Below are 288,358 nucleotides of genomic sequence, written 5' to 3' on the forward strand. Positions count from 1 at the left end.
GCTTATACACACACACGCATCCATTTTTAGCTAGTCCCTGTAAGTGGGAGGCAGAAACTCCCTAAGCAAGTGCACTAATATTTACTGACCCTTGAGAGACGGCAAATTGCTGAAAAGGAGAGCAAAGAAATGTGCTGGTGGTGGATTCGATAGGTAGTGCCAGCAGGAAGTCCACTGCTTCAAAGTGTACTTTTCCTCTCTCTCCCATCACAGCCTCTCTCCTGCTTTTATCCTCCCCAGGGTCTGCAGGGTTTTCTCCACTTGCATGCTGTACCCGTGCAGCCAATGCATTATAGAGAGCCCAGGAGGAACACCTGCTTGCAAAACGAGTCTTTGCAAAAGCAGCATGAACTACCAAGGTTAGCTCTCTCTATAAAACAAGGTATTTGCAGCTACAGCCACAAATAGTGGTTCCCTTAAAACTGTCAGAATACTTTGTTCTATCCTGGGATCATTCTTGTCAGGTTCGTTTAGGTCCCTGACACAATGCTGTGATCAAATTTTGAGAAAATAAGGTGAAAAAGTGTCTTAGAGCTCCTCAAAGGCATGTCTCTGTAACAGAAGGCATGAAGCCTTGAATCGTGCAGTTAAAGAAATTGTGCAAACTCTGCTTGTCAGTATTCCAGGGGGAGCTCAGACTGGTACAAACGCAGAGGGTTTTCCTGTCATGGGAGCAAGTGAAATTACTGAAATCTAAAAACACACATTTTTGTGTGAGCAACTTAATGCTCTCTAAGTATTCAATGGCAATAAGTACAGTCCAATAAAGAATGAAGATTATCCTCTTGCTGTAATACTCTCAACTGGAGACGTATCTTACCATTGTAAAACTACTGTGATAGTTGGTTTTTTTTTGTTGTTGTTGTTGTTGTTGTTGTTTTCTGTAACAGCAAAATGTCTTGAGTTGTTTTGGTTTGGGGTAATGTAAAGAGTGTGCTATGCAGAATAAAAAATCATTAACTAGGATTTTTATAATTGTTGAGTAGACATATTAGCAGGAATGCTAGCTGCTCATAATTTGAGGATTAGGGTGTTTGGCTGCATGAGTTTCCATATTAACCCATGTGAAAGAAATTGCATCAACATTTAACAATGCTGTTGTTCTAGCAAGTCATAAGATCTAATTCTGTTGTTCCTGTGCTTCTCTATCCCTGGCTGGTGGAAATGATGGAGCAAAAAAAAGTCCCACATGGCTTCAGACTCAGAAAGGCTTTTCCTGTGTTTACACTGAAAGTCTAAAGCTTCACTTTTTTTTTTTTTTTTTTTTTTTTTTTTTTTTTTTTTAAGGAAAATTAGATTTGGTAGAAATTAACTTGATTGTCAGGAATTTAGGCTACCACATTCTATTGAATGTGATATTCTCCCACTTTAATTCTTTATTCCTCTTGCAGATGAAAATGTAAATTACTGTTTACCTATTTATTGTTGTTTTCTTCTATCCAAAAATGTCTGTGCAGTTGTTTTTTTTAATGTCTCCAGGCATAAACTGCACTGGATGATGTTTCTTAAAATAAAAGACATTCATCTGAAATCAAATTTTCTTCAACTGGATTGATTTTCGACCCACCACCAGAGGGCAATAATTCCATTTGCTAAATGAGATATTTTAAAATTAATATACCCTAGAACAATTATTTCATTAAAATTTTTGAGGAACTGTATTTGAATTTCAAAATGCCATTTTCTTAGCAAATACTTCAGCTGTATAATTTAATGCCTATTATGTTAATAGAATAAATCTAACATATTTCTCTGTACTACTTAGGCATGTATGTTGTACTTCCATGCTGAGCAGCTGAAATAAGACTTAAAGAAATCTTACTGGCGATCCTCACGCAGCACTGTAATGCTGCAAGGTTTAGATCCCATGCAGAAAAGGATTTTATCATTCTAACATTTTGAGGTTTATTTTGAATGCCATTTATTCCACTTTTCTTATTTTGTTACACTATTGTGAAATTATTGTTTATTAGCCTGTATTTGTAATTCTAAATTTAGGAACTATATCACCTGACAGGTACCTTTATATCCTTATATGATATGTATTTCTTTTTTTTTTATGTGTATTTTATCTCCAACAGTTAAAATAAAGACCTTGTTCTCTAAAAAATCATACACTTCTGGTCTCAAATGTAGTCTTCTTTTTAATGAAATCTTGCAGATGGGTTTTCCAGGAGATGCATGTGTACTATTGCAAAGATGAGGGAAAGCTAATATCGTCCTGAAAAAGTGAAAAGGTACGAAATCATTAAAGACAAATGATAGATGTAAGTATCATATAGATGCATTTCTCTGTATATATTGTTATGTATTTATATGTCTGCTTGTTTAAACTTCCTTATCTCATTCAAATCCTGTTAAGGTTCTCGCTACTACATAATGATAAAATGTAATAATTAAAATGTGTTTCTGGTAATAGTACTGTCTTTCTTGTGCTCAGCTTAATGTGACTAAAAAACAAAAGATAATGAAGGGCCTCATCTCCCAAATGAGGAAAGGCTGAGTAACATTGGTCTGTTTGGCCCGGGGAAAAGAAGACTTGAGAGGGGATCTAATCAAAGTTTATTAAAAAAATGCAGGAGGCAAATGGATGAGCTCAGACTCTTTTCAGTGATGTGTAGTAAAAGGACAATGTAGTAAAAGGGGCAGTGTCCAAAAATGGAACATATGAAGTTCCACACAAATATGCAGAAGAACTTCTTTACAGTGAGGTGACAGGACACTGCAGCTGGCTGCCCAGAGAGGTTGTGGAGTCTCCTTCTTTGGAGATATTCAAGACCCATCTTGATGCCCACCTGTGTGACCTACTGTAGGGTACCTGCTTTAGCAGGGGATTGGATTCAATGATCTCCTGAGGTCCCTTCCAACCACTGCAAGTCTGATTCTGTGAGGAAGAAGCGCCTTAAAACTGTGGGATAGGATAGGACATGAAATGGGGATTAATTAATGTGAAACTTAGATAAGCAACTTGTTAGTATCAAAAAGTGCTGAAAATTCTCAGTTTCTTCCCTCACTAGGAGAAAGCAGCTTCATTTCCCCACGAATAGAACAAAGTAATTTCTACCTATGGAATGGCAAAATTCAGCTTTGCCTACAATACTCAGGATCCTGAGTTGCTTTTGGTTGAAAGGCAAATTCTAATAAATAACGAATCATGATTGTGAATATTATATTTATCCAAACTCCAGCAAAGAAAAAAAAAAAAAAAAAAAAAAAAGGAATAAGAATTGGAGAGGTTACCATAATTGTATTCCTTTCATTTCTCAATATTTCAATGATATTTTTCCAGGAATAATCAGACTGGCATACTAAATAAATAACTGAAATGCAAATCTGTGCTTTAAGTTTTGCTCACCTTCAGTCACACATGTGGAGATGCCTGTATTTTGGCCATATAGTAAGCATGCCATACATTATGATACACTAATTTTCCTACTGTATCCAGCCACTATTTGAATGCAACTGCTTTTTGGTTATGAGTTCTTTTGCATATGAGTAAAAGAAAAAACTGTGTCCTAGCAGAGGAGGAAAAGGCTATAGGCCAAATCAATTGTTCTGTGGGGTGGATTCATTCTGTAGACTATATATTGAGTACTTGGGATTCATGTGATTAAAAGCAGTGCTTATGAAGAAACGAGAATTTCATGCAAAATGTAGATGCAAAAAACCCAAAGGATTTATTTATTTATATTTAATTTATATTTGTATTTATATTTATATTTATTTTATGACTGGAATGTTTTAAATAGATAGCTCTGAAGTGTCTTTTCTGTAGAGGTGTCAAAGATTCATAATATTTCAGTGTCAGCTGGGTTTTATGATAATTAAGAAAGTAATGATTCAGTACTGATTATTACTGATTATTAGTGATTATTAAGAATCTGATGTTTAATGTTATTTATAGTTTCTGAATATGTCCTCTGCTATTGTCAGAGTAAACTGCAATTTTTGTTAATTCCCACAAACATTTAGATTATGTGTGATGTGATTATTTCCTCATTCTTGCAGCTACCTAAATATCTATTGACAGAAACATGTCCCCACTTACCCTTTCTTTGTCTGTGAAGGGTATTATGGGTAATTAGTAATTTTTAATAAGTATTCTTCCTTTTAGGCAGTAGAGTTTATTTAATTGTTATGTTAGGTCATGCTTACAACATGAATGATAGAGAATTTTCCTGCTATGTTATTAAAAGGCTCAGGAAGATTGAAGGTCCAGTCAGATACAAATTGAAAAAAAAATAGTTAATAGGCATCTAAAATGGTTGCTTAAGATCAATAATGCAAAATAAATATTGACCTCTATCAGAAGGTGGATTCTTGAAGGCAGATTTGCCTTTTATTTGAACATCTCAGTCGCAACGCATCTGTAACCTTTTAGAAGACACTTCTGTACATTTTCCATAAAGCAGGAGAACATTGTGGCCTAGTGATTATACCTGAATCAAAATTCTATGCTCATATACCTTACCTGGAATGATACAGCTGGTTCCTGGTGCTGAGCATGTAAATTAGGCACTTGCAGTTAATACAGAGAATCAGTCTTCTGGAGTAGCTCAGAATTTCATGGCTGCCATGACAACCCCTGGGCTGTTCAGATCTATGGGCTCTGCTCAGAAACCTGGGCTTCTGCCACAGGTATGACTCTGCTTTGTAAGCTGGGAAGGCAGCCATGGTCTTGTGCTTCTGGAATTCATACTGCAGCTTTTCTGATAAAGTTAATGAGCTGCTTTGGTGTCCTGTCATAGAAGTTGGGAGGAACTCAGATTTGAGGAAAAACATCAATTAATTGCTAATTTGACTCCACTGAGAAATTGAATACTTCATGCTAGCGCCTTTTATTACCTCTTTGCACTGTTGTGTGATTTAAAAATAGTCTATGAAGAAGCAATGAGGGTTGTTAAGTGTGTCATTAGTACAAGGTTTGTGCTAAATATTGCTGACAAAAATCTACAAATAAAGTTTTTCTCTTGTGACTACTTCAGTATATAATAAAAAATGACTACATGGTTGTGTCTTTAACTGTGATGCAGTGTATTGTCTTAAAACATTTAGCATCTTTGTGAAAGACCTATGCTTTTGCTCAATTATACCATTGATGTACGCAGGTGAAAATTTCTCTTCTAACCCATAATAAAAATGATAGAATTGCGTTTTACTAAAAGGACACAGAAAAGCCTGCAAAAAACTTTGCTTTCTAAGAATATGAGGTACTGAAGTATGTTGTTTATATTCTGTCCATGGTAATGATCAGTAGGAACAGCCAGTTGCTGGAAGAGTTCAAGAGCAGAGATGTAAAGTAGTGCTTTCTCTGGAGTATCCACTTGTAACAAATGTTCTGGAAAATTAATGTACTGCCTCAGCACTGCCCATTTAAGGGCCTGGGCAGCCTGATACAGTGGGTGGCAACAAGCCCATTGCAGGGGCCAGATGAGCTGTAAGGTCCCTTCCAACTCAACCCTTTTTGTAATTTATCAGCATAGTTACCTGCTTTTCAGTCAGAAGTCTCCTACCCTATGTGTTCTTTTTTTGTGTGGAAGTTATTTCAAGTCTGTAGTCGTTCTTCTATGCTGCTTTTCTGTTCTGCCATAGCCTTTTCAAATACTGTAACAAAGGAAGAGAACTGTAATTTATAAGGGAAAAAATAGAAAGGTTTTTTTTAATTTTTTTTTTCCCTAACAGGAGGATAGTAAAGCAGTGGAACAGGATGTCCATAGGACTTGTGTAGTCTCCATCACTGGAGGCTTCCAAGACAACTGGATAAAGCCCAGAGCAACTTCATCTCATAGCTGACCCTTTTTTGACTGGTCTGGAGGCTTGCTATTGTTTCTTCCAATATGAATTTTCTTCTCCTTCTGGAGGACTTTAACTACCCTGACATCTACTGGAAAAATAGCATGGCAAGCTGTAAGCAGTCCAAGATCCTCCTTGAATGCATCAAGGATAATTTCCTGAGCCAAGTAATAGACAGCCCCACCAGGATGGATGCAATGCTGGACCTGTTGCTCACCAGCACAAGTGAACTGATTGGTGGTATTAGGACTAGAGGCTGCCTGGGCTGCAGTGATCTTGCAGTGGTGGCTTCACACTCCTGTGGAATATGGAATAGATGAAGAGTGCAATCAGGATGCTAAATTTTAGGAAAGCCAACTTCCAGCTCTTCAGGGAGTTAGTCAACAAAACTCCCTGAGAAGCTGCCTTCAGGGACAAGGGGGTGGAGTAGAACTGGCAAAGGAAATCATTTCAAACTAAAAGAGGGGAGATTTAGACTGCATGTAAAGAAAATGTTTATTACAGAGGGTGGTAAGGAACAGATTATCCAGGGAGGTGGTGGATGTTCCATCCCTGGAAACATTCAGGGTCAGCCGGACAGAGCTCTGAGCAACCTGCTCTAGCTGTAGGTGTCTCTGTTCATTGCAGGGAAGTTGGACCGGATGACATTTAAAGGTTCTTTCCAACTCATATGATTCTATGATTCTATAAATTATCTTATGTTCCACTGATCAGATGAAAATGCAGTATAGGAGAAGTCTGCAAGTGAGGATTAAATGCAGTGTCGAACTGATACTTTCTTTTCTGTTCTCCATTCTTCTCCTAGTCCTGTATGTGTCTTTTTGACAACTGCTGAGCATTTAGCTGTTTTCAGAAGATGTCTGCGGTGCTCAAAGACCATTTCACTAAGTGGGTAACGGTCCATCATTATGCACATACAGTTATCAGCTGTAGCAAGAGCAGAGCAGAAGGAGCATCAAAAAGTGGTATTGAGAAGTGTGGTTTTGGCAACATCCCCACATTCTCTCTATTCTGTTGCTTCCCTGAACTTGGAGAAAAGCAGGTAGCAAGGAGGAAGCAGCTTTTGGGTTGCTTTGTTCCATGGCTGCTGCTGTTGTTTGGCTGAAAATGAAAGCTGTCCACTGTGAGGGCAAAGGGTTGCACTTTGTGTCGGTAGGGCGTCCCGATAGGCTCCTACAGTCTGAAACTGTCACTGATACTTATTCAGAGATTGTTTCTGTAAAGCTTGTAAGGAATGTTCCTGGTCTGAAAACCAGAAGGTCTGAGCAGCTTTCTGCTATAACTTAAGAGTGGTACTCTTGTCTATTTGGGGTGGTAAAGACTGCTTGAAAACAGTATTTATCCTGTTGGTTGAAGGTGTGGTATGAAATATTTCCCCATGCATTTAAAGATAGCACTAGTTTTTTTAAAAATATACAGTGTAGCTTGCAGCTCAGATAGAAAAGTCTTGATGCTGGCAGTATGTTTAATTATCAGAAGTTCTCCAGAAATTCATGTTGTTTCTTCACCTTAATGTTTGTCTGCACCGTTTTTCTTAAATTAGATTGATTTTGTTTCTTGAATTTAGAGAAGACACGTGGATTTGCCAGTCTCTTTTGAGCACAAATATAAGCAGCACACTCTTTTGCTGCAGCACCCACATGTAGTCCATTTTTGAGCATTAAATATTAGTATCTGATGCATTTTGTTCAGTTTAAACCAAATGCCAAGAGCTTTAACAAAGAGAGGGGATATAACTATGCTATGATGATGCTATGGGTCTTATTGAGAGGAGAAGGTGCAAGAAACTGCTTTAAGTGTATCACATAATAAGCCTATGAGATTTAGCAAGTCTGGATTAATTTTTTCTTAAATATTCTTTCCTGGACAAAAACTAGACTAATTCTGTAATTACTTACATTTCAGTCTTTCAGGTTATAATTTTTAAGCTTGATCAAATCTGTATTGGTTACACTAGTTACTTTGCTTGTCCTAGCACAGAATGAAGGTGAAAAATACGTTCTGATTCTTTTCACATTTATCAGAAGTTCTAATAAGTTTGATGAGGAGTTTGTTTCGATGCAGTAGATGTTGCTGGTATGCACAGTCTCCTCAGAAGGTATTTCTCCTACCTGTGAGATGATCCATGGATTACAAGCAGTGGCTTTTCTGCCTCATAGACCACCTTCTTCTAACCACAGATGGATTGTGCCTGCTATTTACCATATGAGACCACCCACATTGAAAAAACATGGACCAAGATAACCAGAGCTTCAAAACAACTTGCAATTACTACATCTTCATTGTATCATCTTGGCCTTGCAGTAGATAATTTGGGATTTTTGCTTATATTTTTAAGGTATCTGCAGTGGAATTGCCAGGTCACAGCCTGAACCAATGGTTGAGCATGAGGTGAGAAGATGTGGCTAACCCAGGGAGCTCAGGTGCAAGCAGTGCACCAGAGTAACCAGAAGGGGTTGAGCCTTGGGCCACCTCTCCTCACCCTCAGTAAGGGTTAGCAGCTGAGGGATTAACATCTTTGTGGATAGACTGCACTTCTCTTGGGCTATTGCCAATTGTTTGGAAGGGGTGAGCTAATTTTCCTTCTTAATTACCTGTTAGTGCTCAGTAGTGCCTGTATCCTATTTGAAGATACTGCTATCATCTTCTTTTGCCATACTGTACCCAACTAAAACCAACTTTGTGATGTGCCTAAAGCGTCCTCATACATCACTAAAGAGAGTTAGGTACTGCTTGAGACCTCCAGAGGGAGACCCTGCCCACTTAATTTTTAAAGTTTAACATTATCAGACAAGATCTTTTTGAAGCCTTCAGCATCACCTTACCTCTCTTCATAGTCTCTGTAACAAAAATGATTTAGAAGACTGGCCTATTAGGTATCTATAAATAGGTCTTGAAGAAGAAAATGCTGGCTAGTGGTCATTTTATGTACTGCTTGAGAGCCTTGTGTTGGTCACCTGAATGTGCTGCCAGCCAGCATAGTTGCTGAAAGTGAAAAAAGGCTTCTCAGCTTGGGTGATATGCATTGAAGTAATTAGAGGAGTTATTACTGTGCTTTCAGTGATTTCAAAGGCAGCTATTACATAGCTCCTCATCTTGAAAAAATGCCGCTCATTCTGTTTTCACTAATAGCTATTGCATCATCAGATTATACTGAAATCTGGTTTTAGCAGGGAACAAAATTGGAAGCTCCTTTAAAATACTATTTATAATAAAGGTAGTGAAACAAAGAGTACAGGCAGTAGGTAAACTAGATTTGGGAGATAATTAGCAGTTTAGGGCACCCTTCTTTAGTTTGTACAGATTTTTAAAACTAATCTCCAACTGGCAGGCTTTGGTTGCTGTGGCTACACACAAACCCCTAAGTTTCCAGTTCATCCCAAAGACCTCCTTTTTCCCTTTACATGATATAAAGATGTTTATCAAACATCTTCTGTTTTATAATTATTATTTTTTTCTCTCTCCTGGGGCCGCTGAAATTGTCTGTGCTTTAGACCCTGGAGCCAAATAAGGGGAAATAGTTGGGAAGATACCATATTCCGTGGGAAGCAGGGGTGAGGATGCATGAGGCTGGAGAGGAAAAGGCAGGGGGGGAGGGTGAAGGGTTCGTATTCTTGACCTTAGGTGGCTGGTACTGAGAGGTAGTGTATTGTGTTGAAGCACAGACAGAACTAGAGTTTGTGGCTGGGAAGGAGGGCGGAGGGAGGAGGAAGCTGGGACAGCGAGGGGGGAGGAGGAGAGAGCAGCATCTCTATCTATCTTTCTTTGCAGACCACGCTGCTAAACAGCCAGGGGAGGCTCATGCTTCCCTAATATCCATCACTCCCTGCTTCCAGCGTGGTCACAGACAGAACAACAAAGAGGGTCTCAGAGGTAAGATCCTTACAACTTGCAAAACTGTAGCATCTGCCAAAAGGAGAAAAAGGTTCAGCAACAATGCCAAAAAAAAAAAAAAAAAAAAAAAGGTTATCAGCACCTGGAAATGCTGAGAAGGGCTGGGAGGGTAGCTGGAAACTCAGGTCCTCAGCAGGCTAAGGAAGTGTGAGCAGTAGCAGCAGCAAGAACAGAGTAAGGGGGGGCAGATCGGATTTGAGGGGATCAGAATAGCAGCTAGTTGTACTCAGCAGTGGGCAGTTTGTGTCCTAACTGTCTGTGTGGGAAGAGGAGAAAGATGGTAGAAATGTTATGTGAGTGAATGCTCCAATACCTGAAATATAGGGCTGAATAAAGCTTAACAAAATACATGAATGGATGATTTATTTACTGAACGTGTACTTCTGGAGTGAACAAAACACCTCATTAATTTATGCATGAAAAAAAAAAAAAAAAAAAAGTAAGTGAAATGCAAAGCTTAAGTCTAATATTGATTGAATTTTGTGAAAGTTGAAGTTTAGGGCTGTATTTCATTTCAGAAATGAATTCAGTAGCAAAAGGTAAAACAAAAAAAAACAGGCAAAGAAACAAAATGAAGCATTTTTAATTGAGTCAAATGGAATATGCTGTTTGGCAATTATTGTAACAAAATACTTATGATATATGCAGTTTGAGCTGAGAAATTATTTTCCATTTCATCTAGGAAAAAAAAAAAAAACACACACACATAAAAACATTCTTTTTACTGGCCTAAAATAAAATTTATAATTGTTTGATTTGTCCACTCAGCCTAGAAATCAGTTTGAATAGGCTTTGAATGGGAACGGTCTTTTAGTTTCTGGTTTTGCAAGTTTAGATGAAAGAGATAGAAATTACAGGGTCTCTACGTTGGAGAAAATGTTGCTTGCTTTTTCTCTTGTGTTTTGTTTCATTTACTTTATTTTTTGAGGTATGAGTTGTGTTGGTTTTGATCTAATACTTTATAGACCTTTCTGAAAAAGATTAACTAGTAATGGCAATAATGTCAATTTTATTAAATATATTGAGACAACTACAAAGAAAATTAACAGTCCTGTATATCTTATGACAAAGATCCTTAAGGATTTAAAGTTTTTTTTTCTCCCACTCTTGAACACTGAAATCAGTCTCCAGAGGTGAACATTCTGGAATATTTGTGCCTAATTGCAAGTTTCTGTGCGTTCATCTTCATGCTGAGTAGCTAAAACAGCTGTAGTGAGTAGATCTGTTGTGTGAGTGAGGAAGTTAGAGCCACCATTGTCTGCTGTCTTGGGGAACTTGGTGATTATGGACCTGATTGGGATTTGCTTATTCATCAGTGTAAATTTTCCGCTATATGTTTACATGGGTTCAGCATTGAGTTCTGTACTTCATTATTGTCCCTTTTTTTTTCTAATAAAAAAGAGCTATATAGTTTACATCAATAGGACTTTTCTTTCACCACTTTTACAGTGTTGTTAATTGCTGTTTCAAGACTAACATTTATATTACTACCTTTAAACAATAAATAGCTGTCTGAGCTTGGCCTTTATGTGGTGACATAACCCCTTGAAACTTTCTTTTGTCTTTGCTGATTTGCGTACATTCAAGAATACCTTTAATTTTTTTTTTTTAGTTTAGGGTTTGGGGTTTGTTTGGTGTTGGACTACTGTTGATTTTCTGTGGCTTCTACTAACGAAATGGAATGTTCTCACTTTGGAAAGGTTTATTTGTGGTATGCACACAGAAAACAGTAGCAAAACATCTAACAGTAAGAACCCAACAAATCTACCACAGCAGGTAAGTTTTGTTTGAAGCGAATGTTCTTTTCCTCTTAGATAGTGGATATTGTTCTCTTAAAACAACCTTCTATGAATTGTATTGTTCTTGAAGTTTATAGGGGCTGGAAGCAAAGCTCCCTGAAGTCAGGAGGAGACATTCCAGTGACTTCAAATAGCTTTGGATCAGGCCTGTCACGTGAGATTAGCTCCTGACAGAGGATGCTATGAGCACAGGAGCAGAACAGAGTGATTTAGGGATGGAATTTCACTTATGCCCTGATCATCTTTGCTCTGTGAATATCTGTTAGACACAATCTTTTGAAGCAATATTACAGTTATTTTGTATTAAAAATGTCTGTATTGCTTTGTGTTGTGCATGTATGGTTTAACAGAAATAATCTTATAACTTTTTTAAGGTTTTACAACTACCGTCTATTTATGTCTCTATTTCTTGGCTTCTGTTAAAGGATTCTCTTTGGATATGAGAGTTCAGAAGCTCTTAGGCGAGTTTTTATAATCTCAATAATGCTGTGAATGATATACACAAACTTAAGAAGGTATTCTCTGAACAGCAAGTTAAAAACAACCGTTTGAATTCTGCTTTTCTTGTTAAGGAATGTCTTCTGTACAAGAAACTATTGGCTTCCAAAGTTTCTCTTAAAAAAAGTTAAAAAAAAAAATTGCCTATTCACTCCCCCCCAAAAAAACAGAAGAGATTGCTCCATAATTTGTGAAAAATTGCAGTCAGTTTGACATGCGCAGTTGATTTGCATTTGAAATTCATGTATCTTACACATATTGAAAGTAACCATGAGAAAATCCATGCAGTTTTGTAGAACTAAATAAGATGGAAGCATTTTACAGCACTTTGGTAAGGCCAAATTTGACTAGGAAGTTGTAAACTTTCAAAGGTGATTTGTGTTCATAAATGAAAGCCTATCAGACTTGTAAACACTCTAGTGATGCTGGGCATCATTATCTTCAAGGAAAAATTGCTTTTGGTTCTTATTGATTGTGGCTTTTCTAATGAATACGAAGTCTGTGTGGTGAATGATAAGTGATGTGTCTGTCACTCCTTCCTCACCCTCATACAAAATAAGGCATTTACTCTCAGCTGGGATCAGGCACAACCTTGGGTTTGTTTTGTATGGATAAAAGGCACCACGAAGGGGGAAAAAGGTGGCTGTGTAACTATCAGCCACCACCACGTGCATGCAAACATCCCTTCTTATACAGACATGATTGCATCCATATATTACACACATACGCAGGGTAAGCATCACATCTTTTACTTGAACTGAAAAAACTTTGCCTTTTTCCATTTAGACTGTGGTTAATGATTCAATCATCTGCAAGTCAAACTCATCCAAACTTCTCTTAGACTCTGGAAGAGGATATTCTTTTTTGCGAAGTAAATTTAAATGTCATTTATGCTTATGTTGTATAGATTTGTAGCATAGTTACACGTAAGGATTGCAAAGGCTTGATTTTCAGTTAGCTTTAATTTGCCATTATCTATGTGTTGCCTTTCATGCTTAATTATTTACATGAGGTATAAAGGAAGTCTTAGAGGTGATATAGCCAGTGGCATATTTCTGAGGAAACAGAAAGGGAAATTTCCATTTAGACATGGTATAGCTTAGAAAAAAATGCTGTAAAACAAATACTGAATGTCATATGAAGAAAACATTTTTTTTTTTTTCTAGCTAAACAACATAACAGCGCTTTATGTAGTAAAAGGAATCTGTAATGTTGAAGGCATATCTTGAGTAAATTTGCTGTAAATAGAAATGAAAAATCATTTGTAAAGAGTGTATTTATGTTGCAGTCATAAAAATAAACAGTACTGACAAGGAATTGTCATCAAAGACATTTTTATAGGTTTAAGAGTTCACCCTGATGCTTTGCTTATTGTCTTTTTTTGGTATTAATCCTTTTTGTATTGTTGTATGTGACTGCCTGCCAAATGTGTCCTTGTATACATAGCTGTCTTCGTTTAGAGTTTTATGGTAGGAAAATGTGGTTCTAGGTCTTCTGTTTTTAATGGATAGGAGAAAATGTGTAGGATTTTATTTCCACTACTATCTTATCTTATCTTATCTTTTTTTTTTTTTATGAGGTTAAACATTTATTTAAAATCAAGGTAATGAACGTTCCCATCATGTGACGTTTTAGTGTCATTATATAGTGCTTTGATTTCAATAGTTTCCAAGAATTATATTGAAACTGTTATTGTGATTTTACTGTGCAGGTAATTATCTGTGAGATAAATGTAGCAGCTCCAAAAGGCTTCAGATGGTTTTATAGACAGGTTTAAATCAAAGTTCTTTCTTCTGTCAACTAAAACTGTTTTCTGATTTGGAGCCTCATTTTCATGTTTTCAAAATCTGTGCTTTGCCAATTTCTCTATGAATGAAAGATTAAATTAGCAAACAGTACCTCCCAAAGCGATCGAACAGGGCACAGAGAACATTGGATAAGAGCTTTGATATCACTGTTGTAATAACTCAAAGTGTTACTTGTAATAATAGTGAAAATATTTTTGGACACAAGAATGTTTGTGAAGTTAATGAAAAGTTCTAAAGATTATTTCATCCTCATCTGACAGCTGTTTTCATTATTTTCACCCCAGAGGTAATGAAATGGCTAATTTATTATGTGTGTTTGTTTTCAAAGAAAACACTTGTGACTTGCTTGACTGCAATGTGACTCTGGTTAAGTGAGCGAGCCAGAATCTTAGTGGTATTCTCACATAGATGGAACTGTAAGTGATTTGTGCCCTAATTATTCAAAGCACGTGCATGAGTATGTTGTGGACATAAGAACAGACATAAGTGTATAAATCAGGCTCAGTCTTTCAGCCATCCATGAAAAAGTCACTTGTCACTCCCTTTTGAGGAGGAAATGCATCTCGTCACCTGTCAGTTCAGGCTACTTTAATAAGTAGTTTCCAGTTTTATCACTGTATTTGGTTACAAATCTATCAACAGATATTTGCTATACCCTTCATTGATTCTCCCTTTGTTCTCCAATTCTTCCATATTTTTTGTCATTTCAGCTTTTGTGCATAGAAGAGCAAGATGTTCAAATTGATGATAATTTTGTCTGTGCTGCTTAGAAGGTCCATAGATTCCTAGAATCATTAAGATTGGGAAAGGTCACTAAGATCATCTAAACCAACCATGAAGCAAAATAACATTAAACAGAAAAGAGAGAGATCAAGTGTTTAGCATGAGACATTTGACACGACATCCAGCTCCTCTGCTGTGAGGGTTGCTGAGCAAAAATTGACATACTGTGCACATTTTGTATTGAGAAGAGCTCACAGAGACCTGCAAGATATCCCTTGAATTCTGTGAAGCAAATCTGTGTGCTGAATCAGAGAGATGGTGTTTGGTAACCACTGGTCTTCCACCAGTACTGCAATCCATTCTCTAGGGGCAAGTAGGCCCCTGCAATGTGGACTGAGCTTGTGGCTCCACGAGGAGTACTGGCTATAGTCATAATGCTGTCACTGTAATATTGTGCTTTTACTGTCTCACACAATCTGAGTTGATTAGAATGTATTGTGTCTAATGTTGTGTCTTTAAAACATTGTTTCAAAAGTTGTTTTTATGAATGAGTTGAAAATTAATTTTTAGTAAAGTATGCCTGTCTAGATTGAAAAAATAAATTGGAAGTATACAGATTGCAAGGTAGTAAAATCAATCTCCTTATGTTAGGCATGAGTCATAAGATCACCATGCTTGATTGGCTGATCTGCCACAGTTACCCATAACTACAGCCTTTAGTCCATGAGGCTTCAATACAGAAAACAATGTTACTTTGCACCACAGTCAATGAAGTGCCAATTGGATGACACAATTACATATTACTTTCTTAATCCCACATGGTTTTCTAATAATGTTTCAGAAAGCCTAGTATCCTCTGGGTAATACAATGCATCATCCTGGTTCCATGTATCACATACTTCCAGTTCTATGCCAAAAAAATCTCTCTCAGCTGAAAACTGCACTGTAGCTTTTGTAATAATTAAATTGAGTGGGTAAAGAGCTTTTGCAGCTCTTTTGAGGCCAAGGATACATAATTAAGACACTTTAGCTGTGCATCAAGTGATGTGGACGTGGTCCTTTTGGTCTAGGATGGGCTAGAACTGAGTGTAGACACAAGAGGTTCTGCATCTCTTCTGTCCCAGGTGCTTGTATCAGTACGGATGTAAAGTTACATCAAGAGGCTGATTTGGATGTGAAGTAATGCTGTGTAGGATGGCAGCAAGAAAGCACGACATTGTGGGTCACACTATTCCCATTTCAAATTAGCTGTCTTGCTTCACATAGTCTTTTCACAGCTAGATTACATTGATTAGCATCTCAGCTGTTTTCTTTAGCAATGTTTTCACTTTCTAAGGAAAAATGGCCTGGAATTCAAGTAAAATGGATCACTCCAACACTTAGTAAGTCTTAAAATTTCTTAGTGAGGTCTTAATCTACAGGTAAAAGTAGCCTGAGGGTTTATTTTTTGTTTTTATTTCTTATTTTTCACTGTGTGCTTCTGTTTATCAAAATGAAGTAAGTTTTTCTGTTCAGGCATGCTTTTGAATATGTCTGGTTAGAAACTGGCTGTGTGTACTGGGTTACGTGATAAAGGTCTGGCGACTCCTAACAGAGTTGACACAGGAGAAAGAATAGTCTCTGTCAAATACTGGAGTTGGATTATAGAATATTTTCTACCTGCAACAGAATTAAGGATAACTGGAGCCATAGAATTTACCTACGATCAAAGCCACATGTAAATACATGCACATGAATATCTAATGTGTTTTATCAAGGAATTGTTCACACATCCTTTTCTGACTGTAACTGTGCTGACTAAAAAAGTTACTGCTCCCAGTCCCTCATTAGGACACTTTTGTCAGGGGTTATCACAGCTGGCTGCCAGCTGAGCTGCTCATATGCGTGGTTCCTAATCTATTTCTCTTAAAATGAATGGAGATGATAAAAATCTATTATTTAACATTTAATTTTTTTTATTTTTTATTTTCTATTTTTATTTTATTTTATTTTATTTTGATCCTCTTTAGCAAAAAAAATAAGTGTTGCTCACAGGAGCAACTATGTGGCTGGAACAGGCAGGGCTATATATTCCATCAGACCAATATAGACCTCTATAGAGATTATTGTAATTCTTTCAATGGATGCTGGCAGAACTGGAACATTTATTCACAGCCTATCTGCATTGAATTTGCATCACTGATTGTTTAATCTTTTCATATAGTGATATAGAGATGGCCTTAGGCTGGTGTATAGATTGTTTCTTGGGTGTAGTTTATTATTCATAGACAGGATTCAGTTAAAAGAAAACATAATATTTACAGACTTGTTCAGTAGAGCTTTTTTTTACCCTGATTTAAATATCAGGTTTACGTTCATGATGGTTCTGCTTTGAGCACTCTATACTGGTTCAGAATCCCCTGTTCCATCTGAAGACATGAAATTTATTTTTATAATAGCAATTATTTATTTAAAAATAACTGCAAAACCCCTCTGATTTGGTTCAAAATCTATTAAACCCAGTAGGATAAATTCTAATCCTCTTTGTAAGGCTACCATCAGCATTTTGTCTGAGCACTGTGTGAATTCTAAAACTTGTGCCTTTTTCCCCCACTCTTCTATTTGCTGGTATTTGCCTTAATTTTTATGGTAACGATTTAATTTAGAGAAGAGAGTTTCTCAAAGCTGCAAAATTCATAGTCATTCTAATTGTACACCATTCCTTTTGTGAGTTGAGTTTTGTTTATTACAGACACCTAAATTTAAGTAAGTAAACATTGATTAAGTAGATGATAGCAGGTGATTTAGAATTGGTGCTAAATCAAGCATTGTAGATCCAAGTGTTTGCATGATAAGTTATGGATTGTTTTATTATTAAATTGTTAAAAATGCAGAGGAATATAGGGGAAAAGAAGCATATCAATGCCAGTTTGAAAAAAAAAAAAATAAACAACTCAGTGCTTAATGCTTTACCATTTGGTCATAGATTTCATTAAAGTTAGTTTAGAATAATGTAAACTGTGAAATCTTTCAAATTTTTGACCTGACTTTGTCCTCATTCACATGAATTTTACTTCATGGGAGGGGAACATTTTAGGAATGTGTTACAAAGGTGATTGTCAAAGTACAGGAGCCGGAATATAGACAGTAATTTGTTTGAACTCAAATTTTGTGCATACTTCCAGTTATAGATGACAGAACTCCCAGGAACGGCACAAAGCTGCATCAGGGAAGGTTCAGACTAGACATTAGGAATTGCTTTACTGTGAGGGTTATCAAACACTGGAATAGTGCTCCTTATAGATGTGGCTGATGCTCTGTACCTGTCAGTATTCAAGTGGCACTTGGATGATGTCCTCAATAATATGCTTCAGCTTTTACTTAGCACTGAAGAGGTCACGCAGTTGGAGAGGATGATATTTGTAGGTCTCTTGCAAGTGAACTATTATTCCATTTCAATCATCAATAAGTTTGTCTTTTTCAAGTTCTTAAATGTGTGATTACATATATATATCTAGAGTGTGATTTCAGCAGGACTTCCTGTAGATACGTATATTAATTCACGTATGTAAGTAAGAACTTCAGAAAGGGGCAGAAGGGTGCTTCTCTAGGAGTTTTCCTGGCTGATTGTGCAGAAAATATTGTTTGAGTGATGCAGGGAATGTATTGTGTTGCTAACTGTGTTAGGGGACTGCTCCTGTTCTGGCAGGCATACAGTGCTTCTATGGGAGCATTTTGTTCAATTTTAATGGGGAAAATAATTAAAAGTATCCATGATGATCTCAGATTATTTCTGTGGAAACCATTTTCTGTAGAAAATTCTGGAAGACAATGGGAAAATGATCTAATTATCAATCACAGTGTATAAGGAGGAAAAAATTAAAAACCATTAAAATTATATTTCTATAATTTAAACAAAAATATAGAAACCGATATCAATCCTTAAAGTGTGCAAGCCATTTAAAATGTGTCCATTGGTTGAGTGAAGTCCCATCAGCAAGCTCATGTATCTGTGTCTCAAAGTGGACTTCTGTGTAATAGTGACTAGGTAGAAATACTGTATCTGTGCACAGTGAGGTGTCATCAAGAAGCTTTAGACAGTGGTTTGTAAAAGAATGTAGATTTTTGAGAACGGTTTCAAAATCAGAAAATTGAAGCAATTTTTTTCTCATTGGCACTTTTTCTTCCCTTCTTTTTTGTAAAATCTTCTTAGTGTCCCCACTGGTACATTAGGACACAAAGTAATTATGAAAAGCAAAAGAAATCCTGGGTCTATTGGCTAAATTTGGATAGAAATTTTGACGTGGCTGACCATCTTTCAGATAAGATCTTTGTGCCAGAGTGCAGAGGTCAGAGTATAGAAGCCTTGGGATATCAAAAGGTGGTGAGAAGAATGGCTGGGATTTCCAGCAGCCTAAGAGTGCTCTTTTGTCTCTGGTGGTCAGTTGTCGAGGATGATGCCTGTGTACATCAAAGAAACGTCTAAACAGTGTTATCTAGGCCTGTCCTTTGCCCCCTGCCATGTAATGGGCCTCTTTTCAGGAAAACATTGGGAAAGCTGAGAAAGCGAGTTGTCCTATGCTAGTGCTATTAATTCAGCAAGAAAGCAGATCAATAACGTTTGCACTAACCAGTAAAACAATCTGCTAGTTTCTAAAAATGCAGATTAGCCAAATCTTTTTCTTTTTCTTTTCATAATCGACATTAGCTGAGACCATATTCCTTAAAGAATTCAATTTCTGCCTGCTTTGGCAATTATGGATAATTATTCTGAGGGAAAACAAACGAACAAAAAGTAAAAAGCTGATATTTTGTGCAATTCATACTTAAAACATTGACGTCTGAAAGAGTGATGCCATCATTTTCAAGAAGGATGTGCTTTCCTCATCAACAAATGAGTTACAATAACAAAACAAATCTTGTACCTGACATATACAAGCCCTGTATTGCCTTCTGTTGAAGGAACAACAGCTGATTGTGTTTCCTTTGTGCTGAATGCAATACAGAAATCTATTCTATAAACGTTACATGGAAAGAAATTATGAGTATTTTGAATATTTTCTATTTATGCCCATGTGCAAAAGGAAAGCAAGTGATTTGGTTCTTTTTTTTGTTTTTTTTTTTTTTTTTTTTTTTTTTTTTTTTTTTTTTTTTTTAAGGTATAAACTCTAAAACCCCACTTTTGCAGACAGACACTGGCTACTGTGAATTTTAGTGGTGAGCAGCCAGGGCAATAATCTGGGGCCCCAGCCAAGTGGGAGCTCATTAGACTAAGGTGGGTGGTTATAAAGAGGATGTCAGACTAGAAATGGACCGGTACTTCTGGTTCCTGGCTTTTTTGTCAATTCACAGCAAATGGTAGTACCTATATCACTATGTAATGCCACTGTCATTCTTGAATTTAATAGAGCAGTGTAAAAAGTTGAGTCTTTGCAGGTCTGAGGGCTAGTGCAGTAGAATTTTACAAATTTTGTTTGTAGATCACTTTCTAGGGATATTTAATAAAACCAAGATTTAATTTTTTTAAAAAAAAGATTTCATTGCTGCCCGCATCTTGCTAACTGTATCGTAATATGCTCCAAGTCTTAACTAATTGCAGATATCTCCATCCATAACTTTATTGAAGAGAATAGATCAAACGAAGGGACAAGGACAAAATTCACACAAACTGAGAGTTTTCTGAAGTGAAATCTGATTCTTTAGTTCAGTTGTGAATCTGTGACTAAACAGATGAATTTAAATTCCTTTTAAAAGTGATGTCTGCAAGTATCTTCTTTCAATAGCTAATAGACTTGGCTAATGAGTAGGTCACTGTTGGCTAGCATAAAGCAATATTCAGTTATGTTGTGAAAGTATAATTTGTAAATAATAATATAGAAATCAAGGAAGCAGGAGAAAAGTGTAATTTCCCTCATAAAGATTCCCAGGCTATCTTTGATGTTTACATAGTTGCCTCCTTATTTACCTGAACTGGACGCTCACTGAGAACTTGCTGTGATGTGAATTCATTACTAGTCCTCCCATACTGCCATTTAAAAATCTACTTAAAAAATAATTGAATATATAAGAAATAGATTTTTTTTTTTTCTGTCATAACCATTTGCTTTCTGCTTTTAAGTTTTTGCTTAGACTGAAAGCTTTTAAAATTAAGTTTGCTTTTACATTGTTTTGCCAGTTGTTGGTAGGAGAGTTGAACCTTTCTCTGTAATGAAGTGACATCTATTTCCTAATGTCAGATTTAAGACAGAATGGCCTTATGAAGAGGACTTTGTGAGACACTTCAAGGTTCAGGGAGCAGGACAGTTTTCCTCTGAAGCCTGTGGTTTTACCTTGATTTGATTGTGAAAGTGTTTCAAATAAATGGCAGATAGCATTGCACACTTTGTTCTCAATGATACAGCATAATGATGAGACAAAATAATAAGTGAATAAAAGCAGTTCAAAAATTCAAATTAGTAAGATTATATGAATATTGATATATGGCAAGAACAAGGAGAATAGTTTTAAACTAAAGAAGGGGACATTTAGATTAGATGTCAGGGGGAAATTTTTCACTGAGAATGTGGTAAGGTGCTGGAACAGGTTGCCCAGAAAAGCTCCATCCCACTTGGAGTGGGGTGGGAGGTGATCAAGGCCAGGTTGAATGGGACCTGGACAGCTTGATCTGGTACCTGATTTAGTGGTTGGCAGCCCTGCCCACAGCAGTGGGATTAGAACTGGATGATCTTTGAGGTCCCTTCCAATCAAACCGTTTGATGATTCTGTGCTTCTATGATTCTGTGAACATGTGACCCTGTTTGTGAGGAGAATGGAAATAGCTTTAAGAAATTTGCTGTTTAAGTAGCATGCCATGCTCCATGGTGCTGTGCATGTGCAAGCTCTACATGGTGCTGTGTGTACAAACGACACTTAAATCATGGTTTGGACAATATATGGAGAAACTCAGGAGTGAGTGTAGAAAACTTAGCAATGTAAAGAGGGCAGGTACTCAAGTAGCTCGTGTGTTTATTTAGTCTATGTAGTTTAATGGTGAACAAAATATGTTTCTTCTCATGGTTTTATGGGTGTATGCATGGCCACTACGTGACAAGGATAGTGCCTCTGGGTCTGCAACAGTTTCAAAATGTGACTAGCATTAATTAAAAACCTTAACTCAAACCACACACGGTGATTACATCCTCAGAGCCATAGAACACTATATGCATGCAAGAAACGCAGTGTGGTCTTGCCGTAGAATAACCCATGGCCTTGTTTTGTTTTGCAGTACAGATACGGCAAGGAGCCACATCCTCTGTTTGACTTTGGCTAGAAAGTGGGTGGGCTGTGAAACTGGTTGACTGTGCTTGAGTGGGAATGCCTGCCTTATCGAGTAGCAGTAATGATGGACTTCATCTGTATGGGTCTTCCAATAAACTCATTTCTATAGTCTCCTGCTAAGGACTGTTGCATGTGACAGATAGTGAGAAGGTGACTAACAGCTATAGCTATGTTACTGCATGTCTTTGCATTTTGTGCAAAGTTCTTACGAGATCATGAAACCAAAGCAGCTAATGTCAACTGGTAAAGAAAACTGCTTTAAAAACAAGTGCTATAAACATCATGTGGTGCACTGATAACTGACCCTCAGCCCTAGGACACATCAGTCTATATTTGCTGATATATGTGTGGATACAGGTAGGACCTAGCCACCTGGTTCACTTTTATTCATTACTGGCATATGGCTGTTGCTTTGAAAGAGCTTCTTACTGGTGTATGGAGGCACAGTTGCCTGAAAGACTTGAAGTGGTGATACGCAAGGAAAGATTCAAAGTTGCTTACAAACTAAAAAAGAACAATTCAAGAAGAAAAGGTTTTATAAAACTCTAATTTGGTAAAGAATATGTATCCTAATGAGAGAGTGCTATTCATGTAGCATATAGAGTGTTGATTGAATGGATAATAGGATTAAGAAAAGATAATATACTATTTCTGTGTCTGCAGTGTATGGATCTGGAAACACTGATAGAAGTTAGCAGTCAGAGTCAGAAAGGAAGGACTTTGATAATGTGAAAATACTGTGAAACTTGCTGATAACTTATGTCAAAAAAAGAAGACAAATGCTTGAAGAGTTTCTGAAAGGAATTGGACAAATTCATAGAAGAAACATCTGTGAATACCAGTTAACCATCAGGATGCGGCTATAAACTGTACTTCAGGTAACAGCCAAAAAAGCCTTTCTTCTTTGTGCTCCTTCCTGAAAGCTACCTGAAGCCACAGCAGGAAGCAGGGTGGTGAGCCTGGAGGACCTTATATATGAGACAGCTCCAGTATTTCCATGTGCTAAATTTTAAGTGAACAGCAGAATTCTAATAGGGGTAGGTTTGTAATTGTGTATACTAATTATTCCCCCCTTCTTCACAGCTTTTGACACAAAAGACAAGGAAGAAAGATACTATTTCTGTCTGAAACTGACATGGGCCCCTTGTGGGCTTGACTTATGCTCTTCTTTAGCCAGAGATCATGTTCCTGAGTCTTAGACACCTTATAGAAAAGTGGCAAGTTTAATCATTGTTCCTTGGTACTTAGGGAGATGTTCCCATACAGAGGGTAAACTCTTTAGAGTGCTTCATATTTGGAACATCCCAAATTCTATTATATAGAATATTATATATTCTATTATATTCTATAGAGCTATTGTTCTGGTGAACTTAATGAAATTATTTTTCTTATTCTTCAAAAGTTAAGGTTTGCTGTGGAGCTGTTTCCTGAAAGTGGTGTAGCAGTGTTTATGTAACATTTTATACATAAGGACGAGTTATAACAAATTAGGATACTCTTAAGCCTCCCATGTCAGATGTACACTGAGAAAGACATGGGAGGTAGGTGCCCTGTGGAGGGTAGATAAATTACATAACAGTAAGCTATATTTTCCTGAAAGAGCTTTTATCAAATGTCTAGGATGAAGTCTTTATAAGAAGCATTTTTTTTTTTTTTACTGCTATTGGACAAGTAATGTGTGTGTGTAAAATATCTTTGATGCATAATTAAAGGAAAATGGAACCTGGCAAATATGAGGCAGTCAGCCCTTAAAGTAAAGAATTTTGCTCTTACACGAATTACAGGATAAATGGATGCTTGGAGATATGAAGAGTAAGCCCTTAAAGGCAAGAATTTTGCTGTTACATAACAGCTTGTTCCTAACATACTGATTGGTACAATATGTCCAGTTGTGCTGTTTTAGAAATACTATTTTGTACTGTTCATGCTGTCTGTTAAGAGTGCTACTCCATTCTTTTCTCAATCACATGAACTCTGTTCTTTTTGGACTTTCTTGATCATGAGAGTCTGTTTTCTTCTGCAGGAGTGAAGTACAGTGAGTTAGATTAAAATGTGGGAGCAATGCCTAGGTTTTTTAAAAAATGCCAAGAACTATCAACTAACTGAAATAATGGTACTAAAAATATATAAAAAGCATCTTAAATTTTGCACTGGGAGATAGAGTAAGCAATCGCTCCTTGTGTGCTGTTGATGTGCAAGTCAAGATTTTGTTCTAGTAGATGTCTTTCAGTCACCTTTTTTATATTTTGAAGGATCCCAGTCCACTGAAGCCTGCTAATTCTTTTGGAGTCCCTTCTTGTATTTTACTGAGTCTTTTCAAGTTCTACTATGAACTTTTCGACAAAATGGGCCTAAAGTGCACACAGTGTATAAGATTATGGATTTATCCAGTAGCACAGTAACATTTTCTGTCTTGCTTTTGGCTCCTTTCCTCTTAACTCTTAAAATCTGATTTGCTTTTGTTGTTGTTGTTTGATTGTTTATTTGCTAATGAAAAGAAAAAGAAAAAGAAAATTTAGTTAGAATTTACTAATAAGGTCACTTATTATTGAGTTATTACTCAATAATGAGCACTACTGAGGATGCTTTTCTCAGTGATGAAATTGACATTCTAGGTAGGTTTTTTTTACTACAGAAGTATATTGAGAATATAATTTCTGATACAAATATATCATTATTAATAGCAGTTTTCTTGGAAGATTATGGTTACAAATTTAAATACCATAGTCATTAGGATTATATGATGTGCATTCGTACTTGACAGAAGGTATGTGGTAGTCACTATGAGGTATGTAACTGCCATTAGGATGTTTTAAGATTTTTGTGGTAAAAAATAATTGCTATTTGTAATTTGTATTGCATTTGCTATAGATCTCTCTTTCTCCTCTCCTCCTATATTTTTGATGTTTGTGTTGTGTAATGTGCTATAATGATTCCCTTTCCAATCTGAACAACACAAAATGTCAAATAGGGCATAAATGTCATAATAACAATGCTCTCTTCAGCTATAGCTTCTTTCTGTATTATGAGGTAAAAATTAGTAAGGATTTTAACTTCACTTTCAACAAAATATCAGAAATCACACATCTGTCAAATTCATTATCATCCTGGTGGGTTTGACTCCAGAACTGTTTTTTGACAAATTCTGAGGATGTAGTAATGTAGAAAATTTAAAGATCATCTCCTCTCTGCCTCCCAAAGTCCACATATCTACCAGGAATTTAAAGCAAATAGGTAAATGTTTAATAAGTGCAAGAACAAATGATGATCCAGCACAAAAAGCTATTGTAGGAAAAGTGCGCTCAGACTGAAGATCTGTCACAGTTCCTATGTGACTTTGAAATATTTGAACTGAGTCTTTTAGAAGTATGTAGATGAATTTACCTGTTGTGGGTTTTTCAGTTGTAACTAGGGACTCAGGTGATCATGGGAACTATGCCAAGATCACTTCAGACTGTAAATTCCCATCAGTAAAATGGAGAAAAGGCATACCCTTTGTGGTTCCACTCGGGAGTTAGTAAACATGGAGGTGTTCACGAACTGTGATACAGAAGTAGTGATTTGAAAGAAGAAGAAAGAAAAAATGGAGATTATAGTACTTCTCAATACTATAGATGGCACAATTTTTATGTAAGTAAGTCTGAGAATTTTACTATTTGGAATATCATCAATTGATGCATCTAAAATGCAACACTAAGCTCTTTTGTGTCATTTTTGAGTAGAAGTTACCAGATGAGAGAGTTAAGGAAAGTATATCTAAAACCGTGGTAAGCTAAAGAGATCAAAATTCAAATGATTCCTGGTAATTAAAATAAGTGGATCAGATAGAAAGTTGTGTACTGTGTATTTGTTTTAATTGGAGGCAGTGACATGTATTACTTTCTAATTTATTGACTATGAAATGAAACCATCCATTGGTACACATAGACCTGATATCTGCCCGACTGTATATGAGGATGGGGAGAATACGGTAGATTGGAAGTAGGTACAAAACATGGAGCTGGTGAGGTGTCTGGAGCACAAATCTTACGAGGAGAAGCAGCTGAGGGGACTGAGATTGTTCAGCTGTGAGAAAAGGAGGCTCAGGGGAGACCTTATGTCTTTCTACAACTGCCCAGAAGGTTGTGGCCAGGTAGGGGTTGGCCTCTTCTACCACGTAAATAGCAATAGGATGAGAGGAAATGGCCTTAAGTTGGACCATGGGAGGTTCGGGTTGGGTATTAGGAAAAATTTTTTCTCCCAAAGAGTGGTCAGGCACTGGAATGGGCTGCCCAGGGAGGTGGTGGAGTCACCATCCCTGGAGGCATTCAAGAAACATTTAGATGTGGTACTAAGGGACGTGGTTTAGTGGGGAAATATTGGTGGTAAGTAGGTAATTGAACTACATGATCTTGGAGGTTTTTTCCAACATTAGATATTATATGTTTCTATGAAAATGGTAATGGAAATTGTGTAATAACTGTGTAATAATTTGCAGTGAAATAGCAGCACCACTATCTCCGAAGTTACATAATAAGCACAAGTGTATCAGATCACATAGAGAACTGAAGATTTCATTTAGTTTTACTTTGTACTGGCAACAGAATGTAATGTGCCTGTTCCCCAGCTGTGAGATGGTGCCACATCTTGTCTCCTGACCCAACGTACTCTCCAGAGTCCTGCATCACATGGTCTGATATATGAAGTCTTTCACAAGGAAAGTTGAGAGTTCTTCAGAGGTGTTTTTCTGAGCACTCAAGTGGATGTTACTCAGCCAGGAGTTTCTAAGGTTTCTTTTTCCCCAGGGTGAGAATTTCAAGGGATGAAGGAACGCTGTGAAGGAAGTGTTTTGAACAGTTAGAGCTGTTAATAGCTACAAAAGCACCAGTCAGGCTGTATCTTTAAGTTTTTAAGAAATAGTCTTTGAACATTTGTTTAAGATTTTTACACAGGTACAGAATGACTGAACAAATAGCACTTCTGTGAGGTGCACGAATAACAATGAAACGTGAGTGAGATACAAAAGCAGCAACGGTTTCTTTTACTTGTAAGAGTGGTGAGGAAACAGCTGTGACATTCTGAAATGTTCCCCTTGTGCACTGAGAAAAGTAAGGCTTTTTCTGGCAGAGATTTTTACCTGTCATAAAACAGTGTGTCAGATTAATAATGCATTCTATTGAAAATGAATGGGAGGTTTGCTTAGGCATGATTCATCGTTGTCTGGTGCAGTAATTAAGTCTTTTGCTTGCCTTAGGGTCAGCGTGACCCTGTTTATTTTAATTTTTCAGTTCTGAAGTTCTGTGCAGTGGATGTTTAAGGAGGAATTAGCAAGAGATAGCGATTTATTGGTTTCTGTAGTTTTTTTGGCAAGTGTTTATTGCCCTTCATTATTTTCTTTTTTTTTTTCTTCTCATTCATTATTGAAGTATTGATAACACCTAATTGGCCTTTTGTTTTACTATTTAATTACATTTTTTTCCCTAGAGATTTTAGAAAACATACTATCATGATTAAGATCCTTGTCAATTCAGTGATGGGAAGAATATTTATATAGGAAATACTTGTATGACTTTACATACAAAGCAGTATTTAAGAAGGTTCTTAGGCTCCTTAAAACATTTTCATGTGAAAGATAATTCTGTTCTGCCTACCCTCTTACTTCATAAGAAAGAAGCAGTTCACTATACTTGCTTTCCCAGTTTCTTTCACATTTGTTAAGTATTTCACAGTAGATGCCTGCATGTTATGCTGCTGTTCTCTTCAGTATCTTTTTTATAAATCTTGTTTTTTTTTAATATCTACAAAAAATGAAGTGTAGTTTCCTGACATGATTTTTCTGGCAACAATCTTGGCATAGCTCACAATCATGAATGTAACTGTTCTCCATGCATTAGAGAAGTGATGTCATCCCCAGCATATATCCAAACAGTGGAAGGACATTAGGGTCACAGAACAATGACAAGGATAAAAATGTGGGTGAAAACATTTAGAAAAATTTATACAGAATTTTTCAAACTGAAATGTGCCGAACCCCAATCAGCTCTTGCAACTCTGGGAGAACCCAATGACACCTTTGTTGACATGCAGCTGCCCAGGTCAACATAGCCCATGGGTCACAATGTGCAGTGGGTCTTTCCCACTTTGCTCAAAGTAGCATTTTTTTCAGAATGAACTGACTAGTTATGTGTCTGCTGTGCCCTTCAATGACTTTTGTGCCTCTGAGACAGTTTTTGTGCATATATGTGGCAAGAAGTGCGCTTCAGTTCAGACAGCAAACTACTATAAAGTATCCTTTACGTCTAGCAGAAATGGTCAGCTTGACATGCTTGAATGAAAGGGTGCCACTTAGAGGGACCTTGACAAGCTTGAGAGATGGGCCCACGGAAGCCTCATGAAGGTCAGGAAGGTCAAGCGCAAGGTGCTGCACCTGGATCAGGGCAATCCCCAACAGGGGAGTAGGCTTTACAATGAGTGAATTAAGAGCAGCTCTGCTGAGAAAGACTTGGGGGTACTAGTGGGTGAAAAAAATGAGTATGAACTGACAATGTGCATTTGCAGCCCAGAAAGCTAACCCTATCTTGGGCTGTAACAAAAGAACTGCAGCCAATAGGCCGTGGAAGTTGATTCTCCCCACCTACTCAGCTCTTGTGAGACTCTTCAATGAACTACTGCATTCAACTTTGGGGTCTTGAGCAGAAAAATGATGTGAACCTGTTGGAGCTAGTCCAGAGTAGGGCCATGAGTATGATGAAAGGGCTGAAGCACCTCTCCTTAGAAGACAGGCTGAAAGAGTTGGAGTTGTTCAGCCTGAAGAAGACAAAGTTCCAGGGAGACTTCATAGAGTCCTCCTTGTTCCTAAAGGGAGGTCTACAGGAAAGGTGGGGAGGGAATCTATCAGGGAGTGTAAGTGATAGGACAAAGGGGAGTGGTTTTAAACTAAAAGAGGGTAGGTTTATACTAGATTTTCGAATAAATTCTTCACTATGAGAGTGGTGAGGTACTGAAAAAGTTCTCAGTTGCCCAGAGAAGTTAGAATGCTCCGTCCCTGGATGTGTTCATGGTCAGTTTGGATGGAGCCCTGGGCAACCTAATCTAGTTGGCAACATTGCCCGTGGCAGGTGATTGGAACAGAATGATCTTTAAGGTCTCTTCCAACTCAAGCCATTCCATGCTTCTATGGTCTTACAGCATGGCATGTATTGCATGTATTGCGTGCCGTGAAACATGGAGTGAGAACAGGTGAGTAAAGGTACCAAGTTTGTTTGTTTGTTTGTTTGTTTGAAACTGTTGAAGAGGACTGTGTAGGATGATGGGAGAAAAATTTACATAATCTTGTCCATGAGAAAGGAGTGCTTTTATTTAATTATTTGCAGAACTGAGACATAATGCAAAATGCCTGGATGTCAACTAATATACATGCAGTATAAGAAGTCAGGTGATCAGAAACCAGGAGCAAACTGGAATCTGAGTCATTTGCCAATGTAAATGCATTCACATCCTTGCCATTTGTTTTGCCTTTGAGCATGGGAATAAATTTGAGTTAAAGTATCTGATACAGTTTCTTGTTTACATGCTTCTTTAGACATCTGAGTTGCCAGCAGGTCTTTTGGTTGGTTTGGTTTCCTGAAGATCTTACACAATGTTAGTGGGATCCACAAAGCTGTGTTAAATCTCCTGTCAAAGCATATCTGAGGTCACAAAACATCTACATGTGGGCAACTGAATTGAACCTCAAGACTCCCAAATATAGAGGTCTTCAAGTAGACATCTACAGCTGCAGCTCTTATTAGGAATGGACATACAGTCAATGTGATCAGTGGAGCCAGATGAGTGATATAGCTAATGCTGAAGTAAACAAACAGTAGTGATTGGTCAGCTGAATAACTGCTCCATTGATCTTACTGAATAGTGACAAATTCTGCCTAGTGAACCGATGCATATCTGTGGACTGATTCCACTGCCTAAGTAGTTATCCAGTTTCATTTGAGGTTCTGTGGTTTACCTGAGATATTCACTGTTGGATATGAAAGATGACTTGCTTCAGACCTCTGCTAGAATCCAGTCAGTGCAGTTCAAACTTAGTTTCAAAGCTAGAATATACCTATGGTTAGGAAACTGAATCACACTGTATTTCTTGATGATTTAAAATGTCTCCTTTTGTACACATCCAAAAATACAAAACTGAGAAGCATTCTATATTTCTCATGAAGGACACCATCCTGGACTACATGAAAAGTTCAACCCAACAGGTATTTCCAGTCTACACACAAAGAAACTTTTATGTAAGATTTTGAACACATTTTAATAGTTCTGGCAAAGCAGAAAAAGCTTTGTTATACCTGCAACAATTTTTAAAACATTTTGAGAAGAAAAGTAGTTGTCTTTCAATTAAATCAGTTGTTCTGCTTGGCAGGACCATGTTTTAGCTCTTTTGTATATATTCTGCACACAGAATGCATCAAATAGTAAGTTATTGGGTATTTTGGAGGGACAGTCTCCATTTTTCCTGCTAAAGCAGCAGGGCAAATCAGACAAGTAATCTTTGCTTGCTTTTCTGCTATAGAAGCATACCTTTCTGGTTGATAACTATATATGATCAGCTCTTCCCTAACTGTTCTGTCAATTCATCACTTAAATTACTGACTCATTTCAGACAGATTTGGCAACTCATTTAGGCAGACAATCACAATCTTTTGATGTACATTACGTCAGCAGCTGCATACAGGCCAATTCTCACTGACTCTGTATCTCTCATACATAATTTCCATGCTCATCAGGCACCTGGCGTTCCTGTTTGGTACTAATCAAATACAACAGACCCTTCTGTTCTTGCTTACTCTTTCTATTTCTCCCCTGGAACTTCTACTCTGTGCCTATATCGAGCAGGCAGGCTGCTTTTATATTCTGCATTCCACCAGAACTCTAGAATAACATATTTTGCTTCTACTTCTGCCCTCTATTAATATTCTTTGAGTGGTGTGGTGCTTCCAGCCCAAAGGAAAACTGGAGAGAAATAGGCACTTTAGACTTCATTTTAGGCAGCACCCTATGCAGCATCCTAGAGAAAGCTGGTTCATGACTGCACTACAGTTATGGAGCAAGAATGTTTGGCTGACATTAATCAAGATACAAATACGTATTTTATAGCTTGTGTTATTGTTGACCTGGTAAATTACTAAAAGAAACTCTTCCAAAAATCATGTGTGTTCAGACTCATGCACGTGTATTTCTTGCAGTGTTTGTTCTCTCTTTGTATTTCTTGTAACTTTGGCAATGCAGTCTTTTAAGTGTCATCTGGTGAGGTTAATGTGTGTAAGGTTCACATCTGTGCATTGCTAATAGGAAGCCAGACATCACTGGACATCTTTAGGAGATGCAGTGTTTGTGCATGGTGCAATAGCTGTTCCTTTGTGTATCCAGTAGTATACTGAACACAGTCTCTAAATCTTGTTTTGATTTCCTATGCTTTTATTCAGAAGATTAGAGGCGTAGTACCAACACAAAGGTAATGTTGCTACATTTCTGTTAATTTTTAGTTCTGTTAGCAGAATGAAGTATCCACAGTATACACATTATGCTTTCTTTAGTGCTTTTGTTATCAACATAATGCAAAAGGCTCTCCTAATTTTTTTAAAAAAACAACCTTCAGCCCTTCCAAAACCTGTAACAAAACTGTTGACGTTAATAATGCTTCAGACTGACAGACTGATATGTGCCTGGACAGGAGCAGCATGACCCAGCACAGCACTTCTGTATTAATAAGACATAAAGTCAAACCGTTTATCATTTAGTATAGCCAGCACACAAATTAGAGAACAGCTTGCCAGGTTATGCTGTGGTCTAATTGCTTTGTTTTTGCTGTAGCTGCAGAATAGATAGCTTTGAAACCTTCCTGTGTTCTACTGTCACAGGAGAGTGTTTGTGTCATGGTGACCCAACTGAGTTGTTCGGTGGTTGCGTACAGTGCTGACTCAGGAGTTAAGTGTCGTAACCAATTCTTCAAGCAGCAGACTATTCTAAATCAAAAGAAGGAAAACGCCATAAAGATATAATCACTGACAGTTACCTTGGGTGTAAGATGTTCAGCAGTGCAACCAGTGTATGAAACTTTGGGAGTAGCTGACTGGATGACCCCAAGGAGCTCATGCTTTCATTACGGTACAGTGTGCTTTTCATTACCAGGCTAGGATTTCTGTGCTGAAAAATACTGCTTAATTAAAACATTCCTATAACATAAGATGACAGATAGACTCACAATTCCTTATATTTGTGGCTATTTAAATGTTGTAGTTGAGAGATATTTTATAACATCTAATTTTCATGTTGTAAGTATGTGCATTTTTGACAGATTGTGTCCTGACTGCACAGTCGCTCATTTGCTGTTTTCTGGGCTGAGAGAGCTCTCCTCAGAATAACTCTGATGTATTTTAAAAAATACAGAAAACAATAATTTTTAATTCCTTAAAATAATCAGTTTAGATCTCAAGCTACTAAGTTCACTTTCCTAAAAGTATGAAACTTGAGCTCTGTAGTAGTTTTTTAACTGAAGATGCTTGTTTAAGGTTTTTGGGTTGCATATTTATGTTTATTAATTTTTCTTACTTAATATATTTTCAACATGCCGTACACATTGATCTCCTGACTGAGTAAACCTTGATGCTGAGTTTGATTTTCCAATGTAATTAATTTACATGAAGAAGTATATTTGCTGTCTGTCTTTTATCATAACCCCAGAGATGGCCATATGCATTTTAGCCTATTTCCATTGTATATCTATTCATCTTTGTCGTGTAGAAATGATGACAGTTTTATCGTAGTGTGTTCAGTCAGAAGAAATCAGTGAGGATTTCTACGTCAACCAGTGAGGCCTTTCTCTGTCAAAGAAGTAAAGGCTCTAAACCTGTGCAGTCCATATGTATAGAGAGATCAGAGACTGCCTATGCCTCTGCTGTTCTGAAGCAGACAGCTCTGAAGAGTTTTTACTGCACATCCTGCCCTCCTCGTGTGCTGCCCCACATTGCTGCACTGCTTCCCCTAATGAGCCTAGCAGGTTAGGATCAGGTTAAGGAAAAATAAAAGTGATGGATCGAAAGCCTTTACAGTGAGTATAGGATGACTCTATAATTTCATGTCAGATTCTGAAAATGTTCTCAAAAATAGTCTCTAGCATCAGTAGCTAAAAATAGTAAAATATGTCCCATCTGGTGATTTCTTAAAAATTTGCTTTGGAAAGCATTGATTTAAAGATAATCTCCTTCTGACTTGCTAGTCTGTTTCCTACTGCTTTACTCTAAGATGTGAAGTGCTGCTGGTACAGAGCTCGCGTAGAAGACAATACTTGAAAAGAGTTATGTCTCTGTCCTGGGTAACACAGAGAAACCCTCTGTGCTTACAGAGCTGGGAAAGGGAATGACCGAGACCTGTACAACATTTTTAACTAATTTTCCACTCGCCGCTTTGATCATTATTTCCTAGCACTGATTTGTGGCACCTCCTCCCCTCCCTTTCTCCTCCCTCTACTTGGCTTCTTCCTGCTGCTTAACAGGCTCAATTGGTTTTATGTATGTAATTCTTTTTTTTTTTTTTAAGAGAGTTTGAAGGTGGTCTCTAACAGAATTGCTTTCATCCAAAGCCAGGAGCTGATCAAAGCAACACACAAAAGCCGAATTGGAGCCAAGGCAGAGTTGCCTGACCAGCTATAGGGTCAGGGTTCTGTGCTGTAGAAATAGTAAAGCATATCATCTGAGCTATGCTGGGAGCTGCTGATAAGGGATTTTCTCTCCAGTAACACCTGCAAAGTTTAAGAGATCCCAAAGGAAAATCAGACAAATCTGCATCAGAATACATTGTTTCCTGCAGAAGAATGTGAAGGTATTTACTGAATGAAGTGCATTACTTAAATGTATTTATTGCCATATCATAGATCAGGCTTATTCTGCATGATTACAGCACTGGACTCACCCGATGACTCTCAGTGAGTTAGACCGGCTGTCAGTTTATTAAGGAATGACATGCATGATTGTCTATGAGAAGGTTCACCTGAAATCAAAAAAGCAAGAACATGAAAATCAATGTTAACATTGTCTGAAAATAGATTTCCTGTGAAAATCACTAAGAATTGAGCTATTAATGGGTATTCAGTCATCTATACAAAGTCTGATTAAGATTTCTTCTGAATTCTTTTTGCAGACATGGGTGTTTTTGGGCATAAGTCCCAATTAATGATTATAATTCTCTTAAAATTAGATTAGTATTTGAGTGTTTGACTTTTCGCTAAGGACTTCCTGCAATGACTAGTTTGAACTTTGTCTGACATTTTTTCTCTTTATTAAGATAAGCTAAGATACATAGCCATTTTTAAACAAATTTTTTTTTAAACAATTTATTCTAAATTTCCTAGAAAAGTTCAACACATTTGAGAATAGTCATACAAGCTTTTAAGGTGGAGGATATTTAAGTTTCCAGCATTCAAAAAGGAAGATTACATCTTAAAATCAAAACAACCTTTTGTCTTTAAATAACTAAAGGAATTTGGTTGTTTTTGGAGTTTCTCTTTCCTCAGAAAGCCACAATGCAGGCTGTTATAGTTTAGATTCCTTCCCCTCTAAATTGCTAACATGCCTGAGTCCGGATCTTCAAGCCTAACGCATTGCTGTGTATTTTAATGGCTTTATGGCAAGTCAGAGTGCTCTGTGTTTAGTGGAGTGTTATTTTTTCTTTCAAAGTAAATTTGAATCTGTATGAGATGTTTAAAAGCACGTAGACATAGTTTGTAAATTCTTTTTTCCTTTGTCTATAAAAAACATTCATGAGTCACTTCTGCTTATATTCCCTGCACAAATTAAAGGATTTTCATTGAGAAATGAACTCTTCCTCTTCAAAAGTAATGAATGTTGGTTTGCAGTTGAATAATTTCACCACAATAAGAAAATAAGCTGAAATTCTTGTCTTTCCAATAGATGAAAAGAATGTGAAATAAGTTTTTATTAAGGAAGATCAATTAAATAGTTTGATTTGCTGTCTGAAGGGAAAAAAGTCGTTAATAGTGTCTTTACTGAGAATGCTTACCTCTCATTTGTCCCAATCTGTTTTCATCCCCTTTGATATCAGTCATTACATTTATGAGTGCACAAAGGGCAGATAACAAATTGGGCTTGTTTTTTTCAGTAGATGGGGAAAATGGCATATATTTGATTTCATTGCAGAGGTCTCTGTTTTAACCTCTGCAGTGGTTTCCTGACAATAATGATATCTCTCACTTTTTTTTAGCTTCTGAATTGAGTGAGAGAACTGATTCTGGTGATTAACAGAAGCAGTTTGGCATGGAATCTTATCTTGCAAAAAAGCTTGGTGTCTTCTTCCCTTCTTTGTAGGGCACCTGAAAGCTTGGCACCTCTCAAACAGCACTCTTGTTGTTCCAAGCTCTTGTTGCTTGGAAACATGAGTCATTGGAAGAAATCATCTCGCTGCTAATGCAGGAAAAATCCTGTGCTTGGGATTAGGCTAATTTTCAAAATCAAAATAAGATACCAGGTAACAGAAGAAAAAGAAAGTGGTATATTGCTCTGAGTCACAGTATTTTTTTTTTTTTGGTGTATTCTCTTCATGGAAACTGTGGAATTGTTCTTTGCTATATTAAGATGGTAGAATTATGTTCTCTCTGACCTGCCATCAACCTTAATCACAGCCTCTGTGTTTAATCACGAACTGCCTATCAAAAGTAAAAGGAAACCATTAAGTTTAATCTGATCTGGTCTTCCCATAGCCTTTCTAATACAATTCCACAGGAGATATATGAGTTCTAAGATCTGGTATCAGAAAAAGAGCTGGAATTTCTGGGAAAGATTTCGGTGGTTTAAGTTCAAGCTTTAATGCTACCTTTAAAATACAATGGCTGAATGTGGTCTGCTGAACAGCCATAACTTTATTCATCTGTGAAAGAGTGATCAGCTAGAGACTTTTCAGTGATGTACTAGTTTAACTGCAATGGAACAAATTACTTCACAGACATGAATATAAATCAGAAGAGTGACTGCTGATACTACCCACTTAGCACTTAGCCAACAGAGCTGGGACAAGCAGATGATAATCATTTCATTTCTCAACAATTTTTTGAAGTTTCAAATTTTCTCCTTATCTGTAAGACTAACCACAAAGTCAAAACCTTTATGAAGATTTAGATGAGCGTCATGTAAATAGTAAAATATTGGTCTGGAAATGTTCTCAAATGAAGACATGTGTTTAAATGTTTCCTGTAGTCTGTATTTGTATCATAACCCTCAGTTTTCTGAGCCCTTTTTTTCTCTCTCTTACTGCCAACTCATTGAAGTTGACAGTAAGAATATTAGAATATTTCTTGAAAACAAGTTTGTCTGCCAGAAACCTGTATATTTTGCAGAATTTTGAATTAGCCCATCTATTTTCTACACTTGTAGAAGTTTTTTATTCGTCATACAAGTGATAATTTCACAGTACATGAACAGATTGTTTTCTTAAATAAGAAGTCCTGCATTGTCCTTGCTCATATCAGCGGCTCTCTGGTGCTAGTGTTCTCTCCAGCAATTCCCTGGCACATTTTGGAAGTCAGGATGACCATACCCAAAAAATTTGGATCAAGTAACCTTGTTTTAAGCCACTAGTAAAGACATCACCTACGCTACTATGTATGTATGTGTTCTGTGAGCCTCAGAGAATAGTTCCTGTCCCATTCCATTTTTTTCTAAAGATGTAACCTCTATGTGACTTGATCATAAAACAGGCCGTGACAGACAGGAAACACTGTGCTGTGTCTTGCTGAATTCTGTAGGTGTGAAAGTTGTAAAAGGCTCCTTCAGTTTCCCTGAATTAAAAATTTAATACAATACATGGGAATAGATTTAGCCCACATTATCACTTTTATGCAGGACAAATGGTAATGCAGAAAGTTAAAAATAATTAATTCTTCCAAATACAAAGATTAAGAAATCACTGTCAGTAATTGCAGATAGCATCACAGAAAGAGAAGAATAAAACATGATTACACAGCCTTGTTCTTGAACTGAAGCCAAAGGGAATATCTTCTGTTGGTTGTCATTACTACTGAGGAAAATCACTTTTTCAGTGTTTCCAAATTTGCTTTTCTTTCCTTAGTTACTAGAATCTAGAATTCTGCACTAGGAGTTCTTCCTTCTTAATCAGATTGTTGTTTTTAATATAGATATTATAGGGACTGTATTAGAGCTAATAGGGACTTTACTTAACCTTAGAAATATTGATGGAGTTTGAGTGTTACTGGACTGTCCCAACTTGTGTTCAGAGAGCTATCCACTTTTCCAACACTGAGCTGTGAACAAGTTATTAATTTCAATAGAGAATGCTTCCTCCTTCCAGACAAATATTAATAGATAATGAATTGGATACTTAAAACCATGATTCATAAAGCAAAACCTCATCTTAAAGAATTTATGAACTTCCTCTTGCTATAGCAATGAAATTATTTTGCAATAATACTGGGCTTGTACACATACTACCATTCTCCTGTTAAAAAAAAAAAAAAAGAAAATAAAGGAAAAAATAGAAGTTATTCTATTAGATCATTACAAAAGTGTGCAGACTGTTCAAAATGGGAAAATGTACCCATTGCTATGCTGTTTTACTCTGACGTGAACAGCTTTTGTATCATAAATATCTAAACTGGCTAAAGATATCTCAGGAGTTTGTTCATGTTGCCTGCAAAAGGAAATGAATATTGTTCTGAATTTAAACCTATAATTGTTCAGCTGTTGATACTCTGTATTATGATTTTTTAAAATCTTTTATCTATCTTTTATCATTTCTTTTAAAAATAACATTCTGACCTTAAAAATGCAAAAAAAATGTGCAACTCAATGTGAAAATTTTTCTCTTTTAATAATTTGCAAATCCTATATAATTCTGATTTGTTATTTAGACATCAGCCTCTGTGATGTAGTGACTGGTTGGGTAGATGAGGGGAGAGCAGTGGCTGCTGTGTGCCTTGACTTCAGCAAGGCTATTTGTCTACTACAGCATCCTTCTAATGAAGCTTAGGAAGTGTGGGATAGATGAATTGACAGTGAGGTGGACTGAGAACTGGCTGACTAGCAGAGCTTACAGGGTTCTGATCAGTACTGCAGAGTCTAATTGGAGGCCTGTAGCTAGTGGTGTTCCCCAGGGGTTGGTACTGGGTCCAATCTCATTCAACTTCTTCATCAAGAAGCTGAGTGAAGGGATAGAGTCCAGTCTCAGCAAGTTCACAGACAATACAAAGCTGGGAGGATTGGCTAACACATCAGAAGGCTGTGATGGCATTCAGTGAGACCTTGATAGGCTGAGAGTAGGGCAGAGAGGAACCTGATGAGTTTCAACAAGACCAAATGCTGAGTCCATACGTGGGGAGGAATAACTACAAGCATGGGTACAAATTAGGGCCTTACCTGCTGGAAAGGAGCTCTGAAGAGAAGGAGTATTGAGTTTTGTTCTGTGTTCCTCAATTAAAAAATACAGTGTCCTGCTGGAGAGAGTCCACTGGAGGGGCCACAAAGATAACAAGAGGCCTGGAGCGTTTCCCTTATGAGGAATGGCTGAGAGACCTGAGACTGTTCAGCCTGGAAAAGAAAAGGCTGAGAGGGGATCTCATCACTGTTTATAAATATCTAAAGGCTGGGAGTCAATGGATGGGGCCAGACTCACTTCAGTAGTGACCACTGACAGGACAAGGGAAAATGGGCACAAATTGAAACACAGAAATTTTCAGAAAAACATGAGGAAGAACATTTTTACTGTGTGAGTACCAGAGCCCTGAAACAAGCCACCTAGAGAGGCTGTGGATTTACTTTTTCTGGAGATATTAAAAACCCATCCAGATGCTTTCCTATGCCACCTACTGTAGGGAACCAGCATCAGCAGGGGGACTGGACTGATGATCTCCAGAGGTTCCTTCCAAGCCCTGTGGTTCTGTGAATCTTGAAAACTTGGGATACAAATGCTTTTGATTTCCTTCAGACCTCTCAACTAAACTGATTAACAGTGGCTTCCTAATTTCACACTTGACTACATTTTAAAACATTCTTAGCACAGCTTGCATGGATTCACTTTTTCTGTTTTTGATAAAGCCAAAGGTTCTTTTAACAGTTTTATTATTATTATTATTTAGCAGTGGTATAAAGCCTTGGATTAATTTCTGTTCTCTGATATCTATAGTTTTCCTTAGGATATCTCCAGAGATCTTTTCCAATGAAACTGTTCTTTGATTCTATGACACTCATCCTGTCCAAGGTGTAGGATAAATTCTGTCTGGTGTTGCTATGCTAGATCTTCAGTCTTCACAAAACATTAATACTCTTTTACTGTAGACAACTGCATCTGATAAGTCACCAGTACATTACAGTCTTCCTTTCACTAGTCAAAAGATCTCTCCCCAAGTACCTCCATTCTAGGTTGGAGATGGCATGTCCTTCTGCTGCTGGCCATTGCTCTGTGTATGACCAGTCACTGTCATGGCTCTCATGTTGGTAGGTGTTGTCCTCATGGCTGAGAAGGCATTTTATAAAATTGCATCAGCTGGAGTACAGGGCCATAGCAGAACAGTGCAGGTGATGGCCTTTGTCTTCAAAACCTGATGATTTGAACTGCAGTTGAACCTGAAAATGAGTCTGTAACCAACAGGCAAAACTATTAACTCTGAATCGTATTTTATATTTCCTAGTCAAATAATTGCTGTTTACCACAGGAGTCCTGACAGTTCCTTGTTTGGAACTAGAGAGCTTTTCTCTTCCAACTAACATATATCTACTTTTAACTTTCCCCATATACTTTGTTTATTAGGCTGAATGCTCAGTAAATCTTTCTGGCCAGTTAGCTGTGCCGTGTAGATCTTCATACCGTGGACTATGCTATCAGAGAATTAAGAGCCAAAGCTAAAGCCAAATAACTCGGAAACCCTGCCTTCCTCTCCATGACAAACAGATGTTTGCCCAGGACTCCTAACAAACATGCTTCACAGGCATTTTCAGATGCCTGGCATTTCTCTTTGGCAGCATTTATCTGTGGGTTTCTAATACATTGTCCTGACCCACTTCAGCTGTGTCTGCAATTGTTTTTTAGGCACCTATGTTCCTCAGAGTGCTTTCATTATTCTTTTTGTCATGGTTGAAGCAGTGCTCCCAGGTCCAGGTCTTCCTTCCTGTTTTTTTCCCCTTTTGTATTGACTAGTATTTTTCTCTGCATGCTCTCCATGGAAACTGGCTGTGACAGTCATTTGCTCTTTGATTTATCAGCAGTTGGGGTCGAGGCCTACCCTTCTGTTGCCCTGTGATTTTTTTTTTTTTTTTTCTTTTTTTAATAGATCTGGTTGCCACCTATGTTCATGGCTTGGAATTTCACATGTATTTGAAACTTCAGCCTGCGCCACCCACTTGTATCCAAGAGAGGCATAAACCTGGGCTGGGAACGCTGAGCTCATTGAAGCAGGAAAATAGGACTCAAAGCCTTTGCTTCCTGGTGCCACAGAGTCAGCAGTTTACAATTCAGGTGCCGCAGTCTCGGCGGCTTTAAAGAAAAGAAGCTGACAACCATCACAGGGCTTCTCCCTGCTTGCTTCATGGAAGTCATCTCTCCCACAACTGAGAGAATTACTGGGGCTCTGTATGACACGGGCTGATGTTGGCAAATGCCTCCAGGCATGGGGCATCCACTACCTCTAAGTCTTATGCAGTAGACAATTTCTGGTTCCAGAAGTGCGTGCTTGATGATGTAAAATGTCTCTAAAAGATTGGCTGTGTCTTCTGAAGTATGTTCCTGAATTTATGACTGTGTCTGACAGTGTGACAGCCTACAGGTACATGAGAGCTTACCAGATATGCAAATGCAAACCCAAAAAGTTTCTGTTTTGCTGTACAAACCCATCCAAGCGATTAATTTGGATCTATAGTGGAAGAAAAACCGTGACTGTGTTGCAAAGGATACCAGGATCTGTACCTTGTATAGATAGTGTAACTGCACTGGTAGGTCACAGCAATCTTATTATCTGGTGATGCTGATTTCTGGCATCCTCAGCATTAGAGATAGGGTTTCTGATGTGTCCACTAGTGGGCTCTACATAATAAGTATGTAAGGTGCCAGTAAAAGTGGCATCTGTTGCTATTCCTAATAAACAGTACAGAATAATAGCTGTTTGTATCAATAGGAGAGAGTCTGTATACTGAAACTGCAGTATTTTATCATTCATCACTAGTAGATGCAAATAGTGTCAATAAGCAAGTCAGCCTTCATGACTCTTTGCTTAAAGCAGTTCTGCAGGTGTATTTATGTGTAAATAATGCTTTTGGGCCATCTCAAAATATTGTGTCTCTCTCTAGATGAATTTTAAATCTTCCTCTTTTTTATGTGCTCTATGGAAGATTTTCAAGAAGTAAATGAATAAGTTTGGAAGTCCAGTTTTCTTTGGTCATGCTGAGAATGGGTAAAATCCAGCCTCTTGTAAGGCAAGTCTCTGCAACTGCAGTCAAACTGTTGAGTATTATCTGGGGGCTGTATCAGGAATTATGAAATACAGAAAATCTTTTGGATGTTATCCAGTCTTTTTCTTGTTGTGTCTCTGCCTTGAAATATAGCAATCTATGTAAAAGAAGTGTGAAGTGCCTGATAGCTGAGAGGTGCTTCCAATCCAGAATGTATGACATTGAATACTACCGTGTTGAGCACTTGTTCATTCATTTTTATTTCTCTTTGGTCCAGAATTTCAAAACTGTGCAAAATCATAGAGTTACTGGCCCTGAAAATGTGGAGATGGGTCCCTGACCACCAGATGCCTCCAAACTAACAAGAGAAAATATTATTCATAGTATGGGGAGAGATTTTAAAAAGAATGACATATCTGTTAGGTATCTTGATAATTATTTGTCTTTATTGCACTGATGTTGGCATATAGAGCTTGAAAGATGGGTTAAAATTAAGACCAGAACTAGTGAGTTTGCTTAGAAACAGAGTTTGAGCTCTCAAATTAATTATACCAACCATGGGTTTTGTGCATACATCTCTGATACATCCTTAGGGACAATACTGAAGACAGAATTTCCTCATTATCATCAGCTGGGTTTGGTATAGATGAAGCAGTAATTAAAATTTGAATTGAGAAGAGCCAGAGGGAACTGTCTGCTGCTTCTGTTGGAAGAAAGGATGCGTCCTCCCTTCCACATTAGCTCTGAGCATAGCTAATGTCCTTTATTTTGTTATTTTTTTTAATCCTTCAGCGAATGGATTCAACAGTGCTACACGCTGCAGTTTTTCCATTTGCTTTTGTGTACATTCACCTATTTTGTTAGTAATGTCTACTTCCTTTCTTGATCGTGTCTGTAAATGCTGCTTGCATAGTTATGTAATTCTCACTGAGCTTCTGTTAATGCTGCATATAGCATGTAGTTACATATATGATACTAAAATAGTACCAAAAAGCATACAGAGCTATGGTTTTATATGTCTGTAAGGTTTGTAAGTCATGTGAATATATCCATATGGTCAAATTTGCATAGTGTTTCTTTTAAATTTCTATTTTTTTTTTTCTCCTGAGAAGAGCCATATGTGATTTCCAAATAGCTTTCCTTTTGCTTGCCCTACTCCTGCAGGATGCTTCCCAACAGGCTCATTTCCCAGGCAGCACCCTGCACCGAGGAGGGGCTGTTCACTGTTTTGGAATTACTGCCACAAACAGGAAACGTTTCATGCTTTCCATTCACAGTGATGTGAGGAGGGAAAGGACGTGGGGCCCAGGGCAAGAGCTACTTTGTAATAGAAAAAGAAAGCTGACGTGGCTTTTGGCTATACCAGGTCATTGTATTTGTGGGAAAGCAGGCTGTGGTAAAGGACGTGGGAAGGAAATGCTGAGATATTCAGCTGGAATAGGCTGGCTCCTCACTGACCATCTGAGTGAATTATGCTGTTTCACTAAGTTGCTAATAATGAAATACAAAATCAAATAGATAATGGATATGCCAGTCTTTACAAAAATACACTTGTTCTTATGGAAAAATATTGTTTAATGTGAGAAGAAAAAGCCATCATCTTCCACAGCATGTTACAGCAGTAACACCTCTAAAATATATGTTGACCCGCCTTAGCTGTGAGTTTGTAGCCATGATTGGGCCATGAAAAGGTAACTACATTGAACTATGCTATTGCCAAATCCTTTGCAATTTATTCTGCTCAAATCATACAAAACAGGCTGTTTGACAGGTGAGATTGTTGACTACTGAAAATGCATCTCCTCAATTGCTATACAAACCATAGAATTACTAGACTGAGATTCCAGCCTTGTCTTCAAAAAGGTGTCAAAGCTTTTCAACTGAATTTCAAAAAGCTGTTACTTGTAGATAACTTCCTGTAATTCACCAGCAGGATCAGCTCAGCCACTGCTGCAGTCAATGTTCCTTTCCTACTCTGCAGACAATGGAGATTTTCTCTTTCATGAGAAATGTTGCAGTCTGACATCAACGTGCAATCATGGAGTTCTAAGTACTAAAATTGAAATCTGTTTTCTTTTTTCTCCTTGTCTTTTTGCTTGAGAAGATGGGAAATTCTTACGCCGGACAGCTCAAGACGACAAGGTTTGAAGAAGTGTTGCATAATTCTATCGAGGCCTCTCTCCGCTCAAACAACTTAGTTCCAAGGCCGATCTTCTCTCAGTTGTATTTGGAAGCTGAACAGCAGCTGTCATCGCTGGAAGGTAGGAATTAGTGAAATATATTTTTCTGCTCCATTGCAATTCTGCTTTTTGCTCTCCTAGGGGTCAGCGAAAACATTTAGGATAGGAATGCAGAAAAGCTGTAGTATTCAAAGTTTTTCTTTAGATATATTAAGGTCTAAATAAATGTGTAAATATTTGTTTTAGAATTTGATTAGAATGCAAAATGTATTGTCTTTTGTTTTGACAAAACTAAGTTATCTGCTTGCTCAGATTTATGTGCACGTATAAATTGAAGATTTGGAGAAATCTTTGGTGATTTAGAACACAGGTCTGTTATCCTATAATTTATCATACACTGCTGTAATTTATATAGTAAATGACGGTTAAAAAAATGGCAGATATTTGAATGAGACACACTTGAAGTAATTTTTATTCTGAATAATAAGGTACCAAAAATTGTAGCTGACTATTAAGGATATCTACTTTTGGCATGATGCTTTTAGATATTCTGTTGTAAAGGTAAAAACATAGGATACAAACACTGGTAAATTTTGTTCAAGTCGTTATATAGCACACAGGACATTGTTTAGAGAAGATCATTTTTTAAGTTTCATTTGCTCAGTTGTTTTTTCTTATAAATAGTATAATTTAGATGAACTGTAGCTCTGACAAGCAAACTCATGGTACAACTTGTTGCTTTGATGTGCTCTAATACGCGTAGTTCAGTGCTGGTGCAAGGTTATGTTTAATATTTAACCATTTCTGCCACCAGGGTGGTGTTTCATTTCTTCTGACTAGTCTGCTTATGCTCTTTTACCTTGCTAAAGACAGCTTAGAGATGTGCAGTGCAGAATGCAGAACGGTTAATGATCCACAGTAACATAAATAGAAAGAAAAGAAAAACAGCAACCCAAGAAATAGTAATGGAAAAAAAGTATTTTGCCTGGATTAAACTTTTTACTGCTACTTTACTTTAACTGCTGAGGAAATATCCCCTGCAGAAATACGTTTGCTCACCATTCACACATCATTAATCATTTTATTTTTTTTATTGCTAGCATCGGGCATATGAATGAATGTACATTCATTGTTTATATTTATGCTGCTTTGTCTCTACACAAAGTGATTCTTTTATAAATACTTCTATGAGGATTCAATAATCTTTTCCATGCCAATCAAAAGTGATTATGATATCACCTGGGAATGGTGCTACAGGTGCAGATACGTTGTTGAGGAACAAAAGTGCAATTTCACACTACCGTAGCTTCTTTCATTCAGGGCTTTCAACAAGGAACTTTTCAGACCAAGAGAGGCTGATTCTGTTTTTTTTTTGCAGTTAATGGCAACAGAATTGAACTGTAATTAATCTCACAACAGTCTGGTGAAGAACATTAATTTCATGGAAGTTTCAGACAAAGGGAACTCTGAAAGGATCTGACATAGAGTTTTTCCAAGGTTGTTCCTTAGGTGGGAGAGGTCTACAGTCTGGCATCCTATACTCCAGCCTCACAATAAGTAGAAATGTCCACTCCTAGCTAGGTGAATCCCTGTACTCTGAGGGCCAGGAGGCATTTGAAGCAGAGAGCCATCCTCAGGATCCTGCATAAGCTCTTGTCCATCCATCTTGTTATGCTTCCTTGCCCCTGACATTGTCTTGTTCATATACTTGGACTGTTCTTGGTCTAACTGCTTACTCGTCGTCAGTACAGCCAGTTTTCCTATGGTGGAGCAGACATGGTATAAATAATTTAGACAAGGTAATGTAGTCAAGGTCAGTGCCGGAGACAAGCTAAAGAAGTTGGACACTTCTCACCTACACAGCAAATCTTTTGCAAAGAGTTCACAACCAATTATTTTCCAGTGACTACAGTTTTCCAGTCTCTACATTTAAACTTGAAAAAAAAAATCTAAACATACTTGTTGTAAGTGTATGCCTTTATGGTCACTTACACAAGCACAATTGCCTATAAAATTATTTGAAACTATATAAATTGAAAGTGCCACATTCACAGAAGTTGGTTTAGGTACATCAAATCTCCTTGGCTCCAGTAGTAGGACGTTTTCTCATTCTGTTTCTTTCCTGTCTTTTTATAATTGATGCATATAGATGTTAGTCAAGGTTAAGTCATAACACATAACTTATCCCTGTCTTAAGTACCAAAGACAAAGAGCTTCACTTTTCTCTTTGTTCACTTTGAGCACTTTTGTCTTTGGACTATATCCTTAAACAGAAATGTTTAACATTCTGCCTTTATCTGTGTGCACCAGGCTTGATGTTTAAATACTTAAAAGAAAACATCTATTTCAAATTCTTTCCCTGTAATACACATGGAGAATAAGCAGGTTAATTCTGTTAGCAAGCAATCTATCAGTTAAAAATACTGACTCAAGGGACCAGAACACTGGAAAAGCGGTATGCAGCAGAGAGTCTGAAAGTAAAACACATGAAAGCATCTAAAATAAAAGCCTAAATGATATATTCTTTTGCTTAGCGTTCAGAATTGCCTCTTAGAATGGCACAGCCCATGTGCAGACCTCTGTGTGTTGTCTTCCAGACATCTGCCATTCCTTGACATTGTGCAGAGCAGCAGTGTTTTACTCAGAGCTCTGGGTTCTGGTAGGAAATGGACTGCGTGAGAATCAGGTTTTCTTGCTGTGATATCAGCTGTGGTTGAACCTAATTTCAAGCGGGAACTGTTTCTTCAGTCTACAGCACCAAGGATGCAATCAGCACCTCATTGATAAAACCTGTACTTGGACTGCAGCCTTGGTGTTCTAAAGTAATGAATTTATGTTTATTTTGGCTGTTAATATTATAAATAAAGGATACAGTTACAGAGTTGTGATCAAGAAGAGTTCAAACACCAGGAACTAGACCTCCAAACTCATGAGGTTATTTTAAAAATAGAGATTGTTTTTTTGTATAATAAATAGAGGCTTCTTTTTATTTGCCCCTTGGCTTTTTACTTCCTCAGGTACACTTGTGTTGTGCTTTAGATTTTTCTTTCTTTTTGAGGCAAAAAACTATTTCTTTTTTTAAATCGAAGATATTCTGTTGTAAGCATAAGACTGCAAGTTGGAGCTTCGCAGAAAGAACAGATAGCTTTAGAGCTGACGATGTTAAAGTCATTGTCAAGAGGAGAGAATCCAGTTTTCTGTAATATTTTCTGTAACTGGGTCACCTTGTTCATTCAATGATTTGTTGCCAGCATTTTCTGTTTTCTAAGACATTTTTGCTATCACAATTTGTAGCAGGCAGCAGAGCAGATAATGAGGAAGAGGAAGAAGAGGAGGAAGAAGAAGGCTCAGAGTCAAGTAGTCCTGTTTCTTACCAGATGAAGCCTCCCCCAGAAGGGTGTTGCACTACTGATGGTAAGAAATGCACTAAACATGCAATCAGAAGGCATTTTGCCCTGCTGAAAGAGGTATAACTGGAGTGTTTCCCTGTAACTCATCAGAACAAGATCATTTGTAAATGATAACATTATGTTGTAAAAATAATAAGCATTCCACTGTTCATTATCTGTTAGACAAAGCTGGATGGTTCTTGGCTGTTTTTGCATTTTGCAAGGTCTTTACCAAATGTGGCAGGTAAGTGTTTGTGCTAGAACATCTGGCATAAGGACAGAACAAGGCAAGGTTGAGTTCACAGGCATAACGTTCACTATAATGAGTAGGGTAATTCTCAGGTTTTATCATCAGTTTTTACTACTTGAAGTGTACCTAATTCAATGTTGCTGAAAGAATTATTGAAAAAACAAGCAAAAACAACAAAAACCAGTGAAATTCACTAGATACTTAGAACTATTATCTGCATTTCTGAATATCTGACTAGTTATAATGACGTTAGTAAGTAGCCCGTAAGTATCTGTGATGTTGTGAAACATCATCATGAGAAAGTTCTCTCTGGATTTTCAAATTTGAGTTTGTTTATGGTGACCAAAAGGAGGGGAAAAAAACTATCTCTTAGTTTGCTCTTGATCTCAGAGAATGCCACTTTGCTTTTCACTAAAACTATTGGAAGAACTTGAATGAAGACAATTACCTGTATTAAAGATAAAGCTCTTCTCAACTTAAAGTACATTGGGTTGATTTTTTTTTTCTAGGTTTCTGCCAGGCTGGTAAAGATTTGAGACTGGTTTCGATTTCCAATGAACATATTGAAGTACCATCAGGGTTTTTACTTGTTGGTGCCAAGTCACCAAATTTACCTGATCACCTCTTAGTGTGTGCTGTGGATAAAAGATTCCTTCCAGATGATAATGGGCGCAATGCCCTGTTGGGTAAGTGTTTAATGCATCTGTGGTCTACAATTAATAGCTAGTCTTTTTTTGCAGAGTGAGTTCAGCAGATGTTATTTCTTTCGAGTTTGTACAGTAACTCTTGTTGGTGATGCACAACAAGATAACAACTCAGAGCTGATTATGTTTACTTTGGAAAGATGCAGAGTAAGCCAATTCATTAAAAATTCTTCATCAACTTCTATCCATTAGCCCAAGAATTAAGTCATTGTCTGGTCTGTTTATGACCTAGTTGCTGGAACTACACATCTGGTAACCGGAGTTGAACTGCTCCCTGTTTTAGCTTTCCAAATACTAACATAGTTGGACGGAGTATAGATCTGTCAAAGTGAACCTTTCTGGCTACAAGATACATGTAAACAGTTTGACCATAGTTTGTACTGTAAAAAATTAACAGAGAATAATAGGCTTGGATTGGAAGGGACCTCGAAGATCATCTGGTTTCAAACCCCTGCTTGTGGGCAAGGTTGCCAACCACTAAATCAAGCACTGGATCAGGTTGTCCAGAGCCTTATCGGTTATGACCATTCTCATTCATTCTTTTGGGGCAGGGATCATGTTGTCCTCTAAGTTTAAACAGTAGCATTAATTCTGGATCCTAATCTATGAATTTTTGTTATTATCACAGTAAAAATAAATATGAAGTATTATAAGTTGATTTTTTTCCTTAATGTGTAATCGGGTAATACTGTGTTTGAATTCAGTCTTACAATGCGCATTATTTTAAGAAAACAAATTGTGCAGAATACTTAAAATTTTCTTGCTTTTCACCAATTTAAGTGTCCAATTTCTGACATAAACTGAGTCCTTCTATTTTCATTTTAGCCCTTATGATTGCCATTATCCTCATCCAAATCAGTACAATTAGGGGCAATCCACAGTTGCGAATGAATGAACTAGTTATTGAAATTAGTAAATTGGAATAATTTATATACTGGGACAAAAAGTATATAATCTGGAGGGAAAGCTCTTATTGTAGTCAGACGTTCTTGGGTAATTATGTATTATTTTCTTCAAAAATGCCTCATCATTTATCTGTGTACCAGTCTGAGCTTTAGATAGCAGAAAGGAACTATTTGTCATTGTGCCCTTTAACCATTTTCTTTCACAAACACTGAGGGATATGACGTGAATTCAGTTGTTATTTCAGTTTGAGCCACTCTTCAAGGCATTTGGGATGACAGCATAGTGTGAAGGTGGATAATGTCATTCTGTGTACAGTAATTCCTTTCCTCGTGATCTTACAGAGTTGGATTGGTCACAGTAGATTTGACTAGTGATTGTGAAAGAGTTAGAAGTACTATAAATCACTGTCATTTTAAAGATAAAGACAAGAATGTTGTACCACTCCAATCATTCAGCTTAAATTCCTCAGGCCGTTAGCAGAGAAAAAGTAGTGTACTTGTTAATTGCATGCTAAACAAGAACAGAAAAAGACAATGGGAGCATAACTGAGAGGTTTTTATATTACTTGCATCCTCAGCTTGATTATTTAATACTGTTTTCTTCTTCTAAACAACTTAGATGCTTATTTTTGGCTGTTCTACAATTAAATTCTAGTGAATCGTGTTCTTTTGGAAAAAAAAAAAAAGTGATAATTTAGGATAAGTTTTGTGTATTCTATAACAACATTAAATGTGAAAGGATTTGTATTTGGATCTTTAAGATACAAAATCTTTATCTATAAATTGAAAAAAAAGTTGCCTGATGGAAAAAATATGATAGATCTCATTGACGTGGGGATAGAATACTATTGGTCGAATAGAAGTTAGATATCTTTGTGAGTCAGAGTATGTCCCACACTTTTGCTAAAGTTCATTAGTGATTTTTGCACATCACTTCTAACCCTTGAACCATAATAATAAAAAAAAAAAAAAAATCTTGTTTTCTTCCCTCTTAAGATATTGTGTTTTTGTATAGCAGTTATTGCTGACTATTGTAGGATTTTTTTTTCCCCAAAATAATTTCTTTGTAGGGAACGTACAAAAATTCCAGGAAAAAAACAAAATGTCTCAGGAGTTTCTTGACCAGCTTTTGACATGGGCCTTGTTCCTGTGAGGGGCTGCTGATGTTGTGCCAATTTATTGATTATGCTACTGAGTTGCTCCACCATCTAGAAATATGTGTTTGTAATATGAAAGTTGTCCCTATTGAAGAGCGAGGTTGTTTCATTTCTTTGTTTTCACAGTGGATAGTTTATTACATGGAAAACTTCTGTTTTCTGGAAAAGGCAGGCTGTGAAGCAAAAAGTTCTCTGTATTTGAGGAGCCTGAGAACGTATTGTATATATATCCACTAATCGAGTTAGATCCCAAGTTTTGCTACTCTGCAAAACAAACTCAAATTTTGGCTCTAAGAAACCGTTCCTTTTTGTTTTGTAGCCTGAAGGAATGCTTGACTGGAGGAAGAGCTGTGATAGTGTGATATTTATTGTTTCCTAGTAAGTGCAGCTAACATGTATCACCCCCAAAGGTTTTTCTCTTTTTCATTTTTCCCTTCAGTTCTTACTCATAAGGAGGGTCTCTCATGATAAACAAAGCAGCTATTCACTCATCATTTTCCTTCCCAAAAGACCTAGCAGCTGCCTACTTTCCTAGAAGGGAATAAGAAATCCCTTCTTTTTTTTTCTTTTCTTTTCTTTTCTTTTTTTTCAGTGGGTCCCTGAGGTCAGCACAACAGAGGAAAAGATTAGTTTGCTTGCATTGTACGCTGTAAGATGAAAAGGCTGCAGTGTAAAATCTGTGGCACTTCTGTTAGAAAGTACACTGTTCTATTTGGTTTTTGTAATAGTAGTGAGTTTCTGTACAATGGAGTCTCAATGTGAACGTATTAATTTCATTTAAGGCCTTCAGTCTTCAAATGGAATGGCTCTGAATGGGAGGGAAAAAAAGTGAAGCAGTCAGTGCTTGTGTGCTTTTTGCTTGTGAGTAGAACTGAACAGAAGAAATATTTTTGTTGAAGAGTTAAAACCATGCTAATTCTTAGTGTTAAGGAAGTTGGAAACTTTCAAAAACATATTAATGTTACATAAATATGAACATTAATTAAAACTCCATTAGTCATTTAAAGAAAAAAAAAAAAGAAAGAAAATTTTCAGCTGGGCCAACTGGTGATAGATATCCTTCCACCTTCAAGTATTCTAAGTATTCTACTTACCCTTAGCGCAAGTTCACTGTTAATCCAAAGGAACCACTGCCCAGTCATAAGTTAGATAGGGCTTCACATCCTTTTAGTCCAAGGTCCTGTTACTGTCCATGGAGCCCTTAGCATGGAAGTGTTTTTTAAATCACTGAGTTGTAGAATATCTTGAGTTGGAAGGGACCCACAAGGATCATTTGGATAATAGATCACTGTGATGTGTGCAAATTCAAGCACATGCCCATGGTAAGATATCAGATGCAATCAAATATCTTCTGATTAAACAATCTTCAGAGGGTAGCAGCCTTAAGTCACTACTGAACAGAGTTGGGTTTGAACCACTGACCTAAAGGTGAAAGGCTTCTGGCCCCCAAACTCCGGGCATCGATTTCTAATTCTCTTGTGAAATCAGTTGCGTGACATAGATATATTGAGTCACCTTATGGTTGCCCTGACTCCCCTGACCTTTGTCCTTTCTATAATATATGGAAGAATATTTAATGTGTTTTGTTTATAAAGCAAGCTCTCCTCTCTATCAGCTGTTAGCTCCAGCCATTGTATGTGAACAGGGCATGCACAGAATGAGGGTCGGTAGTGGGTCCAACCTTGTTCAAATTCACCAATGACTAGATGGAGAGAATCCACCTTCAGCAAATTTGCTGATGATACAAAGATGGGATGATAGTTGACACATCAGAAGGCTGTGCTGCCATTCAGTGATACCTAGACAAACTGAAGAGTGGGCAGAGAGGAGCCTGATGAAGTTTAACGAGAGCAAGTGTAGAGTCTACGTCTGGGGAGGGATAACTACATGCACCAGTACAATCTAGGGGCCAACCTGATGGAGCGAAGCTCTGTGGAGAAGGACCTGCGAGTCCTGGTGAACAATAAATTGACCATGAGCCAGCAATGTGCCCTTTTGGCCAAGGAGTCCAATTGTATCTTGGGGTGCATTAAGAAGAACATGGCCAGCAGGTTGAAGGAGGTGATCCTCCCCCTATACTCTGCCATTGTGAGGCCATGCCTGGAGTATTGAGTCCAATTCTGGGTTCCTCAGTTAAAAAATACAGTGTCCTGCTAGAGAGAGTCCAGTGGAGGGCCACAAAGATGATGAGAGGCCTGGAGCATCTCCATTAGATGAGAGACCTGAGGCTGTTCAGCCTGGAGAAGAAAAAATTGAGGGGAATTGGTCTGATCATCTCCAGAGGTCCCTTCTAACCCATGTAGTTATATGATTCTGTGATTCTTGTGCTGGGGGCCCCAGACCTGGGCACAATACTCCAGATGGGGCCTCACAACGGCAGAGTAGAGGGGGACAATCACCTCCCTCTCCCTGCTGGCCACTCCTCTGTTTATGTAGTCCTGGATACCACTGGCCTTCCTGGCTGTAAGAGCACACTGCTGGCTCATGCCCAGCTTTTCATTCAGTGGGACCCCCAAGTCATTATGACGAACACTGATCTCAGTCTTAATCCATCTGCTGCAAGGCTGGCAGTGGATGCTTCAAAAGAGTAATGACTGAACACCATACAGCACTGAAATTATAAATTCATGCTATATTGTATCTGTAGTGTCATCAGAGAAAATGTCAGTCTGAATGAATGGGATAAAATTCAGTGCTGGCAGGTGCTTTCCAGAAAGAGCTCAGCTCAGGGGAGGTGGGAAGAATCAAGGCAAAAGATGATAGTTTGATTTGAATGGAAAATTGAAAAATAAACTTCTAAATTATTCTTCAAAGAGTTTTCAAAACAAGTTGACTCTTCAGGTTTGTTAATTCTTATTAAATCTCACCTGTATACTGTAGCTGGTGAAAACTAATTCTTCAGTAGACCTTGAATAGTAGACTCTGCCAAAGTTAAAAATAGATGACTTAGGGCAAAAGGCTATTTCAGGTAGAAGATACTTTTTGTTAAATCTTTCTTGGTTTGCTGATGGTTTACAAGAGTTATCAGCAGTGACTGGTGTAGAGTCCACATGAAAAGATTTTGCATCCACCGCCCCACTGTTCTGTTTCTGTAGTAGAAATATTTCCCCATGTGGCTTTTGAAAGCAGCTGGGCACTTTCAGCTAAACAATAAAACCTAGAAAGGGTAAAGGTACTTCTTATTTACTTTTGAAAATGGTCCCCTCACGTTTCTATTTGGAAAAAATAAGGCCTTAATAAGTGGCAACCAGTTAAAAATTGCAGTGCTGCTGCTCGTGCTCAGTATACTGCCAAGATGTACAGGAAGTTTTCATTTGCTAGCAAAATCATTTTCTGTAGTTTCTTAATCTGCCTAAAATGCATATAAATTCTACAGCCTTTACCACATCCATTGTAGTTTTGTTTCCCTTTGTTGCTTTTATTGCAGCAACTGAAGGTTCTGTGATGTTAGACAGATGCTTTTGTGTTGACTGATTCAAAACAGAGGATTTAGCAGTCTTGACTTGTCCCAATTTTATGAGTCATAATGACCTTTATCATTCTACCTATCAGCCTCAGTGATATAATAGACAGCTTTCAGTAGTTATTGTTCACTTATTACCAGAGATACAGACAAAACATTGGTGTATAAAAAAATGACTCATAAACTTAGATTTGTAATGAATTCTTCTGAACAATTTGAATGAAAATACTCAAGTTGTAGACAAAGAAACAGGTGTTTACAGGGCACAGTATTTCAGCGTCTGCATGCTAATTCACTTGTCTTAAGAAGTATTGAACATTAATTTGAAAATGTAATAGGTCTGAAATGTGATGGAAATTCTCATAATTGGCTCTGCATTTTATTTAATGTGGTGCAGTTGTAATATTTCCAATGACATTTTCCATATTTATGGGATCATGAGATGCTTTTCCTTTGCTTTATTTCTACTGTCTTTCAATTGACTGTGCACACAATTTTGATTTGAAATTACTGTGATAACACATCAAGATGTCCATTAGATGGGTTTAAAATAAAAAGAACCTCCATGCTTCAGGGCATATATAGGGAATAGGGAGAAAATTTCCATGGGAAATATTGTTTTCTATTTACACACTGTATGATTTCCTTGTAAGAATTAAGTGTTTTGAGGTAATTGTTCAGATGCAGTACGAATTTTTCCTATGGAAATACTTCGGAAAATGCAGAAATGAAGCTATTTAAGAATAAAAAGCAGATAAGTCTTAATTAGCTGTTCAAGGATTGTTCTTTACTCGCGGTGATAATGGCATCACCATCATGAGCTCCTCTTTGAAGCTCAGATTTTATACCTCGGAATGAGAGGAAATGGCAGTATCCCTGGAAATGCCCCATTAAGCCTGAGCACAATGAGCTTCTTTACGTGCAAGGATTGCATCTCTGTCATGTTCTCTAAAGTTGCAGACATGTCCTTTTTGTAATCATAAATAGCTTGAAGTGTTGTGAAGTGCTAACACAGTCCAGCCATATAATCTGAGAAATCTACTTAAATCAATATCCTAAGAGGGCATAATTTTTTTTTTTTTTCTCTAAACAAACTTATGTAGTAGGAGCTTGGTGCTTAAATGAACTCAGATCTTACTAAAGATAGTAGATTAAATATATTTAATTTCCTGAGGTTTCCTTGAATGTTTAGTTTCAGTGCAAGTTTAAAAAGAAGTAAAACTTTCTGTGATAGTAAGCATGTGATTCAGTACAGTTGAGCCAGATCTATTTGTTTTAATGCTTTTAGGTACTTAACGAGTGGGTACTGTGATTTTTTTCTGGCGGGAGAAAATGAAAAATGGGGCTTGTTTTACATTTTCTGTTCATGTGTGACTGTTTTTGCAATCTAGTGGCCAAAGTGCAACAGAAGGGACTTGATGTAGTATTTTTGGATTATAATGTTTATACAAAGTTAAAGCTGTAAAACAAAAAACTGTTTTTTTCTCCAGGGAAGAGAGATGTTCTGAAGTTATTAATAGTCACCAACCTATCTCACTGGATTATATGTCTTGTTTGTTTTATCAGGCTTCTCTGGCAATTGTGTTGGCTGTGGCAAGAAAGGTTTCTGCTACTTTACAGAATTCTCAAATCACATTAACCTTAAACTGACCACTCAGCCCAAGAAACAGAAACACTTAAAGTATTATCTGGTCAGGAATGCACAGGGCGCTCTGACGAAAGGATCTGTAATCTGCTGGAAAGGGGCAGGTGAGATAATGAAGCTGTCTTACTTGAGTTCTGGTTTTTGTCATCCAAGCATGGATATTACTGGGACTGGCGTCTATGTAAAACCTAAGACGGATCAGTTAAAAGAAAGACTCCTTAAAGTGCAGCTGTAAAAAGCAATTGACCGCCCTAATAAGAGGATGGCATGTTTGATGCCATCAGTTCCTCCCTTCCAAGTGCTGTAGCCTTTAAGCAATTCACATGTGAAATTACCAAGTCAAACATGCAGAAAAAAAAAGCGGCTATCACTGTTGTGTTGGTGGATAAGAAGTCTCTTTTTTTGTCTTAAGAACTCAGAGGCCGGCAGTCCTTATCCAGCACCTGTTCAGGCACGGTCTGCCAACTGCCAGAGAGCGCAGGCCTCTCCGGGAGCACGGCGACTGAGCCTCCCCCAAACCCTGCACCCGGGACTCCACAAACAGGTACCATGCAGAAGGAGAACAGTCTGGGTTAACGTGTGCTCTTACTGCTCTGTGCGTCTGTGTGTATTTCTGAGTGGAAAGACAGAAATGAGTACGTTACCACATGCAGTAAAACAAATCAAATAGATTTAGAAGATCTTATGAATAAAGGAAGGAACCCTGCTTTCAAGTCTTTTCACTGTCCTTTCGTCCTTGCAGATTTATGTACAGAATTTTAGGAAATAATGCAATGGATAGGTGATGTGAAGGCAAACCTTCTCTTTTAAGAGAACATTACATTTTGCGTTATAACCAGAATGCTCATTACTGCTGGAACTGTATGGGCATCAGTGGAGTAAAGCAGCTTTAATATTAGAAGACAAACTGATGAGTGATATCTTTGTATTAACACCGATCTCTCAAACATTTACTTTTCCATTAGCCTTACATAAATAAAAGGTGATCGATGATAGTGGCTGAAGTGATCTCTCTGAGCTTCAGAATGAATATTCTCTTGTGACTCTTATGGATCCTGATGGCTCTATTAAAGTAAATGATAATTTTATTGTGTCAATTAGGAATCTTGATCTAGAAACATTTATTGTAAATACTTTATATTTTTTTCTTGCCAGCTACAGTTGTAGATCATATCCCATCAACAGCAGCATTCGGCTCAGCAGCTTATAATGGCAAGGAATCTCCTAAACAACAGTTGGTGAAAAATAACCTATCTGCTTTGACAAGACCATCGGTGTTAGGTATTTGTATGGATTTGTTCTTTAAAAACCTTAAGATCTATATTCCATGGATTTGACAGAAACATTGAACAAACGATACCATGATCATAATTAGCTGTATGAATAGAAATTACTCTTCCCAAGTCTTTTGTAACCCCTCCTTTTCTTTTGAATGTTAATTTTCAGGATAAAATTTATATGATTTTAGCCATAGCTGTTTTGCAATTCTGATCATAGATGGAAGTTTTTCATTACATTTACAATTGATACAATTTGCAACCAGAACAGACAGGATTCTGAGTCTAGTTTCTTCAATATTGTATTTGCATTGATCTCGCTGAAAAGGTTTTGTGGAAGGGATTAAGAAAGATATGTAAGTAGAACAAATGGCTACATACTGCCCTCACATGGTACAAGTTTAAAAGTGATCTCTGAAAGCGTGGACGTAAGATTGTTCTGCAAATGTATGATCTCCAGATTTCAGGATTTCTGGTTTACTTTTAGCTGTAATATCTTTTGTGAAAATAAAATTAAAAAAAAAAAAACAACAAACACAAAAACAACTCAACTAACAACATTTTTAATACAAGTTCTTACTCTTGTTTTGATTTTTTTGAGTCTAACCATTTTACCAGTACATACAGACTTGCCAGTGTGAAGTAGTTACAGCTTTTGCATATTATATTAATGTGTATAAGCAGAAACAGCTCAGTTCTTCAAGATGCTGAGTAATTCCTGGGCAACTATAGACTCTCAATAATTAGAAATACTTGATGTTAGTGGGAACTCGTCATTTAGGATTTTGCAGGTGTGTAGAAGATGACTGAAAAAAAGTAACAAGAGACTGAAGAATTTAATTGCAATGGGCTCCCAGGAAAACTGTGAGAAATATGGCTATGGTTTTACAGACAAAGATATTGGAGCCAATGATGAATAGATGGAATGTGCAGAAGTCATTTGCTTTGAAATAATATGGATTATCATTAAACCAAAGATTATGCCAGTGGGAAGTACAAAAACCTTGACAGTAGAAAAAATTGTTGAAAAGAGCACAGATCTTTACTAATATTGCACAGAAACCTATGAAAATATTTTTTAAAATTATGTTACATGAAACACAGTATTATGGGTTTGGAAATAGAAGGCACAAAGTGCCCACATTGGCTTCAAAGTATTAACATAAGCATTCTTGGTATGTCTCATTTTAGTATATTGCTTTTAATTCAGAGTAAACATTGGTGTAAAATATGTAAAACTTAACAGGTCTCTGCACCAGAAAGTTCCTAGGTCTGTATGCAGAAGATAGCAAAGTAAAACGAAAACCATAAGCAATGATTATACTCATGGAGTCAACCTTGTCTACCACAGTACTTAGTGCTTAATTCAGTCCATCAGCACGTGTTGAATTATCATGCACAAAAATGAATAAAATGCATTCTTATACTTTTCTGAAATATTATTGTTATTCAGGCACTTTGACAAATTCAGGACCTCCAAAAAAACGCCATAAAGGTTGGTCACCAGAGTCTCCATCATCCACTGAAACTTGGAACTTGCCGCTCAACCCACAAGCTCCAAATAGAATCAAAAATGGTAAGCTGAACCCAGGGTAATGAGGATGTTCATCTCATTAAACTGAAAATAATGGGGAAAAAGAGGCAATATTTTAAAGGCATACTCAAATTCTCAAAAGAGTTTTGAAAGTTGTTTGATACCTACATTTTCAGAATTATTTATGTTCTTCAATTTTATTGATTCCTCTTTGAGTCTCTGGACTTAACTCTCATTAGAATCCATTCATCATGTCATTATTAATAAACTGCAACAAGTGCTTGTGTCCATCTTTTGACACCTAAACACCTCTGGGACATTATAGTGTCAGAACTCAAATACCAAGCTGTCATCTCTAGTTCACTTATTTGTCACAGTGTTCTCGGCTCTTTCTTGAATTTTATAGTCTAGAGTGATGTGCAATGAAACAAACCAACTTTCAGCAGAATGTTTTCTTTTAGTATGCTACTGTTTAAATAAAAATTAAAACAAATAAATTAGTTTTGAACAAATGCTGAATCTTAATTTTTTTAAATACCAAAAAATCTTGCTTAGAATGAATAAAACTAATTATATCATACGAAGCCCTCAAATCATAGCTTTGCATTAATATCATGTTTATCTCTATATTCATACATTCAGAATGTGAAATGTTTACTTATAAATATTTCAAAATCTTTGGATGTTCATTTTTCAAAATGTTTGGATGTGTTCAATGCTCAATATGATTAACTCTCAAGAAAATAGGTACAGTGTGGGTTGTGGTAACAGGTCCTGAAATGTGTGGTGTGATTGGAAGTATGTAGCACTTATACCAAATGTGTATATAAGATGACGTTGATTAACTTTTCGTTGAGGAAACAATTACTAGAACTCACTCCAGAGATATTATGTATGAACTTTTAGATGGAGGAAGCCTATCATCTCTACCACATTCTGCTGTGGTGGGGCCAGCATCATCTCCAATCGTGGGCTCAGGAGAACCTGTCTCAGTTCCTGACAACCTGCTGAAAATCTGTAAAGCAAAGCCAGTTATTTTCAAAGGTAAAATCCTACCCCTCAGCAAGATCGGTGTCTTTTTTTTTTTTTTTGGTAAGAGATATAAAGGTAAATCCAGTTGCTAAGCAATGCTGAAGCTCTCATTTTTGAAATCTCTACTATTAAAACATGTAATTAACGTGATATGTACAAACGTTATTTATTTTTAAGGTCATGGAAACTTCCCATATCTTTGCGGGAACATTAATGACGTGATAGTGAGTCCTCTGCTGTATACCTGTTACAGAAATTCACAGTCTTTATCTAGAGCATATGAACAATATGGTGCCCCAACAATACAGCCTATTTCAGAAGAGATGCAGCTCTTGTTGACTGTCTACTACCTTGTTCAGCTAGGTAAGATGATTTTCTAAAACTATTTAATTAGTTGTTCCTGAAGACCAAACTTAGATTAAAATACAATGAAACAAAGTTCTTAATTTCCTATAAGAGAGGATCTCAGCAACTGAAAAAAAACAAAAAAAAGGAAAAAAAAATTGTAATTCATTGCTCTTGCACATAGACCATAGTTAATAAATATTATTATATTGGCATAAGCACTTCTCACACTCTTAAATATTTCTAATAAGCAGCTCTATTTGAGTCTCACAAAGACACTTCAAAATGAAAGATATAGTTCACATCTTCTAATGGCTGTAGCCATGCATGCATAAATTTGAAACACAACCATCTCTAAGAAAAAGCACATTAAAAAAAAAAAAAAAAAAAGACTTTTTAACAACTTTTTTAAATTTTTTCATAATATGAACATTTTCCTCTTAATTTTTTTTAGCTTCAGACCAAGTTCCTCTGATTGAGGATTTAGAACAAATATTCATGCGTTCTTGGCGAGAATCGCACCTATCTGAAATTCGTCAGTACCAACAGATGATTCCACAGACCTTTCCTCAAGTGCCCAGCCAGATCGCCCCAGTGACCTCAGCCCAGCTCCCCTGGCTGGCAGGGCTGGCAGCCAGCTCCTGTAATGACAGCGTTCACATCATTGAATGCAGCTACTCTCTGGCTGAAGGGCTTTCAGAAATGTTTAAGCTGCTCATCGAAGGAAAATTAATAAAGACAAACTACGTGGTGATCATCTGTGCTAGCAGAAATCGAGCCATTGATTCCTGCATTGTGATAACAGGTAAGATCTTAACTGTTTCTCCAGGCAAAACAGAGTCATCCCATGCTATGAGGATTTTTGATAAGCTGCCTCAGAAGAAAGAGCCGTGACCAAGAAGCAATGGGCTTTGATGAACCCAAGGTGCTGTCACAGATTTGGATCTCCCCCTAGTAATCCCATTCTGCCCACATTAGCTGTGTCCTTACTAAGGCACTACTACAAACCAATAATAGAAAACTAACAACAGGCAGTGCATAATGCTTTCTTGCTCTGTGTGACTGAGGTATTACTGTGAGCAGAGAATTGAGCATTTTCTCAGCTTTTCCACTATTCTCTTTCAACCTCACTACCTTCAACAAACATGGTACATACTTGTATAAGAGAGAAAAAAATCTCATCTTGGCCTTAGTTTTGGCAGGAGAGGATTCATTTAGCTGGGAGGTGTTTTTCATTATGACTTATAATGTTTTTAGTGTAGTTTGAAGTGCTTTCAAGATGACTTTTTTGTCTTTTAGGAAAGTATCAAGCTAGAGTTCTGTCTGAGGGCATGCTCACTCCTTCAGATTACCAAAAAGAAGTAAACTATCAGCTGGTCACAGGCAAAGTGGAATCTCTGGGGTCCTTCTTCAGCACCCTCTGCCCAGGTACATAATATGCTGTAGATATGCATATTTCCAAGTCTCTCAGTGTTTTTAGTGAGTGAAAGTAGCTGTGTTCATGCTTCCCTGAAGCAAGACATTATTACAAATGTATAAAAAATACAGGACAAAGTTGTGAAAGTACATTTGAATTGCAATTTCTCCTAGAAGCGTGAGTTTCTAAAATACCTCAGATTCATAAAAATACGCCAGCAAGAAGTTGAACATGTTATTCTTAGCTACACAAATCCACCTATATAATATACAAGCCCATATGCATATGAATGGATAAATTCTTTTGCCCCAAGCACGTGATTCATTTGGACTGTGGTAGACCAGAATTATTTTACTGAAGGAAGGAAGTCATACTGTGAACTTGAACTTGATGCATGGGAAAGAGAAGATAACTGCAGAGCTGGCTCTACAGGATCATTTTTAACTGAGTATATTGAGGATTCCTACAGGCAGGGTTTTCTGTGGATAGATCCAGCCATGTGGAAAATGTAACTGTATCACACCACTAGAGCAAATGCAGCATGCTTGTCAGTGTTAATGCATTTCACAGTCCCCTTCACCACTCACATCGCTTCATGAAATCTGTACTTAGGAGGCAAGAATGCTTTCAGAATCTGTTACGATATTTTCACCAGTCACTGAAGAGACACCTGTCTTCCTAGAGCCATCATGCAGTTACACTGGTGTCTCTGTTCCTAGTATCTTTGAGTTATGATTCTCAAAATAACTCCTACTATTGTTTGAGAAGAAGAAGTAAATGAACATCCTGAAAGGAGCTGCCATCTACATCCACTGGGTTGCACTTCACAAAGATGACCCTGCCACTCTAATATCATTTGCAGACGTGTTCGAACATCTTTTCAACTGCTGAGAAAATATTAAGTATTCAGGACAGACATGCTGTATTTTCTGAATAGCTATTACCTGTAAGCAGGGTCCCTGCTAAACAGAGCAGATGTACTTAGCTCAGTAAAACATACCTTGCTTTAATAGTGTGTAAAAAACTCATTTCTCTGTCTACTCTAGCAAAAACTATTTTTCTTTCTTTTTCTCAAAAAATGTTAAAGGTTTAATAGTATCTATGCTTTGCATCAGATTTTCAAAAGCTTCTTCTAATCCTTAGTAGTGAACAGTAAAATTGTTACAGTGGTCAGGACATACACTAGGTTACGTTCAGGTGTTTGTCATTGCTGATTTAGGTCACAGTCTTCAAGCTAGTTTTCTCCTACATTCTCTAAGTGTCCTAAGCAGAGGTCTGCAGAGCTGATCTGTCATTCCTTGGCCTGATGTGCATTTTATTAGTGATAAGCTGAAAATAAATAATGCAATGGAAACTAATGATAGGATTAGTGTACAAAATACCCAATAAGCCAAGGACAGGACAGCTACCTAGCATACACAAAGCTCTTTGAGATCTACTAAAGAAAGTCAGCATGAAATACAGCTGTTATCAACCTGGATGTTTTTACCACTCTCCTTTCCATTTGATAGAGGGTGATATCGATCTTTTGCTGGAGAAATTTTATCAGGAAAACCAAGGGCACATCTCTTCATCACTGCCTGCTTCAGCGAATAAATCAACAGCACTGAATGGAACAGGAGCAGCAGTGTGTACAAGTAAGGAGGATTTTCTGAAAAGGTAATAGAGTTGGATGCTTGAGAGTAGGTCTTTAGGTGTGCAGTTAGGTGTACCTGGGCAGAGTTCTGGGCTCTTGAAGAATTCTGTTCTGAGGTGATTGTGAACTCATGTCTTGGGATATCCAGATTTACATGGGTGGATGCTCGGTTCGTTCCATGAGAACCGTACTCCTTGAAGCTTTAAATCTTACTTCCTTGGTAGCAGAATGCTACTGCACAAGTCCAACTTCAGCTCATAAATATTTAGGAGACTTGCAGGAATAAAATGCCCAAGTGCAGAAAGTTTTCTTTGAATGTTCTATGTAGATTTTCCTAAAATAGAACTCTGACTCCTTAAAGAATAGACCTGTCATTCTTTTCCAGGCTGTACGATTTTACACTAGATTAGACTTTTGCTGTATATATAAAAAGCATTTTGTCTTTTCCCAGGTTATGAGATTGAACGACATCAGATTCAACCATTCCAGCTGGCAGTAGCTCAGAAACTGCTGTCTCATATTTGCTCAATTGCTGACTCCAGCACTCAAAATCTTGATTTGGGTTCCTTTGAGAAAATTGATTTCTTGATTTGTGTTCCACCCTCTGAAGTGACTTATCAGCAGACTTTGTTTCATCTCTGGCATTCAGGTGCTCATTAGTTAGCTTTACTAGCTGGATTTACAGGAAACCAACGAAAGCCTTTGTATCTGGAAATTCTGACATTTGTTCCTTTTTTTTTTCTAGGTATTTTATTAGAACTTGGGTTGGAGAAGCAGCATCTTACAAAGCAGAAGGTGGAACAGTATGTTCTGAAACTAGATGCAGAAGCCCAGATTAAGTTCAAAGTCTTTCTGCAAAACTCTATGCAGAATCCACACACACTGTTTGTCCTAATCCACGATCATGCACACTGGGATCTAATGAGGTGAGGATACTTGAACTTGCTTTTTGAGAAATTATTTTTGTTCTCATTAACTCTTAAGATCAGATTTATGATTTGTCTTCCTTCATCTGTTCACATCTTTGCTGACTCTGTCGTCCCATGCATTGAATAGATGTGTTTTCTTTTAAGTGCCTTCATACTTATTCTGCATATTATGTTATGCTATACTGGAAATGGGAGAATATACTACATTCCAGAAACACCACCATATTCTTTCCATCTTTGGTAACATGGCAATGTTTCTGAAACCAAAAACACTTGAGTTTTGCTTGCAAATGAAATGAGAAGGTTTTGGCTTTCACACTGATTAAGAACCTGTATTTTTCACCAACCCTTTATTTTTGCATATATGAGGGTTTCCAGTTCAACTTCTCTATATCTTAGACATGTACATGAATTATTACAGCCTTTACAGCATTTATTCATGTTACATCCCTGAGTGGCAGGAATGTACCTTTATAGCTACTTAGCTCTGATATATATATATATTTTTTAATAAAGATGTGTAAGGGACAAATATTGAAGAGATTATTCTGTACAGGAAGATTCATGCCCCTTCATTGACAACAGTTAAATTAAGTGTCTATAACAGGAATTTAATTGCCTATGTGGGGATTGCCCACATAGTCACAGCAGAGATACAAGCATTTCTGAAGGCTGAGAGGTCACGAGTAGGCACAAACATTTTCTGGAGTTACCTGCCTCTCTTAGTCGATGACAGCAACTTGCAGTGCTGAAGCTTGTAACTTAGTCCCTTCAGGTAAATGAGTGAATTTGGAATGATGTGTTAAACTGGAGGAAGAAGTCGATTGCAGATGTCCTATGAGACTGGCATTTGCTCCAACAATAGCTGATCTTTACTGTACTAATTCTGTCACATGTACTTTCCCCCTTTCTTTCCACTATAGTGGCTTATGGTCTGTCATTTTCTATCTTGTTTTTTGTAGGTAAGAATTATATTTTCTCAACAGCAGCAGAACAATCTGGCTAAATTAACAGAGAAGTGTGCGACCATTAATAACTGCCATAATGTCAGCTTCCTTTTGTCCTTTCATATGCCGGTGGCTGTGAGAGACCAGTAATTTGCTAGCTATAGAGTTGACCAGACTTAAAGAAATATTCAGCTGCAGGGAAATAACGCATTTATTTTCCTCTCCTTCCATACAACTAAATCAGGGTTATGAATAGAGTCCTAAGTCCCTTGTTTGCATTTAACTTTGATTTCACATCTCCCTTGAGCCAATCGCTTTGGAGAGTTTTGGGTTTCTGTTTTGCAGTGCTATGCATAGCCTCTATCCTCAGACAGAACTGGCTACGGGACTTGTTGATAGACTGCTGAACTGCAGGGAGGTGAAAGAGGCGCCCAACATTGTGACACTCCATGTGACTTCCTTTCCTTATGCGCTGCAGACACAGCACACTCACATCAGCCCTTACAATGAGATCCACTGGCCTTCTTCATACAGCAATGTAAGATGGATGCTCTGAGGTGATTTTGTGAGCTTTTCATGAGTTATTTTACGTTTATGTACTTGGTGAAACTCTGGAGGCCTGATAATTTTTGTGCACGCTGAGTGAAGTTTGCATGGTATCCCTATGACAGTCTGTGTCAAGTTTTTTTTCCCCTTGCTTCTTCTGTCATTTCTTGCTTATTACCTTTATACGTTTCATATCTCCTATAAACTCTAGTAACTGCTATAAACCTTTGAGTTACATAGATAGAAATCATCTAGAAAATCTGTTTCTAGTGCATTACTGCATGAATATAAATAGATATATGAAATTTCTTCACATATTTTTACCTACATAGATTTTCTGTCTGTATGTTTACATGGGAAGAGAGGAGAGAAACAGGGAAAAATGGAGTATAACTTCTTTTCTCTCCAAAAACCAACTTTTTCCTTCTTCCTGTATATTATGTGCCTGAATATATATGTATGCCTATTATAGAATGTGACTGCAGATACCAATGATTAATCAATTATAAATTAATAATTGGTAGATTTTTACCTTTAAATTTGTATTGCTTCATTTCTCCTAGGGTGTAGATTTATATCATGAAAACAAGAAATACTTTGGTCTGTCAGAATTCATTGAATCCACTTTGTCTGGGCATAGTATCCCACTGCTTCGGTATGACAGCTCTTTTGAAGCAATGGTCATGGCTCTGGGAAAGAGGTATGATACAATCCTTAGTTTAATGAAGGAAACTTAGGGAGCATATTCTAGTGTCTTGAGATACTAACTAGAAGCCTGATTTTTTTTTTTTTTGTTTTGTCTCACTGTCTTACAAATTATTTCATTTGTTCTTATTTTATCCTCTCTCTCTTCTTTTTTTTTTTTTTTTTTTTTTTTTTTAGTATATATTTGGCCTGTGATCTAATCAGTTCAGATGAATTCATTAGATAAACTTGCACACTGTTCAACCCATATTAGTATGTGTACTTGGTTACAGTAGATACTTCCATATTATAGTAATCAAAAACTGCACTACCATATGATTTCAAATGTAACTTAGTCCAATATTATCACTTGCTGGCCTTAGCTGATTTTTTTTTAATGTATCATTTTTGTATACTGCATAAAAAGACCACAAAGGAAAGGAGGTATATCACTATATTTTGCGTACTTAAATCAGTGGTAAAAATTTTAAAGGAACATCCCAGCTTGAAAATATATCAACAGCAATTATGGAGCCATGCAAAAGAGTAATGACAAATTATGTGAAGGCATGCAACTGGATGATATCATTGGAGTCTGTAAGAAGTTTAAGACAGGATGAGTAGAGTCTTGCAAATGTGTATTGCTAACTGAGAGAATGAGCATGTCCATACTTTGCTACTAGCATTTGCTGCAGGGTGACACAGAGCTCTGATCACGCGCGTCAGGTACTTCTCTGAGCAGGCCTGGGTTTCATTTTTGTGGAAAATCAGAGCAAAGGAAGCTATTACATTTCCGCATCTCTCCCTCTCATAGAGTGGGCATTAAGGCAGGGTGTACGTGGGCTTGGAAACTTGGAGTGCTCATTGAGTGCTGCCTACATATTCAGTCCTCTGGGAAAAAAAGAGTGAGTTGATTCACAGCTTGAGTAAGACCGCAATAGAAAAAACCCTAATGATAATGTCATTAAGATTACTGTTTTCATTGACGAGTGCATGCATTTTGACTGATGGTATTGCTGAGTGCATTAGCAAATATTCTGTGACAAATTTTCTAACAGCAGCAAAGTATTGATAACTTGAAGTGATGTAACACTGATGAACTGCTTGCTTATTAAATCCTTACTGAGCAATAGAGAGACAACTTTGGTTCTGATTGTGAAATGATGTGTTATTGCAAGGAGTATCGAACTGTAATTTTGGACAGTAAATGTGAAGGGTTCTTTACAGGAGAAAGTCCTGAGTTTGCTATATTTTGGAGAACATTAGCTTTTTTACTTTAATACTTCACTATTTAACCTTTATTTCAGGTTTCCCAGATTACACAGTGCAGTGATAAGGACTTTTGTCCTCATACAACACTACTCTGCAGCTATGATGGCAGTGTGTGGTCTTTCTCAGATGAAGAATTACACCTCAGTTGAAACTCTGGAAATCACCCAAAACCTAATAAACTCTTCAAGACAATGTCCTAGTGGTCATGGCCTCATGGTAGTGTTGAGAATTCCATGTACCCCACTGGCTGCAGTGGCATATGAACGTCTGTATAATGTAAGGGAAAGACTAGCCCTTGAAGATAACTTTGAAATAATCTTGGGAAATCCTAATTCTGGAATCACTATAGGGAAGCACTTTGTGGAACAACTAAAGGTAACTTGCAGAATGACATTTACTGGGAAGCTTCGTTAGATGGGTAGATGGGGAGACTGTTGGTGAGAGATATGGTCATGAGCTGAAGTGTGGTTTGTACTAGAAAAACTCAAAACTACTGCAAAGAGCACGACTTTTGACTTTAGACAAATCATCTGTGATACCCTTACTGTCTTACCAATGGTTACTTTCTGGTTACACAGCTGAATATTAATGGATAGAGCTAGAGCTTGGCTTCCTGCAGCAACCCTTCCAAGCAGCTGAACTGCTTTTATGTATAGCAACAGGGAAAACAAACATAAAACTGCCACAATTTTCTCACAAAGTCATTGCACAGATTTTCTTCAGTTAAGATTTATATTATTCTTCTCACCAGCAGATGGCATAAAGGCACCGAATTGGTGATGCTGGCTATGGGTTTGGAATTCACAGCCTGGTACTTAATTCTTTCTGGATCATGTGTTATTTCAAAGATTCATTTATACCTTTTAGGTCCAGAATTTTAAGTCATCTGTGTAACAAAAGGCTCTACTATTTTCTTGCTCTTCATAGCACTGCCATCTGTTCGGTAAAGCAAAAATGTATATTGTATTGTTCTGTGCTTAATTTGATGTGTTAGACAATCATTTGACATCCGGAGCCTAAAGCTCATCTTACTGTGTCATGAATAAGTTTTTCTGAAAAATCAATATTCTAAATCACATCCCATTTGTCTTCCCAGACATGCACAGTAGTGGTAATAACTGTACAAATGGCAGAATTGGAACTACCACACTGTTGTTCCTGCTGTGTATTCCTTATCTGTCAGTCTCACAGCAGAAAGTATTGGCTGGTGTGAGCTAAGCATTCAAATGACAGAACTAGTTATCAAATTTCTCACTACATTATTAAGAAAATTGACAACTTTGGTGGAGAGTAGGAGACTTCAGGGGGTATTAAATGAGGACAGTGTAATGTGCATGTTCAAAACTTCAGTACTTCCAGCTTCATGCTATTCCTCCAAGGTGAAATAGCCTCATTTCTTGCTCATTTCCCTTCTTGGACTCAAACATCTGTAATTTATCTATCACAAGAAACAACCTTTTCTCTCCCCAGAAGATCCTACTCGTCTTTATTGCCTGATCCACTCTTTCCATGTATGCCCTAGTCCTAGTGCTATGCAGCTGGGAGACAAGGAGACTTTTCAGACCAGAAAAGGACATCCTGTCCTGTTCTCCTCAGGTTTACATCAGGCAGATTGCAACCTGTAGCTCTTTAGGAATTGTGCAATCTACCTGTGTTGAAATTGGCTCTGCCATGTGGCTTATTCTGGTGGAACATCCATCCACTGTACAAATCAATTCAAACAATGGATGATAAAATGTGTGTTCATTTGTGCCATATCAGGGTGTTCAATAGTTTCTCTTATGCAGGTCTGGCAGAAAATTGAAGATGTAGATTGGAGGCCACAGACCTATCTGGAACTGGAAGGTTTGCCCTGTATATTAATATTTAGTGGTATGGATCCACAAGGGGAGTCTTTGCCACGGTAAGTAGATCTGGTATTTTCTCAGTGGGAGTACTTTATCCATTGCTTATTGAATGGCTAAAAATTAACTGTTTAAATACTTGTGGGGAAGAAAACATTTCAGTGTCAAAGATTCTTGTTTTCCACCTTTTTGTTTCTATATTATAAATAAAAAAGATTATTAGTAATAATCTCCTGCTTATACAAAATAGAAGTAACTTAAAAATATAAGTTGTTGTGGTTTAAGGGTATGTAAAAAAGAAGTATCTATAGCTGCTTTAGATACCTCAAAGTAGCTGAGATATCTGCAGGATATTGGTGTATATCCAGGATGACATGTGGAGAGGTCAGTGCCTTCTGGAGTTGAAGCTGGAAGGCAAACAAGATGCCTTAGGACCACCAAAATAGCACTAAATATCTTTGTTTGTTCAATTGAATCCAAAATGATGCCTTTTTTTCTTAGTGTTGATGCTAATGTTCAGTGCACCAGATTAAACTGCTTAACTGGATAAAGAATAATAAAACCGTATGCACCACAATGGAAAACTTATTAAACACCAAAAATCTACCTTGTTCTATCTCATACATAGCTTAAGCAGATTGTAAAAAATATTTGACTTTGACTGTGTCTGGAAAAGAAATAGAGTACAGTGAGTTCTCATACTATCTCATCTGTTTCTCTCCAGATCACTGAGATACTGTGACCTACGTTTAATAAATTCATCTTCTTTAGTAAGGACAACCTTGGAGCAAGAGCTTGGTTTGGCAGCATACTTTGTGAGCTCTGAAATTCACACCGAGAAAGCTGTTGTGAATGATGTGTTAGAAAGCGACCCAGAGAAACTAAGCAGCACTGATAATGAAGATGAAGAAATAGCAACAGAAGGTACTGCTGCCAGTGATAATAAGAGGTGTAAAGTGATTGAGCTGTGTTAGAAAAATACATGTGATATATTAGAAAAATGTGATATATTAGAAAATGAGAAATGGGTTTCAAGTTCTTCTGTTTATTGCTTGTCTTTGAACTCATATTGAAATGGTAGAGATGGTGAGGTTATTATTTCTTAAGAAAGGCCTGCCTTAGGTGTGATGGATATTTCTGCCCATTTAGTTGAAGTAAGTTGATGTAATTTGAGTCAAAGGTGCACTGAGGTTAGGCATCTGAGTTATAAGGCTGCTCTCCTGGTCTGTGAAGTATGGTATACTCCCGTGGAGCTCATCAGCTCAGATGATAGACTTAGTGCAGTGGTTTTTGCCTCTTGCTTATTATTGCTAAACTGCATGGAAAAAAAAGCATTTTGGCATAGAAGGCTAAGTTAGGAACCTCAAGCAAACACCCTTGATGGACTGTCATCATCAAAAGCTGAGATATAATTTATCCATAAAGCTGTTATGCAATGGGTAGGAGGTAGTTCATAACAAATTGACAAAATAGAGCAGTTTGTCAGTTGGTTTCACTGGCACTAGATGGGTATGAAAGGTCAAACACAGTTGTGGTGTGTCAGCTCCTGGCAGCAGAATTGATTTTGTAAGTCTACTGACATAATTAGAATATTCTGTAGGCTGATCCAGTGCTGCATGGTAGGAACACATTGAATACAGTGTCAGAAGGAGGACAGAATCCATACAAATCAAAGAATCATGGTTAGGTTGGAAGGAACCTTAAAGACCATCCAGTTCCACCCCCCTGCCATGGCCAGGATTGCAGTACATCAGATCTGGCTGCTCAGGGTTCTATCCAAACTTGTGTCCTCTTCCTTATTTCAACAGTATAGCCATCACGTCTTACAGGCTTACTTTAATTATGCTTTGTATTTGTTTTCTTCTGCTACTATTCATGAAACAGGTTCCACTTCAGAAAAGAGAAGTCCCATGAAAAGAGAAAGATCTCATTCTCATGACTCTGCATCTTCATCTCTCTCTTCAAAAGCTTCTCGTAAGTCCTTAAGTTTATTTCTATTAAGCTGTATTTAGGATAGTTAGAAGACCTTTTGTTCAGCTTGTTAGAGAAAGAAAAAAAAAAAAAAGGCATAAATCACTCAGCTTTTGGCAAGGCCTATTTTAATAAGGTTATTATAAGTAACTTCTAAAAAAGTGATTTAGAATCAGGCTTCTTAGATACAAGTAGATGATTTCTTGCTTGGAAATTAATAATAGGACAGGCTACCTAAAACAGGCACTCCTTTAAGGTGTGACACTTAGATTTGAATCCTCAGTTAGTACTGAGTGTGTTCACTGAAGCTATGACAGTTCATAACTTTTAAATAATCTTTTGAAAGTCCATAGGAAGAAAAGAATTCACAGTCTTGTTCGTGTCTTTGTCTTTTTTGTTTTGCTCTGGAATGTTCACTCATTAAATCTGCACTGTTTGGAAGCTCCTATGAAGGTGGATCTTTTTTCTTAAATCTTTGTTTCCTTTTTAATCTGCAAATTGTTGCATAAAGCACGTGACAATGTTGAGAATTATCCTTGTCTGATAAATTTATTTGAATGCTTTTCAATGCAGATAATAGGGGGAGAGTTACTGAAAGTTCAGAAGACAAACTGTTACGTAGGTGTTACAATGTCCTGCAGCTTTTCAAAACATTGCTGCTTTTCAGTCACAATACCTTCTTTTTGATCTGCTTGGAGTTTTCACCGTGCTGATGTGCATATTTAGCCATGGTTTCTTTTCTACAAACACAGTAGTGGTTATAAAAGGAAAGGAAAAGACAAGATTTGAAGACACTTTTGATAAGATTTTTAACCGCTTTAATATGAAAAATGCTTTTTCTTCTTTAGAGTTAATCTGTTCTTCAGTTTCGCAGCACCCATATGGCCTACATGTGGTTGTGTAGCCTGAATTTGCCTGTGGTTAAACAAATCTTTTCTTTTTTTTCTCTTTTCTCTTTCTTTTCCTTTTTTCCTTGTGCTCTGAGATACTGATATTCTTCAGGATGTTACAGTGGTTTTTTGAAACCATTCATTATGCTGATGATTTCTTTTCACCTTCATTGCAAACATCATTTGGTGGCTGCTTTAGATTAATATCTGCAGCTAGGATCTCTTAACATTTCTTGAGACCAAGAGAAACTACAGACTCTTTTCTTAGTTCAAAATCTGTGTTTGTTGCTTTTTTGTTGTTGTTGTTTGAGAACACAGACTTTTGTTTTCACTAGGAATGGAAAGCTGCTTTTATCTATGTCAGACAGACATTCTTATTAACAGTAGGAGACTGATTGCTGAGCTAGTGTTCAGTCTGCTCTGAGGACTGCACAGTCTTTACATCTACTTTTTGGAGGTTACTGAGATTAAAGATGCTCAGAGCCACTCAAAATGAAGCCTTAAACTCTCAAGAAATCATTATAGTTAGAATATATAAATAAAAGTACACCATTTTCAGAGAATTAGCAAAGAGCTGTGTGCTATATCTATGTGATGGTCAAGGCCAATCTTGGTGAGTTCATTTTCTGCTCTGAGCTGACCAAAGGCTGGATGGGTTCACAGCACCGAAGTCTTGAGAGCTGAGTTGTATTATGTCAGGCTGTGTTTCAGTGTCACAAACATGAGTGTGGAATCAAAGCTGACTTAGAGCTGAGAACTGTTTTTGTGTGGAGATTTCTGTAGTTTGATGGGGTAAGAGCCCATGAGTACTAATTTTCTTTCACCCTTTTAAACAAAAGTTTACAGAATTTTATAGTCTTGAGTGATGAGGATATCTGATGAGCTTCTGACTCAAAAAGGGAATGGCTGAGGACAGGTAAATCACACATAAGTTCTTGGAAAGGCACTTGCTGCATTGAGACAAATATTAATATCATTAAGACCTTCTGTATGAGTAAGCTGAAAGATAGCAGGACCAGGGGTGGGGTTGCATTATTTGACAGGTACTGTAAGCAATTTTTCAGTGTTTCACTGTGTCATTGACTAGCTGGGATTATTGCACTTACATTGAAATATTATGTTGTATTGAAATACAATTTTCCTTTAGTTACAGCATTCTGCAGCGAGCCATCTCCTCCTTTAGTAACAGCAGGAGACAGAGCAAAATCCCCCCACCAAGTTCTAAGTAACAGCACCGAAGAAACTACAAATAACCATGAAAAGCAGAAGCAGAAGGTAGACAAGGGGGCACAAACAACAATCAGCAAACACTTACCACCGGGAAATGAACAACCTGATACAAAACAAAACATAAAAAGTGCCCAAATTTCCATCACTTCCTCATCCTCCTCACCTTTCTCTTCCTCTTCTTCCTCCTCTGCACCTACTCACAACTCCTTCGTCTTACAGACCTCTCAATGCTTCATGACTAAATCATCAAAACAGCCTCCCATAGTTTTCCTGCCCAAACTGGTTTATGACATTATTACCTCTACGGACAGCAGTGGACTTCCCAAATCATCTTCCCTCTTGCCTTACCACTCGGTGATGTGGGCGAGTTCTTTTCGTCCTCTTATGAGTAAGATGATGACTTGCACGGAGCAGTCTCTATACTATCGCCAGTGGACAGTGCCCAAGCCAATCCATATGGACTACAGTAATAGAAATGAGGGCAGAATGGACACCTTTCATCCAAGGAGGCTGCTGCTGAGTGGGCCACCACAGGTGTGTAATAAGAGCAAGGTATTATTATCCATTTATGTTATTTAGTGTTGTCATAATTTACAAAAATAGATTAGTTATTATTATTTGTACTTGAAACATTTTTTATGTGGAGAGTAAGTTGCTTATATTTTATTTCCTTATTTCCCAACTCCCTTCTAATAAAATGATCTTTCATTCTTTACTGTTAGTTTGAGTTCAAAGACAATGAATCTGGAGCAATATTCATTTTCTGTCAGTCTCTTTCCATTAAAATGTTTTAAAACATAGCTTGCTCAGAAGATAGATTTCATGCATCATTTCTGTCAAAGATGAATAAGCATTTACATTTTAAATAAAGATCAAAAATCAGCACAAAAAAACTTCCCAGGATCAATCTAAAGATAGCTGCAATTTTGCAGTTGAGGTATTTCCTGTTTCGGGCAGAAATTTAGAAGCTATTGTTGAGCAGGCCTTCTTGCATGTGCTACCTACATTAGCAGAGCAAGGTGAATACTAACCAAGAGTTTGTAAGTTTATTTCAAAATATGCATAAAAATGGGTATTGTCTTAAGAAGTTCCTTGCTTGTCTTTTAAATTCTCTGAGAATGTTTTTTAGTTACGTCTGAGTAAGACATTTCCTAGTTCAGTGCACATGTTGCATATTAAGTCTGATATTGTGCTTCTCATGTTCTCCTGAATTATCAAGCAATGAGACCACATGCCTATGAGCATATTTACATCACATGAACATCAGAAGTCAGAAAGGATAAATCAGACCAAAGACTTGTGTTTCCTGTTGCTCTAGCATCAACAAAAAATTCATCTAAAGATAGCTACCTGCCTTATCTTGCTGTATGATCCACCCATATGGATTTATGCCTATTATAAATGCTATTTATGCCTATCGACTGAAAAAGGAAACTATATATTTTGCTATTAATTAAATATTTTTTTCCATAGTACCAAGTGTATATTGCAGTGAAGTAAGAAGAGCATAAATGGGCTTTTCGTATTGAAACTTCCTATAAATTATAGTGTAATATGTAAAGGATTCCAGAAAGTACTCCGATTAGAAGTTATACAATATTCTCAATTCTTTTAATATAAATGCCCATGTTTGCCAAAGATTGAAGTGTTACATGATCAAGAAAATGAATGTCATATTAAGGTGCAGACCAAAAAAAAAAAACATTCTGGAGCAGGTTGTTGACATCCATCTCTAAGAAAAACATAAGCTGTGACAGTTTTTTTTTGTAGAATTTTATATGTATGCATATCACAACTCACAAAGAGACTATTCCCAAAGATTCCATAAAAATTCAGATTTACTGATGTGTAAATACTGCTTTAGTATTCATCTGATCGTAAAGCATATGGTTTAGGGTCTCAGATGTAAACCTGCATTTCTCAGAATAGTCATTCAGAAACCTCTGAGAGCATACTACATATCCATCAGAAGGACTTGTTGTTTAACACACGACATGTGACATTTAGCTAGTTATATTGAGACAAGCAGCTTGCTCATTCATTAGCTCCCTACCATGGTATATGATATTCACCACCTTTAACCATCAAATGAGACTCTTTTTCAAATATGGAATAGGGCTCCTGTGGGCCCTCTGTACAGCAGTGAATGTCACCTTTAATATCACATTTTTTACGTGAAATTCCATCCTTTCTCCAGTTATCTGGAGAAGCTGGCAGCCCATATCTTTGTCAGGTACACTCTTTGTTGAATGAAGAACTGGATAGAAGGCTGAGCCTAGAGAGTGGTGGTGAATGGAGATAAATCCAGCTGGCGACTGGTCCCCAAGGGTCAGTATTTGGGCCCATCTTGTTTAATTACTCATGATCTGGATGATGGCACTAAGTGCACCCCAAGTAAGTTAGCAGATGACAGTACTCTGTGGGGAAGTGTAGGAAGGGCATTCTGAGAGACCTGGATAGGTTGGATTGATGATCTGAGGCCAATGGGCAGAAGTTCAACAAGACCAAGCATTGGGCCCTGCATTTTGGTCACAACCCCAGGCAACGTTACAGGCTTGGAGCAGAGTGGCTGGAAAGCTGCACAGAGGAAAAGGATATGGAATTGCTGGTCAGCACTAGGCTAAACATGAGCTAGAGTCCTAAGAAGGCCAATGGCATCCTTGCTTATACCAGAAATAGTGCAGTCAGCAAAAGCAGGGAAGTGATCCCTCTGTACTGAGCTCTGATGAGGCCCCGTCTCAAGTACTGCATTCAGTTTTGGGCCTCTCACCATGAGAAGGACATAAATGACCTGGAATGTGTCCAGAGAAGGGCAATGAATCTGTTGAGGGGTCTGCACAATTTAATGAGAAATCGCTGAGGGAACTGTGATTGTTTAGTCTAGAGAAGAGGAGGCTCAGAGGAGACCTTAGTGCTCTCTACAATGTCCTGAAGGGAGTTTGTGATGAGTCAACCTCTTTTCTTGCATAACTACAGACAGGACTAGAGGGAATGGTCTCAAGTTATGCCAGGGAGGTTCAGGTTGGATATTAGGAAGAATTTCTTCTCAGAAAAAGTGGTCAGGCACTGAAACGGGCTGCTCAAGGAGGTGATTGAGTCACGGTCCCTGGAGGTGTTTAAGGAAATGGTAGACGTGGTTTAGTGGGCAATATTGGTGGTAAGTGGGTGGTTGGACTAGGTGATCTTCAACGCCTCTTCCATATGATTTTATGGTTTTATATCCATAGTGTGGGTTTTTTTCCTAGTGTTGCATTGGATCATTCAGCTAAGACATTGCTTAGTCAGTATGAACAAGTATCATAGCTGTGGGTGGAAATGTACGACGCTGAACAGAATGCCTATCAGGAAGTTTAAATTCACTGAAATAATTCACTGAAATTTTTTTCTTAGAAACATTTATCTTAGAATTCTCCAAACTGCAAATGAAAATTTTGTACCGTTGTTTTTATACCTGAATATTACAAGCCTAGAACTAGCATTTTCCATAGGCAGGTAAGCTGCTCTTAGTCTGTAATTAACTGCCCATTCCTGTAGAAGAGGATGAAAATCATCTAAAAGACATTTCCTGAAGAAGAAAACTGCTGCCCATACTGTTTGCGTCTCTTCTCCTTTTCCTAAAATTTTACTACAATGGGCTTAAATGCCATTCTTCTAATGTAATAAAGGTATTAGGGAAGTATTTAATTTATCTTTTGTTAGCTGTCTTTTAGCAGAATATAGCAAGTGGAAACAAGAAGACCCAGCACCATTTGACCAGCTGTCTGTGGACCATCAGAATATTTTCTATGAATCAACACTGGTTCGCAGACCACAGTCTGAAAAACACTGCTGTGATATGTGAAGAACTATCTCACCTGGAAATTAAAGTAGCAAAACCTTATGGAATTATTTCCACTTTTGCCATATTACTCCAAATGTGAAGATTGTTATCAGATGGTACTTTCTAGAAACGTGAGAATAATAAAGTACTTCCAGTGCTCCCAATGTCTAATGAGTGGAACAAGATAAGAAATAAAATAAAATAAAAAGAAGAAACTCATTACTCTTAGACCTGCTACAACAGCACCTTTGGATGACCATTTTATGAATAAGCACGTCTAATTTTTCTGACTGGATTCTCTCAGTCTCCAGTTTTTAGTTTGTTTTCAGTTTATTATAGATATCTATGGAAAATACAGTTCAGTAATCAAAATCTTTTAACAGCTTCCACTCCTGTAGGCATTGTGGGTCTTTGACAGAAAAGATGAACCTTCGTTCTTCTGGAATTTTCTGTGGGAAGGATTTGAATTCATGTTCTCTCCTCTTGCTCTTGTACGTCTACAATCTTCATGAATGAAGAATTGCAGACTAAACATGTTCTTAGTATCTTACAAAATCATGCCCTGCATTTAGGATGAAAATAGAAGCCAAAATTCTAAATATTTGCAGGATCCACATTCCTTATTTATTGGAAGTTTTCACAAAAATATTTTTTTGCAACTTAGTCTTCTGTGATTTTCAAATTCTAATTCATAAGACTTCTATCTTTCATATTCAGATACCCAGAAACACGTTAGAGTAATACTTCAATTATTTGACAAGGTATGACCCCCAGCTGACTTATCCTGCTTGCAGCATCTCTTTGCAGATGCCCCAAAAAACTGATCCAAAAGAAGGGTAGTGACATATGAGACAAGAATTCTTTGGAGAGATCTGTCAGCTGTGTGTAATGACTGATCCTCAGTACTTTCAAGCAACCAGACGCTCTGCATTTCCATCTGGTCAAGTGATGGTACATAAAAAACAATATTAGAATCATAGAATCATATTATTGAATTCAAAGGCACATTTACCTATCTGAGCATGCTATAAATTTGGATTTTCAAGGCTCTTCCCTCTGAAGCAAACATTGATTGTCAAGTAGAATTAATTTTTCTTTTGAATCTTTTGCTCTCTAAATGAACTGAGAAAAGTGTTCTGTATTTCATCAAGTTATTTCTTCAGCAGAAAATGCAGGCAAATACAAGAGTGAGGGGGGTCAAAGTAAGAAGGTTGTCATGTGTTCAGCCTGGGTTCTCTGCCTCCAGAGAAGCAGTCTGAAAATGAGAGATTCCTGCCCACTCCCACCAACATTTTCCATACAGTGCTGCTAATACCAGTTCATAAAGCTCAGAGATATATTGGACAGTTTTCAGCTGACAGATGATGAGATTAGGTAAGATGTGATGCACGGCATATCAAAAGTACACGTTTTAGTTTCCTGGTTGGGGACAAATATTTTTAATCCCGTGGTTTTCAGCATTTTCAATTTGTGACCCAATTTGTGATTCAAATACACAAAGCAGTTGTGTATTTGAATCAATAGACAGTTGCTACCTTTCATCTAAGTACCACTTAAGGTTAGCCTGCTGACCCCAGATGTATTGTTGAAAACTATTTGTGAAAACCTGTTTCCTGAGCTAACAGAAAATAGATGTTTTTGATAGAGCATGGATATTGAAAGGGAAAAGTAAGGCTTTCAGCCTGTTGACAATTCTAAGAATACACTTAAAACAGATTAGGACAGCTCTGTACTTTTGACAATTTATCTCCCATTTGTTCAAAATTATGGAGCTCTTAATCTTTCAGGCCACCTAATGTTTAATCAGAGGATGATGTGTAAAAAAGTACATTCATAATGGCAAAGAAATCTCTGTTCGAGAAAAAATGTAGAAAATACATTCTAGTAAAGAATGATCAATGAAAGTATGATCAAGTTTGCCACAGATGTGGAAAATGAAGAAGTTTTGCCTTGCTTATCAATAAATAGCTATTTCATTGAAGATGCTGTTCCAAAGTTAGTAAAAAGATTCTCATGAGTCTCAAAGGATTTTATATGAAAACTCAGACTGGGAACTAGAAACATGTCACCCATGGGTCTGTGATTTAACAGAAAGTAACTTCTTCCTGTATTACTCCTGGACAACAAGGAGTTGTGTGCTAGCAGAACAAATGGTCTACAGGCTTATTTTACCCTCAGCAGGGAAAAGGAATCCCTTTTCAAGCCTTGCCAAACACTCATTCAAGTGCAATCTGATTTACTGGGATTAACAGGGATGAACTGTGACAAAAGCAAATGTTTACTTGCTCTTGTTCCATCTTCAAAGACACAAGTGTTGAGAGAAAATGAAAAAGCTACTTGAAATATGGAAATATGGAAATATTAAGTCCAGCACTGTTTTTAATTGTTCAGTACATGATGTTGCTGACATACCCTAGCACTGGCAATGGAAACTGGGGTTTAAATGCAGTACTAATGTAGATGTATTTCAAAATCTGATTCAACTACCTGAAAACAGATAGTTGCAGAAGGAGAACGTGCCATAACTGATCTACGTGTTAACTTCACTCAGTTTTCTCCTGTCAGAATGAAATGAGTTTGCAGGTCTCTTTTTTTCTCCCTTTCTGTACTGCGTCCTTTTAAAGTGTAACAGCGTTATTTCCTCATGTTTCATCAATAAACTTTATGTGGAAGATGCTGAGCAATTAATTGAGTTAAACACTGGCTGTGGCTGAAAAACCTACAAAAGGATAACAAAACAATTGGGTGTAAGGAAGAGAAAATACATATTTTGTGTTGGTGGGGTAAAAACAGGAGTTCAAAGTAACAATCAAAGCAATTTTAAAACAGGCTTTTAACACATAATTTGAAAACATTGGAAGGAAAATAACACCTTTTCAGGAAAAGATGTGGAATGAGCATTATCATGTATGCCATGTCCCCTGGGACTGGATGTGGCCTGGACAAGTTCTCCAGCAGAGGTCTGACACTTCTTCCTTCAGGATACTTCAACAGCACTCAGTATGCTGATGAATTTTGCAAGGACAAAAGAGTTGAAGTAATTCTTTCATTATTTTACATCATGTAAAGAACACTTTATGAGTTTATGTGGATTTTTAAGTGTTCATTGCCAATTTAGCAACTGTGAGAGAGGGAAAATTCAAGTTTGCTGTCTTATAATTAGGCCTGTGATACAAACTAACTTCCTACATGAAGAGCACAAAAACATCGAGCACCTAAGCATGTCATTTATGGTTAGGAATAGGAAAGTCTAGGGATATGCAAACACTAAATATTAATATTTGGTTTCACTTCAGCTGTAATTTCCAAATGAAAATGAAAGTTCTGTATTTTCTGATTTGTATATTTACAGATAGGGAAAACAGGTGCCTACCTGCAGTTCCTCAGTATTTTGTCCAGAATGCTGATCAGGCTGACAGAAGTGGATGTTTACGATGAGGAAGAAATCAACATTAGTAAGTTCTTGTTATAAATAATATATAAATATAATTTGCTTCTGGAGAATTTAGAGGCTTGTTATATTAATTCAAGCAGTATTTCTGCATATTCTGTGCCGTTCACCTGTGTAATTAGAAATATTGTTGAAATATTTTTAGATTTTTTTGTGATCTTCAACTGGTACTTAAGAACGTTTTAATATTTCACTCATCATTTAGAGTTTAGCCTTCCTCTCAGTAAGAAAACCACAGACCTCTGTTTTTCTTGGTAAATAACTATCTGCTTTTATGTATGTTAGATGATATCCAGCCATCATTTTTAAGTTTAAAATTGGAATGAACTTTTGAGGCAAATTACGTAAAAGCAATCAGTGAAACACTGACACATTTGTATTGCCAGGAGCAATGTTATATTTTCTAAATACATAAGACCACATGAAGAAAAAAAAAACATTTCCTGCTTTCTAATAGCTAGTTTTAGTCTGAAATTCTAAAATTATCATTTACTCACTCTCTCCTAATTCCAGATACTCAGCCACAGTAATTATGGATCAGTTGCATAGAGAAATCATATAGTAGTAGAATAACCTATCTGGGGAGCCCAGGGTTTGATGGGAGGACAACTGCATGGCCACTGAGATCAGCATGGGGCTGAGCAGGAATCTAGGGAGATCTGGTAACCTGACTGGAACGCCAAGTTCTGATGTTGTTGTTAGCAACCAACATGGCAAGTTAAATCAACATGAAATCACAAGTGAAAGTTGGGTGCCTTAAGGAAATGGGAGCATGGAGTAGTGTCTATGCTTTAAAATCACTACCTGACTCACGCTGCATTGACTTCATTCAGCAGGTGACATCTTTCCGTGATGTTACTACACTTTTGTCATAAAATACAGCTCTGAGCAAAGTAGTTGTGCAAAATAATATGCCAAATTTAAAAGCTGATTTAGAAGGTTACATAGATGAAGGGTTTATGTGGGCACAAGGAATACTGAATGTAATGACCTTCTATTGGAAATTCACCATCTGATTAATTCCATCATATTTACTTTGGATTTTACCTATTGTAAATAATCATTTAGTGCCCACAGACATTGAGTTGTAGCTCTTTACAATAGCTGGCAACTGAACCCCAAATTGAGCTCTTTGCTACTTTCATCCTCTTGACAAAAGTAAAAAAGTATTTCATTAGGACTAGTGTGCATATGTTTGTTGGTTTGCTTGTTTGTTATATGTCAATTTCCCTGTTTCAAAAAAAGCCTGATTTCAGTTCCTCTGATATCATCTCAAGGGTCTTTAGTGCCCCTTAGAAGGGGCATTTGACTTTAACTCTGCACGGTACTTAGCACCAAATTTCTGAAGTGGAGTTTCTTTTTCCCAATAAGTATTTTTTCTCCACTCAGCTCACAAATATGCAGTGCAAAGACTGCAAATGTCTGGATACAGGTAGATCAGCCTTACTAGCATCTTAAAAATTATTTTCAGTATGAATTAAATGCCAAAATTGCAGTGAGAAATGAGGTATGTTTGTTCAAAACTGCACCTCTTTATGCATAATAATATTGCTTAATCAGAATGATTAAAGAAAAAATGATGCAAGAATTGTAATAGCAAAACATTATATAATAATAAAAGGCATATTTGCAATTGTAATTCCATTAATTTTTATTTTTCAATAATTTCATAGACATAAAAGAAGAATCAGATCAATGCTACCATCAGCCTGGAGATACATGGCCAGATTTGGAGACGTTTAAGAAAATCCCTTTTGACTACACTATCCATGACCCAAAATATGAAGATGCAAGTCTGATTTGTTCCAAGCTTCAGGCTATAAACAGTGAAGGTTAGAATTTGAAAAATCTAGAATGTTACACATACATACATTTATTTGGTTTTAACATGTGAATCATGTTGACTTTTAAACAGTGTAAAACTGTCAGAATTGCACTTGACTAAATAATAATTGAAAAAAGATTTGTAGTTTGTTAGATGAAACACTGGATTATTAGCCTTATTAATATTTTATGGCATATTAAAGAGGTAGTCTCATTAGAAACAGTCTGATCCCATAAAAAGTGAGTATTTTAATGTTTTCTATTGTAATGTCCTTCACTTTGTAGCAATGAAGTGACTTACCTGTTATTAATGTACTTTATGTTCTTAGAGATCTTTATAGGTTTATTTGGTTTAGGTTTGGAAAAAATGATATGTATCTGTTCAGATTTTAATTCCTGTAGCATTAAGGTGTGAATTAGTCCTCTGGACTCCTTTAAGAATTCTTTGTAAGAAATAAGCACTTCTAAAGTAAACTTTATCTAAAGTATGCATTTAAATTAGGGCATGTGGATTGCAGATGTGTTTGTGTCTTTCTGTGGGCTGTAGCACTCATCTAGCTTACAGGCAAATAATAAATGAAAATGTCTATGGCCAGGTGAAATAACTATCTTATTTTACTGTGGTCCCATACATAAGCCAGCTGGGGAAACATGGGACTGGGTAGGATGCATCCAAGCACACCAAGAGTGCTCGCCAACATCATACCACCTTTAAAAGGTAAAGACAATGGATGGAGATTCCTGGTGATTGAAAAAAGGCAAATATCATTGCCTTTCTTTTTCAGGACAAGAAGGAAGGTCAAAGCAATTACTGCCCATTCAGCCTACTCTCAGTCCACAAAACAGTTATGGATCCAACCCTCCTGCAAATCATGCCCAGGACCATAAAGAACAGGACAGTGATTGGGAACAGCTAGCATGGAACAATCATAGGCAAATAATGACTGGCAAACCTAATTGCCTTTTATCATGAGATGACTGGCAGGATGGATGAAGGAAGATCAATGACTTCAGCGAGGTTTTTGTCAGTGTCTTCTGTAATATCTTTATAGCCAAAGTTGGAGAGAGAGAGAATTTGGACAGGTCAATTTTGAAGTGCATAGGAATTGACTCAAGTATGATGTGGCACAAAGTCTGACTGACATCTACTTATGCATGGCAATGCTTAGGGACTGATAGTGGGGAAAATGCTGTTTAAGATTGCCTTTAATAATCCAATCAAAGGGAAATATTGCAACCTCAGCAAGTTCATGGATTTACCACTACTACTATGCTCAGAATGAAATTATACTTTTGTGTTTTGCATGTATTTAATCCTACCATTGTTCTGTAATTTAATTAAAGTGACAGAAACAATTTGTCACAAGGGAATACATTCTGGCCTTGAGTATACATTACTTACATTTTGTTTCTGTTTTTAATAGACAGACCCATTAGCAGAAGACAGGAGGATATGTACACCCACCGTCAAACAACTAGAATGAGATTATCCAAGTATGCAGCGTATAACACCTACCACCACTGTGAACAGTGTCATCAGTACATGGGTTTCAATCCCAGATACCAGGTAAAAATTTCCAGACATTAATATTTAGATATTGAAGCAGACAAACCCAAACACAGTTCTGTGTTTATTCACTGTAGCTAAACTGACTTATAAGTTGTTTGTGTGGATTAAAGAAAGAGCTGACTGTTGGATTTTATTATGTCCTGAGGTTTGCCTGCTTTGACTAGATATCAGACCCGGGGACTATAGAGTTTCTGTCCCTCATATAATCTGGGGCCTTCAGAGGGACATCATGTGTTTGGTAGTGTTATGAATGCATATTCACCACCGTGAGACTTTGTAGGAAATAATTTTGACACTAACCACTGGAATTATCCTATTTTTTCCCATCCTCAGCTTTATGAGTCCACTCTGCATGCATTTGCCTTTTCCTATTCCATGCTGGGAGAAGAGATCCAGCTTCATTTTATCATTCCAAAGTCAAAGGAGCATCATTTTGTCTTTAGCCAACCAGGAAGACAACTGGAAAGCATGAGGCTGCCACTAGTCACAGATAAGGTAGATGAATTATTATATTTTTGGCTATATATAGGAGAAAGACACAATCAACTTTAAGATTCACTGTAGGATTCTTTACATTTCTGATCGTTCTGTTGAGAGATGATAAGGACCTGACACTAAGCTTGTATTTTCTCCCAGAAAGAGAGACACGAAACAAAATTGTCAAGCCACTAATAAGCTTTTTCTTTTTCTCATTACCAAGGCTGTTTTTTTTTCACATTTACATTCTTATCTGAGGTTACAGATTTTTGGTTATGGGTTTAAGGTGTTAAAGTGAGAACAGTTTCAGCAACTGGCCTCAGAGGTGTGGTTTTGTTTATCATACAGTTTACTGACTGTAAAGAAGCAATTTTTTTACTGTTAAGAAAGGCAGTGGATTTTCAATCCTATTATGCATAAGTACTCAGATGGTTTCTTAAGGCTTTCAAAGAATCTTTGCCACGGCTTTAAGACTGTCCAAAGAATTGCAGGATACACTTGTAGAAAACCCTGTATAAAACATTTGGCAGCCTCTGATGTTGTCCTTTACAATGACTCTTAATATCCATATCTATGATGAAGCTGTGAGTGGTTCAGGCTAGGCTGTGGGCATTATTGGAGCAATTTGCGAAACAGTAGCAAACACTAGCTTACTATTTTAATTGAGAAAATAAGCTGCTTCCAATAAATGATAATCTATCAATATCACCCTCCAGTTTGGGCGTTTATGTCCTCGAAAATTGAAATCGGAGACCCTACACAGCAACATAGCAGCAACTGTACAATGTGAGGTTTAAACTTCAGTAACCTTGTACTTGGCTACATAACTTGAACTGTGATGTGGGTAGTTGTGAGTTCTTCTGCTTCAGTCACAGACTTGCTCTGAGGCTTTGCCAAAATTGTTTGTTTTCCCTTTGCTTCTTTATCTGTTCGTCCATTCCAAAATGGTGCCTGCAGCCTTGATGCAAGCTAGAAAAGTTCTGTGAGATATAAACCTAGATTATAAAACTACTGTAAAATATTTTTCTCAATGCACTTTAATTAAATTTGTAGAACTCCACAGGAATTAAACCCATCATATTGTGCTTTGACATTTTTAATGTGTAGTGCTTAATTGTGAGGGCTGTGAAGAGGTATACTTTCATTTTGGGTCTCTAGCAGCCTTGGTAGGCATCAGGCTGAAATCAGTTCCTCAGACTGAAATAGTCCTGGATGTTTGTAGAAACAGGGCACTATGGAGATATACTGTCAAACCTGGAAGTACCTAATGAATTTAAATGCATTCAAGATTGGATGATAGCCATTCAGAAGACTTATATTACAGTTTTGGAATAAGATGTTTCTTACCATGTTCTGTCATATGAGTCTGAACCCTTTTCCAGATTTAGCCTCAAAGTCCATGAGTAGTTGGCAGTAAAAATTAGCAGTCCTATCCAATTCACCACTCTCACACCAGATAGATAAGTTAGTAGATGGAGTTTTCTTTTTTCCAACTCTTATAGAGATTTAAAATGCAGATTTAAAATGCAGCGATGTAGTGGAACTTAAACCAATTTACTCTGTTGATGGACCTGTTTCTTATTTGAAAGTTATCCAGCTTAATACAGAAACTTACCCTTCCATTTATTTACAGAGTGAAGATTTCATAAAAAGCCCCACTTTTACTCCCACCACTGGGCGTCATGAACATGGGCTTTTCAATTTATATCATGCAATGGATGGAGCCAGTCATTTGCATGTTTTAGTTGTCAAGGAATATGAAATGGCCATATATAAAAAGTACTGGCCCAACCACATTATGCTTGTTCTTCCAAGCATTTTCAACAGTGCAGGAGTAGGTAAGTGTGACATAAAAAAATGTGGACATGTGACTTGGGCCCTTGAGGTGGTGCTATTCAAATTGAAATGTAGATATATACATTATAGCTACCATATCTGATGATCTGGATTCTTTTTGAAGACAGTCTTGTGTAAAATTCTGTGTAACAGTCTTAGGTGCAGTTCAATTAATCCAGATCACCTAGAACAAGCTAGATGAATCACATCATGAATATACTTTTCCTTCTCTCTTGATTTTAAATAGAACTGAGGGTAGTTAATTCAGATGGAATTACCTACTCTGACTTCTTCTGGAACTAAGTTGCGTGCTATTTCCAGAAAGCTGTGTCACTGCTAATTCTGCATAGAAATCTCAGGTAGCCAGAGAGCTTCAAATATTGCTAGTTGCTTCTGTTTGCTCAACTGAATTGTGCTCACACTTTCTGGTAGAGGAGGTAACTGCTGCATCTCATGGAAGTGAAACAACTGAGTTCATGAAACTGGAAGCCCTCTAATACAGCTTCAGATGTGTGTGTGGCAGAAATGAGATGGGTAAAGATTAATGAGCATACGGATCAGATACATCTCTTAGGTAGATTCTGTTAATATAATATCTCTGAAATATTCAGCACCTTGCATTAGTGATGCAATTTGTAGACAGCAGTAGTGACAATCATTGAGAATAGAGAGTCAAGAGAAATTGCTCCCATGTTATTCAGTTAATGTTAACCCACATTTCTAGGGGTTTAGACTATGAGATGATAGTTGAGGCACTGTCTGTCAGGTTAAAATGATCAGTCAGTGAACCCTTCAGATATTAAGAAATCTTTACCACAGAAATCAGGCTTCATTTTGCATGCTTTCCAGTGGGGTTCTGTCAGTCATAAGCTTGGCCATATTGGCTGTGGGGAGTGTTAGGACATTGAAGTCTTCAGAGTGAGTCATACCCTGGGGTCCAGAAATTTTCCCTTCAAAAGGATTCCAAGTTAAAAGCAAACAATTTCTGTCCCTACTTTTCATCTTATGGATTACGTCCTTGGTTTCAGGTGCGGCACACTTCCTGATAAAAGAGCTGTCTTATCATAACTTGGAGCTAGAACGAAATCGGCAGGAGGAGCTGGGCATAAAGCCCCAGGATATTTGGCCTTTCATTGTCATTTCAGATGACTCCTGTGTTATGTGGAATGCAGTAGAAGTTGATTGTTCAGGAGACAGGAAAAGGTAAATAGAAGACCACATGCTTTTTCAGCTGATCTTTTTTAAGCTTTCACAGCATATCAGTTTTAAAATGACATTTCGTATACTACTTTTACCCTGTGCAAGCAGAGCATAATATTTGCCATTTGAAAAATTGTTTTCCACAATGTTCAGTGCCTGTTTTGCTTTTCTATCCCCTGAGGATTTAAGTGCTTTGCTCTGGTTTAAACTAGAACGGCAGATTTCAAGTTCTGAAAACAGCCCTTCATACACTGAGCAAACACAGCCATTCACGTGTACATTTCCAGTAGGATTTTTCTAAGGAAGCTAAAAGACATTTCTGTGCAAATTGGGCAACTGCTTTCTGCTGGATCATTTGTCAATCTCAGTCTGTGTGGCTCTTTCAATACCCCAAGTCTTCAAACAGTATTTTTATTTCCATAACCTTAGAACATTATTTGTTCTAGCTGTCTTTGTCTATTCCCAGAATGATGGCAGTGCAGAAGTTATAGCTTACCTTCAAAAAGAAATATACTCATTGAAAGCTTTGAGATTTGTGGATTTGAGAGGTAGACTAGGACGATCTTGCACACTTAAGTTATGGCACAGTCAGCAACCCTGCAGTGATCATTATCCAGATACATTGCAACATTATCCAGGTAACTTTAAAAATCTGGAAATCTGAGTGAATACTTTGAAAGATGTAAGATAAATTTCTGACCTGACATATCAGTCCCCCACCACATAAGCCCTAGATAGTTTTAAATTTTGAGTCTACCCTGAAATGGGAAGTGAAAAGTTGCAATAAAGTAGTACAACATTGAAGCTATCTACCTGGTAACAACTATGGACTGCTGAGAACTATTGTTCAGCTGAATAAGATTCTGATTATTCTCTCTCTATTTCAACACGTTTTCCTAATTGCTGTAGTGACTATACATGGACTGAAAGGAATGTTTCCTTGAAGCACATTCTGCAACGTATTGAAGCAACTCCTAATGTCACTCACTATGCCTTAATTGGGATGAGAAAATGGTCCAGTAAAACAAACACTTCTGAAATCAAGGAACCATTCTCCTGTTGCCACGTACATGATTTCATTATGCTAAATGTTGATCTGACACAGAATGTCCAATACAATCAGAACAGGTAAGTGAATCTGTAACATCTTTCAAAAGACATAATGAACCACATAAATTTTACAAACACTATTGCTGGATTTTTAGGAGCTTATTAATGGAGCACAAACAGATTTTGTTTTCTTTTTGAACGTTCAAATCCTTCCCAAATTACCAATAGTTAGAAAAAGACATTAATCCCCATAGTTTCAAAAAAGTGTTCATTTGAGTTATGGAGTAGATGCACTAAGTGACGTGTACTGTAATGCAGGCCTCCCAGTTTTATCCAAGTGGCCTTCTGGTAACACCATATTTCTCTTCCTGCCCACTTGGACTTTTCCAAAGGAAATCATGCCTTTGTGGGTGAGCGGTGCATAACTAAGTCTTGTTCTGACATGGAACTGAGATACAGCTGTTTGTCTTTGTTTGGTTTTTTTTTTGTTTGTTTTTATGCTGAGGAGCATAACATAGATCAGAATAGCTATTAAGACAAATTTTTTTACCATGAGGGTGGTCAAAAATTGGAACAGGTTTCCTAGCAAGGTAGTCATGCCTGTCAGTGTTCAAGAGACACTTAGATAATTTAGTATATTTTAACTTTTGGTTAATCCTGAAGTGGTCAGACAGCTGGACTGGATGATCTTTGCATGCCCTTTCCAACTTAAATATTCCATTCCTATTCCTATTCCTATTCCTATTCCTATTCCTATTCCTATTCCTATTCCTATTCCTATTCCTATTCCTATTCCTATTCCTGTTCTATTCCATGTATGTTTATCAGCAAAATCAGAAGAAAGGAGTAAATGAACATCATTAACATTAGTGATTGTTTCTCACATTCTGCTGTGACAGAACTCCCATTTTTCTTTTTATCGATATCACATAGAGTATTTCAAATTAAAGTACTACCATAAACAGTATCATCACAGATACCAGAACTGCATTCAGTAGGTGCATCACCTCACAGACATTCACTGATTTATTTGAAAAAATCCTGGGGTTTTGGTTCTGAGGAACAAGCATTTATAACAAGAGAATGAAGTAGCTATTGCCAAAGGTGGGATTCCTCTGTCTGAAGTGAGTCCTTAGGCACCTCAGCATACACAATATATCCACATGGGGCTGACACGTATTACAGGAAATCTAAAACATTTATTTTTAAGCTATTTGGGATAGCCCAGGTCATCTAAAATGTACAGCAAAACACTATTTTATTTCTCAGGAAGACGTCTTCTGAAATCCAAATTTATTTCTAACTGAGTGGAAGCTCTTCTACTTTCATTAGTCTGGATAAACAGATGACCTAAATTCCTATCACTATCAATCTGACACTAAAAGAGCCTTTTAAATTTGCTCACATTCATCTTCTGGTACAGAACAGTGCTCCCAGCCAGTCCAGTGGTATTATTTTATGGAGCATTATGAACTGCTAATGAAGAAAATGACAGTGCAATAAAATAAAATGATATGAGCATGGGCAGCAATGCTAAATGGTCAGGAATGCCAGACCACATCATCCATTTCCTGCCTGTGTCTTTAATCCATATTGCTTTATGTGGGTGCTGTTGAGGTTGAAGCATTACATGAGAGTCCAAGCCTGAGCTGGCAAAGAAAAAGGTATATTTTAAAACACAGAGACACTAGGAGTCAGGGATAACAAGTGTCCACATAAGTACTGCTAAAATCAAAGAGGGTTTTCAAAACATAATAAAATATCGTTTTTCTTACTGATGTCTGTTGTCGCAGTAAGTACTTTGCTGTTTTAAATCCAAGCCTTGGATGTTAATCCCACAGTTTTGCACATCATCCTGTTTGCTGTGCAAATCTGCATTCCAAATGGAGAACTGAGGCTGAATTTTCCAAAGGCCAGAGGATTTAAATGTTGTCAGCTTTAGAAGTTCCATCTTATAATTGAAATAGGTCAAATTTAGCTCAAGGATGTTTGGCCTCATTCTGCTTACTTTATTCCTCTGTTTCAGCAGTTCTGTTGGATTAAGAAAAGAGTCTTTGTCTTCAAATAATTTTTTCTCTACTGTAAAATTGCATTATTTCTGTAGGGGAATATAAAACAAAATGACTGGATATCAGAGAATTGCAGGGATTGAAGGAGACATCTAGAGATCATTGAGTCCAACCCCCTGCTATAGCAAGTTCCCTACAGTAGGGAAAAGCATCCAGAAGGTTCTTCAGTATCCCCAGAGAAGGGGAGTCTCTGGGCAGCCTGTTCCAGTGCTCTGTCACCCTCACAGCAAAGAAGTTTTTCCTCAAGTTTGCATGGAACTTCCTGTTCTAGTTTGTGCCCATTGCCCTTTGTTCTATTGTCAACAACTGATATTTGCATTCTAAAGGAAAAATGATTAGGCAGACTTCTTTGCATTTGACAGACCAAATGTAGGGCCTTTTCCATGTCCTTGGAAGTCAAAGGAATTAATTTCATTGACCTTATTTAGGTCAAGGAAATATTTGTGTATATTTTCTCCATGACTGCATTATTGTACTGAGACAAAGAAATGTTTTTAACTCCTGGGTCACTTTCATGGCAGTTTGGTACCTTTCTTTTTCCGCTTTCCCCTGTGTTTCTGGTTCCCTCTCTCATTCTGATCTTCTTAAACTCATTCTGGTCATTGCTACTGGCCTCACTTATTTCAAAGCTGAAGTCTCTTTCCCTGACAGATTACTATTAAATGAAGTGTTGGTATGTTTGACAGCTCTCCTTCATATGGTACTGATCAAAGACCCTGAGTGCTTGTAATTGTTAGCCTGTGATGAGAAGCTTTCCTCTGAAGTGCCGTGATTTTATTCTTCCTAGATTTACCTGTGATGATGTTGACTTCAACTTGCGTGTCCACAGTGCTGGCCTTCTCATTTGTCGGTTCAATCACTTCAGTGTCATGAAAAAGCAAATTGCAGTAGGAGGACAAAGATCCTTCCACATTAAGTCCAAGGTGGGAACTGAGACCTCTTCTTCCTTGTTAAAGTTTCATTTTCCCTTTTGTACCCTGTAACCAGGAGAGCTGAGATATTAATGGTTCATCACTCAGTTGCCAGTAATGGGGTATGTTGGTTTCTTTTTTTTTCTAAAATCCAATTTTTGAAATTATCCAAAATATCACGTAGTAAAGATAACCTTTCACTGTAAGTTTATAGTATTGATTACTCATATTCAAATGATTTCATATTCAGGAGTACATTGGTATCAAAGAAGAAAACTCTAAGTCTCTATAAATACAAATATAGTTATTTGAATCTCTCAACATTTTTAGTAGCAGATATGTTTGTCTGAATTACTTTTCTTCGTATATAAGTCTTAAATTTTTTGGGTTGAGATGTGTTTTGTACAAACCAGAATTCAGATAAATGCAATATGATTGATCAGGATTGATCTGTGCCAGAAATATTTTTTCCTCATAGGTATCTGACATTCCAGTTTCAATCTCACCTGCTCAATACATTTGTGCTCCTGACAGCAAGCATACCTTCTTGGCAGCACCTGCCCAGTTACTCCTAGAAAAATACCTCCAGTATCACAGCCATCGTTTCTTCCCTCTCTCACTGAAGAATTATAGACATCCAGTGCTCTCTGTGGACTGTTACCTCAACTTAGGACCGCAGGTATGAAACAAAGCAATCTTTAATTAGCTTTAGAAATGTATTGCCTATGTTTTGGATGAGTTTGTTGATGGATACCTTCAGAACACAGCCTTCAAATAAACAGATATTAGAACCCTATGGTGTTAAATTCTTGGTCTTACAGAGATACTGGGAGAAACTACAAATAAAGTACGTGGAAAGCAATATCAGAGTTGTCTAATAGAGTTGGTGAGTGGTATTAGATTTTTAACTAACAGAACACTTTTATTTTAAGAAGTGTTTTCCCAGTCTATTGTAATTTGGTCCTTCCTACATCAAATATCTTCCACAAGAGTTTTACAAATACTAACTAGTCCTTAGAAAGCACTTCAAAATACGAAAGTTTTTGTCCGCTTTTAACTGATGAGCTGAGTCAGAGAAGCAAATACCAAGATACACAGAGTGGGAGAGGCTGTCATTAGCATTTAAGATCTGTTGGCTCTCCCCAGTGGCTTTGGACTTAAAGCCAAGGTTATATTTAAATACAAATGTAGGTCATGTAGAAGTGCGATATTAAGGGACTGATTTTCACTGATCTATTTTTATCTTTTCACTTGACTTAAATACTAAATGAAAATCAGTCTTGCTGCATTTACTAACTTAACTTCTTTACCAAAACAGCTGTGTAATGACCTTCCAATCTGTGCTGCTCCCAGAACACTTTGATCTGCGTTTTTCTTGCTCAGGGACATGGTTTAGCTGAGGGTTGTTAGAGTTAGGGTAGTATAGTTAGGTCGGGGTTGGACTAATGATCTTTAAAGTGTTTTCCAACCTGAGTGATTCTATGATTCTATGATTGATTCCAGCCCTTTCTGGCTGAGGCAGGTTCCCACCATGCCTGGAAAAACAAAGTCCATGGAAGGGCACTGTGCTGTGAGCATCTTTATCCACTGCATCCTTTCAGTTCTAAACCATTCAGCACCTGAAATAAGTTAAATTCAGCTCGGGAATTGTTATCTGAGCTAATATATGATACAGTAGGATTGAAGGAATTATTGCATCTACATTATGCATAAATAGAAATAACTTGCACCAGTTTCTCTTGGGTCAACCTTCCTCCACAGAATCATGCTGATTTCTGCTGGATGTGGGTCTGCACCAAGTAAGTAGAAAGGCACTTCAGAAGCCCAATCAGATGTAGAAGATTCCTTAACCTGAAATTTACAAAACTTGAAAGGATGCTATAAATATTCCTAGTTCCCATTGGAGTAGGAGATTAGTAATGGGAAAAGTAATTAGACAGTAGGAAACCTCATGCAATTATGTAGATGCACAACTATACTGATTTTTTAATCCATTTGTGATGTAAATGGCATTAGACCTTTCTATAGGGTTCTTCTTGTGTCAGACTGTGCAGTTACTACATTTATGCTTGTGCAGATAAACTGTGCTGCACAGGTCACAGAGTTATGGCTGTGGGGAGCCATCATTACTGCAGCTTTCAAACCCTTCATACCTAAACCTCATGATTATAGTAGTATTGAGTAATTATGAGTAATGAATAGTTATAGATACTGCTTTTAGATTGCTTTTTAATAAGTAGAGGAATTGTTACAAAGGAACAATAATGATCATAATGTTTGGAGTTGGAAAGCAAGTCTGAAGGTGGATCAGATGCAAATACTGTGAGGTTGATATGAAGAACCCTGAGGAAAGCTAATTTCTGTGTTTCTTATCCCCTCCCAATCAGATTGCAGTTTGCTATGTGAGTTCACGGCCTCACTCTCTCAATATCAGTTCCTCTGGTTTGACATTCAGTGGTCTCCTGCTATACCTCTGTGACTCCTTTGTTGTAGCTAGCTTTTTGAAGAAGTTCCATTTTCTTAAAGGTGAGCCTCAGTCATTTTATTACAGGGAATTTTATGATATGGTCACTGGAAATCTGGGAAGAAAATGGGAAAAGTAGCATTAATTTTGAATGTTACATGAAAAATTGTGCATGCACATGTGTTTATTTATATTTGTGTTTATATGCCCTACCATCTCTGATATTTGATGATTCATCTACAACAGTGTTAAGAGTTCTGCAGATAAGTAAACAATGTTTGGTCTATACTGCTATGCATAGTATATACACATAACTTCTTACCTTATATTTGAAAATGATTATGTATGAAACGTTCACCCATTGTGTTCTTGCAAGTGATGTTTTTTCAGTTGTCAAGAAAAAATGGATGATGATAAGACTCCATCAGAATCTGTTAGCTGTACCTGGAAATATGAATGCTATCATTAAAATTTTTTCTTTGTAACCAGTTTCTCCACATAGTGCTTATGATCATGGACAGCACTGGAGACAAATCACTTCTGTCTGTATTGCAACTTCTTTGGGATTGTTCTGCAGCTGTTTTAGAGATTCAGTGCTCAGGGGATTTGTTGCACTCAGCTAGAGCTGTCATTGCCACTGCCTTCTTAAAACAGGAGAAGTTATGAACTGCCATGTTCTTTTTTGTAGTCAATACAGTTTTGTATAGGTATGTGTAGCACAAATGAGGGTATACAGTGCTTTAACCTGCACATGCTACTGAAGCCACGTGAGTCCCTATGTCTATTCCCATTCTGGAGTGATGTCCACATTTTAAGTATAAAAGGACTGCTTTCATTCAAAGTTACTCTGCATTTTTTTGAGTGACAAGAAGCTATCAACCTGGACAAACCAGATGATTTTTGCAGTGTGTAGCACGAAGTGTATTTGATTCAGGAGTTCTCTGTTTCCCTTGGCAGTTTAGTTGACCTTCTAATCAGTCACTTCAGCATTAAACACCACTTGACTCTTTTTATTTCTTTGTATTCTCAGCTGTTTCTGTCTTGGGCATCTCTTTCTATCTCACCATTTCTTTTTCAGAGTATTAAGAGCAGGTGAGGTAATTTCCTCTTGACTGAGCACTTTTTTCAAGAGCCAGGAAATCATGCGTGCATGTTGAAATGGTATCAGGATGCCAGTCAAAACAGTTCATATTAGATCATTTCTAGTCAGCAAAACACACAGAGCTTAATTAGCCATTGTGGGGATTGGCTTGTGGTGTGTTCTGTTGAGTGAGGGTTTCACTTAACGAAGTAATGTTCTAGCAGGGCTAGAACAGTAATGGATGTAAGGCATTACTTTGTTCTCTGTCACCACCCTCTTTGACTTGACAGATTTGACCTTTCTTACTCCAAAGAGAAGGAATGTATTGCTAGTCCTGTGTATTAGATGAATACTAGATATCTCAGGTTACAGAAAAAGACCCTGATAAACAGGGAGCTGAAGATAGAGCTCTAAAAGCCCGAAATCTTAGTTTTCACTCAAGAATATCTGTAGCTCCTGTTTTGGAAGTGGTGGAAATTCCACTTGCTAAGAGGTGGTGGGAGATGGGTGATTTGAGAACAAGGGCGATACTCACATGGGTTTCTTACTGACTGTTTACTTAGGTGCCACCCTGTGTGTTATTTGTCAAGATCGGAATTCTCTTCGCCAGACTGTTGTCCGGCTGGAGCTGGAAGATGAATGGCAGTTTCGACTGAGGGATGAATTCCAGACTGCCAACGCAAAAGAGGACAGGCCACTTTTCTTCCTGACTGGACGACATATTTAATAGAAACTAGACACTTTTCCTGAATAATTAGGAAAAAAAAAAAAGAAGAAGAATGATACAGGAGACTAATTGCCACCATCTTATGAAATGGCTTTTGAGAGGCTCTGCTTTCTGAGGAGAAACAGGACTTGCCACTGTCTATTAGAATCAATTTATCCTCTTATTTCCAAACACTGTAAGTGAATTTTCTAATTTAATTGTCTGATGGAAGTAATTCTTGATTCCCGGGAAAGACGCAGAAACTCATTATTCCTCATGGCAGCAAAAAAATTCGATCAGAAAGGAAATCAATGAATGCATTTCTTCTGACACAAAAAAGACCACACACCAGTTGATAAGCAGGAGTTTGAGAAAACTTGCTGTTCATTCCAGAAATAGGAAATGTAAATGTAGGAACAGATTTTGATTTTGTTTTACAAGTCTTATTTATCTAACAGTTGGCATAAGGCAACAGGAATTGTTACAGTCTTGTAGAATATTGCTCTTGATTGATCCAGGTAGGCTTTTTAATGAAGATATGTAAAGTATAATTCTTAAAGAATGGGAGCCCAGTTGGAGTCTTATTTTTTTTTAACAAGTGCCAACTGGATAGTTTTAGTATAAGGGAATCTTGGGATAGCAGCATAATCATATGTCTGATTTTCATAGCATAAAGAAGAGCCGGGAAAGTAAATTTAACAATGAAATCTGAACATTTAAACATGAAAATGAAATTGCCTGGTGCAACTGAGAACAGCAAATGGTGAGATTTACCTGGAAGTGATTTTTACATCTAGAACATCGATGTTTTTGGTTTCTGGCTAAATTGTTGCGCTGACTACAAACTTTAAGCTTGGCCCAGTGCATTCAAGACAGCGGACCAGATGGTTCTGAAACCTTCCTAATACACTTACTGGGGATATTTTCTTGCCAAGGTGCATTAAAAAAGTGAGAAAATAGAGACTATGTCTCTGAGGAATTTAGGTGGCCATATAAAAGCATGTTCTAGAAGGGCACCAGGCATCACAGTATTTTTGTGCTCTCTACATGTGAAGTCAGCGATCACAATCCTTGTTTAGGTTTTTGGAAGTATTCTCTAAGTTTCAGATTTCATGTTTATTTTTATAGAATCTGTGTAAACTTCATTCAGTCTGGATGCAAGAAGGGTAAGTACAGACATTTCCAGAAGGTGTCTAATATTTGAGCAGTCTTTCTTGCTGGATACATCAATGAGAGTATCATTGATTTTATATTGATGAAATGCCATTAGGTGCCTGAAGCCTTTACAGTATCAGTCTTGAAATGATGACATGAATATGACTGTGCCAAAGAGCAAATTTCATAACGTTTACAAGGAAAAGGTAATTTCAGTAAGTATGAAAGACTTGACTGCTGTTTACAAGAGACAGACTGCTATTCGCAAGATAACTGGTAGAAATCAGTATGCTTATGTATTTCATTGTTTTTCTTTCAGAGTGAGATTGGCTTTGTTTAAGTTTTGGAAAGGAAGATGGACATTGTCTTATGTAAATAGCATCACCTGTGCAGTTTTCACCTGTTGGTTAGTTAATTTAAACTTTTTAAAGGAATGTGACATTCTTGTCCAAACCATCCTTTATAAATAAAGTCAATACTGCATGGATATTTGTCTTGGTGGTGTATAGCACTGGATGTTTTTTGTGGGGGGAGGGTTGGGGGAGGAAAAAGGTTGGTTGAAAGGGGCTAACGTGATTAAATATTTTCCTGAACTGACCAAGAGAAAATACAGTGTCTTTTAATGGTCTAAAGCATAACATAGCCTCTAACGTACATGAGTCTTTAAAAGACCTCTGGAGTAAAGACAGAGGTTTGAAATCTCCTTTCTTGTAACCAAATGCTCCAACTATTTATGCCAAATGTCTGTAAACTTTTCTTATGCTTTAGATATGAGATGATTTGTTTTGCAAGTCCTTAGACAAGCATTTTCTCCATGAATCAATCTGTCCAGTGAAAAAAACTGCCTAAGGTATTTATTGAAACAAGAAACTTTTCAGTTCTGCTTTCAGAGATGGGGACTTTGCACAGCAAAATTTCTGATTGTTCACTGTAGTCTTATGAATTTATTTCAGAGCAAATATATGTTTTTTTGTTTGTTTGTTTGTTTGTTTGTTTGTTTTTCTAAAGGAAGTGGTAGAGAAATATGGTACTGTCCAGCATATTCATAAATAAATTCTTGCTTTTCTAACAACATTTTAATATATTCAGTTTCACTACTGAAAAAGTTAGGAAAAAAATAAACAGAAATTAGAGGAGCTGGCTTGATTCTCAGTATGTTTCAAAAACACCACAGTGGTGAGAATATCAGTGTGCCTTTCTTACCAGTCCAGCCTCATGCATATCCCCATAAAGTTATTGACTAGTGTGTACAATGCTTCTGTAGATATAACCCTGATGAAATACAGATCCATTCATGTGGCTGTCAAGGTTCCTCAAACCTTTACAGCTCTGCAAAAGTTGCTTGATTGTGCTTAAGCTCTGTCTTCATGGAATTATCCAGCATTTACCCTCTGCCATGTCCCATGCTATTCTACTTGTGTTCAGTTCTACTAGCAATGGGTAAACCTTCTGAAATGATCTCAAGCTCAAAGATTTTCTCTAAATATCTGCAAGATATAAAACGCATTTAAACTTCTAGTTTGGACAGGTAGGTTTTTAGGTTTTGGTTTTGGTTTTGGTTGTTTTTTATGAAACAATTCACTGCTGTTGTTAAAGTGATTGCTTGCATTTTGGCATTCTAGGTTCTGTACCCTGATTTGAACAGACCATTTAATGTCTGAAACACAGAGGTAAATTCACGGAGATGTCTGACAGTTTATTAAGGTTACTTGTTAAGATTTAAGGTGCTGACATGCAGAAGCAGAAACATTACGAAAATGCAAAACACTGTAACTGTGTGTTTATTTAAAGGTTTTCTGTGTGGAAAAGATAGCTCTTTTTCATCTAGAACATTATTACATTTTTGAAATTTCAGCAATAAACAGCCTACTTAAAATATTCAGTAACCCAAATTCTTTCATGTACAGACCAAGTGAATGGGGAAAAGCTTAAAAGTAATTCCAGAAAGGCATGTTTACCTTATTGCTGCCGTGGCATTCTTCATTTAAAAACTGTTCTTATCTGTGAAATTAAAATATCACTAAATCAGATGGGAATAAAAAAACCACATCCTTTCTTAACATTCTCCTTTGGGTCAAAGTTACTTGCTCAATGTACCCTCTCTACAGAATAGGGTTCTCAGGAACCCTATTCTGCCTCACCAGATGTGTTTCTGTTGTGTGACCAAGTACAGTCATTCTCAACCAATGAGTACATATATTAACATATATAAACTACATATGTAGTGAAACTGGCTTGAACTGCCCATTTGCTGATGAGGTACATCCTGCTGTAAGAGCAGATATGCTCTCCTTGTGTGACCAAAATGGAGTTGCTTCCCATCATAGGGAAGTTAGGCACACAATATGGCAAAAAAAACCCAGCATTTTATTAATGTGATGCTGAGTAGTGGTGGTGGATGAGTCAGGGAGTACAGCTCTCCAGAGCTCCATCCAAAAGTTTCTTCATTCTTGGTATAATTTACATGTTCAGCTCCCTCCGACTGTCAGCTATCAAGCACAGAGACAATGTAGGATTTTGTGTCCAACCTGGACTCTCAGGTGACACAGTAATGCAGATAAACAATCGAGACAAATAAAATCCCATCTGATTGAGTGGAACTGGCATCTCTTGCCATACACATGGCAAGAATGAATGTGCTTTTTACCACAGGGCTGAGGACCCCGGTCCCAGCTTCACTCTCGTCTTTCTTTTGTAAGAGAGGGAATTATTTGCTTTCCATCACAATTACCTTGTGAGAAAAATTGGCCCATACTCATTAAGCAAACAGATCATTTATTCTTTCTGACTTTGTACATGGCAAGAAGATGGAGCAAGAAGATGGACTGATGTGATAATGTAATAGGAAACAAAAGGCAAAAGGGAACTGACAGCACGCCTTTACTGACTTTTATCCAGCCTCTAACATCTTCTCAAGTGCCTCCCATGCTTGCTGTCTTAGTCAGCCACTATTATCACAGATAGTATTGTAATCATGTTCTGTACTGTGTGTCAGAGGGCGAAGCATTTTGTGATTCAGCTTTGCAACAGACCGTATCCAAATATAGAGAAGGTTACTGGGAAGGTGACATTATATTCTTTCTGACCATCCTCTCTCCGCTATCAAAGCATACTTCACAAGCACTTGAGCACTGATGTCTGGTATTTGAATAGCACGGGCATTATAGATGACATGAACACTACAGGATGTAAGGGATTTCAGCATTCTTCCCTTAATAAGCACCTCCTGTTGTGATGGGGAATGTACAGTTCTCAGCTCCCACGCTGCATCTCACAGCAGCTGCTAAATATATCAAAGGCAGCTCTGTGATACTCTGGTGATGTGTGTCGGTCACACATAGCGAAAGAAATACAAGAGAAACAGACTCAGTGTGTAAGGCTCAGAGTTACAGAGGTTCACAAGATGGAGAGGAGAAGTGGGGCTACAAGCAGAGACAGCAGAACCTTGGTGTATGCCCCTCTGCCTTGGTAGTTCATCAGCTTTCACCGGAATAATATGAGAAATAAACTGTTCTTTCCTTTTTCCTATCTCTTTAAGGATCCAGTTCTTCAGTGAAAAGGAAAATTAATTCCACACATTCTCCGCCTGTTGACTGCCTTCCACCCTTTATCCCTGCTCCAATTTTCACCTGAAAAAACAACGGCAGTTCTGGTCAGTGCTTTTATAACATTTCCAATCCTGCCTTGGCAACTCCAGAGGCAGTCACGGATTGTTGTAGAGGACACAGCTCAGGGAGTTTTGAGGCATAGCCCATTGCTCAGTGTGTACATATTATTCAATAAAAGAGAGAGAGGACGTCAAAGATAACAGTAAGAAAAAGAGATTCTGCTCAGTAAGAAAAAGAGATTTGAAATCGACTGCCATGGTTTTAAGAAAGGCTTAGTAAAGTTGCTTGGGAAGGTGGTGGAGTCACCAGCCCTGGAGCTGTTCAGGAACTGTGGAGATGTGGCACTGAAGGACGTGGTCAGTGGGCATGGTGGGGATGGGTTGGTGGTTGGATTTGATGACCTTAGTGATCCTTTCCAGTCTTAATGATTCCATGATTCTATAATTTGTACATAAATGCGATTTTGTTTAAAATCCTCAAAAAAAAAAAAAAAAGACATATTTGCTTTGCATTTCCTTAGTTATACAAGCTATATAACTTCTGCTTAGTTATATAAGCAAAAGGAACTGCCTTTCTACTTGTTGCATCACTGATGTGTTGACTGAGCACTTAAACTCTGAACATATTAAGGAGGATTATTTTGGCAAATTGCATTCTGATGTGTTATAGAAAAGTTTCAGCAGCATTGTTAACAGAAGCTTAACAATTTTCTTTTTTCTTAAAAACAACAGGGTTGATATGAAAGTGAGTTTGGACTTGTTACTTTCAGTAGGGAGCTAGTAGGGACTGCTTTGAGAACAGGGTATTGCAGTAGCCACAGGATTCTGTGCCACACAATACTTATGCTGCAGGTCATTTTGCAATTGCACAGAATCTGGTTTTGGTGATGGTGTCATCTCTTTCCATTTGAATTTATTTTCATGAATGTCCATAGTGTATCAGATGTAAATCTCAGATCTGTCCTACACAAAATGGCACCTGTGCTGGGACAAATTAGCAGCCTTGTGTGCCACTCTCAAATGGGGAACACCGGGCTGTGTTTGGGCCAAACACACAGCATCTTGCATCTTACCTATGTCATGTGTCTTTCATTGCTCATTCTCCTTGGCACCTATATAATTAAAAAATTCCAAGCTCCATTGCTCAATCTCCTTTTCTTTTCCTTGCAAGAGCTCCTCCTACCGATTTTCCAGATGAGGTTTTCATTCTGTGGAGCCTGGGGGCCTTACACAAACCTCCTGACATCCCTATTTGGAGAGATCACATCAGGTGTTGTGAGAAGAGATGTGCTGGATCTGTTGGGTCATGATTCTGTAGAGGAGTGCACAGGGTTGCAGTGGGGCCTCTTGGTGTGGTGCAGCATGGTCCTGGGGCTCCTTTCCTGTGTGTGCCCAGAGACACAAAGCAGAGGGCTTTCTTCATCCAGTCCCTATTTCAAGGGCTTATTAATTGCCGTTGGTGTTTAGGAGATAAAACAGAGAAAGTAGTGAAAAGCAGTTCCATATGCTTTGTTCTCAGCAACTCGAGCATTGTGGAAAGGCTGCAGAAAGTTAGACTGTAATAGGAGAGTGATTCTGCCTCAGAACAGCAGAGCTGTGACTGTATTTAAAAATATCTTAAATTAATCTTAAAGTTGAAAAACTATCCTGTTAAAAATATAAAGGCATTATCTTATCAGTTCAAAAAATAAAGTTAACACCAAGGCTTCCATGAGATAATATTACCATTTTAAATATTCTGGGATGATTACAAATTTTTTTTTTTTTTTTCCCTGCTCATGACACAGCACTTACAGATGCTATTTATAAAAAGAAATTGGCTCCTGTTTACCCTGTGTCCTCATGTAATGAAATCATCGGGCAAATTTTAAAATTGTCACAAGATTTTTGTATGCATTGTATGATTATCCATTGAAACTTTTTGCTACAGGATCTCACAGAGGCAATGAGCTGAGTAGGAATCCAAAAGTGGCTGTGAACTTTATGTGAACCTGAGTCTGAGAATATCTTCTGTGATTTTTGGGGCAGCACCAGTGGGTCTCTGATGAGAAAAGCTAACGTGGGAAAGAGCAGCAAAGTTGTAAAGTCATGGAGAAAGGGGAAGGCACTGAGAGGAAAAGGGCTGGCACCTGAGGCTGTAGGAAGGAGACTTTCAGGACGTGAAGAGGAATTGGCCTGGCTGGGAGCACAGAAGTAGAGGAAGTGGAAAGGGGAACAGGAAGCAGTAATGGCAACCTTAGGGAAAGGATGGGAATCACTGTGCTAATGTATGAAAGCTAGGGGGAAAATCCTTTTTCCATGTAGTTGTTGTTCCATTCCTGAACTTCTTGATCAGAAACATCTGGTACTGGTCTCCCTTGGATGCAGGATGCCAGACAATCAGGAGCATTCCTTTAGGAGCAGCAGTCACCAGGTTCATGCATGTGCTGCACAGTAGAAATGCTTGAAGCTGTCAGGGCTTCCTGAGGAAGGAAAGTTCCCAGAGCTGTACAGTGCTCAAGATGACAAAGGCTTCAGATATGCAGTGTGCTGGGAAAGATGTCCAGCCACTTCTTGAAGGATTTTATAAATAATATTACTACAATTATATATATTATATAGTATTACAACAGTGTTTGAAACAGTTTCTGATAGACCGTTATCACGGCTTGAAAGTAAATTTAACAGAAGAATTGGGTGTTTCAGTGGAAAATTACTGTGGCAAACAGTGATTCCCATCTTTCAAATGCAGTGAATAAACATTTCAGCAGGGGCAGGAATGCCACTGAAATGCTCTAGGTGTGGCATTTCCCTGCTTAGCAGCATTCAAGAGAATTGTATTGAATTTCCTTCCCCAAATCTGTTCCAGAAAGAAAATGTGATGTGCCAGATACCTAATAAATGGGTTACTGTGCTGACAGTCTTACCATTTGCTGTTCAACAGAAGCAAGTAACTTGAGCATCCTGGTAACTTAAGTGCTGTTCTCTTATCTCTGGGAAATGTTGGCCTGTTGTATTAATGTGACCTGGCTATTTGGCCACCTTAGATTCAGAGTTTCTGATGTGTGTGTCTAAGCAGACATTAATTTTTCTGAAAATTAGCTCTTCTCCTATCTTCCAGGTGATTGTCCCATGATTGTTAGTGCCATTTATGGACAGAGACCATATGCTGGCTACAGGCTGCTCCTGTGCTCAGTACCATATTTCCAAAGTTTTCTTTTTTTCATTGCTTATTACTTTACCTACTTAGTGAATCTACATATAGCTCTAGGTGAAATATCAAACATAGCTGGGTGCACTTGTTGATTTGATGATCGTTATCAACTCAAAGCTGATGCTGGGTTTCTCCTGCAGTAGCTTACTATAAAAAGCACAATTCATTCTTGAGCACAGTGGAAAGATTGAGAAGCCTTTGCCTGAAGTCAGGGATTTTTAATAAGAATTTTATTTCACCAGCAAATGCAAGTGGATGCATTACTAAAAGAGGAATTAATAAAATCGAAGCCAAAGGTTATGAATTTGAAAGCGTAACAGAGCCGTGAATTACTGGTCAGCTCAACAGCAAAGCCTCTCTGGGTCTCATCTGGGATTCCATTCAGATCAGCTGCCAGAGGTGATTTTAGGACGCTGAGTTCTGTAGTTTTCTTATAGACACGGGCGTCCCACAGGTATCTGGGCTCATTTGTCTGAAGTTACATAGGACAACATTTATAATAGTATATAGCACATATCTGAAAGGAAATGTAAGGCCAAAAGAAATAAATAGAAAAGAAAGTGTCCTCTTTCAAGATCTTTATTGCACAGAAGGAAGAATCTGTGCTGCCTACGCAGTTACGATCTGTAACAACTGTACAACTGTGCAGAAAGGCAGAATGAGATTTTGACATTAAGAACCTGCCTTGAAAACAAAATGAAACCATTCAAATCCATTCTAAATATGATTAGTGATGGTAATAAAATGTTGGCAGGGTGAGAATTCCTTATATTCTGTTCACAGAATGTAACACTCAGCAGGTTGTCTGAGCATAAAATCTCACACAGAGGTACAACAGATACTGACTGTTTGGAAGTTAATTTGTTTGCCTAGCTCTAATTTTTCACTGAACCTTATGACTTAATTAGAATACTTGAGGAGTCAGTTGCAAGGAAAATGTGCTCTGGTTTACGGAGCTCATGTTTCTTTCTCTGACTGTGCTTCCAAGAACTTCAGCAGGTAAAATTAGCAAGCAAACGCGATCACTGGGAAATTATATTCTCTGGAGCTTTGTTGTCAACAGCTAAAGCCTGAAGGTGGCATTTTTGTATATGGCCAAAACCAAGGCTAGTTTTAGTATCCTGTGCAAAGAATGGGGGAAAACGATCACCTCAAGATGTCGTCTGAGGACGAAGAACAGCCTGAGAGCCCTCCCGGCTCCCCTTGGTCTTGGGTAAGATCTTATGCCTTAAGGTTGCATAAATAACAGTTTGAAGCTGTAGGAAAAAGTAAGAGACTGTGCTTTATGAACCTGGATAGAAGTGGATAAAACCAGCTTTCTTAATCTCCTAGCAAAGTTTGCTTTGTTGATGATTTGTTTTTCTGTTTTAGCTTTACCTGTTTTGAAAACATTTGAATGGTGAAAACCTATTGCTTCTGTTATGTATGTCAGGTGCTGCAAGAAAACTTGACTGATTCTGTAGCATTTGCTTTGCTGTCTTACTGGCTGTGTAAAGCAGCACTGTGGAAATGTACCATTTGGTGTAATGGAGGGAAGGCGATTTAAACAATAGCACAAACCTTTGCTTTAAACATGTGTTAAGAAGAGGTTCAGTGAGACTTCCATTACAAACACAGAAATGCATTGCTATCGTTTTTTTCAATAAGACAGAAACTACCTTAATACAAGACATGGTGCACCAGTAGTTTACTAAGTGTGGTCCTGTGGATTAAGGTTCTGGCTTGGTGCCTACTGATGCCAGAGAGGCTGTGGGTCAGCAAGGCTTTCTGATGAGAAGGTAAGGCATGTGTTCATCCCGATAGAACTTCAGATCAAAACAGTAACAGTTCTACTGAGAGGTTCAGGAACTCTGTGAGTTTCAGAAAAAGAGGGGATTGTGCAAGCAAGGCTTTCAATTACTTTTTAGAAAGCATTATTATTAGGGTTGTGATTAAAAAATAAATAAATCTGGACAGTGGTATTTATGTTTTCATTTCATGACCTTAAATTTCATTATATTTTAATAAACTGATGCATGTATGATATTTACATCTGCATGTATGATTTTTGTGGAAACATCAGTGTTTGAAATGCTTTCTGATTATTGGTGGTGAGGCACAAGAGCATGTGTCTGTAAGCACTGAACTGACATTTCATGCACGTACTTGAGGAGTTATCAAAGAAAATTATTTTTGAAGGTAAAAGAAGAGTAAAATGTCTTAGCTGATGATAGGACTGTGGATTTAAAATTGTTTCATCTTTGGAGGAACATGCAGGGAGGATAAAAAGGAATATCAGTTGTTCTCACTATCAATCCACAAGTGCTGACGAATAACAGGATTAGTGTGTAGGTGAATATCTATTTTTAATGTGTAGGAAAACAATTTATAGATGTTGATTTCTTAATTAAATTAAGGCTCTATTTTCAGCTAAGATCCCATGCAAACTGATCAGAACGGATTCTGTGTGTGGATAGAGATGTGCTGAACAACTAGCAGGTGATTAGAGCTCTAAAGCGCTTCTACACTGGTGGTGTGGTAGCAAAGGTTGAACCTTCCTGCCAATCTCCCATTACATGGTGCTGTCACAGATGACAGCAGAGGGGCACTCTGACAAAATGGAGTCTGACATGGAAGTGCGTATGTAGCAAAGGTGAGTCACTGAATTCCTCTGTGAGGAAAAAATGGCACCCACTGACATTCATCAACACTTGCTGAATGTATATGGGGACCAAACAGTGGATGTGAGCACAGTGAGGAGGTGGCTGGGGCATTTCAGCAGCGGTGGCAGTGATAGAGGGTCACCTCCACTGGTGCAGAGCATTATGAGTGCAGCACGCAGGCTTTTGTTCATTGCTTGTGAAATGAATGGTGGTGACTGTTGAAAAACAGTGTTTTGTAGCTGAGAATGTGTTCTATCAGTGCTGTTATGCTCATTATATCTGTAGTTTCCATGGAAATGAATAGGATGCATTACTTTCAGAGAGACTTACATATATTCAATATAATCTAACTCTGAGGCTAAAAAGCTTCTGCAGATTTCTGGCTATGAGTTTTTATTAAAAATTAAGATGTTCTGAAAAACCAAAGCAAAGCAAAGCAAAAAGAAAACAAAAAAGAGAAAACAAAAAGGCCAAGACTGTGGTGTATACATATGTACTTTAGTTCAAATTTCCCTTTTGGGAATTTCCTTCACATATAAGTCTCCCCAGTTGTCAAGAAAAATCATGGATTCCACTGAGGCATAGAACATTCTATTCTGTAACAAATGTGGAAGTTTCATTACAAATTAAATAAGCAGTGTTACTTAGCATATAAAACATATCGGATTTTAATAGAAATAGATATTCTAAATATCACTTGAAAATGTTGTTGTTGGCCTCTAGGTTTCTGTTAAGAACTTCAGAGAAGACCATTTCTCTCTATAGATTTATTGAAGTGCTTCTGTGTGTCTGCAAATCGTACAGTAAATAAAAAATTGTGGTCCCTTAGGATGATGAGGGAAGACATACATATTTGAGATTATTAAAAACTCATAATGAAGAGTTTTTCAAATAAAAGATTCCATAGGTATGCAAGGATAAGCATTTGAGTACTTAGGTTAAACTTTGAAATTTAATGTGCAGTTAAAAAGATTGCATGCTTTCAGAAGCAAAAGTACTCTTTTATAAGCATCTAGGCCTCAAAACTCTTCTTCTTATTTACCACAGCATTGCAAGAGGACCACATAAGTATGATTACACATGGACATTTTATTTCCATAAGGGTATTGAATGAGATTGTATACTTCTCTCCCTTTCATCAGATGAATAAAGGAAAAGGAATAAAGGAAAAAATGAGAGGGGAGATTTAGGTTGGATGTCAGGGGGAAATTCTTTATGGAGAGAGTGGTGAGGTGCTGGAACAGGCTGCCCAGAGAGGTTGTGGATGCCCCATCCCTGGAGGTGTTCAAGGCCAGGTTGGATGGGGCCCAGGGCATCCTGGTCTAGTATTGAATGTGGAGGTTGGTGGCCCTGCATGTGGCAGGGGGGTTGGAGCTTCATGATCATTGAGGTCCCTTCCAACCCTGGCCATTCTGTGATTCTGTGAAAAAATGCATAATATGAACTTCAGACAAAGAAATAACACATCACTGAGAGAAGCCAATACATCATGGTGAGGACGGTGTAGCTATAATTCAGACTTGAAATAGATCCTTAGGAAGGCAGTTTTGTGGCAATATAATAGATTAGGCAGAAGGAAAAGGTTTACCTTAAAAACCTGCACAACCAGTTCAATTTGTTTTCCTTCTTTTTTTAACCACTCAGTGGCAGTGTGTCAGCAGATGAAGTTTTGGTAGAAAATTGTGACTAACCTGTGTGGCTGGAAATGTTAGGAATGGAGGATGCTGCCGGAGCAGTGTGACCTGCAGCCCAGGTTGCAGCTGGCTTACACTGGTTGTGTTACACTTGTGCATCTGCTTTTCTAGACCTCTTGTGAAGGTAAGATAATTATAAATTCTCTGCAGTGTCATAGTCGATTGCCACAATTTTGTATTTACAATGCAAAGGTGGATTCCTTTTGTTCATTCTTGCACCAGTTCGGCCCAGATCTAAACTGAGGAGAGGGATGAGCTAGGGGGCTGCCGTGGCTCCTCCTTAGAGAGGCTGCCATCATGGACATACAGATGCTGAGAGCGGATTCCCCCAGAATGGGAATGCTCTGGCAGTCAAAGGTGTCCCTCAAAGGCCCTTGCTCAGGAAGCCTTCTGAGGTGACAGTGCGAGGCTGGGTGGTGACACTGAACCTAATTCTTGTGGCTTTTGCCTACAACACCAAAATGTCAGCAGGCCGTATATCATCACAGGGTGCTGGGGTGGTGATGGGTGTGTGCCAGGCACACAAACCTCACTGCCCGTTTTGTGACCAGGAAGTGCTCGTGAGGGGTGTGTGGCAGGAGCTAGGAGAAGGCCTTTTATTCCCTTTGATTGATTTGTTTGGGTTCAACTTTTTCATGCTCTCATCAGTTCATCTGGGGATTGTTTACTTTGTTTTGAAGGGTGTCCTTGAAATCCCCGTGCTTTGGGTTGGACAGCTGTCTTGTCAAGTGGAGGAGGGCACGTGGCTGCTCTAGGGATCCATGTTGGGTGGAAGATCACCTGCTTTCCAGGGAGAGCCCACAGGGATGGTTTGTACCTGTTAACAAATGAGATAGTGTGGTTTATGCAGATTTAATTACAGAAATATCTAGAAGCACTACCTTATCTAGTACTCACCCACCTTCATTATCTGAAATTTTAGAGTAGGGCTGAGCCTGCTAAACTACAGAGGACATAAAGATCTATGCAAATTCCTGTACCAAAATTCCCATGTAGCCTTGGGCAAACATCAGGTTTTATTTTCCATCATTTCCACTTGTTACAGGGAGCTCTGCTCTGAGATCCCAGCTGAACACCTTCATGCTTTGAAGAACTTTTGTTAACGGAGTACTGCCTTTTCTTCAGAGCAGATTGCTGGAGGTCAGCAATCACTCTGTATCTGGGGATCATGTCTCACAGAGCCTGCCCTGTCCTAATATAGACTTGAAAGTCCACAAGCACCAAAGGATGTGAGGGCAATAGCTGGTAGGCAAACATTATAGAATCTACCAGCTGCCTTGCCTTCCAGTTCCTTCCTGTCGCCTACACTGCCACGAGGCTTCTTTTTTGCAGGATGAGTAAGCTTTAATAACAACAATTGTTTCCATAAATGCAGAGAGTGTTAATCTCCCTGTTGCCAGTGCTCCTTGTAGTGGTCGTTGGCAGGTGACTCACTTGCAACTGGATGTTGCACCATTTCAAGGTACAAATTTCAGGAGCTGTGTTCAAATGACTGAACAAAACCTACAGCAAGCTGTGGGCTGCAAGTGCAAAACACTTCTAAAAGTGTTTTGGCTCTAAAAGAGGATGCCTCAGCATTCAGTGAGCACAAACCAGGAAGATAATCTCAGAATGTTCATGGCAAAATGGTTCAGGAAATGCAAAACTGGCTTTTACCTTGCTTAAAATGATATCTGTGTGTGTGTGAGTATGGAAATGGGAGCAAATGGTCTTGTGGATGCCATCACCTTTACAGAGCTGAAATAATTAAGAAACTGCAAATGGAGCCAAGATTGCCTGGTGTCCTTGTGTGCGTGCATCCTCTTAATATGAGGAATTTCAAAAGCAGGTGGGGGCTTCCTGTGAGACAGTTTGAACCCCCATAGTCAGGCAAATATCCACTGCCTGGTTGTTGTTGGGGATGACTGAAGGGTGTAGACACTCGTAATGTTTGATGATTTGCTATATAAAATGGAGATACTAGAAGCTCTCTGTGCACCACGTCCTGAGGGGGCTCTGAAACTCCCTCCCAATCAGGACGTTTGTTAACATGCCAGTGACTTTTGTTTAGGTTTTAGCACCTGAAGTTGAACATGAGCAAGTCAAAAATTTTGAAATCTTGTGTTTTTCATGAGGCCTTCGGGGAAGTGAGTTCTCAGTAACATGAGGGATCCAGTGGCACTGTCAGAGCACTCAGGAACTGAAGTCAAGATCCTGTTTTTCTCTCAGAAACACTGCTTCGAAGCTACAGCTTTCAAAGTCTTCAACATGTGGCAAGTTGTGATTTTTATCTTTACAGTTTCCTAGGAAGTCTGTCATACAAACTGCAGACCACACCACAGTAGATCGATCACTTGCTGAACAAAACAGATCTATAATACAGGCACTGTTACCAGGAAATAGAGGAATGCCCTTTCACAGTAAATCCTTCCTTCTGAAAGGCCAAGGAGAAAATTGATGGATGGATTTATTTAGTTCCTATATTTTCTTGCCTTCTCTTCCTTTATTCTCCCTTCTGTCTTCTGAATTTCATGAGAGCCTCAGATCTTGGAGCAATGCTGATTTTATGGCATCATTACTTAAATGTATTACCCAAATGTACTACTCTAATGTATGAGAAATTTTTCTTTTGCCCAACAAACAAGGGGAATACAAGGGGCAAGAGAAGCATACTGCCGCTTTTATGTACTTTATTTCTTCAGTGGCAGACATTGTAAACTTGGAGCCTTTGAGCTAAGTGGAGGATGTGCATGTTATGTGATTCATGAATCAGGTGACTAGTTTAAAATTTTTCTTCATAAATATTGATCCACTTTCATGAAAAGTACAGTAACCTATCTTCACAGCCACAAAGAAAACGTTCTTTTTTTTCATTCTAACTCAATCCTTCAGTTGTTTTAACTTCATTTATTTAAACATGTTTGTCTTCCAGGTCTAAATAGTCACACTGCAAAACTATAATATGGATTTTTTTTTTAAATTTTTTTTTGAATGGCTGTTAAACGATGGCTGACTACAGTGATTTGTAGTATCCTCTGAAGCCCTTCTGAGCCACTGAATATCATAAAACGAAATAGATATTTTCAATGAATTGTTATGAACAAGTTTGCAAACTCCAGCTGTAGGAGTAGGATAGACTGTGTTGCTGCCTAAAACCTTGAAAGCTGAGGATTTCTGAAGCAAAAGTGACCTCCAGTGGTCACAGACATTAGTCATGGCTAATGCCTACTATTTCTTTTCCCCTTGTTAGAAAAGAGGCAATGTGATAATTCTCATTCTGTGCCTTTTCTAGCACTGTTTCCTATGCCATCATGGTTGATTAAACTATTCCTTATTTCCAGGTGTTCTGTGTACCAATGGGCTTGCTAACCAGAATGAAAGTTTTTTATTATTTTACATTTTCATCAGTGTTGTATAGTTCAGGAATGTTTTTTTTGTTTTTGTGTTATGCTTGGCTTTATCTGCCCCATAATCTTTGCTCAGCTTCTGTGTGTAGTACAGCTTTGGTGCTAATACCCCCCATATAGAATGGAGCAGAATTTTGAGTAAACAAATAATGAGAGAATATACTGTTAGACATCTCAGGGTTCATTTTTAGGTATTATGCTAGCAATTAGGAGTTCTGCAAAGCTTTGCTAATAAAATCACTAACTTTACTTTAAAATCTGGAAATCTGATACATTTCTCTGTGGACTCATCTTTTCGTTGGTGTTTGAAGGCAAAGATACATAAGACAGAGGTGTAAGTTGGGGCTTTGTTGAATGTCACAGAATCACAGACTCATAAGGGTTGGAAGGGACCTTTGGCAATCATCTAGTCCATGGGTGTCCAACCTTTTGGTTTATATGGGCTGCACTGAATGAAGAGGAATTGTCTTGGGCGACATTATACATAGGTCACTAAGAAAGTAATGCTTGGGTTGGACATGCCTCATCTAGTCCAACCTCCCTGATAAATCAGCTTCCCTATGGTAGATTACACTGAAAAGCATCTCAGCAAACACCTCTGAGAAATCTGTAGAGTTCAAGGATCGTCTTTCAGCCTACGTATATGAGCACCTCCAACCCCCCAGCTTTTCCTTAGAAGTTTTTACATGACATCTGCTGGGGAGCTTTCATGCAGAGGAATGTTTAAGAAATTCAGTAGAAATACAGTCTTTAATCAATAAATTGCTAAAATTATTCCTGTGAAGAACTTGAAGAAGAGTTTTCTCACTGGTATTTAATTATTCTGCATCTTTACATCCTCAGACTGGTTTCACTGGCCATGTCCCAACATTTTTTGCAGGTCAGTGAAAATGCAAGTCATTGCAATTTGAACTGATTTAAAGAAATACAGATGTGACCTTTGATAAAAATGTTTGGATGTTCATAAATCCCTTCCCTTGGAAATTTTATTTTGTATGTGCAACAGAGGCAATGACTTCAGTGTAAGCCAATTAAGACTTCTGCCTAAGATTGAGAAACAAAGGGCAGCTCTTGGCCTAAGCCCTGTGGGGCTGGCCCAACACAGGGTGACAAAGCAACTTTCCCCAGTGCTGCTGGATGAAGTTCAGCAAACCACTGCAACTTTCTCAGTTACTCCATCTGCTAAAAGGGGATTATGCTAATAACATCTTTTGTAACAAGCTTTGAGATTCATGGAGGCAGTTCTTTATGTAACAGAGGGATTGAATAAACAGACTGTAAATATACTAACGCTTTTATTTTCTTCCTATGTAAAAAGTTACATAACAAATGAGAGTTAAAAGGATGGAAGAAGGAGGTTTGCTTATTTTTATTTTATTCCTACCTTCTGCTTCCGTCTAGCAGCTTCATTATGTTTGTAAAGTAGGAGTCATCTCTGCAGTGACAAATTTGGATATAAACTGTGTCATAAAGCTTAAGTTTTGCTCAAAATTAATATTCCTTCTCTCTCATCCCCCTTGCCCTTCCAGGATGATTCTTGTGCACAGGCAGGCCTTAGTGGTAGAGATGAGAATGTGTACTTTCCTGTGACACTTCTTTATGTGACAAGCCCACTCATCTCTATCTATCTTCTTCCTCCTCTTTATGAGCACTGCACAAATCTCAGTAGATTAGAGAATGATACAGAAATCTGTGTTATTCCTGAGGATCTCTGCAGCACTGACAATGAATAGCAGCAAGGGAATGGGATCTTATCTTGGCCTAACACCGCAACAACAAACAAAAAGGTGGTTTATTAATAGGTGTCTGGCAGACTAACTAATCCCAACACTTAATGACTGAAAAAACAAGATGGAGGCAAGTGTCTAATTTCTTGCTGGTAGTTTGTGCCTAATGGGTGACAGGTTAGTGCTGTGGGAGAAGCAGCCAGTTGCTTCTGACTCAGTTTTCTCAGCAGTACTGGGTATCAGGGTAAGAGGGGGAGGTTTCTGTGCCAGATGTGAAAAAGTTATGAAATAAGTGTTAACCCAGCACTAGGATATTTAGCTTTTATACAGCTAGGCACTTTCCTTCTGAAGAAGGTGTATGTAACAGCTGGGCTACATCCAGCCCCAGCAAAGCTTTCCCTCAGCCTTTGGCAGAAGCCTCCAGGGAAGAGGGCTGCCAAAGGCCAGAGCCACAAGCCTCCAGCCCTTCCTCACGTGGTGGCTGGGGCTCTGCTTCCCCGTGACCTTGCTTCTCACTTTCCCATGGACTCATTTCAACCGCACCCGTGTCAGAGGGAGGCAGAGGCTGCTGCATAGGTTTTGATTACATTTGGGCTCAGTGGAAATAGAGCAGTGCTCCCCCTGAAGGGTTCATGTTCAAGATAAATCCTTTGGAATAAATCAGCCCTTGAAAACATCTCTACTTCTCCACTGCCTATGGAGAACACAGTCAGCTCTCTGACTGTGTTCTCCACAGCTTGGCTTTGGCCAAGGTTAGGGAAGATGCTGATAGCTGGGAATCTGCATGACACTGCCATGCTGGAGCGGCTCCTCACTTTCATTCGTTCCTCAGTGTCAGCAGCCATTGAAAGACTGACCAGACTTTTGAATCATGGTATCACAGAATCATAGAATCATTAAGATTGGAAAAGATCATCTAGTCAAACTATCGACCCATCACCATGACCACAAAACCATGTTCCTAAGTTGAATACTACTTCAGGAAATCCGGAGGACTGCACAAAAGAGAGATTCTGGCACAAGCTTTTTGTTTTGTCCTTTTACAATGTGTAACAAAGTGAACCACAATAAAGCTGCTGAGCTCTGGTGAAAACAAGCAAGCAATAGTAAAAAAAAAGGGAGTCTTAGTGCATATTCTCCTCCTTTGTAAGCCCTGGGATAATTTAATGCTGATAAAAATCAGGCAGTTTTGACTGCTGTACTGATTTTCAGCATGCACTTATGTCTGTTATCATTTTTCCGTTATCCATGAGAGTTTGCTGAAGAAAAGCTGATTTCATTTCATGGAGCTGCAGCCCCTGCTGGAAGCAGTGTGCTTTAAACACAGTACAAAGGAAAATGTGTCATATGGGAAAAAACTGTGAAAAATGGTAAAGGAGAAAGAACAGCAAGCTGCTATGGGAAGTCCCTTCCTATGACAGGCCAGAGGACTATTTACATGACATTTTAGAGAAGGCCAGGTGGATCATGCTCTAACAAAGCTACTTTTTCCTGTTGATTAGAAAGGGAATCCTGACAAAACCATCTTCATTATGAATGTCCGAGGTAAGTGGGCAGCCCTAGGTTCTGATCTCCCTGAAGAAAGGTGGCCCTGAAGTTAGGGGAACCATTCTCTGTCCTGGAAGCCAGAAATGCACACCCAGGCTGAGTATAACAGGGTCCTTACATTAAACATCCTTGCGCTGTCTACTGTGGGCACTCTAAATCAAGTGCTGTCTTATTTAAACACCGAGAAATCATGAATGAAAACTCTGACCTGGGTGAAACAGGTTCTGAAAAGGTGTAGTCCTGTGTTGTAACCTGAAGCAGAATACAAGGATCAGTGTGCTCTCTTTTTGCCGAAGTCCCTTCACACAGGAATAATTACATGAACGACATTACCTAATGAATAAAAATCAAGAAAATATCCTAGACCCTGCTCCAGTGAACAGATTATCTCTTGTTTTCATTCTGTCACCTTCTACTCACTTCCTGATCTGTGAAGTTAATTACAAAAATGGATCCTGCTAGACTGGAGTATCTATGACATCCTTGATCATGTCACTGGATATTGGAAGAGGTTTACAGCACAGATCTCATAGAATCATAGAATCATAGAATGGCCTGGGTTGAAAAGGACCATAATGATCATCTAGTTTCAACCCCCAGCCAACCACTAGATCAGGCTGCCCAGAGCCACATCTCACCATATAATTCTAAAACTGCAAATCCAGAAAACAGAGAGCCTCAGATCATTCCTGAGGGCAGGTTCTTATTACTGGTTTAGTCCTGCATGTCTTCACTACCAGCACAGCAGCAACAGCAGCTCCATCAGTGTAGAAGAGATGATTGTAAAGAACACTGGGAGATATTGCTTTTTCCCAGGGTCAGCCAGCCCCACATGGAGCATATGCTGGCAGTGTAAACTGTATGCTCTATAGCAGGGGCATCTGTGAAGCTTCACTCATAGCCTGAAGAAAAGTGATATCACTTTTAATAACAAGTGCTAGATGCCAGGCTGCTTTAAGTAAAATTCTGAGGAAAATAGGAGGAGAGGCAAAAGGAATCTGTAATGATATAATTTGGTTGCATGTTGGAATAATTTCAAGGCCAACCCAATTATTTAAATGTTAAGTAAAGCTCATTAAGTAGAAAGGACTGTTAATCTGATTTAAAATATTTCTAAAGATTCTTAAAGCTTTACATATAAACAAGCATTAAACTTGCAGCACGGAAGTAAAACAGTTCTGCCCTGCGATGTTCCTGCCCAAGAATGTGAGTCAAAAGCTTCCTCTTGTTCTGCACGTGCTGTTTTTCTACTACTCAGCAATGTTGTGGTCTGTTCTGATTGGTTTTTATGATCGCCTCCTTCTTCCTAGAAATAGTCTGGAACAGCATGTAGTGTTAATGAGAAAAACAAATCTCACACAACAAAAAGCACACTTAGGCTCTCCTCCTCCCTATTTTCTGACTCCTGGACAAAATCCAGTAGGGAACAGCTTCCAAAGTCTATTTCTGAACTTGTATTTACTTTTATGTGTACGTAGTCTTTACTACATATGAACCCTATGTTGTGACGCAAGGAACTGGGAACCTTTGTTAACCACGGGAAATACAGTTTCATGACAGAAGGCTGAGGTTAGCTGGATTGCTCACACAGCACAGAAGGCCTGTGACAGTGCTAGCCACAATGGAGGTATCCAAACTTTGTGGCTCACCAAGAGATCATAGAATCATAGAAACATAGAATGGCCTGGGTTGAAAAGGACCACAATGATCATCTAGTTTCAACCCCCCTGCTATGTGCAGGGTCACCAACCACCAGACCAGGCTGCCCAGAGCCACATCCAGCCTGGCCTTGAATGCCTGCAGGGATGGGGCATCCACAGCCTCCTTGGACAACCTGTTCCAGTGTGTCACTACCCTCTGTGTGAAAAGATATAGAATTGTTTTTCTTCTGCAGTTGTTTCCACTCCAGAAACCTGATCTTGGGAATAAAGTCCCATTCTCTCTGTAGTACAAAGATACTGCATTCTACAAAATGACCTAAGCTTACTCCCTAAAATGCTGTGGCTATCAAATCCCTTTTAAAAACTGAAGGTTACATATAAGACAATTACATATTTTTACAGAACTTAGCAATGTGCATGTGAGGCTGCGAGATTTGACTTCATGAAAGGTTGAAAGAATCATGACAAAACTATCTATATTTTTTGTTTTGCTAGATGGACAATCAGATGAACTTTAGTTCGCTTGCAATTTAATACAGGCTTATTATCACTTTTTCATGAAGCCTTATCTTGAAACTTGATGGACACATTTATTTCCTTGGTACACTTGCTGACTATGGGCTGTAACTTAGTCTTTAGATATCATCTCTGGACTCTACGCCACAAACCGAAGTTTGTGGCAAAATTTAATCATGTCTGAGTACTCAGCATTCCGATAGGAGGCTTGCTTCAAAATAATGGGCAAAGGGTTGGGGAAGCACCACCTGCAGTCTAGAATAACTGTGGTACCATGTGGAAACCTTTGCCTATGAGCAGGCAAAGTGAGGCAGAGAGTGCAGCAAGCCCAGCTGATTTGCAAGGGTCTGACCCAGGTGTGACCATTACCTTTGACTTGCTGCCACATTTATACTACACTACTACAGAAGAAGGTGCATTACTTAAAGGGTTCAGTTCATCACATGTAAGGCCCATACGGCTTTTCAGTATGCAGCACTCAGTTTTGTCTGTCATCTTCCTGATCTCAGCCACAGTCTTAAACCTCATGCCCAGATTTACATGAAGAATAAATGGGATCAGAACTCATCTTCTTACAGCCTTTCTGAAATTCCCCCTCCCCCAACACCCCCCCCCCCCCCCCAAACTTTGTTAAGTTGTATGCAAACTATGGCAAAATTTACTAGCAAAACACTGAAAACACTGACAGACTGTGCCTGTTACCTGAGAACATAGCAGTACTGCACTTCCAGCTCTTTTTATATGGCTTACTTTTGGGTGCTGTGGAACCTGGGGATTCAGCATGTGTCACAAACCCAGTTTCTCAAGCCTGTAAACAAGACTTCTCTGGTTTGAGCTCTGCTGCTGTACCTGTTTGACCAGAATATGTCTGATCTAAGCCAATAGCTTCCTAATAGCTCCTCCCTTTTGTCTTTTTGAGGGTCCCGTGTACATGACTGAACATGTATCTGGTGTCACAGCATGAAAGCCAATAGGGAAGACATGCATTCAGTCTGTTCTCTATTTATTGTGAATAATCAAATGTTTCCAGGCTCTTCACGGGTGTAAATCTCACTTTCTGCTGATTTTCAGATCCAGCTCTGAACCCCTTGGCCTCATATTTAACAGGGAGTGGCTGGACAACCCAAAGTCTGCTACCAGGCTGAGATCAATATGCAAGAACACATATGTAGCAAATAGCAACACTGGGCAACTTCTCAATTCACTGGATTTTTGCCCCCCACTGAGGATAAGGCAGTCATGCTCCACTCCTCACTGTAACCTTCCTCTGGTGAAAGCTGTCTGTGGGATTTCTGGGTGGTTTAGTGGTAAGCTGCCATTTCCAGGCATGACCACAAGGCTGCCCTGGGCACGAGAAGGCAAGGAGGCCATAGGCTCTGGAAAGACAGAGAAGGTGTGATGATCAGGTGATGTGGAAACATCACCTCATGAAACACCTTTTGGTAGCCTGGGGTAGTGCCTAAAAGGAACACAGCCGGGTGCAGCATTAACTGCAGTGATTAGAATGTCTGTTAAAAGCAAGCAGAAGGTGTGACAGTGGGGCCACTCTGCCAGCCAATGGAGGTAGCATTCAAACATGCTCCTTCAGCAAAATGGCGTGGTGAAGATGAGGAAATGGACTCAGTCAGCTGTCAGTAGATGTATCATAAGCTTTCAGATAAACAACTTATCATTTTATCTGCAGGTGACTAACGTGAGACTAAAAAATGGGAGGAAGCTCAGGAGAAAGAATTCAGTTAAAGCTAAGGCTGGGTATTCATATAGAACAAGTGCATTACTAACACTGGTCCTGTGATCTCATGTTTTAACCCTGTGCTGGGAAGAATTCAGTGAAGTGTCTGGCAAAATAATTTACTTGCTGTGTAGCATTCCTCCTCCAGTCTTTACTTCTACCTTTACCTCAAAGTCACTCTCAAATATGGTTAGAAAACTGCCATGCCTGGCCTGGGCTCTGCTGCAGGCCAGAGCAATCTAATTGCTTCTCTATTCCCACAGCAAGAAGACTGGAGCTCTAGGACAAAAATGCAAAAACATTTTTTAGCTTAGAGACTGGACTGCTACAAAGCATAGTCTAAATTTTAAAGTGTTTCAGGAACATGAGATAGATAGAGCAAAATGCAGGTATCTGTATTTTCAGAAGTAACAGGGGCAGGGGGGGACACGCACAACAGGAGCTGCCCTGGCCACCATGCTGTTCTGAAGCAATGCAGGCTTTCAGGGCTGGACAAGTAAGGGTGATCCAAATCATTTGGGATCTTCCTGCCCTGTAACCATGCCTATAATTCAGTGTGACCTTGCAGCTACTGAAATGTTTGTGGATAATGGCTCTTTTTGCTGGGGACAGATGTTGAAGGTCAAGTGAGGCAAGAGAGCAGAAAGAGTTTCTTGTTGGGCCTCCTCAACTTCACACAATGCAGCCTGACTATGATTTTCATATTACAAAGGACATAAATGGTGCTTTAGTCCCACATGTGACCTCCTACAGACCAGCAGCTGCATTTTGTAGGCTTTTTGTAGAAACGTAGATAGTAATACTTTGACTCTAGTGAACTAACTTCAGACCTTTTAACTAGGAACTCATGCAGGTTCTGACAGAATTCTCTTTAGTTATGTTTCTGATGTAGTTTCTGAGAATATTAACCCATTCTTTGAAGTACTTATTGATGACCTAATCTACACCTGATTCTAGCCACACCTCTCCAGGAAAGCTTAATCTTGTCTGTCAAATTTGACTATTCCAGACACTATAAAATGGTTTTATTTCCATACCAGGAAATCATCATTTAGAAAGGAATTTGGCCATGCACTGAATCTAGGATTGTCATCTTATCTTATAAGAGGTCATTCCTTCTTTGCTGTTGAAAAGAGACTCTGTAGTGGAGATAACATCACCTTATCTAAAAAACTAGTGCTATTTATCTATGAAAGAATAGATCCACTGCTCAGAGTTATGCACTCACACTAGAGAAAATGTAAGTCACCTCTGGGCATTAGAGGTGGGTCTTATAATCATTTTTTTAAATCAGATGCCCTTCAGGGGAAGAAATAGGTTGTTTCTCTCTGGTACAGGCAGGAAGGAAAAGAAGACATACACTGTGTACTTAACTACATTAGGAGGCATTATTACTGCAAGAACCAGATTTAAATGAGATGAGTAATTCACAAATGAGTAACTTTGTTTACAATGTCTGCTGCAATCAGCGTGATGAGTTAATCAGTGGTCAGGTGATGTCGTGCAACTGAGTTGGAAGTTTGAGACAGAAAAACCTTGTAGATCACCAGTCCTGTTCCTGGGTTATTCTGCCTTTGTTCCCTGCAGTTTGTGTCTGCTCTATTTTCTCAGTCAGATTCAAAGCATCTCATGTGAGAGGGTTTCGTTACCAGTATCTGAATTTTTCCACTGTGAGATTCCATTATTAGAAAAGAGCTCCTGAAAATGCAGCCTCATCCTGCTGTGTCATTTTATCACAAAACAACAGAATACAAGGCTGAAAGATACTTAGTGATCATCTGGTTCATTTCTATGCCTAAAGGCAAATTCAACAAGAATTACAACATTTCTGACAAATCTGTGTTTACCCTGCTCTGAAAGATCTTGGCCTCTTCCTGCAATCCATTCCAGAGCTTGCCTACCCCAATATTATAATTTTCCTAATGGCTAAATGCTTCCTGTTGCATTTCATCCCCTTCACATCTCCCTATCTCTCCCAAGGAGACAAGGATTACAGTTGTGACATTTTCATTTTCCTTGTAATTTTTTACACATGCTGGTGATGGGATGAAGTATAGAGTAATCCTTCTCCTGTAAATGTCATGTCATAACATGTTATCTCTGAATCTTCTCATCTTCTATGAGCTGTAAGAATTTTTCATCCTCTGATGGATGAAAACATATCATATTTAACTTAGAAAAGTACACCTTGTCTTTACGCTTCCAGATGGGCAAGACTCCCAGTTATAAAGTCTCCACTAAGAAAAGAAAAGAAAAAAGCAGACTTGGCTTTGCACCACAAGTCCACAAGTTACAGTTTTCTCATGAATATTAAGTACCTTTTCCTAACAGCTGAGGACAACATTATTCCTGTTCAACAGCAGGAGAACTGACCAACAGTGCTTGTGGTACATGCATAAACCTGGAAGAAAGCTCAGGTAGCTCTGAGACCTGAGCTTTGGCTATATGGCTGTGAGTCAGCTAAGCAGTGGTAGGGTTTTGATGCTTCGTGGCATGATGTAGTCACTGCCATATTATTTCAGACCCCAAAACTGTCTGGCGCCTTTCCAATGGGTTGTTGGAAATGCCCTGTGCTCACGGTTGAGGCTGGGCTGGGGCTACAGCATGCCAAGCACTGGTCTGGTCTACCAGCGTCAGGGCAGAGATGAAGCTGTTCCAGCAACTCCGCCTGCGTCCTGCCTCTGTTTAGTTTTCTGCTACAGGAATAGCCTTGTGTCCTATTTCACTGGCTTAAGCACAAGGTCATCTTCTCCCTGCGTTAGCTTTGTTCCCTGAGGTCAGCAGATGCTAGCATAGCTGAAGGAGGGATTTAATGCACTGTGTATCTGCATTAAAACAATTTTAAATCATGTCAGTTTGCATTTCCAAGCCTATTAAATAGGAAATGAAGATAGTTGATTTGTAACAGTCAACTTGAAAAAGATGATACACTAAACAATGAACAAAAATCATTCAATAAAAATTACTTTTTCCCATTGATTACAGGACTAAATGAAAGCTGCTTAGGGTTGTTTTTCAAATGCAAGCAAGAACAGATACTTGACAACTCTAAAGATCAAATACTTAACTGCAACATTAACTGTTCTTCTAAACAGCTGGCAGGGATCCTGGAGAGTCCCGTGGTTGTTACACCAGCGCACAAAGAATGTTTCGCAGGACTGTCTCTGATCAATGTTTTTCAGAGGGACCGAATGAGAAGGCAGCAACACTATTGTACAATTACCGACTTGTTGCAACACATTGTTGACTTCTCTGCTAATGAAACGTACTGTTTTCTTGTAGCAGTTCATAGTATTGTGTTCCTGAGATTTATTTCTTTAATCTTGGATGTGGTTTATGGGGAATTTTGTTATTAATAAAGACAGAAAGACAGCAAGAAAGGAAAACTAGGAGAGAAGGAGGCAACAAAACAAAGAAGAGAAAGAAAAGGAAAAAAACCAAAAATCAGTCTAATTCTTTCCTGAAAACAGCTCTACTCATCTGAGCTATTTTATATCTGTGTGGTCTGCATATTAGGGAGCAAAAGTTGGGGGAAGTGGAAGAAGGAATGAATTAGTACAGAAAACCCTTCACAGCTGAGCCTTCCTTCCCATCTCCAAAGCAGATTTTCTGCATCCAGCAGTGTGCAGAAGTAGCTGACTGCTACCCCAAGTGGTTCTGCATTTCCCAGGTGATTTCCTGTGGGAAATCCTGAGGCTGCAGCCAAATTGTAGGGCAGGCATTTTCTGGGGAGCGGCACTGGTTGTAGTTCCCCAGACACCGCATCTATCTACAGCTCTTTGAAAGGGTAGATTACAGCAGGACAAGGGGAAATGGTTTTAAATTGAAGGAGGGAAGATTTAGGTTGGATGTCAGGGGGAAGTTCTTTACAAAGAGAGTGGTGAGGTGCTGGAACAGGCTGCCCAGAGAGGTTGTGGATGCCCCATCCCTGGAGGTGTTCAAGGCCAGATTGGATGGGACCCTGGGCAGCCTGGTCTGGTATTGAATGTGGAGGTTGGTGGCCCTGCATGTGGCAGGGGGGGTTAGAGATTCATGATCCTTGAGGTCCCTTCCAACCCTTACCATTCTGTGGTTCTATGATATGATTCAATGATCTGGCAAATCTGGGTTTGCTTCTAACATAGTCAGGACAGAGATGGGGCTGATACCTCTCTCCTATAATTCAAGAAGTTACAAAGACAAAAGACATACAGGTACTAAAGACATATAGGTCAGTCTGAGTAAAATAGAATGGAACTTGCCCTAGGAAAATACAGGGCATATATAACACATGAATTTTATATGCACCAGATATACAAGCATCAAACACATAAACGCTTAGTGTGAATTTGATCTGCTATTTCATGTTCTATATACTTTGTGTTAACGCTGAGCAGTTAAATGCTGTGTTATCTTCAAGCCACCACCTTGGTTACCAAAGCAACAAGATGCATCTTGAACCAAAGAGGCACGTGCAATTGGAAAATATTACACTATTAAATCCTACCTTTGAATACAACAGGCACCTGCATTTCCATTAATAATTTAGCTTGTGAAAATGTTGCTGTTCATTTCCTAATTGGTGCAACAATATCATCATTTTTGTTCTACTTCTGAAAATAGTCTTGTTGAAATAATGGCAGATGGAAAGAGATCTGTTTCTAATTCTGTTGCTAGACTTCCTTTGTAACCCAAAATAAGTCATTTATTCAGGGTGTAGCTCAGTTTCTTCATTTGGAAAATGGAATTAATAATATTTCCTGGCACATAAGGTTGCTTAAGAACTTGATACATTGTGTTTGAATAGCATAGTGCAATCCTTAATGGAAGGTTCTGAGTGCAAGATATTATCATTCAAGTAGACACCAGTGACAAGTGGTGATCCTCAGGGACTGGTGTTGAGACCGGTATTACTTAACATCTTTGTAAGAGACAGTGGGATCGAGAGCACCCTCAGCATCTTTGCAGATGACACCAAGCTGAGTGGTACACATCAGAGGGAAGGGATGCTATCCAGAGGGACCTGGACAGGCCTGAGAGGTGGGCTCATGCCAACCTTATGAAGTTCAACAAGGCCAGGTGCAAGGTCCTGCACCTGGGTTGGGGCAATCTCAAGCACAGATACAGGCTGGCTGGAGAACAGCTTGAGAGCAGCCTTGAGGAGAAGGATTTGGCAATGTAGATTGATTAAAGACCCAACATGAGCCAGCAATGTGCTCTTGAAGCCCATAAGGCCAACATTAGATCTTGGGTTGCATGAAGTGTGACCTGCAAGTCGAGGGAGGTGATTCTGCCCCTCTACTCTGCTTTTGTGAGACCCCACCTGGAGTACTGTGTCCAGTTCTGGAGCCCCCAACACAAGAAGGACATGGAGTTGTTGGAGTGGGTCAGTAGAGGGCCATGAAGATGGTCAGAGGGCTGGAACACCACTCCTACAAGGACAGGCTGAGAGAACTGGGACTTTTCAGCCTGGAGAAGAGAAGGCTTTGACTCCTTATAGAGGAGGAAGTTTTTCACTCAGAGGAACAAGTTGCCCAAGGAGATTGTGGATGCCCCATCCCTGGATGCATTCAAGGATGTAGGTCTGAGCAGCCAGGTCTAGTGGTTGGCGACCCTGCCTGTGTCAGGGGGGTTGAAACTAGATGATCTTTGAGGTCCTTCTCAACCCAGGCCATTCTATGATTCTGTGATTCTATGATTCCATGATAAGATTAAATCCTACTGAAAAACAAAACAAAACAAAACAAACCCAACAAACAAATTAAAAAAAAAAAAACAACAACAACCAAAAAGCAACAACAGTAACAGAAAAAAAACACAAAAACAAAAGCTGAGATTGTGGAAAAAAACATTGAGAACATCTCCCTGTACACTAAAAAGTGAGGATTACACAAGGGCAATGTGTTTTACAGAGGAATTGCAGGAGAGATATGTATTACAGCAGCATGTTTGAAGTACAGTAATTGAGGCCTGGATACATTAATTTCTGTGCATAGTTAATTAACTGTAGTGTTCATCATTATTCTTTCTTTCAGATTCTATTGATGAAAGATCCTGGTTGGATTCGAAACGTCTGGACTCGCAATCTAAATGTAAGGAACACTGTTGTCTCTGATTTTCATCTCTTGTGACTTACAGCTGGCCTAGCTTGAAGCCGGGTATGTCCTCAGAAAAATGGGACAGGGAAAAATTAATGCTTGGCCACTTCCCAGTACCCAGCAGAGCATGTCCCAGTGTCATCCTTCAGATACTGCACAAGTCTTATGAGGAGTGGCTGAGGGAGCTGGGATTGTTTAGTCTGGAGAAGAGGAGGCTCAGGGGAGACCTCATTGCACTTCACAACTTCCTGAAGGGAGGTTGTGATGAAAAAGGGTCTGGCCTCTTCTTCCAGGCAAATAGTAGGACCCGAGGAAATGGCCAGAAGTTGTACTAGAGGAGGTTTAGGTTGGACATTAGGAGAAACTTTTTCTCTCAGAGGGTGGTCAGGCTCTGGAATGGCTGCCCAGGGAGGTGGTGGAGTCGCCACCCCTGGCAGTGTTCAAGAGGCGCCTGGATGAGGAGCTACGAGATATGGTTTAGTGCTTGTGGTACTAATAGGAATGGGAAGGCGGTTGGACTAGATGATCTTGCAGGTCATTTCCAACCTTGTGATTCTATGATTGTTCTATGATTGTTCTATGATTGATTGTTCTATTGCTGTAAAAAGTTGGTAGGTCGTGAATCTGTGGCTCTCACATGGGTTGGTACTGGCAGGATTAATAAAGATGGAAACATCAAAAGAAAAGAAAGAATAAGAAAAGAAAAAAAAAAACAGATGGCCCTGCTGCTGCTCTCCTGGAAGGCACATCTGTGAGGCAGTGGTCTTGGGATACAGCCACACATTGGACAAAAGGATCTCTGAGGAGCTTGTTGCTCCTGAGAGGAAAAAAGCCACTTCCCACCTCAGATAGAGAGCTGCCATCACTGAGTGATTTGTGAAGAGAGAAAAGGAAGCAAAGCCAGGAAAGAACCTGCTGACCTCCTACGTGGCTCTGGAGCGTACTTCTCAGCAGTGACCTACTTGTACAGTGATCGTGGGGCAGAATAGTTAGAGACTGATGTGTTTGAAAACATGTGGGACCACAGCATTTTTACCTAGCACCAAACTGCCACTCAAACACATCCGTTTCACTGAATGATTGGAGATTTCAGTGTGGTTTCACAGATGTATTAGCCTGGGTGGAGCGTCATGCTAGCATAGCTATATTGCTATCTCATGCAGATCCTGCTCAGGTGCTTTCACACTGCCTATGTTAGTGCAGTGTAGGTGATATATACTATGATTTATGGAGGAACCTTCCTGATGTAGGAGTCTTTGGGTGACTCACATGTAGCTTGTATACTGGGTAGAGCCTGGCAACTTTTCAGTTTGTGTCTGACAGATGAAGGTTAAGATTTCCGTGGAGCTATGCCAACACAAATTAAGGATCTAATCCATACAATGAGTTTGATATTAGCAATGTCACATAAACTAGATGGGAAGCCTGAAATGAGGGTGAGGTTGGCTACTGTTTGCATGGGTTAGGTTTGGGTGTCAGATTCAGCTGCTGAGCTATGCAGACAGAAAGATTCATGGGAATTCACAATGCAAATAAAACAAAGAGGGAAGGAGCCCCAGTTAGCAAAGGGAAGCACAAAATCCGAAAATAAAGGCAATGTGTCTTGTGAACTTGTATAAAAGTTTGAAAGAAGTGAAGATAATGCCTTCTTGTAGTAAGATTATACTTCAAGAAGTATCATTTTTTTGCTCAGCCGAGAGCAGAGGAGGCTGAGGGGAGGCCTCATAGTAGCCTCTATGGCCTCACAGGGAACACTGAGCTCTGCTCTCTGTGACAACGACAGAGCTTGAGGGAACGGAATGGAGCTGTGTCAGGCTCCCCTGACACAGGTAGGTGGGGGTCAGGGACAGGCTGTGCACCAGAGGGTGGTGGGCATGGAGCTGCCCAGGGAGGTGGGCACGGCCCTGAGTGCTGGAGTTCAAGGAGCATTTGGACACTGCTCTTAGACACAGCGTTTGGATTTTGGGTGGTCCTGTGTGGAGCTGGAGGTTGGACTCTACGATCCTGTGAATCTCTTCCAACTCAGGATACTCTGTGGTTTTATGTTGTATTTGGGCAAAATTTTGAATTCATTTTTATAGCTCATTAGTATGCACTTTTCCCTAGACTACTCATAATGTAGCATGGAAACACCAAAAGAAGATGGGGAAAAACAGTTCCCTTACGTAGATATGCAATGTTTAATACATGCTGCAGGGAGGGAAAGTCAAGGGAAATCAGTGAGCCACTAGAATTTAGAATATAGAAAGGATATTGCAGGCAAAAGATATGTTTGCACTAAACTGTACTTAACTCTGTGAGCAATTCTGCAGCCTAAGATATGAAACAGAAAGTGAAAAAACGACATCAAACAGAATCTGCCACAGGAAACAGAATTACACAGGCTAAATTATATCTGATCAGGACAAGATAGGTGTGATCAACAAGCATGATCCCATCCGCATGCAAGCAACATGCAAAACATACACCATGACTGAGCTGGGCTGTCACCAAGGGCTTCAGGGGAGGGGCATCTGATAGCAGCAGGATGACTACACAGGCAGGCTTTTTTGTTTGTGCCCAAATTGCAGGGTGTGGGTGGTCATGGGGAAAAACAGGGTGTCTGAGGAGGCCAGATCAGAAGCAGGCATGTACCTTGATGTGACTCTGAGCTACCTGTGGGTATGACTTTTTTTTTTTTTTTTTTAAACTCTGTTAAATATAATTATTTTCTGTATTTTCTGACCAGGCTTTTTCTGACCAGGCTTCTTGTACTGCTGCAGAGCTTCATGCAAAACACCATCTGCTTGCCTAGATTAGCTTTTTTTATATAAAAAAAACCAAACAATTCACCTGTTTCAAACAATGAGCAGGACCCTTCGCTTGTTTAAATCTACAGAGGTCACTGGCTTGAACAGGATTATATTGCTTTGTGTGAACTGAGTGCTGGGCCTGAGTTCTCTTTGTGCATGATCTGCTGAGCACAATGCTGCTAACTTGCAAATAATAGTAAAATGAGCTTATGTTGCTTTTGTAGGCAGAAGCTGCTAGGTTTGAGACCGTTCATGGTCTGTAGATTTGTCTGCAGGCAATAAACTGTAGGGTAAGCTGTAACAAGGGTAGCAGGTCTGGGGCAAAGTCTCTGACAAATTCTCAGGTTTGCATAACAGAATATGTAAAGCATACAGGCTACCGGGACAAAGGCTTTCTATTCCAGAATGTGCTAGACCTAATGAAATGGATTTAACTAATTTCACTGAAGTAAATGATTTCCATGGACATATGCAAAATGCTTGTATGTAGGAAACACCAATGACAAGTTTATGGAGTTGGGAGAAATAATTTTCACAGTGTGCTAATTCCTGAATACAGCTATTTTATATATAAAAAAAAACAACACTGGAATATGATTTTTTTTTTTTTTTTTTTTTTTTTAAGTTCATGTTTGTAAGTGCCAGTGCTTATAAGCTTTTTTCCATATTGTGAACAGAAATACATGGAGATGGAGATGACCTTCACTACCTTTTATATAAGGGTAGACTCTAGAGAGTGGTAGTAGGGCAGAGAGTTGATTAGGGTTTCTTTTGCAGTATTTTAATACTTGACCAGCTAAAATTGTTTCAGATTTCTCAGCACAATGTTGAATTAGATTTCCTTACAAGGGATTTTTGCCTCCTGAGAGTCATTCAAATACATCACACTTTTTGGCCAGACTATATGCTCATAATGACCTCAAGTGTTTCACTTGCAAAAATCTTGTGTGTTTTATACTTAGATTCATTTATGTGTCAAAGTCTTTATTTAAATGTTAATATTTAGATAGTGAAATTTCCCAATAGGGCAAAATTTCAGTTTTTGCTTAGTTTTCAATAAAGCAGAAAAATCCAGAAAACACTTTAAATATGCAGGTTGCAGTTCACAGGAACTTCAACACTTCCCTTTCAAAACTCAAATTGTCTGATGTATTCTTTGTTGCACCAAGCCTAAGTTTAGTTTTCCAAATATTTTTTTTTATACTGATAGAAATTAAGTTCTACTTAATTACAGTTCTAATATAACATTCATTAGCATGTTTGGTGATCGCTTTGCCATGACACCTTTGGAGAGATTACATTTATTTTGACATCAAGAATATTTGAAGGGAAGCATTTACTACTGAGTTATCATGGACACTTCTCCCATTCATAGAAATTTGAACATGAAATGGAATAAAATACTTTCAGGATTTTGCAAAGCTAATCATATATACTGTTTAAGTATTCCAGATGCAGAAATCATAAGTGAATTCTATTCCTTACACAATGACCCATAAATATATGCATGTTCTCACATGTAAAGAAAGACAGCAGGTACCAATCTGAAATAAATCACAGTATTCCTGCTTTAAAATGCTTGACTCAGAGACACCAATGAGAGTTTTACATATGCCCTGAGCCTAAACCAGTGAATGTGCTTAAATAGGAGAAAGACTGCAGTAAACAACTTTATATACCGATTAACTACTTGGACTCGATGCAAGCAATTAAAGAGCATTTATTGCCCTGTGACTGCATTTAACTTTATGTCTCAACTTGTTTCTAGGATTTCAGTACAATCTTAGTTATTATCTTTATCAGTAACAATATAATTTTGAGAATAAATGATCCTGGAAGCAGTATGGTTAAGTTAGCTCTGACAGCACAACCAAAACATTGTTTAAACACAATATATTCTTTAAACATTGTTATGCTACAGGCATTCAAAGGATGACTACACTTCAAATCCAGAGCAAATACACGCTTGTCATAAACTGTAATCATTAAAATCCCAAGAGGAGAAGTGCAAAGAAAATGTCACTAAGATGGGTTATCCCCAGAAGAATATTCCACCTCTCCCTCCAAACCACGTAATACTCAGATCAGAGAGATTGGAAACCTGTGCTGCCAGGTGCTGCTGCCAGGCTAAGGTCTCACTGCGGAACCAATGAAAAGACAGTGTGGAAAGACCTGAGGGCCACAGCTGTTGATCAGGCTTGCACTCTCCTTCCTGTCTTGCTGTTACAGAAAGCACAGCAGAGGGAAAGCTGACACGTTTCAGCTGGAGGTGCAGGATCCAAACCTATTGCACGGACTGAATTGGGAAAAGAGCCTTATTAAGAAATACAGAAATGTTTTTTTAAAAAATGCTGTAACCTGGCTACATTCTACCATTTCAAATATTCAAGAATCAGAAAATCACAAAATTTTAGGGGCTGGAAGGGAACTCTGGAGCTGATCGATCCAACCCCCTGCTAAAGAAGGTTCCCTACAGTAGGTTACACAGAAAGGCATCCAAGAGGGTGCTGAATATCACCAGAGAAAGAGACTCCACAACCTCTTTGGGCATCACAATGTGATGCTTTACAGACTCCAAGCAGTATTTTTCCAGACCTGTTTGCTAAGATAATTCAATATTCCTTGGCAATCTGATGTAGACATAAGTATGAAGAAAGCAATGATCTTCCCAACAGAAGAAATTGGTTTCTGAATATCCTTTTAGGAATGAGACCACTATTTTAAGATAACTGTTGTAGTTTGCAAAAGATACAGAAACAGCAAAGAAAAGATTATACTCTGAGAAATACAGCAGCTTTGTTTGGAGTTCTCAAAGCATATTTTGTAATATTTTGTTCCAAACAAACAATTCTGAGCATCTTGCTTTTCATTTGCTGTGCTTTGAGAACAGTGTTCTGGGCAATAGCTCTTAGTCATGCACAAAAGTTCTGGATTGAAGGAAAAGTAGCTTTTGGGCTGGAAAGCATTTCAAAAGGGGGTGGAGGGGCTTCCTGTGAAGGTGCATATGATCATTCCTTTCTTGTACGTATGTACATTTAAACAAAAGTATGTATTTTGTCTGAGCAGAGCGCAGTCCTTTGTTTGAACATGTCTACTTGGAAACTCTGGGCTTTGGCTAAGGAAATGGCATGTTGATGACTTCACTGTTATCTCTGTAATCTCATACATTCTGATTGCTTTGATTTACCAGCACTCATGATTTTTTAAGATTTCTAAGACTATATTTAGAGAGCTTAAGCTACAGATATGGAGATAAGTCACTTTGTAACAAGACTGGACTGGTGCAAGTAGACCTCCATAAGAGTAGATAGATATATTTAGCCTCGCTTGTATGTCTCTTTAATATTCCTCCCCTCTTTTGTTTTGGCCATGTTTGCATCATAGGAGTCAATGCGTGCCACTGTTTCTCGGTAGCCTAGTATTTTGACTGTGGAAAGAGCTCCTGGGATATAGAGGAAGCACTGAGGTTTTCATGGTTTTACAAGGCTTGATGTGGATCTGAAGAGAAAAGAAAGGCTCTGAGAAGGAAAAAAAACACTTCTTGAGTAGTTCATTGGCTACAGATCCCCTTTTTGAGAGTATTTTTCAGTGAGGGGCAGGTAGAAAACCGTGTGTCACAAAACCAAAAGTAGTTGGTACAAAACCAAATTTGGTTACGCAATACAAGCCCTGATGGCATGACAGCTGATAAGTGTGTTAGCATTAGAGATGAACATTTTGGTAAATAATCAGTACCTCCTGCCCTGCCTCTAATTTCAGTTGTAGCTGTTCCTGGAAAACTGCAATCCTACATTTGACAAAATAATCCCCACAGTTTCCCTTTTTACCTGTCACTCCACCTTGTCACTGACTTAGACTTTATAGTCCTTTTGAAGACCTTGTAATCTTCATGAGGATGATGTCATTGTTCACCTCTTAACAGTGAGGACAAAGAAGGAAGATAAGAAATGATGTCAAAACAGTGTTGTGTAACACCTGTGTGACTGACTGTGTCAGCAGGCAATTACAGTACTGGGAATTGTGACCATATGGAAAGCAGAATCCAAAACCTGAAGTTGGCAAAGAGCTCAGGTAGGGCAGACTTTGCAGCTGGTGTGGGCGAGAAGCATCAGCCTGAATGTGATACATTGAACACATTGACAAAAGCAAGATGGTTTCATAAGGAATAAAGAATAAAACCTGTCCTGTACGGCTTTATGTTGGATACGGATGGCATTCTTAATCTTTTTGAGGTTGTATTCTACTGAGATCTTCAAGAACCTCACACTGACAGAGTGGGAACAGTCCATCCCAGAAACAGACAAAGAAAAACCAGCGGGACAGAAAAATGTTTTATAAATCTCTGCAACTAAGTAACTTCTACATACATCTATATGATACAATAACCACCACTACTGTGCCTTCAAATGAAAGGAAACAATGAATTGCAAGGTAATTGAAGTAAAAAAAAAAAAAAAGATGGAGATGGAAGATGAGGTAGATCATCAAAGGTACTGTAGGCAGTGTATAAAAATACCAATTTACTTAAATTAGTAGAGTTACTATTTTATTAAGATGATGAGACATTTAAGTAGATAATTGGAGAGCCAGAGTTTTTAATGCTTATACTGGATTAGAACTAGATCAACTCTTATAGTGCTTATACAGTTTATACAGCTTGAGCTGTATACAGCTTGAGCTACTGACAAGACAGCAGCACCAAATTCCAGAGCTATATTTGCTTATGAATACATTATAAGTTAGCTCAAAGCTCAAGTTCTCTATTTATTGAATCATTTTCACATGGACATTGTGTATGCATTAACAATTGCAATCATTCATAACCCAGGTACTATATGCCTGAAGATGTATTCCAGTTTTAGTGTGGGATTAGAGGCATTAGAGATAATGCATTAAATAACTTTCTGGTCTGAGTGGTCATTTTGCTAGATGACCAACACACTTGCCAGGAAGATCTAATGCCCCAAGAACTGAAGGCTTTTTTTCTTCTTTTTTCTTCTGCATAAACATATGTACTAAATTTTAGTAACCTATGCTTGAGTTTTATTAAACCTTTCTTCTTTTTTAAAGCCAGTTTTATTAATTATCAGAAGATTACACAGGTCAAATTTCTTGCAACTTGTCTTTTCATAGTAGCTATGAACCTACGTCCTAGGCTAGAAGCACTGTGCTAAAACCATATGCACACAAACTGAACTGATAACCTGTAAGTTCTCTGGGACAGGAATCAAGTGTTAAATGAGTCATAATCGGTGGATACAAATCAGAGAAGGAATGGAAAGAAAAAAACTTCTGTGAGCAGGTCCTTTGAAAGTCTGTGGACAGTTGTAGAATCAAAACTTAGGAAATAAACTTGTGTTGCCCAAACATGCCTCCAGAAAACAAAGGAGAAAATGACCTGATTCAAATCTTCTTCACTCCATGGATTATTCTCTTGCAAGGGCATAGCATGCTTCTTGATCATACAGTGCAACTCCCTCATACACGCAGTGTGCCTCTTAGTCTGGTATGGTCTGCGGCCATACTATCCTCCAATGCCCAGACATGGGTCTGAGCTAAACCCACATCCACGACCCTGCTAAAGCTTGTATTGGTGTGGTAGTTTATATACTAGTGCTTGGTTCTCTAAGCAGATGTCACTGATGAGAACAGTTGAGCTGAAGCGAATTGAGCACCATAAGAGTAAAGATTTCAGAATCAGTCAGCAAAAGTTGTTCTGAGAAGTAATCTGAGGAACACTGTCCTCAGTGATGATGGTCACATCATCAGCAAGAACAGCAACACTAAGATGGTGTCATGCTGCTAGCAGAATCTTATAGTTGCTGAACAAGCATTTGGCACTTTCCTCAGTATCTTACTTGTATCATGGATATATTTGCACTGAAACACAGAAAGAGAAAATGTAACCTAGCACATCAAACCCTTAAAAATGTAGAACCTTATTAGTGGGCTGGATCAAACAGCAGGTGGCTGGACAAGGTAAATAAGTGGACACAACTTTCCAACAGTGAGGCTCTCATTTCTGGATTTCTGAGAGTAGCAGAGTGGGTGGCGTTGAGGCTGTGGAAAGATAGTGACTTTGATTCAATGTGTTACAATTATGTTTTTATATAAATACAGTAGTGAAAGCCTGCAGTGGAATTTTAGTGGCATTAAAGCAGTCCAGTACTGTGAGGGCTGGAGGATACCACCCACTCAGAGAGAACACAATACAGAACTGCGTTCCACATTAATGCAGCAGAGCACTGGTCAGGATCCACTGCTGGCACAGGCACAGCTTCTTGTATTCACATCAGGGATGGGACTATTCACCACCACATCTCAGTGCCTGTAAGGACAAGGAATTATATGGGAATCAAAGTGCAGGTACTCTGGGCTGAGGTGAGTGGGATGAGGTTCAATAAGGCCAAGTGCCAGGTCCTTCACTTTGGTCACAATAACCCCATGCTGCGCTATGGGCTTGAGGATGACTGTGAAGAGGAAGGGGACCTGGGGGTGTTGGTTGATGCTCAGCTGAACATGAGCTGACAGTGTGCCCAGGCAGCCAAGAGAGCCAATGGCATCCTGGCCTGCATTAGAAATAGTGTGGCCAGCAGGAGCAGGGAGGTGATCATCCCCCTGTACTCAGCACTGGTGAGGTCACACCTCGAGTATTGTGTTCAGTTTTGGGCCCCTCACTACAAAAAAGACATTAAGGCCCTGGAATGTGTCTAGAGAAGGGCAACAAAACTGGTGAGGGGTCTGGAGCACAAGTCTTGTGAGGAGTGGCTGAGGGAGCTGGGATTGTTTAGCCTGGAGAAGAGGAGGCTCAGGGGAGACCTCATTGCACTCCACAACTTCCTGAAGGGAGGTTGTGATGCGGAGAGGTTTGGCCTCTTCTCCCAGGCAGCAAACAGGACCCAAGGAAATGGCCACAAGTTGTATCAGAGGAGGTTTAGGTTAGACAGAAGGAAGAACTTCTTCTCTCAGAGTGGTCAGGCACTGGAATGGCTGCCCAGGGAGGTGGTGGAGTCGCTGTCCCTGGCAGTGTTCAAGAGGCATCTGGATGAGGAGCTACAAGATACGGTTTAATGGCTTGTGGTAGCAATGGTAATGGGAGGATGGCTGGACTAGATGATCTTGTATGTCCTTTCCAACCTTGTGATTCTGCGATTCTATGATTCTTGGGCCCAGTTGCATATTGTTTTCTTTTTGGGAATAAGCGAACACCCATATTGGTGTGCTGGCAGAAACTGCCTTCACTGAATTTTTGCTCTAAAGCAGAGATGAAATTGTTCATGTAGCTCTGTAACTGGAAATGGAGAACAGCAAACAGGAATTTGAGCTTGTGAGAGTGCATCAGGCTCATCATTCAGCAGTTCTTGTGGGCTGCACAAGGATTAGCCAAAAGAGTTCGAACTGCAGAAAGAACTGCTGAAGAAAAACCTTGCAAAGAATTACAAGTAGGTGAGGGATGAGGGGAGACTGCAAGGAGATTTTTTCATGATATGACTGGAAAGTTAACAGAAAATGGAAGACTTAATTGCTGATTGCTCAACAAGGAACTCTCCCCAGGCTTCTGCTGTGCTACATGGTGTGGACCAGAACATGTAGGCACATGAAAAACACCTTGAATAAACTAGTTTTCAAGCCTAAATCTGGCAGGCTCTCCTCCAGCTCATTTATGAACTTCGATCCTTCTTTGGGCATGTTCTCTACCCTCTTTTTTTTTTCTTCTGTGTTTTACTGTTTCCTGATCATTTTTTTGGCACTTAGCTCCATCCCCTTCTACTTGCTGTGAGAGATGTCACTATCTGGTAATTTTAGCAATGCACATCCACTTCTCTATTGAGCTGCACCCCAAGCTATCTCTGTTCTTGTCACTGCAAGCTTGAAACAATGACTTTAAGGAAACAACAAGGAGACAGCCCAGGTCTGGATCCCCTAGTACAAGAAAGAGAACAGTTGGAGAGGGTCCAGAGGAGAGGCACAGAGATGATCAGGGGACTGGAGCATCTCCCCTGTGAAGACAGGCTGAGGGAGCTGGGCTTGTTCAGAGGAGGTAAAAAGGCTGGGGGTGACCTCATTGCAGCCTTTCAGTACCTAAAGGGAGCCTATAAACAAGAGGGGAATCAACTCTTTGAAAGGGTAGATAACTGCAGGACATGGGGAAATTGTTTCAAGTTGAGGGAGGGAAGGTTTAGGTTGGATGTCAGGGGGAAGTTCTTTACAGAGAGTGGTGAGGTGCTGGAACAGGCTGCCCAGAGAGGTTGTGGATGCCCTGTCCATCTTTGTAGGTGATCAAGATTGGATGGGGCCCTGGGCAACCTGGTCTAATATTAAATGTGGAGGTTGGTGGCCCTGCATGTGGCAGGGGGGTTGGAGCTTCATGATCCTTGAGGTCCCTTCCAGCCCTGGCCGTTCTGTGATTCTGTGATTTTGTGACAACCCATCACAGGCAAGGGCAGCCGTGTGACCGACCTGCCCTCATCTCCTAGTTCCGCCTTTGGTACAGAGCGTACTGAGCCCGAGGGCACAACTGGAACGGAGAAACACAGCTGTAAGCGACGATGCAGAGGAAGCTCCCCGCCTGCTCGCCCACTGCGCAGCCTCCGGGGGCCGAACTGGCACCGCCACCCTCGGGCCGTTTGCGGCCGGCTTCCACGCCTCCTCCATCGCTTCGATCGGCGGAACAACGGCGGTCCGCCCCCGCGTCACACCACCACCATCAGGCCGGGAGGCGGGTCCGCCCCACCGCCCGATCGGGGCAGGGCCGTGCCGGCAGCCCTTCACACCGCCCCGCCGCGGTTCCTCCTCCGGGGCGGTACCGCCGGGCTGTGTCGCCGTGGCGGCGGCGGGCGGCGCGCACAAAGGCGGCGGCGGCTGCGGGGAACGGAGCGGAGCGGCCAGAGGCAGCCCGGGTCCGGCGGTTGCTGCCGGGTTGGCGGCGGAGGTGGGAGCCGGGGCTCGGAGCCGTGTGGGTGGGAAGGGAGGGCGCGTGATCCGCAGGTACCTCCGGCCTGGGTGGGATGCCTGGGTGGGATGCCCGGGACGTCCCGCGGTTCCAGCGGGCAGCTCCTTCTCCTTGCTGAGCGCTCTGATTCGCCGCCGTTTGGCTGGCGCTGCTCGGAGGTGGCACGATGAGCGCGTCACGGGCAGGGCCTGGCCGGCACGGTGCCGGCTGTGTGCATACAGCTCAACTTGGCTGTCGGGAGTCTCTCTGCTGTGATTATCCTCTGGTTTGGTTTGCGGTCTGGGGTGTCTTGTTTATTTTGTTTTCTCGGTGGTTTTATCTGCGTCTGTGTTGTCTCAGGCAGCAACTACTGGCAAATGTTTAGTGTCTGTGGGTGAGGATTTGCTATCATCATCGTGTCGGTTAGAAGCCAGATGCTCCTGTTACAGTGAACAGAGTCTGTTGCCATGAATGGAACTGGAGGGGAAGTGAGGAGATGATAGGGTGAAGGTTCAGTGTTGTGATGGTTTTAGGCATACAGACATAAAAATAGCTACTGATGGTTTTAGATACTTTCTGGTGGCTCACGTCACCTGTCAGCGTCTGCTTACCTGGCTCAGTGTGGTCTGGTTGTGAGGGAGCTGGGCAAGTTAAAGTCATAGCCCTTTTCCATACCTACAGATGTGCAGGTGTACGTGTTTGTTTATCTGTTGAGCACATGTATGCTCAGCAATCATTAAAAACATCTAGAATGCAGCAAGTGCTTACTTCTAGGCTCTGACAATAGGGCAGGATAGTCAGAAAGAAAACTGCTTTTCCAGTCCCACTGAAGAGTGGATGCTAGCCATGTGAGGAGTCAGCAAGGAACAGAGCAAAGCTGTGCCTCCTCTCTCATTTGTGTTCCTGCTCTGACGTTGGAACAATAACCCAGGGCAGCACAGGACATGATCTACAATATATCTACCACTTGATTCAAAAGCTCTTGGTTTCAAACATTGGTTTGTAGTTTCAATTTGTTGTGAAGTTTGATCGTATTTGTGCAGTACCAATTCAGGTGGGTGTCAGACCAACTTGTATGGCTTTAGTGGTCCCCACCAGGCAAGTTGGGAATGTGCATTTGGGAGGCTGGTGTGAGACTACAGTTGTTGACTTAAACTGATCATGAGATAGTTCACTTGGGCTCAGGCACACTGGCTATGGGACAAGAGGCCAGCCTTGTCCTCCTTCTGTTTGAATGCCAGGATTCAGTACAAGCATCTTTGTAGTCTTCAGTTTGAATCTGTGATTTCAGGTGCTGTCAATGAAGTATGCTATTATTTACGGGAACTTGCTCAAGTATATGAGAAATGTAGTATTTTAAATGGGAGAGATTGTGGTAAAATCTCAGCAATAACAAGTAGGATAGTCATCAGATAGCTAAAGGCTGTATCTGTGAGTAAGCAGGTTCTAGGAATGACTTGCAGCTTGGAGAATAACTTCGACACTTGATCTGTTTGACTCTGTGGACATTATAAGAAGTGACAGCTCTTGGCTAACTCCATATAGGAGTCAAATTGTTCCTAATAGAATTAAGCCCAGAATAATCCTAACCTTGAAGTATTTCTGCTGGCAGGAAGCAGAATGCTCTTACTCCTGTGTCAAGCCAGCCACATGCAGCATGTTCTGTTCTGGTTCAGGATGAGCAAGTGTCTTGCACCTGTTCCCAGCTGACCAGAAGCATTGTCAAATCACCTGCAGGAATGTGGTCTGTCTCATACTGCTGTGACTGTGGTGAGATCTGGAAAAACTGTGCATAATCAGGTTTAGTCTAGAGTCTGTCATCCTATTAGTAAAACAACCAGAATTGCACTGTTTGTCAGACTGTTCACTCTACAACTTGTCCATATCAGAAATGTGGCTGCTTATGGCTTCCTTCTAGCTTATGTGTCCAGGTTCCCTTTCCTAGATGGGGGAAAAGTATGTCTTGTTTAGTAAGGTTTGTCTGTATCCTGCTACCTTATGATGTAGCCACATAGAACAGACTTCACTTGAAATCAGTGGGAGTTAAACACACTCTAAATCTCAACCTTAGTAACTTGGACAAGATGATATATGAATCTTGTTGTAAAATATGGAGCTAAACTGAGGTTTGCTACAAACCTACGTGGTGCCTACACAGTGGGGCTCATAGCCATGACCCTGGGTTGGATTGATGTAGAAGCCAGCAAGTAGTAAAGCAAAGGGTTTTCAGCTATTAATGATTTTCAGAGTCTAACCAGAAATGTGGTAAAACTTAGGAGTTTGGATGGGATGGTGACTCAGCATTAATGACTTTGCAAGATGTTGATCATTTACTAATAGATAGAAATACTGCTTTTAAATGAGTAGAATATTAGTTTTCTTGAGCTTTAGCAGTTAGGAAGTCACTGCTAGTGCAGTTACCATATAGATGTGAAGGGTTTATCTTAATTTTGGAAAAAAAAAAATCCAGCTTTTTTTCCAGAGAATCTTACTGGAATAACTTTGTTATCAATGTTTTTAGAATGTAAGCTCAGATACAATGGAAGAATTCTATTAATTGATGTAGAGGGTGTTGCTGTTCAATACTGCAAAAAAACCTGAGTTGTTTCAGAGTCAAGAAAAGAATTGTTTGGCACAAAATGAAATGATGCAGACAGTACTTACCTAGGAGTCTCTAAGTGTTGCCAATTACTCTGCTGTGTATGAGGAATGATTCCCTTGGAGGAGCCAAAGTTTGATCCCCAGATGTGATTCAGTCTCTCTTAAGCTTTGCATCTCCATAACAGAAGTCAAGAGTAGATCAGGGAACCATGTAGACTGGGCTTGGGAAGTTGTCATAGTGTGGGCATGAGCTGCAGTGCTGCAGTAATTTATCTTAACTGAATGCTGGCTCAATTGTTTCTGGCTCCCTTTCACCACTTCAAAGCTATAAGGAAAATTTATTGGGAAAGCTAGGGTCTCATCATGACATAAGGTTTTAAATCCATAACGAAAAGTGTGTCTGTAATGTTGTGTGTTCCTTTGTGCTGCATGTTTCGTTTGTGTTACATTTACCATTGCTGCACATCTTCTTTGTGCAACTGCAAAGAACTCTGCAGTTTGTGGAACTAAATATTGTACTCATGCTAAAGTACAAAAGGATGCCAAAGGCCATTCTTGGCAGACAGACAAGCTAGTTCAGTCTGCTTGCATCTGTGCATTGAAGCTCTCTTAACGTTTAAGGAAGGTGACTATATCTAAACTGCTCTTTTGGACACATCTCTTGTCCATCTGATGAAGGGCCAGCTACCAAGGAATTGCTTGGGTGCCGAAAATGTACCAGATTTTTGTAGTTTGAATAGATTCAGTCTAGGTGATCAAATTGTAACGATAGGATCCGTGATGTGCTTTTACTTGCTAATTAGGACACAAGCACAGTGATAGTGTCTTTAATTGCGATTACTTTCAGTGTTTTATTGTACAACATCCAGCAAAGAAAGGTGGAATGGTATGGGGGAAGAGCTGGGCTGCAAGGAAGGAGGCAGGAAGGGTGCAATTACCACCTCTCCCAATGTGTGTGTACAGCTTGGTGTACCTGTACAAAAGAAGCAGATGATTCAGGTGATGGTGCTTTTGAACTAGATTGGGCATCCAGTAGAGTTGGAGCAGTAGGTTGGATGTCAGGGGGAAGTTCTTTACAGAGAGAGTGGTGAGGTGCTGGAACAGGCTGCCCAGAAACGTTGTGGATGCTCTGTCCCTGGAGATGTTCAAGGCCAGGTTGGATGGGGCCCTGGGCAGCCTGGTCTGGTATTGAACGTGGAGGTTGGTGGCCCTGCATGTGGCAGGGGGGTTGGAGCTTCATGATCCTTGAGTTTCCTTCCAACCCTGGCCATTCTGTGATTCTGTGAACTTCAGGAAGGGCTGAAGATGATACTATTAAGGCTACTCTTTGCTAAGTTAATTACTTAAGTAATAAGGTAGCACCCAGTGCTTTATTTTTTCACATATTTTCCACAAAACAATAAATTCTGAAAAATGATGGCTGTCTTAATAATAAAAAAAAAAGGTTGGAGTTGTTCTCTGAGTAGGGGATGTAGTTAATTTGACATGAAAAATAATGCTAGAAAATATTTTTAATTTCATAATGGATGAATCATTTGGGCCTGTGGAGTGTTTCAGACCACTTGAGAATAATGGCAGAAGCATTACAGGCTACTCTCACTTGCTGAAAGCTTGGATCAAAAGGATTTTGAACTTTCCCAGCAGCAAAAAATAGTTTATGCTTTGTCTACTAGCTTGCTTCCACAGTATGAGAAACAAGTTTTGCTAAATCCAGTGTAGTTAACAAGCAGACAGTGATGTTAACAAGCAGTTAACAAACAGACCCATGATGTAAAGTTGTGCTTACTGCTGAAATCACCACTGCCTGGTTAGTGTGTGAAAGATGTATTGGAGATGCTGGAGTGAATGTTGCACCAAAACCACAGGCAGCCTCTCTGGAGTTTCAGGAATGCGTGTTTCCTGGAGTGCTGACACAGTATGGCCTGACTGTAGGTTGTCCAATCAATCTCAGCTTTGGTGGGTATGTGCAAAAGCTAGGACAAAGGGCCCACATGTTGAGTCTTTTGAGTCTGAACTATCTTTCTGAACTATCCCCCTGTTAGAACTCCCTTTTGCTCCCTATGTTAGAAATATGAAACCATTTTTGTGTGCTTCCCATGGGATTAATCTGTCATCCTCTTTTAATTCTGCAATGATTTTACAGCATGGATCAGGTTCAGCCCAGTCTGGACTGAGTGTCTGCCACTAGCTAACCATTTGAATGTGGCTTTTTTTTTTTTTTTAATAGGGATAAGAGGCTTGCACTGTATGAAAGCAAGCTGTGCTGTTCGCTTGGCCACAGAGCTTGAGGATAGTGTCTCACTTTTAATTCACCAGCATAAAAATAATCTGTGTACTAAGACAGGGCAGGCAGTGTGAGGGCAGTTCCATAATTCTCCTTTGAGGAGTTGAGGGGACCTGCTGATGTAACTTGTTAAGAGAATGTGTGAGTTCTCTTTATTTGGATTGGTTACCCGTAACCCTCCCAACAAGCAGGTGTATGTCAAGTCCCAGCAAGTACTCCTTCACCAAGGAAAAGGAAGTTATAGCTGTGTTGCACCTAGAAATTTTGTTGCTTCTGCAGGTCAGCCGTCAATTGGTGTCAAATAAACCATGTAATTTGGAATCTAAATGTAGCCAGCTTTAAGTTTAATGCTAGTGCAACAAGAAATGCATTTCTTATTTAGCTAAGACAAATCCTTCATAGAAATTGGAAGTATTTTTCCAAAGCAAAGAAATAACTAAAAAAAACCCTACTAACAGCAACTGTGTGTAGTGCTGGCTTCTAGAAGAGCTCACATGGGAGCTATGAAGATAATTAGGGGGCTAAAGCTTATGACATGCAGGGAGAGGCTTGGAAAGCTAGTTCTGCTCAATCTTTAGGGCAGTCAGCAACCTGCTGAGAGTACAAGAAGCATCCAGGATTTGCTCAGAGGTGCAGAGTGATAAAAACAGGGGGCAAAGGACACAAGTTTTGGGAAATTCTGGTTAGATACTGGGTAGAAAATCCTTACTATGAGGATGTGGCAACAGGTGCTTGGTAAGGCTGTGAAATCTCCATCCTTGAAGGCGGTGAGAGCTCAATTGGCATTCTGGGCCAAGCTGACCCTCCTTTGAGCAGAGTTGTGGTATATGGGGCTCTAGAAGCCTTTCTAAGCTGTTGTTCCAACAATTATGACACAGTACAAGGTGCATCATGAGTTTAAAGTTCTCATTGCAACAGCTCTCTGGTGGATATATGTTTAGGAAAAGTATGTTACTAATGTACTTATTGTAGGATCCCAGGATGCTGCTGCGAGTTGGATACTGGAGAATTGAATATAATGACCCTTTGCTATTAAGTTTTCACATGTTGACTTGTCAGTGGCATTTTCTAGGTGCCCGAGTGCAGATTTATGGATTTCAGCAGTTAACATTTTGTGTAGTGCCAAACACTTTGAAATAGACAGGTCAGTTTTCATGGCATTCTTTTAATAGTTGTGTTTTTTTTGTTTGTTTTGTTTGTTTGCTTCTAAATATAAATCACTGTTAAAAATCAGAGCTATTTTTGAATCATTTCATACTTGCATCATTTTGTTGTTACCAAGAGAACCTAGCTGAAAGAAGCCTGTGTTGGAGCTGCTGCTTAATGCATGCTGTGCAGCTCAATGCAGTGACTGTCTCGGACTGAGCTTGATTCTGTTCTCATTAGCAGTGTGAGTTTTACCATTGCCTGCCCTCTCTGTTGGTGTCCAGGTGATGTGCAGCCCTGTAGAGGACTTGTATGCCAGGCATTCTAAGCGCACATACTGAGCCTTCAAGGATAATCTTGAAATCACTATCTCAGGATCTGCAAGAGGTACTGGAAAAAACAAAGGAAATAATACAGTGCTTGAAGTTTCTAGTGTTCTGGAGAGTATGTGCTTAAATTCATTCATATATTGTGAGCCCTTAAAGGACTTGTTGGATTTATAAGTGTCTTGTATAGGGACTGTGTGTGATGAGAATATGTATTAAGAAGGGAGAATCTGTACTAATTGGGAGAGGAAGAGAAATAAAGCCAACCAGCCAATCACTTTAACCATCAACACGTGCTTCGTTTTTAATAAACCTGCTTGTACTAAAAAGATATTCTAAAAGATTGGTAGAGTTGTATTTAGAAAGCACTCCAAAGTTCAGAAGCTCTAGAGTGCCAAACCATATTGTGTACGTTTTGCACATGTGCCTTGCAATATACTTCTAACAGCAGAAATCTCAGCTAAGTGGGAGAATAGCCTTTGTCTTTAATGCAGTGAAAAAGGAGATCTACTTAGAACCATCCCTTGCCCTGCTCTTAAAAGCCTGTAGAAATACACGAGAAAAATATATTCCATTTTTAGAGCACAATAAATGATAGAAGGAGATGTTTTGTGCTGCAATAATGCTTTTGTCTTCAGCGATGAAGTAGAAACTCTTATGAGCTGCAGTCTGAAAGTCTGACTGTGGTTTTAAATGCAACTAATGTTACGAACTTTTGGAAGTTGTTATAATACTGAGAGGTTTCTTTTGTTTTTGTTTTTTGATAGCTCTTGACACCTACGTCAGCTCTAAATAAAGTGGTTGAGAAATCCTGATTTCATGTGAAGTTATTAATTAATGAAATGAGAGAATAACCCTTGCTGGAATGTAAAATGTCTCGATCTCAAATGTCTTTAAAATTTAAAGCAGAGCTCCAAACCTAATCTGTCTTCTCTCTTGCTTTTCAGGTCCAAACCATGAACTACGTTGGACAGTTAGCAGGGCAAGTGTTTGTAACTGTGAAGGAGCTCTACAAGGGACTAAACCCAGCCACGCTGTCGGGATGTATCGATGTCATTGTTGTACGTCAGCCAGATGGAAATCTTCAGTGTTCTCCTTTCCACGTCCGCTTTGGGAAAATGGGAGTTCTGCGTTCCAGGGAGAAAGTGGTAAGAACTGACACTTTGGATATATTCTGTCTGTGATTTGAGTTGATACCACACAATGGTATGAAATGTACTGGATACTCTGTATGCTAGTCAAAGTTTTCTTTGGACATTCTTTACAAGGTGCTCAAATTGAAGCAATTGTCACTTAAAACAATTATTACAGACTGCCACACTTCTAAGCATAATTTATAAGACGTTGTCTGTAATAATAGAAAGGAACCATCACATTTGTAGTGTTTACTTTCAACAGCGCAAAACTGTGAATGTGCTAATTTGGACATATTCTCAATTTCATTAGTGACTACGTTGTAAGATGACTTTTTATAATATGTGCATTGGTATTTATTAAAAAAAAAAAAAGGGGGGATTTACAATGAAGTAATATTTTTCAGGTAAAGAATATTAAGATAAATCAAAGCTAGAAAAAGCAGTGAGAACTTCAGATAAATGTAATCAAGCTGAAAGACCTGGCCATAAAGTATGGGTTCCGAAATTGCCAGTGACTAATGCATGATTATTTCAGGAAATAATTCATAAGCACATATGGTCTAAGTTGAGAGTGTATCTGTAATTATTCAGCAGAAAAATTCAAATGTCATCAGTCTTTAAGTCTCACCAGAATCAAAAAAGGAATGCAAACATTTAGAATGGATAACAGTTGAAATTGTTACTATGCCAAACATGTACAATTTCTGGAAAAGTAAATGTAGGTTGTCCAAATCTGCCTCTGTAAATATAGTAAAAAAGAAGATAGTGGCAAAAATGGCTATAAGCAAAGAGAGAAATGTTCCTGAGAAGAAATGGAAATGGTTGGTGCTATACAGCACTGAGATAAATGCATGGAAGGAATCAATATGTGGATCGTGTTGAGAATAAAAATCCATTTTTGTTTTTGCTTCTCATAGTACCTGTTTAATTAATTTGAAAGGCAGGATATTAGAAATTTATATGTGGAAGCACTTTCTGCACTCTGAAAAATTAGGCTGTGAATTAAAAGAGAGAAAAGATTTATGTGGCGAATGAAGCATCTAGAATTTCAATTAAAAAAGATTCAGGGCTTTATGTAATGGCTATAAACCTTCCTGGGGAGCTAGACAACGATGAGCTGAACAAGTTAGGGCAGCATCTTGAAAACTGATGGCCTTGTGAAGGGCGAGAAAATTCTCTTGCCCCTTCAAGTATAGTGGAGTATTTTTTGTGTATGAAAAGGCTTCCTACACTTCACTGAGAAGTATTTGTCCATTGACAAATGGTAGGATAGCTGAACAGGAACTGCGTATCTATAACAATATTATTTTAATTTTTAAAAATGTTACTGACTTCCAGGTTGACATAGAAATTAATGGAGAGGCTGTAGATTTGCACATGAAACTAGGAGACAATGGAGAAGCCTTTTTTGTCCAGGAGATGGATAATGATCAGGTAATTATCAGGTTTGTTAAAACACAGTGCTCTTCGAAGTCAGTTCTGAATGTAGAGATTTTGTTGAAAAATGTATTTTTTATTCATTCTGTAAGTTGAAAGTTTCTGGGCATTTTTCTGCTATTGGAACTCAGTACTAACCTTTTTCTTGATTGCTGAGGTTGGAAAAAATCTAAAGAAAATCATCACATAACTAAAAATTACAGGCTTATATGCATTTCAGTGTGTGAACAGAAATAACATGTACACAGTTCATGTGATCCAAGGATGCGTACAGCAGAGAATGTTATTATCACAACTTCTTTTTGTCTCTCAGAAATAATGAATTTGAACACATACACTCAGCGGACTGTCAGCATAAAGTGCACATGCCTTGTAAACGTTTGTGCACAGAGTAATTGTGGTACTCACAAAACACATGATGTTGCAACTACAATTGATGTGGAATTGTATTTAAATGAGAATTTCTGCTCTTGAACTGTGGAATTAAGTACTAGCCTGTGTAAGTTACAGTCACACTTGTTTTGAGTAGTCCACGTGTGAAGTAATCTATCAGAAAAGCCCTTAATTTTTGTTACTGTCTAAAGTGGAATGAATTCTCAAATGCTTCTACAGAGTGTAGTGATACTAGCTTCAGGTGAGATTTGTGTACTTGCACAGTTTACATCTCTGTATCTTTGTATTTGTCTATATTAACTATCTGTTAATAGTTATTTCTAGGCATTTTCAGTCAAACACTTCTTTTAGTCTTTAGACACATACACAATCACAGAATGACCAGGGTTGGAAGGGACCTCAAGGATCATGAATCTCCAACTGCCATGCCACATGCAGGGCCACCAACCTCCCCGTTTAATGCTAGACCAGGCTGCCCAGGGCCCCATCCAGTCTGGCCTTGAACACCTCCAGGGACGGGGCATCCACAACCTGTCTGGGCAGCCTGTTCCAGCACCTCACCACTCTCTGTAAAGAACTTCCCCCTGACATCCAACCTAAACCTTCCCTCTCTCAAAACCATTTCCCCTTGTCCTGCAGTTATCAACCCTTTCAAAGAGTTGATTCCCCTCTTGTTTATAGGCTCCCTTTAGGTACTGAAAGGCTGTAATGAGGTCACCCCACAGCCTTCTTTTCTTCAGGCTGACCAAGCCCAGTTCCCTCAGGCTGTCTTCACAGGGGAGGTGCTCCAGTCCCCTGATCATCTCTGTGCCTCTCCTCTGGACCCTCTCCAACTGTTCTCTGTCTTTCTTGTACTGGGGGCTCCAGACTTGGACACAGTACTTGAGATGGGGCCTCACAAGAGCAGAGTAGAGGGGAACAATTACCTCCCTGTCCCTGCTGGCTACCCTCTTCTGATGGAATACACATTATGTAATGTGTATTATTATGTATTATGTAATTGTCCCCCTCTATATTTTTATATATTATATATATATATATGTTATTGTGTAAGCATATGCTTGTGTGACCTAGTAATAAACTGCTGACCTATCTGACTGGTGTCTTCATCTGATTTTGGAAGGAGAATTGGATTTTATGGAATGTTCAGGTAAAAAAAACAAACAAACTAGTTTCATTTCTACTCAAGAGAAGAGATCCGTGCTGTAAATTGGCTAATATCAGGATGTTGAGAGGATCTGTTTTGTTTAGAGTATTGTTCTTGGCTTGTCTAAGGAGATGCAGCTGTAGACCAGTTTCTGTTGTACTATAAGATCTTGCTGAGCTTCCAGACATCAAATCACTGTTACTTTTCTAAGGGACGAATGCCTTAAATTTTTATGATTGTGTGTGGATTTTAGATCTGTATTTATGACTGACAAAAGAACTAACTTTTTTGCATGGTTTTGATTTCTTCTTTCTCAGGAAGTAATTCCTTATCATCTCTCTACGTCCCCCATTCTGTCTGAGGGAACTGCTTTAATGGAAGCTCAGCTGAAGAGGAACTCAATTGACAGGATGAGAAACCTGGACAACAGTGTATCTTCACAAGTACCACCCCAAGCTCATGGATCCCAGCCTGGTAATGAAACATCTCCAGTCTGTAGCTCTGTGAAAAAGAGGAGGAAAAAGAGGAGGAAGTCTACCCACAAAATAGACAGCTTAAAAAGAGAAGACATTGGAGACACATCAGAAGATGAAGACATGTTTCCTATAGAGATTAGCTCAGAGGAAGAAAAGGAACCATTGGACAATTCAAGGTATCACAGTGGAATGGAGATTTATAATGGAAACCTAAAGCAGGGTTAATGTTCCATTCTGTACCTTCTGACAGTAATTTCAAAGTTGGTACACATGGTTGATAAACATGTTTCTCTAAGAAACAGCTTTTGGCTAGAAAGCTATCAGGAATACTACTAAAAGAAATGATGAAAATGGCACTTAAAAAAAAAAAAAAACAACAACACAGTCTTTAGTCATGCTGTGGACTAGGAAGGTGTGAATCAGATGGCATGTCTCTGTCTTTTTACTTCAGGTTAAGCCAATTCTTCTTTGCAGTAGGTGTTTATCCCCCCCTTTAATCCCCCACAGCTGTCTGTAGTATGTAAAAGTTGAGTAATTAAATGTTTTTTTTAATGTCATGTCTTTTCCTAGGATTCTTGTTCCAGACGTGTTTGTTGATGACGTATCTGATATAAAGGCTCCTGCTGTTTCTACTTATTCTCAGTCTTCATCATACCCTCGTTCAGATGGGGAGTGGTCACCTATTCAAAGGTAATTTTTTGATGGTACAGTCCTCTTTTCATTAATTTCTTACACGCTAGTGCTATATGAAGTCTTATGAAAATTTTGGTATCAAACGTGATCACTGTCAATTGCTAGATGAAATCAGATACTGTAGAACAATTTCAGGTTAACTCTGCCCTTGATTCAACAAACACATGCATACAAATTCAGGCCCACAAATTCTAAAGAATACTTATGTGCAGACAGTGGTATTAACAGATGTGTGTACTTCAGAGAGGATGTATGTGTTGTCAAAACTGAATCTTTACCTGATGCACATACTTTCTAAGGACTTCAGTCAATGCAGAGATGTAAAACCTTAAGCACTTCGTGTATATTCTATTTTTTTAAATGAATGTTCACGTCCATTCCTGGTATTTGGGAAATACCATCAGAAATTGATAACTTTTTACTTGTTGTCAGTTGCATTCATTAAAATAAGAATGAAGTGTGTGTGTGTGTGTGTGTGTGTGTGTGTGTGTGTGTGTGTGTGTGTGTTTATGTGGCTGTACACATCTTCAAGTGGGGTAGTATCAATAAAACTTTATGGTATGTCTTATCTTAATGAACTGCCTCTGTGTGAGGAATGGAAGAAAGGAAAGCAAGGAAATGATTTTAAAGGCTTAATTTAGATGTTTTATATTGCATTCTATAATAAATTTTCTACACTGATTGTAGGGCTTAATGAGATTAGCTGGTGATATTATGTGTCAGTACCCTGCCTCCTCATTGGCTTTTTGTACTGTACGTTCTGTTTATTTCTGGATTGCAATATTCTGTATTTCGAAAACTCTAGATGTAAATTCATCATTCATGTAGCTAATACACAAAGAGCTTATGTTAATCAGCACTAGTTGTTGTGAATAATGACACTGTATTATTTCTTTTTTCTTACCAACATGTTGTGTTGTCCAGTAAGCCTATAGATTGCACAGGGCAATCCTCTCTTCTCACTGTTCCAGCAGATGGTGGCCTATCTAACTCTTGTCCTCATCAGTCTTCTCATTTTTCTCCTCCAGACAGGTAGAACAGTTGTTCTCCCGCTTTTCTGTGCTACTCTTTAATCCTTTTAATGCATTAATATGCTCTTGGCACATTAATTGCACATGAACTTTGCTGTATTTATAACTGTACTCATTGCTAACCCAGACACTTCTAATGAAAGTGACTTTGAAAACTACTTCCTGTCTTCTTTGTGAGCACTGACTGCAGGTAGGTTGCCTTGAATCACACGTTGAATGAGGGTAGCTAACGTATTCATAAAATCAGGCCACTGAAGGCCTAGTTTAAAGCTAAGTTGATTAAGATGATACCCCCCAAAAAGGAGAAAGAACTTAGTGAATGAAGTCTTTAATTCCTCTAAAGACTGGCATTTCGGTGTGTCTTTTTACTGTTAATGTATGTTTAAATGATATTTTTATCCATTGTTTTTACTGAGGAGTTTACTTTTGCTGGTGATGAAAAAGTAAAAGCAAAACACAGCTTTCAAAACTGAGAAATAAAGGAAGCAGAATTTGTACTGGGAGGAGCCAAATATCAAAACAGAACCTTTTTCCTCTTGTTTCTTGTTTTGAAATACTCTCAGCACGTTGGATTAGAATGGGGTGGAATCTTAGGAGGAAAGATGGCACACCAGGTAGAGCCTAAAGCATGGGAGACCCACAGTTATGCCTTTGCTGTAGTGTAGGCCTCCTCTGACCTTGGACTTTCTTATCTGAAAGATAAGAAAGTGGATACAGATACTTGTTGATGTCTTGTGTTCAAGGTGTCTCAATGTTCTGCAGCCAGGCCCTTTCTTTCCAGTCAGTGTAGAGATCTTACAGCAACTAAGTAAAACCTTCTAAAGTATGTGTCTGAATATGGTCTCGATTCTCCTTTAGTGCTGGGGAGTAGCTTTGAGTAGTGAATGAGGCTAAATTGCTCATTGCTTATCTCAACATAGATACCATGCTAGATACCTGAGGCGGTATTAAAAACTGATAATCTTGAGGGTTTCCCAGCTTGGAGATCTACTCTTTATAGCCTAAACAGCTGTAACAATAGCTACTCTGTGTGAAATCCTGGGGTAGTCTGGGATGTTCTCCCCAGTATTTGTCATGGGATGGTAGAGCGTGTGCACAAGTGGGCCTTGAACAAATAATGTGCCCTGTATGGCTCCATCAAATTTGATCTGGAGTTTAGCTCTCCTGAAGTCGAGACTTGCAGCTAAAGTGCTGTAGTGACTGGTCTAGATAAGGCCCTCTCTGTGTCTACAACTCCTTTCTTCTGTATGAGATCAGAAATGCTACTGTGACCACTCAAAAGGAAGTTCAGAGACTCTCAACAGTTGTTCTGGAATGTAAATGAGGTGCCTCCCTTTTCTTCTGCCTATCTTTTTGCAGTTTATTTGACTTCAGTCAAGTCAGGACTTTTTTGCAGATCACACTGCTGTTTTCTTGGGCTTTCCTTGCTTTCAGTAGGAAGCATTTCTTAGGTAAGTGTGGTTTCCTGCTATAGAGCTGCTAGCCACAGCCCAAGTTCCTAATTCTTTGACATCAGACTACATTCAGAGCATGCACAGATTGTATGAAGAAATCTATAGGTCTGGGACACCAGCATTCAGTGTTTATGGATTGGATGTGTGGATTGGGTATGTTTATCTAAATGATTGAGTTGAGTTTGCCCTTCTTATGCACTGCTGACAGGACTGGTAGCTCTAGTTTGATCTGCAGTATCCTCAGCAATCTGTAGAAGGGGGTAGAAATTCAGCTGGGCTGGGTCAGTGCCTGACTTGAGGACAGAAGAATTGTATGAAAGGCAAGGAATAGCTTGGCCTGAGTTACAAATGTCTTGACGGTGTAAGAAATAAAAATCCTTTGGAGTCCTTTATTTAGGGATTTGCTTCTAGATTACTATCACTGAATTACAAATCCTGTGTGATCTTGCAGTTCAGCTTTATTGACCTTCTTAGTGCAAGTATAACACTAATCCAACGTTGGATTTCAGATAGTATTTTCAGTCTCTTCTTCCATTGTAAGTAGCAATAGGACTAGAGGGAAGGGTCTCAAGTTGCACAGGGGGAGATTCAGGTCGGACTTTAGGAAATACTTCTGAAAGAATGGTCAGGTGCTGCATGGGCTGCTCAGGGAGGGGTTGAATCACTCACCCTGGAGGTGTTCAAGGAATGTTTCTATGACTGAAGGACATGGTTTGGTGGGAAATGGTGGTGGTAGGTGGATGGTTGGACTGAATGATTCTCTTCCAACCTTGGTGATTCTATGATAGTGGAGCAAAAAAAAAAAAAAAAGTGGTTGTGAGCTTTATTAGTCTCCAGTATTATGTTACTTTGGTAGCGATATTTTGAGGGAAATAGCTGCTAAAATAGTCCTTGCACAGATAAAGGACACAAATCTGGTGTCACATACATGGAGGCAGAACTATGCAAACAGACAGTAAACAAGCAAGGCTATAGTTTGCATAATTGCCATCTGCACACACAAACTACTGTTGCTGTTCCAGAAGGGTATTATGTGGGGAGAGAGTGGCTGCTGAGTGTTAAACAAGATAGCATATAAAGTAAGAAGAAGGATATTTCTCTCTAATAGAAAAACAGCTCTCACTGGAAGGTCTCTAACTCCATGCTGATGTTTCTTGATGGCTTGGAAAATCCCAGCTTCTATTCTAGATTATATAAAAGATAAGAATGTTTTAGTATTCTTTTTTTATAAACAAGACCGTAATTTATTCTCTTTGCCTTGTAGATATGTTTGCATTCTGATTTGACATCAAACCTTTTACATTAAGATGCCATTGCGACGATAATTATGGTCTGCTCTGAAATTGTGTTAGTATTTGTTCCATATAAAATGGGAATCGTACTTGTGTTGAGAATTCAGGAGATGGTGTGTGCTCTGTTTTAGGAGAGTGTGTAGTATCCTTTTGCATCAGGAGCTTTCTCAGAGCAGAACTCTGTATTAATGTATGCTGTTTCCAGCACCTACGTGTGTATGTCTGGGAATAAATGTCATGGTTCTTCTTCACTTAGTTGTGTGTATAGGAAAACTGTGTTTTCAGAGAAAATTCTGGGAAATGCAAGGCCCCTATGCTCTGCTCCTTGGTCTGTATTCTCACTGTAAAATGCAGTTGCTAGCCCAAACTGAATTAATGCCTGCATTCTCTTCAGCTGTCTGGTTGAGTAAGGAGGGAGCTTGAGCTGAATACATCCCAAAGCCTGGACAGAAGGCTATTTTGAAGCAGAGTAGGTGTTTTGAAAATTAAAATGTTTATAATACCCTGACTAGGGTGGTGATAATGCTTCCTTGAAGTTAGATTTTTGGAGCTTAAGGTTGCAATAGAAGCATCGTTGTTGGCTAAGACTTTCTGAAGTGTCCAGGTTCCTAACATGTAAACTTCCAGTGGGCCCTAGATGCGTATTGCCAGTTCTACAAATTTGCTAGTGGGATAGTGAAAGATGTTGAAAATGCTGCCAGGCATTTCTTAAATCCTCGGAGCTTGAAGTTGCCTTTTACAACGTATTTCTTTAATTCCTTCATCTGTCAGATGGTACTTTATGGACTAATGAGTATTTGAAATTCTTGGACATCACTGTGGGAAACCATTTTTGGTCCTTTTATAAACTCAGTAGTTTAATTATTTGTAGCTGAAGAGAATTCATGTTTCTGTATTCAAGATATGTCCTAGTGCAGCAGAGCTAGAAACAAGCAATAATGCAGATAAAGTTGATAATAGTCAGGACTGAAGTTCACAGGTCTTTCAAAGCTGTTTTGTGTAAGTGTATAGTAATTATTCGCCTGTAACCAGTGCCTGTAACCCACCGTGCTCTACAAAACTGCCCTGTGTTGGAAGAGCAAAGCTATTTTGGATATTCGTTTGGATTCCATTTATTTAGAAGAAGGTTAAAAAAAAAAAATAATAATAATAATAAATCAAACATGAAGGATTTGGACCAATGTGGAAAGCTTTTTAACAGTGAAGATAACTCAGCTTTGAACCTTTCATTTATGAATGTTGTGGATTTTTTTTTTTCTTGTGGTTTGTGAATCAAGATTGAATGAATATACCAATGATTGCTCAAACAGCCATAAATTCTGTGGCTCAAAAAATAATGTGCTTTCTTCAGAGATTTTGGGGTGAAATTCTAGGAGTTGCATCATGCAGGAAGGCAGAGTAGATAATTATGATTTTTCCTTTTACCCTTGAAATCAGTGAATCATTTATTAAAGACTAACTTGACTTCACTTTGTTGACTTCACATTAAAAATGTGCTACAAAACTGATAACTCCTGATAAATAAATGATTTTATATTCCAGTACAGCAAAACAAAGAGTTAAATATTTTTCTGCTAGGATCACTCAACTTCTTTGTGTGTTGCTCTTGCTGTTTTCCCTATAAACATGTATATGGGGATAGAACTGAACAAGTCAGTAAAAAGAAGTAATAAACTGAATACCTTTAGGTTAATTTATTATTTAGTCAAGGTAAGGTGTCTTGTTGATTCGAGTGAATCAATTGTATGCTTCATGTCCATTTTAACAATACTAACATCTCTTCATCTACTGCTTCTGGTGCCATCCCCATTCCAAATTCTTTTTTTTTTTTTCACACAGGAAAAGAAATCTTCTGAAATGTTCAGGTCCTGTGCTTGTCTCATCTTTTTCATCTTCTCAAAGCTGCTTCTGTGATGGCAGTCACTAAAAAATGGCAGATGATGAGACCACTGTGTGCTAGTATTAAGAAGATCCTGAACTGTTTGAAATGTTTTTCCATGCTTTCATACTCTCTCATTTGGCTGATAATAATCATAAAACTTTCAACACTTTGGACCAGTGCATGTCAATTTGTAATGTATTTACTGTGTCATGTTTTTCTTTGGTTTTGTAGTATTTCTGTAATAAGTACTACTTCTTTTTTGCTTATTTTTCTTCAGCCCATCAGGCTCACGTCCTCCTACTCCTCAAAGTGATTCAGAATTAGTCAGTAAACCTACAGACAGGAGTGGACTAAAGAATCCACACATGCACTGGGCCTGGGGAGAGCTACCACAGGCTACAAAGGTATGTGACGTCATCAGTTTAATTCCTTGCTGGCATCTGTTGTGTTTTGGGCAAATGTGTTTCCTTTATTGCAGGCTCCTGAAGGGGGAAGAGCTCCCATTTTCCCATGGAATTGTAAGGTGTTAAGTAGGAAAATTGCATCTTGTTCCTAAAGAGCCTTAGATGGTTCTTGGCGTTAGCAATTTGATTCACAAAAAATGAAAGTGGCTGTTTGAGTGTATGTATATATCCTGAAACACCTGCAATTGTCTACAAATCTTCACGTGCCCAGATGTGCTGCTTTCTTGGACACCCCAACTCGACTGGCTTGGTGCCTATGTCCAGCCTGAGGCCATCTGGCTTTTCTGAGGGCCCTGCTAGTTAGCAGGATCTGTGGTGTGCCAGCAGCATTGTCTGCCAAGCTGCATAGAAGCCATGTGCAGCTGAGTATGCTGCTGGTCAGGTGTGTCTGTCTCCTTATGGGAGCTTCTGAGTCAGAGCATTCATTCAGAACAAGAGATTGAGGATTTGTACCTGCCTGCATGTGAGAGAAACAAACATGATAGAATTGTTAAGGTTGGAACAGAGCTCTAAGATCATCTAGTTCTGTTGTAGTACTTAAGCACAGGTTTGGTGGACATCTACCCTTTCCTTAAATGCTTCCAGAGATGGTAACTCCACCAACTCCCTTGGCAGCCTGTTCTAATACCTCACGACTCTTTCTGAGGAGAAATTATTCCTAATATCAATCTGAACCTCCTTTGGTGCAACTTGAGGCCTTTTTCCTCTTGTCCTATTGCTAGTTACAAGGACATGTTACAGCTATGGGGGCACAGAAAGTGCAGCTTCGGGTTCCTTCTGTTGAAGGCTGGCTTTTCTGCAGGAAGGACTGTGGGGAGCGATGGGACAGGAGCAGAATAAAGGGACAGAACTCAGGCTATGCAGGCCAGTAAAGTAGGCCTTGCAGATCTTATTCTCTGAAACTCTTCCCTTTGCAATCCCTGTCTATGTCACTAACCAAGCTATTGTGAATTTATCTGGCCATGTCTGAAGCAGGAGTTACACTTAGGATACTGTTCATTGCCTTGTAAATGTTTACTTGCTCTGACATGAAGGTTATAGCAGCCATACAGCTGCTGTTGTAGTACAGCTCTCTTCTGTAAGAACGCCTCATGTCTTGCACTCTGGGGAGATCTAGAATTGTGCCTGTGGAGTGCTGAAAAATCTTAACCTGGAGTATTGATGAGTGACAGCAACACACATCCTTTTCCTTGGGAGCATCCTGATTGTATGAGAACTCTAGTCAACAATGTTTGTCAGGGTTACTTTCTAGGCAAAGCTGGGGTTTGTGCTGAAAGAGAAGAGGTCAGGTGGGAGCTGTGATGTGCTCTCACATAGGTGTGTGGGAGATGAGGACTGCAGAACAAAATTTTCCTGGACCCAAGATGCAGCTGCGTTATACTATCTTTATACGTGTGTGTATATATAACATATATATATTAAAACATACTTACAAGCAAATAGCACAGTAAAAGGCTTTTGTATTTTGAAGCAACAAACTCTGATTTGTGGCTTGCTCACCTTGAGAATCTGATCTTGTGTTGGACAGGAAACTACTGCATTTTTTGAAGAGCTTTTCTGTATAGCAGTCTGTTTTGGTTTTTTTTTTTCCTTACAGGCGAGTTCTTTGATCAAAGCTAAGGAACCCAACACGATAGATGTAAATCCTTCTGAAAGCACTCACTTTCGGGTCATCCAGAGTGCTCCTATAGAGGAGTTTAATGGTGTGTCTCCTCTACCTGCCCTTGGACAGAGAGATGCAGCAACTGCTGATGAAACTGAGCCCTCGCCAGCTGAGACAAATAAGCCAGAGACAGAATCTGCAGGAGCAGCTGTACCATCATTGCCTGCCAATGAGGATATAAAACAAGCTATGGTTTGCTCAGCTCAGGCAGTTGGCAAGATGGACTCCCCTTCCAGAAGGAAAGGTAAAACTGTTGATTCTTCATATTTACATGTATGATTTTATTTTTTTAAAGTTCATGGTGATAAAGCACTCCATTGCCATATAAATTAATCTGTGCCCTTAGGACACATTCAGACCTGGAAAGGAATAAATTTTACAAAGAACCCTCAAAACTTGAGTTGCTCACAGTATAGAAGGACAGAAGTTTTCATTTGGCAAGGCTGCAAAATTTGCTCCAAATTCATCAAATGTGGATGAATTCAGAGATCTTGTTTTTGGCACGTTCCCAGTGTAGATCTGTTGATTCATTTGCTCTGACCACTTTCAGAGTGATTGTGCATGGCTGATACTTGTTGAGTCTCTCTGTTCTTGTACAATGATGTAGCATGTATTTTACACAAACAATAGATTTACTCTAAATTAAGGTCTAAACTAAATTGAGCAATTTTAGTTATATATTCTTAGTATGCAGCTTGTCTTAAATTTGTGAGATGTCTGCATTTGTTTCCTAATTTTTTGGATCTATACCTACAGTATTTTATTGGAAGTGTTAGTCTTCATATAAAATATACTTGCTTACAAAATGTTACATTTTAAAACTCTGATTATCCTATAATTATGAAAATTCTATGTAAGCCTGGTTTGTGCAGGTGCGTTTTATCGGTAAACATACAAACTTATAGCAATTTTCCCAATCTTTTCAGTGTCTTTGAAGTGAAAAAAGCCCAAGTTAGTGACCAATGGTTTGTAATTCCTAGTGGTTTCCTCTGAAAGAGGAAAGCTGCAGCATATCTCAGAATTGTCCTCTGTTTTCCCATTTGTGTGTTCCAAGTGTGAGCAATGTATACAAGCAACTTGTTTTGAAACTTTAGCAGTACTATTTTATGCAACTGTAGTTCACAGACTGTTACGACTTGTTTTCTTTCTCTGTCCTAAAATGAATAGCTAAATAGCAACTACAGTTCAGACTTCTTACTCAGAAGAGACTTGTTAATAGACTTATTTCTACCATCCCTTACAGACAAACGAAGCCGGCATCTTGGTGCTGATGGTGTCTATTTAGATGACCTTACTGACATGGATCCAGAAGTTGCTGCGCTTTACTTCCCCAAAAAGTATAAGTTGTTTGCTTATATTTCTGCTGTTTGTGCAGCTTTCTTCCTTTTCCTCTGAGATGAAATTGTTTGTGCTAATGAAATGAGGCCTCTTCTTCAAAAGGAAGTTTTTTTTCTTTCAGTCTTCACCAGGCTTTTAGGCGGCTTGGTATTTGGGCCTAACAGCTGTGCTCAAAATTGATGTTATGTTTTGGTGAACCAAGCATCATATATTGATTGTGGATTGTGATGTAATGTACTCTGATGTTTGTGGGTGTTACTCACGTGCCCTGGGAGAACAGTTGGCTGTGGGATATCTATCTATCTATCTATCTATCTATCTATCTATACCCATGTCCTTGCTCATTACTGAGAAGAATGTAGCTTACTGTTAACAGCATAAAACTATTGCTCTTATACTGTTCTACTGTGGGTGATAACCTATAAATAATATGTTAGAAAATCATTTTTTAATGACGTGTGGTAAACTTTCTTATAAAAGTATTTCATCCCAAACAAATAGGAACTTTTTTCAGTCTTTATCAGAATGTTTCTGATGTTTGCTCTTAATGTTTCTCGTCTTCTTTGTCCATCACATTCTAGACATTTGACTAAAGTAGTTGAGCAACAATTAAAGTGGCTTCCATTTCTCTTTTTTCTTGTTTGCTTAAAATCAGCTGTTGTTACATTAGTGTTTCAACAGAACATAGAGAGATCAGTAATACGAAGGAGAAGGTTGGATTGCAAATTCCATTCTCAAATGCATTCATATAAATCTGGAATGGAAAAGCCACTTGATGAGCATGTGTTTCTTCGTAACGATCTCATCTATATAAATTTCATTCTAAGAAATAATACATAACAGTATCCCCTTAAAATTTTCAAATTTTAATAGCTTTTATATACTTATATATGCATATTCAATATGCAAAATATTTATACACATATCTGACAAATGCACAAACTTTGTTTGGGAACAGTTCTCCTAGTATAAATTTTGATTATAGCCGTCTTAGTTTGTCCACTAAGCTTTTACTGTATGTTATTTTCCCTTTCTCTTGTAAATAAACTGTAATTATACATGAGTAGTTTAGGAAATTTAGTAAAGGCAGTCTAACTCTTAAGGACAAGTGAGATCTGTGCTACTTTGTTTAAATTTTATGGCAAAGGCCAGCAAATTTATTTCTCTTTATTCTTAAGCATGCATCTGATCTAAACAGTGTACGTTGAAGGGAGAGAATTTGGGAATGGATACGTGAAGAATGACTGTCTGATCTTTCTTTTTCAGTGGAGATAACATACAAAACAGAAACACAAATGACACAGGGCCACGATCTGCCACTCATTCTCCGCAGTCTTTTGGGAGCTCAGGTGCTGATAGTGGTGTTGAAAGCACATCAGATGGAACCAGAGATTTGCCCTCCATTGCCATTTCTCTCTGTGGAGGCCTCACGGACAACAAAGAGATAACCAAAGGTATAGATTGACCTGTGATACAGGCGTGTGCTCTCAACTGAATCTGACATGTTTTATCAAGGGAGCAGTGCCCTCCCGTGGCTGTATGTAGGAATATGTTTAGAAAATGCTTCCTGAAATGACAAATTTCCTATTTTTTCATAATTAGAAGGTCTTTATCATTTTACTATTTTAACACCTTTCAATAATCTTCTGTATGCTATGTTTTTGAAAAGTGTGTATGTATTTCCTGATAATCCTGATTTTATATTATAGCAGTGTACATACTACTTTTGTCACTTGGTATAATGTATAGCCAGGAAATACTCTGCTGTCCATGTCAGGAATTAAAAAGATCGTCTGGTCTGTAAATGGCAACAGCTGCTGTACCTTCCATTTCTTGTGTGACTCTTGAGATAAATCATTTGAGACTGGCTCTTTAAACTTTTAGCTGCATACAGTGAAGATAAATGGTTTAAAACATGCAAATTCTGCAATAACATGGAGTCATAAACCCCTGAGCCTGATGTTATGCTGATTGCTGTTCAGAAGCTAGTTATTATGCATTTTGATTATATTGTAATTTGAGTTATGCTTGTTATTCAGATCACCTGCAAACTATGGGGATTCTGTTGAAGGAGCTGCAGGAATGGAAAAGGTGTTTGTTCATAGGTGGTTACTGTTTTACTGTAAGCTGTACAAGTGGTCAAGTTTTTGTTTATGGGTTTATGCATATGTAAGCCCACCTGGTCCTATTCCTAATTTGGACAAAGGGTCAGTAAAAGGCATGAGGAAATACTTCCCTACTTTTCTTAGAAGCCTGATTTTTCTCCTCACAGTTCTATCCCTAAACTTTCTCTTAGCTTGTATTTTGAAGGGAAAAATACCCAGCAGTACTCAAAGTAACCCTCAGTATCTTCTAAGATGGAAATTTCTGAACGTCTTGCTTCAGTATTTCTACTGATCTCAGTACCCCAGTAGTCAAGGGCAAGCACTGAGTGTGAAAGCAATATGTTTTCTTTTAGACTGGCCCATCTATAAAAGCATGACTTCTTTGCTTTTCTCTTTTCCCCAACAGAAGAATTCTTAGAACATGCAGTAACATATCAGCAGTTTGTGGACAATCCTGCTATCATTGATGACCCTAACCTTGTGGTTAAGATTGGAAATAAGTAAGTACAGTTTCATGGAGTAAGTAAGGAGAAATGATTCTTACTGTTGCAATGAAAGCTCTGCTGTGGTACTTCATTGTGTTAGACCAATATCACTATAGCCGAAGAATAGGTTTTGAACTTTTGTAGCATAGATTCATTTAGACTCAGCTTTCAAGTGAGTTCAAGCTTTTTCTTAGTTCTCTTCTTCTTGAGGCTAATGTAAAGAGGAGCTTCAGATCACCTGCCACAGCTAACTGACATAATCTGAATTTCAAGAAACTAGTATTAAAAACTAATAGTGTTCATTCTCAATTGGTAGAGTAAAAATGAAGTAGGATATGAACTTGCTAAGGCTTGCCTTGATCCAATTTGAGTAATTAATATATCCAGCATTGTGACGTTCTGCTCGCAAACCCTCCATATGCAATAGGTTGTGTTTATAAAGCTGAATATTTTTACTAATATGCCTCTGTAGAAGCATCATTCTTCCCACATTTGTCAGAATTCACTCACTGAGTGTGAGACTTCTGTTTCTGGAAGGCTAAAGATATTATTTCATGCGTTTGTGTTGCTGAGCAGTGCAGCGCTATGGTCTATGGCAGATGCAGCTGTTTGGAGGGTATTTTAACTTTACAGCCACTTTCAGCTGCCATTTTCTGTTCAGAGTAGAAGAGAGATGATGGCTTTGTGCTGCAGTTAGAAGTTAAGCTACCCTTAGTTATAGAAATTACTCATATAAATCTGATACTTACTGCATCCTTATGCAATAGTTTTTAATCACCTATGGGATTGAGTATGCGATGACCTTGTCTCCTCCATCAGAGAGGAGACGAGGAGAGTCATTTATTTCTCCTCTGCCACATATCTGATTTTTTTTTGTGGGTAATATTTACCTGCCTACTGGTGCTTTGGAAAAAGAGGACAATGCTGCTCTATTCATACTGCAGTCTGTAACAGTAGTTGAGCTGTGTTCAGTACATCATAGTAAAAGTTTAACATCCTGCAGACTCAGGTTCCTAACATTTGTGTAATGACTTGATGCAAAACCAGTGAAAACTGCCTGTTTAAAAACAAAAAAAGCCAACCAGAAACAAAGCTCATTTGCTAATGAGGCATTAAATACCTGTGCTAAAGAATCTTCACAGGTTCAACCTATTATATGATAAATACTAGATTTTGTACTGGAACTTTGGGATTACAAAATACGGTAATTGTCTTTCTTTAATATTAGGTACTACAACTGGACAACAGCTGGTCCCCTTCTGCTGGCAATGCAGGCATTCCAGAAACCTTTGCCAAAGGTGAGATTGAATATGAAGGTTGGTCAGAACGGAAGCTTTGATGTTTTGCTGTTTGTTAAGGCATATCATTAACTAAGGCAGATAAAAGGGATTGTGTTATAAAGGCATGTGTATTCCACACTAAACCATTCCCTTAGTCTTACTTATTTAGCACTGAGTATAAGCTAGATTTGGTCTGTGAATAGTTTTTACTTTCTAAGCTAAGATCGTTACAAGTATTTTGAACTTGATCTCTTTATCTTTTCCTGTTTCCTGCATTAACACAGATTGTAAACATATGCTAGATTGACTCATCTTAATGTTTATTGTATCTGAACGCTGATGACTTGCTTCATTTTATCTATGCACAGCATATTTAGCAAATAAAAATTGAAGTCAAGGATTTTGACTTCACTTGAATACAACTTAAGTACTGGACAGGGAAGGTCTATAGCTTGTTAGTTCTCCATTTCTCAGTTGGTTGGTCATAACCAACCCAGGTAGGCAGTGACAGATAGCTATGACTATGTGACAGCTGTATGGTTGTTTATATTAAACACGCTGATGTACTTAGTCCAATTACATGTGACCTAGTGCCAGAGAGGTGATCAGGACAGAAATACATGTTGCTGTGACTATTTATAAAGTAGTAAGTATACTGGCACTAATCTGTAACCTAGTTGGCCATGGATTTAGTATCCTTCGTAAACTAAACTTTACTTCTGTTCCTTGCAGCCCTTTGTGTATTTTTGTATTTAATCTATGTGAATTCTTTTGCCAAAACTTAAAGAAATACTCTACTACTATGTTCTTTCTATCTTAGTGCCATATTACCTATAGATACAGACAATATAAAATCATAGAATATTGCTAATAGGGAGGGATGCATAAGCATCATTGAGTCCAGCTCATGACTCAATACATTAAACTGATCCTAAAAATTCTAAATATCTGGTAAATCAGGCTTGAATTTTAAAGTATCTCAGAACTAGATATTTCTGTGTGTTACTGCAAATATTCCACGTGTCATCAAAGCCATGATTCATCCCATCAGCATGTATTGGTCTCCAGTGGCAATACAGGTAGATACCCTGCATCCTCCAGTGCAGGGTAACTACCTTTGTAATTCAATATTTAGATGCCTCAACCAAATGTTTTGTCTTTGGCCAAGGAAGAATGAGTAGGCAGTAGGTATGAAATACTTTTTCTATTTAGGGAAAATAGAAATTCCGTCAACGATTTTATGGTTACACCATTATTCATATAGGTTATGTGAAATTCACTGTTGTCTTTTTTTAATTCACTTGCAATCTGTATACTGGTATCTTTCTAGATGATGATCTCCATGTTTTCATAGGGTGAAGAAGCTAATATGTATAGTTGTCACAATCTGTGTGATTGGAAAGGCTTAATAGTCTAGACTGTACTGCTGAAATCACAATTACTCATTTATGCTACCAATCATTCTACTGGTTTTCTTAATCATTTAGCAAATCAAAATTCTAATTTATGTAATAATGCAACTAAGGTGTTGAAATACTTCATCAAAACAGGCTTTATGAAGTGATTGAAAACTTGAGCTATTATTAAAAAAAACCACTAACATTCTGCAAAATACTCTTAAATACGTGCTTAACTGTAAGCAAGTACATTATCTAATTAAAAATCAATAGTACATCTGCTTGAAGTTGTCCATATGCTTGATAACCTCTTTAAACTGTAGCCATTGTTCTCAACAACTGTTGTTTTCTCAGTAGCTCCATCTGCACTTTTCATGTCTAAAAAAACCTTCAACTTCTTTGCTCAGCTTCGTTCCTCTGTCACTTCTCTCTTTTCTCTTATACTTTAGATGGTCTAGTGAAGGAAAACCTGTGGAAAAAACTGAGTAAAGGTGTATTTCTGCATAACCTGAACTCAGCCCTCTTTCTTAACTGCTAGCTTTTCTTGGAATCAGTTCTGTGTTTTTTTTTTCTTTTCACTGATCAACAATGCAATTTTATTTTGATAGCCTCTACTGTAAATGAAGTTATCGTAAAACCTGTGGCTAAGCTATTCTAGGACATACTGAACACTGTAACCACCTTTATTGTAGTATTTCCCCTTCTGGTTTTTCTCACTCTCGTGGTTGGATGAATTCAAGTCTTGTTATGGTACATAAATCTCTCTAGTCATAGTTATTGGAAGAAACTTTTTTTCTACTAGGAATCCAGTATATACAGTATATATAAATTAGCAAAGGTTTAAAAGAAAAAGCACAAAAAGACTTAACGCTGTCAGTCAAGTTCAGAGTATCATGCTAACCTCATTTAAAACTACTAACTTCCTTTATTTTATCCTAACTTATTATGAGTTATGAACTTCAGTTATTCATAAATGAAAATGACCATCTTGCATGCTATTTTGTTTTTTGTTTTTTACTGTTTTTCATGACAACTCTTTCAGGAAATGATCTTTTCTACTCATTTGTTTGTTGTGCTTTTTTTCTAAATATAATTTGCATTAAGTAATGTAAAAGAAAACCAAAACCAGTAGCTTCTCCATTCTAGGCATTATACTAATACCTATTTATGCTTTTTTTTCTTCCTTTGATTTTTGTCCTTTTCATTTTTCTTTTAAAAATTCCATAAGTATTCATGTTTAAGTTACTTCAGAGCAGTGCTGGATACCATTAGATTTTGCTTTACTAGAATTTATGGTCCACAGACAGTATGTTTACTTTTATTCTGTTTATTATCAGTTAAAATTGTGCATTTGCACTCTTTCATTTACATATATCAGGTTGTCCTTTGTTTTGGTTTCTTTTTATGTTACCATCCATTTATCACAGGCCACTGTGGAATCTATAATGAGAGACAAGATGCCCAAAAAAGGTGGAAGATGGTGGTTTTCCTGGAGAGGGAGAAACAGTACTATTAAAGAGGTAAGTTTAAGAAGCAAGTGTTGGGAAGTCTAGCTACCTCCAAATTCATCCCTCAGAACTGTGCTTCATACTCACTTTGGCTGAGGATTTGCACGTTAAAAGTCATTTAAACAGCATCTGAAGTCTGACTTCAGAAGGCCTTCAATCAGATCCTACCTAAAATGTTTGCTTGCAGTATTTTGGTTCTGCCTTTTTTTTTTTTTTTCCATTTTACAAATGGGAGACAGTGTTATCTAACAAATTAAAATCTGTGTCCAGGAACCTAGATTTGAAGAGGTGTGCCACATGTTTTGCCTACCTTTCTATAGTTTTTGTTCACAGTTGAAGAACAGAGGTATTTTTGATGAGAGTGCACTGTAAAGTTCAGTAAAACTTAAGATGGAAAACTTATATTACTTTTAAAGTCGTCTTAAATTTCTTTTCTGAATATTGAAAGTTTGTGGTAACAACCTTAAACCCATGAATTAAAGCACAGTGAAAAAGGCAAAATTTTATATGAAATATTGATCTCCTGTCTAGACACGTTTAATCTTTAAAGTTGGCTAATAAAACCACTTCATATTCATTTATACTGTTGAAGCATTAATACTGGGGGGAGATATGTTTTTATGGTTGTACCTCAGCAGATGAACTCTTAGCTTTGTTTGAAATAACCACTGTACTGGTCTGCGGATATGAGCTTTAGAGCCTGAGATTTTAGTTTCTGCAGCTTGAAATATTTAGAATTTCTTTCTCAGTGGAAGCATTTGCTTATCTATAAAGCCGTAAATGGACAAGGGGAAGTTTTATTGTTCTTTGTAGTCATTCACTACTCAAAAATCTTTCTTCTTCTGGGAAGGAATTGATAGATCTTAGCATTGACTCGGTGTAAAAATAATGTGTGAATGTTTTATTGGATTAAAGATTTTAATAATTCCATGAAAGGTAACTCTATTATTTTTCCAGATTGTTTTGGTTTTCAAGTGAAATCTAGCTATTTGTGATTAACTGAGTAGTTTGATTCTGGAACTTAAACAGTGCCAGCTATTCTGAGTGCCAACTCAGAAATCTGAGTTCTGTATTTGTGCAAAGCTAAATCTTAATTCTTCTGAGTTTTGTATTTGCATTGTTTAATTACTTTGCACAGCCTTTATTCTTTAAGAAATCCATGCAATTTTCCCTCTTTAATCATAGATAAAGTAAAAGGGAATGTATGGGAAAAAAAACCTGTTCTTGATCTTTGCGTGTATCTTTTTTCTTTAATCAGATCTCCATGAATTTGTATACTTTCTTGTATTTTTATAGGAAACAAAGGCAGAACAAGGTATGAGTGGGAGTAGACTTACAGGAGAAGACTCTTCACAGATGAGTATGGCGAACAGGTACCCAAGAAGTTTGCTCTACCTGAATTGAGCAAGAAATATAATTTAAAAATGAAATCAAGCTGTTCCTATATTTGAACCAAGAAGTACTGCACAAAGTAAATATTTGATGCAATGAAAAATTATATGTACTGTGTGAAGTAAATATTTGATGCAGTGAATAATGAATTGTATGTAAGTGCAGATATCAAGGCTGTAGCCATGGGAAGGTTGCAGACCTTGCAAATGTGCTTTGGCAATTTTAGCTTATGGTTTGGCTGGTAGTTCTGTGACATATATTCCAGCCCTTTGACCAAAAAAAAAAACAAAAAAAACCCAAAAAAAAACAAAACCAAAAAAAACAATAATTGAAGCAGTACTGCAGAACTATATACATCTCTTTGGAGTTTTAAAGGCAGCATCATAGGTTATCCCAGGTTGTTTTCATTTCGCATGTGCTAAAATTCTGATTTATGGCTTGACGCTTTAATTTCTTCCTGCATATTTTAGGAAGTTCAGGAGCCTAACAGTTCCCAGGCTTCTTTTCACATGCATTAGGTAGGAAAGCTTCATAGTTGTTTTTTTAAATTAATTCAAATTAATCATACTGTATAGCTAGAATCTCTGCCTCATAAAGGCTCTGTATGATGAGTCTTAGATTTCCTCAGAAACTGTTGAGGGGATAAGATAGCCAGAGGCATCTCTCCTATCTTGTATCATTGCTGTGCATTCAGGTTGGACTGTAAAGACAGCTCATATATGTTGTGCTTAGAGCTGAAGAGGGCCATATCATACAGATTTAAATATCTTTTATACTCACTATGTGAAACTCAAGGGTCACCATGGTAGAAAAAAAAAAATGCAGTAGCTGTAGTTCTTTAAGCGGTTGCATTCCAGGAGAATGGGATGTAGTTCTTGATTTGCTTGTCTCTGTTCTCTGCGTTTGAAATCTAAAGAAGGAATCAGAAAGACCGAGTTCCCTTTTTTGATAAGTGATGTTTAGGTCTGATATCTTTTACGTGGTTGTTGAAAGATAGGCTTTAAAGTGGGATTAGGATTTCAAGCAGACAGAATTCTGTAGTCGGTGCTCTTTAAGTTTTAACTGATCTTAAAAATCAGTCATTAAGAATTTATTGCTTACAAACAGAGCACAAGTGGGATGTTGAATAAAGCTTCTGAGATGTGATGTTGCAAAGGATAATAAGATGGATTTTAAAATATTATTAGTCATGACATGTACCATCTTGATAATAGGTCAAGACTTCCTGACATCAAAGAACATCCAGCTGTGATGGAAATGGGCCCAGTAGCTTTAGTAGTTGTAGAGATTATATTTGCAGGATCTGAAGGGATATTTTATCTTCCCTAGGTGATAGTTTTATGTATTGTAGAAAAACTTTGCCTCTGTCTAGAGGAGCTTAATCAAGTGTTTTTTTGTGTTGACTTTATCCTTTATGAGATAATCCTGCAGATCGTGGAAAAGAATAACCTGATAATTGCTTGCAGAAAAAGGAGGAGTTTTTTGATGATAAAATTGTAATCACTTGGTGTCATATTCCACCCATAACGGAGGGGAGAGAGATGAGGGGAGAAGGGATGACCAGATTCCCAAATTCTTTTATTAACTGCTAAATTAGGGAAAACAAACAAAAAAGCACAACAAAACACCAGCACAGCAAACTTCTTTTTCTTGCACTGAGAAATAAGAATTTTCTGTAGTTTCAGTATTTTTTAATATATTAAAGAAACAACATATATAAAAATGAATAATTACCACTGAGTTTTTTGAGTCAACATAACATAGTAATTTTTATATGTTAAATTTAAGTGATGAAAACTAGCATGTAGACAAGTGAATCACAGAATCATGGGGGTTGGAAGGGACCCCATAGGAATCCAAGTATTAATAATGGGGAACAAGCATGAATGAAAATTCAGCACTCCATTGATATATTTAAAAGCCCTGCTGTGAATGACCTCTTGTGAAACAGGATCAGAGAATCAATAACTTATTTGGTGACTCACTGTTAATGCATTTTTAATGGATACTGAGATGCATTTACGGACATGATAGCATCATTTTCTGTGTGCACTGTTCCAGAATAAAAGATGAATCTTCTTCAAGCGATGAAGACCCTAGAGCTGCCAAACAAAACCTTGGGTCATTACAAGCCAACTCGAGTCATCTCTCATTATTGTCTGGAATCAGTTACAAAAAAACACTTCGACTAACTTCTGACCAGCTTGTGAGTTGGTTTTATATCTTTGTACTGAAATGTCATTTCTAATGCAACGAGAACAATATTGTTATCCAGACTTGAAAGGTTTAATTTTATTTTATTTTTTTACTTCTTACTTTTAATTCCATCTTTTTACAATATTTTTAAAGCTATCTTTTCCTTTTCCTTCTCAATATTACGCATGAATGTTCCTTCAGCAAGGGCTGGGGGTTCAGAGATTCAGAGCCCATTTAGACAAATACCAAAACTATTTCTGAAGCATGTGTTTTGCACCTGAGCATACTGCAACCACATCTTTTGTGTTGTGTAAAGTTTGTGTCAACCCAGAGGTCTCTTTTCTGCCCCCACCCTTCTGTTAATAAACTGACAGGCATTCTTATGTAAATACAGTTCTTTGTTAGTAACTTTTGAAAGAGCTGCTTGTGCACTCGCTATGAAGCCAGGCTATTAATTTCTTGGGAGCCAACTCTCTTTGTCTGTGACAGAATGCATTCTGGCTAATGGTGACAAAACTGTTGCTGCTCTATGTTTTGCACGTGCCACTTGGATTTTGGAAAAATGGGCTACTTTAGTGAAATATTTTTTGTCATCTTTCCTACAGCCAATTAATTTTCTAAAGGAAACTCATATGAGAAGTACAGCATTCTGCAGCCTATTGCTTACTGCCTAAATAGTTAGAAAGGAATTTTTCCCAAGAGATGAATGAAATGTGGTTGTAACTTCCTAAATCAGGCAGAAAACAAGAGCTACACAAATACATTACTTGCTTACAAATGTATATGTTCTTTTCAGATACATAAACCTTGCAGTAAGTAGCAGAAGCCAGAACTACACTTAGATGGGATTCTTGATGACACAGTAGATGGGACTCATCAGTTTCCCATCTGCATTCACACCTTCATTTTGCATATTAACTCACTAAACAATTCAATGGAATATAACTAAGAACACTTAAAGCAAGAAACTCCAACAGGTTTTGTGAAAATGAGTGGTTGAGCCTACAAAAAGAGATCAGATTAGTAGTCTGATGCCCAATTAATTCCTAAGTGAAAGGGAAGGGCAGCAGGGTGGGAAAGTTAAGGAACTTTAGAGACTGACGGATAATAGGTGAGTTATTATAGACTAGAAATGTGCCAATGTGGATCCATAGAACATAAATCCACATATAAGCACTCTGTCGTTTTCACTGTTCATGGCATTACTTGTAACCCATGCTTTTCTCTCTATATCATGATATAAGAAACCTTCCATATTCATTATTGCATGTGAACCCTTCAGGATGCTCTTTCGTATCACTTACCGTAATCAGATTTTTTTTCATTCTGTTCCCTAAATTAATGTTTCATATTCACCATAAGTAACAAATCTCTTCTGACCTTACTTAGAAAATGGCTCTGCTGAAAGCAGTTAGGTTGTGTGACCAAAGCAACAGCCATCTGTAGCTTTCTGTTTGCATGATGTTTGTTTCACATGCTCAAATTGTTGATAATCTTGCTGATAATGTCTTGCAGAAAAGCTTAAAGCTGAAGAATGGTCCCAATGATGTGACCTTTAGTGTAACAACACAATACCAAGGTACTTGCCGCTGTGAAGGTACCATTTACCTATGGAATTGGGATGATAAGGTTATCATTTCTGACATAGATGGAACAATCACACGGTGAGTTCATAAAAGGAGAACTGTTTATTTCCCTCTGTCCATTGGACTAAAAACCAGGGAATTTTGAGAAAAGGAATTATATTTTAGTATTTTGTGGAGTCCTTGTGTTTTTTGTTTGCTTTAGTTTTGTTTGTTTTCAAACACTGTGAGACTCAGTGGCTAGAATCATTATTTCATAAAGAAACATGCCATAAGCACTCAGTTTTTCACTTTTTAGTATTTTGTGATAGCATTTACAGCAGTGTTGCAGGGTGTTCCACAAAATCATAGGCTTCTTGCTCTATCACACTTATGAGGTACAATAGATGCAAAAAAAAACAACCAAACAAACAAAAAAAAATGAGCAAAAGGATTTCCAGAACTAATCTGGGCTGAATTAAAATATTTGATTTGAACTGAAGCTTTAACTTTTTTTTTTCCCCATTACAATTAATTAGTTGAAGGGCAAACTGTTTTTTTGGTTGCCAACGTGAATTAATTCCTCTGCCTTCTTTATTTTCTTAAGTTTCAGCAAAGTAAATGAGACCTACTCTTTTCTTTGTCTGGACAGTAATTGAATCCCTTTACCTTACAATATTATTGTGAATCCTAATCCATTGCCAAATCTTTTCTCTATAAGATGCAAGATACTTAGAGTGGTTGGATTTCTTGCTGTGTATCCTTATAACGATTGATCTAGTGAGGTGCTCAGTTCTTTGTACTTTTAAATATTATTGTATTGTAAATAATTTTCTTTTATGTAGAGTGGGAAATATGTTAAAGCTAGTATTACTATATATGACCAACTGCCAGCTTGGTTATTTGAAGAAGTTAGAACGTTACTGCATGCTTGGAGGTTTACAATCTCACCTACCTTATAGTTAGATTTGGTTTATTTAGAAAATGTAAACCTCAAAAAGTATACTCAGTACTACTCTATAGGTCTAACTGGTAGTCTATATGCTGTAACTTCCTTTTTAACTTATGGCTCACTAGCTTATCTGAGAAATGAGGTCTTGGGGCACTAGGCTGATTAAAACAGCATAGACATGTCAAGACTGTCTTGAAAGAAAAGGGAATAATCTCACCCTCTTCTGATTGCAATCAGTACCTTGAAGAAAATCTAATTTTCTTGTGCAGCTAGGTAATTTAATTAGGGGGACTTATATTAGTCTCATCTGTTATTAGTTAAAAGCAGTAAGTTTTTTTTTTTGTTTTGATCTTCATTTCAATTACATTGTTCTTCTTTTATTCAGGTCAGATACTTTAGGTCATATTTTGCCTACTCTTGGCAAAGATTGGACACATCAAGGGATTGCAAAGTTGTACCATAAAGTGAGCCAGTGAGTATTCAGTAAATCTGTTCGTATGTCTGTGATTTGTGTGTGTTTATTCATTTGCACACAAATGTTGAAATCGTTATAGACTGTTATGCTTACAGGTTAAGAGAAATCTCATCAGTATCTCTTTGCTTACACAGTGTAACTGTCTGCTGTCTGATAGCCAGACCAATACCTGCTTTGTGATACCAGGAACAGAAGTCTCCTGTCAATTAATGAGTAGCAATTATTTTCCTAATCATCCCAAACAGATACAGTTCAGTTTAGAAAAAATGTAGTAATCTAAATGAGTTGTATAGCTTCAGTAAGTGGAAGTTTTTACAACCTGGGAATTGCAACAGCATTACCATATGAGACTTTCCTGTCTATCCTTGAGGATAGACATTGCAAAACATCTAAGGACTGTTTTGCTGAGGGTGGTCACTGCAGGTGGAGTTCTTGCCAAAGCCTACTTGCCCAGAAGTTAGGTGTCTAATCTAAACTAATTGCTTAATTGTTTTTCTTTTGAAGTGGTGAGTAGAGAGACATGAGTTTCTTTATCTGTTGTGTATGGATGAAATCTAAAATACCTGAGATGAGTCAGTATAGGAGAATTTCAGCTGTTTCTGGCAAGCAGAAAGGGAGTTGGGAGAACAAGTGTAGACTCCAGCTGTCTAAATATTAAATTTCTGTAGCATAGTCTCTATCTTGCATAGGAATGGACCGTGTAAGATTCTCACTGTGTTTATATACAGTGATGGTGGTCTTTGTTACTGATAGTTATATGATTTATTTCATTTTTTCCTATATGAATATTTGCTATAAATCCATTATTTCATTGCAAATTTACAAATATTAAAATATTTTAACGGTGTTGAAAGTTATTGAGATGCATGTTGCAAAGGGCCTGAGGAACTAGAAAAACTTGAGGTGTTTCCTCTGGTGAGTGTGAATAGGAGAACTGTTCTGGAAGGATAGTGAGCTTTGTCAGTTGGAGTTGAGGGGAATAAAAGAAGCTAGAAGAAAAGTTAATTGATATCTGAATGGGATCAGATGAAGTGTCTGTTATGTTCTGATATTCATACATCCAGATTTTTAGCATCAACAAGTTTTAGTTGTCTGTTCATGTTGAACAGACATTGAGGAAAAAAGAATGTATTTTCTTGCATCACATTCAGCTGTCCTTGTATATTGAGTTTACCACAGCTGTTTGAAGAGCCTCTGGAACACATCATAACTGTTCTTTTAGGTAATCTGACTTGTTCTATGCACTGTGGTTATGTTAGGACTTGTTTATTGCTTTTTATTTTACATAAATGATAAATTATAAACCATGATTGGTGGAATCTAAATTATGCCAGAGACACTGGTCTATCCTCTAGTTCTTGTATAGACATACAAGATAAGAGAAAAAACAGGACAGCATGTGAATTCGGATACTGGAACACTGTTTAGTTCCTGTGTGTAGCCTCTGCATTGTCTTTGGTGAAAATGTTAATTTTTTTTTTAATTGCAGTTGTTATTTCTGTGCCTGTCAGTTGTTGGGGCTTTGCTGATCGAAAACATAAAAATGGGAAAATAGATTTGAGTCATGTCACTTTTAAAATTACTGAGTTAATTATGTAGCAGCTAGACGTTACAGCTGAATGCTACAGAAATGTTGAGTAGCTATATTTAATGGCCATGCATGTGCTGAATATGCATTTGTTTATTTCACATTCCCTTGTAGGACTTGCAGAAGGAAATGCTGTTCAGTTGAACTAATGCCTTTTTGACTCTATGCTGTTCTGACAGAACCTGTAACTTGTGCTGAAACTTTTGTTTCAGTGTCAATACAAAGATTACTTCTCGTCCAATGTTTTGTGGTTTTACTTTGCTCAGAGTTGAAAGGAGCATGTTGCTGCTGCACGTAGATCAGTTTTCCCCACCCAGAGGCCCAGAAGGCAGGACTATAACATTGTTAATACAATGAAGGTTAATCTGTCATTGTCTGTTTTACGCCAAGTGCTTCCTCTTAGCAGATATTATTTTAGCTAATTCAAATGTCTGTGGTTTTAGTATGCAAGGGTAAGTAGAAAGTCATGTGAAGTCATGGGAAGATGAGATAAATAAGCCCCTTTTAGGTGTAAATCATTAACTGTAATGGAACCAAGCGGATTTTTATTGTCCAGCATTCTGACATAAATGTTGTTCCTTTTAAATATAGCTGTTGAACCACTGTGATTGATTCATATGAAAACAAACTCACAACATTATTTATTTCAAAATCACAGAATCACAGAATGGCCAGGGTTGGAAGGGACCTCAAGGATCATGAATCTCCAACCTTCCTGCCATGTGCAGGTCCACCAACCTCCCCATTTAATACTAGACCAGGCTGCCCAGGGCCCCATCCAATCTGGCCTTGAACACCTCTAGGGATGGGGCATCCACAACCTCTCTGTGCAGCTGTTCCAGCACCTCACCACTCTCTCTGTAAAGAACTTCCCCCTGACATCCAACCTAAATCTTCCCTTAGCACCCAAAACACCTGCTTTGTTTTTAACAGCATTATCTTTTGTTTCTGTTTACAGAAATGGATATAAATTTCTGTATTGCTCAGCACGTGCTATTGGAATGGCAGACATGACCAGAGGATACTTGCATTGGGTCAATGAACGTGGAACTGTACTGCCACAGGGGCCAGTGTTGCTGAGTCCAAGCAGCTTATTCTCAGCTTTGCACAGGTACTGCAGTATCACTTTTGTGTAGAAAGAAATTTGGAGGTTGGCGAAAGCTGAATTGTCAGCATTTTAGTGGGTTCTATTGAAATAATTTGTAATGGTTTTACTTACATTGTGGTCCAAAGTTGAATTAAAAAGAAATTATGCTGAAGAAAAGACCACAATCAAATAGATAAGCATATTGCTTAGTTTCTCTCTTAAACACACCTCAACATATGTCTGCAATCACTGTTTAGGTAGAAGTATTCCCTGTTTTTTTTTTTTTTTAATTTGTGTGTGTGAAAATATTTATTTCTTGGTGGCTATGAAGAAGTTTGCGTGAAAATAAAATGAACTCTTTATACTGCTGACTGTATTGTGCTTTTCTACCTGGGCAGTGATGTTCTTTGTAGGTGTTGGTGTGTAATAAATGAATCATAACAGCACAGATATGAATACTGTACCCTTTCCCTAATTCAACGAAGTATGTCAAGTGATTACTGAAAATATTTTAGGCTGTAAAACGCTGCTGTGACAGGATTTCATTAGAATTTTTAATGGAAAGTTGTTCAGATGTTCTCCTGATTGAATGACATGCTACAGGCTGTCTCACCAGTCATGTTCTAAATATAAGAGAGCGTGGAGGTACACAGTGTTCTTCTTAGACTGATTAAATAATAGTCTTGGTGAAAGGATAGATGCTGTTATCTTACGTTCCTTATATCTAGAAATATATTTTAAGTGATACTCTTCTTGGTATCATCTTTAGACTAAAAAATACCTATCTATCTCTCTTAATTTCTTTGGTCTGTGGGCAAGATATGACTTAATTGTTACCCGTGGATTTATTCACTGTGGTTTTAAAGGCACTAATAACAGAGGACGGGGGAAAGATGGTTTGATTCCTCCTTTGCACATGCTCAAACTTGAATTTATATGTGAAACTGCTCTTCCAAAGGGCTGTAATATTCCTATGCAGTGTCTGTGCTACTTGCATTTTCCTTGGCATATATGATGATGTAGGATATATATATGATGTAGGATTCTGAGCGTCTTCAGTACTTCTGTGTCATACTGGTGTCTTTCTCTGTTGTGGGAACTCCAGACTTCGCCACCTGTTCAGCATCCTTGCCAAGAGAAGCTGTTATGAAAGGGCTATTACCCAGAGATGAGGCAGCTCCTCTGTTCATTAATGTATTCTGTAAGGAGCAACTGAAAAGAAATGGAAGATTTCTTTATTCTTTATTACTTCTGCTAGTTAGCAGTGATGGATGACCCTGACTGTAGAAACACCTTAACAGATTGAGGTCCTTTTAGCACATATGTTAATTACAATCCTTTAATTTTTTGAAAAAAATTGTGATTAAAAAGCCTTACATAGTGGTGGCTAATATAATCTATGCAGTTTACTTAATTTATGTCTCATAAGTCTTAATCTTTATTACTTAAGCTTCAGTAGAAGTCCTCTTGTTTTGGAGGATTTATTTACTGTGGCTATCATGTAAGCTTAGGAATGCTATTTTTGTCTTGGTGGCCATTGTGACTTCCAAATGAAGATTTATTGGAGGAAAAGCTTTGCAGGAGTCCTGAGTGAAGGGGGGGAAGGGGGAGGAAAAAAGACTGAATAATATTAAACTGGTTTATGCAGTATTTCAATGTGTACTTATTCAGGTGGTGCTTTCCTCACTTCTTTCTTTTATATCATTTCAGGGAAGTGATAGAGAAAAAGCCAGAAAAATTTAAAGTTCAATGTTTGACAGACATAAAAAACTTATTTTATCCCAACACAGAACCCTTTTATGCTGCTTTTGGAAACAGACCCGCTGTGAGTAATAGCTGAAATTATTTTATTGCAGAGAACAGAAATGTTGCTGTTATTTCACAATTCTGTTGCATTAAAACTGAAAAGCTTTAAATGGAACTAGAGAATATTATATTAGGCCTTGTACAAAGAATAAAAAAAGTTATTCCTCCAAGATATCACAGTGCAGAGGTGGAAGAGCAGCAAACCAACTATATTATATCTATATAACTTAGCATAACGCTAAGTACTGATTTAAACCCTAACTATGTAATAAATAAATCTTCTTGAGCATTTGTGAAAATACTGATACCATTTCACTGCAACTGATACAGTACCAGTGAGTTACCTGTGGACAAACCAAATCCTTTTATATGAGTATCTGTGGGACTTAGACTTCAAACCACAACATTTAGAAGGATTTGGATGTCCCACTTGATCAAGCATTCTGCTTTGTGGAGAAACTAATGTGCTTCTTGACACAGAGAGAGGAAGTCAGGTTTCTCACCCATTTGAAGACTAAAATTGTGCTGTACGCTTTTCTTACTCCTGTCCTGGCCCAAAGGATGTTTACATGTATCCACAGAAGGCAGCAGCCCTAGGGAGGATGCCAAGACTTCATATAAGCTAAGCAAAACTGGGGCAGAGGCACCTTGGCATGTGATCATCCTTTTTTTTAATACTGATATCATGATCTGAAAAATGGTTTTGGCACAGGAAATAGGACTCTAAGTTTTTACAGTGTCAGCGGGCACCTATGTTAAGCAGGTGGGACTGATATTTGTGCCCATGAGCCCTGCAGAGCATTTGTTGCTTCCTCCAGCAGTGTACTGGTGAGTAGTATTTTCAGTGGAAACTAATGTGTAGTATAGGACAGCCTGTAACATGGCCTTGAGAGAATGGTCCTTGACCCTTCCGGATCCCTGGTATAACTAACCAGTTGGTTCCTTCCTTCTTTAGTTGCAGGAGAGAAATGGAATGCTTCTCGAGGGTGATTCAGGTGCTCTCCACTGACTTTACAAGATCTAAAAGCTCTAATTAAAATGGAGGAGCATGGAATAGATTCCAGCCTTAGCTGTTCAGCACTGCAAGACCTCAGATGCGTCTACTAGCTAAAACATTGATAGCTTGGGGAAATTACCAGCATAAATATGGACACCAGCCATAGTCAGTGTGAATGAGAACATTTAGAGACTGAGCATTTTAGATGCCTAAATGTTTGGATGAAAGTGCCTGGCAAGATATTTTGGCACTGAAGCCATGCATGCTGTAGCTACATTTGAGAGAATTCAGCATGCCTTTCTGTTGGAATTAATTCCTACAGTTATCTCACGTTTTTCTTAGGGTTGCTGGTATTTATGAGCAGTAACAATTTTTTTTTAGCTTCATCTTCTAACAAGTTGCATAATTTAAAAGCATTATCAGTGAGGATAGGACAGGGGTCCCTGTTGACTGACCAGTGCTATATCTGTTTGTTCCATCAAACACAGATTAGTTTCTCCTATCAAGGTAACTTTAGTCATATGATTTCAAAATTAATGTTTTGTCTACTTTGTGGTTTTGTATTATAGATGAACCTCAGAGTAAAACAAAATCATTATTTTCATGCATGCATCAATAACAACTTCATGTAAAGCAGAAAGTTAGAGTTTCTAAAGTGATTACTGATGTCTCCTTTTATTGCTGTTACAGATGTGAAATACAGTTATGCTAGTTGCTTTGTGAACATCAGGATCATAACTTTCTCAATTTTCCTGTGCTACTTTTTTGTTCTCTTCCCCAAATAAACTCAGTGAAATTTCAGTACTTAGAAGCATTACAGGTGCACATAGCATACTGTATGTTATAGAAATTAAAATTGTTTGCATATCTTCATTAAACTTCCAATCTTTCACCACCTGAACTTTAAAACTATATCCAGTGTCTTACATGGCAGCTTGGCCTGATCTTTTTTAATCTTAATTTTGTCAGTGGTTTTTGTTTTTTTTTTTTTGTTTGTTTGTTCACTTGTTTTTAGATCAGAACTTTTTCATGCTTGCTGTAACAATTTGAATGTCTTAGAAGATATTCTTAACTCTTACTTCTAATTGCACTCCATAGCATAGAATCATAAAATGGTTTGGCTTGGAAGGGACCTTTATGATCACCTAGTTCCAACCCCCTGCTATAGGCAGGGACACCTCCCACCAGACCAGGTTGCTAAAAGCCCCATCCAGCCTGGCCTTGAATACTTCCAGGGAGGGGGCATCCGCATCTTCTCCAGTGCCTCACCACCCTCATAGTAAAGAATTTCTTCCCAATATCTAGTCTAAATCTCCCTCTCCCAGTTTAATTGATTCCCACAGTTGTATCTGTATTACCTCCTGGGGATCAGAACTGCAGTTATAGTGTTTATACCTTGCTTTCCCTTTCTCTGATACAGAGTCAATTTATGGATATTGCACCAAACTCAAGAACTGGGAGATGTTTCCAGGGGTTTAAATATAAACACTTGTTATAACTTTCTTTTGTGACCTTGTCCTTACAAACTAATCACTATTTTATATCAGTTATGTTTTAGCATTGTTGCAAGATATTCAGTACAACACACTCGGGGAATGAAATATTCTCTGAAAGAAAAATGGAAGTGCAAATATTTTTTTTTTACCTCCAAATAACATTAGGTTTTTATTGAATGTTATTTTTGTGTCAAGGGAATTAACTGAGAAACAAAACAACATTTGATCAATAGTTTAAATTAAAGTGGCAAACTCCATACTTTACTGCAAATTGTCTGTTTTGTGAGCCTTTCATTACTCTGAGTTCAAGTTTGCAAACTTTTAGAGAATTTCAGATCCACAGTGGGTAGATACAGTAACAATACTATGCAGATATACTCTATGTAATATATTTCAGAATGAACTTTACTATACAGAGACAGAATCATAATCTTTTTTTAATTTTGCCTTCTATTTAGGATGTTTATTCATACAAACAAGTGGGTGTTTCTTTAAACCGAATATTTACAGTCAACCCCAAAGGAGAACTTATACAAGAACACGCAAAGACAAACATCTCATCGTAAGTAATCTTATCCCTACACTTTATAGACTAAATTAATTTCCTTTTATAACCTATGACTCAACTTGCCCAAAGATGGATTTAATTTTAGTAATGAAAAAATATTTAGGATGTGCCAAACAAAATATTAAGTAAAATACAGACTTTCCACTCTTTTTTTGGTTAAACTGATACAGAAATTGTTTCATATTTAGTGTAACATATTCTATCTAGTCTAATCATGAAAAAGAATAACAAGCATACAACTTAATCTGCATAGGAAATACATGAACCAGTTTTGTGAAGCCATCTGCCTTTTTGTGACCTTGTCAAAATTTCCTTTTTCTGGGACTTCCATGTAGAAGAGCTAGGAAAAAAAGTGAAGGAAATGCTGAAGGCTTCCTTTAATTAAGATGCTTAGACATCTCAGTGAAAAGAAAAGGCCTTGTGTAAAGTTGAGACTGCACTTAATGGATGGGGAACCAAAGTGAGCATATATGTGAATGACCAGTTGAGTAGGGTGCTGTTTGAGCCAAGCTGGATAGCAATGAAGAAACAAAATGTGGGTCCTGAATATCTTGAGAGGTGATCTGGGCTGAAAATGGCACCTCTTTCTTTCTAGAAAAGTATTCATTCTAAGCAAAGGGGGGTTCTGTATCTGAACTGTGAATCCTGTCTGGAAGCTAGATACCAAATTAAACTCAATTTTACTCATTTAAGGAATATAATCTGTTCATATAGATATAGCTGCGTCTTGACTGGGGACTTAAATAAATGGAACTACTATGATCTGAAATGGTTTGGTATTGCATTTATTTATTTAATTGTTTTTCAGCTATGTCAGACTTTGTGAAGTGGTAGACCATATTTTCCCTTTGCTGAAAAGAAGCCATTCTTCAGATTTCCCTTGTTCTGATACCTACAGTCAGTTTACCTACTGGAGGGAACCTCTGCCACCTTTTGAAACTCAGGATGTACATCCAGACTCATCTTAACTGCATCTCCAAACTGTCAGCCTCAGAGCAAAGAAAGCGCTAGCTCACGTTGCAAGAACATCATTTGGCTTTTACTGTTGACAGTTCAGCTGGAATCTGTGATGTTGTATTCATTTGCAGTAAGCAAACTTAGAAATGCTTCTTCATACTTAGTCACATTTCCAGATGACAAGAGTGAGCCGTACCAGGAATGGGAGTTACATTCCTCACTCTTCACTCAGCAACTCAAATCATGCCAAGCAGTTTCATTACTTAAATAAAAGTGCAGTGATGATAGAGTTGCAGTTAGATCTGTCATAAGATCATTAAGTGGTTCTGTATCCTTTGTGTATCACTGAAGTTGTCTTTCATCTCATCAGACACCACTGTGAGTTAGGGAGTTGAAGGTACTTGCCAGTCCCGACATCATTTTGTGATACATGTTGCAGTCCGTATGCCAGATTCCACCCTCTGAAAGAGCAAATGATTGAGCAGGGGGATTGGACCAGACGGCTTCCAGAGGAACCTGAAATAATTACTGAACTAGGTCCTCAGCTGTTGTAAACTGGTGTAGCCATCAGTGCCAGTGGAGCTGTGTTCATTTATTCCATCCTACTATGTTGGTCTGATAATGCTTTTCTGTGTGGAAATAAATCATGTGCAATATAAATGGGAAGTAAAAATAAATAAGATGACCTGATCCTGCTAGTCTTCTTACTGAGAAGTACTGCACTTCAGGAAAAGCTATTTGGATTAAGATGAGTGTGACGGTGTAGGATGCAGGCTGCTGTATGTAGTGCCCATCTTACTGAAGTCTGTGGTTCGGCTTCAGTGATTTTGTTTTTTCCTCAGTAAAGACATCTTGTTCAGCACATGTGCTGAGTTTAAAGACGTTGCTGAGCCAAGAGAATTGAGGATTTTGTCAAAATGGAATAGTTGTATTTGAAACATTATTTTTGGTTAAAATGTGAACTTTCATACCGGTGAGTGATGCATCTCAGGTTTTTACTGTATGGGTGGTTGTTGGTTTTTGTATCATAAAGAATGGATACTTTTAGTGCCATTTACTTTGTTCCAAGAGATTGAAATCTCCTCTTCCATCTTTTTTTCCACTTATTTGTTCAGACACAATCTGTATGTACTGTTTTTGCTATTTGCTCTTAACTGCCTTAAGATTTAACTATGTGTGATAGAAGCAATACTGCAGATCAGTTGATAGTGTTTTCCAAATGATCTGCCTTTATACAGTGTGGGACTTTGCTTTAAAATGTATGCATCAAATGACCATATGCCAAATACTTCTTAAATTGAACTTGTAGCTAAGAAAGTGATGTTTTTTTCCTCTTTTAAAGTACATTTAAAAATCTAATTGTTCTCTGAAACACTAAAAATGATATAATAGGATTCTGTGTATGTAGGATTTCAGTATGGCTGAAACAGTGGTTTGCAGGCTGTGGTCTCTGCCGGCTTGTGATCTGTGAGGCTGTGGTGCACGTTTTGCAGCTGTTTTGCAGTGTTTTCAATTAAGAGTTTAGGCCGAATGGTCCAGGAGAAATTTTAAGATGTGTTTGTGGTTAGTTAGCACCCAAAGGTTTGGGAACAGCTGTTCTGTATCACATTTGTTCTCTTTCAACAAATTCTGCTTTTGCATGTCAAAAGAGTGATAACAACATAGTTAGGATGGTAATTCTATAAATGGGGCTTTCTAACTTTTAGTGCTGCAGACTTTATCTGAGATGTCAGGGGGCCAATTTACAATTTTCCTGTGCCTTCAATAGTAATTACTAAGCGCAGCCCTTTGCACAGCTGCAGTGTGCACAGCTGCAGTGGTGAGCCCTCCGTCTTCCTTTTTACGTGAACGTTGCTGGTTCAGAGCACATCCACTTTGAAGATACTGGAATTAATAGACAAACACAAAGAGGAAGAAACGTGTGTTCAATAACCCAGACTGATTATGCTCTCCTTGCGAATTTAATGAAAATGTAAATTGACTGTCAGAAAACCTGTATCACATTTCTCAAGCCTTTAAGACAATCAGTGAGGATCTCAGGTTACCCAACTGAAATGGTTGCATCTCTAAATATAGCCACACTTTCTTTCAAGTTCTGTTTATAGTTGTCACTAATGATTGAATTAATGGATGAATACACTGATTCCTATTTAATTCAGTTTTGGCAAAAGTCTGTTTCAATCCATTTGTGATGCAAAATTAAACCAACCCAATCCTTCTCTTCAGTAAGAAGCTGTTAATTTTTTATTCTTATATTTGCACAAAGCAACTTCCACCATAAGAAAAATTCCCAGAGAGATATCTGCAACTGAAGCTTGTGTGGTTTTTATTTATGACATAAACGATCCCAGATAACAGTCCCTATTTTTTATTGCATTGGAGTGTATTTCAACCCAAATGGTAGTGTGAACAAGGAGTCGTTTTAATTCAGTCACTTTCTTAGGCATAGAGCCACACTGGTACAGGTAGGCCTGAGATGCTGTGAAATCCCCACCTGGAGTTTTTCTGGACTTGGTTAAGAGGGCTGGGTCTGACTTGATCTCGTATTGCCAAACATCTGCTGCAGGCATGAAGTTGGACTACATGACCTCCAGGGGTCCCTTCTGACCAACATTTCTATGGTTCTGTGATGTTAACGCCTTATGTATGACATAGGGTATATCCCCCTTTGTATCTGAAAGTTTAAATATAGCTGGAGAGCAAAACAAATGTGTTTATATTATAAGTTGTGCTTATCAAAATTGCTGACTCAAAAGATAGTTAAGAAAATCCAAGTTTTGGCCTGTTAGAAACATTGTCAAACTTTTGAAGAGAGAATAAGATATCTTGGTTTGGTAGCTGAGCAATTTCATGCATAATATTTGAACTGCTTTGTTAATTCATACAGAAGAAAAAAAAAAAAGGATGGTTTAACAAATTCCTACTCTTTCTGTGAAAGAAAAAAATCAACTTTCAGTGTAATGCTGGTTTCTGTTACAGAAAGAATATCTGGTGAACATAAATAAGCAGGCACATGAAATCGCTGCATGTTCTATTTATACAATACACATAAACTAGAACGTGCAGCAGTGAGAAGTGACTGATGTTTATTTTTCATGGAGCTGATGACTGTACTGCTCCAGCTGTGTCATTTGAGTGACAGAATACCACGCTTGGTGCATTAGTTGTGTGTAAGATAAAATGTTACTGCTGTAATATAGGGTGAGAGGAAGAGGGTACTGGGTATTTTTATTTGTAGATATGGGTTATTATGTCACAGCCTATTTATATACAGTATTTACTCTGTATATGTATGTGCTACTGCAATGATGAAAATCGTTTTAACACCTCATTTTGATCTGCTGAATGCAACAATGATAGAACTATATATTGTAATAAACGCAAATACAAAAATTTTGACTACTGTTTTTCTTTTTCTGTATGCTTTGATGTTGCAGGAGTGCTTTTGCAGACCTGCTGAAACTATGAAGCACAGGGTTTGTATATCTGCTCTCAGCTGCCTGTCTCATACTGGGGCTGTCCAGTGAAACTTCTGGCACTTACAAAATTTTTGCTGTTACAGCGTTTGATCCAGAGCTTTTTCAACTGGAAAGAGTCTGAGAAAGACAAGGCCTGGTTCTGGGCTCTCACTGTTCTGGGATCTGAGAATGCACCTGGGAGCCGAGAGTAAACAAGACAGGAGCTGGAGTGAACAGGGCGGTCAGGAATCTTACCCCACCTCAGATTTTTCTTCATCTGTCTTTTTGTCTAATTCTTAGCATGATCTGGAAGACCAACAGTCTGATTGAATGGGATCATTGTGATTAATAGTAATGACTTGATAGCCTCCCTCTTCCCCTCCCTCCCTTTCTTTTTGTCATTGGTCGTTGTGTTGGAGATGAACCATTTCCTCAGTGTGTGAGAACGCAAAGCTGCTTTTTGCTCCCTCTGCTGGGTTTGCTGAGCAAGCTAAGTACAGCCTTAGTGTCAGGCTGGTGTTGATATGAAAACAAAGATGTTTGGGGTTGATAAGGCTCTGTAGCAGCTAAAGTTCCGTGTTAAAAATAGAAAAGCAGCCGTATTTGGGCAGCCTGCACTCATTGCTTCTTCAGTCTTCTCTCTTTTCTGTATGTCTCCAGCTTGAATAAACATTTACACTAGAGCTCTGGAGACAGGCTTTGAAATGAAGGTGCTTTTTTAATTAAAAGTCAGAGGAATTATGCTTTTGTCTCAGCAAACCAAACTTTATAAGGACATATTCATTGCTCCTGCAATATCTAATTAACACTAGAGGTAGAAAAGTCGGGGGAGCAAATCTCCTGAGGAGCAAAGACCATTATTTTGTGATGCCATGGAAGGTAGGGAATATTCCCAGACAGAATGCTATGTTAATTGGTTTCTTTTTAAATAAGTGTCTTAATTTGTGTTGCAGATACCACCAAGTACATCAGAATAGATTATTGCAAGCGGCAGAAGACTACTGATGCCAGGAGCCTAAAAATGCAGCTTTCAACTAATTTCTGAATATGCAGAAAGGTTAAACCTGGTTGTATTAATTGTTACTGATTTATTTTTATTGTATAAATGCTGCTGAAGGGCCTATACTCACAGTGCTGTAACCCTATGATAGTCCTTATTATTGTGCCTGATGTCTCTTTATTCCGCTACTGTGACTGAGTGATGCATGGAGGAGGTTAGTTGCAAATAAGAGACACAAAGTTGGCTCTAAAGAAAACTCAGCAGTGATACAGAGAGATTCTGTTGGAGAGAGATCCTCATCAAGACCTTCTCAGCCATTGGGATGTAATGGAGAAAAACAAAAGCAAAAGGCGAAATAAATTTTCTTCCAGGAGGAACTAGAGGAAAGGAACAAAAGCCAAGTAAGTGGCTAAAAGCAGCTTATTTCCATGCCAGTGTTGAATCTTGGTTGTACTGAGCCAGGTGTTGAGATGCATCCTAAGCAGTTTTGATGCAAATCCCATGATTGTGCATTGAGCAGAGTAGGAGATCAGGCCCTTTTGTCTTCATTTGCCCAGCAGGAGAGAATCAGATTCACCAAAAAGAAATCCCTGCTGAAGTGTCCAAGTGCTACTGTGCTAACAGCAAAATGAAGTTGCAACTACAGCTATACTTTAACTTTAGATAGGATTAGAGCTTCTTTATGTTTTTTCCTTCTTCGTAAAATCAAGAAACAAAGCATCTATATGCTCTGTAGCATCTATAGCTCTGCAGTACCACACGTGCACCCTTACAGTAAAATTACTTTGGAAAATAACCACAGTCTATTTAAGCATACACTCAGCAACCCTCACTCAAACTTATGCATATTCTGAAGCGCTTTGCTGGACTGAGTCAACTGATGCCAAGAAATCCAACTGGTACTGGGGAGATACAGTTTTCAAGCTAAAGAATTGATCCATTTTCTAATGGCTACTCTTGGACTGGTTTTTACCCTCTAGCATTGTCAGGTGTTCTGCTGACTGCCAGCAATCTATTTATTGATACAGGAAATCCATTTTGCCTTGCCTTGCTTTTAATGAGTTTTGCAAGCAAGTGGCCCCTTCCTGTGACTCATTCTGTGTTTTCTGAGCGGGAGATTGTGGTTTTAAGTTTCACATTGGAGAGTAACCGCTGTGTCTGCTTTCCTTGTCTGCTGGAATCTCAACAAGAGGAATACATTTTGGAACAAAGAAATGTAAATATAGCAGGAAAGTTCACATTTCTTTGCAAATTTGTATAAACATTCTCCTTTTCAGAACAGTTAAAAAGACTGATGCAAAATGAAAATAGGTCATGTTTTCAAATAATAGCTTTATCTCAGAACAGTGCTGTTAATGCAGACCAAAAAGATGCTTTCACAGATTTCTCAATAGGTGTTGGTTCTTTGATTTATAACCAGTAAATATCCAAGAACTAAACAGTGGAAGCCGTTCTCTGATCTTGCTGACATAGGAGTAGCTCCATGAGCCTCTGGATGGGTGTTCAGACACGTGCAGCTATAGCTGCAATTTGGTGTGAACAGTGAGTGTTACACACTTGCACCCACCAATTCGTTTTGGACACTAGAAGACAAGAGAAGTGGATCTATTTGCTTCTGACTTCTGACTTTTGTAGAGAATAGGGTAGAGGAAGAAGAGAATTATCTGCAAGCTTGGACCGTTAGCTCTGAAAATGTAGATTTACGTTAAAAGCAGCCATAAATACATCAAAACCAATGACCAGGACAGTTTCCATTCCCCATTAGTAGATATAACTATTTATATTTCATGCTTAGTGCACATGCCTGTGCAAGTAAACAGCTGCCCAACAAGGGCAGGGACTGTTCCTTGCCACCACACCCAACTGGCATGCTTTGGTGAGCATCCAAATAATGTCCTGTCAAGTGGTGGCCATTTTCTGACCCTCTGCCTGTGTCTAGGCATTTCTTGAATGAGTGTTGTGTGGGTGACGGAGCCCAGAAGCTGTGGGCTCTTCTCCTTGGGAGCTCCCAAAGCCACCTGGACGTGGTGCTGGGTTTCCCTGCTGGATACAAACATCAAAACTGTTATGTTCTCCATGTAAATCCTAGCTGGAGGGATAGTAGCAATAAGATATTGGGGCCTCCTCTTCCAGAGGGTTTAGGTTGGACATGAGCGATTTGTGTGTGTGTGTGTGGGCTTGGAAAAGAGCTTCAGTTCTTTTGTAGTTTGATCCCAAGAAGAGGCACTATCTGGCCCTGAACTGCTTCTGCCTCTTTTTAATATTGCATGGGCTTACATTAGAGTGTGATACGGAAGCTGAGGCCATCTCTGGAGTTCTCCAAAACGCCCATAAGATCTAAAAGCTCTGCTAATGTAGACTTCTTAGAGACACAGCATTTAGGGAGAGGTACTCGAGTGCAAATAAACATATTGGGAAAGCAGGAATTCAACAGGTCATGTTAAAAATGTGACCTTTCAGTTACCCAACTCAGCTGTCAAGTTCAAGGTAACAAAGACAAAGACTGGAAGAAAAAAATGCAGTTCTCAGAAACTGAAAAAAAGCTTTATTGGGAAAGTACTGATAAGAAAGAAACAGGGAGAGCTGAAAGTTATCATAGTCACTTTCGTTTAAGAATCTGGATAAAAATGCAATGCTCTGTACTGTGGACTTAATTTCTGATCCAGCTGCAGTGTGAAAGGAAATAACGTGAGAAATTTCCTTATTTCTCAAAGTAATATGGGATGGGATTTTTGTTGGCTTTGTGTCAGTGCCGGGTTGCACTGGGATGGAGTGACTTAAGAAGCTGTTCTGTTGTGCGCACCCACATTTTCTGCAATTTCTTCTCTTGCCCTGGGCTGCTCCTCTCCATGTGCTTTTGGTATGGAATTACTTTTCTTTTGCCTAGTGAATTCTTGTAAACAATGCTGTGGTTTCATGGGCTGATGATCTGATCTACTGGTTTGTCACGGCCCGAAGGAAAAAGTCACTTTCCGTGTCTTCTCTCTTGTTCCTCCCAATTCTTCACTCCACTGCCACGCTGTACTTCTGGGACAGAGGTATTCTGCACTAGTAGAGTTAACTAGACTCAGGGAGGGATCCAGTGCATGCAAGAGTCAGAAAGCACATGTAGGGGAGCGCGGGGACAGGAGGAAGAGGAGAGCTGGAGTTCATATTTTTGTCTAAATATGTCTAATGAAACTGCAACCTAATTTTCCCTCATCTATCTCCATACAATGCCTTACTTCATCATTGTTTATATTAATCCTCCTATAACTGAGCATAGACCTTATAAAGTAACTTGCCTGTTATCTACCCATGAACTTGAGAACGTGGATGTATCCACATCCAGATGGGACCATGAATGCTGATGTACCACAAGTAAAGAAGTTCCAGGATCAAAGCCACCTGCCCAGGACAGAAGGGCTGATGGGGAAACAAAAAGTTGGTTCCAAGTCAGGATCCAGCCCATGCCCTGACCCACGTGCTGTGTTGGTTGGGATGAATCCTTTGGTATACTTTGTGCCTTGGCTCTCCATGTTCAAGGTGAGGGTGGTGGCAGCTGCCTCTGTACCAGGAATGCTACGAGGACAAGGCCTTGCTGCCAATGAGATGCTGAGATATGAAACTGAGTGGTGGGAGGTGTACAAGGATGGTATGTGAGCCACCATCAGCAGTTCAGCTTCTGAGCACCTAACTATCACAAGAAGTATTGTCCTCACTGTTTCCTGAGGGGGGGAAAGAATTACTATCTCCACCCAGTAACAGGAAACAAAAGGTCTTGGTAGCCTCAGCAACTTCAGCTAGTTTATGAGCCTGATACCAGGGTTCCAGGCACCATGTCAGCCTTTGGTGTGATTGGCACAAGGACTGAGAGGAAGCAGGTAACTCAGGGCAGACCCTGATTTGTCGAGTAAAAAGCTTCTGACATTCCAAGTGATTAAGTGGCATTACTTTGCTAATTGTCTCTGATACTGTGATAGCCTCTAGGATGTGATCAAGATCTCTGGACCCAGCCAAAAGAACACAGAGCACTGAAACTGTGAGCATAAGGCCATCTGGATGCACCTAGAAAGGGGTAGAGACTCTGATGCAGAGAAACATCACGTCAGCATTCATCACTGTAACAAAACATGGTAGGACAAGGGGGAATGGCTTTAAACTAAAAGAGGGGAAATTTAGGTTAGATGTTATGAAGAAATTCTTTACTTAGAGAGCAGTGAGGCCCTGGCACGGCAGTCCAGAGAAGATGTGGGTGTCCCATCCCTGGAGTGCTCAAGGCTGGGTTGGGTGGGCCCTAGGCAGTCTGTGGTGGGGGGCGGCTGGTATATGGCACGGGGGTTGGAGCTCAATGATCTTTAAGATTTCTTCCAACCTTAGCCATTATGTCATTCTGTGGTTCTATGGTATGTGCCACAGCAGCCTGGCTTCTGTGGGCTAAGTCCAACCGATTTGCTCTGGAGTTACCACATGTTTGTTTGCTTGCTGGTTATGTCCCAGCTAATTTTGCAATGTGAGTCTAAATCCTTCAACCACACATCCAATTTGTAATTTAAGCCTGCATAATTTTATCTCTGCTTGCTTACACCCACTGTCTCCTGGTTTACACAGGCCATTGCTGGTTTCTGTAAGAACTGCTGCATTGATTGATATGCGAAACAGGAAGGTAGGATGTTTTAATGTGGAACGGTATTTAGAGATGCAGCATCTGTGTCTAAAGTGAGAGATAGTTAGTGAGTTAGACAAGTAGGCCATCAATTACAGGAGACTGAGGTTACGACCATCTGTCTGTTTGAAACAACACCAGGTGTTTGCAGAAGCAAATTTCCTGTGTTGCAACATAGGAGGAGAGTGGTAGGCAAGAAACAGCCCTTCGGAGCGAATCTCAGTCATGAAGGAAGTCACTTCTCATTTCCTTTTTTAGTACGGTCTTGTGGGAAAAAATCTACTTGAAGAGCCTGACACACCTGTGTTTTCTGCTTGGTGCCACTGGGGGAAGAGCTCTCAGAGTAGCATCAAGGACCCTCTCTTGCTGATGGACTGAGCAGGACTTGTGTCATACTGATAGGTCTCTTCCTGGTGGGCTCTGTCCTGGTGGAGCATGGCGTGCCATGTCCTACTAAGCCCCAACCTGGTGGGTCCCATCCTGGTGGGCCATGCACTAATGAGCTCCAACCTAGTGGGCTCTATCCTGCTGGGCCATTTTGGAGGCTCTATTAGGAGGTGATAATCAAGACCTTCCATGTGAGCCCTAGCTCAGCAATGTCATTTCCCAAGAAGCAGACAAGTGGTTAAAAATTAGGTAAATGCAACATCAGTAAGGCAGCAGGATTGTAGATCAGTTTTTCCTAGTTTCTATTTCTATCAGTGAGAAATAGCCCTCATGGGCTTATTTTAAAGTTTAATTATTATACTTTAATTATCTGGTGGCACAGGGAAAAGCCTCTGGTTTGGTTATAAATTCCCAACTTAGATGAATTTCTCTATAAAACACTTCATTTAAGAAACAGAGCAAAGGTTGATAAGTTACAACAATACACTTATGCATCAGAGCCATTCCAAACCCTAAGCGCCAAAGAGAAAATGAAGAGCTAAGGGCAGTGATGTGTGTGCAGGGTGGGCAGACCCCAGGGCCACAGGTAGCAAGCAAGGCTGTACTACTGTATCTCCAGCCATCTATTCGATGCAAGCTAATTTTCAAAAGTCCTGAGCACTTATGGCACTCAGTAAATGATGGAACTCAGCACTGATGGTGCTCAGAGCTTTAGGTAGTTTTGCGCAAGGAAATAACTGGGTGTTAGCATCGACTAGTTTTGAAGTCCTTGACCAATATACAAATTGGAAGAGGGCTTCACACTGCTTATTAAAGTGCAGTGATGTGAGGGATTACATTCAAAAAATCAGAGAATCAGAGAATCAGCAAGGTTGGAGAAGACCTTCAAGACCATGCAGTCCAACCATTCACATACCACCAATATTTCCCACTAAACCATGTCCCCACAGTACAACATCTAAATGTTTCTTGGATATGAACATGGAGGAACAGTTCTGGCTAATCTGAATTTCTATCTGTTCCCTTTGAAAATAAAAATGTTCAGTGGCTTTTACTGCAGATAATATCGATAAGCATGAAAAAATATTTTTATTCCTGAAAATAACGCTGTGATTGTAATTCTTAATAAAAATAAAAAGGAAAAATGTAGATGTCTGGCCAAATTAGCTACCTACCTATTTACCTGTGAAACTGATTGATAGTAATAACCAAATGCATGACCTTCCACAGTGGTAAACAGATACTTATTACATTCAGGAGGTGTCAGCACGTCAGCTAAACAAAACCACTATCTATTTTAAGAAGTAGGCTAATCATTTTTATGTTCCTTTTAAGTGAAATGTTTTGCTCTATGAAAATTTCATATTTTCTGGTTAGAGATGAAAAACTAATATTTATTATAATGATGGGCTATATAAATATATTGTATTCCTTAGCGCTTCTAAATTATTTTTAAAGGTTTTTGTGACAATTTGTCAGGTGTAGGCTTGGATTTTTTCATCTGGAATTATTTTACATCAAAAGAAAGGCTCATTTGCAAAGCAAATGGATCTCCAGGTTCTAAAATGATGTAAAAATAGATAGAGAGTTGGTTTGACTATTAAACGAATGCGTAAAACTAATGCATAATCACATATTTCTGAGATTGGGCTAGGAAGAAAATATCCAGAAAACTGTACTGATTACTTCTACCCAGGACTCTTGCTTTGGTGCTTTGCATGGATTACTGCCTATTGCCTATTACCCATTTTCCTCTTCTTTTGATTCCACCCCTCCTTCCTTTTTTTCACAGAGACTTGTGCTTGCCTTACAAATTGTGCTCTCTTCCTAGGGATTATTCTTAACTTCCTTATGAGCTGTTCAGTGTGTCACTCCTCTCAGGATCTTTTCCTATTTCAGACTGACACTGAGATGGGGTTTCCCTTGGTCTCACCCTGCCTATGTCTTCACCTGCCTCTCTGTTGTCAGCAGGATAGGTGCAGAGCTGTGGCAGAGACAAAATAACAGCTACTCACGGCATCAAGGCTTTCTGCAAGAATTTCACAAGAAGTTTATTTATCCATTAAAACATCAGACTTTGCCACACCTAAATCAACCTTTTGCCTGCCTAGTCCAGCCACTGGTTTTAGCTAGAAGGAACAGTTTGTGCAGAAAAAAAATGTAAAGCATCACTTTCTCAAATGCTGTAAGTGACCTTTGCAAGGCACCAGGTGAGTGGCTCCATGGGCAGCTCTAGCCTGGCTTTGCACATACTTTCAGCCCCTTGTAAGAGCATTCTTGTTCATCCCCAGACAGCAAAAAATTTCGTGGTGAAATAAGAGAAACTCAGCGAGCATAGGTGAAGTTTGAGGCTGCAGGGTGATGGATCTGGCACTGACCTGCTGTGCTGGATGAAACATGGGCCTTCTCAAGCCACCACCACAGTTTTGGTTTTCTCTTTGGAGCCCAGCTTCCTGGCTTGCTGGCCATACAAGGCTGAAACTTTTGAATCTGAAAATGCCAGACTTACCTGCCAAATGGCCATTCTACTTGATCAGGTCTGCACACACATACAATGGCTTAGCTGGCAGTGGGTAGCTCTGTGGTACAATAGGACTGGCCAGGTGGAATGTAATGCTCTCATATCACACAGCTGCAGAATCACTGGTGGGCCAGGACTTTTGGGTCCATCGGGCCCAGCCTTGCTCCAGCAGGAACACCCAGAGCAGGTGGCCCAGCATGATGTCCAGGCAGTGTTTGGAGAGCTCAAAGGAGGAAGCTGCTCAGCCTCTTTGGGAGTTCTGCCATCCAAATCCTGAATGAGTCTGCTCCTGCAGCCAGCTATTGGCCACCCAGAATGTTTAAGTATCCCAGACAGAGTGCTGCTGGGGATAACTTAGGCCCCACGACTGGTGAGTTGGTTCCTGCATCTTTTGGGCCAGGTAACAATTTCACATATAGCTATGGGCAGATGGCCAGGCAGCTGCTCTGCAAACCACCTTAGTGGACACTACAACCAAATGCTTCCTCCTGTCTGTTTGCTCTGAAGGACAGGATAGAAAACCTGATGCTGGGATCTGCAACACAACTGCCTTGCCTTTGGCTTGGCAGGAGAAACCAAAAGAAACAGAGAAAGAAATAGCAACAAAACCATCTTTGATCTGACTGTGAAATACACTCCGAATATGTGAGAAAGGCATGAGAATTTTTGCCTGCTTGAAACTTCCCATTGTTTTCTAAGGAGCAAATACTTTGGTGTGTATTTTGTTTAGCTGGATTCTTTTGCTATGATGATCTGTCTACACTAACTAAATTATTGTACTAATGGCTCCATGATGCTGCATTTAAAGATTATAATGCATTTATAGCCCACTGATAAAAAGAAAACAAAACCAAAAACGCAAAAACTGTATGAAAGCCAGGTATTAGCTATTATTAAATAAAAATAATTTACAGCTTACCACAGCCACAATGAATGAGATTGACTCACTCGTGGGCTTTAGGACATTTTTTCTAGTTTTTATTTTACGAGACTGTACATGAGGGATGTTAGCTCAGTTGGAGATTTTCTCTTTTACTTTATGCCAAGGTTTTCAGAAGTGACTAATGACTTTGGGTGCCTAACTGGAAACATTGTAATAAGGCCTGAATTTCAGAATGGCTGAGCACCCATCATCTGAAATTTAAGTCCTTTTATGGTCTTTTAAATTCAGCTCTCAGGACTGCGGTCCTCTAATTCATCAGTAACTCTTGAAAAGCTTGGAAGTTATGGAAATACTTTAAAATCTTTAAGATGCAATTTCCTCCTTAAAAGCCTCCCCATACCCGATTTTCCATGTCCCAACATGTGTGGAATTAGAAAAAAAGAAACTGGCAATTACTGAATGCAATGTGCTTTGATTTTATGATAAAGAAAACATGGTGCTCATTTCCCTACTATGATGGAGTTTCCCTGCTTTTCTGATAAATTGTAATTTTCATAACCACCTTTTTAAAGAGCCTTGCATCAGTTTTTTACACCTTCAAAATAAATCAGTGAAGTGGTTGCTGCTGGGAATTCAGCCTTTGTTTTGAAAAGATTGATACAATCAGTTGTCTTTATATAGGGAGGAATGATTCTCAGGATGCAGCAAGCACAAAAGGCTTGGGATACCTAGGGATGAAAGTCTCTATAATAGTCTTTATTTAATAGACTTCCCGGTGCCGTGCTGCCACAACCCACAGTTATGCAGTGGATGAGTATTGCATTTCACTTCCATTGCCTTTGCAGGTACTGAGTCACGCCTTTGATATCTACTGGTATGCACTGCCACCAGTTAAAGTGCCCAATTTGACATCAGGTGGGCTTCGTATTTCATTGCTCACCAGGAGGTAAAATCTTCCCTTACATAACTGGAGAGCTCTGCCTTATTATCTCATAAAATCTCTATTGCATCAGGGGCAGAATAAGAGAAAGCTAGTCTCCTAAATGGATTGTAACTGGAGGTTTCACTCTATCTGGGCTGTTACCCACAGTTTAGATTAGATCTGATCTTTTTATGCTTCCCTACAGGTTTTGCTTTGGTTCTGTCCCCATTTTCCAGTAAGCATTTGAAAATACCACTGGGCAATAGTTGAGGCAGTGCCTGCGAATGATTCCCAGCTGGTCTGATAGGAGGCACTGGCCCAGGATTGCTCCCAGATGCACAGGGCACACGGCTGGCCATTCCCAGAAGCAGCTGCCAAGAAGCATTTAGTGAGGGGCATGGGAACAGCCTTGCTGCTGCTGTGGGCTGCAGTGGTGGGAGACTGAATGCTGCTGCTGGGCTGTGAGAAATGGAGTACATGTGGCCCTGTGAGAGGCGAAGTGAGAAACCCAAGTACTTGTTAAAACTAATGGGCGTCAGTGAGCACCCAGTTTTACAATGACAGTGTCACATAGAGGTGCTGTGAGTCCATTTTTTCCTCCTGATTGACCACTTTATCATCTGGATGGTCCTGAAAAGTTTAGCTCTAGGCAAGAACAGAAGAGAAAGTGTATCTTTGGATCTTCTTACTCTCTTTTTGCTGAAGGGTTTTAGTGTCTATTATTTTCTCTGACTGTTGCCCCATGTCCTACCTCTCTGAACCCAAACAGCAGTGTTACATTTATCACAGTATCATAGAATGACTTGGATTAGAAGGGACCTCAGGGATCATCCTGCCTCAGGAAGGATTGCTAACCACTAGATCAAGCACTAGATCAGTCACCCAGGGCACCATCCAACCTGGCCTTGAACACCTTCAGGGATGGGGCATCCACCACCTCTCTTGGCAGCTGTGCCCTCTGAGCATCCTCTGGACTGAACCCACAAACCCACAATCTTTTCTGTGTTGGGGGCCCCAGAAATGGACACAATATTCTGCATAGGGCCTCAAGCAGGTGGAGTAGAGAGGGACAATCACCTCCCTCACCCTGCTGTCCACCATTCTTATTCTCTCAAGTGTGATTGGGATATTTCTGTACCTACCCTTTATGTTCTCAGTCTCTGTCTTCATGTGACAGTGTGTTCTCTCCTTGGCTTTGGCCAGTTGATACACCAGCTATGTGGAGGACACAGTGAAGTCAAGCAGCCCCTTATGCCCGTTATTTTATCAGTTTATTTTGCTTCTTCTTGTCAGATGAGCCTATCCCAGACTGCAACACTAAAATCCTAATTTAAAAAAAAGCTATTTATCATTGTGCAACCTCATTCATGGTTAGGATCTCCAAGACCTCAGTACCCACATCCATGCATCCTCTTGGCCAGGTTCCACTCCTGTCCTCCTGTGTGGGCTGCAGAGTTTCAGGCCCACTCAGACATCAAAGTCTGTCCAAAAGCAGCCAGACCACTTGTGCAGTGAGACAGCTTCTTTTCTGCTTCCTGAATTGCCAGCCTGTCAGCAGGAGTCCTCATCAAGGCAAGCACTATGGCACTTAGTGCAGACTAATGCCATGCATTCCAGCACTACCCCCTCTTCTTCCTTTGCACAATGTGTTGTGCTGGAAGGGTTTCAGGAAAGACAAATGAGTAGGAGGGTGGGGAAACCTGTCTGCCTTTAGCTTCTGCTGCTGATAAGCAGCAATCTGTCTGACTTGAACTCTCAAATGTACTCTGCTGCCTAAACACTTCTGTTCATGGTACCTATGGCATTGCCTTTCAGCTAATCTGTGTGACTTCAGCTTTTCAAAGAGAAAGATAGCAAGACATACACCTCAGCTGTCAAAGGGCTTGAGAATTGTGAGTCTGTAGATGTAAAATGGAACAGGTACTTGTTTTAGGCAAGTCTATGAGTTTGGACAAAGCATTGCACAGGAAAGTAAAATCCATGCTACTTCATACTCAGGCGTCTGTGCTGAGTTTGTGCTTGGAGTGGGTAAAAGGTGGGCAATGAACTCTTTGAAGAGAGTCTGAGGGTCAGTACTGGAGGCATAACCAGTTTTAGAGGAACGCCTACATCCCTCAACACATTGTACAGTGCTGATTGTGTCTTCATGGTATACAGGGCCATACTGGTGTCATCTCTAGTTTTCTGCAATGAAAACTCACAGAAATTTCAATTGCCTAATCTGTGTGTTCCTTGTGCCTTCAATGAACAGAGTGCAAGAAGTGTGCACAGGCTTGGGGGGTCGTGGATTCTCCCAGAGGGGCTTTAGCTGCTGGAACACTACACTGTACAACTCTGAAAACAGAAGTAAAACATGTTGTATCCAAAGCAGCCTAAAGAGGCTAAGGACCATGCCAGTGGGAAATGGTGTCCTTGTGCCTCTGACTTTTCTGATAAATTTAAGTATAAGACAACAGATGTGCCTGCATCCTGTATATACACCACATTTCTTTCTCATGAATTGCATCTAAAATTAAAATATGTTTTACTCTGAAATTACCTAGGAAGATGTAACTGATATCAGTACCAGGTGTCTTATTGAGATACCAGCTTATTGCTCTCAGTATCACAACCACCAGCAAGCTCAGAGGTATTGGATCAAATCAATCCTCTTTTGGACCAAGAAATACAAAATACAATATAATCTAACAAAAGCCAGAAGTGTATATGTAATGCATGCTTTTTTTCCTCCCTCTCTTTCTAGAGATTGCTTAAGGCCAATTTTACCTCAGTCTTTATCACCAAGACTGGCCTTCAGGAATCTCAGGCCCCAGAGGCCAATCTGAAAGGTCGGAACAAAAAAGATGTACCTTTGGTGGAAGAAGATGAGGTCAGAAGGTATTTGAGCAAACAAGACATTTTTAATTCCATGGGCCCTGGTGGGATGCACCCATGAGTGCTGAGGAAGCTGGCAGGTGTGGTTGTGAGGCCATTCTCTATACTCTTAGATTGTGTCCACTGGGAAAAGTGCCATAAGAGTAGAGGAAAGCAAACGTCACTCCTTTCTTTGAGAAGGGAAAAAGGGAAGACCTAGTGACTGCTTCTTGGAAGCTGATGGAGCAGCTCATCCCGGAAACACACGGTGAAGAAAAAAAATCATCATCAGGAATAGTCATTGTGGATTCTGCAAGGGAAAGTCATACCTGACCAACCTGACAAGTTTCTGTAGTGAAATGACTAAGCTGATGGATGAAAGGGGAGCAGTGGATATTGTTTTCTTGGACTTCAGTAAGGTTTTTTGACACTGACCATGTAAGATCTTCATGGAGAAACTACTGATGATGTAGTGAGGTGGCTTGAAAACTGGCTAAATGTCTAGGCCCAGAGGGCAGTGGTTAATAGTGCAAAGCCTGACTGGAGGCCAGTAAGAAGAAGAGTGTCCTTTGGGTCAATACTGGGTCCTGTCCTGTTTAACATATTCATTAGAGATCTGGATGATGAGCTACAGTGCACCCTGAGTAAATTTGCAGGTGACACAAAACTGAGGGCAGTGGCTCATGAGAGGGCTGCAGAGTCATACAGGGGAACCTGGACAAGCTGGCAGGAGTCTCATGAAGTTCAGCCAAGGAGAAGTGCAGAGTGCCATTTCTGTCTGTCCAGCTGTGGCTCTGCCTATGATCACATTCTATGAGGATGTTCTTGAGACATCTCCCCCAGCTCCATCCTGCCCACCCCTTCCTTCACACACCCCTCTCTGCCACTCAGGCACATGCATCTAATTGACACAGCGCCTGGATTTAATAGGAGGCCTGAAGAGTAGGTTTTTTTAGGCCCTCTAAATTGCTTTCAAAAGCAATTCTCACCTTGCTTCAGCCCTTCCAGACCTGCTCAAGGAGCAGCCGGGACAGTCTTTGCAGCCTCCAGAAGATGGTGCCCTGCTGTTAGGAAACAATGCTGTGAGCAGCAGTCATTCCAGTTCACTGGCACAATGTCACACAAAACGCTTTGTGTCTGTCAGCACATTCCTGGAAGGTCACAGTGAATGATGAATGCTCCTGTGTAGGAGCTGAAGAGGTTGTTTTTTTTTTTTTCTTTCGTTTTTTCTTTTCTTTCTTTTTTTTTTTTTCTTCTTTTTTTCCATGAATTGCATCACTTGGCGGCCTCTTGGCTTCATTCATTTGACTCCTGTGGTTACAAACCTTTCCCAATTGTTGTGAGCCTGCTTCCTCCACAGCTCCTCTGTGGCCAAAGCAGGATATTCATGACTGACTGGCCTGGGGAAGCTGGATAACTTCCAGCTACTTTCCACAGCAGAGTTGCTCACTTCCCTCCCCCCGAGCTCTGAAATATCCTGTGGTTCTGGTTAGCTTTCTCTCCGGATGCACATCAGCTAAAGCATATGCATCATCATGTGATACTCAAGGTTGTTTCAGCACAGCTAATTATGACAGAGGCTTTATTTAGATGCCATGTATAAAAAGACGAGTAAAGCACTCCAATGTGAAGCCAGGAGGATATTAGACTTGATCCTGAATGAAAGGCTGATTTTCACTGGCATGTAGCACTGGACTTCTCCACTGAGCTTTGCACATATGTCTAAGATGTTTAAATAATTCCAATAAACTATGATGTCATCTTTGCAGCTCCATTGCCGTTTCCTATGATTTGGTTCATGATGTTTTCCCTTCTGAGTTACTAATTGCTCCTGAAGCTTGTGCAACTGAATGGTTCTCTTCTATTTTTCACACTCCCTTCCCCCCACACCATTCACAAAACACACTCCTGCTAGTTTTAATTGGGGAAAAACACCTACAGCCAAATTCAGCATTACTTCTCAATGGGAATTTAGCAACATCTGAGCAACACAATCTAGCCAGCCACACTGCTCTGTGTTTTGTTGCTGTGGGAAGTGTTTGAGTGCAGAGGAGAGCTCAGAAAAACACATGGCAGAGTGAAATCAAAAGAGGAACACTGAGCAAGCAATGTTCATGGGCTTGTTCATGTGGGCAAAAACCATCTGCCAGGAGGATGAAGGTGCGTTCAATGGCCAGGACAGATTTACAACCTTCAGTATATGCATATATGTATTATTGTTCTTTGTTTTTGGTTGCACAAATGCAGCAGGGCAGAGGTTCTGGGAAAGGAGTACTGGGAACCTGACAGTGTGTTTGCCCTGAACAATGCCAGGCCTTGTTCTTTGTGCCTGAAGACATCTGGGAATATCTATACTATTAAAGTCTCTTTGCCCTCAAGACATGACAGCTGTTGTAACCTGGCTAGTTAATAGGTCCTCATCTAGTCTAGCCCCTGCACAACAAGATCACTCTAGCTGTGCACAGAAACTGATTGGAGGATACTATCTATGACACTGTTCCCAGTCGGAAATGGTTCTTGCCTTGCTGCAAGCATCTACCAATTCAGATGATGGGGATCTACTCAATCTGCTGCTATGGATTGGGCTGGACAGACTTCTATAGGCCACACAGGGTTCACCTGTAGGATCCTAATTTTCATTTTGCATAGAAGAAAAATATCATTGGTGTGGTGATTTAATCTTGATGGGGAGCTAAACTCCAGCACACTGCTTTCTTATTACCAATCTGGAAAGGAAGATGAAGTGAAAATATGATGGAAAAGGTTCAAAGCTTGATAAAATAATAACGTTGCTCACCAGTTACCATCACTAGCAAAGCAGGCTTGGTTTAAGGAGTTTAATATAATTTATTACCAACAACAAACAGACCAGAGCCATAAGAACTCAAAGCAAACTAAGACCACCTTCCCCCATACCTACCCTCTTCTACCTCTTCCCACCAAGCAGTGCAGGGGGATGGTGAATGAGGGCTACACTCAGTCCATTGTGCTTTATCTCTATCACTCTTCCATGGTCACTCTATACCCATGTAGGGCAGGGGCAGATGCCACAAGATGCCATCCCTCCTAAACTGATCCTACATGGTCTTCTATGATTTCCCAGAAAGCTGCAAGGATGCACATTTTGCTGCCAGTTTGTTGACATATAGAGAGAAACAGTTTAAACTTCAAGACATTTTTTTCCAGCAGCAACAAACAAGGACATTTTACAAAAGCTTGGGTGTAGACAAGTGAAATTGCAAACTGCTATCCAATAATGGCTACATGTTGCAAAATGTGAGATGAAAGGAAAATATCTGTGAAATTTGAAGGCGTTTCATTCTATATACATTTCCAGAGATTGCATCAGATCTTTCAAGTTGTCAAAGAAATGTCAGGAAATGGAGAACCAGTGGTTTTGTGCAACTTATGGGAAACTTATAAAAAAAATCACTCAATTCAGAGAAAGTAACTAGAACTTGCTTGGTTTTATTTCGATTTCAAGAAATCCCTTGGTGCAATTATTATGCATTTCCCTGCTCAGATTTTGTGGTCTGTGTTTATAGGCTCAGATTTCTTTGACACTCCCTCCGTACTGTCTAAAGCTGTTCTATAGACAGGCACACAAATAACATCAAAACCCCACTTTAAACAAAAATCACTTCAGATCAAGTAAACTCTTGGTCAGCATCACTAGCAGCTTGCTAACAATATGTGGAAGCAGGTTTGCCAAGAGATCTAACAGAACTGAAGTCACCTTTTTCTTTCCACTATAGCAGTGCTTGGTGTAGCTCAGTGGAGCATGGTCATGCTAGCTTCACCACATGCTCACACAGGATGCTAGGTTTGTGGTTGGTGCCATGCTTTTCAAATCATCTATAGCTCTGTTGTGTCTAACTGAGGACAGAAAATCCTCAGACCTTCTAATTGCATGGGCACCAGCCTCACGGGACCTCTCCAAAAGTAGATGCCACTAATAGTGCTATCTGCAGTTTGTCTCTTTTGGGTGGTTCCTGTCTCCAAGGGCTCTCATAAAGACACCTGTATACTTACTGATAAGGACTACAGCTTCTGTGACAGTACAGCAGAGGAAAGCTTCCCAAACTTTCCTTTTATGTCTGCTCAAGAGCAAACCTCTTTGTGCCCTTACACAGCCTGAGGAGCCTGCAATGGAGAAGATAAGGAAAAACAGCCTCCTATCATTCTGAGTGCAACACAGTTTGAACACCTGCAAGTTATAGTTTGCTCTGAGCCCTAACACAAGGAAAAATGCTGCTGACGTGTCACTGGAACCTGGAAAAAATTACTGAGGACTCGAAGGCTCTTCTCAAGGTATATTATGAAATGCACTGTGCATCTTTTGAACATTAGGAACAATAGAACTTTTACCCAATATCGGTAAAGTGACTCCAACATATGGTCATGATGAGGATGGAGGGAAGGGAGAAGTTTAGCACTATCCTCAGTTACCAGTTCCATCAGTCTAAGCAAATTCAGCATTGAAGTCGCAGGGTTTTTTTTTAATGGCTTTGAGTGGACTTGAATTTTTACTCAAATTGTGTACCTATACAGGGTTTGAAGACTGGGATTCATCCACCTAAATGTAGGCATCTGATTAAGATTTTGAGGGTAGACCAGTACAAAGAAACAGCTGGTGGACCAGATTGTCTGAGTGAGACCACTCCATGCAGTTAATGTTAAGAGTTGTTAGAGAAATTCATCTTCTAATCCGGTGTCTTGAATAGCCATCAAAGTCAGTGGTCAGAGCAGGTAGAACCTAAGAGCTCAGATGAAACAATGGGAATGTTATTGCATAATTTGCCTCTGCAATACTTACAGAGGTCAGGGTGGAAATGTGCACATGTTGTTTATTGTCTGTTGGTGGGGTGAAGAAAGAAGATAATAAATTAGAAAAATAAAAATGAAAATAAACTTTTATTTTTATGCTTTATACTAATGTATCTAGAATGTTAAGAATTTATCACCTGAGATAAAAGACTTAATCATTACTAAACTCTTTGGCAATTATTTTAATAACATTAATCAAGATGAGCTCATTTAGTGCTAATGGGGGTGTTTTAAGTACTTTTATAGGATTTTCACTGAAATTCAGAATTAAATAATTGGGCCATTATTCTAAAGTGTTTTCGTCATCCCTCAGGGAAGTCCCAGTTTCTTGGTTTTCATCTGCTCAGTTTTATTTCCTCTCAAGCATTAATTCTGATTGCCCTTGACAGTTTGGGAGCACCCCCTCCCAGTTATTAATCTGACCCTCTTCGGGGCAGTCTGAGGTTGGTTGCCCTGATAATCTATTTTGTAAATGCAGTCATGGACTTAAAATAGCACTAACTGAGCATGGTGATGGATGATGAGACAAGAAGGATGGTGTCTGTCATTGGCTAAAGGCTCCAGTGAGTTGAGTTTTCCCAAAACCCAGACTGGATGAGCAGCTGGTTAATTAATTGCCCAGTTCTGCATACAATATTACTTTAAGCATGCTTACCTCTTATTAGGAGCTGTGGTGTCTGCAGTCTGGAATGCAGAAGCATTTGCTGAAGGTATTATGGAGGAATTATGGACTCCAGCTCAGTTGCCTGAATTTATCCTCTTTGTGCTGGCTGATACAGAAACATAGAATGACGGAATCATAGAATCATTTTAGTTGGAAGGAACCTTTAAAAATCATCTAGTGCCACTCCCCTGCAATGACCAGGGACATGCACAGCTAGATCAGGGGGCTCCAAAACTGGACACAGTAGTCCAGGTGGGGTCTCACAAGAACAGAGTATGCTCAAATGTTTCTGAAACATCACTGTAACAATTCAAATTGTAATGCAGAATATACACAAGACCTTTTCCTTCCTTGAAAGCAGTTAGAAGCCCTCATTATTTGAAAAAAATTCTAAATGTTTGGAGAGCTGTATTGACCCCTACACTTTGGAATCTGTGGGTACACTCCATGTACCCATGTATACCTGTCTACATGCAAGCTAGTTATTCAGACTTCCTTTAGAGTCAATGGAGATCTAGTTAATGCGCTCACAGAAACCCAGAGAGCAACTTGGCTGCTTAGCCACTAGCTGCCTACATGAAGGCAAGTTGAGTCAGCCTACAGACTCTGGTGACTGTATCGAGTAGAACTGTGCTAATACAGTGAGAACTTGGATGCCTCAGGCTTCATTCAGCTGACTAACCACTGATGCCTTGCGTGATGGTAGCTGCTCCTCAGTATCCTGGCTGATCTCCAGCTGCATCTTCAGAGGAGGCAGGTCATATCTGCCAGTGCAATGTAGATGTCTCAGACATCCTATGACACCTGAAAAAAATTGCAAGAAGGCTATGTGTAGGCACCATAGCACTGCCATTTGTCCTGGATATCAATAGGATGCAATTCATGAAATTACTTCAACACAAATGCTAAATTTTTCTGAGTCATTCATATATCGATATATTCATTAAGATGACAGCTGTATTCAAATGTTATATTTAACCCAGTGGAAAAGCCTGTATCAATCTTTCCTAGTGTTGGTAATCAGAATAGACACTGCCATATCAAACTCACTCCCCTTTTGGAAATTCATATGCCTCCTAAGCCCAAAGAATTACAGAAGAATGTAACCGTAGTACATTTAGACATGAAAGAATGCATAACTATTTTTTTTTTTCATATTCAATCAAGTTTATGTATTGCTATTTTCTATTTTTTTCTCAGAGTAACTGAAAGTTTTTTGCCCCTTACTCCATTATTATAATACAGGCTGGTAGATGGCCAAAAGAAGAGGTAGAATATATTTCCATTTATATCTTATCCGGAAAATTATATCTGAAAAGTTTTTTGTTTTAAAAGGTTATTCTCAGTGCAGACTTTTTTACCCAAATCATTGTATCAAACATAATAAACAATGCACAGCAAAACTTCACCTTCATAAATCCCATTTTCGAAGGCATGCTATAATAATGCAGGTCATATTTTGTAACCACTTTGCATATATGGTAATGCAGACTGTACATTTTGTTTGATTTTGACTATTGGTAAATAACATTTCTGATAAATTTAACAATTCATATATTTTATTCACAGGAAGAAGTCAAACAATTACACTGAACAATTAATGTGACTGAGACAGTTATTTTCAGGATAGCTTAATCACTGGGTAGGTTGGTTAGGTTGTCAACTTCTTATTGTATGAAGGAGGCAACTCTAATTCTGTCCTTTTCACGTTACCCCAGATGGATCTCAGGTTTTGCAGCATGCACCAGTCATAGTTTATGGCCGTGCCAAATACATAATGAGCGTGGGATCCAAGTAAAAATATACACCTTGTATCCTGTTTACACTTAGACAATTATAATAATTCAATCCTCTACTCATGGGTGATGCAACAGGGTTTCCATTCTAGGACATTAAACTCTGCCCACGCGTGATGTATGCCATTTGTTATTATGTTGTGTCTCAGTGCTTCAGGCTGCAGCTGGCAGACACTTCCATGTCTCCTCTACAGCTGGATATTACCATCCTAACTCCTACCAAATCTTTTTAGTGATGGGGACACTTATTCGTGCATTCTGAAGGTCTAACATAATTTGAGTTTCAGCAGGCAACCAATGTGAAAAAAATGAAATGGAAAGATTGACACTTGTAGTGTGGTTAATTCATGGCAGTATTGCACCAAACACCAGTCAAAATGGCCATAAAGAACAGTGTCTTGAGAGGCCAATTTTTCATGACTAACACTGTGGGTTAGAGCAGGGGAAAAGCAGTTTGATTAATTGTAACATTTGTTTTCATTTAATAGATTCATAGATTTCAAGGCCAAAAGGGAGCACTCTGATTATCTAGTCTGACCTCATGCAGAAGAGAGGCCACCGAGTTTCACTCAGTGATTCCTGCACAGACTGAGCAGTTCTTCCATGGTCCATAAGGAAACACTCCAGGCAGCTATAGGGGTAAGCATTACCTCATGCAGTACACAGGGCTGTATCCTGAGCTCATTCTACCACCTTGTAAATCCTGAGGAGTTTCCTTTGCCAGATCAGGTCTTACATGGATGGAAGTGAAATCAGAATTTGGCTCACTATTCCTCAGTGTGGTAAATGGTGAAAAGACTTCTTTAGTCCACTGAATAAAAAAGTGTGAGGTATGTATTTTTGGTACTTATTTATCCTGAAATGTAATATTTAGACCAAATATTGATTCAATTGAGGTAGCTGGCCTCTGATCCTATCATGAATTCTGGCTCTTTCTAGCTGACAAGAAAGAATCTTGAATACTTTTATTGATAATTATAGGTATGACTGTCTTTCTGCTTTGTACACATCATATTCATTCCTAATCCTGCACTGAATCCAGCACTTCTCATGGTATCAGAGCAAATCATCCCAAAGATTTCATTTAAGAATCCACCACGTCCTTAAGCAGCTCTTTTCAAGCACATTTAGAAGCTATGTTCTTAACTTCAGAGAGGAAAAAAGTAAAAAGAATGACATTATAGACTGAGAATCCCCGAGTGTAGTAAAATTACATATTTATCCTTACTGTTAAAAGCAAAACCAGCATATTTTAAACACAGCTCAATCTAATGTGACAAGAAGTGAAACAACTCAAGCACAGTCATTATTCAAGGTAATATTGTGCAGCTCAGAAGTATTCTGCATCTGTGCATCTGATTATAGCTAAATAGCAGACAAATACTGTTATACTATAGTCAGTGGAGAAAAATGGGTCTAGAACAGCTATGCTTGTCAACCAGGTTATTGGGTAGCTAAAGGTAGGTTTCTGCCAGCCAAACTTTTCAAGGTCTGTATTTGGCTGAAACCATTCAATTTCTCTGCTACATATAATTTTATGCCCCTCTGTTCTCTATGTTATGGATTGTATCACAGCCTTTTTCACAAGAAAAGGACATCGTGCCTTTAAGTCATAAGGCTAAAGTGAATATATGAAAATGATCCTTGCTATTGCACTAACCATACTTCCCAAGTGATCCTCTCTAATATCAGAAAAAATGTTGCCATGGTGACTGGCCTGACTTGAAACAGTTCAGCGGATGCTGAGCTTCCTTTTCCGTTCCCAAAAAAGGAACTAAACACAATCTTCCAGAAAGGAAATTCTTTTAAGTAGGTAAGAGCAATCCCTTATAACCTGTTGTTGATACCACTTTGGTTGATTAACACTATTAGTTAGAAGAAATGGTCAGTTTTACAAAAAGTGGGCTTGAAAGCAGGCTCTAACTTTAACTGAAAATTATAACATGAAATGCTGCCCACCTGCCTCAGCACTCTGTCTAACCTAACGTCTGCTGGGTAGAAGTGGAGAATCCAAATGTTCATTAAAAATGCAGTAAAGCTCATAGTGGGTGAGTTTAGCATCAGATGCCCATAGAGAAGGTGTACAGTGGCATGTTAAGGCTTGCTTTGATCCTTAGGAGTGTAGTTATTTGGTCTCCCCATTAACACACATTTCACTTTAATCCTCTATTGGATTAAAAGATGATCTTCTCGTGATCCTGAAGAGGTGAATGTTTTCATTGAAAATTTTCTGTTGTTTGAATGGGATGCTGATAAGAAGGGAATATCAGAAGGACGTTCCTCATGCTGCTCCATCTGCCTGCTGGAGCACAGGGCACTAATACTAAACAAGGACTGAAGTCTACAAAAGGTCCCAAGCTCCAAACAAAGGACTCAGATGGCTTATCAGTGTTTGAAGGTCAAGAATACAGATTACAAGGCCCACGTTCAGCTTTGCTTTTGCTGGTTAGGTCTACTAGGCATTTGGAGAAAGACTCCAACAGTGATCCAACTGCCTAAAGATGTGTGCCTGGATTTCTGAAGAGATGAAATGAAGATATTTATGCATGTAACCTGGAAATGAGGGCAATCTATATGGAAGAAGTAGGCTGTATTTATTGCCAAGTACTTCAGACATCTTGTATTTTTCACAGATAAATATATTTAATAACCTCAGTTCAGGGACACAGGCTGTAAGTCTGGGAGTGGAATTGGAGGGAAGGAGGTTAGGATTCTTCTTGTCATCCCCTCCCAGAGTAAAACACCACTGTCTACTGTAAATTGTCAAGGATAATTGTATCTTTTCCCTTGACCCTCCAGTTATGCCATCCTTCCTGTGCCTGCATCCTCCACCTTCTGGCTGTCTTCTGTCATCACTGTGCTCCAGAATTACACTTCCTATTGCTACTTTTTCTTCTGTCCTCGGGGTCTTTTGCAGTTCTTTTGCACTTATAGTTCAAATGAAGTTCTTTCTTTCTGACAAGGTTTCAAGCTGTTAATCTTGGTCTTGCACAGGGCTTGTTGCTTTGGAAACAAACAAATGAGCATTAACTGCTGTGCATTGTAGGCAACAACTCATCCATTTTGGATGTAGGTTTTAGGCTCTGAAGCACAAAAAGCATAAAGGAGGTATGTGTGGCCTGGGTAGATAGTGATAGAACAAGGGGGAACGGTTTTAAACTAAAAAATAGGATATTTATATTAGATTTTAATAAATAAATAATATATATATATATATATATTTTAACCCAGAGGGTGGTGAGGCACTGAAACAGGTTGCTCAGAGAAGTTTCCCATCTCTGGATGAGGCCCTGGGCAAACTGATGTAGTGGATGGCAACCTTGTCTGCAGGAGGGGGTTGGGACTGGTTGGGCTTTAAAGTCCTTTCCAATCCAAGCTTTTCTGTGATTCTGTGACTATGATTCTATGACTCTGTGTTTCTTTGCAGGATATGAGGTATGATAATGAAAGGAGAAACAGTTAACTGTATTCTTGCCAAGTCATCCTGTTTCCTAGGGTCTCTAGAGCAACAAAGAGAGGAAGGATTCATTAGGGGCTGTTCAGAATTTTTCCATTGAAACAATGCCTGAATAGAAAATCAGTTTCTTGGCTAGTTGACCAAATAAACTGAAGAACTTCTGCATTCCTTTTTAGTTTGCTCTTTTTGGTTGGAAAAAAAAAAAAAAAGGCTTTCAGCTATGTTTAGCTTACAACACCTTTGATTTGCTAGACCCTTTCTTCTGGAAAAGATCATTCTGAGCAACAATATTTATATAAACATTTCAGAAACTGGAGACTAAAGATGATCTTGAAATGCAACAAGTTGTAGTGTTAGAACTGAGGATACCAGCAAAGCAAGAGCTGTAGGTAACGTCTTTCAGTATATCAACCGTATCACTGAGGAAAAAAAAAAAAAAAAAGAGTATACAAGCCCTTCCTCAGTTTTCACTAGTTTGTGGAAAGGACCTTGCCTTTCCTAAAAGGCAAAGAAGTATGTCTTCAACTTCCACAGAATTGCTCTCCTGAGTCTGTAATTGCTCTCTTCACACACACACCCATAAACAAACAAGTTTAAAAACCACTTATCTTGCACTGGTTTGCATCTGCCAAACACCATGTTCTCTGAAAGGTTAGAAAGAAACATGGGATTCCTCTTACTTCAACAATCTAACTGACTTTGACAACTAAATTTCCCCATAAATATGTTTAGAACTTCCTTTATATAGAAGTGTGAGTCATTCTGACAGGCTTAATTTGTACTGAAAAATGTATGTGTTAAACTTATTAGCCATTCAGGCTAGAGAGACTGTAAACAGTAGATTGATGACATTTGTACTTCATGTACTATACACTATGTGCTTACAAAGTGAGAATATAAGAGCTTGTGGAAGGCATGCTGAAGATTTGATAGAAATTGTATCCTAATCCCTTTCTTCTCTTGAGTTGAAGTTTTGTTGTTCTTTCGCTTTTTAAAATGAGAATATGTATGAAAAGATGGCCTGTTTTTAACTGCATCATATTATGGCAAATGTATGCATATTTCCAGCAGAACGAAACAACTACTAAGAATAAATGCAACAGTTCAGTGGAATTAATAAAGCACTGCATCATAGACAAAATGAATAATGGTGGAGTTTGAAGACCCATCAGCTGAATCTAAGGAAATGTTAAGGAGACACAAGTTCAAGCCTTTGCTCGGTAACTTTGAGGATATCTGGGTCTGAACATCTCTGGCTTGCTTTCTATGTTAAAGCACGCCTGACTTGTAAATAAAGTGAGAGTGGAAGGGAAAGGGCAATCACAAAGTCAAGTGTGATTTAGTTGGGAAATCTCCCAACCTCTCTCACTTCTTGGTGTTAAAATAAAAGCTTTCCAGATGGTAGTTCTAGACTCAGGTCTTCATAAACCACCTATGTATGTACAGAGGAGCTCTGTCAGCTTGAGCTGACTCCTGAGTCCAACCTGTACATGCCTCTGTGCCAACCTGTTTGGGAGAGCTGGCAGCTTCCCCAGGCAGGGAAAAGCAGGCAGGAGAATTCATGAGAGATCTTCAGGATTTGAGACTACTGACCAAATTGTTGGATCAAGTACTTGGGTCTCAAGCATTGCTACCAAGTGAGGTATAGGTCCCATCTCAAAAGAAGAAAGTCAGCTTTTTGCTTTGAATGAACTTCTAGATGAATATGTTTACCTCTCTGTTTGTTATTGAGAAGACATAAAACAGTCAAGTTAATTTAACTTTGTTAGAATGAATAATGGCAGAACTAACTCCTCTCGTAATCAAACAGTAGAAAAAATCATGCAGTTTGAGAACACTCACTTGCTTATTCCACTGTGATGTTGGTTCTCTGGATGTTTTTCTCTGGTTCTCTGGGGTTTTACGTCATCCAGGTTGGGTTTAATGTCGTCCAAGTTCAGTTTTATGTAGTCCAGGTTGGGTTTTACGTAGTCCAGGTTGGTTCTCTGGATGTTGGATCTGGATGATGGGACTTAGGATTCAAATCATCCTGCCTTGGTAGACAGAGTTCAGAGTGCAAGGCCATAGCTAAAGCTGAGGCTGATCTGATCAATATAATGCTTTCCTCGTCTCCAATTCTTTAGTAAATAGCTGTTCAAGAAGCTCAAGAAACCTAGCCATATCATGTAGGGCACATTATGTCAATGTCCTTCTTATTTATTCTACTGAGAATTTTCTATAGCCAAATATTTAAAAATTCAACTGTAATATGGAGAGGCAGTCTCCATCTTAAAGACTCTAAAGATTTGCTTATAAATCATAACCTTGTCATTGATACTTGAAAAATCTTTGTAGGTTATCAAATCCAATAATTACACCTGTAGCCACGAAGAAGATTTCTGCTGAAATTATTTTCTATTGCTCTCCATATCTTCTTCCTCTCTTTGGAATGTATTGTGAGCATGGAAGAGTGGATAATGTGAATCCCCAGTCAAATAATAACCCACGAAAATAAAGGCAGATTAGAGGAATATGAAACTAAACACTCATCTGATCTGCATGTTCCAATTCTATGAACTCATGCATAACTAACAGCTTTGGTGTGATGTCCTTTGCAGAGAATTTTGTTTCTTTTCCCTTGCAGAGAACTTTTCTGCTGGAAATCTACTGCGTTGTTATCTTCCACAGCAAATGTTGGCAGCACGGTGGAATAGTTAATGAACACGTGACTCATCTGGGGCACTGTAACTTCTGTGTGTGTTTGCTTTGCGTAACAAACCTGCCACAAACTGAACATGCACAGTGGCAGATCGCTTGTGCTGTGCACTACATATGTGGGCTGGACTGCAGATCTCCAAAGTCCTGAAAGATTAGGACTCCAAACATGCATCAGGAAAGGATAGGATTGTATATCTGATTGTGATGTGATTGTACATACAGAATAAGTACACATAAAAGTACAGATTAAAATCAATGTGGGTCTTTTGAGTGTTTTCTTGATAGGACTTCAATAAGTCTGTTTTTTCACGTTTTTGACTATAGTGAATCAGAAAAGAGAAACCCAAGTGTTTGTCTCTGTGCTCTTGTTGCTCTGGGATAATAAAGCTGATTCTATGTTGTAGTCAAAGTTAGACCATGGCAGAAAACAAAACAAAGAAACTCAGTCAACAGCTAACATCTTTAAAAAAAATTCTACACTCACAGATGTTAATTTAAAAATTAACAAAATACCAGAATTTTTGTTGTTTGCAAATTTTCATTCAGTTCCTTAGGTTACAGTCTTGAATTAAATAATCACACATGATTTCTTCTACTCTGCCAGGGTTATGATTCAGAATTATGCTGTGAAGGCATCTGTTGTCTGTTAAGTCCCCTGACTCATTTGTTTGTACAAGTTGGAAGATGTGAAATGAATGAGGCGGGGGACAGAAGGGAGAAAGCGGGTTGTCTTATGGCTGAGGTAGATGAATGTCACTCAGGAGAGCTGGATTTCATCCCTGTCTCTGACACAAGGATCATGCGAGAAGCTGTGTAAATCATTTAAACCAGGATTGTTATTTCGAGTTATGAAAAAGTGGAATTATGTCCCATGTTTGGGTATTGATTTCAGTTCCTTCATGGATCTTTTTACAGCCAAATGGTTTTCTGCCCTCCTGCTTTGTCCTTCCTCTGCTGAGCCCATGAGAGAGCTGAGTCCTCCTGTCCTGGAGGGACCATGTCAGGACCTTGGCAATTACCTTCCAGGCTTTGTGGCTCTTCCAGAGCTCTTGAATTAAGGCTGGGGTTTGAAGAAACTCAGGAATGGGAAGAAAACTGTCCTAGGATGTGAGGTAGCATGGACTGTGCACTATTGTCCCCTTACCCTCTGTAGAGGAAATGCTAAATCATGGCCTGAAGCAGGGATTGAGCACCTGGTGGGAAGACAGGGCCAACCCAGGGAAGCTCAGGTGCAAGCAATGCACCTGAGTGACTGGAAAGGGTGGAGCCAGGATCCACCCCTTTCCAGACCTCATTTAAAGATATTTCTTGCTAGAGATTCCTGTCTACCTGAGGCCAATTCAGAAGTAAGTAGCTCTTTTCCTTCATTTCTGTGTCTGTAGCTGCTGTGTTCGGGTTCATTCTCATTTGCTGTAGCCATCCTGCTATTATCATCTAATTATAGCATTACACCCTTGTAACATTTTTCCATGGCCAAGTATGAGGACAAAACAATATCAGACTTTGTTCATATTAAATTTGTTGAAGTTGTCTTTCTCCTTCTGGGCATTCCCATGTGCTTTCCTACACAGATACAACACTGTTCATCAGCAGTGCTGCCATTGACAGAGGTTGGCTTCTTGATCTTGGGACAGATTCTTTAGTATGGCCTGTTGTGAAAAGGCTAGGGGAAATGATTTCAAACTAAAAGAGGGGAGATTTAAACTGGGTATAGGGAAAGAGTTTTTTTATGATGAGTGTAGTGAAGCACTGGAACAAGAAGTGGTAGATGCTCTATCCCTAAAGGCATTCAAGATCAGGCTGGAGCAGACCCTGAGTAACCTGATCTAGCTGTAAATGTCCCTGTTCATTGAAGGGGTTTGGACTAGATGATCTTTAAAGGTCCCTTCCAACTCAATGAATTCTATGATTCTGTGACCTAATGAGAATGTTGTAGACCTCACAAAGGGACACAAGCAGAGCGCAGGACATGTAGTCAGGCATAGAGGTGAGCTGAAAGATTTGGGGCTTAATTTGAAGTTCTGATGACTGTGGTTCACTTCTTTGTCCTTTACAAGTAACTCTTGAGCTGGATGTCCTTGTTCCAGTATCATTCTAGTCCTACCCCTATCACTTTACTAACTATCACTCAAATGAGACTCAAAAGCGTCTCATTTAGAGATTCTTAATCTGATTGCTCTTCCTTTCCTCAATCTCTTTTTCCCTCAGGAAGTCTTTATCAACTCTCATTTTTTGGTTTTATTCCTCTACAGATCAATCAATCTCACCCCATTCCTCATGCACTTCTGAGAATGGTTTCTCTGCACATGTGTAGTTCCACCTCTTCCCTCAGTGTGGCCATGCCATCTGCTTGGACCTATACCTCACCTCTCCGCACCTAGGCCGTAAGTACAATTCCTCTGTGTTTACCAAATTGCTGGGTCTTTGCCCTGTTTCAGTCCAACTTTCTATTCCTTTATTGATATATAGACCTAGTTTTCTCCTTCAGAAATTCCACATTTTCCTATACACTTCTTCCTCACAGCCTTTGATCTACCTTTTGTTCTTCCCTGGAGGAGGCAGGCAGCTCCCTCCTGTCTGTGATGCTTGGCTTTAGCAGTGAATGAACTAGGACTGCAAGAGAGCGGCTCCCTGGAGCAACATCCAGTGTGCTTAAAGCCTAAGCTATATAGGGACAACCACTGCAGAGGAAAACTAGACTTCTTTCTTCTAGCCCTATGCTGCAGAATAACTTTAAATTATTATTTTATTTTCTGAGTGACTGTAAGCAAATACAGTTCAGTCACGTATAGAGCTTGCAAGGAGGTGGGACATGCTTAGTGAAGAGACACTGCCTGGGGAGTTCAGCTATTAAACTCCCTCAAGTCTTTATGAGGTATGTGTAAACTACTACTTGTCAGTAGCTTGTGCATTTTTGGGATCTGTATGTATTTCACAGGAAAAAGTGAATAAACAAGGTTTATTTTTAACTGAAGTTCAACTCTTCCTCCACACGGTTCCTGGAAAACACAGGACTCCTCAGCTATGCAGCTAATCTTTTTTAACATTATTTAGCTGTAGTTTCTCTTTCTTAATCCACTTTGTTTGTGAAAAGTTCTTGGCTACTTTTAGAGATAAGGTAGCATGGGGCAGATGACAAGTGTGAAACCTCAGCCCTCAACACTTAAAGTTTCTTGAAGCTGTAAATGTGACTGCATGAAAAGAAACGTCAGAAAGCCTTAGCTGGGATGAAAATAAAGTATTTCCAAGATGAAGTACAAATGGAGCTGCTTTGTGTCCATGTTTTACTTAGCCAAATATTTTCTTTGGTGTCAATTAGATCATCTCTAGCCTTTATACTCAAGGATCATACAGGCACATAGACACAAAGCAAATGCCTTATCTTTCAGTATCTCATTTTCTTAGTAGTTTGATGTAGATATCCTTTTTCTCCTCTCCTTTTTGAGGAATAACTACCTTGAAGGGAATGGAGAAAGTGAATAATGTCTTAGAATCATAAAACCATTGAATTTAGGTTGGAAGGAACCTCAAAAATCACTTAGTTACAACTCCTCTGTTGGGGCAGGGAAATCTGCTAAGCCAGGTTGCCCAAAGCCTCATCCAACCTGGCCTTGAACACCTCCATGGATGGGCAACTTGTTCCAATACCTCATCACCCTCATCATGAAAATTTTCTGCCTTATATCCAATATGTTGGAACACACTGGATTCACCAGGCTGTAGCAGTGGATCATAGCCTCTAAAAGGCAAGTCCTGGCCTTGTGCATTCCTGCAGAGGAGTGGGACTGCCTCTCCAGCACGTGTGGCTGAGTGCTAGGAAGCCACAAGCAGGGCCATTTGTATTCACTTTGGATGTGAAGTTTGTCTGCATGGAGGGGTGTGGAAGATCTTGCAGCTCTACTGCTGAGTAATTTTTGTTATGGAAACTTGTTTTTAATGCGTTCCATACGAATCCTCAGAAAAGGAACCACTTGAGAAGTATATCATAATTCTAAGTCTAGATAAACAACCCAATAAAGAATGGAAAATATGTATTTTGTCAGAAGGCACCACTAAAAAATGTTCACATATGGCAATGATTTCCTCAGTATTTGACAAAGGATTGGCCCAGGAGTCGTCCTCTGTAGATACAGATCAGATTTATCACTGTGGTAATGTCACCTGACTCGTAGAATGTTTAGGCTGTGAGTCAGCACAGCAATGGAGTTTTCCAGCATGTACAGTATTTAACTTGTCCTTTTCCACTATCTGGCTCTGATTTTGTTTTTAACATTATTGAGAAGTGATTCTTCCTAGTTAAGGTTACAAATGAGTTTGTCATAGAAGTTTGCTTTGGCTTCTCTCTGTGAGCTGTCCCGCCTCACCTCTGCCTCAGGATCTCAGAGCTGGTAACCCAAGCTGAGAACAAGAGAATGCTGCATCTTTCCACAATGTGAGGTTAGCAGTAGGAAGGTTTATGGTGATCAGAGAATGAAAGGATTCCCATGGCAGAAAAAGAAATCCTCCCTACTTTGCTGCTTTCTTAACCATCTTCATGAAATGAGCAGAGAAATGCTTAATTTCTGTGAGATCTTTTAGGTATTTCCTTATCATCCGGGAAAAATAGGCCCTGTTTTATTCATCACAATTTGAGGACACAGTGGCTAGAATAAAGAAGAAAACAAGAAAAACATGTCATCATTAGCCCTATGTGATGAGCAGACTCTGGATTTGAGTACTCTGTGTTTTTGGGGCAATTATGTAGATAAAGAATTTTAAGATCTTGGTGAAGACTATGTGCCTTATAATACGTGACCCAGACAAATAAAAAGTGAGCCTGGGGCCACTGAAGCTGTAGACCCCTCTGTTGTGCTGATGTGCCCCTATGTGTGCAGTGCCTCTCTGTACCCATCACAGCCCCTGCTTGGAGCAGCACCCAGACCCCACAAAGAAAAGCCACTTCTGTCTGAAGCCCTGGGATGCCTCAGTGCTGAGGAAGGTCTGGATTTTAAAAAAATCTTAAATATTTCTTGATTATTTTGTTTTAGTTTATGTTTCTTTTCAGCTTGCACTGTCACTAGTATGGGATCTGGGAAGGCAGTTCTTTTGTGAAGTACCTGTTCTTAAACAAAAACTTTATAGGAACTGTGGGAGCCTAATAGGATGTAAATTACGCTCTGTGTGCCATGCACTGAGTGTTGTGGCACATAGATATCTTTTTACTGGAGTTATCCCTGGACTCTTCTCTATGAGAAACAATGCAGAGCATCAAAACTCAGTTCAGTGCTCAAATACTTTAGATTTAGTTCAGCATATCGTCTGGAGTTGCGAAGTTGGCTCTCATGGCCTGGGGTCACTCTATCAGTGCAGCCCTCCCATACACCCACAGCACTTCCTCTGTTAATCCATTGGACGTGGGACATGTCTTGCTTACTGGACATGCAGTCCACATGCTTAAAACTGTGCATAAAACTGCAGAGAAATAGGGATGAAAGAACCTCAAAAAATCATATGTTGCATCTCCCAGGCCAGACTAGGTCAGCGATGTGTTTGACTCTCGTGATTTGTCAGGAGGCATTCAAGGCCAGGTTCTGGGCAGCCTGGTCTGGTGGTTGGTGACCCTGCACATAGCAGGGGGGTTGAAACTGGATTACCGTGGTCCTTTTCAACGCAGGCCTCACAGCCTCTATGATTCTATGCCTCACAGCATTCCCAGGTGATCTGTTACACCAGGCTCACTGTGTATTCGTTGTTTCTTCCTTGTACTGTCATTTAAGCTCATTATGCTTTTTCCTTATCTGTTCTCGAAAACAGAGAACAGAATATTCTTTCTCTCTGTAGCTTTTTAAATTATTATTATTTGAAATTATTTGAACACTGTTCTGAGGCTCCTCACTATTTTCTAGTCTATGTTTCTCTTATTTTTGCTGGTAACCCATGTGGATCTGACACACCCAGACTTGTACCGGTGAGGTCTGAAGTAAGTTTGATGAAAAAGCTTGGTTAAAAAGAAAATAACAGGGCAACACCATTATGACAGAAGCAGCTGCATGCTACTGAACCAGAAGAATGCATTTTTGTGTGTGGTTGACTGACTCATCCCAGATGTAGATTTGGGAGGAAATGGTAGGTTCTAAGTACCCAGATCTTATCTGGAAAGGAAAAAGATGGGGTGGTGTAAATCTTGGATTTGAACCAGTTAGCTGATTGGAACAAGCTGGTTACCTGTACTCTGTTTTGAAGAAAAACTAGGGTATCCTATAGGTACTTCTCAGAAATGGGAAGTGGATACATAAGTCAGCTTTAGAGCTGAAGCCAGTATAACTGAAACTACACAACAAAACATGCCACCTGAAGGCATGTCACTGGTTTAAAATAGTAAGCTCTAGAAATGAGGAAGCACTATTAACTATTTTTACTGGCATTTGGTTTATTAGCCTGCAGAGGGTAACATGTTAGAACGTTTCCAAGCGTTCTCCTGGAAGCTTCTGTGAAAGACTGAAAACTGAGATACTTGGCTAATCACTTGGCTCTAGAAATAGAGACTTTGGGAAAGCACCAAATGTTGTAATTACATTACTAAAATAGGTGTCATAACATTTTGCTTCTTTTTTGTGTGAAAATGAAAGAGCTGCAGTTGTTGATGAGTTCTTGGATAAGAAAAAGGTGACTCACATTGGAGCTCATACAGCCATCTCAAACATCAAGCTTGATTCATTCCCTTCTTGTCACTGTGAGATATTTCAGAGTGTTGTCACAATTGTTTGACAAGAAGAGAATTCAGATAGGGTCACATTGCAACTCCCTATGCCATACATAGAGGGCCCAGGGGCACCTTAAAGATTTAAGACGCTGGGGCAGGAGAATACGACCTTAGCTGACATATCAGATGGAAATAGACCATCTGAGGTAAGTTCAAGCTTATCATTCTCTTTTACCAAGTTCATTGTGAGATGTGGGAACCATCAATACTTATTATGCAAAACAGTCAATAATGCTTAGGGAGAATTTGTGGGCATATGCACTGACATAAGAGATTGCTGTAGCTCTAACTCTAAAATATGTTTTGCTTTCTATTGATTAGAATTTTGAGGAGGGAGAAATATTTAAACTCAAGATAGAGCTACAATTATGTGTGATGGATCTCAATGTAATTCAAATATTTACTTAATGCATGGTAATTTAAACGAATTAGACATTAGTCTACAATTGCAATCAAAATGTGTTTTCCCTAAGACTTTAGCTGTTCTAATGATTCTTTTAGTGTAAAGAAAAGCCTGCTGCTTGATTGAAATATGTCCAAAAGGCATCACAGCTGACAGGAACTTGAATTGGTCTTCAGCATTCATTTCTGAGAGCAGAGGCAACATAATCTGACAGCAGATGTTAAGCAGGCAGCATTTTTCTTTTGCTCCTAAGAGCAGCTGACAAGGATCTGTAGCTCAATTTAAAGCAAACAAACAAACAAAACTGCCACCAACAAAGTTGTTCAATTAAAACTGTCTCCTCCTTGGACAGAAGCACCATTTAAATAACAGCAGGGGTAATTAACAGGTTCTAATTATCTGTAAAAGAGAGTAGTTCATGGTTCTTGGTGGTTTTTTTTTTTGCCTGATTCTAATATTTCCAAACTCTGTTCTGATTTTCTTGATTTAACATTCTCTTTTACTGTAGCAAACTGATCTACATTTCCTTAAGCTAAGGAACCCTGAGAACGTTTTTGCCTTTTAGGCAGGAATATGCGATCCTTATTTACTTCAGAGCCTCCTGAACTTTTCTTGGAGATTGAATATAAATCTTACTTATCTCTTAGTTGTCCAATGACTTCTTATTTATCCTCTGTAAAACATCTCATCTTTTAGAGGAGAGATTAAAACCTTTTACCCCCATACTGCTTTCCTCAATAACCAGAGCACCCTATGGCTTAGTGGTTAGAGCTTTCAAATCTTAGCAGAGGATACATTTTCACCTTAAAGGAATATAAGCATCTGCACCAAGGTGTCTACTTCTGGAAGAGTCTAAACTCTACTGATAGCCATTGGCAAGAGGAGCTTAAAGATCAATTTAGATGACAAGCTACTATCTCTTATGTGAGTTAAATAATTCTGCTGTACTGCTGTACTAAGAAGCCCTCCACTGTCTGCTAAGGGAGGTTAGATACCTCTAGCATTCATCATCTAGCACTTATCTTGCCTTTTTTTGTGTGTTCTACCTTTTGAATAGTATCTCATTTGGGAGGTTCCAATCTGTCTGTCAGCCTGCTGGGGATGCTATAGCAGAAACATCCACATGGGTTTGGCAGATATGATACAGAACCTATGAGAAAACCACACTTTTGAAGGAGCAGTGGCAGAAGACCAGGTAGATAGCACTGTATATCTTTGAGCAAATGCATTGAGCATGTAGGATGGGATTTAGTTGCCAAGGCTCATTGTTGTTTGAGGCACTACTTGCCATTTTAGGAATTCTTGGGGATCACAGATGTGATGAAGAATTTGTGGTATGCCTGTGTTTTCTGGAGCAGCAGCTATATGTTTAAGTTACACTCAGATTTCTAAAGCATTACCAGATTTATGTTCAGGAAATAGATTCCTAGCTTGAGAGCAGTTGAGTCCCAGTGTTATCCGTACATGGAGAAGAGAGAATTGTATTCAAGTGTCCCAGGTGAATGTAGTTGCAGAAATAATCAGTAAAAGGGCTGAAGCTTTTTGTCTGCTGCTTTGCTTTCTAACATATAGTTGGCATAAGTTTTTAACAACCTGCCATGAACCCAGAACATAGAAACTCAGGAAGACATAATATATGTCCTCAGCATATCCTACGGAAATAGCTGAGGTGGCTTCTGTTGAGAGAGAACTTCCAGTAGATCCTTTTCTTAAACATGATCTCTTCATGGCAGTTGTGAAGAACACAGGAATTTGAACACTGGGCCAATGCTGAGGGTTATGAAAAGTGAAAGTTTTGTTTGTTTATTCACTGCTTTGGATGTATCTTGATCTTTCTGGTGTCCCAAGCACAGGCACAGAATCTGCCCTAATCCAGGTGATCTTGCATTGGAAATGGCTGTTAGGCCCTTTGTTGTAGGACAGACTAAACATAAGATGTGAACCATGCTGAGCTTGCGTATGAAATGCAGTATACTTCTAGGAATAGAAGAGAGTTCAAAACCAGTTTCTGAGTCTGTAATCAACAGTGATGCTGATTTCATTTATCGTACATTAAATGTCTCATTCTGGTTAATGTTTCATTATTATAAAGATGGGACCCTCAGTATCTTTTGATCTTCTGTAGAGACTTCATTAGCAATAAGCTCATTAGTCAGGAACCGATTAAGTAACAATGATTAGAGGGAATAGGAAGCTTTCCTTATGCTTCTCTTAAATGTGAAGGCACTGAGCTTTTGACTCTGTACTTCTGATGTGGCCTCTTTATTCTTGGGCCTGGTTTAATACTTCTGGAAATTTAATTTTCTCTTGCGGCAGAAAATAAATCAATCCTTTCCTCACCTAAAGGTATTTGAAAAGCTTTTTTTAATTGTAATTGAAATTTTTCTTAAGAAAAATCCAACATTGTAAGTGATTTATACAAATTTCTCCCAGACTTTTGGCTAGCTTTAAATTATAAAACAGTTAAACTGGTTTATGTTTTAAAATCATGAAATCACTTACATTTTCTCCTGTTTCTAGGGAAAAGAACAATGCTTTGTTGTAGCTCTCCCTACAGCTTCTCAAAATGTCTGCACTTCCTTGTCCCTTCTGCTGCTATAAATGACTGCCCAAGTCTCTGAGCAGTACTGAACCATGGCCAGGGCACTTAATGACTCTCGGTGCTAGAAATCTTCCTTTGTGCATTGGATGTAATAATGACAGAGCACAGAGTAGCCAGGGGGAGTACATGCTGTGGTCTGCAAAATCCTTCAGTTATGGGTTTATGCTTCTGTCCTCAGTGATGCCTTTAGGCTCAGCTCCCATACGGGTTCCTGCTGGAGCACCAGAACATTACTTTTCCTCTTAGCCAAGTCTGTGCCTTAGAGCCACAATTTACAGTCCATAATGCCTCTACTTTGGTAATGGAATGACCCAGATGTGTTAAATATTATCATTTTTACTGTAGAGTACATGACCATACGTATGAACTCTAAAAATCATCTCAATTTTGTAGTTACACATCGTGCATTTGTTGGCAATTTCTACATGCTAAAATAATTGTCTATATAAAAATGTTGATGGCCATAATGATCAATAGCCTTCCAGTGAGCTATTCATTAAAATGTCTTGCTTCATTACTCTATTACATGTCTTCAGGAAGCTTCACAAAAAACCTCCTAAACAAGGGTTACACCCAAGCCAGACAAAGCCTGTTTAAAATATATGGCTTGGAGTACATCCTCAGTGCAATTTATGGATGATATTCATGCTTCATTTAGTTCTATATTTTGTTTTCCAGCAGCTTCTAATGAACATATTAAGGATTTAACTGTTTCCTTTCCAAAAAAGAACGATTACAAGATAAAAAAACATTATCATTCACAAAATAAACAACTTTCAGGCTGGCCTTCTTCATTTTTAAGGAGATAATGTCAAGCTGCTTTCTTAACAGCATTAATGTTGTCAAAGTAAAGAGATAAATCTGTAGCATTTCTACTTTCTCTGTAATGTAGAGAAAAATATTAATTTACCAAATTTGCTTGGCAGGAGGGTATCAGCAATTATTGTCGTGATTGCAAGTTGCAGTTATGAAATTCTGATTCAAATTTCAATCTGAAAAAGCAGGGCTCTCCTATTGTTCTACGTCCTTTTGTTTGACTGGAGAGACAGTACTGCCCAATGGTTTAATCCATTATTAGTAATGATAAAGTTGCATAAGCTTGAGTTTAGTGTATAGTGCACATATGAAGAATGAAATACCTTCCCCTATCAATAATAACCAGCTTTACTCCTCAAATGAGCAGTGAATATTGTCAGCCCTCATTCAGTTGGCAAGTCCACACAAACCAGACAGAAATGTATCTATCTTAAGTGTATTCATGTGTGGAAATGAAGAGTCTTCTCCTTTTGATATTATCTACCTAAAAAAAATATTTAGCATCATCAGCAATAACAAAATATTCTTCTTCTACTCTAATGATCATAATGGACATTTGATGGAGAAGCCTAATTCAGTACTTTCAGGAATACAATCACATCTGCTAAATGACTAATTACCCCTGTCCTCAGTCTTTTATTCTTCAAATGTACATCTAGAAATATCTGTGGTTAGATCTTCAAATGAAATGTAAGAAAATGCCCAAAGTATCTGTGAAAGCTACCAGTAGCTCTTCAATATTTTTATTTAGATTAACTGACTGGTGAAAATCTGGTTTAGGGCATATCAGGCCACTGTAAGGATATATGAAAGATGTGAGGGGAAAAAGAAGGAAACAACAGAAGTCTCCGCTAATTAAGGCTTGTTTTAAGTAATATTCTTAAATAAAATGTCAATAGTAATGTTTCTGAGCCTAAGGTTACACATGAGTTCATACGTCTGATTGAATCAGGACTTTAAGTTTATATTCACAGGACTAAACTTTTTTTCCCCACAAAGATTCTGTACTGAAGTAAATAACCACTCAAACTGATATTCTCTGCAGTCTCCTTATGAATGCCAAACTTACGGGTATTAAGAAGTCGCCCTACTCCTAAATGATATACAAAGCAAATGCCATCGAAACTACTAGTGGGAAAGCACCTAATTGTATTTGTTGTTATGCAATCTGCCTCTGTGGCTTGCATGCATGGTTTTCTAAGAACTAATCTCTCTGTACCCAGAATGAGATGACCATCTGATACTAATTATTGTTTAACTTAGGTAAATGGATCTTACAAGCTCAGATTCCATTGCTGTGCAAGCACAGATGCTACTACTCAAAAACAGTGCAGACAGTGACGGAATAATTTTCAGAATGTTCTTCTTTGGCTAGGAAAATGCTTTTTTTGTTTGTTTTTATTCTGTTCACATCTATCATCACAGTAAAAATGATGTGGCTAAAGAAATATACCTACCCATTTGACTTCTGTGGTCTAATGTTTGACCAAGACTACTTGGCTAATTCTGATAGTAAGGGATTCCCATCTTGTCTCTCAGGAAAGAACGATTTATTTAGTTGTTGTGATGAGATGAGGCTAGATGCACATTATCTGGCATAGACATAGGAAAATTAATATGAAAGCAAGAGAATTATAACTCAAATCTGGAAACTGAAAAACCACACAAGCACTTGGAGAGGCAAAACAGTCAGTATCCCATGATTTAGCACATTTCAAATCATACTCAGACCTTCTTGCTACTGGAGAACACTTTCCCTAACATAAATTCCACTTGAATATGTTTCTAACCTAGGCCTGCAGTTGATAATCGTATGGATTAAATATGCTCCTAGTTTTCTCCCTGGTTCAGTTATTTGGAATTTTTTCCTTTTGGAAAATCTCACCTGCATAAAATCATTGACTTCAACTTGAATTTCATGCAATTTCCCACTTCCAGTTCTCTGGCCAAATTATTTTTTCATCACTACACATGAGAGACATAATGGATTTATGCCCTTGTTCAAGTCCACGTTACTATTGACCAAAGCCACAAAATTAATCTTCCCCAGGAATCCAGCTTCCTGCTGTGCTCCTTAACTGAGGAGATGGGAATGATAAAACCACAATAAATTCCTAACTTAATTTTAATTCTATTTATTGGATCCAGTCTCCTGTTCACAAATCGGCGAAATCAGGACTTTCAAGAACACTTCAACAACAGCCCATTAATAAAAACAGAATAAGGATGTGAAGGAGGCAAAGGCTGTAGGAGAAGAGGTAGTGATAGTAAAAGAGAGATTCTGCCTGAAGTTCTGATATGCTTTTTGAAATTAGAGACATAATCTCACTCTTTAGGGATAGGCTATAAAGCACATAGTTCAGCAGATTATCAGAAATATTCTATACAGGAGAGATGCTAAGGAGAAAAGTACTGTTCAAGGTGCATTTTTTCTTTGGAAAGAAGTTGGCTATTGGTACTAGGCAGAAATGTCTGAATAAATGATTAGCACCAGCATATTTCACTAGTATTAAATTGGCAAATCATTATATGGAGTTATTTGTATATTTCTATCTCTACTATTATGGATAGGTCTTCCTGGAAAAAGTTTCTGTTTTTCTTAGTGCTACTTTTTTAAGAAGGGGAAAGGCGAGTCATTTGGCACCTTAACCTTTTCCAAATACATGGACAGCTCAGCCTTCCCAGTCAACTAGGGAGATAGAGGAGGAGCAGAAGAAGGGAAAGTTATGAGGCAGAAAATGGAAAGTTGGTAAGGGGTGGAAAAAATGACTTAGCTGATGGAGAGGAAGAGAAAGAAAAGCATTTCTCTGAAAAAGAGAGAAAGCAAAAGGTTTTAAATAATCTGATGTTAAAGTATTTTATTATAATTTTTGTAAGGTATTCAGATACCATGGTGACGAGTGTAGCTGAAATATCTAAGCACTCTGGGATAGAATGTATTTGAACAAAAAGGATAATTAAAATAGTGCTTGCTTAGATGAGGGATAATGTCTCAGTTCCTATGCAAATGAGCTTAGTTAAAGGATCAGATCACTTGCCTTTTTATGAAAATGAATATTGAAAGTTTGATGAGAAACTCGGGAGAGCAACATTCTGGAAGTCAAAGCAAATGCAATCTCTATATGCAAATGAAATCAATTAATTTTAGCAGCCATGTATGAGTGCAAATGAGAAAATCAATGATTTTCAAAATCTAGTAATTTGATAGCCATTAGTCTCATTAGACTTTCTTTTTAAAGCTTAATTATTCAAAAATACAACCCTGCTGAAGTGTGGTTTAGAGAGGACACATTCTGAAATTAATTACAGATAGAGCGAAGATGCAGTACATGGCTTTGTAGACAGAAAGGTGTCTTTCTGGATTTGGGATTTTATTTTGATAAAAAGCCCACCAAAACTCTGCAGATCACCTAAATGAATACATAGAAGCATATGAGTAGTCACATGAAAGACCATAGAGGATGTCTTGTTTGTATCTCATATGAATCTAGCTCTTGATTTTTAGAGATATGCACACAGATCTAGGGGTATGCATCCCCCTGTCATTTTCCATAGCTCATGCCTGGATGAAGCGTCCAAGCTGAACATAGGGAGAGGGACTTTCCACAGAGAGCCTGACAAACAGCATGCCACACAGGGTTGTGACCCCTTAGCACTGGTTTGCAATGGACTAGCCCTTCCTGAACTGTCTCTGGGAGAAGAGTTTCTGCCCATCATCTTTAAAACAGCCTCCTGGCTGCAGCACATACTCAGAAAATGGTGTGCTGAAATTTGAGTTCTTTGCCAATATGGAGGATATGTAAGTGGATCATGAATATAAAAATAGCTTTGTGAGCTATAAAGGCATCTCTTGACCTGAAAAGCACAGATAGGACTCACAAGATAGGACTCACAAATTGCATGGATTAATCTATAAAAAATAAAAGGCATAATATTCTCTTTTCTGAGCATCAGGACTTTGAGTGACTTAGCTGAGTTTCTGCTTTTGAACTCAGTTATTGTCTGACACAGGCAGACAAGCTTCATCCAGTCTGGATGTTGGGAGTGGGTGCTGGCCTTTGCTAACCCCAAAACTGTGCAGCTTCCCAATTGGGACTTGTTTGGAAGAATTCTAACTCAGTTCAATGGCCATTTTACTAAGGGCCATTCTCAAAACTTATCAGCATAGACAGCATGTTCATACCCTTGGGACACACCATGGCACAGTTTCATTTACTAGCGTTAAATATCTTTACTAAAAAAGTTATTTCAAAACATTTTTCCTTCCCTTCCACTCCTTGGAGGAGATCTGCTCCTCATGTCTCTCCTTCTCTCCTCACCTCTCACCTCCTGTTCAACATAATCAAGATGTAAGGAAGATGTTCTTTCAGAGGGCCAATTAAACACAGCAGGGCACCTGCTGAGATGAGGAGCTGCAGTGAGAGAATTTAAATCAAGCTGCAGATTCTGAGAGGTGATCTCTATACCATCACTGGAATATTTGTTTACAGTGGTAAGGGATTCAGGCACCAAGGAAAGACAATGCTTATTCTGCAGCATTGCTTGAGCCAGAAATGCGGGGGGGCGGAAAAAAAGTTAAATCATTGCTTGCAAGTCACAAATGTGGCTGAAAAATTTATACTAAGCCCTCCTAGGTGACCAGCAAATGAAGAACAAAAGAAAGAGGCACAGCCAGGTAAATGACAATATTAGCATACACTTATGTGATACATGATTTTAATGGTTTTGGATTGAAGGGGATTTAAAGAATAATTCTCCTTTAGGAAAGGTGGCTACTTCTTAGTAGTGGCTTTACCACCTCGTCGCTGTACTCTGCTTGGCAGAGAGGTTCTTCAGGCACTGCTCCACAGAAGGAAGAGCCACTTAAGAAAGGGAGGAATCAGCACAACTCAATGGATTGCAGACTGATCCTCATTTCAAACATACCCCAAAGGATAAGTCTGAGCCATGAACAGCCCTTTGGCAGGTGGTTAGCACTGAGTGATCCTGTATGTCTCATGGTGCTGTCACAGTGCCCCATCCCCTGCTGCCCATGAGGCCCGTGGTCAAAGATCCCACTGTAATCTGCCAATGGCATTAGGGTGGAAGCAGAAGCCATGTAACAGTGCTGCAGGATGGGTTAGGATAGATAACTTGCCCAGATGTTTCTGCAGCTTGCAGCTAGGTAAAACTGTTCTTATTTTCCCAGTAACATGATGTTATGTTGCCAGGTGAGCTAGCCAGGTGAAAGCACCTCATGATTGAGTTAGCATCTCAATTCAAACTCATTTGACTCTGCCTAACTGCAAATGGTTGCTGGATATCATATGGCCCGGATCACCCATTTCTCCATGATGCAACTGAGACACTGGCTTTCTTAGACAAGAGAAAACAAAATTGGAGCAAAATCCCTTTTCCTGTTTTTTTATGATGCTTGAAGAGTTAACAGCACTGGAATGTATTTTCAGAGCAAGAGATGACCTAGAGCTCCACATCTAGGTGTCGTAGCAGGACATCTTTGATGAGCCACAACAGAGAGCTTTGCAAAGATCCTAAAGATCAAACATGTGCCCCTGTTAGTGCCCTACCTGGCAGAGGAGGTTGGTAATCTTCCTCTTTCCATAGCTCTGGCCTTAATGAATGATTAAACTTAGTGCTTCATGGTAAGTGGTACTGGAATTTATATGGGTTCAAGTGCCCGAGTTTGACTTCTCTTCTTCTCCATTTGGAAGCAGGGCTTAAGATAGGCTTATAAAACTTGATGGAAGGCAGCTGTGACTAATTCTTGGCTGCAGCTATGGGGAAGAAAGAGGGGAGGCATAAAGGGCAAAAAGGGTTCTCTTGATCACTTAGGCTGTCTGCTGAGCCTGTGGAGGCCAGACAAAATGACTGCATGGCCCATGTGGACTAGGTCTATGGAAACCTTGGGTATGTGGCTTGATATTATATAAACTAATAATATAGGTAGTAAAATTAAATAATATGATTTCATTCTGCAAATAATTTGGGGCCATAGTTTACAGGAAAGACAAAACACAAAGGAAAATTGTATTGCATGATATAATTCTTTATGAGTTTCTTGTAATTTAATATGATATAAAATTCATATTAATAGGTGCCATTTTTATGGAGAAATTTATAGTCAAAATATGGCAACTTCTTTGTTCTGAGGTCTACGTGGAGAAAATTAAATTTGACCATTTATCTCCTTTAAAAAAAATATTGTATGGATATTTTTGGGAGAGACTTTGAATTGTTTAAACTTGAGAGTTTTTATATTATGTTTTTTTTATTGCCACTTTGTACATGATAAACTTTTCTGTGGCATCAGTAAAAAAATATAGGAGCTGTCCATGGGCCAAAATTACATCTGTACTTTTTCATTTGCATCAGCTGAAGAATGTGTAGCCTAGAGACACAATTAAAGCTAGGCTGGCCTCTTCTCCAAATTAGCGGCCTCCTATGCATAGATTTATATGCCATATATAAAGGGCCAAATTAGTCCCACTTGCCTCACGCTTTTCATGAAAGCTTAAAGAACTAACTCCACAACAGTGGCTGTTTGTATAGATACAATTTTCCATGGCTGAACTGGTATTTACCTACAGAGAGATATTTCTATTAAACATTCAGTATAAGATGTTGGGACTTAAACACCCGAATATATATTTATTAGTGACATTATATCAAGATTAAATTCCTTTTCTAAGGCAGAAAATCTAGATGTAAAGGCTGCTGCCATTTTCATTCTCTGGTTGACACTGTAAAAGCCCTACACTGTAACTGCATACAGATGTTGGAAGTCTTCTGCTTGAGCCACTGTCTTCAACACAGTTCCTCAAAAGTAAAAACACAGTTTCAATCTCCAACCTAAAGGGACAGTCCCAAGTCATGAACAAATGCATGAGGAGTTGTGTATGTGGAGACTGTTGGGAATGAGACAAGGGAGGTTTAGGTTAGATATTAGGAGGAAGTTTTTCACAGAGGGTGATGACGCACAGGAACAGATTGCCCAAGGAGGCTGTGGATGCCCCATCCCTGCAGGCATCCAAGGCCAGGCTGGATGTGGCTCTGGGCAGCCTGGTCTGGTGGTTGGCAACCCTGCACATAGCAGGGGGGTTGAAACTGATTGATCATTATGGTCATTTTCAACCCAGGCCATTCTGTGATTCTATGAGTCTATGAATATTGTTGACTGGAAGAATAAGGGATTATTTCCATTAAAGGTGTTGCTACCCTTGGCTACCCTGCTATGGTAATGGCAAATATGAAGTTGGAGAATGTCTTTGGCCATTAGATAAAGCTGGAATCAAGTGAGCATGTTTCTGAACATCAGCAAAACAGAACATGCAAGTTTATAGAGGAAAGTGGGAGTTAGGAAATTCCTAACATATGCAGTGCAACAAATTTTGTTCTTTCCCTCTATCGCACATCGTCTCTGAGACAGAATTCATGTCTGCCTATGGTTGGAGAAGGCTAGGTAATACTGGAAAGAAATGGTGTGTATATCCAGGTTGTGTGCTTTTACATATATGGTAGGAAACACAGACTTTCCCCCTATTCATATAAGAATGCAAACACAATGTTTTGACGTAACCGTGAGGTACACTCTTTAGATCTCATATTATTGAAGATAATTTAGAAACTATTTAGAAATAAATGTAAATGAGACAACAAATGTTTCCATTTTATCTTCTCTCTTTAAAAGAAAGTAACATAGATTATGTGTTTTACATGGTATTAGCATATAAAAATTATACCAAAGAAGAAAAACATTTTTGTCAACCTTTAAAATGATTTAATGAAGGACTATAGATATTAAAAGTCTTTGTTCATTATTATTTGTTTGTTTATTACAGGGTGCAACTAGATAGTGGAGCTATTGTTTAGAGCCTCTACTAAATATTTCCATGCCTTAAAGCCTGGATATTTTTTCCAGGAGAACATCATTTATGACTTGCTGACTTTCTGACTACGCAATAGTGGGATAATTGCAACATATGATGAGTGCTTTTCATCCTTAGTGACTGACAGGCACACAATCTAAAGTTAGATTTTGGCTTGATAATATCTCTGTGTTTATATATCCATGTATAGCATTTTTCTTTATCTTGTCATTTAAATGTTTTTACAAAGGAACAATAATTTGAAGACCATTTTCAGGTTTTAAACCCCATGGCTTTTAAAGCTCCTTTAAGCACCACACACCAGTAGAACACAGTACTGTGTCTGAGACACTGAGAACTTCACAATATGAAACTGGAAAAACAGAAGTAAACTCAGGAGGACAGTTAGAAAAGAAGAAAGTACAAGAAAGAGTAAAGAGATGGAAATGAGGGTTATTTCTGTTAGGTCCATCATCTAGAACAGGTCTCATGAACTCAGAGAGAAAACGGCAAAAATCCTCCCCCCAAAATCCATAGGAAGACATGAACATTTTTTTTATGTTGTAACATCCATGCCCTTTGCCATTAAAATTAAATGGCTTTCTCTCTATGGGGAGAAAGGTAGTTATATGATCAAATCTCTGCCTTATGCTCTTGTTTTCTTCCATCGTAAGTTCCATCATATATTTATTCACTAAACTCATTAGAATTGCAACGGTAATCAAAAAGAGGAAATGGTCTCCATCTATCATCTTGCTTCTAACAAGAAGGGGTAACAGACCATTTTAGTTACAGTGCATTAATGCTCATTACTGCTCTAATGAAGATTTGTGTTGCTTTTCCAAGATCTTTCAAGCTAATCTTCAATTTCCTCCTAGCTCTCAAAGAAACACCAGTTCTCACGTGGCTTCAGCCCAATGAAGCAAACAAAGAGGTATTAGTTGACCATCATAGAACACAGTTTCATAAATATAGGAAATTAATATGGAAAACACAAAGAAGCATCTAGTTATTTAATTACCATAGCCAAATCCCGTGAATTGGGTAAACACTGATGGAGTCGATCTTTGTGTTCAGCACATGCATCACTACTGCTTAGTGTGGGGCTAACATTATACTACGTCTTACACTATCACCACAAATTTACATACAAGTAGTAGTGGTATAGTTGGTAGTAAATGATCACAGCACATCCTACCTGGTCTACATTTTTACACAACTGGATCAGTATCTTTTCAAAAGCACAATCATTATTTACAATGGAGGGCTCAGGCTGCAAAAAGTAATTCACAGTGCTTTCACCTGGCAACTTTTCTGTATGAGTCACATGCCATTATAGAAGCCCAAAGCAAACACAGCTCACAGTGAATTCTGCTTGGGAACCAGTTTTCTGCTGGGATATGTTTGTGGTGTTTGTCAGGTCCTTGTAGGATTAAGTTCCAAATGGGAGCCAGCCACATACATACAGGGACTATGGCACATCACAAAAAGAGAGGTATGCCACAAAACCTGCTTTTCCAGCACCATTCATGCTGTCTCTGGGCTTGACATGTTTGACAAGCAGATATGTGACTGAACTTTTGCTTAATAATAGGGACGCTAGCACTTGTCCTCTGTAAACTATGGATTCAGGTTTTCACTGTTTTTGCTTTCACTGGAACCAAGTGTTAGCTTGAACTGGACACCTGTTTAAATACCTTGCTATATCAGACCTCAAATGTCTGTGTCTCTCAAGGCGTGATGAGGAGTTAGTTTCCTGAGCTTTGTATTAAGGATCTGCTGGAACACGTTCATCCTTAGTAAGTGACATTTGGACACAAAGAATTTGAAAGAAAGGAAGTACCTTAGTGGGCTTTGGAACATTTAAATGCATCCTAAGGAAAGACCAACTTGAGTGCTGTTTGAAGAGCTTTAATTTTGTTGGCAGGGCTACTGGGAACTAAAAAGCCCTTTACACTTGGAAACAAGCTTGCCAAACCATTTCCTTTGCGTATCTTGTTCTGCAGAAGTAACAGAATATTCCATTCCTGCATATTTTAATAATGCCAAGGGAAAAGGTGTATGCAGAATCGAGGAAAGCAGCTTTCTGATCAAGCTGTTGCTGTCTGTTTCCATAGTTTATGCGTAATAGTGGTGACAAACAATTCCTTCTTCTTGTGGAAAGGATATCTGTCACAAAGTTCTGCTGCTCTCTGCAAGAATGACCTTTTTACGGGTAGCAGCTTGGCAGGTGTTTGTTTTTGTTTTTAGATACATGGCTTGCAAAAGTTAAAATGGGCTCTAGGGATTTGAGTATCGTTCCATTTTGCATCTGCTTTCATCAGCGCGGCTCCATTGCCTTGATTCATGTTGATGTGAGTGAAAGGAAAATTAGGCTCCGAGTTTCCATTTTTACGATGCAGGAAAACTAACATTATTATAAAGAGAAGAAGTTCAAGGATACTGTTGAGTATGTCAGTATGGAGATATAGATCACTGTCTTGGATTACATATAGCAGTCATTTCTGTGCCCAGTAGTAGGTATTTGAGGAATAAAGGCCTTAATTGTGAACAGCTGTTTCTACATACTTAATAAAGTGTGCTTGGCCAGTTCAAGCTCTATAAAGTGCTAAGCATAGTTTTATAAAACACACGCGGGGGCCATGCACATTTTTCAGAGTGCATCAGCCATTCTGACTTTTAAGTCCTGTCTATCCTTTTATTTCAGAGACAGATCTCTAAAATTTTTTAATTTTTTTTTTTTTTTTTTTTTCATAGTGTAATTGAAGTCTGGATGATTCTTTAACAATTGCAAAAATTCCAACATTGCAACTCTTAGGCAAAAGGAGCACTAAGTCATTATTAGTGGTGTCATCAATCTAAAGTATTCTGTTTTGTGATGTTAAAAGAAGGAAAGGATAGTGGCTTTCAACCTGGTTGCTTTTCTGTTTGTCATTTTGTCATGAGTAATATCTGCACCCCAGGCAAGGTAATAGAGAGCAGGAATTAATAGAGTCTATTTAATTGGCAATGTTAGAGTGGAAACTTAGAGCCCAGATATGACCCATAGCTATTTGATCCAGCCTTCAATGGAGATCAGCTCCAATCCTGCAGCATAGATGCATAGGCTTCTTGGTTTCCAGATGAGTCTCTTTGATGCCATAGGCCAAAATTGCAAGCTCACACACAGTTCTGAACCACCTTTTGAATCTCAAATGGTTCCAAAGAGCAGGATCTGTTCTTTAATTTCCTTAAGAGGCCAAGGACTACTGGGTCTGAGTTTCAGCAGGTGCTGTGAACCTGCAAACTGCTGAAGTTGGGGAGCTCCACAATGCATTAAGCAATCATGGTAAGACAGATGGATGAGAGCAGGCAGTTTCAAGGAACAAGTTGTACTACAATTTTTCGAGGCTTTTTGATGATTGCTGTGATTTAGTAAAGGTCTAACTGTATTAGACTAGCACAAATCTCAGCAATAGGTGTAATACCAGGAATTTACACCTGTTGAATTGTATGCCATGTAGAAAGGACCTTCCCCAAAGTTTCTGTATCACTATCTGAAATGTATGAACATTAGTTTTGAAAATATTTCTGTATTTTACATGGCTGCGCAGTATTCTGCAAATTAGCACCACATTTGTACAAGTAAAACTAAATCCAAATTAAAAATCAACCAAACATCATGGTCAAAATGAAGGTCAAAGGAGTTTTAAACAGTCCATAAATCTCTTCCTTCCACTGCCCAGTTTCCATGCTTCTGTTTTCTCAGCTGGCCTTTCAGCCCTGAAGGAGAAAAATCTTGAACATCCAACATAAATAATTGAATAAACAAAGTAAAAAAGTTGATTTTTATTATCATCTATTTATTTTTTTAATTAAAGCTCCTGTTTCACTTGCATCTTGTTCAGTGCTTATGCAGAAAATACTAAATTAACACGAATATTTCCAAGTACAAATGGTAGATAATAGTGAATAACAATTACCTGTTGACATTTTCCTAAGTACTCAATTACATGACACTTTGCTCTCAATTAAATTTACTTTAGTCTTTTTTGATGTAATTTATTGTGTTTATTTTCAGTGACGGGGAAAAAAAGATCCCTGCATTTCCTCCTCTTGATTCCCTCCTGCAGGCTGTCAACAGCCTCGACTTTTCAGACCTCCTACCTCGCACGGCCAAAGGACTCGCAGGAGTCACGCGTCTCCCGAGAGGACCTGGCACTAGAGGGCGATGCCGACATGCGCTTCTGCCGGTGTCTCCACAATTCGTTAGCAAAAGCAGAGGAATCAGATGTTAATGATGAAGTTTGTGAAATAAGGGTGTGTTACTTCTCTACCACCCCCATTACCTCTATACATTCTCTTTCGATTCTGTTTATTGAGCTGTGGGCTCCTAATTCCTATGATAGTTCTCCGCATTCCTGACTTCCCTTTACCATCACCTTCTGCCCTTCAGAGTTGATGCTTTTTGCATGCGACCTGAAACCTACACCCAACTCGTGGACAAACACAGCCTCATCAGTAGTCTTCCTCTTTTCCTCCTCTTTGCTTTGCTTCTGCCTCTGTTCTTTCTCTGATCTGCTTCATTTCCCAACCATCTGTCTGTCCATTCTGCCCCTTCCTCAAGGAATCTCTCCCATCCTGTATCCTGTTCGTGGCCTGTAATAAAAAAATGCATAAGCTGTATGGATAAAAAATTAAGAGGGTATTTAATCATCTGTGCTGGTACTTAGGGCACTGAAAAAAGAGGGCTGGGTCCTAGTCTTGTCCCTGACTTATCCACTGATGTGATGTTACAGAAATAATTCACAAATAGGCACTACTAGCTAGGCTTTCTTGTAGTCTGATTAAGAGTTGCAAACACTAAGTTTCAGTATTTGTGCAGCCTTTTCAGGAGGAGTGCAGAGTATCCTTACCTGGTTCAGCAATGTTCTAAGGAGCCAGTAAAGGCATCTTGGCCTTTGGCTGAGAATGGCTGAGGTCTGCACCTCTCACTGCCTGAGAGCTCCAGATGCATGATACTGAATGGGATTCCAGGACATCACTGCGGTTGTCACCTTCTGAACTGAGTTGAGGGTTCTGAGCTCAGAAGAAGGCATTAGAGGGTGACAGAGCATTGGAACAGGCTGCCCAGAGCGCTTGCATAGTCTACCTCTCTGGAGATATTCAACACCCAACTGGGTGCTTTCCTGTGTAACCTATTGCAGGGAACCTGCTTAAGCTAGGGGACTGGACTTGATGATCTCCAGAGATCCCACCCAATCCCTATGATTCTGTGATACCCTTTGTGGACCTTCCTCATCCATTAGCTCAGAGGTGGACTGTATTCCACTGGACAGCATCATTCACTGCTGTGTGCCAGGCAGACAGAAGAGGCTTCACTGCTGTGAAGGTAGCTGCAGGAATTGTGTCTGCCAGCTTTGTGTCAGTGACTGAAGTTGGGAAGGGGTACCCCTGGTGCTGCTGGATGTGCTCTGCAGCCAGCAGGCTCTTCCCTTTGAAGGTGTCAGTGTTTCTTCTTCACATCCCTTCAGAAATGTTGGGAACTGTGCTGCTGACCAGATTACAGTGTGTGGGTATAGTCATGAGTTTAGCTGCTCTCAAGGAAAATTTCTTCCTGGAGCTCACATCTTGGGGAACAATAGCTGCTATTCAGTCACCAGCTTCAATCCAAACTGTTTTTATTGTTCTCCCTTTGCTTCTTAGACCTAGGACCTAGTTTTGGATATATTTATTAGAACAGTTACTTGATCACTTTTTTCTCCTAACATCAGATTCAGATTTATTCCAGGGAAAGGCAGTGTGTCCAGAGGTCTGTCAGCCCTGCTGCACAGTCTTCTTTTATTAGCAAATATACCAGACATCCCCCCCAGCTGACTGGCCATACATTGCCTTTATGCTCATAGCTTTCTTTGCAAGGGCATTTGAAAGAATTTTTGAGGGAAAAATTGTATAACAAGAAGAGAGGAGGAAAAGTCCACCCTAAATTGTCGTAATTTTTCTAGAGGAGCATACTGAAAATCACAGTGACAGCAATGGGTCCTGCAAATGGGTGATTCACCTTCACTTTGTTCTTCATAACCACATACAATACAGAGTCATTTCATTCATTCTTTTTATGACCCCTGGCATGAGCCCTTAAAAGTTGCTAGGAAAATGGCACAGTGCTCCCAAGCTCAATGAAACTGTGGTGCAGACAGTTCTCGGAAGTATCCATTTTTATGTTATTAAGGTGACAAATATTCCCTCCCCTTCCAAAAAAAGCAATCTCTCTCTTCATTACTGTGAGATGTGATTCGAACAGTATTTCCCTGGAAATGACATGATGACAGTATGTTGTCTGATTGAGAATGAGAAAGTGTTATACAGACTTGCATTCAAATTCATTATCAGGCAGTGAGACTGATGACTCAGAGCTAGAAAAAAATGAAACAACCAAAGATCGTGTCTCAGTCAGTGCTCATAACAAACTTGAATTCCCATTTGCACAGCTCATCTACATGGGAATTACATTGCATGCTTAGAATCAATTTGCATATGCTGTTTCTACTCAGTCACACAACAAATAATGTATTAGGAGTGCATTTCAATGCGATGTATTACCATACAGCTTGAAATTCTGTCTTCTGTCAGTGTACTTTTCAGAGAGTGTGTGCATGCATGTGTGCATGTTCTTGCTTGGTCTTTCCCTCAGTGTTCCTGCTATAGCAAGGAGGTCTTCTACCCTCGGGGCCAGATTAAAGAGAGTTCCGTTTGAGAATCAAGGAGTCTGGTAAATTTAGTGGATAGATAGGCATATTTTAAGTGAAGATTTAATTTTTTTTCTCTGGCAATGGGGAATTATCTAATATGCAAGCAGATTTCAGAATCTGGGCCAGAGCCCCTGCCAAGACAGCCTCACGTGGTCTCCATCTGGCTCCATCATCCAACGAATTCAGACCCTTCATTAACTGCACCACTATGACCTCAGAGTCAATCAGCTTGAGTGGACCTGCTTTCTGACAATGTAGTGCTTTTGCTGTGATGATTCACTAGTCCTGCAGCTTGCTAAATACCCAAGAACCCCAGAATGTTCTGCATCATTAGTTGATTTTTTTGGATCACTGGAAATAAAAGCAAAAAATTACAAAAATATATTTACTACATTTTCAATGATCTGAAAAGTAGAGCTCTCTTCCCTCCCTATTACACCTAACCCAGTAACTAAAAATCAAGTTCTGAGGTTAAACCAACAAAACAGCCTTTGTCTTACCATAGTGTTTGTTGGGAAATTAGACTTTACAAATTCACTCAGGTAATATCTGCCTGCAGGTAAGGTCACACAACAAAAGATAATTCCTGAACCTAAGGGCATCACTTCTTCAAATTTTATCAAGGAAACCAGCAATAATCAAGGGTTAATTTTCATTTATCGTTAACTGTCTGGAACAGAGTATAGTTTACTTATTGTGTGTGTCAACCAGTTCCCTACTGTAATGTTGTCTCATTACTTGTATTCTTTTCACAAAGCAAGTGGTAGGTTATCACTTCATTACATGGTGCTTGATTCTGGAACAAGAGGAATTAGCCTTAAACATCATCCCAGAGGTAAGGAAACGCAGAATTAAGTTATGTCACGTAATACTTGGCTGCACAAATTGCACAATATACAATAGGAAAATAACCTGAAGAGAGACTACAAGAAAGCTGGGGAGGAACTTTGCAAGGGCATGTAGTGACAGGATGAGGGGAAACGGTTTTAAACTGGAAGAGGACAGATTTAGATATTAGGAAGAAATCTTTGCTGTGAGGGTAGTGAGACACTGGAAGTAGGTGATCTTAAAAATCTCTTCCAACCCAAACCATTCTATAGTTCTATGATTCTATGAATCTTCAGAAGGAGGAAATACGTGGATAAAAGGCTTAAAAATATCAGATGATATACACTAATTGTAGAGTCCACGTTCTCCTCTTTTCTTCTGGTGTACTGGTTTACATGGAATTTTGATATCACAGTAGCACGTGGTATACCTGAATTTTAGGGTCAAATTCTTTTTTTAAGCATGTGCAGGGTTAGCAGGAATAAGTCAAGAATTATGCATATTAAATCTAACTGATCTAAATCTAACTGGTTTTAATGCATTAAAACAAACTTACATGAGAAATGGCCTGTTGATTGCATATGTAATATTTTCTTTCCCACAGACTGAAGCATATGGGGTTTAACAGCTACACTAGCAACAACACATCCATACTGCACATATGGCACAATGATGTGAGCAGCACAGAGCTAGGACACCATCAAGGAAGATGAAGAGTGGTTTCATTTAATCATGAACACATAAAGACATGAACAGCAGGACTGAAATATAAAATGTTTGGGTAGAAACTTCTGTGGGAAGGCTGTATCTTTGCTAGTCCTCACTACACTGAACAGAGAATGAGGAGAAAAAACACTTGGGCTTTCTGGGGATGCTGACCTCCTGCTCTTGTAAGACTGGAGAAAAAAAAACTACAAAAGAGAATGCAAAGCAAGATCATCTCTGAACACATTACAATTGCTGCTTTACCTAGATGCTGAATTCAGGCCTGCAGTTTTGCAATGTGCAATTTGTTCTCCCACAGTAACATTTGTTACTAAGTAAGAGATCATGTTTGGAAGAATGAATGTTTTTGAATGGGAAATGGGCAAGAAAATTCCTCTAGCTCCAGAACTGAATCAGAAAGAAGTGATATAGACTTTCTGCAGAAACAGAAAGGTACTTTGCAGAAAGAGAGCACCTAATTACCAGATTTACTTCTAATGTATTGAGCAGATTTAGGGAAATCATGCAGTGTGAAATTTCAGCTGATTCTGCTCTCTTGTCCTATGCAAGAGCAAGATCTTCAAATGAAGCCATTCAAAACTTATTTCAAATGTAATAAAAAGTGGTTATTCTTTATCCAGAATAGTTCTGGATGTTTAAAATGTGCATATGTGTAAGGAAAATAAGTGAAATAAATTGTTGTTTTGCCAGTGTCTCCTTTGCAGCTGATGGAATGTAATGTACTGGGTATCCTTAAAAAGTGCTTGTCACTTTTCTAAGTGACACAAAATGTACTTGTACTGAGTTATTTAAATTTTCTTGCCCAGCCAGGCTTCTCTGTGCAAAGGAAAATGATGTGTTTTATTTAAAGGGGTCCAGAAAAGTTCTTGGAAGACTGATAATTTACAACAGAAATTTCAAGTTTTCTCCAATTTTATCTCAGAAAACAGAGGGTTGTCAGCATAAAGGTGGTTAAGGTCAGTCCATACTGGTTCGTCACCAAATGTTTGTTTACCTGCTCATAGAAGAAGGAAATTATGTTTGCTGGTTTTGGCAAGTCATGCCACTTTAGAACAGGTTTTACTCTCCTTCTAGAAGTTCACTCCATCCCTAATGAGTTATTAATCAGAAATTAGTGGACTAGTATAAGTCTGTGGGAGATGAGATGAAGATCTGTGGAGACACCTTTCATCCCATTTTCCTTCTTTTATGGGGCCTCAGCTTCTTTTATAACAGTACACTATTTAATAGCCACTGCTGCTTTAGCCTGTAAGTTCAAAAGACCTATAAATTTCTTGACTCTGCTTATCTGTCATGGAGCAGGAGTGCTACAATAAAATATGGTAATAAATTAATGATCAATAATAGCTGACAAGGTTCCTTCTTGATCTGCCCTGTGAGACAGCCTGAGCAGCTGGGCCATGGGAGGGTTTGTGCTTCGTGTCAGGGGATTATAAGGCAAAGCTGATGCTTCTGGTCCTACACTGTTACTGCAGAGAAATTTTTCATGGCACAAACTGTTATTTCACAGCTTAACTTCTCAGTAGCCAAACTCAAATGAGAAACCTTAGAGAGGTGAGAACTCTTATTTTTTTTTCTTTTTGTTGTGGGTTGTTAACTTTGGAACTTGGTTACAACTGCTTGAGCACCAAAACTATTCATAGCTGCCACTATTACTGTAACTGACATGACTTTTAGTCAATCTGCAGCCAATTAATAGGTTTTTATGAGTGATGGGGTGTGTTTCCTTAGGAGGAAATGAAAAGACATTTCAGCACGTTCTCTTTTAATCTTCCCCAGATGTAGAATAGGTTAATGATTTCTGTTTATCTTCCAGCTTCCAACTATCTTCTGTTTTGTGTATGGACACAGAAAATGTCCACTCCTGATCATGGTCGACATTTGGAATTTGATGTTTTCTGGAGTGAATTAAAGGCTCTGGTTGTACGCTAAAGAAAGAGCAACTTGTATTACTTGCCTACCTGCTTCCTCCTCCCAGGGCTGTCTCAAGGTCTGCTAAGGATGCTGGGAATTGTTGACAGTATAATATTCCAGAAATAGAATGAATACCCAACACTTCTTTGCATATATTAACTACAATCAGTCTGTCTGTATCACTGATACATCTAATAACTTCATATTAAGTGTTTCATATACAGTAACATGGCAAATATCTGTCACATATATTTATTTCCTCTTTGTTTGATTTGTTTTGGACTCACCATATTCTAATCTTTACTAAATAAATAGCCCCGAAAGAGTTTTTCTTCTCTTTTCTCATGTATTTGGACATATTAGATACTCCATGAGAGGTATCTCAGAGCCTTAACTGAAGGAGTGATAGCTGTGGGAACATGAGCCACAAGGGAAAAAATTACAAGTAACCTGAGCTTCTGGATTCACAACAGGGTTTGTAGCAGAGATGTGCAGTATTTTCAGGTTCATCTACATGGCAGCTACATAGTAGAATGGAATTTGTGACCATGGATTAGGCAGAGATTTGGGCCTCAGAATAGGATTCCCAGATTCTTTTAATGGCTGCGCAGAAAGCAGAAAATATGGAAAAGAAATGCAGGCAAGAGTTTTTCTAGACATCTACATCTTAGCTGCTCATCATGACTCAATTTATAGTCAGTGGAAAGAAGCCTAGCTTTTGGACAGCTACCAAATTTGGAGACATCTAATGACAAGGTGAATTGCATTTTCTGCACCTTAATTTGTGCCTGCCTGACTTAAAGATTATTAATCTAGAATTCACACTCTACTGTCCTATTCTTCCAACAACATCCCTCTAGATAAAAAAAAAAGAATGTACTGTTTTTCATTTAAAATAATGAAGGGTGGGTGTTATCCACATTTCATCTGTTATGAGTAATTCACAACACATGAGGCTTCATTTGGGTCCTTTCAGCCTGTTAAGTTTCAAATCCCTATTTCCCAAAGTTCTTGAGAATGAGTAGGTACAGCTGATGTTGAAGCTTAGCATCAATGGAGAAAAGAATGTCAGATTTATGAGACTACAGAGATTGCAAGTAAGTGAAGAAATCATTGAAAAGCTAATAAAAAACAGAAAATGTCCATTCAGGCTGTTAGACTTAGCTGAATGCAGTTCTGGGTAGTAACTAGTGAATATTATTGGCAAAAGATGAATTGGCTATGATTCCTAATAATTAGTGCACTGTACTGAATTACCCTGAACTGAATTTTACCACTAAGCCTTTGCTTCAGACTTCAAGGTACTGGAATACAACAGACTCTTTCCTTTTATTTGTTTTTAGATTTATTTATTAAGCTGTATATAGCAAGAATTTCAGTTAGTCACTGCAGCACCTGTTGGGAGGAATCTTTCATTCCTTGGAAAGGATAATTCCATGCACATTTGATATGTCTCAGCAAATCTCTGGAGTTCCTCTGTGTTTTACTTTAAAATAATCTATATGGATTGTGGTGATAAAGGTACAACATTTCTGGACACAAAATTCAATGAAAATAAGTAATACCCATTTATAGAAAAAACGCTTTAGTGTACCTTTATTATAAAAATTACTAAATAAGATCCAGTATTATTCTTGTTCCTCGGTTACAACATGCCAACTTTCTTTCTTGGCCTTATACCCTGTTCTGAAGTACTTCCTCTTGCTCTCTCCCAGCTCATCAGAGCTGCAGATCTGGGCAGCAGGAGGAGGACTAGCCCTGTATGCAAAGCTCTTTTTGTCTTCTCTGAACCTTAAAGCAGACAGCTTGCTAGAGCTGCCTGCTGCATTCCAGCGGGTATAAGGGCAGCACTTGTAGGGGTGGGATAAAGGAATACGAAATATCAGCTAGCTAATAGATTTTCAGTACTGTCTTCGCATCTTTCATGCTCCCATGGTAACCTTATACCAAAAGAGAAACCGTTTGTTTTCGTTTTCCTTGCCTTTTGTGTTGTATTTCATAAGGCTTGAGTGATTTCTGTGGCTGAATTCAAAGAATAGTAAAATCAGTAAGTTTGAAAAGATCTCTAAGATCATCTAATCCAACCATCCACCCACCACCGATATCAGCCACTAAACCATATCCCTAAGTACTACATCTACCCTTTCCTTAAATGCCTCCAGGGACAGTGACTCCACCACTTCCCTGGGTAGCCTATGCCAATGCCAAGCCTAACCGATCTTTCTGAGAAGAAATTCTTCTTAATATCTAACCTGAAACTTCCCAACTCAGTGCACGTTTCTAGGAGAACTGGTTAATAGAAAGGCTATGTAGAAATCTTTTGCTGCAAGATGTGAAATATTTATTGCATTAAAAGCAGGGATTCACAACATCATTCTTTAATGACAATGTCTAGGTGACAAGGCCAGCACTAAACAATATCTTCTGGGTATTTCATTCAGGGTGCCCAGATTCCAGGAAAATCAGTGAAAGACTCCTGTATAGATGGGAGAGACAGTGGTTTAGATATGGAGAGCAGCATTTCCCAGTTTATTGGTGTAACCAAGAGGACTGCTGCTGCTGGAAGAAGTTTCCTAAGCCAATTGAACTCAGCTGTTTCTGACAAAAAAATGGAGGCCACAAACCTGTCAAAAGTGATACTCATGGCTACAAGCAGGATTAAATCTGAAACAAGTTTGGGGATACGTCTGATATCAAGAGAAGTTCATGATGGTGGTAGAACACACAGATGAATTAAAAAATGAAATGCCATTAGCATTTATTCCTTCTACATTAAAACCAGAAATTCTTCAATCATAATATAATCTTTTGAAAAGTCAAGAGTAGAGTGCAGAATATATTAGAAATGAGTTTGACCCTAAGGATTTCAGGAATGATAATGTCATGGCTCCCTAAATGTAAGCAGTGCTGTTTTCCTCTGCCCTAGAATTACATATTCAATTTAAATGTTAGTCTGCATGATACAGTTTGTTCAAGTCATTTGTTCTGAGTTAAGGAAAAAAAAACAGTTTTATTGTAATAATTAATTCAAAGAAAAGATTTATTATTGTGCTGAACATGTTCTTTGCTGGCAATACTTAATAAGTCATTAATTAATATCACTGCTATTAAGAACAGTGATGTTATCAACAGAACTGTACTTGTAGAGAGGTGTAGGGAATTGCAGATGCTATATGGTGTTCCTCAGCTGTAGTAAATCAAGGTGCAGACCTCTCTGCCTAATCCAAGTGGGTGTCAAGTGAAATACTGAATTCCAAACTGAATACTACAGATTCCCTGCATGGAGAGAGCTGGATACTTTAAACACTTCCAGAGGGAGTGAGAATCTTTTTGCTTGTTCAGGCAGCTAAGATGAGACCCAGGATAATAAAGTGAGGAGAGCCCAGGCCTATTCTCCAGCTTTTATAGCCAAGTTGCACAAAATTAGCCACAGCTGTGCCATTAAAGTCTCTCATACCCTTCTTTTTCCTCACTGAAAGAACAGACTGGCTACTGTCACCCACAGTACAGTGCCCACACCAGCTCCTGAGCTGTGCCTGGAAAATCACCAACCAGCCACTGCTTAGAAACATGACAGAGACAAGCCAACAAACAAGTAGTGTGGATGGTTGGATGCCTATGCCCTAGCACTGCTTTGTTTACCTACTAGGGCTTAAATTAGGTAGACTAAATCCCATCTTATGTAACAAAATTCTCAGCCTGGAGAAGAGAAAGCTCTGAGGAGACATTATAGCAGCCTTCCAGTACCTGAAGTTAGACTACAGGAAAGCTGGGGAGAAACTTTTTATAAGGGCATGTAGCAACAGGATGAGGTGAAATGTCTTTAAAGTGGAAGTGAGTTGATTTAGACTAGATTTCAGAAATAAATTCTTTGCTGTGGGGGTGGAGAGACACTGGAACAGGTTGCCCAGTGAGGTTGTAGATACCCCTTCCCTGGAGGCAGCCAGATGAGGCTTTGAGCAACCTGTCTAGAGGGAGGTGTCCCTGCCTATAGCAGGGGGTTGGAACTAGATGATCTTAAAGGTCCCTTGCAACCCAAACCATTCTATGATTCTTTGATTCTATGAAACTGCATCTCACCTTTCCACAGTCAATGTACCATGCATTGGAAGTCCCAGAGTATTACATTCACTTGTTTTGACTCCCAGAAAATTAGAACAGTGATTATATCTACTGCAGCTGTACTGGTAGCTTAGTGCAATAGCCCCAGGGAAGTGATGGTTTTAGAATGCTACTGCTCCTATAGAGCAGGAAGAGCTCACTCTTCTCTAGCTCTGTTTTTCCCATGAGACTCTGAGACTTACCTAATGTTGCCTTCTTTGGTTGGTTTAGATTTTACTCTGAATTATGAAGTGGTATAAATCATCATTCTATGATTCTATGATTCATTATACTCCTTAATTTCACCTGATACATTTCTTTTCTTCCAGGCACCCTTCTAATAAAAGTCCCCAGAAAACTCCCGATGTTTTTAGAAAAGGAAACAAATTATGGCTTATTTATGACCATTCTATCTCTATGTTGATCCATTGCCATTCCTTCCCAGATTGCGTTTGAATTACACTATGTACATTTCAAGACCAGTATATTTAGAAGGCTACTCTGTGCAGAACTTGCAGCTGTAATGTTAGAGTCTGGGTTGAAGCCACACAGAGAATTTGGCCCTTAATACTGTTTTAGAGTGAAAGATGTTGTTTAAAGATCAACCCTGAGACACTAGACACCCTTCTATATATCCAAAAGCTAGTTTTACAAACGAAAGAAACTTTTATTATTTGAAATTACTCCAGCCAAGAGCTACAGTATTGATGACATAACTTCAACACAGACAGTGGCTTGAACGTTCCCAGCTGGATCTCCTACTCCAAGCAGTCAGACGGGCAGCTTATGTAAAGATGATAATCACCTCCTGACTGCCTACTTTCCTTGCCCACTTAGTAAAGTATGTCCCTGCAGAGTCTGAACTAAAAGCCATGTGAAGTTTATGGACACTTTGCATCAATGCCTGTGGATGTTGCATCATTTCAGGATTTTTTTTTTTAGTCCCAGGCAATCGTCAAGCATATTTTATAACTAATCATCAAGAGCTTTTACCTACAGCTGGGATGAGAGAAGAAGCCAAATTACCACAGTGACATACTTTGTACCACTGAGTACAAGTACTCCTTTGGCCATAGGTCAGGACTCATTGGAGTCACGTGAAACCTGCCACTGTGTGTAGAACTTACCACAAGTAAGAGTACCTCAGGTTTTTAACTTTTTGGCTAGCAGGCTGTGGCCACTCCCACTGTGAGTTTCATGGTGTCCAGTGGAACTTTGGAAATCTCAGCATCCAAGTCAGCTCTTCCAGGAATCAAACAAATTGTTCCAGGGAGACTAAGTATTTGACCATGAAACAAGTCCCACTCTTCACTTAACTGAGGCTAGATGCTCAGATTGTTTGTACCTTTTGACTATGTTCCACAAAATAGGCCATAATAAGCAGCCAGATTACTGCTTTGAAAAAATTTCCTTCTGAAGTCTGACTGTATTCTGGGATGCTCTTTATGCAGTCCCTTTATAGCAAAGCAGTAACACAGGAGAATTTGACCCTGCAAAATATAAGTCAAATGAATTACATCCAGATTGCCTAATGCCTTTGAGAAGTCACTACAGAGGAAATAATGTATTTATGACCAATGTGAGAGATCATAAGGGAAAACACATTGCTTATGTTCTTTTACATACTGTTGATCATATTACACAGTCTTTAATTTAAGAACAAATCTGAAAAAATTCCTTTAGTCACAATAGCCTTATTTTATCCCACTTAGCTTCCTACTGGAAGTACCCAGCTGAAGTACCCAAGATAGCATGTGAGTCATGGCATGCCTGTTTTTGTGACATGGTACTAGGCCTGGCATGTGTTATAGTATACCCATTTTAGGGTGTAATTGTACATCAGCATTGAACACCTGATTCATAAAAGGATGAATAGATGTTTTGAAAATCATACTGCTTAACTAAAATGATCACACTGCTTCTAATTTATTTGCTATATAACATTACAGACTTTATTCCAACATTTTCCCTTACCTTTTCATTCAGTGTATTTGAGATGTGTTTTTTTCTTAGGTCTTGTTTGTACAACAGTGCTATGAGGCCAATTCTAAGCTAGACTGAGAAATTCAGCCATTTCAGGGTAAGACAAGACTTTGAACCAGCAATCTTTGAGTTCATCTGTAATAGTAAGACCAAAGTTCTTATGCTCAGCAGAATGTCTACAGGTACTGGCCAGCTACAAACATTTCAGTTGTATTAGATTGTTTAATCTCATCTAGACTAGGGCCATGCTGAAATAAATTCTATATAGAAGACAGGAGAAGAGTTGTATTTAGGCTAACAATCTGATATTATAATATGCTAATTTTAAAACTGCAGAATTGATCTGAAATGATGGAGACTCGATTTACATGACTGCATAGAAGTATATGTGCATGCAAAATTTTATTTAGCGTAAATGTACTTAGCTTCACTTTTGGTGAATTTCTTGTGGATATCTGCATTGTATAATTTACTCATGTGTTTTGCATTCCTCAATGATATCAAATAAATTCTTTGGTCAACTTCTATAAACACTGCTTAAATCATAAATGAATCAGACATCTCAGATGGCCATTAAGCTTGTGCCTGTGGAAATATGAACGTTTTATATTTGCTGGCATGTGGAAAAGGTCATTATTTATTCTTCCTAGCCAGCTAGATGTATGAAATTTTACTTGCTGGAATGATTCCTTGGCATTTCCTAACATCATGGAACATGCTAAATATTTCTTTTTTTAATGGAAGACAAAAATGGACTGTGACTGTGTTGCAAATGTTAGTTGGAAACAATTTGAAATAGAGAGCTAAATGTCCATGTTTATCCAGGAAAGGTAGATGGAAATTTGGAACCACAAAGGTATTTTCAACTGAGGAGGTCTGCATGAACCATTAAATACTACTGCATTATTCTCTCAAAAGTTTTGGGCCTTATCCTTTTTCAAAGTTAATGGCAAAGCTCCCATTAACTTCAATGGGAATAGAGTCAAGTCATAATCCCAAAACTCTTCTCTTCCCCGGGTACCTAAAAAGATCTAATTGATTAAAAATCTGCTTCTAACCCCTCCAAAATGGATTTTAATGAAAGTTTTCCTGTTTTCCATGAGGTTGACTTCAGTAGTCAGATCTGTTGACTCACTTTTTAAAACAAAGGCATATATTGTCTGTGGCTGTCCAGGGAATAAAGGATTCCTTGAAAGCCATATTTTAAATAAGGTCTTTTGGAATTTGGTACTTTCTGCTTGTGAGTAGGTGAATACAATGACAAACAGCCAGAAAAACACTTAAAGCCTCAAGAGCCACAACATCCTTTACTGAACCCTTCAGTGGGTATCATTGCAAACAGCCCTCCTGAAGCAGAAGAGTTCTGTTTCCAGAGGAAAGGGCTCTGTGGTAATAGATTTTAATGTACTGGCAGGATCTTGGGAATTGATCTGGATTTTAGCTATGTTGAATTACCCTACATAAAAGCCTTTTATTTCTCAGCAAGGAGGCAGGGAGCTGAAGGGATGATGAGTCTTAATTTAGGTACTTCTTAACAGATGAAACTTTGGTGGATATATAGAGTCATAGAATCACAGAATCTCAAGGTTGGAAATGACCTGCAAGATCATCTAGTCCAACCATCCTCCCACTACCATTGCTACCACAAGCCTCTAAACCATATCTCATAGCTCCTCATCCAGATGCCTCTTGAACACTGCCAGGGCACCACCTTTCTGGGTAGGTCATATGACTGTATTGTGTTATCTGAGAAATTAAAAAAAAAAAGTGTTGAATTATAATTTATTGGAGTAACTATAGCTTGATTTCCTCATCCACCTTACGCACCGACCTTCAGATTATAGTGCAACAGCCTGTTTTTTAGGTTATGAGATATTCCAGGCTAAAGGCATGCCTGTTACAGTGCTGACAGCTATGCTGTACTGCAGCTCAAGTATATATCAGCAGTTCTGGCACCTTACAATGTGGAGTCTTGTGTTTTTTCCACTGACCAGCAGTGTCTGGTGCATTCGGTAGACTGTTCTGGTGGGGAAAAGGCCACAGCATCACTTCTCAGACAGGCAGGAGCTGTGCCTTTTATTAATGACCTAGCTTAAAAAGAATTATTATTATTATTATTATTATTTTAAGAAAAAAAATATGTACACTATTTAAGACTTGGAGGCTGTCAGGCTGGAATTCATAAAGTTTAAGGGCAGAAAGTATGACTAGGACCTTTTCTTTTGGCTTCCCTAATAATGCAGCCTGGAGGACCACACAGAAATTTCTTCATCTTTCTCATTCCTTTATAAAGGTGTATCTACTCTTAATTAAATACAGAAACTGTGGATCACTTTGACAGGGCAATATTCACTGAGCAAATACCTTGTAATGTATCTTAAGAGATATGAACAAAGAAATGTGATTCTTGATCTTTCTTTAGAATTGACATAACTTTTTCCTTAGAAATCTGACTGTGCATTTTCTTTGATATTTCTATTGCAAAATCGTGGTGTTAGTTGTAACACTATTCTACAGTCAAACTGTTAGCAGTCCAGGTATGTAGGAACTCTGATGTTCCAGTAATGAGGAAAGCAAAATTAATTAGGCTGTTTATAAAATCAATTTAAACTTGCAAAGATTTGAGGGTACCATTGAAGCACTTAACAAAATGCTGTTATAAAAATTAAATACTGCAAAAATGTGAATTTCATTTTGAAATGGTGAGAGAATTAATCACATATGAATATACATTGCTCTTTGTGTGTGTTTAGTCAAAGGATACCATAAGTACTCCTCTGAGACATTTTTGTTATGTTTCTGTGTCTGATTTACCTATTATTTCTCAACATCTGATATGAACATTAAGTTATATAACTTTTACATGCTTTTACTGTATATAACCCAAGTTACATAAATTCCAGGCCTTCTGACTGTTTGCAATCTTTAAAATGTAATGAGCTGAAAGATTAGCTTTGAGCCCTGGGGCCGGATTGATGTTTTGCTTAACCATTCAGCTGAGAACAGCTTTTAGAGGGATAACTTGTGCTGCATCACATCAATAATAAAACTAAAGACCTAGATCCAAGCAGCTATGAATGGGAATTTAGTCTCTCAAAATGTTATAAACTTAAATGAAACAAGTCTTAAACAGAAGGCAGCTGCAGGCACTGGATCTAAACCGCATTAAGATGACATAATATTCTTTTGGAAACAATAAGGCTTCCATTGACGTGTTCTATAAGACAATCCCTCAATGGAAATGAATAACTGAATTACCATACTGTGATGAAATATGACTCATTCTGAAATACAAGTCTCAGTGGGGTTTCAGCATCTGAGAAACAGATTCATAAGTAAGACTGTCAAACAGAATGCTCAGTTACAGGGATATTCTCTGATTAGCTACCATTCAGAGAAATACAGACGAAAGAGTAAGATTTTCCACCGGTGGTAGAGGAAGTATGACAAGGAGAACAGAAGGCTGAAACTGCTAATTTTGAAGATGTTTCTTTTATACTCATATCTGCACATCCAGAACTGATAACACTGTTCTTCTGTTCTATCAGGACAAACTCTTACAATTCTTTTAAGATTCTTGCTATGACAATTTTTTCCAGCACTGCAGTATGAGATGCCATTAACACTTGTTTTTGTTTCAGTTTTGCTCTTAACATGCATCATTTTTGTCAGCATAGTGATATTTTACATGCTGAATGAGAAGCTGCTTTGAGCAAACAAAATGTTGAAGACACAGATCTGCTTGTGTGGGACCAACCTTGGTTAGTTACATTTGGAGCATAACTGTGAAATATTTAAAGATACAAGATTTTTTTTCTTTCTTCTAGAATTATTTTGTTTCTAGACTCTCACTTAGGGCCTGAGAGTTCATGGCAATAGAGGAATCATGAAGCAGAAATGTGCCAAAACAAAGGCACTTCCAGGCTTGTGCTGAAGTGTTGATGCCTGCGTAACCTCCCTGTTAAAAGATCAGGTGAGTAGGACTGACACATTCCTAGTCAGGCAACAAAAGAAAAAACAGTTTGTTCTGTTTTTTAAATCTGAGGCTGATCAATGGCTTGACCACAGCAACTTCAATTGGGTGGTTAATTTTTGCAAGGAGTTTTAAGTATGTTTTTGGTTGGTTCACAGTGATGCAGCAAGCCCTCACTGACTGGATCAAGGCCAGCACACCTTACTTGGTCACATCTTTGAGTATTGTTCAACCTTCTATGTTTTGTGCAAAGGCTTTACAAAAATCTTGTATCACACAGTGATCACTAGACCTGAGTCCTAACAGGACATGTTGGTGCAGTCAGCTCTGCCATAAGCAGTAGGCCCCATTTGCAGGGTGAACAGTCAGTCAGCACAGAGAGTCAGATGTATGAAGTGGGAGGACCATTCATGATGCTTTTGCTGTTTTCAGGACTCATTGTTCCACTTCCACACAAAGTGCCCATCTTGGTGCACGGTCATAACTTGACTTGAGGGATGGAACTTGAATAGACCACAGAGCATTTCTTTCTCACAGATAAAGAAATAATGATCGAGGATGTGAAGGCTGAGGGTATCCTTGGCTGTGGCAACTATGAAATTGAGGAATTTAAAATCAGAATGACAGTCTCCTAAATCCACAGCAATTCTCTTGTGCAGGGAGTCAAGTTGGATTGGTAGAAGACCAGTGCAGGTGAACAAGGAATATCAGTCTGACCCAAAATGAAAAGAGCAAGGGAGTGCACAGAAGATTAAAGCAGGGAGGAGCCACATGTGAGGAATGTACCAAAGTAGACGGAGTATGCAATAATGCAGTGATTATGAAACCAACTCCAAGTTGGAGTTACTACTAGCAAGAAAGGCAGGATGATGGATTTCTGTAAATACACTGGTAATAAAAGGAAGTCTAAGAAAAACATGAGTACACTGAAGAAGAGGAAGGTTGAATAAGGAGCTTAGAAACAAACTGGACATAAATCAGGCCATAATTCAAGAAGGGCTATGTTCAAGAGTGCTGGGGAAGACAGGCCTTATTGCAAGGCTGTTATCTGTTGTTCTGGGAGGACTATGGTTACTGGAAGAGGTTTCTAGAAAAAGCCAAAATCATAGCTAAACAAGAAGGATTATCTTGATAATGATAGGCTGGTCAGCCTAACAGTTATCATTAATTTTACAGGTAATACTTAAATGGGCAAAACTGTCCAGCAGTGTACTGGAGAGTGGAATAGATTTTCAGAGTGACCTTGACAGGCTGTAAACTAAAATCTACACTATTTGAACAAGGGACTGTCCACTGTTTGGACTAAGAGGAAACTAAACCAAATCAACACAATACAGATGTACTATCCAACTCTTACTTGTTTCTTTCTGTACGTGGAAGCAGTACGTAGCCTCTATAGGAGTTCTAAGTTAAGAGTCTATTGCCACAGTTAGGAATACTCTGACAAGGAACAGGCTTTAAGCAATTTTCAAATATACTGATGTTTTCATGTGATTGTTTGGAAAGTAGTGAGAGAACCAAACCAATCCTTTAAGTCATTGCATTAACTTTTCATCTGAATTACTAATGATGCCCTTGGTATCCAAATCATGTGTCATTTAGTAACATACAGCATTTCACTGAAATGACAAATTTTACCTTACGTTCTTGTGAAAAAACACGTTCCCCAAAACTACCTCTGAATTATATTTGGGGTGTGAAAAAAGGTATTTCTACATGCCTATCACCAGTGAGCAGGGAGATTAGCCAACACCTTGAGATAATGATTACTGCCTGTGGTCTAGTTTGTTAAAGCAATTAGAGTTACTAATGCTGAAATTTGAAGAGAGACAGCAAGAGTTTCATTTTGTATTCACAGAATACACTTCTGCAGAAGACTAAAACTTGCTTTCTGCTGTTCTTTGTGAATTCTTTTTTTTTTTTTCTTTTTTTAATTCTTACTGGAAATAGTGTGAAAACTGCAGCTGGTATAAAAAGTCTCTTGAACAAGTACCATGAGAATATTTTCAGTAGGAGAACAATGAGGTATCAAATACAGCTGTGCTTTATATTCAGGTCTGCAAAAAATGGAACTAAATTTACTTTCTTTCAATACCCTTGGAATTGATAATAGGGAAAATTCAGATGTTATCCCGAATGCAAATCAGTTTTGAATTTTTGCTCTATATATGAAGGGCAGAGATTAATTCATTCATTGCAGATCTGTGGCCTTTTTGTGGGTAATATCATTTGTGAGAACCAGGAATTCTCCTTCTATGCTTTGAAAAGTACCGTAAAGATTTCCTACGACGTTTATGAATATAATCACATCACCTTCCACTTCAATTTAAAACAGATGCCATATGGAAATCCACTATTGACAGCAGTTTTGATCATTTGGTTAATAGCATTTGCTACCATTTATCAAATATTTCTGTCTGTGAAAGAATCAGCCAAAGAAAAACAAGACTCATAAAATCTTGATTTGGGAATACTTCAAAACACACAAAGCAGACTTGATTGTACTAAGAATGCTTCAACTGCAACAATATTTCTTGTAACGATTTCATAGAATTTCCTTCCATCTCTGGATTTTAACATCAACAAACTTTGTGAAGACAAAATGTAGGATTTGGTATGCTGACAAAGCTCTGCAGCTGTTGAGAAAAAAAAGCATAACAAAATCTTTGCATGAAAATGCCTGCATTCCCAGTTCACCATAGCTGTATTTGGTTGGGTAGTGCTTTGTAAGTAGTGAACTATCAAAGATTTTACTTTGACTGGAATTAAAAGTGCAACAGATAACTGCCTGTTATAAACTGAATGTATGCTAAATTACATCTTTCAACTGTATTTTGGCATATGGTTCTTTGTTGTATGGTAGAAAGCAATTTAAGCTGTCTTTACTCTTCAGCACTAGGTCACTGGCTCAAATATGACCTAATCAGTAACGACTGTGAGTCATTTCCATGTGATGGATGCTTAATAGCTTGCATAAAATGCACTGGTAGACACTGTGAAGTTTATTGGATAAAGGTTCCTGCATCAAAAAATCCAATAGCACAAGTCAGCAGGTCTGCTTCAGCAGGAAGAATGAACTGAATGGGGCTAGAGGCAATTGTGTGTTTATCAGATTAAAAATTTACCAGATTAACACGATCTAAGATGGAATCACTATTTCTTCTTGAGACTGGGTGATTGATATGGATTCAGGAGGTACAAATTTTATTGGTTTTCCACCACTGTCCTACTGCATGAGGAACCAGTTATTTCTATGACTGGTCTAAAGAACAAGATCTTCAAGACGGAGCGTTTGATTTCTGTGTGTTCTTAGGCTCAGATACAGTGCAATATTTGAAAGTAAAACATCTACGGAACACTAATGATAATCTAATACTGATATTTTAATTGGCAACAAAAAACCCTATATATTTAAATTCCTTGCTCCAAATATTGTAGTATTGATGTCTTCCTTACTGATCGGCTTTTCTTATAATAAGCAAATATTAGATTTTCTAGTAACATAGATCATTATAATCTCAGAGTTTATCAACTTCTGCAGTTGAATTTGCAAAAGTATTTGTACAATTCTGAATATATTCTAGTACCTGGAAATATGATTAAGGCTATTTTAGCCTTAGTGGGATGATATTTGGCCCTTAGGTGTGCTTTCTCTAACTTTTCTTGATGGAGAAAGAGGCTTCTCTTATGTTTTACATGAACGTGCCTTTTTTTTTTTTCTTCCCCAAATGTCTTTGTTAGCACAGAATACCCTGGCTCTGCACAGATTCCAAACTGAGTAATATTGTGGTCAGATCTCAAATAACCCCATTGCTCCCCATGCAATCATACTGAAGTATGATCTTCATCTCTTCCTCTGCACAAAAGCATTGAATTGAGAACAGTTTTCAATTTCTTCTCAAATACATTAATTTAAAAGCACTTCCTCAATAAGAAAGACTTGAATCACCAAATACCTTTGTACCACATGGGAGACATAGTAATTGAACATTATATTGAACCAATCTTAGGCTTCTTCAAAGCACAGACAAAATTGAATTTTGTCATCTTGATGGATAATGCATCTGTAGCGGGTTGGCCTTAGCTTATAGTCAAACACCCACACAGACACTCACTCATTCTACCCACCCAGAGGAAAAGAAAAGACAGAAGGCATGTAGATTGAAATAAAGACAGAAAGATCACCTGATGTTGCAGGCAAACAGGTTCAGCTCTGGGGAATTTAATTTATTGCCAATAAGTGTAAATATTTGAGTACTGATCAGGATATTGAGAAAGAAAACGGAAAAAACATTTGCACACTTAAGGATTCTCTCTTTGATTTCCATCCTACTGGCAGTATGAGGCCAGATGTTCTCTATTGTACTTCCCAAACTTGCAAGCTGGTTGGTTTAGATCTTGGCAGAGGAGGGCCAGGTGATGGTGCTCTGGACATTTCAGATCATCGACTTTCAAAGGAAGAAACTAAATTTGTCAAAGCCAAGAACCATCCCACTATTACATCTTTCAGTTTGAGCAATTTCAGAAGTTAGATTATGACAGCTAAATCACTTTTTAATATTAACTTAAAAAGAAACCAGTCTGTGTTGTGTTGCTTATCTGTTCTCTCTCTAAATATATTTAAGAAAATAATTGGTGTAAGGCATAGTGCTGAGCATCCTTGCTCTGGGAAAAAGATAAGTGTTTCAGAAATAAGTTGCTACATATCCATCAGTGTTGTTTGCCACAGTCCTGTTAAATCTTACACACACCACCTGACTTACTTATATTACATCATCTCCTCTCTTTAAATGAAGACTATCCAAGCATGTAGAGTAGCTTCATTCTTTAATCTATATGAGACTTTCTCTACATCTGTTTTATTTCTTTTTCTTTCTTTCTGTTCAATTTCAGATATTTTACCATTCATGACCATTCAGCTTTTGATTTTCTGCTTCACTTTCCAGTACTTTCTCCACAGACCCACTGAAATTAGTACTACATTTGTTCCAGGATTCAGATGAGGCAGTGTGCATACCTCTGTTTCTCTTTATTTTTTATTTACTTCAAAGAAAGATTTTTCTCCTGTTCATAGCACCATAGACTCCTTGTAAACTGAGTGGAACATTTCATTGTGAATAGAATAGTGAACAGTTTGCACAAGTCTTGGTTCACCAAAACAACACAGCACTTGCTGAACTCACATTGTTCTATTACCTTTTCAAAATAAGTCTATTAAAAAGAGCTTCCTCTGTGACTCATTAGCACTTTTGCTTTTGGTATCACTGAAGCTTACTTCCATTCAGCATAACTGCTGCTTATTCTCAAAGTAAATATTTAAGTTTTGCCAAAGAGATGGGTCTATCTGTTTTACTATAATGAGAGATTTTGTGTACATTATGAGGGAAGAAGAATACTTTTGACAGACAATTCACTGGAAACTAATGCAAGGTATGGCATGCATAATCATTCTTCCAGCTACTAGGTAAACTAACAACATTTATTGCACAGTGACAGATGAAGATTAAAATATAACTAATTAGAGCATCAGGAAAATAAAGCTTTGAAGGAAACACAGCAGTCAGTTTGAGAGAGTGAAAAGAAGATGCTCATCTGCCTTCCAAACAAAATGGATGGCTCAGGGAGAAAAACTTTAGGCAATGTTATTCTGTCCTGTGGCAGTCAGTCACTATGACACTTCGAAACAAGCAGGAAATTTTCCATAAAAATAGTTTTAATGACAAATGAAGTTTTCTTGCAGACTGAATATCTCTTCAGAACAACACAGTTTTTGTTGATTAAAGCAATGCATAGCAGTAATTAATAAGCATGCTTTTTGCTGTGTAGTATATCTTGGGTACTATACACACCTGTAAGCCCCAAAGCTTTGTGCTTGCCATAATAGATGACACTTCCCATAGAGCATCATAGCCTCCCCTCTCACTGCTTTGCTGCAAGACAATATGGAAGTTGAGGCCAGGCAGTCTGATTTAGAGGAAAGAATGATGCATATGCCCATATGGCACCTGTGGTCAAAATGATTGTGAATTATTTGAAATATCTCTGCAATGGCCACGTAGGTTGTAACTATTTTAGTATAAGAAGAAGTGCCAGTATCCAAGCACAAACGATGAAATTTGATCATATCTTAAATTATGAACAGAATGTTTGATTTACTTTCTGCAGGGGCCATCTAAGAGATTCCTAGGCAGTTCCAAGTCTTGGCCTGAGAGTTAGCATGGATGAAGCCCATTTACCAAGAGAGAATGATTATGACAACTTATTTTGTTTTTTTGGGATACAAATGTGGCTAGACTGTAATGGTTGCCCCTCAGGTCAGAGAATTCATTCCAACACCATTTAATTATGTTGCTACAGATGTAGCCTTACTCTGATGTGCCTCAGCCACGACAGTACAAGAATGTGCATTTTTTTTGGTAATACTCTACCTTGAATTTACATCCCTGTATAAAGGAGAGAGGAAGGTATAGCTGAGGGAGTTTGAAGGGGTTTTACTTTAATGACAGTGCTGGGTCCTGGTGTGTCAGCAGTTCGTGCTTTTTTTCTTACTACCTACTTCATAACAAAATGCCTTTCAGGGGTGGTACAGTAGCTTGACAGGCTGAAAAAAATATGCTCCAGAAGGGTTTCTGGGACATAAAACTGATGATGTCTGTACTCCAGGGGCCATCTGAAATTATTCTCTTAGTACAATTTGGTCTGTAACTAAATGCTGAATAAAAGCACTCTCAAATTATACGGGATCTTTTGAAATAGCTGCATATTGAATCCCTGCAAATTTAGCATTGAAGAGACAAAACTTGCAGCTAAACTAGCTCCTGTTGAGCATTGAACTTGAAGTGCCATCCTCAGCTGAGAGTCATTGCTACCGACCTCATTTAAATTCCCAGCAGATCTTGTTCAACCTTACAACAGGATGAGGGTGGGGAAAATAATGGCAGTAGAGAGGAAGCCAGGGAAGGAAGTCGTTTCCTGACTCTTCAGAGCTAAGTGTCTGGAAGTGATTCAAAGCCCTTGTAGTTCCCTGTAGCTCAGCAGTACCCCCCTTCCCCCATCGGATCTTGGGCTTTAAACTAGATTTGGTGGGGGAAGGGGATATACTGCTGAGGAACAGAGAAGAGTCAGGAAACACTGTCACTCTAGTAAGCAGCAGGGGAAAACCTCAGATTTGTCCCAGAGGTTTTTTGGAGGATTCCTCCAGGAAGGTAATGTGGCTGAAAGCCCAGCTGAACAGCCTCAGTACCAATCAATGCACACAGCACGGGAAATAAGCAGGAGGAACTGGAAACTGTAGTGCAATTGGAAAACTGTGATCTTATTGCTATCACAGAATCATGGTGACTCACATAACTGAAATACCACGATTGATGGCTATGAGCTTCTTAAATGGGATGGAGGAGGTAGGAGAGGTGAGGGAGTTGCCCTTTATGTTAAATGGATAGACTGCAAAGAGCTGCCCCTGAGAAACAGTCATGAACAGGTTGACAGCTTTTGGGTTAAAATTAGGAATCTGGAGTCCATTGATGACAACTTTCTGGTTCAAGTATTGGACAGGCCCTTTGAAGTTGAACCCTGGACCTGGTGCTCACTGACGCAAAAGAGATCATAAAAGAGATTAAGATCAGAGGCAGCCTGGGCTGCAATGACCATGTCCTAGTTGAGTTCGTAATCTTGAGAAATGCAAACCCGGCAAAAAGTGGAGCCACGATCCTGAACTTCAGGAGAGCAAACTTCAGATTATTTGAAGAATTATTGGATGAGATCCCAGGGAAACTGTACTTAGGGACAAAGGAACAGAACAGAGCTGGCAGCACTTTTAGGATGCCTTTCTGAGTGTGCAAGAGCTCTCTGTCCACCAAAATAAGAAATCAGACAGTCAAGGCAGGAAACTAGCATGGCTGAGCAAGGACCTTCTGATCAGGCTGAGAGAAAGGAAAGGAAAAGTATAAGCAGTGTAAGCAAGGCTGGGTGACCAACAAAGAGGATAGGTATTCTGTCTGGATGCAGTGGGGATCTGGGAAGCAAAATCCCTCCCAGTGTAAGAGCAGAGCAAGTCCAAGACCACCCATGAGGATGAGCGTGTACAAGTCTCTGGGGCCAGATGACGTGTATCCCACTGCTCTGAAGAAAGAGATTGTAATGTTGTTTTCCATCTTATTTGAAAAACTGTGGCTGTCAGACAAAGTCCCCAATGATTGGAAAAATGGAAGTATCACTCCTGTGTTCAAGAAAGAAAGAAAAGAACACCTGTGGAACTAGAGGCTGGTGAGCCTCACATCTGTTCCTGGGAAATCATGGAGAGGATCCTCTTAGAAGAGATGTTAAGGTGCATGCAAGATGTGGAAGTGATCTGAGACAGCATAGCTTCACCAAGGGCAGATCACACCTGGCCAATCTGGTGGCCTTCTATAATGGAGAGACAGCAACAGTGGACAAAGGAAGAGTAACTGATGTAATCTATCTGGATTTTTGCAAAGCCTCTACTCTGCCCTTGTGAGGTCCCATCAGGAGTATTGTGTGCAGGTCTGGGGGATCTTGGTACAAGAAGGATGGGGAGCTGTTGGAGCAGGTCCAGAGGAGAGCCACAAAGAATATCAAAGGGATGAAGAACCCCTCCTATCAAGAAAGTCTGTGGGAGTTGGGCTTGTTCAGCTTGGAGAAAAGAAAGCTCCTGGGAGACCTCACTGTGGCCTTCAAGTACTTGAAAGGATCTTATAGGCAGAAGGGGGACTGACTTTTTACATGGTCAGATAATGATAGGAAAAGGGGGAATGAAAGAAAGTACATTTAATTTAGATGTTAGGAAGAAATTTTTTTTACTCAGAGGGTGGTGAGGTGCTGGAACAGGTTGCCCATAAAGGCTGTTGGTGCCCCACCTCTGGAGGTATTGAAGGCCAGGTTGGATGAAATCCCGGGCAGATTGATCCACAGGTTGGTAACCCTGCCTGTGGCAGTAGGGTTGGAATTAGATGATCTTTAAGGTTCCTTCCAACCTAAGCCATTCTATGATTCTATGATTCTCCAAAAGCTATATACTACTACAATTAAATAGACTATCCCTAAGTATGCAGAAGTCTCCCACACCAGAGAAAAAATTAATTGGTGAAACAGATTCATTGAGATCCAAAGAGATTATCAGATGTCTGCATATAGACAGAGTAGGCAGCTGTCTAGAAGACTGTCAGAAGAAACAAAAAACCCCTTCTGTCTTTGCTTCAGGCTTTGCAGACACCCAGACCCTGGGAAGCCAGTTTTGCTGCTGCTACTGCTGAAGACATATGATGGTGTGGCTGGAGGCAGGGCTCTGCTAGGAGAAACAGACATTTTCCCACTTCATTTCCCAAACCCAGCATCTTCACAGCAGCAAGATGCAAAGTGCCATGCTTTCAAGTCATTTTACTTGATTTTTGTACCACTCTTGTCCCTCCCTACTCCTCTATTTCATTCTGTGGCAGCATCAGTGTTGCCCAGCAGGCCTTCTTTTTCCTTAGTTTGACATGTCAGGTTTCTTTTTGCACTGCTGAAAATCCTTCATATGGCTTTGCTGAAACAGTCCTATCCTCTGAGCATTGGCAATATTTTCCTGACTCCTGGAAGAGCTAGGTTTCACTAAATTTATACTACAGTAGTAGTCCTAGGCTAATGTTGTTGGCTGAGGAAAGATCCTTTCTTCATTCACACTATTTTTGACTTCAGCTCGTGTCATTTGTAATCCTAAAAGAATAAACAACTGCTAGCCTGATACAGATGTTGTTCAATCTGTTCAGCTATTCAGAGACTATCTCAGTCAAAAAGTGGAAGCATAATTTCAAAGTCATAATTGTTCCTCTTTTATACAAGATTAAAAATGTAGTGGCACAGTTTGCATGAGCATTCAGAAAAGCTGCATATTTGGGAATGGAGCTGAAATACTTCACCTTTAGCATTATAATTAAGAAGGTATACTTTCTCCAGGTAGAAAGACCCTTAGATTAGTCTGTGCTGTGTTTAATCACTGATTTTGAGTCTGTTTTTTGGGGGGGATTCTTTACATTTTAACTAATCTCTTTTCCTATTATGAGGGCAGAGAAATAGTTCACAAGTTCCATGTCTAAAAATTAAACCATTTCATTCCTTTCTGTTATACAGAAAGACAAAAAGACTCATAAAGACTTTGGCTGAGTCTGCAGCAAGATGCCTAGAAAAAAAAAGAGTGATACTTACTGGAAGAAAAAAAGAAGAAAGAAGTTAAGGATATCGATCCACATTTGACTGAAAACAGACTTCCAAATCATGTGAATTTGGGGAACCATTAGTTTGCGAAAAGAGATTAGCACTTGGGATTACAGTGAAGACATTTGTGCCAAGGATTTAAAACTGGATTGTGTAACAGACAGCTGTAAAACAAGTGATCAGGAATGAAGGACTGAGGGAATGGAGAATAATATTTGAATATGGTGAATACACCAAAAGAGTTCCAAACATAGCAGGGATTCTCAAATAGTCCCATCCAGGAAAATCCATCAGCATGATCATGGCTTTAAAAACAGCACATGGTGTATCTACATTGGCTATCAGGACTACCTCCCTGAGATCTTTTCTACTCAGTTCATCCTCGTTTATGTTCCCCTGAATATCGTCTGCATATATTAGGAAGACAGCCTAGAGTCTGGTGAATGTTTTTAAAGTTGTATTTGAGTGTCCTGTTCCAGATCCCTCCATACAAACAGACATTGTTTTTGAGACCCTGGTCTTGCCTTTCCTTTGGCAGCTACTCCTTTTAAACCCATCCTATGCAAGTTCCTCAATCTCTCAGTCAAAATGAGGTTAGCCTGACTAGATTTTTGATAAGATGTCTTATCTTCAATGCAGAAGGTACAGTAGTTTCCCCTTCAGCAGCTCTGCTGTAGGATTAGATAACCTTTGAGATGAGGGCATGATAAGCAGTTGGTGGCAAGCTGGGGATGGTAACTTATTCCAACGACACAGGGCTTCTTCTGCATAATCCCCATCTGCTTATATATCTATTTGTTTCCTACAGTTACCATTTACAGTCAGCACTTATGGTATGAGTTCTGTTCAGTATTCTGGGAAAAAATATGCAACTATGCGGCAAACACAAGCCACGACAGTGAATGATTGCATGAAACAGGCAAGAATTCAACAAAATGATTTAACTTGTGCTTTTGTTTTGTGTCAACTGGAGGTTTCATTTCCCATTAGTACCTTTAACATTTCTTCTTAAATTATTAAGCAAGACACTTGGCCCACTGCTGATATAAATACAGGAGATATGTTTTCAGACACAGGAGATTTTTAGTGCTGTTTTTGCACATTGAGCTACTGGTTTCTCCAGTAGGCTAATCATTTCCTCTTTCTGGCAAGGAAGATACGTCCAAAATCCTTAGATACCCTAGAAAATCTTGTTGCTTGAAATCTTTTAATTTTGGTTCATCTACCTAAACAGACCTACTACACAAAGTTGTTTGGAAATTTCCATGGAGTTAGACTTACATTCTTAAAATATTTCCATTGCATACAGAATGAATCTTCTAAGAAACATCTCAGAGATAACAAACAAGAAAGCAGAAACCCAAAACATCAGGAGATACATCTATATAAAAGTTTAGAAAAGTACCCAAAACATTTCCCTATAAATTCAGTATTCAATATGCCATTTTTCTTTCCCTGTTCTTACAATGGCACCAGCAAAATTTTAAAGCGATGTATTTCTATTTTGCAAATTTTCTTTGTTTCCCCTATTTTTCATCTGCCTTTTGAATTTCCAAGCTTACAGTCTGTTTATCTATGGAAACACAGTGTTTGCTGAACCACAGAAGGTTTAGGTTTGGCTCTGAACTCAGGAATGATCCCATGTGCATTTATATCCAAAACTTCTGTATTCAAAAGTGAAAAAAAAAAATAATTAATTCTTCTATCTCCTGAAAATCAGCTTAGTTTGGTTTGGAGCATTTGAATTGCCTGTGGGGAGAGTGTAGGTTTTCCAGTATTATTCATCAAAATTTGTAAGTTTCCTCTGTTGAACACTATTTATTTATCCTGAAATATAGCCTTTTATGAAACACTATACAGAGATAAAGCTAAACAAAAAGAGCTTGTTTGGCAGAAAAATATTAAGAAAATAGAATCAAATTGCAGTTCATTTTCCTTTATAACATTAAAATAATATAATTCCTCATTTTGAGCTCATTTACAAGGGCCCAAGTGGGTAACAGTGTTTCTAAGAAAGAGCCAGCATCTTTTCTTCTTTTCTGCTCTGTGAGGCTGTGCATTCAAAAAGAAAAAACAGACAAAGAAATCAAGGGCACCGAAATCAGCTTAGTGCTTGGAGGAGCTTGGCCTGACCTGCTTTTGCTAAATAATGGTTAGCATTTTGCAAACCAGTACTGCTTTTTCCACAGGGCTCTTCAAAATTTTCTCCGAATAAAATCAATACTCTGTTTGAATTCTTATGATTTTTTTTTTTTCCTCTTTAAGTCCTTTTTGAAAATTCTGCACAGTTTTCTACATGATTGTATCGTTAGCAGTTACAGTAATTTTCTGTTTTAGTTGCATTAAGGCGAATGAAATTCTGTTGGTCTAGAGCTGTTTTGTTAGAAGTTATCAGCTTCTAAGCTCCCAAAGGAAATATATTTCATTGCATTCAAGATGCTGTGCTCCAGATGTGGACCTTTCAAATTCCTGCACTGCAGGCATGGGATATTCATCCAAATCTATAGGGAGTCCGTGATGCCTGATTTGTTACTTCACGAGATGCAAGTGGTGTGGAGTGGGGCAAAATTGTCAGATGGGACTTTCTGCTGGTAACATGTTGGACTTGATACCTAGCTGAACTATAGTTGGACACATTAATTAGAAGTTAATTTATTGTAATCCAGATTGAGCTGAAGAAGCCTGTTGTTCTAGAATTGACAGTTGTTAGTATATTAATCCTCTAATTTCCAAAGTGAAAATAGGAGGAAACAAAACTTAATGGTAAGATTTTTCTTCTGTGAAGGGCAAAAGTTTTATAGTTTATCCAGTCCTTATGATTTACAGGCACATTGCACAGATATTTATGGTTTGGGAATAAGATTAGGAACCAAATCTACAAACAATGTGCGTGAATCAAACACTCAGTTGCCAAAATCAACTTAAAAAAAAAAAAAAAAAAAGATTTGGACAAGGATTAACCGCTATCAAGGGGGATGAATGGCACAGCTAATTTTTTAAATTGGTTTTCCATTTGCTCTCTGTACAGAAAGAAAAGCAGAGCAAGTCCAACAAAATACCTGTCCTGTTTAGTTGCACAGGGTTTGAAGAGAGTCTAAGAAGCCCTGTTGTAGAGGGCTTTTGATCTTATTACTGGCTCTTGTCTTGTTTTAGATCTCTCTGACCTTGTATTAGGCAGGTACTCTCATAGGTACCACCTGTTGGAAATGTTTGCTGACCCAGGTTATAAGCTCTTTCTATCGTGATGATAGAGAGACAGGATGTTCCTTCTATCACTCAGAGCACACAGTTTGCCGCTTTTGAAAGCGTATCAAAAATCTTGTGTTGAGTAATTTTCTGGTACAGGAATGGTCAAGGAAGTTCTGGATGGGAGAATGGGAGAATGAGAATACATGCACAAATATGTAAGAGGTTCTTAAAGAGCTTAGAAGTCTTCTTGTATGGATCTAGGCTGAAATTTATAACCTTGAGTAGCCAAGGTCACTTGCATAAAATGGGATTCATATAAGGTTTGCATAAGACTAAATATCAAAGCTGTTTACATAGAAAGAGACCTGTTCTTAGAGAACTGATGGAAAGCACATTTGCCCTCAGGTTTCCACTATCATCCACATTATCTACAACCCTTGTGCAAAACTTATGTCTCTGACCTCTTTATCAAATATCAAGTTTAGATCTGCCACCTAAAGAAATGTTTTTACTTAGATTCTAAGCTGTCTGGTTCCCTGACTTAGAAACATTCATATGTATAGTAAGTTTATCTGACTTTTAGAAAGGTGAAAAACTAGGAAAACAGAAATAGAAATTTATTTTCTTATCTTCTTCAGATCCTCTGTGTGCTTAGGAGAGGTCAGAGACCAAAACCTTTGCAATGGACAGTCTTGCTCTATTTTTTAAGCAATAAAACTAGAAGAACAGCTTTAAGGCAGCTGTTAAGTTGTAATTCTTTGAAAAGAGACAAACACTGATCCTGTGCATCCGAATGCAAAGGCTATCTGGTGCCCCATTTTGGCACAACCTGAGTTGTGAGGGAGAACTTTACGTTACTTAAAGTATTTGTGAGCCCAAATTCTTTGGTAAGAGGCACATTAACATATACGAATCCCGGAGTGTACAGGAAACATCTTGGATTGACTAATGCAATAAGATTCACTTCCTGAATGTTTCTTCCATAAACTCTTATTCACAAGTGGCCTTTCTCAAATTCATTTAGGACAAAATAGACTATTCATTCATGTAACCAGATGGAAATACAGAGTTCTTGAGCTGTCCCTCACAAAAAATATCTGAAACTATAAAGTTTCCTATCACTACTCTCTGCAGTAATTCATCCTTTCAATAATCCGACTGAAACCAATAGAACAACTTCAAATTAAGCGTGAGTAAAATTCTGACCCCAAATGACTTGCCAAGATCATACGGGAGTCTGTGGCACCCAGCCCAGATTTGTCAGAAGACAGCAGGGTAAACTGGATGAGCAGTGAAGGACTTGCAAAATGACAAAGAACGGAGAAAGACTACAAGGGGACTCATTGTTAGAACATATCTAGCTCACAAATCTGCAAACACACACCATTTTTGGGAAAGCTGGCGTGTCAATTAAACTAGCCCTTGGGCAGGTCTGCGTTTCAAGGCCAGCACTTGTGTACTTGGTAACATGAGCTTGGGTAGCAATACAGGGATAACATTTGGGTAAGAATGTATGATTCATGAATGGTTCCTCTAATCTAACATGCACGTGCATGCTTCTCTCTAACATCAGCCAGAACTAGCTCCTCTCTCTTTCTAAAATAAACATCTTTATTCTGATCAGTGCAGGGAAATTTCCATTCTTTTTCTATGTTTCAAAAGCACTTCCATGACACTGAAAAGTCAAATAGTGAGTAGCAGAACCAAGAGCTTTCCCAGCTCAGAACATTTTCAGGAGAGAAGATTGAATGATACCAATTTTGGGAGTTTATTTGTATCATGAATAGAACTAGGAGTCGAGCAAGCTCCAATATTTTCTTGGGTCTGGCATCCGAAATTTGATAATACCTTGAATTACTCCCAGTTATGATACTGTATCCACTTCTAGGTATAAAACATAATCAAGTTAGAATGGGAAATTGCTTTTCAGACAGTCTATAAGGTGGCAACAATGATGAAAGACTCGAGACTCTGAAGAGTGTATCCCCATAGTCTGAAATTGAACTTTTCTGTAGATGCATGTTGACCTAAATTATATTTTCACACAAAATGTGAAAGACTTCTGAGCTGTCCATACTGTGAATGGGGATGTGTGAATTTGACAGGGAATAACAGGAAATAACAAATGTTACAACGCACTGTTCATAAAAGCCTCATACTGGGACTATGGCAGTCCCAATTAGAGTTATATGAGAAAAACAATTTTGTGAAGGAATTTGTGACAGGAATGACAACATTTCCAACTAAAGTGAGCGTAGGTGGTAGGGCAGAATAGGAGAAGGGTGACCCAGAGTAACCAGCTGTAGGGCTAATGGCTTCATGCTACAAGGATCTCAATCCATAAACAATGGTAGCCTGAGAGTTCAGGCTGCTGAGTAGCAATGACTGTGGAAGCCAGATTCATTCTCTTGTTAATTCAGATCCTGAAAGCTGTAGGAGCTCTACAATATAGCTCAAAAAGACAAGTTGTGGAGCACCTGAGACTTGAGGTAATGAAATCCAGTACTCCTACTATTTCAGTTAGCTACCAGCCCCTTGTGTGCACTGCTGAGGGAGTAGCTGAGCTGACCAGAGCCTGCTCAGGTTAGAAATCTGCTCCTAGGCTTGATCCCAAGGGAATCTGGGTTCCATGGTGTATGGAAAAGCTTTCAAATAAGATTTTGATTTATACAAGGATCTTCTGTGTAATGAACACATTTTGCTAGAGAATTCCTGATCAGTTCTGATAGTGTTGCTTTCTTCAAGTGCTTTTCAACTGATGTAATTTATATATTTACTCTCTCTCTCTCTCTCTTTTTTTTTTTTTTTTTTTTAACCAAGGCTAGATCTAATGTCACGACCTGATTATAATACTTTTGTAAATTAGGAGCAATTCCGAAGATATGAGTAGAGCTACTTTAATGGGAACCTGTTATGGTAAGTCTCAATCTCTGTGATTTCAAAATTGCTGCAAATCGTGATCTCAGACTGAATTTCAGAGGATGACATGCCATTGTGTGGAAGACAAAGAGACCTATCAAAATCTGAGAGTACCATCATATAGTACAATTCTCACTCAAAACCGCAGGCTGTAACATCGTTCCAAGTAATGTACAGTGACATCTTCATGTACTGATGAAAATCTATTGTTTCAGTGAAGGAAAGTATATTGCTAAGAAAATTTGGAAGGCTTATTTCTAACACTCTCAAAGATAAATGGCATCAAGAAGAAGAAACTTAAAGGACATGGTGATAATTAGAAATTAAAAAATGGCTTATTAATGCAAACTGAAAATATGTTAAATACAATTTGTAGTAATTAGCCAAATTGCTGGGCTTGATAGTAATGAATGAAAATAATTATAATTATTTATAGATGGACAGAAGTCTAATTATTAAACATGCCATAGATATTGGACACCAAAGAGTAATTTAACTGGATCCATTCTACTTTATACTTACTCTTCATTATATTTATTAGTCATTAGTACAGTGTTTAAAATTATTTATGAAAGCATTTTAGTCATATAATTAGGATTAATATGGAAAGTTACAAAAATTGCTCAAGTGAAGCACGAGTAAGAGCTCTATGTTGCTGTATGCACAGGACTCAACTAAACAGAAACCTTTGCTAATACTTTGCCAATGTAAAACATCACAATTAGCACTTCAGGCATGACAAGTTTTTTTTCTTTTGCTGCCAAAGTGGAGGTGAGGACAGGCAATTCAGGCTGGAAGATCCAAATGAAAATCTGTTTGGGATTCTCACCTAAGCCCCCTCAACATATTGCATTTTCTTTGACACACAGCACTATATTCAAGTTGAAACTAAATGTTTTACTTGCTGTAAGAAACGCAGGGGAAATGAAAGATACACTTGTAAAGCTGCTAGAAACTGCTTCTGCTTTCCCCAGTTCCCTCACATTTAGTTCTTGGTCAGCTGAGATCCAGCAGCAAGGATGTAGGTAACATCAGAGTGCAGGTGTAAGGCAAAGGACCAGGTTGAATTTTGGTAATTGCTGATAGGATTAAAGACCTGCCAAAGTAGGATAGGAGGAGTTCTTCAAAATACTGTCAAGTTGATGAGTGTATAAATCATCTGAGGAGGCACACTCACTAATAAATTGTCTGAGTCTGGGAAGGGAGCTGAAATCAATTGATTGGTATAGTACCCAGGCAATAGCAACTTCTGCTTGAAAGTGGCATACTCCAGCTCTCAGAGAGAGAAGAAATAGCTTAATGATAAGGCCAATTGTCAGGCAAGCGGATAATCTGGGTACCTATTCTCATGCTTGAGGAAGTTTAACTTTCATAATGTAAAGTGACCTCAACCAAAGGTTTTGAAGACATCCCTACCTTGCTCTCTCACTGTGATGTGGCACAATGTGTCAACAAAGAGTTGGAAAGCCACAAACTGTCAGCCTCCATTAGCCCTCAGCTATATGGTAGTGGGGATGATTGCTTTTGGCAGATAAGGGATTCCAGCACTGTGAAGAGACTGCAATTACGACTGTTAATAATTATTAAACCCAAATCTGAACTAAGTTTGAGATTGCCTTTACCGTATGTATGGTGAAGGTAATATTTTTCAAAAGTGTACTGTCCAGATGTAGACTAAACATTTTAACATCTGTGGACTTATACATGTAGCAATCATTAATTTAACATCACAAAATAAAATCATTTCATAGAAACAGAATTATGACAAAATGCTGTCTTGTTATTTTAAAGAACTTCCATTCTTCTTTCCTTTTGCTTTTTTTAAAATGTGTATTTTATTTATTATTTATCATTTGAATGGCATATGCTGATCTTTTGATATTCACAGATTTTTTGTCTTGCCTGACTGATTAATTTTCTTACCAGTTTATAAAATCTTGCTGAAGTTAGCAAAAGTCTACCGATATGGTATGGCTTACAAAATCAACATCTTTAGTACAGATTGCATTTTGTTTGACTTTATCATAAATGGCTTTATTTAAAGAGCAGGGCAAGAACAAGACTTTTTTTTTTTTTTTTTTTTCTTTCTTAATTATAGATTTTATGTTTTTTAGTGTGGCTGGACTATTCTTTATATAGTTTCCTTAGTCTTCTCTTCTTTTTTTTTTTTTTTCCCATGTGAGATGTACACATTTTTAAATTATAATTTTAACTATCACAATGAATTTGAGTTAGAACAAGTGGATGAAGTGAGATGATAAAATGTTATCACATGAGAAATTGAACCACATTCTTCCACTTTCACACTGAATTCCTCTTGTTGTTGTGCTTCTATGTGTTTAAGACGTTTAGCTATTAAGGCTCTTAGTCCTTTCTAAGGTTGTGGGTGCTTGTTTCCTTGCAGACATGCACCTCTCTGTGTGATTCACATTGAAACTGGTTGAATATTAGCCATGCCCTGATCACCACATTGTGCTTGCACATATTTTTGTGTAGACATATCCTGCCATCGGCTGTATCTCAAAAAGTTCAATTTTTGACTTTATCTTGTGCAGCATGTGGATGACCTCATGGTGTTAACCTGGGATGAGCTGGGGTGCATTAAAAAGAGTGTGGCCAGCAGGTAAAGGGAGGTGATCCTCCCCCTCTACTCTGCCCTGGTGAGGCCTCATCTGGAGTACTGTGTCCAGTTCTGGGCTCCCCAGTACAAAAAAGACAGGGATCTCTTGGAAAGAGTCCAGCGGAGGGCCACAAAAATGGTGAAGGGATTGGAGCATCTCCCCTATAAAGAAAGGCTGAGTGAACTGGGTCTGTTTAGCCTTGAGAAAAGAAGACTGAAAGGGAACCTGATCCAGGTCTATAAATATCTAAGGTGTGGGGGGCAGAGTGGGAAGGCCAGACTGTTTTCAGCAGTGTGTGGAGACAGGACAAGGGGAAACGGCCGAAAACTGGAGCATAGGAAGTTCCGCACCAATGTGCGCAAGAACTTCTTTACAGTGAGGGTGACGGAGCACTGGAACAGGCTGCCCAGGGGGGTTGTGGAGTCTCCTTCTCTGGAGATATTCAAGACCCGCCTGGATGCCTACCTGTGTGACCTGGTGTAGGGAACCTGCTTTAGCAGGGGGGTTGGACTCGATGATCTCTGGAGGTCCCTTCCAGCCCCTATGATTCTGTGGTTCTGTGATTCTGTGTTAGACACAATACTTTGGCTTCAACTGAGGCATGTCAGCTACCAGTCACTTCCAATCTCCCCATCAGCAAGCAATCTAAGAGCAAGCCCAGTGCCTTTATGAACTTATAATAGGTGGTGGTTGACCAGATGGGTGACCTGGACCTCAGTATCTGAACCACAATGTAAGTAGTAAACACTACCAATAATGTTCGGCCTTGAAAGCCAGGTTGATGCTGCACAGCTTTGCTGGGCTAATCATTTTACTGGCATGATGTAACTGCAGGTAATCCTCATCATCCCAAGTGAGCTATCCTTTTCCAGGATGTAGCTCCCCTGCTTTGCATTGGTGACATATCAAATTACCAGATATGTAAGTCGCTCTGAAAGTGATGCCACCTGTTTATTTCCATAGAAACTACAGCAGATACAATATTACAAGAACACTATTTGATAGAGCAAATTCTCAGATACAAAACAGTATTTTTCAACACAGTCACCACAATTAGCTGATTCAAGTGAATGAGCTGATCAAGACATTCTTCATTTTGTGATGTGAAAGTTGTGTGTGGCTGTGCAGTCTTTCACATTGCTGTCACCACTGCTGAAATTCACCACCCACCTCTTCACCTGTGCTCTCCGTAAACCTACTGCAAATGTCAATGAATGTCAATGGGTGCCGTTTTTTTCTGCATGGACAAATTCAGTTCTACACTTTTGCTTCATACTCACTTCCACATCAGAAGCCGTTCTGTCAGAGTGCCCCTCTGTAGCCATCTGTTACATGGCAACGACATTTAATGGCATATTGGTGGGAAGTGCAACCTCTACTGTCATACCACTCACATCCACCTCTGCTGCCTACGTAATAAAATAAGAGGCATTACTTTCAGAGCAGCACTTGTAATTTGCACAGTTGTATTTAAGGCCTACTCTTGTATAGTCCCTCTTTTCCCATGGAAAAACTCTCAAGAAAGAGAGGCAAATACTGCTTTTGATAGCACTTTGCACTTCAGTTGCTATTGGGTTGGCCAGGCATTTTTTTTCTCTTTTCCTATTCCAGTTGTGTGTCACTCACGAATGTTTACACTGCAACTCATGTTGTTGACGTGGTTTACATTCAGAAATTAATACTTCAAAGAAACTTGAATCTTTTCTCACTTCCCATTTATACCGTGGAAACAGCAACGTACCCCATGGGGGATTTTCTTCTCTTCACCATGTGTACTTTTTTTTTCTTTTTGGAAAAAACCACCACATAACAGAGGATGTGGAAATGGTTCTGTAAAAGGAAACCAAGAAAATAAGCAGTTCCTTCTACTTTATTACTGTAATTATAGACTGTATGCAGGCCTCCCTACACATACAGAGTATTTTTCAACATAGATCTTTAATCACATTTTAAATTGCAAATAGAAGTTAGAATAAAATGTAAAGCTAGTTTTTTATGCAAATCCAGTGTAACTTTTCTGTCAGTTAGCAGCAACACAGCAGATCTCAAACACTGTCTTCAAAACATACCAAAGGAAATTCCTTGATTCAGAGTCTTTTATGTATTCCACATGTTATGTGAAACATTAATGCTTAAAAATGCCCTGAGCTGGAGTTTCTGAATACATCTAACATCCATAGATAACATCGGATTCAAGGTGGTTATGTCAAGTTTTTATTTGCAGGACAGCTTTCCACCAAGGCATGTTAAACTCTGATCTAAAATATATCCGAAATGCTAATAGCACACAGTTTAAAAACAGTGTCAGACATTTAAATAAAGAGAATATTACTTCAAGGTTGGGCTTACATGCAAGGAAGAAAAAGCAGAATGTCTTGGGTTGGAGGCCAAGACATTCCAGAGAGCAGCAAAAATAAGGGCAACACCTGTTGTACCTAACCCCCTCCAGCACAGCCTCCTCCCTGGCTGTGGGGTCAGACTCCCAGGGAGATCTGTGAGCCCTAATCCATGAAGCTCTGAGACGCAGCCCAAGGAGTTGGCAGTAATACTGATGGTCAACAATCTGTGATTGCAATGAGTTTCCTAAAGCTTTTCCTGGCATCCTTAAAATTATTTTTATCTGCTTAGTAGATAGGTTGTGCAGTGCTAACCCAAGTAAAGTAAATATTGATTCCAGTCACTGAAATATTCATCAGAACTTCCTATTGTAGGCTATTCCCTCCCTACATAATTCACTTTCTAATTATTCCAAACTAATATTGACATTTCCTAGTTATGCCTAAATGAATGTCTTTGAAAACCAACTTTTCTTCTATGTTCATAACACAGTTATATTCTTTTTCTGTTTGTTTGTTTGCTTCTGGTTCCAGAAGCTTTAAATCTATTCTTTTTGGACATAAAATAGAAAAAATCCAAACAGGATATAATATCTCATAAAGAAACTATGTATATTACACAAGGCTTCAAATGTAGAAACAGATACTTACAGAACTTGCGTCTCAAAATATAACAGAAGAATTTCAAAACAGCAGCAGCTGCATGCACTCAATTTGTATTTTCTCAACATCATCCAGAGGCAGATTTTTACAGAACTGACTGCAGTGTTTGTAAAAAATGGGTACACTTTTCATGTCTGTGACCTGCTCTCAGGAAACATTACATTAGATACTGAAAAGCTACACAATTGGTATCTAACTCAGAAGATGACACTTCACACAACCTTCAGGTGCTGCAGTGATAATTTTTTACATGGCCAGTTCAGTCAAGCAAAATCTGTTACTGTGCTAGAAGTCACCAGATGGTGTTGTTAAAGATATCCAGACAAGTTCTGTTCAAAGGAGTAAGCAGTCATGCCTTGGAAGAAATACTACATTATGATAGAATGGTGATGATTTTTAATTATTTTTGCTTGCCCAACAGTTAACTTCCGTCTTGATTTTTGTATTTCAGTATACAGAAGCAGCAAAAGATGCTATGTCTGTGCTATCAGAATGCACAGAACACATTTGCAGAAATGTAGGGAGAGTAGAAATAGGGCATCCCAGTGAGAACACTGGTTAGCTGTTCCTGGCGCAGATGGGCTACTTCAGGAAGGGAGCTGACTATGATCATTCTGAAATGTTTGATGTCAGTGCTAGCACTGTTAACAGAGGAGCACAGTTCCAGTAGCTTTGGCACTACGTTTTTCTGATGTGAAACTGCCTATGACCACAAGACCATTTTGTGGAGAGCACTGTATTGCTTCGGATAGTAAGGACTTTTAGACTATATGAACAGGTCATATTTAAACTATTGGCCTACAGTAGAAATATTTTACAGTTCACCACTGGTTCTTTGAACTATCCATCCCTTGAACCACTTTTAAGAAGTTATAAAAGGCAGTTCACAGTTTATTCCTGCTGGGGAACGCTTATATCAACCTCTGAACTTCCTTGTTTCGGAACTGAGAAAAATGGGTGCACTGTTTCTTCTCATAAACAAGTTGTTCCCATGTTCTGTGGGAATGTTTATATCAAAGAACACTCCATGTGCAGGTGGTGATCTGCAAGAGTAAAATACTTCCCACTGCACCATAACTGACCTTTCACATGTTAGCTACACCCAGTTTCAAGCTGGGAGTTCTGTATCTTCAGTTGAATGATATTTCTAGCAGTCCAAAGAGGGAACCTCAGCATTTGAAAAAAATCTAGCTCTTCACTGGTCTGCTCCAATACTGGCAATCTTAAACACTTAGAAGCTACATTTACAGATCTACTTTTGCTCTGACTTGGCTTCTTTGTAGTAGGTATGACCTGATGTCTTATAGCAAAAGTGCTACAAATGCAACTTATATGCACTGCATTTCATTATCTAAGAAATTCAAATTGGTTCAGAAAAATAACAACAAACTGAAGAATTACTGTATCTTATGAAATAAAATTTCATTGTAGTAATTTTTACAGGACATGTTTTGTTAAGGATTATGAAGATAAATGAGAAATCCCAGTAACGCGGAGAGTTGTGATTATCAAGCCATTTCTCTAACTAATACCTATTTACTGGAATTGGTTTCCATATAGAATTCTGATTGCTGAAGGAAAGCAATTTAATGCCAGTAGAAAGCAAGCCATTTTTCTTTATCCTGTTTATTTTAAGAAGTGGCGAATAGACTTTAAATCTTTGTTAATGAATTTTCCTAAGTGTTTTGCTAATGACTGGACAAAAAGAAGGATGTGAAATACACAGAACCAAGAGTAACTCTTATATCCTCATTAGTGAGAGCTTGAAAAGATTAAGGCTTGGTCTCTATGTGTGTCAGCGAAAAATGAACCAAGTCCCAGTTCAACACAATAAAAGATCTAGATGGACTTTCAAGATCTGATGCCATACCTGGAAAGAACACTGACATATCACTACACAACTGAATTTGATAGTCTGTGCCAAGGAGAAGGAAACTGGACTTCAGTTGTTGGCAGAGAGGACAGCTGATTGGTCATGCTTACTCCAGAAGTAGATAGTAATTTTCAAAAAAGGTAGCATGCATCCTTGAATAAAAACTGGTATATAGGAAATTAGATATGTCTAATTATTCTCTACAAACTGATCTAGTAGAAAATATCTAATAGTCGTTTTTGGCAAGATTTTTTCTCAATATACTTTTATTTTTTTTCCCTCAGATAGATAGATAGAGGTATGCAGTGTATCCATTTAAAAATTTTAAATGCTCTACTGATTTACAGCTCGATGAATGCTAATGGAAGCAATGATTTATCTGTGATTAATGTATGTTATTTCTTTACCCATTGTTCATAAAACTACAGTTAAAAATTGCAATTTATCAGAATTATAATAAGAATTAAATATTGCTGTGATGATCTGAGTACTGTTTTAGTATCTGTTGTCTGATGTAATTAAAAATAAGAGTAATGTCCCCAAATAGTCACAATTTATTTAAAAAATACATATACAAATGCATAAGCATATACATATACATACACATGCAAATACATGTGTATATGAATGTAACAAATGTGAGAACAGCAAAAAAAACGTGATGGCATAACAAGTTGCATCCTTTACAACCCAGCTGCTTTGTGTAGCACATAATAAGCTTTGCAGCAGAAGTAAGTAGGCAATTAGAAGAAAGTGATTTGATAGATCACTACTATTGAAATGAAGGAAAGGCAGAAGAATACCTGGACATATTGGAGGTTTAAACTGGACACAACTGAATAAGAAGGAGCACTGAGAGATTGCCATAATGCAGTGTATTTCTTGTTAAATTGTTGTTCTTTGATTAAAAAAAAAAAAAGTTCATAAAAAGCAGATGGTGAAATAAAGAATTGCCACGTATGGACACAAGTCTGGGAGTCAATCCAGGATCTGTGTATCCATCCTTTGCTGCTAGAGGCATGAGTATCACAACCCTATGAATAAAATTGTTCCTTTACTTGGAGTTACTGTTCCTCCCCTCTGCAAATATCTCTTTTCAAAACCTTTTGTTAGCTAAGACACAATAGGAAATTCTTGTTTTCTTTTTAGTTCCAAACTTAGAGCATTCTGTTTTCAAAGCAACTAGGTGACTCTCATGGAAACCCAGGTATATTTCAAAGCCAGAATCACAACACAAGAAAACAGATTCACTACCTTGAATATTTTCTGCTTAGATAAAGGGAGTATCTTATAAAAAATGCATTGTTTAGGATTAGAGTTGTAATATAAATAACTACTGGGGGTCAGTAAGACTAATGACTATTGGGGGAAGGACTCTGTCTACTTTAGAGCAAGTTAGTTTGAATCACAAACCTGCTAGGCTGTGCCTATATAATAATAATAATAAATTAGGACCATGCTCTGGGGTGGAAAACAAGGGACATGGAATATCTTACATCTACTTAAACCCTCCTTCTCACCAAAATTAGAATCGTGAATGGAGATAGATAGTCTGTGTCTCATATTGAACCTAGATTCCAATCTGGCTATGTGTGGGAGAATGCTATCTGGTGTTAGGAGAGAGCCATGTGTGAGTATGTGCCAGCCATGTAGCAGCCTGGATCAAGTACCAGTGCTCAATCTTAACCTTGGCTAAGTTAAATTCATTAGTACAGATATGGCCAACAGACCAGTTCCATAATGACAGTCATCTAAGTTATTCAGTGATTAAGAGTTATGAGTTAATTCCCAGTATGTGGGGCCTGGATGGAGCAGCAAGGACACTAAGGACTGGCCATATAGGAAGTCTGCATAAAATTGTGCCTTTCTTTGTAAAAGGAAAATATCCTTCCCGAGCATTGCTTTTGCACAATGTCTTCCCTCTTGTTTTCTCTGTCTGTGAGGAAATCTTTATCCTTGGTCACCTGGAGGCTGTGGATTTGTTTGCAGGGTTGTCTGGAGTGCTCCTGAGATTTCTGAGAGAGATCTCTTCACTTGAGTTTTGACCTTCTTTGTGCCAGAAGTAGTATATGTAAAACAAATTGCATTCAGGGTGTACCTTGAATCTGTACAAAAGAGTTTTTATCTGCTAGAAAGCAGAACTGTAAGATCTGCCACATCAAGTACTACTTCAAGGATGGGTAGTGTTGGTATCAGAGGGAACAGTGGTGTCTGAAAGCAGGATGACAATTCATTGTCATAGGCTGCTTTAAATTTAGTTATATAACAGTCGTGGGAACACAACACACAGGAGACTGTGAGAATATGCCCCCTGGAGCTGTTCAGAGAGAAAAGAGAACATATATTTCCTGCGTGCTTACAGAGATATTTCATATGGCTGCTTAAAATTCAGAAAGCTAAGGAGATTTTTTGGAGTCAAGTCTTAAGACTAAAGATATCCTGAAGCCAAAATAAGAATGCAATGGTGAATTAGCCACTACATTGACCATTACTAAAATTACTGTAAGATATTTAACAAACTGCAGGGCAAATTCACATTTACACCAAGAAATTTGGAACAGCTCTGACAACATAGTACCAAGCTCATTTCTGAGTGCCTGAAACGGGATGACTGTAATCAGCTCCAGAAACCTGATTGTGGCTGTCAATTCTCAGCTTGCAAATTCACATAGAAATAGCAACATCAATGGCTGTATTCATCAAGCCTAGAATTTAGGATCTAGGTTGTCAGCAGGTCTGTGATAGCATCTGTAAGCTCAAAGTAAGATATTTACAGAAAGAGGAATGTCCTTCTGCTCCCGTGCTTCTTTGACAGAAAGGTGAGGAAAGGTGATTGGTACCTTTCATGGGTCTCTATGAACATGCAATATGCAATGTTCAATAGAAAGTATGAATTTATTCATGTGTAATAACACAAGAGGGGCAGTAACTGTTGTACAGGTACCCTGTTCTGGCCCTGCTTTCTGCAGACTTTGTACTTACTTTAAAATACTCCATCCACACAGCTGTGTGCTCTTGATCTGCATACAGAGGATCTCCACATCTTTTCACTTTAAAACATTTCTTCACAAAGCGTAATTTCTGCAAAGACAGTGGATTTATATATTTATATATATATAAAAAGTCAGATGATGAAGGATGATGTTGCTGGAAATGACTAAGATACTATACGACTCAAGACAGTCTCAGCTAAGCTCTTTGGATATGATAAGAATATATATTTAAACAACTAAGAAGCTCATCAAAGCTCATCACTTCAGAGAATATTATATTGTAATGTGACCATAGCCACAGAAAAGACATAAAGTGAGTGCTGCCATTAAGAGGTCAAAACCTACTAGGAGCAAAACCATCACTGACCGATATTTTTTCCTCTGGTTTCCCTTCTATAAGGAAATTCCTTCTTTCTTATAATGGTTGATTGTTGACTGATCTATAGTAAGGACAGAGAGTACTAGTCTTGTGTGACAGTGAGAGTATGTGATGATTCAACTTTTTTTTCTGCCTTGTGTAACAGAAATCTCTAACTAGGTCAACACAGTCAGCTCTGCATATTGGTTCACAATCTTGGCTTAAAGGGACAACATTCTGTGACATTCAGCTGGATTATTTGAAGGGCAAAATTTAAAGGTGCATTAAATCAATAATAAATAGCTGGAGGAAATTTGAAGTTCAGAGCCCTCAGAAAACATGTTTAAAGTCCAGAAGGATGAAAACAGGGCAAGCTAAATGAAGATAAACTCGTTTCCACATTTTTTTTTTCTATCTGTGAACTATATTTGACCTGGAGGATTTGTGACATAAGAGTAAAATCTCCTTTAGGCAACGATTTACACCTTGCATACCAATAACTTGCTTACAGCTTATAGTGTTGACATGCAATATGTTCTGTCCTTATCTTTGGCATCAGATGATGTGCTGAAACGTGACATGAAAACTCCAAAAGTTAGCTGGTAGCTATGGCTTCCATCAAGCAGAGGGGTTACAAGAGGAAACCAGATGGAAGTTCTGCAGGTTCACCACGGGTGTAACTGAACTAAGCATTACAAGAGTAAGACCAGGCTACCCAGGGAAGCTGTGGGCGCCCTATCCCTGCTGACACTCAAAGTTGGGTTGGATGGGCCTTGGACAGCACAGTCTGGTTGGTAACAAAGAGCCCATGCCATGGGTTTGGAGCCTGAAGATCTTTAAGGACTCTTCCAACCAAAGCTATTCTGTGATCATATGATTATAAGACTGCTAATTACACTCAAGTTTACTGTGCTTTAATATCTCTTCTGATGGAATTTATATGGCGCTAAGAAAGGACAGTCATTTTTTCAATCGTGTGACACAGGTGGGAACTTTTCCTGAAGGAGCTCAGTACTGGAGAACATGTTAGTAGAGTGTTTCAAAGCAGGAGGGAGAAATAAGAGATCTGTGTGTTTTGTAGAGGTCAGGGCAGCATCACTTCCTCTTGTGGATCAAAATTCAAGATCATCTCACTGAGCCTTCATGGTCAAGCATTTAATGGCCATGGGATATATTTTAGTGCCTTTGAATATTATTGGAGAAACCCTACCTGATTTCAAGATTTCCTCAAATTACTGTAGACTTCGATGAAGGCTTCATATGCATGCATTTGCATCTGTGTGTGCTTGCTAAGCAGACTCAGTACCACAGATTTAAGTTTAAAATTAAAATAGAGAAAGTGTCCTGCTTGACTCTGTAATTACTGAAGTACAAGAATGTAATCTGAGGTGCTGTAAGTGTAATGGGCTTTTAAGAGTGCAAAAGCACAAAAGCTGTTTTGTAACCACATATTCATAGATAGTGGCAATATTCTGAGACTGATAAACTTCAAAAGAGTGGAGAAATAAAGCCTCTGTAGCATTCTGGCTGAATGCTGTGAAGTTCATGCTGATGGATATTCAGGGTACACGCTCAAAACAATACCCTGAAATTCATCTGAAAAAAATCTTGGGCTACCTCAAAACAAGGCATTCTCCTTTAGCTTCTATTTTTATACTTAATTCCCCTCAGACAGAGCTTTAGCTTTAGAAGGTACAAGAAAATGAGAAAATTACCCTACTATAATGATATCATTACTTATGATGCTTCTCTGAATCATGAGTCATATCCCCAACATTTGGGGAAGGCAAAGAATTCAGAGACTCTGAGTTCTTTTCTGCTGGGTTCCTAAAGTTTACAAAGGTACTTGATTACAGGTAAGTACCTATAATCAAAAGAATTTCAGTACCGAGTAGCTTATGGTGACTCATTTGGCATAATTTCCAGGTGGCTGAATTGCCTTCTGGAGTCATCTCTCACAATCCATTGATTATGGGGATGACTTTGCAGCTGTGGTAAATGGTAGACATGAAACTTGAAGGTCTTTGAAAGCTACAGAGCTCTTGTTGCACTCTCCTCAATGTTAATACGTGACTATCGTAGTCTGACAGTGCTATTCTTTTGGTTTCTCAGATGAGATCCTTCTGTAATATTTCCTTTGTGATATGCTCCCTTGAAAGGCTGCCAGCTCTGAAAGAAATGCACTCATTATTCTTTTGCTTAGCTAATAGAGTTTGATGTTTTCTCTAGGAAGCATAACATATTAGCTATCAGCAAGTATTGAATTCCTTACAGATTTCTCTTGTTCTACAGTGGAAGCCTGATTTAATTGATTTCTTTATGATGTTCTAGTGAGTCTCCATTTAGTTTAGCTGTCACACAAGATGGAGTAACAATTAGATTTGCAGTTAAGAGCTTCTGAGTGGTTTCTTTTTTTAAATGTGTTTTCTTGCATAAAATCAACTTTAACGATTTTTAAAATAGTGTTCTCCTCTTGAAAGTCTGTTAGAACAATATTCTGAACTTGATTTTGTGCAAATTAAGTAGGCATTTCACTTACTTCATGTGAAAAGTCCTTTTGATTTAAACTCCTCAACCGTATCTATTCCCTGAAGAACTGAATCCAAAATACCTGGACTCATGGTGACAGAGACTTTAACTGAAATATGTAAATCAAGACTTATCACCACTTAAAAACAATGTATTTTCATTGGGGAATGTTGCTGGTTGTGGTAGAGAAGGGGATTTCCAGTCTCCTACATGCTTATTTTATGTATCTCATATAATTTAAGAACCAAGAGAGGATAGGGGAACTTTATCACATGGAATGTTAAACTGATGTGTCCAGGATAGGAAGCTGTGCTAAAGTGAAAGGTTTGAAATGAGCTTATCAGATCCTGCAGAGTACAGCAGGAAAACATGTAAGGAGTATTTTATCACAGAATTACAGAATAGATAATGTTGGTGGGGACCTCTGGCACTCACATCCCATTCCTAAGCAGGGGCAACTAGATCAGGTTGCTTAGGACCATGTCCATGCAGCTTTTAATGCCTCCAAGAGGGAGACTCCCCAGTCTGTTCTATTACTTGGACACTCACTATGCTTGTCTCACTCTGATGGGCTGCTGGACACCACTCCACACCACTCTCTCATTCCCTCTCTTCAAGGGAAGAGGTGTGGGGAGTGAACACAATAGAAAAAGAACTCAAGGGTTGAAATAAGGACAGGGAGGTCAGTCACCAATTGCTGTCAGAGGCAAAACAGACTCAGTGTAGGGAACTTCTGCTCTGCAGATAGAGCACCGCCTGCCCTCCTTCCGCACTGACCTTGGTGCCCACCTTGGAGGGCTCCTTCTCTCCCATTTCTCACACCTCTCTCCCGGCTGCTGTTGTGCAGCAGTTTTTCCCTTTCTTAAATCTGTGCTCCCAGAGCACACCCAGCATTGCTCAGGAGACAGCTTTGCCCAGCAGTGGGCCCCTTTGGAGCAGCATGAGCTGCTCTGATCTGAACTGGAACAGCTCTGGGCTCTGCTCAGGGGGCAGTCCTGCAAAGCCCTACTACCAGATGCTTGCCACATAAACCCAGTACACCTTCACAGTAAAGAAGTGCTGCCTGGTGTTCAGACAGAATCTCCAATTTTGCAGTTTGTGTCCATTGTGTCCTCTTGTTCTGTCCTGGGACAGAAGCCTGGCTCTGTCCAATTTGCACGCTCCCTTTAGGTATTTTTATAAATTGATAAGATTCTGCTAAGTTTTCTCCTGGCTAAGGCACCCTTCATGAATCCATCAATTAGCAGTGATCAGAGCAGTCCATTTTGAACAGAAGATATAAGCTAGCTTTTACATCTACTTACTCTATCTCGCAGATAGGGGTTCACAGCAAGACAATAACAAATAAACAGCATCAAGAGGCTGCTATTTAGATTAAATTTTGTTTGAAACAGCCTTATAACTGATTTTGCAAATGCTTTTTTTTTGTAAGACTTACCTTTCTGCCTATGCCTGTGCGGTTTTAGGTGATAGCTCAGTAACCATGTAAATGGTTTTATCATGTAGCACTGATTGCAAAAGGAGTTACAGAAACAAAGGGAATACAAAACCTAAATATCAGGACAGTCACTGTGTGCCTATTTTTCCTATTTTAGTAAATGTCTCAGTGCAGAAGTGAAAGCGAATGATTCTTTCAAATACAGAAAGTGAATGTGACAGAAATATAACAGCCCTGACCACAAAGTAGTTGCTCTGAAGCAGTTTAACCAAATAGCAGGCTCATACAGGCAAAGTCCATGTGAGGGATTGTCAACTTATCTAGAAGATAAAATGAATAAAGAACAGAAAGGGAATGCTTCAACACGTTTGACTTAAACAAAATCTAGTGGAAAAATACCCTAAAATGATGGAATTGGTTTTGCACAGTACAGTATTTTTTAGTTCAGAAACAGTATATGCTTTTAATCTACTATTGTGACCTAAAGGTACTGTACTGGGTAATGAAGTTATGCACTGATTTATAATAAATAAATAAATGTGTCATTGCTGTTTCAGGGCCTGAATTTTGTGACCAGAAAGGTGAAAAAATAATGAATATGATTTGCAAAAGAGAAAATAGGGAATGTGCTCTCTGTTGTGGGATAGTATAGACTGATAAATTGGACCATTTTAATATTTTTAAAGTATCTGTTTAAACACTTTGTTATTATATATTAAAGATTTAAGTGAAGTCTAGAGTCTGGCTCACATGTTGAACAGTATAACCTTCATTATGTATGGAGAGAATTAGTCTGGAAGTGGTGCATTGCACTCTTCATGCCTCCAGAAACTAACCAGTCCAAACCCAAAGAGAAGGTAAGGTTTTCTTAGTGTGCAAGCTGGAAACTTTGCTCAATAATCAGCACTATTTTCTGCTTTTTCAAATGACCACCACCTGTGTGCATTAGAACACACAGCTCATGAGCAACTCTAAATAGAAACAGTAGATGTGCTCCCACCCAACAGTCAGCCGATGAATAACAGACAATCCAGAATCAGTACACACGAGCACTTGCTGTTCTGTCTCATTTAGACTATACTTTGCTAGTTAAAGTATATTTTCCACAGTTTTTAGAAATGTTCTTTAATGTAATACACGTGACTGTGTATGATAATATGAAACCATACAAACAGGTAAAAATGTATAGTGACATAGAGCTCCTTTAACTGAAAAGCAAATGAAAATTTCAGGACTGGAGAACTTCTTCATTGGATCTGGCTAGAAACTCCCCAACTTAATGCTTTGCATCAAGAGGACAATAGTGAGAATCTATTGAGCTACTATGCAACAGAAGTTAAAATGATGTCAAGCATCTGTTTGTTTGTGTCACAGAAGTTGATGTAGTGTCCGTAAAGTGACTCCATCCTTGGCTTATTACTGGTCTCTATAGCCTCACACAGGAGTACAATTCTCACTGCATGGTCAACAACTAAGAAAAAATGCTCCGACCACTTCAGACATGCAGGCCATGTCATGAACATGTCTTAGCCAAATGTGAGGCAGTAACTTTTGATAATGGTCAACCTCACTCCAGGCTGTTTCAAGACTAAGAAATAGGACTCCTAGTTCTATAGTAAATGGTACAAATGAGATACAGTTCCCAACATTTCACAAGATTATTTGAGAAGATTGACCAGTTACCACAAATCTAAGCTTACTGCAGTTTCTATTTGCCTAATTTCTACTTCTGATTTGAGCAATTTGTGCTATTCTTGCAAGTTACAGTTGCTAAGTTAATTGTTAATTGTGTATGGCAATACTTTTCCTTCCAATTGACTGTTTCAAATGGCATGTTCTAATTCAAACTTCTAAACTTTGCACAACTAAGCACTGCAGATTGCCGAATGAATGAAAGTTTGCAGATTTGCCCATCTCTGTGAGATAATGAAGCCTCAAAATAGTGCTGGTAAAATAACAGCTCGCTAGCTGTTTATGAGATACATAAATTACCGTTCATGGTTCTTTCTGCAGATTAGTACATTCTGCATGTTATTCATTTTAGTCTTTGCCAGGAGGCCTGTAAAAATCTGATGCTTTAGAAGAACATATAATATATTTACTGCAGTACTAAACCAGTGGTTCTGTTTACAAAACTCCCTACAGTGCAAAGATCAAATTTTGAGGAAGTGCTGAAAGTGAAGTGGTATAAGCTGGACTTTCACTACTCCTGCGTGTGATGAACCATAACTTTCAAATCACATGGACAGATCTTGGTGCCAAACATTCATCACAGAAACTTTTTGGGCAAGTATTATGCATAGGTCATTAGGCAGGCAATTAGCTAAGGCACACAGTTTTGTAGGGTAGGTCACACCACATGACTGTCCTGAGGGTGATCTTCCTGGGAGCACTACAACAAGCAAGCAGGAAGTTTCTAACAATAGACCTGAGTCTGCTGTCTCTCTTACTGTTTTGTGTAGAAGGTGTTGTCCATCTTGTTTCCAGCTTCAGTGTCCAGACTGAAAATCTTCTAAAGCACCTCTAAATACCTGTTAGTTTCTTTCCCTTCCACCCCCTCCCCCCCCCTTTTTTTTCCCCCAAAGAAAATCAGCAATTAGAAAAACTCATAGTTGTCTCCAAATGACTAATTCCTCTTCTTACAGCCAAAAGAATTCAAGGGAATGATGAGGGTTTTGCTCATGACTGTAAAAGCTCAGTTCAGTTCCCTAAGGAGATGTCCAGACTGACTTGAGCGGCCTTGAAGAATCTTGGACAAAAACATAGAGCTTGCAGCTAAGACAGAGGCTCTACAAAAAGCATGTGTCCTCCTAGAACAGCAGCTGAAGACTGGGTGGGATGACAAGGAGCTACATGGCTTTAAAGGACTATGCTTGGGTAACTTCACTGATGATAATCCTGAACCCTCTAATACCTAAGATCTAGGGTTTCTCTAGCTGTCTAAGATCAGTACTGTGTTAGGTAGCATTCAAACAGGAAACCATGACCTTTGTTTAACACTGAGCAGCCAATGCAGTGGATTGCAGGATACTGAGCACCCTTGAAAAAAACCACAGAAATAAACAATTCAAGATATATCAAAATAGTGAATTTTCTAAGTGAATAGTCTAAGTGCCTAGTTGTAGAACACCTTGACAATTAGAGGAAATTTTGAAACTATTGTATTATGAAAATATTATTCTAATTGTTTAGTGTCCATATGCTAAATGTTAATCTTAACATCTTTGGCTCCCATTTCTATATTCAGAGTGATGGGCTGTACTTCCTTGATACCTTTAAGACTTCCTCTGAACTACTCAATTGGAATATGCTTTCGTCCTGCAGGTTGCTCCAAAACTAATGCCACATTTTTATTTCCATTGAAATTACGGCATGTTCAAAGAGCAGAGTAACACTATTTGATAGAGCAGAATCTCACGTACAGAATACTATTTTTCAACACAGTCAGCACCATGAGCTCTTCATTTTCACCAGTGATGAACAAGAGCCTGCACGCTGCTTTTCTAAAAATCTGCACCAGTGGAGGTGAGCCATTGTCTCTGTTACCACTGCTGAAATGCACCGCCTACTGCCTCACTGGGCTCACATCCACTGCAGTCTCCGTGCCATACTTTCCTCATGGAGGAATTCAATTCTGTACCTTTCTTTCATCTGCACTTCCACATCAGATCCCATTTTGCCACAAAATGTAATGGAATCTTGGTAGGAAAGTTCAACTTCTACTGCTATACCACCAATATCGGCTTCTGACATTGTGGGCCAGCATCATAAAACAAGAGGCATTACTTTTGGAGTACCCCTCATATATTTATGAGCTATGCTTTCCTTTTATAAGTTTCCAGTCTTTTTGTCCTATGAGATCTAACTGATTGATAACAGCTATCCTCTCCCACAGACATGATAGCTTATAAGTGGTTTTGATTTTGAGAAACTCTGATACCTGTTGCCACCCTAGAAATTTGCAAGCCTCTAAATCCCAACTGTTTTTCTCTACATTATGTTAACAACAAGATGTAGAAGGAAAATTTTGATGATAATGTATTCATTTATCTTATTGTTTCTTTCATTTGGACTGAGATCAAGAATGAAGAAAGGGAGAAAATAGCAGGACATAAATGATGATATTTTTATTGTTTTGTCAAACTCAAGCCAGATTTCCAAAGGGCTTGTTTTACTAGAATTTGGCTATTTCACTTGTACTAGCAGAAATAAATTACTGTTTGCATCTGTTGAATATTTTTAATCATGGTTGCACATAAAATTTTCAGCTGTTTCAAGTTATCAATAACATGACCTCCCTGGAAGATATGGACAAGAAAGCTAAATCAGGAGATTTTAAACAGCAACACTTTAAAAGTAAGAGGAGCTGTCATCCTAATGATAGGCAGATCAGTGGCTCATGTTCACCCCACAGCTGTGCAGGGCAGCTACCTACAGCAGTTCTGGTGACAGGGCCCCAAGGGCATCTCCAACCCTGACTCTTCCTGAGTAGCCTCCTCAGGTAACCTCCAATCTGCCCTTAGCCAAGAACCCCATTTCAGCCCCTTGGGGCCATCAGCCCCTGCCCCAGTGAGGCTGCAGTAGGCCAGTTTCCAGATCTACACAGCTTTGCTTTGACCAGACACAGGTAGAGCTAGGAGCATTCATGAGCCCAGATCCCTGCCTAGCCTTGGCACATCCTTGTTGCCAGTGAAATGCCCACTGCTCTGCATCTCTTGCTCCTGACTGAGATAGTGGATAGACCCTGGTACAGACAGTGAGGGTCTGAGAAAGGCTCATGTGAGTGAGGAAACAGGATGGAAGAATCTCCTTACAAGGGATGGATTAGGGTTGTTTTTTCTCCTTAGTTTATCAGTCAGCTAAAATGTTCTGTGAGATGAGTAGGACAAAAGCTGTAGTGTTCTACTTTGAAACTGGAGAAATATCCAAGGAAGAAAAGGGCACTACTTCACAGTGGTCTTGCTGAGTGAGTCTTTAATGAATATAGTAGGCTTTGTAATGACTGTTCATCCCTGGGTCTGCATGTCAGACCCATTGCTTCCAGAAAGGTGCTTGCAATCGTCCTTTAAAATGTAATAGCAGGGCTGCTTTTCTCTTTGGAAGGTGAGAAAAGCAGAATGATATCCTGTAGTTTCCAAGTGAGAGCTTAATATGAAGTGCAGGCATCAAGGACAGTGGAGCCCAAGATCCACTGTCTCTGTTGTTTGAGACAACGCAAAGTAGGAGCCTAATGGTTAGGCTGAAGAGGGAAGAGTATATACATCTTTGTGTAAAAGACCTTTTATGATTCTTTAACTCCCCTCCTTATATATGTTCCAAGAAATAGAAAGGGAGATGATGACCTTATAGCTTGGAGATAAGGGCATTCTCTTAGGTGTAAGAATTCTGTTTCTCGTGGCATTGGTGTAAAAGCTGCATGTGGAACTTTTGCATCACTGAAATATTTCCATGCCTTGGAACAAATATTGGTAGATTCCTGCTAGCAAACTGGCTGTAGGACTATATCTGTCTTTGACACAATGAAAATAGTTAAGTATTGCAGCCCTATACAGAGAAGTTAAAGGTGCTTCTGCATTTCCCCGATTCTGGAGAATGCAGTAATTTTATCAGAACCTTTCTAGGATTAATGGCTTAGTTGCAGACATATTAATTTGTTAAAAAAAAATATATAAATCTTTTCAACTAAAATGAGAAAAACACAAATAGGACTGGATCAAAGTCACAAAACAAACAGATTCCTGGGAGCTGATATTAAAAGGAACAAAGAGAGAGAGAGAGATAATGAATAACTAATGTAATTGTTTTGGAAAAATGTTTCTATAAATAAACTTGGTATGTGAGGAAGAGACTTATTGTACTATCTTTTCCTTCTTGGCTGCTTAGAGGCAGAGGTACTGGGAAGAGAAGCAAGAAAATGAAAAACTCATAAATGTGCATGTGTATGTCTGGAGGGAATCCTTTAAAAATGACTGTAACATCTATTTAGCTAAACTGTGACATAGCATTCATCTGTGTCATGTGTGAATCCCTCACACTTACTGCAGTCTTTCTGAGTCAAAAAACAACGAGGAGATGGAAATGCTCAGATTTAAGAACAAGCCCTTCACTTCAGGTCTAACCTTTCTCACATGCTAAAAAAACTGCAGGGAGAAAATACGTGACAAACAGCAAGTAAGCTACTAACCCCAGTGCCTTTCTATGAGTAGTGCTTGGCTCAGACTGAGATTCTCTCATCACATCTCATTTTGGATATTTGCTTTCAGTGGACACATTCTCTTTTCTGAAAGCACTATCCTGTAATAGCTGTTGTGTATAGATTTCTGGCTTTCCTGATGTATCTGAACAATGGCAGAACTAAGAAGGAACAAAGTTTTTAATATGGACTTTTGGGCATACAGAAGTTTCAAGACTAGTCTGGATGAGGCCCTGTACAACCTGATCTAGTGCCTGATTTAGTAGTTGCCAAACCTTCCTGAGGCAGGGGGTTGAAACTGGAGGATCTTTGAGGTCCCTTCCAACCCAAGACATTCTATGATTCTATGATAAGTTGTTCATTTAAATACCTGTAGAGTGATTGAACGTAGATGTGCATTTTCAGTGTGATGTTCACTCCATGCGTTTTATATCTAATCAGTGGATGGATTGATTTCTTTGCTTTTCTCTCCACTAACTACGCATTAAATTTACATTGTCATCTTATACTAGATGTATAAAATTGAACAAGAAAAATTCCAGTCTTTATTAATACCAGACTATAAGTTAAAAATTGTGTTCCACCATGTGATAATGATTCTTAGAGTCATTTAAAATCTGTTTTCAGCTGAATTAGGATACCTAGAGAATTTTTTTTTCTGTCCTCGCAGGGTCCACATTAATTAATTGTTCTAATAAAAAGAGTTTTCTTCTCTATGATTTATAATATGGGATTGCTCAGATTCATGTTTCTGAAAGTATTCCCCTACAATCTGTGGCAGGACGGTTAGTTAATAATGTTTTCTGCATCACTAATGTGTGCTCAGGCTTTTTAGTCAAATACCACAAGATCAGAAATTGGCTTTGTATTTCTAATGGATCATGGGGTACACGAGTTGTTGTTAATCACTGTGCTGAAGGTAAGACGAAACCACAAGGTATAGATTCCTTCAGCTCTGACATAAATATTGGTCATTTTTTTTAATTTTGCAATATTGCGTAGGATATGATTTGTCATTAAAACGTACTGTAAATCTGTCAAGCCATGTACTTGGAATCTTTCAGTAGTCAGATCATTCAAAGAAGGCTTCAAGATAAAGGTAAATACTTCCAGGCAACAAGGGAGCTGGAGAGAAGATCTCAGACTACAAGAAGAAAGAGACGAGGAGGTATCAGGAAGTCTGTCATGCATGGCTGGGTATTTCAAAGCTTGTTTGCAATTAAGAGCCACTGAACTTCTGAAACACAGAGTTCTTTCATATTACTGGTCAGCACATAATAAATTAACAGTCTGGGTTTGAAAGAATCCTTCATAAAAATTGTTCTTTAAAGCCATTCACTTAACTACAGTGTTTAAAGCCATGCTTTAGAGCAAGCATAGAGTCTTCCTTTAGAAAACGTTTACAAAAGTCTGCATGATGATCTCAAGATGGCTCCAAAGTAGCATGTGCAGCTATGTAAACAGTAGTCCTCTATAAAACTTCTGCAGGCCGTTGACATGTAGGGGAGTAACCACAACATCTGGCTTTTGAAATATATTTTAGTTGGGTATTTCAGCTACCTAAGGCCCATGGGTTTTCTGGGTAGTCAACAGAAAGAGATACATTCTCTGAGGCTCCACCTGGAATTCCTACCTTAGTTTCCAGTCTTCAGTCAGCCTCTGAAGAATCTCTTCTGTTGTTTACAGAAAAGCTGGATAAATTAGCCCTAATAGCTAGCTAAATTGAGCACTTACCGATGGCGCCTAAGTGTAAGCATTGAACACCCATTTTAGATGAAGACTTCATATTGTGCTCTAATTCACATATTTTCCTATATTGCTTTTGTTGAACGAGAACTAGAAGACCAAGAGTATTTGATTACTCTGTTATAGTTGGCTTTATGTTCCATTTTCAAGCTATTTATAATACCCATTTGCACAACTGATTCATAATTATTTAATAAGTTTATTGTACTTTAAAGAATGGTATATTACCTCCAGAATTCATATATTAATCAAGTGTGTCCTTAGTTTGGACGATTCCTACATAACAGTATTTTTTATAACAGCAAGCCGTGGCATTGCTGGTTAACAATTCATTACTAATGTGTTTTGTAGAATACGTTCTCAAAGAAGTTATTAATGAACTTAACTGTACCTAATAATTATTTCATAAATATTAAAGAGCACATGCATGCACATACACTCACACACACTTGATGTAAAATTATTTAGTGTAGCCAATAATAACTTAACGTGCTATCATTTGTTAAATTTATGATAGTTTTCATGTTTGTAAGAATTTTTTTTTTTTAAAAATCTGTTTTAGAATATGGCCATTCACTAAAAATAGCATAGAAACCCACCCATTTTTTTTTCCCCTAAATTGAAACAATAATTCGTGATTTATAGCAAAAAAATATAATTTACTTCATTGAGCAAAAAGGACCAAATAACAGTTGACTTATGCTACAGAGAAAAAAAAAAACAAAAAAACTCAGCACAAATATTTCTTACTCATCAGGAGAACCCTTTCATTATTTGGTAACCCAGCTTAATCTCTGCTTTTGTACCTCCTCTGCACAGACTGTAGAATTCATGAGAGAAATACCATTAGTTAACGAGGTGCTTGCTCATTATCTACACCACAGTGCATACAGTATCTGAGAAAGTATCACCTCTACAGTCTAGACTGTGGACAGATGTAATCTTCAGTGCGTCCCACCACCCCAACCTTTCAGCCAACAGCATGACCAACATGCAGTATCCCTCTCATGCTTTTTTGGCTGACTTGCCAGTGAGAACTACAGCAAGCTGGGCCTGGGATAAGAAAGGGAAAAGTGCCAGTCCATGTCTTATCCAGGACCATGGTTTAGGTGTTGAATAGATAGAATATAGAAAATTAAAAGAGGAAACAGCTGCAGAAAGACTACTAAATGACTTCTCACGTGTTGTGATGTGGGACATTAATAAATGTGGGAGTGCTATCCTCTACCTAGGTCCCAGACTTGTTGCTCCTGAGACATTCAGAATTACTGCCATTTCAGTGTCTTGCAGAGTAGGACAAATATTAATTTCATAAAGGTACATAGCCAAGGATCAGATGCTGGGTGATTCACAGGGGAAGATACTTTCTGACAAACCCTGAAGTAGTCTGACTGACATTTTCTAAAATTTCTGTAGTGCTTGCCAGGTTCTCTACCACCACTAAGAGAAGGGGTAGGCAACATTGGAAAACAAAAGATTAAAGAAATCATCATGCTTTCATTTTGAATACGAGCTGCAGTTCCCCATATCCTTCACAGCCAGAATGTTGTGCAGATTTTAACTCTATAGGTTGGGGAAAGGATAAGAGGCAGAAGCAGAAGTTGCTCCGTATATTGTATGATGGGAAGTGAGGTCAGGCCCAAGTACATTAATATTGAACTACTTCTCTGTTGCTGTTTTTTAATATGGTAACCTTTTAGCACTTTGGTCACACAGAGCCATTTTAATTATTTAATACGTTATAATATTTTTGAAAATTAACCATTCTATCACATTTCATACAACCCATGTTGCCTATACTGGTAATAGGGTGAAAGAACAAGGCATCTATTCTTGGATCATAGGGGGAAAAAAAAAAAAAAGCCCAAGCAAAGAGAATTAAAAATGTCATAAAAATTATTAATGGTGTTATTAATAGCCAGGTCCTTGTCAAAACACATTATAACACTTCCTTTGGAGACATTAAAATGTATCATGGGGAATGGACAAGATGACCTAATAGATCTTTTCTATCTCTTTTCTCACATAATCACGTCAATCAGCACTAGAGTCATAGTAATTTATACCTCCCATCGCTTCCAGACTAAATTATTGTAATCCAGTTCTGTTACATAGATCTAAAAATTGCAACTACAGCATCACTGTTTTTATTTCACCTGGAGGCACTGTCTGCAGAGCTGCAATAAATGGAGGGAATGCTTTGTCTAAGTCTGATGGCAGAAATAATTGACCTAACCTTGAACCAAAGGTTCAAGGTCAGACTTT

General features: G+C 38.7%; 2 protein-coding genes and 1 long non-coding RNA gene across 17 annotated transcripts; all 3 read left to right on the forward strand.

The window, feature by feature from the left end:
* Window positions 1–9,469: 9,469 nt before the first annotated feature.
* On the forward strand, window positions 9,470–96,997 carry GREB1 (growth regulating estrogen receptor binding 1). Of its 5 annotated transcripts, XR_004169320.2 has the most exons (34): window positions 9,472–9,666; window positions 43,352–43,508; window positions 46,722–46,841; window positions 47,576–47,752; window positions 54,862–55,044; window positions 55,353–55,484; window positions 56,096–56,221; window positions 57,671–57,793; window positions 58,658–58,795; window positions 58,961–59,146; window positions 59,583–59,933; window positions 60,428–60,556; window positions 62,057–62,182; window positions 62,633–62,830; window positions 62,927–63,107; window positions 64,403–64,595; window positions 65,167–65,303; window positions 66,595–66,934; window positions 68,347–68,462; window positions 69,128–69,327; window positions 70,288–70,377; window positions 72,412–73,028; window positions 79,667–79,769; window positions 81,439–81,597; window positions 83,014–83,156; window positions 83,493–83,654; window positions 85,270–85,474; window positions 86,501–86,675; window positions 87,582–87,800; window positions 90,579–90,714; window positions 91,181–91,381; window positions 93,090–93,228; window positions 94,811–95,149; window positions 96,428–96,997. XR_004169320.2 is itself a non-coding variant. In XM_031610941.2 (33 exons), the coding sequence occupies exons 2-33, from the start codon at window positions 43,352–43,354 to the stop codon at window positions 94,972–94,974; spliced, it is 5,826 nt and encodes a 1,941-aa protein (XP_031466801.2). In that variant the 5' UTR covers window positions 9,472–9,666; the 3' UTR covers window positions 94,975–96,997. The 5 variants fall into 5 exon arrangements, 4 of the variants coding, with proteins under 4 accessions (XP_089992503.1, XP_031466801.2, XP_089992502.1 ...); XM_031610941.2 differs by having other exon boundaries at window positions 94,811–96,997; XM_090136376.1 differs by lacking the exon at window positions 9,472–9,666 and adding an exon at window positions 31,829–31,948 and having other exon boundaries at window positions 94,811–96,997.
* Window positions 96,998–103,965: 6,968 nt separating this feature from the next.
* On the forward strand, window positions 103,966–181,626 carry LPIN1 (lipin 1). 9 transcript variants are annotated; one of them, XM_090136383.1, is made up of 24 exons: window positions 141,431–141,446; window positions 141,573–141,644; window positions 141,931–142,033; window positions 142,920–143,120; window positions 144,447–144,542; window positions 146,403–146,737; window positions 147,132–147,251; window positions 148,179–148,286; window positions 153,191–153,317; window positions 154,975–155,284; window positions 156,284–156,377; window positions 157,645–157,832; window positions 158,890–158,983; window positions 160,197–160,266; window positions 163,073–163,165; window positions 164,450–164,526; window positions 165,016–165,063; window positions 166,607–166,751; window positions 168,257–168,405; window positions 169,641–169,727; window positions 172,277–172,429; window positions 174,116–174,230; window positions 177,163–177,266; window positions 178,081–181,626. In XM_090136383.1, exons 3-24 carry the CDS (start codon window positions 141,959–141,961, stop codon window positions 178,238–178,240), a joined length of 2,949 nt encoding a protein of 982 aa, XP_089992509.1. In that variant the 5' UTR covers window positions 141,431–141,446; window positions 141,573–141,644; window positions 141,931–141,958; the 3' UTR covers window positions 178,241–181,626. The 9 variants fall into 9 exon arrangements, with proteins under 9 accessions (XP_089992504.1, XP_089992505.1, XP_089992510.1 ...); XM_090136378.1 differs by lacking the exons at window positions 141,431–141,446; window positions 141,573–141,644; window positions 141,931–142,033 and adding exons at window positions 103,966–104,121; window positions 123,829–123,885; XM_090136381.1 differs by lacking the exons at window positions 141,431–141,446; window positions 141,573–141,644; window positions 141,931–142,033 and adding exons at window positions 125,729–125,879; window positions 126,462–126,552.
* A 28,642-nt stretch (window positions 181,627–210,268) lies between these two features.
* Window positions 210,269–237,278, forward strand: LOC116240795 (uncharacterized). Of its 3 annotated transcripts, XR_004169406.2 has the most exons (5): window positions 210,269–210,326; window positions 210,592–210,723; window positions 230,828–231,066; window positions 234,256–234,333; window positions 234,931–237,278. It is a non-coding gene; the product is annotated as an uncharacterized LOC116240795 (long non-coding RNA). The 3 variants fall into 3 exon arrangements; XR_004169405.2 differs by lacking the exon at window positions 234,256–234,333; XR_004169404.2 differs by lacking the exons at window positions 234,256–234,333; window positions 234,931–237,278 and having other exon boundaries at window positions 230,828–231,455.
* The last annotated feature ends 51,080 nt before the right edge of the window (window positions 237,279–288,358 follow it).

This window comes from Phasianus colchicus, chromosome 2, assembly GCF_987193195.1.
Source record: "Phasianus colchicus chromosome 2, bPhaCol1.hap1.1, whole genome shotgun sequence".
NCBI lineage: Eukaryota > Metazoa > Chordata > Aves > Galliformes > Phasianidae > Phasianus > Phasianus colchicus.

What these genes read in the sequence shown, in the direction of transcription:
- GREB1 (XM_031610941.2), top strand. Translation starts at nt 43,352, where the DNA reads ATGGGAAATTCTTACGCCGGACAGCTCAAGACGACAAGGTTTGAAGAA. An exon ending in GGCCTTCTTCATACAGCAAT is followed by an intron (nt 64,596 to 65,166) that starts GTAAGATGGATG and finishes CATTTCTCCTAG; the next exon opens with GGTGTAGATTTATATCATGA. An exon ending in TCAGGCTATAAACAGTGAAG is followed by an intron (nt 81,598 to 83,013) that starts GTTAGAATTTGA and finishes TGTTTTTAATAG; the next exon opens with ACAGACCCATTAGCAGAAGA.
- LPIN1 (XM_090136378.1), top strand. Translation starts at nt 104,041, where the DNA reads ATGGGGGAAAACGATCACCTCAAGATGTCGTCTGAGGACGAAGAACAG. An exon ending in GCGCTTTACTTCCCCAAAAA is followed by an intron (nt 156,378 to 157,644) that starts GTATAAGTTGTT and finishes TTTCTTTTTCAG; the next exon opens with TGGAGATAACATACAAAACA. An exon ending in CAGATGAGTATGGCGAACAG is followed by an intron (nt 164,527 to 165,015) that starts GTACCCAAGAAG and finishes TGCATATTTTAG; the next exon opens with GAAGTTCAGGAGCCTAACAG.